The sequence below is a fragment of the Panthera pardus genome, unplaced genomic scaffold (assembly GCF_024362965.1).
Source record: "Panthera pardus isolate Hobbes unplaced genomic scaffold, ASM2436296v1 HiC_scaffold_17, whole genome shotgun sequence".
Classification (NCBI taxonomy): Eukaryota; Metazoa; Chordata; class Mammalia; order Carnivora; family Felidae; genus Panthera; species Panthera pardus.
The window spans coordinates 41,347,506-41,569,934 of record NW_026526732.1 but is presented as its reverse complement, the minus strand read 5'-3'; the positions used below and the strand labels follow the sequence as shown (position 1 = coordinate 41,569,934).

The following is a 222,429-nucleotide window of genomic DNA, read 5'->3' as shown; positions in this document are numbered from 1 at the left end:
GTAGCATTGATTTTGTTGAATGTTACGAGCTGTTCAGGAGACATTTGGAGCGCTTGATAATTAAGTGATGATGGCCAACTCCAGTGAATGTACAAAAAGTTCTAGTTCTTTTTATAGTGATTGGTCCCTGAAGATATTCTGGGAGAACAGTTTGGCCACAGAAATAACCTAAAATAGAAATAGGCATTGTCATTAATAATAAGACTCTTAAAAAATTTACAAAAATTAGATGTGTGAAGGTCAGGTAACACTTAAGAATCTGGAAGAACTGTGACCATTAACTGATAGGTAGCAAAAAGGAAGAAATGGAATTGGCTAAAAGTTTAGTTTGGACATGTTGAACTTGAAGTCTCAGAAATGTTACCTCTCAGCACTTGAAAATGAAGCTTCAAAACCAAGAGTTAATGAGATGCAAAATTCAAAGTAACTTACATTGCTGTTATAGTTGAAGATGTCAGCCAATAAACAAGAAATCAGTTCCAGAGATAAAGCATGTAGTTGGGATCAAAGAATTGCAATGCAGGCTACACAGATTTAAATAGAATCCCAAAGAGTGTTGAGATTTCAGGAGGTTGACCTAGGATTTTCATGGGAAAAAAAAAAAAAAAAAAAGGAAGATTGGGTAAATTGTTTTAAAAAGAAGAGTTCATTGGTGCTAGTAAGTAAGGCTAGATTTGCACCTCATTGGTTGGTCAGGTGAAGTGGTCACTAGACCAAAGTTCACTTTTATTAGTCTTTTCAAAAGGGACATTCTCTGGATCTTCTGCTTGCTGACTTCTTGAATGTTGACAGTTTGGCCCAGTTCAAGGTTTCAGGAAACAGGCTGTGAAAGACAATTCCTCTGAAATGGCTGCTCTGGCTCCATTTTAAAATGGTTCCACTTAAGTCATTTTAAGAAAGAGAGAGGATTGAGGTAGATATCCAAAGAGAAATGTTGCAGATTTATAAGAGTCCTTAATATGGATTCAAAAAATTTAACCCTGGAAAAATTATCAACTGGGGAAAAGCTATTTAGTTTTTAAATTCTCACTTTGATTGTTAATGTCATTTACATACCCCTCCTTCCAAGTTCTGCATTTTAAATTCTGCTTTCAGTGTAAGTTGTGAAAATATCTTTTATAAGGTCCTTGACTTCTCAGAATCTTAGAATCCTTGTTAGTAATATATCAACCTTAAAGAGTTGAGAAGATTAAATAATAACACATGGTCTTATAAATGATAGCACCATGTAAGCCTACTGTAGATAATCAATACAAGCTAGTTTACCCCCAAAATAAATTATCTTAAGGAATAATAACACATGGTCTTATAAATGATAGCACCATGTAAGCCTATTGTAGATAATCAATACAAGCTAGTTTGCCCCCCAAACTAGATTGTCTTAAGGATGAATAAAATTTGTGCATAGCTTACATTGTACAATGCAAGGAGTGAAAAAGGTCTGTGAAAAATATTTTATGATTTTAATCCTAAAATAATTAAATTCTAAATGTAAACATGTTTAAATATTTCAACCTATGTTCTGTAAGAATAAACCAGGAATAGATTAGAACAAAATAGCCTATAGGGGTCAGTATAAACTTAGAATTAGAAGAGACTCTATTCTGATTAAAGAAATGCTTTTGTCATTGAAGACAGATTTTGACTTTTTTTTAAATTAAAAACCAAGGAATAATAAAGGTATAAAGCCTCTCCTAAATTGTTACCTTAATATTAAAATAGCCTGTGAACAATTTTCTTTCTACACAGATTTTTTCCCCCAAAAGTAAGCCAGTAATTCCCATGACAACCAGATATGTCTACACCAGTGGAGTAGATGAATACAAAGGTATAATATTTATTTCAGGCAGAACATACACAAATTTAGAGAAAAAAAGCAAATATTCATCATGCAAATAATGAAGTGGGTAGAGAGATCAAATATTTCTAGTGTTTAGTATACCATTTTACAATTATGTAGAGTGACTACTTGAAGAGATGCTAATGGCATTTCTAAAACATTTTGCATCTCGGGGCAATTAGCTAAAATATGTTAAGGATTTATTGACCTCTCATAAGAGTTGATAAAATATAATATCATACGTTGAAGAACTATTAAAATCAAGCATTCATTCACCAAAATATGTTATTATGCTGTAGAAAGGAGAAACCATTTCTATTTAGGCATTTATCAGATTTTTGAATTCTTATTAAATATGTTAAGGCAATGTCTAACACTTTCCAACAGAAATATATGCCACATTTATAATTTAAAATTTTCTAGTAGCCACATTAAAAAGAAAAAGAGGCAGATAAAATTAATTTTAACAATACTTTAACAAACATTTAATTTAACCCAATATCATTCCAACATAACATTAATGTAAAAATTAATGAGATGCTTTACATTATTTTTCATGTTAAATTTTCTAAATCTGGTTTATATTATACATTTACAGCACATCTCAATTCAGACTAGCCACATTACAAGAGCTTGAGAGCCCCCAAATTGGACAATGCATATCTAAATGTTGAAGGAGAAGGGGCACCTGTGTGGCTCAGTCGGTTAAGCATCCAACTTCGGCTCAGGTCATGGTCTCATGGTCCATGAATTTGAGCCCCACATTGGGCTCTGTGCTGTTAGCTCAGAGCCTGGAGCCTGCTTCAGATTCTGGGTCTCCCGCTCTCTCTACCCCTCCCCTGCCTGTGCTCTGTCTCTCTCTCTCAATCTCTCAAAAATAAATAAACATTAAAAAAATTAAAGTAGTTTTTAAAATAAATAAATAAATAAATAAATAAATGAATGAATGAATGAATGAATAAATGTTAAGGGAGAAAACTGAAGCAATTATCCAGATGACCCAGTACAAGCAAAACTAACACACACACTTTTCTTTGTGTAAATTATTTAGATATTTCATGATAAAGTGGTTTTAAGCCTGTGCATTTACTTCAGGCATTAAATTGGTTTCATCTAATTTATTTTGTATAAAAATTAAATCTGAGAGAATTGTAAGAAAGATAAATGTTAAGGTCTTATAATTATATAGGCTATCATATTATTTTTTAAAATTTAATTTATTTTTTAAGTAGACTCCACAGCATGGAGCCCAACATGGAACTTGAACTCATGGCCCTGAGATAGAGACCCAAGCTGAGATCAAGAGTCAGATATTTAACTGACTGAGCCACCCATACTGCTATTTTATATTTTTAAACTTAGCCAGATATGATTTTCAAGTATTCCAAATAGCCCATAATTCCATTTTAGCCAATTTATCCTGATGTTTTAATTCACTTGAGCTTCTATGGCTTTAGCTTTCTCCCCTCTAGAATTAGTTGTAACAACAGGGTGCTCCCTGGAGGCTTTTGACATTTTAAGCAGCCTGAACTCTAGTGACCCCAGACAGGCTTGTGGACTCTCACCCAGTTGTCTACACCTCATTTTACTTCCTGTTGTCGGCCAATGAAAGACAAAACTGCAAGCTGCACAATAAAATGTGTTTCATTTATTTGGTATCTTAGGGATTGCAACTGGGAGACAGAGTTCAGCAAAATTGAAAGTGTAATCTGGAGAGACAAAGGAGGTTAGAGTTTTTAAAGAGGAAAGAGGGAATTTACATAAATTGCTTTGAATGAAATGTAATTGTTTCTAGTATTGCTACAGTTATACTACCATTAGTTACAGTTACTACTATATATGATTGCTTCCTAGGGTTAATGTTAGGCCGAAAGTCTTTTTATGTTCATTCTAACATGCAGCAGATTTCTTGACTTTTAGTTGAGTTCAGCAACAATTCAGAGTATTTGAGACAGGAGACATGCATAAGCCCCATTTCCTCAGTGTCCTCCTGGTTCCATTTTAAACAACCCTCTTAGCAATGCTTACTCCATTTTATTCTCTCTGTTATCACTGTATTCTCCATTACCTCATATAATACTCCTGCAAATTCTAACGTAAAGTGAATCTTTTTATTCTTTCTGCGGAGTGATTAAGAACTTTGGGTAATTTTCCTCCTCAGTTCTCACTCTGCTGAAGATTTGCTTTAATTTAATTTAATTTAATTTAATTTAATTTATTTAATTTAATTCTAAAAAAAATTAGAACAAAAGTGTGGACATACTTCCATACTTTTCCTATCAAGTTTTACTCAACCCAGTAATACCTGGTAGGATCTTAATTTTTTCATAAAACATCCTAATATTTCCTAGTATTAAAGTATTTGCATCTGGAACCCATTCTACATTATGTGCAAAAATCCTAGGTTTAGCTGCTTGGTAGCATCCAGCTATGTCATTTATTACATTATTTTCCCCACCTTTTAATCAGAGTCTTGATATAGCTTGTCCTGGCTTCCACTAATTCGACCATATTGCTAATAAATCTGTCCTATTTCAGAAACAATCTTATCTTCCTTAAAGATTTAGTGTCAGAGGAAGCTACCTGCATGAACTATCGTCCATTGACATCTCCATTGACAACGGAATTTCTTGCCTCAGTTGGCCCAATTTACTTATATTGTATAGCAGAGTCCATTCTTTCTGGGAATCATCCAGTTTTTTAAATCCTCTCAAGGGCTGTAGGGTTGAGAATAGAGCTCTCTCCACTTAGTTTCTATGCGATGGAAAAAGACCTTTCTAGCACCATTAATATAAATGCCATGCACATTTCCCCTTCCCAGCAATACTCATCTAGCAGTTTAGATGCTATAGAAGGGCACTCTTTAGTTAAATTTCGTGGTATGCTTTGATTCAGGCATGGTTAGACAGCACCACACTTCAGCAATCCCAAATGTTAGTCTTTAGTAAGACTAACATGTATGTGGGAATTATGCTTTAAAAAGTAGCTCTCACATACAAATAGAGTCCAAAAGATGGACTTTTCCCATTAGATCTCTATACAGAAATAACCTTTGATTAAATAGAAGTACAGAGAAGTATTTAGAAACATGCTAGAATCTGGAGTAAGGATGCCTGTGCTTAACTGCTACGTCCGCCTCAAATTAGCTGTGTAATCTTAAGTAAGTTTCGTTTTTTTGTGCTTCTGATTCCTCAACTTTAAGATGGGAAAGTAACAGTACCTTCTTCCTAATTTTGCAATGAGGATTAAATGAAAACAGGTGAATACACAGAATAGTGTTAGGCCCACGGTTAAATGCTCGGTAAATATTAGCTACTACTTCTAGATAACAGGGATTTTTCTTCTCTTTTGTCTTTGTTTTCTTTAATACCTCTCCATAGTTTCTTGGGACACCTAGTGGTTCAGTCAGTTAAGGATCCCATTCTTGGTTTTGGCTCAGGTTTCATGAGTTCAAGCCCAATCTCAGGCTCTGTACTGTCAGCACAGAACCCACTTGGGATTCTCTCTCTATCTCTCTCTCTCTCTGTCCCTCCCCCACTTGTGCTTTCTCTGTCTCTCTCAAAATAAATCAATAAACTTAAAAAAACACCTCCCTATAGTTTCTTAATCTTTGAAACCCAGTGTCTAGCTCTCAAATGTTTCCATCTAATTTTCTCCTCAATAAAACAGAATAGTGTAAAGGCTTCCAGCCCCAGTAACTAAATAACTATAAGAAAAAAACAGACCCTTTTAATAATTCCTGTTAACTGTTAACCATAGAAATAAAACTTCCAGTTATTTTGTCAGCCAAAGATGGGTTTATGCAGGAATAGCAGAGAATTACAATCCAGGACAAGCAAGATACAGCAAAACCATAGGCAAGTATGGAAAACAAAGGAGAGAAATGCTCTTTTATAGAGGAAAGGCGGGAGTTGGGAGGCACTGTTATAAACTAAAAGTCTATTAGAGTGAACTGGGAGTTTGAGCATAATGGCTTCTCATGGGCTGGGCTGGGCTGCTGCCAGAGGTAGAAGAATGTTCCTTCTTCTGTCTGGCACAGTCACGTAGTATGGACTTGTAAGGTCCTTCTCTTCCTGTTGGGTGTGTTATTGAGAACTGGTGCTGGGTGTAAGAGCTCCCCCTGCTGGCCTCCCAACTTCATTCTAAATGAGATGGGGCTTTTTAAATTATTAATTTTCACATAATTTATTAAAGTACAACTCCTATGCATTGTTTTCTTAAGAGAATATTTGTTTCTTTTTCAAATCTTACCAAATACCCATCTCAAGAGGAGGTAAGAATGGAGGTATTTAGAACGTATCCTGGAGGCAGAGCAGTTCTAGGATTGGTTGATATAAGCTTTTAAGCATGGTAATTTTGAGAGAAAGGAAGGGAAATTCTCTGCACCCTCCTCATGCCCCATCAAACATCTCTTTTCCATATGGAGGAAAGCATTTCCCAGAAGCCCTCCCCACCTGCCATTAGACTCTTCTTCAGCCTCAAGATCAGAATTGTGTTATATGTCTTTGCTTAAAACAATTTTTGGGAAAGGGAATGGAGATACCATGATAAATTTACTCATCAGTGTTTTCACATGGAATCCTGAAGAGCATAGCCTTGGATCAAACATGAGCAAAATTAAAGTTCTGTTACCATGTTACCTCAAGTCTAAAAGCTGCTTTCAGAGAGAACCCAAGTAGATAGAATCATGAATGAAAGAGGAGAGATCACAACCAACACCACAGAACTACAAACAATTATCAGAGAGTACTATGAGAAATTATATTCCAACAAACTGGACAACCTGGAGGAAATGGACAAATTTAGACACCCATATACTACCAAAGCTCAAATGGGAAGAAACAGATAATTTGGATACAGCCATAATCAGTGAAGAAATTGAATCAGTTATCAAAAATCTCCCAACAAATAAGAGTCCTGGGCCAAACTGCTTACCAGGAGAATTCTACCAGACATTTAAAGCAGAGTTAATACCTATCCTTCAAAAAATAGAAACAGAAGGAAAGCTTCCAGACTCATTCTGTAAAGCCAGTATTATCCTGATTTCCCAAACCACTTAGAGACCCCACTAAAAAGAATTATAGGCCAATACCCTGATGAACATGGATGTGAAATTCTCAACAAGTTACTAGCAAATCAAATTCAACAATAAATTAAAAGAATCATTCACCATGATCAAGTGAGATTCATTCTTGGGCTGCAGGGCTGGTTCAATATTTGCAAATCAATCAATGTGATATATCACATTAATAGAAGAAAGGATAAGAACCACATGATCCTGTCAATAGATGCAGAAAAAGCATTTGACAAAATACAGCATCATTTCTTAATAAAAACCCTCCAGAAAGTTGAGATAGAAGGAACATACCTTAACATCATAAAAACCATATATGAAAAGCCACAGCTAATATCATCCTAAATGGGAAAAACTGAGAGCTTTCCCCTTGAGATCAGGAACACGACAGGGATGTCCACTCTCACCACTGTTGTTTAACATAGTGTTGGAAGCCCTAGCCTTAGGAATCAGACAACATAATGAAATAAAAGGCATCCAAATTGACAAAGAAGTCAACCTTTCGCTTTTTACAGATGACATGATACTCTACATAAAAAACCCAAAGACTCCACCAAAAAGCTGCTAGAACTGATACATGAATTCAGCAAAGTTGGAGGATACAAAATTAATGTACAGAAATTGGTTGTATTTCTATACACCAATAAAGAAGCAACAGAAAGAGAAATCAAGAAATTGATCCCATTTACAATTGCACCAAGAACCATAAAATCCTAAGAATAAACCTAACCAAAGATATAAAAGGTAAGTATGCTGAAAACTATAGAAGCTTATGAAGGAAATTGAATAAGACACAAAGAAATAGAAAAACACCCCATACTCAATTAATTTTATTAGTTTTTTTTTTCTTCCTCTAAAATAACAAAAAAAGAACAGGAAGAAATGACAGCCAGGTCCTTGACTGGTCAATGACAGGTCAAATGACAGATAGATATAAGCAAGGTGTCTGAACTAAAATTTAAAACCATGAATACTAGCTGGGGTTGAAAAAAGCATAGATTCCTTTCTGCAGAGATAAAAGAAGTTAAATCTAGTCAGAACAAAATTAAAAATGCTATAACCAAGATGCAGTCTCAAATGGATGCCACAATGGCAAGCCTGGACAAAGCAGAGCAGCGAATCATCTATATAGAAGGCAAAATTATGAAGAATAATGAAGCAGAAAAAAAGAAGGAAACAAAGGCAAAAGATACAAGACTTAGAGAACTTAGTGACTTATTAAGGAGGAATAACATCTGAATAAGAGGAGTCCCAGAAGATGAAGACAGAGAAACATGGGCAGAAGGTTTAGATGAGCTAATTATAGCAGAAAACTTTCCTAATCTGAGGAAGGGCATAGACATCAAAATCCAAGAAGCACAGCCTACTCCCATTAGATTCAACAAAAACTGACCATCCCCATGGTGTATCATAGTCAAATTAACAAAATACACAGACAAGGAAAGAATTATGAAATAAGCAAGGGAAAAAAAGTCCTTAACCAATAAGGGAACACAGATCAGGGTCGCAGCAGACCTATCCACAGAAACTTAGCAGGCCAGAAAGGATTAGCAGCATACATTCAACTTACTGAATAAGACAAATATGCAGCCAAGAATTCTTTATCTGGCAAAACTGTCATTCAAAATAGAAGGAAAGATAAACAGTTTCCCAGAGAAACAAAAACTAAAGGAGTTCATGATCACTAAGCTATCCATGAGTGGAGAAAAGATGATACAAACCAAAAAAGAACAAAAGCAAAAAAGACTAGAAAGGACCAGAGAACATTACCAGAAACACCAACTCTACAGGCAACACAATGGCACTAAAAACATACCTTTCAATACTCTAAATGTCAACGGACTAAACACTCCAACCAAAAGACATAGGGTATTAGAATGGATAAGAAAATGAGACCATATATTTGCTGCTTACAAGAGGCTCATTTTAGACCTAAAGACACCTCAGATGAAAGTAAGGGGAGGTAGAACAATCTATCATGCTAATGGTCATCAAAAGAAAGCTGCAGTAGCCATACTTATATCACACAAAACAGATTTTAAAATAAAAACTGTAACAAGAGATGAAGAAGGGCATTATATCATAATTAAGGGATCTATCTACCAAGAAGATCTAACAATTGCAATACTTATGCACCCAACGTGAACAACCAAATATATAAATCAATTAACCACAAACATAAAGTAAGTCATTCATAACAATACCATAATAGTAGGGGACTTCAACACCCTAGTTACAGCAATGGACAGATAATCTAAGCAGAGAATCAACAAGGAAACAATGGTTTTAATAAAACACTGGACTGGATGGAGTTAACAGATATATTCAGAACATTTCATCCTAAAGCAGCATAATGAACATTCTTCTCGAGTGCACATGGAACATTCTCCAGGATATATCACACACTGGGACACAAATCAGCCCTCAACAAGTACAAAAAGATCGAGATCATGCCGTGCATATATTCAGACCACAACACTATGAAACTTGAAATGAAGCACAAGAAAAACTTTGGAAAGACAACAAATACTTGGAGACTAAAGAACATCCTACTAAAGAATGAATAGGTTAACCAAGAAGTTAGAGGAAATTAAAAAGTCATGGAAGCCAATGAAAATGACAACAACACAGTCCAAAACCATCTTTTTAAAGACACTTTTCCAAAGAGGACATCCAGATGGCTAACAGACATATGAAAAGATGCTCAACATCACTCATCATCAGGGAAACACGAATAGAAACCACAATGAGATACCACCTCACACTGGTCAGAGTGGCTAAAATTAACAACTCAGACAACAACAGATGTTGGTGAGGATGCAGAGAAAGAGGAACAGTTTTGCACTGCTGGTGGGAATGCAAACTGGTGCAGCCACTCTGGAAAACAGCATGAGGTTCCTCAAATATTAAAAATAGAACTACCCTACAACCCAGCAATTGTACCACTAGGTATTCATCCAAAGGATACAGGAGTGCTGTTTCAAATGGGCTCATGCACCCCAATGTTTATAGCAGCATTATTGACAGTAGCCAAAATATGGAAGGACCCCAAATGTCCATCAACTGATGATTGGATAAAGATGATGTGGTATGTACATACAATGGAATGTTACTCAGGGATCAAAAGCATGAAATCTTGCCATTTGCAACAATATGGATGGGACTAGAGTGTATTATGCTAAGCAAAATAAGGCAGTCAGAAAAAGATACAAAATAGATGGACATAAAGGAAGGGAAGCAAAAATAATATAAAAACGGGGAGAGAGACAAACCATAAGAGACTCTTAAATACAGAGAACAAACTGAGGGTTGCTGGAGGGGTGTTGGGTGGGAGGGTGGGCTAAATGGGCAAGGGGCATTAAGGAGGACACTTTTGGGGATGAGCACTGGGTGTTTTTCTTCTGCTGCCACAGCTTCCTATCTTCATATATGAACTTATTTTCATATAGATAACCTACCTCTGCTTTTCATACCCAAACTAGATCCAAAGAAACATTGTAACCATTGTCTAATATTGGTTTTCACCATTGCAAATAAGGAACTTAGTTTTTCACATCAAAGTGTGCCCTCTCCCAATGTGAAGTGGATTTTTCTGGTTCTTTTGGCAATCTACAGCCAAGGCATCCTCTCTTTGCTTCTTCTTGAATGTACTCCCCAACTCTTCTCTATTAATTTTTGTCAGTCTTTTCTCCAGTTTCACCTAGGATTTAGCTGTTCCCTGATTTTGCTTTGAAAATGGGATTGTATCTTGTTTTTCTTTCTCCTCATTCTATTTGGATGACTTCCAGGAATACAATAAGCAAAATGCCAACTTCTACTTCCATCTTGGAACTGGAAGTCCATTGTTGTGACTTGCATTTTATTTTATGCTTAAGTCACTCCACACTGCTTGGAGTTTACCCAACATGCCATGAACTTTATCTTTTTGTCTTTTCTCCTACATGTATTTCCACCTGAAATATTCCCAGCACCATTTCTCGTAAATGCTTTTATCTAGCCAATTTATCAGCTAAAACTTAGGTGCAGCTCCTGCAAGAAATCTTCCTGACAGCTTCTTCTTTCCTTGGTTAATCCCTAACATTAGATATGATAATTTATCTACTCTTTATGAGGCCTGAGTAGTTTTGCATGTCTACATTTACCTTACTACTACCTGCATTATTTATTGTTATTCTGTTGCACTTTTATCTCCCAACCACACTAGGCTTCTTGGGAACAGTGACTGCATCTTTGGCAATTTTGTATCCTCAGGCTAGAAAAAACTGTTAGGTCTGTGATAAACAATCAATAAAGCTAATTTAATGAATAAATACACACATTATTTAGAAAGAACACTCAAATTATGTGATCAGTAACATAACATTCCTGAGGATAAAAGAATGCATTCATTTAGAATTTAGTTTTTAGAACATTTATAAATAATTATACGTATTGATATAACTATAAAATTTAGCAATTCAGCTCAGGAAACAGTTTTGTGTAAATAAGATTACAATAAGTGAATCCATTCATTTCTCAGAGATTTCCATAGAAAGTTTATTTTCTATTCAAGGGAAAATGTAATTTTTGTTGCTTCTAGTAACCCACACTAGCCCTGTGATCTGTCAGCAAGTAATGCTATTTCTGTGTTTTGCATCCTCATCAGTAATAATTATTGCAATTGCATCTTAGTTGACAATTCTCGGTCTGCCGTGTAAGAGAAACATTTTATTATTCTTTCTGCAATAAATAACAGGAAAAATTAGCCTTATCGTAATATAAAAATAAGTGTTACTTTCATGTAATCTAGTATCAGATATCTTAATATCAGGTTTAAGGGTATAATATTTCACTTTAACTTCTTGGAAATATATCTCTGACATTTAGGATAAACGTATCATATGTCTTTTTCAGTTTTGCATGAACAAAACCTCCCTGAACTTGGTTGTTTAGTTATTCTAAAAACCTTTTGGAAACAAAGACAGACACATGAAAAATCACATCACATAATATTTCTGTTTTTGTTTGTTTTGAAGAGAAGGTAGTACTAAATAGACTATATACTATAAAAAGTAAATATAAGGAGCACATTTTATTGTTCAACCAAATGGAAGATACATTAAAACAAATTAAATAAATGCTTATTGTTGGGAATAATCACAATTATGTTGCATGATAATTATTTATAAAAGATAATTTCTAATATATCCACAGGCACTTTATTTGTGTATGGACAAATAGAAGGTAACTCTGTGGGTATTAAAAATTTTTTTTTTTTTTTAACGTTTATTTATTTTTGAGACAGAGAGAGACAGAGCATGAACAGGGGAGGGTCAGCGAGAGGGAGACACAGAATCTGAAACAGGCTCCAGGCTCTGAGCTGTCAGCACAGAGCCCGACGCGGGGCTCGAACCCATGGACCGTGAGATCATGACCTGAGCCGAAGTCGGACGCCCAACCGACCGAGCCACCCAGGCGCCCCCTGTGGGTATTTTATATTACGTTTGATTAAGTATATTTAGTGCCTAAACAGGATTATCACTATATATGCTAGAGAATATGTTTTCTATCTTTAATTCCTAGAAAAAGATAGAGTTTTCAACAGAGAAATCAGTTAAGGTTTCTACTGTGACATAAAACTGATACCTTTATTAAACTGCTCCAACAGTTTCTTGTTATTTTTAAACAATGCCAGCTCTACTATCCTTCAAGTAACCATAGTTAAATAAACTCCTTAGCCTGAAGTTGTTTAAATATCTTTTGTATATGGTGTGGGTTCGTGTTCTGGTACAATTCTGAGAGGGAGAGGAAGACAGTGGCAGATATCTCACTAAATTCCCATAAATGAAACAAATGGGAAATGTTAGAAATGGGATGCAATCATCAAGAATAAACAAAGGTCACCACATTTATCATGAATTCAAGTAATCATTCAACACTATAATAGTGTAAACTTAGAAAATTCTCACAGAGGTTTAAAACAAAATTTAAGGGAACTATGAGCACTTTGATAAAACTCTTCAATAGTAAGATGGCTAATAGTTTGGTATCCTTCATGTATATGTATTATCTTGCTTAGCCACGAGGAAATCTAGTGATGATTAAGAGTTCAGTATCTTTGGCAAATTGCTTAAACCATTTAGCCTTAGTTCTCTCATCTGTGAAACTGGGATAATTATAGTATCTACTTTTTTCCAATTTTATTGAGAAATAATTGACATACATCACTGCACAAGTTTAAAGCCTACAGCATGATGGTTTGATTTACATATATTGTGAAATCATTACCATAATAGGTTCAGCTAACACCCATCTTCCCATGTAGGTACAATATAAAGGAAAGAAAGAAGAAAAAGGAAAAAAAAATACTCCTTGTGATGACAGCTCTTAAAATTTACTCTCTTAACAACCTTCCTTTCTATCATACAGAGTGTCAGCTACCAGTCATCATGTTGTACATCACATCCCTTATACTTATTTATCTTATAGCTTAAAGTTTGCACGTTTTGACCAACTTGTTCCAATTTCTCCTCCCCCAACCCTTTGCCTCTGGTAACTGCAAGTCTGATCTCATAGAAACTCATATGAGTTTGGTGTGGTGCTTTTGTTGTTGTTGTTGTTGTTGTTTTTAGATTCTGCATGTAAGTAAGATCATACAGTATTTGTCTTTCTCTGTCTGACTTACGTCTCATAGCATAATGCCTTCCAGGTCTATCCATGTTTTGCAAATAGTAGGATTTTTCTCATTTTTTCATGGCTACAGACCAAGAAATCTGAGGAATATGGATTCAATAGTAGTGTTATTCTTGGTTTCCTTATCAAATATTAGTTGATCATATATGCTTGAGTTTTACTTATTTATTTATTTTTTAAAGTTTATTTGTTTATTTTGAGAGAGAGAGTGGGGAGGGGCAGAGAGAGAGGGAGAGAAATAATCCCAAGCAGGGTCTGCCCTGTCAGCACAGAGCCCTATGTGGGGCTTGAACCCATGAACTGTGAGATTTAAGACCTGAGCCAAAACCAAGAGTCTGATGTTCAACTGACTGAGTCACCCAGGCACCCCTATGCTTGAGTTTTCTTTATGGATTCTTGGTTGTGTTCCATTGATCTATTTGTCTATTTTTATGCCATTACTATACTGCTTTAATTTCTTTTTTTTTTTTTTTTAGTGTTTATTTTTGAGACAGAGACAGAGCATGAGTGGGGGAGGGGCAGAGAGAGAGGGAGACACAGAATCTGAAGCAGGCTTGAACTCACAAACTGCGAGATCACGAGTTTAGCGAAGTTGGACGCTAAACCCACTGAGCGACCCGGTTGCCCCAAATTTCTATAGCTTTATAGTATAGCTTGAAATCAGGAAGTGTGATGCCTTCTGCTTTGTCATTCTTTCTCGGGATTTCTTTGGCTATTCAGGATCTTTTGTGGTTCCATATAAATTTTAGAAGTGTTTTTTTCTAATTCTGTAAAAAAAAAATGCCATCAGAATCTTGATAGCTATTACATTGAGTCTATAGATGGCTTTTGGTAGGATTGACATTTTAACAATATTAATGCTTTCAATCCATGAACACAGGATAGTTTTCCACTTATTTGTGTTTTCTTCATTTTCTTTCATTATGTCTTATGGTTTTCAGAGTAGAGATCTTTCACCCCCTTGGTTAAATTTATTCCCAAGTATTTTATTGTTTTTGATGTTATTGTAATAGGATTGGTTTCTTTACTTCTTTTTCAGAAAATTTGTTGTTAGTATTTAGAAATTCTACTGAATTTTGTATGTTAATTTCATATCTTGCAACATCACTGAATTCACTGATAAGATCTAACAGGTTTTTGGTGTGTCTTCGGGATTTTCCATATATCAAATCATGTCATCTGCAAATAGAGGCAATTTTACTTCTTCCTTTCCAATTCTGATACATTCTATTTCTTTTTCATGCCTGATTACTGTAAGTAGGACTTCTAGTACTGTGTTGAATATGAGTGGTAACTATGTTGAATATGAGTGGTAAGAATGGGCACCCTTGTCTTATTCCTAATCTAGAGGAAAAGTTTTCAACCTTTCACCATTGACTATGATTTTTGGTATGGGTTTGTCATATATGGCCATCATTATGTTGACATATGTTCCCTTTATGCCTAAATTGTTAAGTTTTTTTTTTTTTATCATGAATGGACATTGAATTTTGTCAAATGCTTTTTTGAATCTATTGTGACACTTATATGATTCTTTTCTTTCATTCTGTCAGTGTGAGGTATCACAATGATTGGTTTGCATATGGTGAACCATCCTGTGTCCCAGGGATGAATCCCACCTGATCATAGTGAATGATCCTGTTAATGTGCGGGCGCATTTGGTTTGTTAGCACTTTTTTTTTTTTAGAATTTTGAATCTATATTCCTCAGATTTCTTGGTCTGTAGTTTTCTAGTTGTATCTTTTTCTGGTTTTGGAATAAATATAATCCTGGCCTCCTAAAATGAGTTGGGAGTGTTCCCTTCTCTTCAGTTTTTTGGGATTTTGAGGATTGGTGCTAATTTCTTATTAAATGGTAAAATTCACCAGTGAAGCCATCTGGTCCTGAACTTTTCTTCTTTAGATTTTTGATTACTAATCCAATCTCTTTACTAGTAATTGGTTTATTCAGATTTTCTATTTCTTCCTGATTCGGTCTTGATAAGTAAATAGCAAGTATTTCTGAGAAATTTTCCATTCTTTTTGATTGTCTAGTTTGTTGGTATATAGTTGTTAATAGTAGCCTCTTAGGATCCTTTATATTTTTGTGTTATTTGTTGTAATATTTCATTTCTCATTTGTAAGTGTATTGATTTGGGTCCTCTTTTTTTTTTTTTTTCTTGGTTAGTCTAGTTAAGGGTTTGTCAATTTTGTTTTTCTTTTCAAAGAACTAACTCTTAGTTTGGCTAATCTTTTCTATTTCTTTTCGGTTCTCTAATTTACTTCTATTCTAATCTTTATTATTTCATTTATTCTGCTAATTTTGGGCTTAGGTTGTTCTTTCTCAAGTTTCTTAAATATAGAGTTAGGTGACTTATTTGGGATACTTTTTGCTTCTTACTGTAGGCATCTTTTTCTATCAACTTCCCTCTTAGCACTACTTTCACTGCATCCCATAAGTTCTGAAATGTTGGTTTTTCATTTTCATTTGCCTCAAGAAACTTTTTTTATCACCATTTTAATTTCTTCTTTGATCCATTGGTTGTTCAGGGGAGTGTTGTTTAATTTCCATATATTCATTAATTTTCCAGTTTTTCTTCTTGCTGTTAATTTCTAGTTTCATGCCATTGTAGTCAGATATGATACTTAATATGATTTCAGTCTTCTTGGATTTGCTAAGACTGGTTCTGTAACTTAATATATGGTCTATCCTAGAAAATATTCCATGTGCTCTTGAAAAAAATATGTATTCTGTTGTTGGGTAGAATGTTTGTATATGTCTGTTAGGTCCATTTGGTCTACAGTGTTCCAATCTTCAGTTTCCTTATTAATTCTGTCTGGATGATCTATCCATAGATGAGAGCAGGGCATTTAAATCCTCAATTATTATTATATTACCATTTATTTCTCCTTTGAATGGTCTGTTAGTTTTGTTTTATATATTTAGGTGCTCCAATATTGGGTACCCACATTTTTATAATTGTTATATCTTCTCAGTGGGTTGACTCCTTTATCATTATATAATGACATTCTTTGTTTCTTTTTACCATATTTAGTTTAAACTCTATTTTGTCTGATGTAAGTATAGCTAACCCTGTTTTGTTGTTGTTACCACTTGCTTGGAATGAGTTTTTCTATCCCTTAACATTGAGTGTGTGTGTGTGTGTTTGTGTGTGTGTGTTTAATTGTTTTTTAATGTTTATTTTTGACAGAGAGAGAGAGACAGAGAGACAGAGAGAATGAGTGGGGAAGGGGCAGAGAGAGACAGAGACACAGAATCCAAAGCAGGCTCCAGGCTCCAAGCTGTCATCTCAGAGCCTGACATGGGGCTGGAACTCATGAACTGTGACGTCATGACCTGAGCCAAAATTGGATGCTTAAATGACTGAGCCATGCAGGTGCCTCCAGTCTGTGTGTTTTTAAAGCTAAAATAAGTCTCTTATACATAGCATATTGCCAGATCTTGGGTTTTTTTTTGTTTAGTTTTGCTTTGTTTCATTTTTGTTGTTGTTGTTTTTGAATTTCCAACTTCATTTAAACTTCATTTAACTTATTTTTTAAATTTACATCCAAGTTAGTTAGCATATAGTGCAACAATGATTTCAGAAGTACGTTCCTTAATGCCCCTTACCCATTTAGCTCATCCCCCTCCCACGACCTCTCCAGTAACCCTCTGTTTGCTCTCCATATTTAAGAGTCTCTTATGTTTTTGTACCCCTCCCTGTTTTTATATTATTTTTGCTTCCCTTCCCTTGTATTCATCTGTTTTGTATCTTAAAGTCCTCATGAGTGAAGTCACATGATATTTGTCTTTCTCTGGCTGACTAATTTTGCTTAGCATAATACCCTCTAGTTCCATCCACGTAGCTGCAAATGGCAAGATTTCATTCTTTTTCATTGCTGAATAATACTCCATTGTATATATATACCATATCTTCTTTTTCCATTCATCTGTTGATGGACATTTGGGCTCTTTCCATATTTTGGCTATTGTCAATAGCACTGCTATAAACATTGGGGTGCATGTGCCCCTTCGAAACAGCATACCTGTATCCCTTGGATCAATACCTAGTAGTGCAGTTGCTGGGTCATAGGGTAGTTCTATTTTTAATTTTTTGAGGAACCTCCATATTGTTTTCCAGAGTGGCTGCACTAGTTTGCATTCCCACTAGCAGTGCAAAAGAGATCCTCTTTCTCCACATCCTTGCCAACATCCATTGTTGCTGGAGTTGTTAATGTTAGCCATTCTGACAGGTGTGAGGTAGTATCTCATTATGGTTTTGATTTGTATTTCCCTGATGATGAGTGAGTTGAGCATTTTTTCATGTGTCAGTTGGCTATCTGGATGTCTTCTTTGGAGAAGTGTCTAGTCATGTCTTTTGCCCATTTCTTCACTGTATTGTTTGTTTTTTTGGGTGTTGAGTTTGATCAGTTCTTTATAGATTTTGGATTATACCCCTTTATCTGATATGTTGTTTGCAAATATCTTCTCCAATTCCATTGGTTGCCTTTTAGTTTTGCTGATTGTTTCCTTCGCTGTGCAGAAGCTTTTTATTTTGATGAGGTCCCAATAGTTCATTCTTGCTTTTGTTTCTCTTGCCTCTGGAGACATGTTGAGTAAGAAGTTGCTGTGGCCAAGGTCAAAGAGGTTTTTGCCTGGTTTCTCTTCAAGGATTTTGATGGCTTCCTGTCTTACACTGAGGTCTTTGATCCACTTTGAGTTTATTTTTGTGTATGGTGTAAGAAAGTGGTTCAGGTTCATTTTTCTGCATGTCACCGTCCAGTTTTTCCAGCACCACTTGCTAAAGAGACTGTCTTTATTCCATTGGATATTCTTTCCTGCTTTGTCAAAGATTAGTTGGCCACATGTTTGTGGGTCAATTTGTGGGTTCTCTATTCTGTTCCATTGATCTGAGTGTCTGTTCTTGTGCCAGTACCATACTGTCTTGATGATTACAGCTTTGTAATACAGCTTGAAGTCCATGTTGTTGTTTTTAAATCCACTCAGCCTCCTATGTCTTTTGATTGGAGAATTTAACCCATTTACATTAAAGTACTTATTGATAGATAAAGACAATAGTAATTGTTATTTTGTTAATTTTTAAAGATTGTTTTCCAGTTGTTTTTGTAGATTTATTGTTTTTTATTTCCTATCCTATTGTCTTTTTTCATGTTTAGATGTCTTTGGTATCAGTGTGCTATAAGTTCTTTATCATGTTCTTTGCTGTAATTGGTATAGGTTTTTTCCCTCCTGGTTACCAGGAGGCTTACATAAAACATATTAAATTTGTGGCACTATATGTTAACCTGATAACAACTTAACTTCAAAACCATCCCCAAACTTTACACTTTTGCTTCTTCTCTTCCTCACATTTTAGGCTATTTCTGTTACAATTTACATATTTTTTATACTGTGTAAATAATAACAAGATTGTTGTAGTTATGGTTATTTTTACTCTATTTGTTTATTTTTTTATTTATATTTGAAAGAGTGTGTGCATGTGCACGCATGAAAGCAAGGAGAAGAGAGGAGGAGGAGGAGGAGAGAGAGAGAGAGAGAGAGAGAGAGTGCCCCATGCAGGTTCCATGCTCAGCACTGAGCCTGACACAGGGCCTGATCCCCCCAACCCTGGGATCATGACCTGAGCTGAAATCAAGAGCTGGGCACTCAACCGACTGACCCAGGGGCCCCTACTGTGTATTTTTAAACTAGAGTTGTAAGTATATTTTGTGCCACAACTACCAAATTACAGAATTTAATTTTGACTATATATTTAAGATTACCAGTGAGTTTAAGGTTATTTTTTTTTTAATATTTTTATGATGTTAATTAGCATCTTTTTACTTCCACTTAAAGAACTGCCTTTAGCATTTCTTATAAGGCAGGTCTAGTGGTAATGAACTCCCTCAGCTTTTGTTTGTGCTGGAAAGTTTATATCCCTCTTTAATTTCTGAAAGAAAGCTTTGCCAGGTGTAGTATTCTTGCTTGGGTTTATTTCTTTCAATATTTTGAATATGTCATCCTATTCTCTACTAGCCTGAAATGTTTCTGTTGAGAAATATCCACATATAGTATAATGGGATTTCCCTTATATGAAAATTCTCTCTTGTTGTTTTTAAAATTCTTTCTTTGTCTTTGACTTTTGACAATTTAATTATAATGTGTCTCAATGTGACTGTATTTGGGTTCTACTAATTTGGAGTCCTTTGGGCCTCATGGATCTGGATGTTTATTTCTGTTCCCATGTTTGGGAGTTTTTAGTCATTATTGTTTTAAATATACTTTCTGTGTCTTTCTTTTTCCCTTCTGGAATTCTCATTATGTGAATTGTTTCTTTTCATTATGTCCTACATGTCTCATAGATCTTCTTCACACATTTTCTTAATTTTTAGGTTTTTTTGTTTGTTTCTCTGATGGGGTAATTTCTATTGTTCTATCTTCAGGTCACTGACTCTTTCTTCTGCATGGTCGAGTCTGCTTTTGAAACTTTCTACTGAATTTTTCAGTTCAATTATTGTATTTCTCAAGTCTAAGATTTCTGCTTTTTGGTTTTAATTTTTTTCTGATGGCTTCTGTTGCTTTGTTGAACTTCTTGTTTTCTTCGTGCATTGTTTTCCTAATTTCAGTTAGTTGTGTGTTATGTAGTGCACTAAAACTTCATTAACAGGATTATTTGGAATTTTTTGTCTGACAGTTCATAGATCTCTATTTCTTTAAGATCAGTTATTAGAACTCAGTTTCCTTTAGTGGTTTACCTGTTTTTTTTGTTTTGTTTTGTTTTTCTTTTTTGTTTGGTTTTGTTTTGTTTTTTTTGTTTGTTTGCTTTTGGTGCTCCTTGATTCTTTACATTGCTATCTGTGCATTTCTAGATTTTATAGGTTTGTTTTGGCAGAGACAGATCTTCACAAGTTAGCTCAGTTTGGGTTTCTGGGAGTGTTGCCTGGTAATGTTCCTGGGAGGTAAGACCTGCTATTATGGTCTATTTAGGGGTGAGGTAACTATTTGAGCTCTGAGGTCAGGGATGTGACCAGTGTGCCACTGGCTGAGAACAGTTGGATAGGCTGGCTTGGTTCTCAAGTGAGGCTGCAGAATGGCCTCTACAGTTGTCTGGATTCTCTGGTCAGGCTTTCTAGATGGTTGGGACTGAGTTTTATATTCAGTAGTAGACAGCCCTTGCAGAGGGCAAGCAAGTAGCTGCCCTTGCAGAGCAGCAGGATCGGTCCCAGGGCCTGTACAGCTCTTTGCTTGGGGACTCAAATCAAGAAAGATTGCTCACTGTAGTTCTCTGGTCAGATGAGGCCACTGGTTTTGCTCTGTGGATGGGGAAAGTCACAGGTTATGCTCTCTGTTCAAGTGTTACTGTCAGCAGAGCTGTTGAATAAGATACACGGCTTCCCGAGTGTTCTGATTGGGTTCCTTGGTCAGGTAGGTTAAAGGGTGTATTCAGTAATGAATGGGACTATGAATTATTTTCCCTGCTTAGGTGCAGTTGAGAAAGAGCTTTAAAGCTGGTAAAGTTCTTTAGTGTCTTAACTCATGCTGACCCATGCCCCAAGTTCCCTGGCCAAACAGGCCCACTGTCTTTGCTCTGAAAACTATTGGCTCTATGTTTCTCTCGGCTCAAGCACTGGTGGGCCACACAGCTCCTAGGTGTTCTCACCAGCCCTTCTGGTCAGATGTGGCCAGAAGCCACAGTGGATGGGGCTATGCTCCAGCTCCCTTATCTGGGCAGGAAGGAGAGGGGCCACTTCAGGAAAATGTCAATTTTCCGAACAGGCTGTCTTTTTGGGAAAGGCTGGGAGCTGACCTCAGTCTTGGATATGAATTAACTGTCCTATCTGTGTGTAGCACAAAGACCTCTGTGCTCAGTATTGTGTTTGTTTTGGGGGCAATCAGCTCTACCCACCCATCTCTCTGCTCACTCTTCCATACATCTTTCAGGTGTTCCCCCAGCCCTTCTGGTGAGATATGGCCAAGAGACTCTCTCCATACCTCTCCAGAGCAGAGGGTGTGTCACTCAAGTTTTTGCCTGTGTATGGGCAAACCAAACTCTAGTGCCAGCAAAACTTATTTGAGGATCCAAATCAGGCACATACACACCTCACTGAGTCCCCTGATCAGAGTGTACCCCTGACTTGGTTCTGAAGAACTCCTGGTTGGGATTAGTACTTGGGCACTACAGTATGAACTCAGGCTGCCAAGATCCTTGCACTGGTTGTTACAGGCCTATCTATCCTTCTCTGTCACAATCAGAGTCCCAGGGATTGAGCCCTGCAGATTCCCCTGCAATCCTCCTGGGGCGAGATCAGAGTAGAGGCTCCCACAAAGCAATCCACAACACTTGGGGAAAGCTGGTTGTCTCCTAGGTTCTCTTTTCCCACTGGAAGAACTGGAGGCTCACAAGAGATGTCTTCATGTGGTGCTGCACTGACCTGGGGTAGAGGTAATGTGGCCAACATGTAGCTACTTCTCTTACCCTTGTAATGCAGTCTGTCTTGGTCTCTGTGGTGCAAGAGTGCTTGAGCCTTACCTCCGTGTTCTAGGATTCCCTTAGTAGGGTCTTGTTTTTGAATATTAGTTGTTCTTGTGAGGAGAATGACCTATGGCACCACCTTAGTGATGTCACTCCAGTATCTACTTTATAGGGCTCTCAGGATGATTAAATGACATAATACATTTAAAATGTATAGTTGCACACAGTAAATGCTCAAAAGGTACTTTGTTATTTTTCTATTGCTGCTGTAGCAAATTAGCACAAACCCAGTGGCCTAAAGCAACACAAGTTTATTAGCTTACAATTTTGTGGGTCAGAAGTCCAAAATAGGTCTTTTGGGGCTAAAATCAAGGTGTTGGCAGGACTGTATTCTTTCTGGAAGTTCTGGAGAGAATCTATTTCTTTGCCTTTTCTAACTTTATAAGCTACTCACATTCTTTGGCTTATACAGCTGCTTATCACTTTGGCCTCTGCTTGTGTTGTCATTTCTCTTTCAGACTCTTCTGCCTCCCTCTTTATCTTATAAGGAGCCTTGTGATTACATTGAGCCCACTTGGATAATCCAGGCTTATTTCTCCATCTCCATGTCTTTATCTTTAATTATACCTTCAAAGTCCCTTTTGCCTTATGAGGTCACATATTCAGATTCTAGAAATTAGGATGTGTTGTTCTTCAGAGTGGCCATTATTCAGCTTAGCACAGTGCTCTGATTTTGGCAATAACTGTAGAGTTTGCAATTTTGTTTAAGGAATTTTTATTTTCTTTAATCTTTTTATAATTTTTGTCTGTGGAAAAAAACAATATTTTAAGAAAATTTTGCAACATTATTCAAAAATAAATTATATTTTTGAAAAGTATTTACATGAAAATTTTAATGAATAACATAGTTTATTTCCTTAAGCTTACCTCTGAAGAAGCATACTGCTACCACATTTATTTATTTATTTACTTACTCAATTACTTATTTTAAAAAGTTGTTTTTTAATGTTTAATTCACTTTTTTGAAAGACAGAGAGAGAGAGAGAGAGAGAGAGACAGAGAGCAAGTGGGGGAGGGGCAGAGAGAGAGGGGACACAGATTCTGACCCAGGCTCCAGGCTCTGAGCTGTCAGCACAGAGCCAGATGCAGGGCCTGAACTGGTAAACCGTGAGATCATGACCTGAGTTGAAGTCAGACACTTAGCCAACTGAGCCACCCAGGCGCCCCTTAATTATTTATTTTTAATTCTTTTTAAGTTTACTTATTTATTTTGAGAGAGACAGAGTGCTTGCAAGTGCATGTAGGGAAGGGGCAGAGAAGGAGAGAGAGAGTCCCAAGCAGGCTCCATGCTGTCAGGGCAGAGTAGGACACCAGGCTCAATCTCATGAACTATGAGATGATGACCTGAGCCAAAATCAAGAGTTCGACACTTAAGCGACTGAGCCACCAAGGTGCCCCACTGCTACCACATTTAAATAATGTATGGTCTTCATCATGCCTCAAACACTACACTCAAAATTCAGCTGCATGAAACCTAAGTAATTTATTGTATATGCAAAATGAAAATATGCCTTTTACATAGTAGGTATTTTAAGATAATTATGATTTTAATTAATAAATTGTAGAGGTGCTGTGAAACTAATTTGACGTTTCCCTTTGGTTCTCTTTCCATGAATCATTCCTACTTGAATGCCCCACTACAGTGCAAATTCCATAAGGCCATAGATTATTTTATATGCTTTGATGGTACGGGGTATCCCTTTGCACATAGTATACAGTAAATATTCTTAAATGAATGATTTTTTTTTTTAATTTTTTTTTTTCAACGTTTTTTTATTTATTTTTGGGACAGAGAGAGACAGAGCATGAACGGGGGAGGGGCAGAGAGAGAGGGAGACACAGAATCCGAAGCAGGCTCCAGGCTCCGAGCCATCAGCCCAGAGCCCGACGCGGGGCTCGAACTCACAGACCGCGAGATCGTGACCTGGCTGAAGTCGGACGCTTAACCGACTGCGCCACCCAGGCGCCCCTTAAATGAATGATTTTTAAGAGCGAATTTCATAGCAGGAGAAATAAGTGAAGGAGTTACATAAGGTCCCTTTTTACCGTTTTTGATCCTGAAAGTTTTTCTTTAGGAGACTCAAAATTTCTGAATAGTTTTCAAAATTACATTCTTGGAAATAATTTAAGATATTAAAATCTGGAAATCATATTTATTTTCCCCACACTAATTACTATTTTCTACAAAAAAACACAAATAATCATATTGACAGTGGTCAAGGAATAGCAATTACTAAATTTTATAACATTAACAAATCTAGAGAAAAGCAATCTATGATACTATCTATTGAGAAATCTCTTAGGATTTCCTTCCTACTTCATATCCCCTACCCACAAGTTCCAGTAAATAGAACGGTTTTAATGCAAAACAAGATTAAGTTGAACTCTAGCTCAGAAAGCAAAACTTTGTTTTTGATTTTGATCTTCCTCTGTGATAGAAATAAATGTGGTACATTATGATAAAATATCTTAACTAAACTTCCCACGTCTAATGAATGGGACCTGAAAACATTTGATCTCTTTTATAGATGAGTAGGTAGAATAAGTCACTGGAAACAAAACTTGAATCTATGACTTACATTAGAATTTAATTTAGAAAGCCAGAAATACAAGTTGTTACAAACTGTAGCATTTAGAAAGCCAGAAATACGACATGCTATGAATTCTAGCTAAGACATACCTTGCAACCTTGAAGAATTTAAAAACTTTTCCTCTTAGTTTTTAGAAATATCAAGCTAATTTAAAGGTTCGCAGCATTCAATTCATCCTCTATTCCAGATGGTATCAGACCTGATGTAGAAAATTGGAATTAAAGAGATGTGGAGAAGGAAGCAAGTCTTGCAGAAAGTATGATTGCTTTTAACAACAAAATCCATGAGATGCTTTCAGTCACTGAGGAAAGAAGCAGGAAAATAAATTGAACTGAAAGGATGAAGCTTGATTGTGAATATTATGTAAGTGAATAAAAAATAAAATACCTCACCTGTAACGTGATTGCAAATAATTCCCTCATTACAGGCACATCTCTTTGTCATTTGTTATTCCTAAAACTGCCAGAGGATTTTTAATTTGGCATTTACTTACAAGTAAAAATAAGATTTTTCCAGTGCAATTACTCCCTTTTCCAAAAATGCCTACAGCCAACGTTAGCTGCAAATGGATTGATTTTTGATTCTTTAAGAGCTCTTCAGTGCTTCTTCAATAATACCCTCTTGTGGAGGCCCTAGTAGTGGAACAACGTCATAAATCCTAGTGACTTTCACAGCTTGACCTTCCTTTTGTATTTAAAGCCAGAATGTAGGTTTCATAAAAAGCAGGCATTGAAAGGCTTGAGAGATTTGTGTAAGCGTTATTTATGCGAACCAATAAATATGGTTGCTTTTATATAAATAAAACCAAAGTTTTGTCTGAGAAAGTAGAGCAGCTGACTCTTCTAAAAATAGGTTATTGATTCTGTATATATTTGTTTAAATTAGTATTTCAGTTCCAAATAAGCATTTGATTCTATATAGATGTTTAAATTTTATCTTGAAACTACACACTAAAGCACTTGGGACTCAGGTCAGAATGTTTAAGATTAAGAATCCTGACTTATTTTATAAAGTTATTGATTATATCCTGGGGTAGAGGAGAAATATGTGAAGTACAAAATAGCTTTACAGTTTAAAAGAGATTGTGTATATTGTCTCTGCAGTAGTAAGGTTTAGTCCTGCCCAAGGCAAGGTAATGGAGTACTCTAGAATAGATGCACTTTAAAAATCTTACAGTTTTGACATAAATCATGGTTTTAAATTACTACCAGATTCGTTTTCTTCTTAATACTCTATCTAGGCAGTATTTGAATTATTAGAGGCATTTTTTTTTGTCCAGGGATGACAGATTTTTTTGTAATACATATTTACTTTAAAAAACATGAGTATCAATTTAAGAGATCTGACACTTTTGCATGAATTCCATTTCAAAAGTAAAAGTCAACAAGAATATTTTAGTTGACTACTTACCCATTTTCCAAGTTAGTCCGTTGATTTCATATTCAATTTGAAGGCACAGAAATTTATTCCAGGATAGGAAAAGTAATCACCTAGTTGCTACATGACTCTTAACATCATCATCATAACCATTGTTAATAATAATAAATACTAATCCAATACTTGTACTGTATGCAAGCTGTTATTATAAGTATTTACATGTATTAATTTATTTCGTCCTTATCACAACTCCATAAGGAAAATATTATTTAGTATTCTATTTTACAGATGAGAAATCTGAATCCTGGAGAAATCATGTGACTTGCCTATGTTATGCCCAGAATTCGTGATCCCCAAATACTGCCAGGGAGCCGAGTCCGATATAAAAGCAAAAAAGCCTTTATTCGAGCTAGCTCCAGCTCAATCCCCTACCTGTACCGACACAGTGGTGAGATGCCAGGGAGAGAGAGCGAGTTTCAAAAGCACAAAGGTTTTATTGGGGTCTAGGGGCAGTTGGTGAGGTAATGGCTGTGGCCTCAGCCGATTGGCTGGGGAAGTGTCGTGGCCTTGGCCGATTGGCTGGGGAAGGGTTGGAGTCCTGTTACTCAAGGGGAGGAGGCGTGGTCGGCTGGCGTAGGTCCGCCCCTTCAGCCTACAGGTACCCAGCTAGTAAGTGGCAGAACCTCAGGTTCGTAACTACTTACCTGTTCATAAATTATTGGAATTCATAATTGTAAATGACCTCTACTCACAGATATACATTAACACTAAGAACAGTAGGAGCTTAGATGACTGAGGATATGTCTGAGACAATGTTGTGAATGCTCACTGGTTGTGATTTAGATGTGTCAGTAATTGGAGGAATTAAAAATGATTAAGAGATTGTCTCCATATTCAAGGAGTTTCCAGTCATGTATGATTTAAAGATAAAAAGATCTACTGCATATTGCTAGGCCAAGGTAAATTCTAAATATGTAGGATTTAAACAAATGATTGACACGGGCAGTACCATCAGTCACAACTTCTCTTTAACAGCCCCTGCCCTCTGCCACCCAGAACCACCACACTCCCCCTTTCAGTAATAGTTTTTATTCCTTTTGAGACATTGAACTCTTTCCTATCTAGGACCTTAACTTATGCTTGTTCTTCTCTCTGAAACACCTCAACCTCCTAGTAGTCTTACTACCATCATCAGCCTAGTGCCCTATGCTGAGAACGGGCTCTGTAAACAATTATTGAATGAATTAATGCATTTCCTTGTGCCTTCGCATGTTTCCACAAGACATTTCTGCAGCAAACAGATTCATACACTTTTAAATAATTATCTGAGGTAAACAAAAAATGCCTTTATCAAATACCTAAAAGCTAGCGTGAAGAAATAAATACAAACAGAAACTAAATCCAATAAAATAATTTCACATGTTTAGTTCCTGTATTTGTTAAAAGTTGTAGGATTGTGCCTTAGAAATCAGAGGCCAATTTGACATCTTAACTGAGAATTATTCCCAGCAACTCTTAGAATATGGACAGCTGCAAAGAATAAATATGATTTAATTTTTGGAAAATATATTCTGTGAGGAATTGTTATGGCAAGATTTTATTCAGCCCTGTTAAGAAAGGAGAATTCTGAAGTAAAGGTAAGCCAAAGTAAAGAGATCTTTTTCAAATAGGTGTTTTCCCTATTAGAGATTCACAGCACACATTGCTTTTTAAAAAGCTTTGAGAAATCCTGTGATAAACCTATTAAGCTAGGGTTTCTCAAATTTATATGACCTCAGGACTTTCTGTCTCCTGAAACAAAACAAAACAATTACCATATATCATATCTCATAGATTATGCTTGGGGAAACACTGTTAAAATACACTCTTTTTCAGAACGTGGTAACTAGGTGGTTTATATTTCCACTGAGAATAAAATGAGACAAAATGGGAAAACTGGCTTAATCTATTACATGGGATATAAATAAGAGTTCTAAGAAAGAATCAATACACTTAATTTATTTCCCAAAGGACAATTAAAATCTTACTTTATAAGTGGAATAGTCATCCTAAAGTATTTATTTGGGGGGGTTTGGGTTAAAAATATTAGAACTAATTAATTTGTCTAAGTAGCATCATTCTCCAGGTATCAGCAATAAAAATATTCCATTCTCTGGAATAAATAAGATTCAGGATAAAATCAGTAGTATGTAGTTAGAATACAGAAGGTAGGATCCAAGGGAAGCATATATAGCAAACTTGAAAGAAATTAAATAACAAAGGAGTGGTTGGTTAACACATTTCCAAGTCAAAGCTAGAAGAGAGCAGAGATGGCTAGTTAACAGCAGAAAAAACAAAGGCAATGTTATAAAACAGAAGATGAAGTTTAGGTTTCTGACCAGAGGGGTTGTGAAAGAAATTCTCAACAGATTGAAGAGTGCTTGAGGATTGAATACTTAACTGCCTCTGCTGATGTCTTCCATACCATGAATTAACAATGAGTGTGCTTTAGTAGTATGATTTAATTCAGTATAACATTTGGAGATTGCCCTACATCTTGCCTTTACTCTTCTCTTTTTCGTTGGTCACCAAAATTAAGCCAATTTTGTCCTCCAAATCCCCCCAAAATTTATTTCCCCAGAAGCAATCTCTGGTGTCACTTTATGGGTTTTCTTCTAGAGATAATATATTCATAAACACACATAAAAATGTAACTGATAGATTGAACATATAAACTTAGAACTAAAGCACTTTATTTTTGTCTACCGCTATTGCTTTTAACTCGTGATGCTACTTCTTCCTGTGGAAATGAAGGAAATCTGGAATCTGGTTTCATCATTTGGGGCCAAATTTCACATAATGAAAAGTCCTTCAGTCATCTTAGTGCCCCTAAACTCAGTCTCAATTAAATAATTACTATATTCACTCCATATACCATTTTTACAAATTATGTGATTAATTGTTGGTTCTATTTCATTATTTTAGCTTTTTCTTTGAAGGTTCCAAACATAGTTGCTTGATCTCACCCTCTTCATCTTCTATATCTATAATTATGTCTTTACCAATTTTAACTTTATTTCTCTTTCACTGGTTGGTTTTTTAGTTTTGTTTTCCATGCTTCAGCAGTATCTAAATTTCATTGAAATTCTTTCAATTTCATTTTTCAAATTCACTTTTTGCAAGCTTATATATATATTTTTTACTTCTTGTTTTTCCTCTCATATTTTATTCCCTTGTATTACCATTTCTTCCTAGAATTCTTGTATTTCTGCTCTGTGGTCTAGTTAGAGAGACTTGTTTTAAAAAGTTTTTAATTCTTGGCAGAATGTTTGATCACAGTTTTAATGTGCGCCATGACATTTTTCTTGTATGTTTTGCTTTTTAAAAGCACAACATTTGTAAACTTCTTAGTTGAAATAATTCAAATTTTACAGAAAACTTAGAATAGTATAGATGAGGCAGGGAAACTGGAGGGACCCCATGGAAAAAAATGCTTTTTTCTGCTCCTTTTCCTGCTTCTATTCTTGCTAGCAACTGCACCCCTACTGTACACATACACGCCTTAATGAGTGTCCTCCTTGTAAAGGTCAGAGTTAATGATTTCTTTCGAGTCATCCAGCACAATAGATAACATCTAAGCAGTGACCAAAAGGGGTTGTCATGTTCATTTTCCAAGACTACTGACTCCAGACACTTTGAGGCCAAGATCCCTGGCTTCAGGACATAAGTGACTTGTGAAGGACGTCCGGGCACTCATCTTTGTTTTGACCAGTTCCTGGATGCCTGAGAGGACAGGTACACCAGACCACCATCCTCAAAACAAAAACAAAAACAAAAACAAAAACAAAACAAAAACAAAAACCTCAGACCCCAAGCAAAGATGAAACTCTCTCTCTCCTTTCCTTTCTGAGTCTCCCAGATGCTCTGTCTGTATCTGCACTCCATGTCTTCAATAAACTCTGCTCTCACTTCCACTCAGCTTGCATTTAATTTCTATCCTGAGCAAAGCCAAGGACCCTCTTAGCTGGTCCTGTGGGACCCTCTCTGGGACCTTGGACTGAGCCTGCCTGCATCATAAAGAATTCTACATATATATACATATTTTGCATCTAGGTCTTCCAAATGTTAACATTTACTGCATTTGCTAATCTCTCTATCTATCTATCTATCTATCTATCTATCTATCCATCTATTATCTACCTATCTACATACCTACCTACCTATATCTACCTATTTACCTACCTACCTATGTACCTACCTATCTATCTACCTAATTACTAAAATTAGATAAATGGATTAAAAAATATAATCCATGGCCCAGGATCCAATGAAGGATTACATGTTGCATTTAGTTGTCATGTCTGTTTATTATCCTGAAATCTGGAACCTCAGATTTCCTCATCTTTCCTTTTTTTTCATGACCCTCTTATTTTTTGAAGAATGCAGCCCAGTTAATCTGTATAATGCCTTTCATGTCTGGATTTCTCTGATGTTTCCTTATGATTATATTAAGCTTATGCATTTAAGTCAGCAATATTACAAAAGTGAAGCTGTGTTTTCCTCATTGTGCCATATCAGTAAGCATACGTCATCAATTTGCCCCCACTATCAAAGTGATAGTGACTTTTATCACTTGTTTAAGTGGTATTTGCCAAGTTTCTCCATTGTGAAGTTTCTAGTTCTCTCTTTGTAATTAGTAAGTATTTTGAAGGGAGATATTTTGAGATTATGTAATTATCCTATTCCTCAATAATTCTTTACCCATTCACTTCAGCATCCACTGAAGGTTATTACCTTAATATGTTCTTACTCTGCTGAATGCCAAATTGTGATTTTCTAATTTCACCATTCTTTCTACATTTTATTTGACTTCTGTTGGAAGTAATAGCTCCCCGCTCTTATTTATTTATTTATTTATTTATTTATTTATTTATTTATATGTATACAAACACATACACTCATACAATCCTGCTTATTTAATGGGTTGATAAACCATTGCTATAATTGTTTATTTTGATGTTCAATTTGCTATATATATAATAATCCCCCTTTATCCATGCTTTAGCTTTCTGCTGTTTCAGTTACCTGTGGTCAACTACTGTCTAAGCAGATGATCCTCCTTTTGATGTATGCCAGAAGATTAATAGTAACCTAAGGCTTCATCTTATCACATAGACATTTTATCTTCTCACACCATCACAAGAAGTGTGACTACATCACAATAAGATATTTTGAGAGAGAGAGAGAGCCCACATTTACTTAACTTATATTACAGTATATTGTTATAATTACTCTATTTGTATTATTATTGTTGTTAATCTCTCACTGTGCCTAACTTATAAATTGAACTTTATCATAGGTATGCATGTATAGGAAAAAAACATAGTATATATAAGTTCTATACTATCTACAGCTTCAGCATCCATTGAGGACGTTAGAATAGATAAGGGGGGGCAATTCTATTTGGCAAATGAGATCTCCCTTTCCCAAAGCTGAATCCTATGACATCCCCCATCATTTTTTTTCAGCTCTTCCTTCCTTTCTGACACAAGATTTCTAGGTTTGTGTTGTTCTTTTATTTCCCCCAAGGAGTTCTCATTCTATATAGTGGAAAATGCTATATAGAAACCAAAATCTGAGCACTAGGTCTATTTGATGCTTCTGGGATGCAATGGCTTTTAGGCTTTCTCATCAGGCAGAGGAAATATACATCTGTCTGTCTATCTATCTATCTATCTATCCATCCATCCATCTAATCATCCATATATGCTTACATGCAAACATTTATATCTATTTCTAGATCTACATCTATACATTAAATACTATGCATTCAAAGTGATAACTCCAATTACAATTCAATACTACAGGGTTGATTTTGGCATTTGGCTTTTCCATATTTGGAACTCCTTTTCCTAATAGTGAAGATTAGTGTTCCCATTATTTTCAATTTATTTACTTATTTGCTTATTCCAGAATGTAATCAAACTGTTGACCCAGTTGGTTTGCTTTCTCTGCTCTGCCCACTTCCAACAGCCTCAACAGTCTCCTTGACCTTATAGGTTTCATTGTCCTTGGTTGCTTGAAGGCAAAGGAAGTGAAAGGAATCAATAAATATTTTTTTAAAGAGTGGAAGGGGGAAGAGACTTTTAAAAAATGGTGTTTAAAAAAAATCAATTCTGTCCTTTTAAAATATTACTCATCATTGAATGAGTTAGGTTTTCTTGGACTCGTCATTTGTAAGAGGTTCCTTTTGGGAGAAGAAGACAAAGTAGGGTTTTAGGGTAGCTAGTTTTCATAAAACAAAGGCTTTCTCTTTTTCTGTTACAGAGTCATGCTGTTTCCTGCAAATATGACATTTCTGTATAATTCTTTTTATAGCCCTACCTCTTCTAAGGAAGAAAGATGTGTCAACTGCATGTAGGCCTTGCACCAAGTATCATAAACTTGGAATATTACTTTTGACCTCAAGATGTACCCTAATTTTCAGGACGTATATTTTTGTTGATGCTTTTTGAGATCTATTTTCACTGATTCCCTGCTCTTGAGATTTCTCCCTACAGATACTTGTTTCCACTGCCTCCTTTTTGTTTCCAATGAATGTCCTCTTCTTTTGTCAGTGTTTGATATAAAGTGGAGTCTGGGAGTTATACATGTTTCCAAGTTCCCCCAAAATGGTTTGTGAACTGATAAAGGCTTCTTGTAGCTTTTGAATAATTCCCCTGAGAAGGGGGAAATTCTCTTTTATGCAGACCTGTGTATAGTTGTGACATGTTGGGTTCCCCAGGAAGAAGACTCTGAGGTGAAGTTTAGTATGAGGATATTTATTAAGCAGTGCCCTTGGGATCAATACCTGCAACAGAGGTGGGGAGGAAGTAGGAATGGGCAGGGGAAGAAGTTATGCTGTGAAGAGGGCCTACCTGAGACCCTAGCTGACTTCATGGGGAAGCTCTGGAGTCACAATGACCCTTTAGAGTTGAGTGGGGCCTTTATGCTGTGGCATCAATCAGTTGTTTATGTAGGCCATGAGAAGGGCTATGGTGGCTTGGGGCAAGAGTCTACTTTCCCAGGTTGGTGCAACAAATCTTTCTCAAAAATGGGTCATGGAACTACATCACAGAGTCCTGGTAGATTCCTTTGGGCTGTAGTCTTCATCTGATTCCAAAGCTCTCCATGACTCAGAAATGTAGACAATCACTGAATTATTGGTCAAATTCATTATGTTCATGACTTGACTGTTTTAACCTGGAACACTAAAGTTAATCTAGAAAGCTTTCAGTCAAAGTTAATTTCTTTCTTTTTAAGTTTATTTATTATTTTCAGAGGGAAAGAGACAGAGAGAGAGAGAGAGACAGAGAGAGAGAGCGCGCGCACAAGTGGGGAAGGGGCAGAGAGAGAGGGAGAGAGAGAATTCCAAGCAGGCTCTGCACTGTCAGTGTGAAGCCCAATGCGGGACTCAAACCTACAGACCATGAGATCATGCCCTCAGCTGAAGTTGGATGCTTAACCTACTGAGTCACCCAGGTGCCCTAAATTTCTGAAACTACTTGCTAAAATAAATATTGTGCTTTTATAGTTGGCAAATTACCTTAGTTATATGTGAAGATGGTGAGTAATAAAAAACATTTGTAATTTTATTATACTACTAAAAGCAAAGACTCATTAACTGTGTGTGGGTTTACACAGGTATTTCTGAAATTTGGAGGGTTTTTTATTCTGAGGCTTTAAGTCACTTGCAACCACTGCCTGAGAGAGTATTTCATAGAACCAAGAGGGGGCAGCAGAGGGCCACCAGAGCAATAAACTAAAGGTGTAGGAACTTATCAGTGAGAAGGATACTGATTCTTGCTTGTTCTTGGAGATCCAAAAAGATAAATAGATTGATCTACTTATGCTAAACACAGAAAATGGTGCTTGGGTCGGGTTTAAGAAAAATCATTTATAAGCATACTGGGAGAATTACCAGTTGTTCACGTTAGTGTTCATGGGATAAAAACTCTAAAAGAGGAAAAGCAAATAGACTCGAGGTTATAGTGAAACCGTGTACTTGCCAGAAAGTGTGTGCTTTTTTTGGATTTCTAACCTAGGGCCACCTCTGGACTCTAAATCAACATTACCATTGAGCACCCAGGAAATAATTTGAGACCAAAGGTAGCCTCGGTAACTTTTCCAGAAATGTATTCATATTTCTTTTCCACTAATTCCTGAACTAGAATAAGGGGTTATAGAGACATCCTTTCAAATAATTTGTTCCCCTAAAGAACAAGTTTTTGCTTTTATAGATAAAACTGCCTTTTTATTTCAGTTTCTAGCTTTACTTTTATTATTTTCATTGCTCTAACATCTTATGTTTTATTTTGTTAAGGTGCTTGTTCTTTTCATTTTTCTCTATTAATATTTATTTATTTATTTATTTATTTATTTATTTATTTATTTTTGAGAGGGGAGAGGAGGAAAAGGGAGAGGGAGAGAGACTCTTAAGCAGGCTCCACAACCAGCGTGAAGTCCCACACAGGGCTTGATCCCACAACTCTGGGAACATGACCTGAGCCGTAATCAGGAATCAGACGCTTAACTGACTGAGCTACCTAGGCACTTCTGTATTAATAATAATTTATGTATAAAAAGTTATGAGTGGGGTGCATTGGTGGCTAAGTCAGTTAAGCATCCAACTCTATTTCAGCTCAGAACATGATCTCATGGTTTGTGAGTGTGAGCCCCACGTTGGGCTCCAACAGTGTGGAGCCTGCTTGGAATTCTCTCTCACTCCCCTGCTTGTTCTCTCTCTCTCTCTCTCAAAATAAAATTTAAAAAAAGTTATGAGTTTGCCTACATACAGCTTTGCCATATCTTATACATTTTAATAGAAAGAGTTCTTATTTTTAAACATTTAAAAATTTTTTACTGGTAGCTTTGGTTCTCTATTAACCCAACAACTTTTTTAGGACATGTTTTCCATTTTCTACAAGGGTGAGCCTTTTTTTGTTTTAAGTTATTGTCATTAAATCATCTTTTTATTACATTGCAATCAGAGAATATGGCTTTTATTATTTCTACTCTGGCATAATTGAAGTTTTGGGACCTAGAAGTTGATTAGTTTTGTTTCAAGCATTCTTGAAAAGGATGTATTTCCTATTTATCTAAACTCAACCTCATTAATTAGGTTCTCCAAAATTTTCTGAATTAAAAAAATAAATCCTTTTGAGCTGCCAAAGCATGAGAATTATTAAAATCTTATATGTAAAATTATGGGTTATTTTTCTCAATTTCTTCACGTTTCTAATAGATTTTATATACTTTTATAAACTTACATATACTTTGATGCTGTGCTTTTTAATACATAAATGTTCATTTTCTATAACTTTGATGTTGGTAGTACCTCATAAATAGAACCATTAGCCTAAGATCAAGAACTCCAAGGAGTTTTCTAAAATGTTTTTCTCCTTCTTTAGTAACAAAATTCACAAGCTTGTCCTTTTTCTGAGATTCTGGTTTATGTTTTCTTTCTCTTGTCCTTCAGAATCTTTTCATAGGCCTTAAATTTCCTTAATTATCTTTCCATAAGAGATGGTCTAGCCAGTCTAATATTTGCTGACTTGGCTTTGACCTTCCTCTCTGTATCCTTTACTCTAAGTTTATAGAATTCTCTTCTTGGATCCATACCCAGGTTGCAGGTTGTTCCCACTAATCCTGTTCTTGCAGTCATTTATCTACTGTGGCTCTGCTGGAAAGAAATAAGATCTTTCCTATCTCTACTGTTTGCTTTATTGCGTGCTTTTAGTCTTTAACTGTTTTCCTAAGCTGTCCTTTAGAATCATGAAGCATATGCTCATGTTAATAGACAATGAAAAAAAATCTATTAGTAATTCAAAATCAGTTACTAAATCCAACTCCACTCAGGCCTTGAATTTTCTTGTTTGAAAATTTGGCTTATTAACTCATGCTGAATCCAAACACCAAATCAGTTTTATGATGTGTTTGTTGAGACAGTGCCCAGACTGGCCCATGATAGAGAAAGGTCTTGCCTTAATAACATACCCAATGAGATTAGGAATAATGGAAGAAAATTCCTTAACTGGCTTTGAATTTCTAGGCAGCAGAGACTATGTCATGTTAGTTTTTAATATTCACTATCCAGGACATACTAGGTGCCATAAAAACAAATGAAATCACCATTTTCAATGACATGGATGGAGCTAGAGAACATAACGCTAAGCAAAATAAGTCAGTTAGAGAAAGACAAATACCGTATGATTTCACTCATATGTGGAATTTCAGAAACAAATGAACAAAGACAAAAGAGAGAGAGAGACAGAGAGAGAAAGAGAGAGATACCAAGAAACTGACTTTCAACTATAGAGAATAAACTGATGGTTACCAGAATGGGTGAAATAGGTGACTGGGATTAATGAGTACACTTATCATAACGAGAACTGAGTAATGTATAGAATTACTGAATCACTATATTATGCACCTAAAATTAATATAACACTGTATGTTGACTACACTGGAATTAAAATTAAAAACTTAATAAAAATAATAGTAATAATAACAATAATAATTTGACCTTTGAAGTATCTTGAAATAAATGTATCCAATTTAAAAATTGGGGGATTACACATAAAATCTATTTTCAGTTTTTCTTGAAAAGCTGGACAGTCTGGACAACCTAAACTAATATTTCCACCTGGAACAGTGTGCTGGCTGTGCATTTGGACAAAATTATCTCTTGCACCAACGACTGCCTTTGGTATTCTTAACATACTGAGTCTAAACTTTGGTTGTCGCTTATCACTCATGGACTGTTATTTTTCTTATAACAGAGAAATGTGTCTTGATGTCTATGTTCCCACAGAAAAATTGGAAAATGAAAGACCGAGAGAGCGTTGTGTTTTAAGAAAAATTGGGAGAATGCAAATGTCCGAACAGTAAGTCTACCCTCTTATCTCTGAAAATTTCATTTACCTCCAGAAGTTTGCAGCTACCATTCTTAATCTTAATGACTCTAAACTATATATCTCCCATTAAGAATTTTCCCCTCAACTTCTGACCCATAGATTCCGTTACTTGCTCAGCATGTGTGCTTGAATGTCTCACAAATATTTCAAGCATAGTATGGCTTATGTGAACACATCATCTTATTCCCCAAATTCACTCTTACATATGTGATCTCTGTTGTGGCAGATTATATTATTGTTTCCAATTATTCATTCTTCCCTCCCTCTAAGAGGATAATATACCTCTGTCAGCTTCCATGTTCTTACAGTGTTTTCCTTGGAAAAAAACATACTTTCTCACACCACTGAGATGAGGCTTAGCCATAGACGTTCTGCCAATGAAATATGAGCAAAAGTGACAGCATACCTGTAAGAGCAGAAGCATTTGCACTGTGTGGTTGGTTGCATCAGCTCTTCACTCTATACACTGAGAAAAACAAATCGCAGATGTGGTATTCTCCTTACACCTGGTCCTGAAGTGAAAGTAAAAACCAATTAAACTGCTGGATAAAATAATTTTAAAAATTAAATGTGTAAGTAGGAAAAGTGATGGAATCCACAAAGACCAGAAACAGTAAGACATTATGAGTCCCTCTCTATGTCAGTGTTAAAGTCACCAGATGTACTGAGGGCATGTGTTGATCCCTGGCAGTTTAGTTTTACTGTAGTGGGTAGATTATTACAGTCAGGAACACTTGGGCTTACATGCAAGTTGAGAGATTGGAGTGAAACACAGAGGCAAATCCAGGTATTCCCAAGGAAACATGTTTAGGGGGATGAACTATCTTATCCAGAACATGGAGGTAATAAGGATGCTTGCTTTTCTTGGTCTTAGCCCTGGGTAAAAGGAAAAAAAAATATTTGAGAATTCTCAACAAGCCTTCTATCTACTTTGGGACCAGAGCCCATATTCCCCATATGCTTGGGAAAAACCCAGGCTACTAATTTATGTGAAAATGGTCCTGGATTAGAAGCAAACACAAATCTTGGTATTTTAGCAAACTCAAATCCTCTATGGTGGTATACTCTTTAAACTCAGGCCTCAAACAAGTCCCACTGATAATGTTCCAAAGAACTTTAAGCAGTTCCTAAAAATATTTAAAACACACTTGGAAAAACAAGCTACCTTTAGCAAATTGCAGCAGAACAATTAAACGAAGAGTCAGGTTCACAAAGCTGCCCTGCATATGAATGTTTAAAGCTACAATATAAAATAAGTGTTTAATATATTTAAGGGACTTAAAGACAGTTTCAGGGGCAGCTGGGTGTCTCAGTCAGTTAAGCATCTGACTTCAGCTCAGGTCATGATCTCGCGGTTCACCAGTTCAGGCCCCCGCATCCAGCTCTGTGCTAACAGCTCAGAGCCTGGGGCCTGTTCGGATTCTGTGTCTCCCTCTCTCTCTGACCCTCCCCCCCTCAAGCTCTGTCTCTGTCTCTCTCTCTCAAAAATAAATAAACATTAAAAAATAATAAAAAAATAAACATAACCTCATGTATAAAATGGAGATGACAGCAGCTCGTCTCTAATGGGGCTGTTTACTAGACACTAAGCAACAGGGATTTAAAAAAGAATAAAATATCAACTTTGCCCTCTAAAATAAAATAAAATATCAACTTTTTCTGGGAGGGACCAAAGAGTAAATATTTTTGCTTTTCAGGATAACATGGTCTCTGTCACAACTACTCAACTCTGCTGTTGTACAAAATGAATGAGCATGGTTGTGTTCCAATAAAACTTTATTTATGGAAATGGAAATTTGAATTTTATATAATCTGCACGTCATGAAATATTCTTCTTTTGAGTTTTTTCCTTACCATTTAAAAATGTGAAAACCATTCTTATCTTGTTGGCCATACAAAAATGGGCAGTGGGCTGGATTTTATCTGTGGGACTAAGTTACCAACCCTGCTTTAAGAGTTCACAATCTAGGGGCACCTGGGTGATAAGTCAGTTGAGTGTCCGACTTTTCATTTCTGCTCAGGTCATGATCTCACCGTTTGTGAGATCAAGTTCTCTGTCGGGCTCTGCCTCAGGCTCTGTGCTGAGGGCTAAGTCTGGAGTGTGGAGCCTGCTTGGAATTCTCTCTCTTCTCCCTCTCCCTCTGCCCCTCCCCTGCTCGTGCTTGGTCTCTCTCTCTCTCTCTCTCTCTCTCTCTCTCTCAAAATAGATGAATCAACATTTGGGGGAAAAAAAGAGTTCACAATCTAAAAGAAACTAAACAGATACCTGATTTTAATGCAGTACGTTAAGTCTTTTAGAGTAGCATATGCAGTACCTCTAGGGCCCATCAGTGAGAGGGACTAAACGCTCAAGTACGTCAGGGGAGATTTCATGGGAGAAAAAGAGGGAGGAAGGCCTTGCTTTGATTAGACGTTGTCAGGACATCTCTGGGGAGGAGCCATTTGAAACTGAGAACTAAAGGTTGAGACAGAGCAGGAGTGGGAGAACTGGGGGTGGTACCTTCCAAGCAGAAGGACCAATCTCAGATGGAAGCAGAAGATATTACAATAGCATTCCTTTTAAGGTCTACCATAGCCCAGATATGACATACTCTCTCCACTCTTGGGTTGAACTATTTGCATTTTCCACATTTATCATGCAGTTCCCTACCTTTCAAACATTCTCCCTGCAGTGCCATTCATTACCAAAGCATTCATTTCCATAGCATTACCAGCTATGTCATATTCATCCATGGTGACTGAGGCCAGGGATCAATTCCAAAACACCTTTTTAAAACGTCAGGCAGGTTAAAGTGCCTTTTCAGTCTACTTTCCTGTACTTGTCATATTACATTGAAATTATTGATGTATGGGTCAGTTTCTTCAAGCTCCTAAAAGAAAAGAGCGATGTCTTTTTGTTAATCATCACGTCCCTGACACTTAGAATAGTCATGCCCACTAAATGTTTGGTGCTTTATAAGTTTTTATAAGTTCCCCTCTCTCTCCCCCTGCCCTGCTTACACCCTCTCTCTCAAAAATAAACATTAAAAAATCATTAATGCATCTCCTTAGAAGAGGTCTTCTGAATAGCAACAGTCTCCATTCACCAACAGTCCTATTCTGCAGACGGTTTGAAATTCAGATCATTAGTATATATCTAAGTGCACATGTGGTTTTCCCATTTGGTCTATCCTCCTGTGTTGATGCTAGATCCCTCATCTAGTAGAAGTGATTGTTTCTTCTCAGACTCTCCTGAGATATACTACCTCTAGAGATACACTCTCCTAGATACACTACCTCCTTTGTTGCTTTGCCAGTATGATCTGGCCTCTTTCTTCAAACGGATCCAAGTTCATGAGGAAAGTCTCTGTCAAAATATTTCTGCTGAAATATTGGATATGCTTATTTCCACAGGAGGAAGCAAACAGTACCCACCACTCCCATGACTACTATCTGCTGTCATGCATTTATCTTTAGGAATTTCTTCATTCAATATCAGCAATGGTGTTGCATAGTTTTACAAGTGGATAATAACATAAGCTCTCCCATCAGAGTTCTTTCCCATGAATTCCATATTTAGTTTCAAAACATCTTTCAACAGTTAATTCTTTGTTAGAAAGTTGATATGCTGTAATCACAAATTTCTTCTCCCTTGTTTGAAATAAAATTTATCTCTGTCCTTAGGCACAGGACTCAATTTTTCTTGTTGTCATTTTTACCTTGTTCAAGGAAGCATTGGAGGCATACACATTACTGTAAAGCGTAGGAAAAATTATTTTTTTATTGTGGTAAAAAATATATAACATAAAATTTACCATCTTAATAATTTTTCAGTGTGCAGTTCAGTAGTGGTAAGCACATTTATGTTGTAGATCAGCTAGATCTCCAGGACTTTTTCATCCTGTAAATTTGAAATTTTATATCCACTAAAAAACAACTCCCCTTTTCCTTTTCCTTCTAGCTGCTGGTAATGACCATCTTACTGTTTGTATAAACTTGTATGATGTAGATACCTCAGATAAATGGAATCATACAGGATTTGTCTTTTGTGACTGGCTTATTTCACTTAGCATAATATCTTTAAGGTTCATCATGTTATACCAAATGACACAATTTCCTTCCTTTTTTAGGCTGAATAACATTTTATTATATGTATATACTACTTTTTTTTTTTACCCATTTATCTATTGATGGACATTTGGATTGCTTCCACCTCTAAGCTATTATAAGTAGTGCTGCTTTGAACATGAGTGTGCAAATATGTCTTTGAGACCCTATTTTTAGTTATTTTGGAAGTGGGATTGCTGGATCATATGGTAGTTTTATTTTTAATTTTTTGAGGATATATCTAAGTGCACATGTCTCAATACTGGTTTCCATAATGGTTGCACCATTTTTACCACCTGCCAACATGTACAAGGATCCCAATTTCTCTGCATCCTTATCAACACTTGTTATTTTCTGTTTTTTTTTTTTTTTTTTTTTTTGGTCTTAATAGTAGCCAGATTAATGGATGTGAGGTATTCCTCATTGTGGTTTTGATTTGAATTTCCCTAACAATTAGTGTTGTTGAACATCTTTTCATGTGTTTATTGGTCATTTGTATATCTTCTTTGGAGAACTGTTTAAGTCGTATGCCCATTTTTAATCAAGATGTTTGTTTTTTATTGTTGTTGAGTTTGGGGAGTTCTTTATATGTTCTGGATATAAACTCCTTATTAGATAAATAACTTGCAGATATTTTTCTCCCATTGCATGGGTTACCTTTTTATTCTCTTGATAGTGTTCTTTGCACAGAAATTTTTAAAATGTGATGTAGTCCATTTGTCTGTTTTTGCTTTTGTTGCCTATGCTTTTGGTACCAAATAAATCATTACCAAAACCAGTGTCATGAAGTTTTTCTCTTATTTCTTCTTTTTATGGTCCTAGCTCTCACTTTTAGGTCTTTTTTTTTTTTTAAGGTTTTATTTTTAGATAATCTCTACACCCAGCACGGGGCTTGAACTCACAACCCTGAGATCAAAAGTACCATATGCTACTGACTGAGACAGCCAGGCACCCCTTACTTTTATGTCTTTGATAAATTTTGACTTAATTTTTGCACATGGACTAAAGTAAAGGTGAAATTTCATTTTTTGGCATGTGGATAACCAGTTTTCTCAGAACCATTTGTTGAAAGGACTATCCTTTACCCATTGAATAATCTTGACATCCGTGTCAAAGATAATCTGACCATCTATTTCCTAGTTCTGTGATCTATTTCATTGGCCTATCTGTATGTCTTTACACCAATACCTCACTGTTTTGATTATTGTAGCTTTGTAGTAAGTTTTGAAATAAGGAAGTATGCATCTTATGTTGTTGTTCTTTTTCAAAATTGTTTTGGCTCCTCAGGGTTCCTTGAGATTCCATTTGAATTTTTTTTTAAATTTTTTTAAATGTTTATTTATTTTTGAGACAGAGAGAGACAGAGCATGAACGGGGAGGGCCAGGGAGAGAGGGAGACACAGAATCCAAAGCAGGCTCCAGGCTCTGAGGTGTCAGCACAGAGCCCAACGCAGGGCTTGAACTCACGGACTGTGATATCATGACCTGAGCTGAAGTCGGACGCTTAACTGACTGAGCCACCCAGGCGCCCCTCCATTTGAATTTTGGAACAAATCTTTCTATTGTTTCAAAAGTGCCATTGGGATTTTGATAGTGGTTGCAGTGAATCTACCACTTTTTCCTCGTTCCCTTTCATATTAGAAAATGGATATAATAATACTTACTGTTCTAAAGAAAGATTAGTTACAGGGAGATTACTTGATTCTGGCAAAATTGAACTTTAGAGAGAAAATTTTGGTCAGATCTATTATTCAGCACATTTGCCTCAATCAATCCAAATTCCAGTCTCTGTTTTCATAACCAGAGAAATCATCATATTATGTATGGGTCCTTCTTCCCAACTTGTGGTCTAGAAAAGGCCTCTTGGGAGATAGCAAGAATGCTGGAAAGCTAACCTCAATTGTTTCCCTTAAAGGGATTACAGTCTTGTACTGCCTGTTGGCCAATGTCTGAAGACTACTGTTTCATATATTTTATTCCAGTTTTTATTTATTTATTGTAGGAGAGCAAGTCCAGTATTGATTTCTCTATTATACATAGAAGTGGAAATTCTCATTTAATTTTTGAATGTCCACCATCAATACTGATTTCTGATCTAAATAGTGTGAATAAAATAACTACAGGAACAAAAATAGTTTGCTCTATTCTTTCACATCACAATGCATTTTAATTTCTAGAGCATAAGAGACTTTGTGTACTGTTTTATTTGTGGAATTTTCATGCTCGTGTTTTAAAATCCTTGGGAGAACAACAGCTATATTTTAAGGTGAGGAGGTTTTTTTTTTTTTTTTAATTTGATTACTCAAGTAACAAGAACAATTTACAGCCATAAAACTAACTCAGGAAAACATTATCTGATAAAGATAATGTCTGAAAAAAAAAAGATAATGTCTGACTCCTGCTTCCTTTCTCATATGTCTACCACCTCTTTCTCTTCCTGTTTTTCAGTTGATAGACCTTGAAATCTTATCTCAGTCATATCGTGTGACCCTCAAACCTTCTAACACTCACCTCTTACCTTCTCTGTATTTATGTGAAGAGTGCTTCTCAATTCTTGTCTCTCTCACCTTCTCCATCCTCCCTTTATTCCTGTCATATCTTGTGTTTTGCAATCTTCTGCCCATTCATCTCACTCTTTCAACTCCCAATATCTATGAATTTCACCTATGATCTAATTTAATTCTTTTCTGTTGAAAACATCAATAATATTCACTGATAATAGAACCATTATATATGAATTTCATCTGTGATCTGATTTCTTCTTTTCAAAGAATCTAATTCTTTTCTGCTAATTATAACAGCAATAATAGTATTCACTGATAATCTAATCTATGCCCAGGTTTTTTTACATACCTCTCTATACAGATCACTGCTGATCAGCATAGCAACTGTGCTTGATATTATTATAGCCATTTTTAAATTAAGGAAAAGATTCAGAAAGGATAACTAGCAACTGGAAATATTGATATTATTTCTGTATGTGTGGGATTAATAGGAAGGCCAAAAAAGAGGTCCAGTGCACATTCATTTATATTTTCTCCAGGTTACTGATATCCTGTCCCTTCAGCACACATGTTACTTTGTCCAGAACTTCCATAGTTGCTATAATGCACTCAAAATAGCCAACTTTTCTTTTAGTGAAAATAGCTTCATTTTTTACTTCAGGGGTAATTTACAGAATACCCTAAACAAGTTATTCTCTCCCCTTTAAATTTGAAAGGATCAGTCAGACCTCTGTTAGTTTCTTCCTTTGTTTCTTTCTTTTTTCTCAATACATGGCTTTGAATTTTTGTTTTGTTTTAAACTTGTTAAAGAGATCTGTTTTTAATAAATCTATGTCTGCAAAACCAGTTTAGTATTTGTAATATAAAATTTTAATTGATCAATTAATTTTTACTTTCAGGGACTTTATAATCTAGGTGAGAGTTTCACTCATCAGACACTAACTCTCTAAGCAGTTTTGATTATAAGTACCCAGTTGAAATTTTGAGTTTTTAAATACTCTTTGCAAATCATTGGCTACTTCTATGTTCTTTCTCTAAAAATATTCATTTATGGTTTCCTTTTATATAATCACTATTCATTCAAACAATATTTGCTTTTTTTCTGTACTGGTTCTTTATTAGTAAAGTATGACATGTTGGGCCGATCATATAGTTAATTATTAAAATGACAACTATCAGATTTTGACTTCATGGTCTTACACTGCTCATTCTTGTTCATTTATTCAGTAATGGCCAGCCACAGTTTATGTGTTTTAGAAGTCCACAAACCTTGCAAAGTGATGCTTTCCTCCTTGCTTTAGACTCTTTTGTTAGTCCTGTTTTTAACTGCTAACTATGATTCTTTTCAAGATAATTGGACTATCTGGTCATAAGAGAGGCAAACTGGTGAGAGGTTAAGCACATAGGCTTGGAAATTAAAGTACATGTAGATTTTATCTTTTGCTCTACCCCTCATTAGAGGTGTCACGTTGAGAAAATCTCTTAGTCTTGGCTCTAAAGACAATATCAATACCTTTTTATTAACCTTAAAAACACTCAAGCCAAATATTCAGGTCTGAAAATAACATATTACATAAAATCCACAAACATTTGAAATGTGAAAATAATCTATCAAAAACTCAGTATCTAATTTTTTCCCCTTGAACAAGAAGGTGGTCCAGGGCTCTCCCGTGGAAGGGGCTTTTGAGATCCGGGCCTGGTTGTAAGAATGGAGTATGTCAGAAAAGGGAGGGTCCATAGCAGAACTTGGTGGAGCTTCCCACTCTGCCCTAAATAAAAAATTTTTTGAATGGACCAGCGGCTTTCAAAGGACCAAACAAAGAGGTGAATATAAGTACAGAGCAGAGACTGGCATCTGGGACTACAGAGTAGTCATTGAAATCAGTGTGTAGATAAGAGATAGAGCCTAGACAGATTGCCCTTGGTGTCTATGAATAGAGGCAAGTGGTCTTGTTACTGTGTGGTAAAGCCTCAGGAACACAAGTCTTTTCTTAAAAGCTTATTTCTCTTTAATGGAAGCATTCTAATTAACAGTATAAGTATGGAGTGGGTTAGTGTCTGCTAGAAACAAGGTCCTCAGCTGCTGGAAGCTACAAAAGGTTTCCTCTTCTTGAGAAGGTCGTTTTTTTGAGTGGTCAAGGTAGAAAAGTAGGGGGACAAAACTTCCAATCAGGTCTGATCACCCCAGTATATCATGCTTCTGAGCTGTGGCTAACACAAAGATCCCTTAGTTGGATACAATACATCCTAAAACCTACACCTTGAGATGTAATTTTATCACCAGATCACCGGCCACACTTCTATCTTCAAAGTGATTCATAGCCTTTCAGAAACATTGGGGGTTTAGAGACTCAGCTTAGTTTGCAAAAACCTTTATGCCTCACAACAAAACAATGTTGAATAATTTTATGTTTTAATATCCTCTAGATGAAATATTATGTAGCTATTTAACTGTTCTATGATTTTAAAATAACATGGAGACTGTTCATGTTCACTGTCTAACTTTATATAAAAATTAAGTGGAGATCAGGCTTATAACTAAAAATGGCGACAAACAGGAGAAAGGCAAGGGGGTGGGGAATATTTTAAAACATTATCTCTGTACATCTAGATGAAGAAACTCTGGTTTATTTGCTTTCTTTTCTTTTTTTGCTTTACTGTGTTCCTCAAATACTCTTTAATAGTGTTTTTTTAAAAGCACTAATAAAATAATGTATTGAGTGCTAACTATGTACCACATCAGAACTAGGTACCTCAGGGATTAAAAGTTAAATAAGAGAAAGTGGTTTTCTTAACGAGCTATATTGTAGCAGGGGGATAAGACACACATAACACAATACAAGGTAGAAAGTAGCAAATGTTACATTAGGGCTCAGAATAAACGCTACGCAGAGGAAGGAAAGGAAGGGATTATGACTACGGCCTTGTGTCATTTTTTATTTACTTTAGATCAGTGAATAATGAAGCTAAATCCATAAAATAAATCTCTGTGTAGCTTTAGAACAGTTTATTTACCATTCATATTTCAGAGAATAGGAACCTGATTGATGGTACTTTACTGAATCTGTTTCCTCATGGATTTGGAAATGTGTTGTAAAGGAAGAACAAGAGTAATTTAATTTCAACAGACCTGTTTTGACATAACTCTAATTAATTGGAAAGACACCTGGGAATTACAGTAGCTTAAAGACAACTCTCAACTCATTTTTCTGGTCAAAAAAGAAATGCATGGTATGCTTTAAATAAGAAAATAACCTTTTACGAGACTTTTATGAGGAGGATTTTAAAAGCTTCTATAATTTGCTTAATGATATATAGACTTTCAACAGCTGAACTGTTAAGTTCCAGAGCGTTTCTGAAATATAAAAAAAAAGAAATCTCTTAGCAAATATGAAATTTCATCCTACTCTTTTTTGAATGGTCATCTGACATCAAGATAGAAAGCATACATGGAGAATAATAGGAGGAAAAGACATCAAATATTATTTCATTTCAATTTAGAATAGAGTATTGTGATAGTTATATGGGTCATCTGTAGATACTATTCAAAGGGTTCCAATAATAGGATGGAAGAATGAAAACAAAATAGAATTAAGCATTTTATTTATTATTCAGTTTCTATCTTTTATTTTCGGTTATAAAGAGAGACAAATATGGCAAGTGCACAATGGCTAAATTGGCAGAAAAGTGGAGTTAAGTAGCTGAGTTTAAATTATATTATTTAGAATATATTAAAGTACAATTAACAATATTAGCATTTTGGTAATTACAAAAGGAGAGAACACTTAAGCATAATTTGATTGTACTTTGAATTCATTCACATGGAAATTTTAAGAAATTTACTTAAAGCAAAGGAAAAAAATACTTTCTTGGGTAACTATATATATGTGTGTATGGTTAAATAGTTAACACTGAATTTAAAAAAATGTTTTGGGGGCGCCTGGGTGGCGCAGTCGGTTAAGCGTCCGACTTCAGCCAGGTCACGATCTCGCGGTCCGTGAGTTCGAGCCCCGCGTCAGGCTCTGGGCTGATGGCTCGGAGCCTGGAGCCTGTTTCCGATTCTGTGTCTCCCTCTCTCTCTGCCCCTCCCCCGTTCATGCTCTGTCTCTCTCTGTCCCAAAAATAAATAAAAAACGTTGAAAAAAAAAATTTAAAAATGTTTTGCATGACAAAGACGTCCATGTTCTAGCACACAGGTCCATTTCAATAGTATTGTGATGTTTTGATAACCTACAACAGTGACTTTCCCACTTTCTTGACTACAACCCACAGAAAGAAATACATGGTAAAATCACAGTACTTAAAGTAAGCCTAGAAGATAATCTAGTTCATTCCCTTCCTTTAAGTCTGAATCATGTGTCAGCTATCAGCACAGATGTGAATCTCTTCTATTCTTAAAGCTACTATGATTCAACTCATCTGTTAAAATGATGCTAATAATATTTGCCTTGTTAGAATTAGAACTAAGTCAAAAGGTGTAGGTAAAAGACCTAGTATAAGTATCTATACATATGAGGCAGTAAAAAAGAAAAAAGTAGCAGTTATTATTATTAAGTTTATTTATTTTAAGAAAGAGAGTGTGTGCAAATAGGGGAGGGGCAGAAAGCAAGAGAGAATCCTGAGCAGGCTCCATGCTTAGCACTGAGCCTGACCTGGGGCTCAATCCCATGACCCTGGGATCATGACCTGAGCCAATCAAGAGTCAGATGCTCAACCCACTGAGCTGCCCAGGCTCTCCAGCAGCTATTATTATTATTACTAATGAAATGATACAGTAACATGTTTTAAACTAAAAATATTTATTTTCAACATTTTTTTTCATATTTTTTTAGATGACTGAATCACCCATTCTACAATTCATACCCTACATTTAGCATGGATGGCAACGTCCTCTAATTTCTTCATTTCATGTTTTTCTCTCACTGCCCTTCTAGCGCATCTAAACTTGTGAGCTCCTTAAGGTTGGGAGTTCTGTCTTATTCCAATGTTATCCCCAGTGTAGAATATTGACCTGGGCACACAGTAAATTCTTAGCATGTATTTGTTCAGTAAGTGTGAATATGAAAATATTTTTAACTAATATTCTTTTTTCCTTTTTAGGCTAATTTTATTTTTGAAAAAGTAATGTTATAACAGTGTATAAGTCAAATATATGTAACAAAATGTAATAATTTTCTGTCAAATTCTTCTCCAATTCCTTTCCTCAGAGGCAATGATTTTTTACTCCTTTAGAGATTTCTTCTTCATACATATCTATATTTCTAAATAATATGAATATACTTTAATATTTTGATTGTTCAATTTTAGATGTTTTAAATTTTTTTTAATGTTTATTTCTGAGAGAGAGAGAGAGTGCGAGCGGCACAGAGAGAGGGAGACACAGAATTTGAAGCAGGTTCCAGGCTCTGAGCTGTCAGCACAGAGCCAGATGTGGGGCTTGAGCTCACGAACTGGGAGATCATGACCTGAGCCTAAGTCCCATGCTTAACCTTTGCCACTCACATGCCCCTCAATTTTAGATGTTATCTATTGACAACATGGTCAATTGACAAGATGGTCATTAAGGATTTAACTCCCTGAAACTTCTGTAGGGGTCAAGGGCAGGCCAAACCAAAATATACCACTTTGGACTCTGGACTATTTTCAGCTGAAGGCAATTGAGACCCTGAGGGCTCAAGAGAGACATTTGCTGCTCCCCTAACTATATAGAAGACTCTAAATTGGGAGTCTTTCCCAGAATACGGGTTATTATCAGAGATAAGTTTTATCTGAGTGACCCATCTGTATGGTAGGACAAAACCTAATTATCAAACACCTGCTCTTCTTCTCATGGTCCTGCGATGCCTTCCTTCCCTTTGAAGTCTCAGGCCACTACCCCATTCTCCTTAGTTCAGGATGACACATATACCTCATTTTGCCTGACTGTCTTCGGAATTTCATGTCTATGTGGGTTTCCATGCATACAGAGCTAAATTTGATTTTCTCCCATCCATCTGTCATACGTCAATTTGATTCTTAGTCCAGCTAGAAGGACGTTGAAGGGCAGAAAAAAATTAATCCTCCCCTATAATTTTGTCTCCTCTGCTTTCCTTCCCCACCTCCCACAATAAAGTTACATTAAAAGCTTTGTTTAGATTTAATTAATCACTGTCATTACATCAATATTTATAGTTGAGCATTTTAGGAATTTATTAAAGTTACATTTTCTTTTATGCTTTTATTTTCCTTGAGAATAATAGCCTTGATTTTTCATTAGATTCATTTCATTTGAACATTTTGCTAACTATTCACAATAGCATTTTAGTACCATTTTCCCTAAGATCATTCTTAGGTAGTCCATCAGTTGCAGGTATTTTTTTTTTAAGGAGTCATCCATCTGAAGAACTCCATTCTTTTTTTATTGAACTCAGTGCTTTTTAGGGATACTGCAAAGCATTTGTCCAGAAACTTCTCTTCCTTGCAATGCTGAGAATTTCCTTCATTTTCTTCTGATTTGAGTGTCCTGTTTTCTTGATCTCTTTTTTTCATCTTTTTTACTCCATTGTTTTATTGGAGCACATCTTCTAATTATTTCCTGAGAAAGGCTGCATGGCATGGGAAATATGATTTTTAAGAATTTGCATATGTGAAAATATATTTTACTATAACACAAATAGGCTTGGCATCAATTTCTATACTGAAATAATTATTTTTTCTTAATTTTGAAAGTGCTACTCTACTCTCTTTTAGAGAACAGTATTATTCCTCACTTTTGCATGGCATACTTACTGGTCTTTTTATCTCTCTTAAAACTTGTCTCGTTATCCTGAAATTTCACTTATGGGCCTTAGTCGAATTTATTTTTCTTCCTTCCTTCCTTCCTTCCTTCCTTCCTTCCTTCCTTCCTTCCTTTCTCTCTCTCTCTCTCTCTCTTTCTCTCTCTCTCTCTCTCTTTCTTTCTTTTCTTTCTCCTGTCAGTGGGCACTTTCATATGGACACTCATGTCTTTAGTGTTGAGAAATTTTTAAGAAATGTTTATTTTTGAGAGTGAGAGAGTGCAAGTGGAGGAGGGATAGCATGAAAGGGGGGCGGAGGATTCCAAGTCTGCTCTGCGCTGACAGCGGAGAGCCTGATGTGGGGCCTGAACTCACAAACCTTGACATCATGACCTGAGCCAAAGTATGATGCTCAACAGACTGAGAAAAAAATTTCTTAGGCACCCTGAGAAAAAAATTTTTTAATTATTTTATTGGTGATTCTCTGACTACTGTTTTACCTGGTTTCTCTTTTTGAAAAATCCATGACTCAAATATTTTGTCTCCTAAACCATCTTCTTATTTTCTCTTCTTTCCTGTCATTTCCCATCTCTTTGTCTTTGTACTCTAATTTCTGGATCACTTCCTTGACATTATATTTCATCACTACCATTGGGTTTTTCATCTCTGCCATCACATACTTTTTATTATGTTCTCTTTTTTGTTTCCCAAATGTTCCTATTTATTGCAAGAGATCTTGCAATTATTCTCTGACTTCTTTGAGAATATTTGAACTTTCTTCTTCTTTTAAGGTCTTTGTTCCAATTATTATTTTTGTGTCTATCCTTCATGACAGATGCTTCCTCAGATGACCTATTAATCTTATCTTCTCATTTGAAGGGTGGGGAACTAAAAATTGTTAACATTGAGCCAGCCTCTGGAAGCCAGGAAGGCAAAACACAGTGGTCTCCACATTCAGCATTCGGCATTCAATATGTCTGTATTCACTTATTCACCTAATTTTCACACTGTGCCTGGTTTGTCCCAGCCCAAAGACCTTGTGTTTGTCTTCAAAGAACAGAACTCTTTCTGCTAGGTTGAAGGAGGATAGACACCCTGCTGCAGAGGGTGACGTAAGGGATCTGGAGATCTGACTACTGTTATGCCCAGAATTCGTGATCCCCAAAGACCACTAGGGAGCCGAGTCTGATGCAAAAGCAAAAGAACCTTTATTTGAGCTAGCTGGAGCTCAATCCCCTACCTGCACCGATGCAGATGTGAGATACCGGAGAGAGAGCGAGTTTCAAAAGCACAAAGGTTTTATAGGGGTCTAGGGGCAGTTGGTGAGGTAATGGCTGTGGCCTCAGCCGATTGGCTGGGGAAGGGTCGTGGCCTTGGCTGACTGGCTGGGGAAGGGTTGGATTCCTGTTACACAGGTCGCCGGGGTGTTTTGATCGGGAAGTTTGAACGGGTGAGCGGGAGGTTACTCAAGGGGAGGAGGCATGGTCTGAGGTTTCTGTGATTTTCCCGGAAAGGGGTCATGTCGGGGACATAGTCACTCAAGGTGGAGGACACAGAACAAGATGGAGTCGGCCGGCGTAGGTCTGCTCTTTCAACTACTTAAGCAGTGTTCCACCAATCTTCCATTTTTAGCCTCTGCCTTCCCTGTCAGACTAGAGGTGGCACCAGTTGCTAAGCCTTTTGTGCATTCTCCATACAAATCATGTTGGTTCTGTGCCGTCTCTCACTCTAAATTCACCCTTTTCACCCTCTCTGTGAAAATGGAGATGGGCCAATTACATATTTTCTTTGCAGACAGCATAACGTCAAGCTTTGTCACTAGAGGGTGCTGGAGAGACATTCTAGGAGGAAGGGGCTTTCCTTCCTAGTTCCGGAGTGTTCCTTTTGTCTGGCTCCTGCAGCATGGGTGGCTTTCGCAGCACCAGACTTTTCCATTCCAGGCAGCCTCTCCAGTGCCCAGCTTTGCCGTTCATGTTGGGCAGGAGAACCCAACAGCTGGCAGCTTCTTCAGCATTTCCACCCTCAGGCAGTTTTATGATGGAGGCTTCCAGTGAGTCATCTCCCTATGAACAGGTTTCACTGGCACCCTAGAGGGTGTATTTCCAGCAAGTCCCACCAGTGCAGCATCACAGGATCCTCTCTGTATTCAGCGAGCAACTTCCGTGCCCTCTCCAACAAGGTCTGGATTGTAGCCTTTGGGAGCAGAGGTAGGCTTGTCCTTGGGCTCTATCTCACCCTAAGAGGTACTGGCTGCTTCTTATATCTGCTATTCCTATATTTTCTACAGTCCTTTTTACTTCTTACTAGCTAATTTCTGGGTATCCCAACCTGCTGTTATAGTTAGTAATTCTTTATATTAAACCATCTCTGTTCAAATTACTCTGATTCAGTCCTGAATGCTAAGGTCACTGTGAACCTGCACTTCAAGCCCATAAGAGCCTGTCTATCACCTACAGGGTAATAGCATGGTATGCGTGCTCTTTTTTATCTGCCCTTGACCATCTATGCATATCCTCTGGCTATCCTGACTGCCCTGTGCTCTGCTACCCATCTCTAAACAACCCCTCTCCCCCGCCAGGAATACTAAATTACTAGAATTTTCACAATTCACAAAGCAGATTAATATTCCTGCGCCTTAAGGGTGTGCAGTCCCCTTACTTTAAAAATACCTTAACTCAGCAACATAGTCATCTTGAAAGATTGTTCAATGCCATCTGAAGAGCCTTCCCTGATCTTTTCTCCCTCTTGAGATTTGTTGTTTTTACCTCTTGTTCCCTTAGGGCACAAGCTGTTCACAGGTGTGTGCCCTGAGTTTACAGTGAACTCTTTATCTTTCTTTCTGTTACCAGACCTAGCATATTACCATTTTGTCACATCGTAAAAACTCAATAAGCTTAGAGGAATGAATCAGTGTGTTGAATTGTAAGGTATCTAATTTACAATTTCTTCCCTAGAGAATGAATATAAAGCAAAATCAAGGTGAAATTTCAGGAGAGGGAAAAATAGTAAGTGATAGGACGATTCTTCCCTGATGTGTAGCCCTATTTCCACTGCTAATGCCACAATTACAGCTGTACTAACCTGCTATTTCAAAGCAGCTGTCAGACCAGTTTGAGCACGGTGCTCTTCACAACTCACAAGATTAGCTCAAAGTGATACAGGTGCTCCTAATTTAGTTGGAGCAAAGTAACACTTCTAATTTAGGTAAAACAAATCATTGGTATGTTTCAGTATTTTGACGGACATTTGCATTTCTAGATCAACAGAGATGACTGACAATCTGTGGTTCTCCAAAAAAGTGCAGAAGTTAGCATTTCAAGGATTCCTTACATTTACCAATTTAAAACTCTATACCACTATGTTGGGATCTCCCTGGGCTGGAATTTGAACTAGACACAAGGACTACTACACTAAATTGGTATGACTACAAATTGTTTGTTTCTTTCTCAAAAATTAACCTCAATATGACAGAAAAAATTATTAATTCCAACTGTGAAGTAAAGATTTCTGAATTTTCCAGGTACTGTTTCAGTGATCTTCTTTGAAATGCAGATATTTAAATATTTATTAATTAGGTTTATATTTTGTGCAGGCATGTGCAGGTTGGTAAAGATATAATGTTAAATAAGTTATAGAATGCACAAATCATGGGTACTCACTAAATGTACTGATATGTTTGTTAGGCATTGAAATACTCATAATGCTTGCTTTTGACTAACATTTGTACTCACTTACAAACTTTTGTTTTCAAGAAATCTGTAAGATGGGCAAGAATTATCTTCTTTTTACAGTGGAAAGGTAGCTGAGCAGTAGTCACACAGTATGTTATAGAATAAAGACTTTAATAAAGGGCTCTGTCCACCATTCTGGTTGAGATAAGTACATAATGCAGATTGAACTATAAAAAGATCAACTTTTTAATTAACTGTTTAATTCTCTTTCTTACATAGAGACTCATGCAAAGGTGGACCACCAAAAATATCTACAAATTAGACGGTAAGTACTAGACTTCTAAATGACCTCTACACAAATCATTTCAAAGGAACATTCTGTTAATGATTTTAGGTAATTGCTTACATAGCTGTTTTGGAAAAATAAATTTCCTCTTAAAGATTTAAAATAAAATCAACAGCAAATTGTAGGTGAAGAGATGGGGCTCTATAGTGTAGGATCTGGGCAAACCAGAAAGTAATACACCCATCTGTTTCATTTGTTGAGCAAATGTTTATATGCTCCTTCTTTGTTCTATTCGTGGATATAGGCCTATAGAGATAGAAAAACAGCAATCTTTTGTGGTGAGCACACTAACAATTATGATCCAAATGCTGTGGGGAACCGGGGGATGAGACTGATCCACTTGTTTCAGGGAATCAGGGAAATAAGGGAAATCAAAGAAGAAATTATATTTGAGTTAAATCTGGAGGTTGAATTGAACAATCCAGGAGAAGAGGAGGAGAGAGGCCATTTCCAGGAGAGGGACCAGTACATGCAAAGACTGGTAGTTGTGTAAACATACAATGTATTTTAGAAGATGTGAGGAATTCAGCATGGCTCAAGAGTAGCTGAGGCTGGAAGGATAGATGCAGTCATATTTGAAGGAGCCTTTGGTTATGAGGTTTTTGCTTTTTATATTATAGGCAGCAAGGAGGCATTGGAAACTGATAGATTATGGCAGGGATAATTGATAAAACTCAGCATTAGGTTGGGCGTGAAAGAGATACCAAATGCTTAAAACCAGGAAAAAATATAAAGAAGAAGATAAAGGACCTGCAGAACACCTCCTGAATGTGGCGTTCCCTTTTTGATGGTAGGAGAGGAGTAATTTCATACCCTAATTTTGTGGTTTCCTACCCTGCAGGCCCTCTTTTCCTCTCAAATTGCCATTAGGATTTTAGCCTTTGGTTCCATTTCTTCTTATCTTAGCGTTCTGCTTTCTTTCAGAACATTACTTATGGCTGGTTTGAAGATCCTGTTCACTATCACTTAGCTCTCCCTTATTTGTAATGATACTTTTCAGAAGGCTAATCTTATCACAACATACAAGAGAAAAACTCACCACCTTGGAAAGTAAGACCGTGTATAATATAGAAATACCACACAAAAGTTCAGAGACTTGCCCCCGTTGTGAAATATCTAGAGATCTAGTGGTCTGGAGCATGTTGATGTATCTCTTTGGAGATGAAGGGCAAGTTATTGCACCTGCCTCCTCTAACACTAAGAAAGAGACAAACCCCTGTAGGCTTCTTTGGATTTTTGGAGGCAATATATGTTATTCCAACTTATTTACCAAATATCTCCAAAGGCTGCCAGTTTTTTTTTTTTTAATGTTTATTTATACTTGAGAGAGAGAGAGAGACTGAAAGTAAACAGGGGAGGGGCAGAGAGAGAGGGAGACACAGAACTCGAAGTGGGTTCCAGGCTTAGCGCTATCAGCACAGAGCCTCACGTGGGGCTCAAACTCACAAACTGTGAGATCATGACCTGAGCCGAAGTTGGACACTCAACCAACTGAACCACCCAGGTGCCCCTGCCAGTTTTGAATAGAACCAGAAAAAGAGAGGTCTCTGTATTGGATCTAGCCTGCCATACAAGCTGCTCCATAACTTGGGACGTATAACCGAACAGTTCTTATGGCTCTTGAAGGGTCAGAGATATGTAGAAATACTATTTGGAACCTTTGGCAGTCCCTACAAGTTCGTCATAGCACAGAGCTTTAACAATTTTGGAGCAAAGCTTTGCATTCTCTGTAAAAAAAAAAATCTCCTCCTTTTTGAAAAGCAGCTTCTGGCTTATTACTGGGCAAGTCATAAGTAAATGAAAGCTTGATCCTGGACCACTAAGTTACCAAATCATCTGAGCTGCCTATCATGAACCAGGTATTTGGCAACACTCTAAAATATTGGGCATGTATAGCAGCACTTCATCATCAAATGAAAGTTGTATACACATGATCAGGATCAAGCAGGTCTTGAAGGCAAAAGTTAGTGCAGAGCAAACATCACAGGTGCCCATGGCCCCTATTTTTTCTATGTTGTTTCCTCCATCTCAACCTTACCTATGACCTGATAGGGAGCTCCCTAAGACCAACCTACTAAGGAAGAACAAAATTTGCAGTTTGGTTTACATGTGGTTCTGCACAATACGCTAGCATGACTCTAAAGAAGAAAGCTGCAGGGCTACAGCTCCACTCAGTGATAGCCCTAAAGGGCAGTGGTGAGGAAAATCCCTCCAATGGACAGAACTCAGAGCAGTGCATATGGTTGTTCATTTCTTCCTAGAAGAAGAGATGGCTGAAGACATGCATCTACCCTGATCCATATGCAATTCTTAACATTTGAAAGAACTGTCAGAGACTTGGAAGGAGCATAATCAGAAAATTGGTTAGAAGATAGTCTAGGGAAGAGATATGTAGATAGACGTCTCTGTGTCTACACATAAGAAAATATTTGTGATCTATATCAATGGTCAACAAAGAGTGACACCAGTCTAATAATCACGTAAAAAGTTGCTATTCTGTGGATGTTGGTGAGGATCTATCCCCAGCTACTGCTGTCCTCTCCAAATAAACATAGAAGGTGGCCACAGAAACAAGAATGGAGGTTTTGGATGGACTCAGCAACACAAGGCTAATTTGGCCATAGCTGCTGTCAAATGCCTAACCTGCCAACAAACAAAATCTGATACACTGGTATGGCACCATTTGTCTGGTAGTCTTGCCAGGCACCTGCTGGCAGGATGATCATATTGAACTACTTCCATCATGCTGTTTTATTTTCATTGGAATAGATACTTCTCTGGATATGGATTTGCCTTTCCTATCTGTAATGCTTCTGCCAAAACCATCACCCTTGGACTTATGGAATGCCTTATTTGACATCATAGAATTCCACACGGCATTACCCCTGAGTAATGGACTTATTTGACAACAAACGAAGTGTGGCAATGGGCTTGTGTTCATAGAATTCACTGAACTAAGCATGCTATCTATCACCCTGGAGCAGCTGGCCTGATTGAACTGTTGAGTAACTGTATGAAAATTCAGCTGTGGTGCCAGCTGGATAGCAACTTTGTGGACTGAAGTCATGTCTTCCAGGACTAGGTATATTATTTGAATCTGAGTCCAAAATACAGTAGTATTTTTCCCATGCTAAGATTCAAGGGAAAGAAATAGGAATGTCTATCTATGAACATTTTTCTTCTTATTTCTGTACCTTTTGACTTTTCTGGTTTGGAGATCTTAGTTCACAAGGGAGGATACTTCCCCTAGGGGATGTAGCAATGGTTTCACTAAACTGACTGTTGAGACTAATTGGCCACTGTGGGTTCCTCGGGCCACCTAACCAATTGGCAAAAGGGGGGATTACTATACTATCGGAGTGATTGATTCTGACTATTAAGATAAAATTGGGTTACTTCATTTTGGGATTCTTTGAGGTGTCTCATAGTATTTTTATGTCCTATGATAAAATTTAATGAAAAATTATAACTAATCAGTAGAGGCAGAACAGGTAAATGTACATACAGGCTATTTCAAAATTAAAGTTTTGATAATCTGACTCAAAAGAAACTACCAGCAGCTGAGATGCTTACTGAGAGAAAAGAGATTATGGAATGGCTAGTGAAGAAGGTCATAATATCAGCTATTATTATATGATCAGTTAGTGAAATAAGGAGTATTATAGTTATGAGTATTTCTTCCTTATTTTGCCATGAATTTAGTTTTATCTATACTAACTGATCATTTTCCTTTCTTATTTTCTTTTACTAAAGAAGATAGTGGTTAAACTGATGTCTCAGTGTTTAGTTGCAGGACATCAAGAAGGGAGTGTGGAGAAGAAATCACTCTAAGGTGGTATCTTACATATACTTCTTTGGGGAGAGGAATAGTGTATTTTCAGTAAGCAAGAGATAGTTGCACGATGTTAGGCAGAAGCATGGTTTTTCTTTTACTTTATATGGAATATGGTTAAAAGAGGTATGCACTGATGACAGGTTGACTAGGAGAGAAAAGATTGTGCTGTGTCAACTTGATTAAGCTAAGAACCACATTTCCCAGAATTCTCTTTGCTGTAAGATTACAAATTAAAGTTGACCAAAAGAGAACTTGCATCAGATTTGGAAGGCACAAGTGTGAAACAGCAACCTTTATTTTCTGGAGATTTCTGAGGTCAGTTAAAGTGACAGGAGCTTTTCTTCCCAACTCTTGGTCCTCATGATTAAGATCAGTTCCAGGCTTTATCACCAGATGCATGGCTGTACTTTGACAGACACATTTCATAGACCTCTCCCCCTCCCCCGCCCCCGCCATAGTCCCACTTTGGTGGCTAGATATGCTGGTCTTCTCAGAATTCCCTGAAATTATGGACAGTTTTACTTGCACAGGTGCTTCAGGAGAACTCACTAGAGACTCCTTCTTAGGTTCTCCTACTGTCGATTCCCTAGCTCTTCCCACAACTGTGTGAGGTTTACTTCCTACAATATATTCCTTATCCTGCAGCACTCATAGTGACTCTGCTTCTATGGCTGAACCACACATGACATCCAATCTCTGAATTTCTTCAAATCTTCATAATCTTAAGACAACTGACTAAGTGAGTTTTAAGGAATTAGGAAGTTTTCCTGTGCAAGTTTTCTTTCTTCAGAAATTTAACAAATATTAAATATCAGAAAGATTTAGAAATTAACAATTTGATTATTGAAGAGAATGGTAAGACTATACACAACCTAGGTGATTTCATACTTTCAGAAATACATCTTGAACTTACTGAAGGAGAAAATGGAATTTAATGGCTCAAATAACTGAGAAATGCAGGTTGTATATATGGGCTTTGGGCATGGCTAAATTTAGGTGCTCACAAAATGTTATCAAAAGTCTCCCTCTCTCTCTGCACCTGCACATAGTGGATTTTACTTGGGTGGTTTCACCCTCAAAGCTCTCTAATTGGTGCCAAAGATGAGCATTGGTAGTTCCAGGCTTATATTCGACCAACTTGCCAACACCAGTGGAAAAAGAGTACTCTTTTCCCAATACTTTTTAGCAAAAATCTTCAGCCTAATTTGGCTGACCTGACTTGGGTCATGTGCCATCTCTTAAGCAGTAATTGTTTATTCTGACTGTGAATGATAAGGTCAGAGCATACTCCTAGATCTGGGGCAGCCCATCCAAATATCATGCATTGAAAATAGAAGGGTCGATAAGAAAAAGAGGGATTCTGTTGCCAAGGATGCTTGATGGGTAAAATCAGTACATCTCCACGATAGCAGTCTTCCCATAAACATGTACACTTTCTTTTAATTCATAGACTTCAACATTTATTTTTATACATACATTGCTCCCATGTAACAAAAAACAACTATTTTATGCACAACAAATACTGCAGTCACCTCCCGTCTAAAGAGTCAAATGAGTGTTGTAAAGTTATCTTATTACTCTAGATCAAGATCTTTGCTTTGTAACTGTTAGTCTCAGACATAGCTTCTTATTATCCAGCAGTATATGACTAATGATATATTTGTTTAACCACCTACAGCAAATGTAATAGACGATGGTGGAGTAAATAAAGGATGAATTCAAAAAAATTCTCATTTGAAAATGAGAAGAGGGAAAAAGTAAATAAACAGTTGTTTTACTCATTAAGGATTGCAAATTCTTACTGCCCAGGACAGTGGGTCCTTTGGTCAGGAATCTGCATTACAGTGGATTTTACTTGACAGTTATTTTCTTCTGGGCACATTTGAGATCTGTTTTTGATGGCTGCCATATGTTAACAACACACTTCCTATTGGTGAAGTTTTGGTGGTGGAGGGAATGCTTATGGGTTAAGTACTTACAAGCATTTGCTTGCCAGGTTTGGGTTATTTCTAAAAGGGAAACATTAAAACCTTGGTAGGCATCCAGTTAATTTGCATTTGGTTAATGCTGTAGACTAGTAACTGGAAATTGAGATCATGTTGAGTCATAATTTCAAGAGAAATCTGAGTCTGTAGTTTCTGTTTCTTAGCAGTAGGCTGCAATGCTCTACTTACCTTCCAACTCTTAGCTTAAAGGTTTATAACGGTAAAGAACAACTGGTTAGGATTGGAAGTCATAACTAATTCTCTTCATATCTCTAGGTGGTATGACTGGGAAAACACTTTCCACCATCTTTTAATTAAGATAATTAGACTGGTGTTTCTGTCATTTTCACCTGAAAACTTCCTACCTAACACCTTCTTCAGGCAGGGAGTAGCAGTTGAGGTTCTTGGATGGGCCTGGAAAATCATTTTGTAGCTTCTCGTAGATCCTCTTCTTATCTACAATGTTGTTGTCAGACTCCTTGACTTTCCATGCAGTAACTTTTTCTTGGGGTGAAACATTTGACTTTTTCAGTTTTTCATGCACAGAGCTATTTGAATCTCAGCTGTCCTGGGTTGTTATATGAGCCATAGAACAAGATTGTGTTTTCTCCTCCTTCTCCTCCTTCTTCACTTTTAAACAGTCAAGATTAAAGTATTGAGAACTGGCTATAATATTCCAGGATCCTGACATGTTTTTACCAAATTCCCTCAAGTTCTAACCTCAGTACACACATAACCTGAGTCCAAAGATATGACAGGTAGCAGTTTAATTATCTGCTTTGCTACTTCATAGCACAGATGGATTGCATTCTAGCTAGAGAACATTCATTACCCTGCAGTCTACCTTGGCTTGGCCAACACAACATTTTTAAGATTTGTCAGTGACAACAACTAACTTCCACATTAGCCAGGATATTTTTAGTGATGATGACAGCAACCTCAATCTAATTATCTTAATTCAAAAGAAAAACAAGTATTTATTAGTTCACAAACCTGAAAAGGCCAAGGGTAGACCTTGGGTTGAGGCATGGCCAGATTCAAATCAAATAGTGGAGTGCTTTAACAATGTCATAAGAAATTGGTTTCTTTCCATTTCTAGCTCTATTTTCCTCCACTCTTAGGCAGACTCTCTTATGATCTGAGAAAAATGAGCATGGGAAACTCCAGGCTTCTCAATTTTCTGGCAGTATAGTACCCTTGGTGGAAGAAGCCATCAAAAGTCCTGGGCTATATTTGATTGTCCTAACTTGGGTCACACAACCAGTTCTTTATCAGTGACTAGAGTCACTGGCTCTCACTAATCAGGCTTAGGTCTACTATGCACTCTTGATGATGAGAAGATGAGGAGATTCTTGAAAATAAAAGACATGGAAATAACAGACATGTACCACTGTCATAAAGAGAACTAGGCCAGGAGTCAAGAAATATAGTCTAATCACAGTTCCATCACTTTCCAGCCATCTGGCCATTTCTGGGATTTAATTTCCTCATCTGTAAAATAAATACATTAATACTAAACTCAACTATTTCATGAGATTTTTGTTTTGGAAAGATGAGATTGTATATAGAACCTCAGAAGATATATATAGAAAGCAGATATTAAAATTTTTGGATAATATTTAAAAGCAATGTTTATGTTGCTTTAAAAACATGTTATTTTCAGCATTAAAAAGATATAACTACATAAGCCCAACCCTTAGGACAATAATGTTACTATCATTTTTAAATATTCCATCTCATCTTTCTTCTTTCTTTTTCTTGCTTTCTTCCTCCCTCAAAAACATTTTCTCATATAGCTATATAATCTACAATTTTCAGCTTTAATGGCAACATTTCATCCATCAGACATAAATAACTTTCCTAACAAGTCTTATATTGTTGGACATTTAAATTATTTCTTTTTTTAATGCTTATTTATTTTTGAGAGAGTGAGAGAGACAGAGCACAAGCGGGGAAGGGGCAGAAAGAGAGGGAAACACAGAATCTGAAGCAGGCTCAAGGCTCTGAGCTGTCAGCACAAACTCACATATGGCACCTGAGTGGAAGTTGGACGCTTAATCCACTGAGCCACCCAGGTGCCCCTTAAATTATTTCTTATTTCTCAACATTATAAATAATACTGTGATGAATATAATTATTTTTATGGAGTTGCACTTAGTACCAACATTTCTAAGGCTCTTGATATATAGTTAGCTGTCTTTTTAAAATAGTTGTAGCAAATTACATCATTCTTAGCAAGGAATAGAGGTATAATTTCACTGTGCCCTTCCTGGTTATAGTGGATGCTACTGTTGTCTTCCTTACATTCCTTGTATTGTACCATTTTGGTGTATTCAGATGATTTTCAATGGGTGACCTCTGTATTTCTTTGTCTGGACTTTTTCTGGGATACAAAAGGCATTTCTTTCCAAGTGTGTGCTTCAGGTCAGAAATGCTGGGGAACTGAACAGCATGGAAGGTTTTTTGTGTCTCGTGTCCATGAAATACAGCCAGATCAACACTAAACCATGCTGCACACCTAGAAAACTGATTTTAGGGTTAACACAACAATCTGCACAACCTGAACCACAGAACTCAGCAGGTACACGATGCGGAGAGGTGAAATGAGGGAGAGAGAAGCCACAGAGGGCAGGGAGTGAGCTGTTTTTGCTTGTGGAGAGAGGACAGAGGGAGGGGGAGAGTACGGGAAAAGCACCCCCCCCACCAAAAGCAGCTAGAGAGAAAGTGGAAAAGTGGAAACAGGAGTAGGGACTGAACTAAAAAGGGAGAAAGGAGAAAGGAGAGGGTTTAAATTCCATTAAAACTCTATAAACAGGGGGAATGCAGAGTCTGAAACTCCACAACTTGATACCTGGCAGTGTCTGGTGAGAAGGGTGAATCCCTAGGAGCACAGTGGAGTCTGGGATTCTTCGGGCCACAGGGGAAGAGGCTGTTCCCCTGTTGGGAGGACATCCGGTAGAGTCTGTGTGGCCCCAAACAGGAACGATCCCAGTGGGCCTGGGAGAACAACATTCTCTGGTGCTGGCACAAGGTCGTTGTGGGTGAAGCCTGGTGCCAAATGTGTGTTGTGATTTTCCATAATCCTTGAAATGCTGCTGCTACACAATTGCATGAACTTTTTCTGGGGTGGGCCGGCACCTGGCCGCAATCTCTGGGCATCAGCAGCAGCATGGTCCTGAGAGCATTCCTGGCTGCAGCTGGCACCCAGCCATTGCCTGGTGAGACCCTCCTTCAGAGGGCAGAAAGGGTCAAAGCCACAGTCCCTCAGAGATAAGGGGTCGGGAGACACAGCCACATCTGAGATAGAACTCAGGAGGGAGGTGCTGCCTGGGGCTTGGTCATGGACAGTGTATAAGCGGGGAGTGGACGGAAGCCGAAGACAGGACAGGTGCTGATTGGGGAGAACAGAGTTCTGATACTAGAGACTGGGTAGCTGGGTGACGCCATTTTCACCCCTCCCACACATGCGCATACACACCTACAATCCACACCAATAAGGTAGGCAGCACCATCTAGTGGAGAATGGAGCAATTACATTAGGCCCTGCCCAACTGAGCCAACCGCTCAACACAAATATCTCCGCCTACTTAGTTAACAGACTATAAAGTGCTTCATAGTTTGACTTCTAGGAGAAAACAAAGTAATTTCAAATGTATTTCAGGCTGTTCACTGGTCCATCTATTCAATTTTCTTTTTTTTCTCTTTTTTGTTTATTTTTCTTTTTCTTGAATGCAGGAAAACATATACTTTTATTTTCAATTTTTATTAAAAATATTTTCATGCCTTTTTTCTACTATATTTTTTACTTTTGTGTAATTTTTCCAAATTCTATTAAACTTCCATCACTTCATTTTATTTTCTTACAGTGTATTCATTTTTCAAATTTTCAAATGATTTCCTTTTTTTTTCCTTTCCCTTTCTTTCTCTAATCTATCAAGCCCCTTTCAACACCCAGACCAAAACACACCTAGGATCTAGCATCATTTATTTGTTTTGTGTGTGTGTGTGTTGTTTTAATTTTTTAATTTAAATTTTTTAAATTCATTAATTCCTTTTCTCCCTTCAATATGACAAAATGAAGGAATTCACCCAAAAGAGAAGAAATGACAGCCAGGGACTTAACCAACACAGATAAAAGCAAGTTGTCTGAACCAGAATTTAGAATCACAATAGTAAGAATACTAGCTGGGGTTGAAAACAGATTAGAATCTCTTTCTGCAGAGATAAAAGAGTAAAAGAAGTAAAAGAAATCTCTTTCTGCAGGATGAAATAAAATGCTATAACTGACCTGCAATCTCAAATGGATGCCATGGCGGCAAGGATGGATGAGGCAGAACAGAGAATCAGTGATATAGAGGACAAACTTAAGGAGAACAATGAAGCAGAAAAAAGAGGGAGACTAAGGCAAAAAGCATGATTTAAGAATCAGTGACTCATCAAAAAGGAACATTAGAATCATAGGGGTTCCAGAAGATGAAGAGAGAGAAAAAGGGGTAGAAACGTTATGTGAGCAAATCATAGCAGAAAACTTTCCTAACCTGGGGAAAGACACAGACATCAAAATCCAGGAAGCCCAGAGGACTCCCATTAGATTCAACAAAAACCGACCATCAACAAGGCATATCATAGTCAAATTCACAAAATACTCAGGCAAGGAAACAATCATGAAAACAGCAAGGGAATAAAGTCCTTAACCTACAAGGGAAGACAGACCAGGTTTGCAGCAAGACCTATCTACAGAAACTTGGCAGGCCAGAAAGGAGTGGCAGGATATATTCAATGTGCTGGATCAGAAAAATATGCAGCCAAGAATTCTTTATCCAGCAAGACTATCATTCAAAATAAGAGAGATTAAAAGTTTCCCAGACAAACAAAAATTAAAGGAGTTCATGAGCACTAAACCAGCCCTACAAGAAATTTTAAGGGGGACTCTCTGAGGGGAGAAAAGATGAAAAAATAACAAAATAAAAAAAATAAATAAATACCAAAAACAGCAAAGACTAGAAAGGACCAGAGAACACCAGAGAAAGGATCAGAAACTCCAACTCTATAAGCAACATAATGGCAATAAATTCATACCTTTCAGTACTCACCCTGAACATCATCGGACTAAATGATTCAATCAAAAGGCATAGGATAACAGAATGGAGAAGAAAACAATATCCATCCATATGCTATTTACAAGAGACCCACTTTAGACCCACTAAAGACACCTTCAGATTGAAAGTAAGGGGATGGAGAACCATCTATCATGCTAATGGTCAATAAAAGAAAGCCGGAGTAGCCATACGTATATCAGACAATATAGACTTTAAAATAAAGACTGTAACAAGACATGAAGAAGGACATTATATCATAATTAAGGGGTCTATCCACCAAGAAGACCTAACAATTATAAACATTTATGCTCCAAATGTGAGAGCACCCAAATATATAAATCAATTAATCACAAATATAAAGAAACTCATTGATAATAATACCATAATAGTAGGGGACTTCAACACTCCACTTACAGCAACGGACAGATCATCTAATCAAAAAGTCAACAAGGAAACAATGGCTTTGAATGACACACTGGACCAGATGGACTTAACAGATATATTCAGAACATTTCATCCTAAAGCAGTGGAATATACATTAGTCTCCAGTGTACATGGAACATTCTCCAGAATAGAAAACATACTGGGACACAAATCAGCCCTCAACAAGTACAAAAAGATCAAGATCATACTGTGCATATTTTTAGACCACAACATTATGAAACTCAAAATCAACCACAAGAAAAAATTTGGAAAGGTAACAAGTACTGGGAGACTAAAGAACATCCTACTAAAGAATGAATGGGCTAACCAAGAAGATAAAGAGGAAATTAAAAAGTACATGGAAGTCAATGCAAATGAAAACACAACAGCACCAAACCTCTGGGATGCAGCAAAGGCGGTCATAAGAGGAAAGTATATAGCAATCCAGACCTTCCTAAAGAAGGAAGAAAGGTCTTAGATATACAACCTAACCTTACACCTTAAAGGTCTGGAAAAAGAATAGCAAATAAAATGCCAAAGCAGCAGAAGACAGAAAATAATAAAGATTAATGCTATAGAAACCAAAAACCCAGTAGAACAGATCAATGAAACCAGAAGCTGGTTCTTTGAAAGAATTAACAAAATTGATACACCACTACCCAGTTTGATAAAAAGAAAAAGAAAAGGATCCAAATAATGGAATCAAGAATGAAAGAGGAGAAATCACAACCAACACAGCAGAAATACAAACAACAATAAGAAAATACTATGAGCAATTATACGCCAATAAAATGGGCAATCTGGAAGAAATTGAAAAATTTCTAGAAACATATACACTGCCAAAATGGAAACATGAAGCAATAGAAAATTTGAGCAAGACCTATAACCAGTAAGGAAATCGAATTAGTAATCAAAAACTGCCAAAAAACAAGAGTCCAGGGCAAGAATGTTTTCCAGGGGAATTCTAGCAAACATTTAAGGAAGAGTTAACACCTATTCTCTTGAAGCTGTTCCCAAAAATAGAAATGGAAGGAAAACTTCCAAACTCTTTCTATGAAGCCAGCATTACCTTGATTCCAAAACCAGAGACCCCACTAAAAAGGAGAACTATAGACCAATTTCCCTGATGAACATGGATGCAAAAACCCTCAACAAGATATTAGTCAACTGGATGCAACAATACATTAAAAAAATTATTCACCACGACCAAGTGGGATTTACACCTGGGATGCAGGGCTGGTTCAATGTCCACGAAACAATTAATGTGATTCATCACACCAATAAAAGAAAGGACAAGAACCATATGATCCTCTCAATAGGTGCAGAGAAAGCATTTGACAAAATACAGCATCCTTTCCTCATAAAACCCCTCAAGAAAGTAGGGATAGAAGGATCATACCTCAAGATCATAAAAGCCATATATTAAAGACCCAACACTAATATCGTCCTCAATGGGGAAAAACTTAGAGCTTTCCCTCTAAAGTCAGGAACAAGACAAGGATGTCCACTCTCACCACTGTTATTCAACATAGTATTGGAAGTCTTAGCCTCAGCCATCAGACAACATAAAGAAATAAAAGGCATGCAAATTGGCCAGGAGGAGGTCAAATTTTCACTCTTTGCAGATGACATGATACTCTCTATGGAAAACCCAAAAGATTCCACCAAAAAACTTCTAGAACTGATTCATGAATTTGGCAAAGTTGCAGGATGTAAAATCAATGCACCAACAGTGAGGCAACAGAAAGAGAAATCAAGAAATTGATTCCATTTACAATTGCACCAAAATCCATAAAATACTTAGGAATAAATCTAACGAAAGAGGTGAAAAATCTATACACTGAAAACTATAGAAAGCTTATGAAAGAAGTTAAAGAAGACACAAAAAAATGGAAAAATATTCCATGCTCCTGGATAGGATGAACAAATATTGTTAAAATGTCAATACTACCCAGAGCAATCTACATATTCAATGCAATCCCCATCAAAATAACACCAGCATTATTCACAGACCTAGAACAAACCATCTTAAAATCTGTATGGAACCAGAAAAGACCCCGAATAGTCAAAGCAATCTTGAAAAAGAAAACCAAACCAGGAGGCATCACAATCCCAGACTTTAAGCTATACTACAAAGCTGTAATCATCAAGACAATATGGTACTGGCACAAGAGCAGACACTCAGATCAATGGAACAGAATAGAGAACCCAGAAATGGACCTACAAACATATGGCCAACTAATCTTTGACAAAGCAGGAAAGGATATCCAATGGGATAACAGTTTCTTCAGCAAGTGGTGCTGGGAAATCTGGACAACGACATGCAGAAGAATGAACCTGGACCACTTTCTTACACATACACAAAAATCAACTCAAAATGGTTGAAAGACCTCAATGTAAGACAGGAAGCCATCAAAATCCTCAAGGAGAAAGCAGGCAAAAACCTCTTTGACCTTGGCCACAGCAACTTCTTACTCAACATGTCACCCAAGGCAAGGGAAACAAAAGCAAGAATGAACTACTGGGACCTCATCAAAATAAAAAGCTTCTGCACAGCGAAGGAAATGATCAGCAAAACTAAAATGCAACCGACGGAATGGGAGAAGATATTTGCAAACAACATATCAGATAAAGGGTTAGTATCCAAAATCTATGAAGAACTGATCAAACTCAACACCCAAAAAACAAATAATCTTATGAAGTAATGGGCAAAATACATGACTAGATACTTCTCCAAAGAAGACATCCAGATGGCCAGCTGACACATGAAAAAATGCTCAGCATCATTCATCATCAGAGAAATACAAATCAAAACCACAATGAGATACTACCTCACACCTGTCAGAATGGTTAACATTAACAACCCAGGCAACAACAGATGTTGGTGAGGATGTGGAGAAAGAGGATCTCTTGCACTGCTGGTGGGAATGCAAACTGGGTGCAGCAACTCTGTAAAACAATATGGAGGTTCCTCAAAAAATTGAAAATAGAAATACCCTATGACCCAGCAACTGCACTACTAGGTATTTATCCAAGGATACAGGTGTGCTGTTTCAAACGGGCACATGCCCCCCAATGTTTATGGCAGCACTATCAACAATAGCCAAAGTATGGAAATAGTCCAAATGTCCATCGATGGATGAATGGATAAAGAAGATGTGGTACACACACACACACACACACACACACACACACACAGACACACTCACACACACACACACACACACAGTGGAGTATTATTCAGCAATCAAAAAGAATGAAATCTTGCCATTTGCAACTATGTGGATGGAACTGGAGGGTATTATGTTAAGTGAAATTAACAGTCAGAGAAAGACAAATATCATGTAACTTCACTCATAGGACTTTAAGACAGAGAACAGACGAACACAAGGAAAGGGAAGCAAAAATAATATAAAAACAGGGAGGGGGACAAAACATAAGAGACTCTTAAATATGGAGAACAAACAGAGGGTTACTAGAGGGTTTGTGGGAGGGGAGATGGGCTAAATGGGTAAGGGGCATTCAGAAATGTACTTCTGAAATCATTGTTGCACTATATGCCAACAACTTGGATGTAAATTAAAAAAAATTACAAAAAAAAAAAAAAGAAAGAAATGCTGGGGAATTAACATACCCCAGGGACAGACCTCAAATAATGACTGATGGGAGTTGATGAATATGTATCATTTGAGGCATGTGTTTTATACCATCATCTGCAAGATTATGCTCGAGTCATCTACCCACTGCTACCCACTGGTTGTAGCTGGCTTCATATGCATTCTTTTATTTCCACATTTTTATTGAGATATAATTGACAATAATATTGTACAAGTTTAAGGTGTACAACATGATGATTTGATATAGGAATATATTGCAAAATGATTACCACAAAAGATTAGTTAACACATCTATCACATCATATAGCTACCTTTTATTGTGTGTATGGGGAGAACTTTTAAGATCTACTATCTTAGCAATTTTCAAGTATATAATACAGTATTAACTATTGTCAACATGCTGTACATTAGATTCCCAGAACTTATTATCTTCTAATTGGAAATTTGTACTTTTTGACCACCTTTGCCCATTTTCCCCACCCTCTCACCCCTGGCAAACCAATCTATTCTCTGTTTCTATGAGTTTAGTTTTTTTTTTTTTAGATCCCACATATAAATGAGATCATAGATTATTTGTCTTTCTCTGTTTTACTTCAATTAGTATAATGTCCTTTAGGTTCGTCCATGTTGTCACAAATGGCAGGATTTCCATATTTCCTTCTTTTTTTTATGGCTGAATAGTATTTATTATACATATACCACATTTTTTATCCATTCGTCATTTGACACATAGGCTGTTTCCACACTATGGCTATTGAATGAATGTTGTAATGAACATGGGAGTGCAGACATCTCTTTGAGACAGTGATTTCATTTCCTTCAGATATATACCCAGAAGGGAATGCTGGATCATTTTAATTTTTTGAGGAATCTCTATACTGTTTTCCATAGTGGCAGCACCAATTTATAGAACACACTCTTGATCCACTGTCTTCTCTTCCCTGTCTTGTTTCCCCCCTCTGCCAAAGTCCTTTGTATCCTACAGATAAACTAGTTATACTTGAAACCTCATCTCAGAGTCTATTTTTGGAAGGACACAAGATAAAACACCAGGATTAGTTATCCTCACTTAATTTTTAAATTGGCTAACTTAATAGGAAATGAGTTACTGATTATTTGTATAAACATAGGTAAATCCCAAAATATATTATTAAATGAAAGAAGCAAATTTAGAGAATTCATAGGTAGGGTAGTATTTGTGAAAAAAATAGCATATACAAAACAATTTTATGTATGCAAAGCAATGCCATATATGCAAAAATTGTATAAATGCAAAATGGTATAAAATTTATAACAAAATATATGACGAAAGATTCTTGGGAATGATAAAGCCAAAATTAGAGTTGCGAAACCTCTAGAGAGAAGGAAGGGGAATGTTATTTGGGAAGGTTACACAGGCTTGGTATATTTTATTTTTTAAGCTGTATTATAGCTCTGTGTATTTATATCATTCCATATGTTTTTTATATGTCTGAAATAAGTTGTTATGATTACCTACCTATATAAAGTAAAACAAAATGCTTGTAAAGAAAATTCATATAATACTTTAAAAGAAATGTTCATTTAATACTTGAAGAAACCTGGGTGTTATATTGTAAGTGATGAATCATTAAATTTTATGACTGAAACTAATATTATACTATATGTTAATAAATGGAATTTAATTAAAAACTTGAAACTAAAAAAATAAATAAAGTTAACTGTAAAAAAACCACAAAGAAACCTTTACAAAGTACAAAAGACAAATAAATTTAAGTCTAATAGAATTGACTTTTAAAAATATAAATGTTAAGATACTGTAATGGAGGATATATGTCATCATGCATTTGTCCAAACCCTTAGAAAGTACACCATCAAGAGAGCCCTAATATCAACTATAGTATTTGAGTAATAATGATGTCAATGTAGGTGCATCATTTGTAACAAGTGTACCATTCTTCTGGGGCATGTTGATAAGAGGGAGGCTATGCATGTGTGGGAGCAGAAGGAATATGGGACATTTGTATTTTCTGCTCAATTTTTCTGTGAATCTGAAACTGCTCTAAAAAATTCGTCTACTAAAATGGACCAAAAAGTGAAATTTTATGTCAAAAAAATTGAAACAAGATTGTCTAAACTAGGAAACCACCACAAATATTATATTCATAGTATGTAGAAGTTACACAAATCAATATGAAAAACACAAAGGCCCTAATGGAAAAAGAAAATGAACACAGAATTGCCTGGGTGGCTCAGTGGGTTGAATGTCTGACTCTTGGTATCAGCTTAGGTCATGACCTTGAGGTTTGTGGGATCAAGCTGTGAGTGAGTCTGGCTCTGTGCTGATGGCAGGGAGTCTACTTGGGATTCTCTTTCTCCTCCTCTTTCTGCTCCTCCCATGGTTATGCTCTCTCTCTCTCTCAAAATAAATAAATACACTTAAAAAAAAACAATCATAGGAACAGGAAATTCTCCAACAGGAGTAAAAATGGCTATAAGACATAAGAAACTAGTTAACCAATTTGTAGTTAACTTCACTAGTAATCAAAGAAAAGAATAATAGGAGAAGAAAAATAGGAGTTAAAATATTCATCTCTAAAAATGGCAAAGGCTTAAATCTTGATGACTCTTAGTGCCAATTAGGAGGTAGACACACTCTCAAATGTGCTCAAAACATTTTATAAAGTTGGTCCCTTTGCCTCAATAATTTGTCTTCTTGGATTTAGTTGTAAAGGTTCAATCAAGGCTGTAGTTTTCCTAGTCAGAGAGAAGCTGGAGCATCAGACAAGTTTGGGCTCACATATCTCCTCTACTTCCTAATGATTGTGTGACTTAGGGTAAGTTATTTCTTTCTTCTCACTGAACCTATTTCCTCAACTGTAAATGTGGATAACTATATCTGTCTTACAGAAAATCATGAAGATTAAATTAAATAATGTAATTAACAACTTGGTATAGGGTTGAACATTTAGAGTTATTTACCTGATAGCTATTTTATTATAGTGATATTTTTTGCAGAAATATATATAATCTTAAAATTTTGCACATTACCTAAAGGTCTAATATACAGAAGGGCAGGCAAAAATATGGTTTTCAGAGAACAGATGTGGCCATTAAAGATATTTCTAGAAATGTTTAATGAGAAAGAATATACTCATGTTAAATGAAAGAAAAAAATAGACCATGGGACTCCTGGATCAGTTGAGCATCCGACTTCACTCAGGTCACGATCTCATGGTTCATGGGTTTGAGCTCTGCATCGGGCTCTATGCTGACAGCTCAGAGCCTGGATCCTGCTTCAGATTCTGTGTCTCCCTCTCTCTCTGCCTCTCCCCTGCTCGGGGCTCTGTCTCTGTCTCTGTCTCTTTCTCTGTCTCTCTCTCAGAAATAAATATTAAAAGAGAAAAAAAAATAGACCTGCATACAAAGCTGTACATAAATTATGATCTCATGTATCAAAACATATGCAGGAAATACACCCAAATTAACAGTAGTATTTCTAGACTACAGAATTATGAATGACTTTTTTTCTTCTTTATGCTTTTTGGTATTTCCAAGTCTTCTACCATGAACAGCATTACTTTCAGAAGCATAAAAAGTCACAAAGATAATATGATGGAAAAGAATGTAATTTAATTTTATGCAAATATAAGTACCTTATAAGAAGTATTACTGACAACTTTCTTGAAAAAGATATATTTAACATATTGCATACTGATTTTTTTAATCATATGATATATTGTCTCATGCCCTTTAAAATTAACTTTAACTTGCTTGGCTTTATGTGTGATTAAACAAATTGAAAACTACCAGAAAGAGAGAGAATCAAGGAAATAAATATGACATTTTAAGCATAATTTTTCTAAAGCACTTTGGCCTGAATGGCCATTAGGTCTAACAGTAGCACTTGCACATCCATTTGTTCACATATTTATTCATTAAACATTAGGCCACATATTATGTGTCAGGTACTGTGCCAGGAATGAGGCATTTAGGAATTAATATGGGATGGTCCCTGTCTTCAAGGATCTCACACTTCGATAGACAATGACTACACTATAACATTATATATGGTTTACATTAAAAAGTGCTGTGGGTACATAAAAGCAGGAGCTACTTGTGGTTTGATCAAAGGCATTTGTCAGACAGTATCATAAGTATATTTTAATATTAGGAATTCCAGTAAAATTAGATTAAAACCTGACCTATATTACTTTAAGTAAAGAAATCTATGGAGGGATAATTTTTCCTGAGATGAGGGAGACAGGGTTAGAGAAATTTTAAAGTAAAAGGAATAAAGTTACAAGATCCTAACTATGGACCTTGAATTTGGCCTTATTTTGTCTCTACGTTGTCCTAGGAGTTTATAGTTTCACTGTTTTTCAAACAGATTTGTTGAACAAAGGTGATAAAGATTTTCAGGTTTGTGAAGTCATCAGATCTTTCCAGAAAAACAAATATCAATGAAAAAAGAAATACAGAAAACAGCACTGAGGAAAAATAGAATTATTTCTTATTTTAAATGCGGAAGACAAAAATTTATTTAAAATGCATTAACTGGAGGTGGCCTGGGTGGCTCAGTCAGTTAAGCATCTGATTCTTGATTTTGGCTCAGGTCATGATCTCATGGTTTGTGAATTCGAGCCCTGTGTTGGGGCTCTGTGTTGGTACAGACCCTGCTTAGGATTCTCTCTTCTTCCCTCTCTGCCTCACCTCCCCCCAGGAAATAAATTTTAAAAATTTATGAAAAAAAATAGAATGAACTAGTTGGAGAGAAATGGAAAAGAGCATATTTAGGGGGGAAAAGATAATCTCTTTATTAAATTTAGCATAAAGGTGTAAAACTTTGTGAGCAGGAATTATTTTATGATGGTGTTAAAACAGAGGAGAAATGTGCTTGGTGAGAAATTAACAAATACTACTTGAGTTAGATGAAAATGTGAATAGTATTTATAAGAGCCAGGAAGATCAATTCTGCTTCAAACGTGAGTGAAAGGAGACATGGGAGGTATGGACAAAAATAAAATCAGGGTTCAAGCAAGACATTTTGAGAGACTTGGCAAATGAGTTAGCATCATGTATGATACTTCATGCTAGCAGGATTGCTAATTCACGTGGGTAAAAAAGGGTAATATAATTTCTTGACCTCTCCCCCTTGACACCTTTCTAAAATCTTGAATTCTACTTGTTCAAAATGGAACTCATCAATTTCTCATGCAAAATCATCTGGACTTATCTGTTACTATTAATTACAACACTGATTTTGTAGTCACCAAGATATCAAACTGTTATTTTGTCTTTTCCATTTCCTACATTCAGTTATATGCCTGGTTGTCCAGGTTCCCTCTGTAAAATCAATCCTTACTTCCTTTCGTTTCCAAGGTCACTACCCTAATCTTGGTCTCTGTTGGTTCCTGCCTGGGCTCTGAGAGCCTGCCTCTCTTTCCCACAATGTACATGGTTGATGATGTAATCTTTTGATGGTTAGATCTGATCATATTTCTCCACCTGCTCAAACCCCTTCCAAGATTTGTTACTTCAGAATAGTCAGGAGTTTAAGGCTACCATAGCTTACCTACAACCTACTTTCTCAGGTTTATTTCAAATTATTTTCTCATTGACTTCTTATATTCTAATCACATTGGACTTTTCATTGATGCACAACCATGCTTTTCCACCTCCATATCTTTGCATTTGTATTTTCTTTGCATGAAATATCCTCCTTTTCCCCTTCTAGCCTATATTCCCTAACGTATTCTTCAAGAGCCAGCTTTATTTATTTTATTACTATTATTTAAAAAATTTTTTTAAAGTTGTTTTGGGAGAGAGAGAGACAGACAGAGCACAAACGGGTGAGGGGCAGAGAGAGAGAGGGAGACACAGAATCCAAAGCAGGCTCCAGGCTCTGAGCTGTCAGCACAGAGCCTGACGCGGGGCTCAAACTCATGGACTGTGAGATCATGACCTGAGCCAAAGTGATGCTTAACCGACTGAGCCACCCAAGCACCCCAATCACTTGGAACTGTTTTCTCATTTAAAGTCTCTTCCTATTATTTTTTAATGCCACTTCCTTTACTCTATCTTCTCTTACAAGAATATATTAATTATTTTTATTCCCCATAAAAGACTAGATTATAGTCTTTTACAGAGCAGAGATTTGTGTATTCATTTTTATGGCTCTTTACACCAGATTAGGCACTCAGTAAATATTTCTTGAAATGAATATTAGTCAATAATTGGTAACAAAACAAAGTGCTATTTACAAAAATATAATGTACTTAATCATCTATTCATGAAAATTTTAAAATTTAAGACATATCATCTCTTAATTAAAAATATTATACCACAAAATAAGAGTTATCTTCTGGGCCCCATGTATCAAGATCAGGTTGCAAATGATGAATATTATTGCTGATAGTAAAGTGGCATCCTCTCTACAATTCAGCTGGAGGAAAGCTGAATTGTTCTTACACAAGTACCCACATAAAACAAATGATACATGTTAAACACAACCAGATGTTTCTCATTTAGAATGATTCAAGTGCAAAGAAAAGAGATCGTGTATAGACTGATAATGCAATCAACCTTATCCTGAAATTATTAAAAATCGGTTTTAACGTGCTTTTTATTCAGTAGAATTAACATATTTCTTCTTTAAATTTTTACAGTACAAAAATATTTTTCAGTGAATTTGTACTAAAATTATTTGTCAACTATTTTATATTTGACCAGTGTTGCTAGTCCAATATATTAAAGGTTTCAAAAATTGTTTTCCCTTTTTGAAAATAGAGGATTTTATGTGAATGGATTTAAATTCAAACACTAAAATCATTTGCTTGAACCTTCTTCCATAGACTGAAATGTTTCAAGTGGTATCTAAGCACGGAAAAGCATGCTCATAGTATCTTTAATTATGAGTTATAGAAAACAAAACTTCAGAAATTGGAATTTGGTTGATTTTGAGGGGAAATTGGGATCTCTGGAAAATGCCTTTGGCATGTGATGATGCTATCTGTTTTCATCTCTTTGATTAAATGAAGGTAGTTATTGAGCCTATTGCCATTAGTATGTTATTTATGAAGTGAATTAGAAATATTTTTTTCCTATTTGCATTTTTCCTCATTCTCTTTTTCTTTCTTAAAAATTAATTTTCTTCGTTAGCCTCTTAATGAAGTGAATTGTTTGCTAGGGCAGGGTTTGCCCAGCTTCATACTGTTAGTTTGCCTCCCTGAATGCCAGGGTTTTCATGCTGTTGTTGCATCATTGACACTGGAATTCTCCTCTACTGTATCTCCATGTACCATCTAAGCAGCAGAAAATATAATTAGGTCTGGTATCTTCTCAGTTCCTGGCACACCAACATTTTCTTTCTTTTTTTTTCCAATTGAATCTGTCCTAGTGAGCCTCCAAAGTAAAAAATTAAAGGATAGATGGAATAGGAAGGTTTATTTGTTTTCACTGAATTGTGCTCAGTATCTTGTTTGACAGTACCTGTGGTAAATCTGCTGTTTTACTCCTTTTAGAAAACATGTGAATTGTAGCTGGTGGAGAAACAATCTTTATCATCAATTCTTGTCTCAGCTACCACCAGGGTGGGTGCCGCTGATCTGTATTACAGACTCTTGCCTGCCAAATGTCCAGGGTCTTCCATTCATCACAGGCTTGAGATATGCTGACGGTCAAGGACCGCTGGAGACCACACAGCCAGGATATCACTTCACTCCTCAAATAGACCTAGTAGTTTTGTGAAAATATAAGTTTAACTACTATATCACGTTGATTTAGAAGAACTGAGCCATTGTAATCCCATCACAAATTTTCTATACAAAAGATAGAATAGACTTTTTAGGTCTGAAGCCGTTTTTTTGGTACAGAAATTTAAGATCTCCTGGGAAACGCAGATTTCTGTTTAGAGAATTTGCTCCCCCAACCACTCATGTCAGAGTTGCTTTTATTATAACATTGTTTTAAATGTTTATTTATTTTTGAGAGGGAGTGCAGAGAGTGGGAGTGCGAGCGGGGAAGGGGCAGAGAGAGAGAGGGAGACAGAGGATCCAAAGCGGGCACCATGCTGACAGCAGAAAGCCTGGATGCAGGAATCGAACCCACAAATTGCGAGATCATGACCTTAGTGGAAGGCAGACGCTCAGCCAACTGAGCCACCCAGGGATTATAATGGTTCACTTCTTCTAAATCAATGTGATATAACATTTCTTTAGTAGTGGAAGATTTTCCATTCCATCGTGACTTATGATTGCTAGTTATTATCAAAATTATCAGGCAATGACCATGAAAAACTGAACAGAGAAGGAGTCATGCAAATTGCTTGGTCGGAGAACTTCTCAAAGACTTAAATAGATTTGGAATGGAAGATGCAAGACTAGGTTAAATATAAAAACTTGCCAAACAAATGTTGAAAACAATGACCAAATCTTTAAAATTTCAAGGATTGAGATTAAAGGCTTAAAAGAATTTATTTTCTCTGTTACACAAACTTGATCCTCCTTTTAATGTGTGTGTTCTTACAATTCTGTGATTTATCCACATGTACTTGCATTTATCATACTTTTTTTCTGTTTTTCTTCCTTCTTATATCTTAATCTCTTTTGTGGGCAGGGAACACTGCAAATCTTTAATTGTGCCAGATGTCTGACTGCTGAGTAAATATTGGTTGATTGAGCCATGACGATATGTTTTCATGATTGCATCTTTCTATACATAACAGTTATTAAGTTTTTTCCAGCTTTCTGTCTTTATGGGCAAGAATAGTCTGAATATAGGGTGGGCAGTGGGTATAAATGTAAATTATGGAATCATTCTGTATTTTTAAATCTTTATGCTCTTCTTTTACATAAATACATATGAACCATACATATATATGAACATAAATGTATGTGCATATAAACATACATTTACATATATAAATATATACATATGAACCAGGAATCATCCATTGGTGGTAGTATATATAGAGAGACTGTGTGTGTGTGTGTGTGTGTGTTTTCCCTTTGAGTGTAGAGGTGGTCTTTACACTATGAACCACACGATGTATGTTTCATGGTTAACACATAGTAGATGCTCAAAAAATGTTTGTGCCTCTTGATGATAGATGAGAGGACTCTAGTTATTTTCTGTCACCTGCATGGAACTAATACTATAGTAGTTAACATTCTATAAAAAAAGTTAAAGTCCTAGAGTCTTCCAGGTCATCCTTGAGACTTAATGTGTCTCCCCAGAATCCAGTAAATTTTCTTCACCAAGCAGAACTCATCAGTCATGCCTCTGGGCTCCTTTTTATTTTCTTCCATGTGCCATGAAAAAAGAAGAAGAGAATAAGACAATGTAAGAGAAGAATAAGGAGATGTGGTCACTGTTCAACAACTCACTCTGTTGTTGGCTTTGGCTTTCATTCAGATGCGAATGAATGGGAAAGATTCCAAAGGCCAAAAGGCAGTTTTATAACATAATATATGAATTAAACAAACAAATTCTGAATATAAAGTCTGGGATTTTTTTCCCCTCAAATGTCACTCTTACTAATGATTGTAAATATGTCTTTCAAAGAAGTTGAAGTTAGGGATGATGTTACTTGCTGAAGGGGCTAGACAGAGAAATATTACGACCAGCAGTGTTTTCTAATCTATGCACCTGGGATGATAGCTGCCTTCTTTGTGGTGATGGATGATATTTGTAGAAGGTGCAATAGCTTTGTACAGTCTGTGATAAAAGCAATGAAGGCCACATTTACATATCATCATCTATAAATATCTTTAAGTAGAACTGGGATATAGTCTCCACAAGGTCAGAGATTTTTGTCTGTTTTTATATATGCTAAGACTTAAAATGGTACTTAACACATAGTAGTCATGAAAGAAATAGTTACTGAATAAAATATTGGAAATATGGACACATTATTCTTGTGTTTTATCATCTTTGGTTATGCAAGTTGTGTTTTGTTTTCCTGACTTCATAATTATCTGCTGAGTAATCTATGTAGTCTGAAGAGATATAAAATATAGAATGGTCTTGACAATCATGACAGAAAAACACTTCCATCATAAACATTTTTTTTCCTTTTGGCTATTTTTCTCAAATAGGTTGATTATATGGATGGCTGTTTGATTCCATTGCATGATACACTGTAGAAATCAAATAAACTAAGCTTTGGTGAAGATTATTTTGAATAAATGAATAGAGCATTTAATAATTTTGAGAATATATTTCAGAAATATATGTGATATTACTAGCCTTAAAACAGACATATTAATAGTATCTTCTATATTATGCAGACAACAAATAGTGAGACAGGAGTGCTAAAGCACTTCTATGGAAGGACTTATATGTTCTTAATAATATTAAATTCTTCCAGTAATTGAGAATTTTTATTCTAATAATGACATTGGTAATAAACCAGTATGACATATATTAAAGATTAGACTCATAATTCATCTTGTAGAATACAATTATTCACAAATCATTCCCTGAAATACCTCTTTAACATTTTTCTTTGCTTACTAGGTTATTCCATTCAATCTTTGATGCTATTACTTTAGGATGCTACCTGAGCACTACACTTCTTCCCACCATTTATTTAATTAGAAAAAATACACACACACAGTCACACACACATTTGCATTTTGCAGTTATTATCCTAATGTGTCTTTTTAGTTTCATTCTAGGCATAAACACCAAATCTAACAAACATTAATCATCATGCTGATGATATTAATAACACTAACAATAATCCACTCTGGATTAGTTTATTTTCACAAACTCAAATTTAAATTATTTTTTTCAACTTAAGAGGTAAACAGTTCCTCAAGATCCTCTGAGACCAGTGAGAATAGAGCAGAAAGGCCAACTGTTAGGATTATTAGACCTTCATTTGGACCTGAGGCCAATGTTTAACTTGAATGGAGAGCTGGAGAGTTAGTATTTACTGTCTTTGCAGTATGGGAGAGTCTAATTCTGGTAGCCACAGAGGAATGAAAGTAAGGTCTTACCTATTATTCTTCTGGCCTGATACCCCCGGCCCCACTCTTTTGAAATGTATGGATGTATTGTATCTGACACTAGGGAGAGTGTCAGCTAAGTTTAAACTTTTCTTAGCTTTCCCATAGCCAATGGAATGTCTTTTGTTAGAAGATTCTTGGGAAGGTTGAGAAATGAGAAAAGATATGGCAGTCCTGCTGGAATAGATCTAAGAAGCACTGCTATCACCAGTCCTGCCTTTATCAGACATTCCATTGGCTGATATATGGCCATTAAATATGTTCTACTTTTACTTGTTGATGTGAGACGAGCTTTTGGGTGACGAGTGTACAACACTCACTTGAATGTGCAATGCTGGGTCCAGTACAGGTGCCTGGGTGGCTCAGTCAGTTAAGTGTCTGACTCTTGATTTCCACTCAGGTCATGATCTCACAGTTTGTGGGATTGAGCCCCATGTAAGGCTGTGTGCTGGCAGCATGGAGCCTGCTTGGGATTCTCTCTTTTCCTCTCTCTCTGCCCCTCCCCGACTCTCTCTCTCTCAAAATAAATAAATAAATAAACTTTAAAATACAATAAAATTTACATCTACAAACCAGAGGTTAAATATGTCCTCACAAAAGTGAAATATCATTTGGAAATTATACTAAGTCCTAGATTAACTCACCATGAATAGAATTTTAACCAGGTGTTTTATTGTTGCGTAAATAAATTCAGTAAGTAAATCACATAGCAACAAGTTAGAGGCCTGTGATACACTGATTAACAACCTAGAGGATATTTTTTTCCTACATCCACATTTAGAGGAAAGATGAAACGATATTAGGTAAAAATATCTCCTATCTCAGATATTATTAACTTTTCCATCATGAGATTTAAGTATAGTTTCAAAAAATGAACAGAACCAAGGAAATGTTAAGTTATATTTACCATATTATTTATTCATGGTCAGAAATGTAGCCTTAGTGTATTACAAAAGGATTTTAAAATGGAAGATTGAGACTAAGTATGAGCTGTCTGATGAACTTACTGTTGTTCCAAAATAGTAAATTCACTAAATACCTTAATTGCAAAGTACTATGATCAGTGGAAGAATATTTATCCAATACAGTGAGGTAAGATACACAAAGAGCAGCAGATGGTCTACTGAATAATTGAATGCCTTTCAACTTTACCTGGCTTTCGTTGAACTCACCTATCTGGCTTATCTTTATCTGCTACTTTTCTACACAAACAACTAGAAACCTAATAGCTGACTCAGTTGTTGGGTTAAAGCTGAAAGTGTCCACATAGTGTTTAATTTCCTCCTTCTCTCACTGCTAAAGAAAGTCTATGCAAATAAAATTAAATTATGTAAATACACACTGCAAGTTAATGGAAGGACACAGCTAAAACCTAGTTGCTTAACTTCTGGTCCAGTGTTCTTTCTATGCTATTATCCTGCTTCCCTCAAGCAATTTGCTACAAAGTATTAAAACTGGGCAAAATTCTATTTTCTCAAATTATCCAGAATAGTGATTCCTAATGTTTTTGGAGCTATTACTTCCTTATTATGCTAATCATGCTGAGTCCTTGCAAAATAGAGTAACCTGTTTCTCTTCCTGTTTGTTTTCCTTTTCTTTTTTTAAAGATGACACACTTTGAAATTTGGTTTTGAGATTTGAGAACTTTGAAATATTTCCAATGGAAAGTAAACTCCTTTTGGTAGGAAGCACATCGTCATGTTTATGTTCCTAGCAATTAATAGAATGTCTGGTGCATAACAAATGTTCTCTGAACTGAATTAAGCTTAACAAAATTGATATAATTGACAAAGGGTTAGTGAAATCATGCTTTGAAATCACTTACTCAGAGAGTGTTTCAATTTCCCACTTTGTGTGGGTAGATGTTGTCTACGTTGAAAATAAGCTGATCTATTTAACCGAGGATGGCAATGACAAACAGGAATTTACTTATGGTCCTTGCCTGGTTAGGTTTTTCATTACTTATGTTGCAATTGTTAGTTGCTGTCATGATACTGTTACATGTTTTCCTCATTTTAATATAGCTGTACTTTATAATAATTTACTTTTGGTTGTCTTCTCAGCAGACTGATAATTCAATGTCATTATTTACTTTACACTGTCTATTGTGATTCACCCTTTTGTGTCCTCACATAGTCCTTTTGCCTTTGACTATAACTTCAAAGAAAGCTTAAACAAATGAAGAGATGTATAGGCTCACTGTTAAAGGAGAGGAATCTTAAAAACCTGAATACAAAATGGTTATGTATTTCTTTTTGGTCTTTCATAAGTATTAAATTTGAAAGTCTCTTCTTGAGGAAGTCCTTTCGCCATACTTAACCCCTTCTTGGCCCTTGGCTCTCCTTTTTAATTCAGTGTGTGTGCATGCTATGTGCAGTGTATGATATAATAGATGAGAGGGCTTGTATTCAGTAGAACAATCCAGCAGATGGGCCTTGAGACGAATCTGGGCAGCTACAAACTTAGAGAATACAAGAAACAGCCCCCAGAACTCCAAGTCCTAGTATTGGCCATAGCTCTTCCAGACAAGGACCTCTTTGGGGCCACAGGAGACATGTGAACACTTGTTAGAACAAATCTTCTTATGCCTCCACCTGAGTGGGGGGGTCAGAGAGGGCAATAATTTTACTCCAGATTTTACTGTTTGCAGATAAAAGTATATACCGAACAGCTGCTTTATTCAGACAAATAAAACGAAATAAATGATAAATGTTTCTCTTTTGTACTTTTTCTTTCTTTCTTTCTTTCTTTTTTGGAAGCACACATTTTGTGGCCTAGATAAATGTGTTTAAGCGATATCTATCTGTTTATACATTGCTTTGTTTCCTGGTATTCTTTCCTTTTCTGTCCTTGTGGAAACATTGTAGATTCTTATATATGCTTTGTTTATGCTTGTTGGATGGATGAATCAAGGAAGAACAGAAATATGCCACATAGATCTGGAACATTTCTGAGAAATAAATCATCTAGTCCTGTTCCCTGGTACTAGGAGTAAGAATATGGAAGTCTGGAGAGGCTGCACAACTTTTGCTGAGCGGCAGGAGTGCTTAGTGTCCATTTCCCTTGATTCCCACTACATTATGTTTTCCACTGCAAAAATACAACTTCTGCTAAATTGTGAGGCTTTTTATAACTCTTGACTCCAGGACTGAGGAGATTCTCATTTAGTGCCTGAGACTTTGTGATCCTAATATAACTTCATACCATAGAAATATCTACTAGAGTAAGATGTAGCCAGAAATCCTATTTCTCTCCTACAATAACGCATATAAGGAATCATAAAAATGAGTGTTAGCTAATTCCAGCAATGTTTATAATAATAAAATCCTGGAAAGAACCTAAATGTTTCTTTCTGTATGGGGAGTGGCTAAATGAATCTTGATATTTTTATTCTAGGAAATAAAACTGTTACTTTGCAAAAGTTAAAAAGAATGTCATACCTATTTTGATAATAGCAACAGAATTCTAAGACATCGTACGATAACAAATAAAAGTTATAGAATATCTACAGTATGTAAAACACACAGACATGTAAACAACAATATAAAAGTAGTTCTGGATCCATGTGATATTTATGTAAAAGTATTAAGAAAAGATGGGAAATATATTAAATTTGTGATAGATATAGTTACCTACAGGGCAGGTAGGACTAAAAGTGAAGGTGGCTTTTGAAAGTGGCTTGATTTCATCTCCATGTTTAAATTTGTAAAAAATAGAATGTATTTATGAATTATTTATGTAATGTAAAAAAAAAAGTTTTTAAAAGCACAAGATCCAATAAAAACTAAACCTCTATTTTGACATCACCTTACACTTGGGGCTGGGAGAAAATATGCAGATGTGCAAGAGGGGTTGTCATTCTGGGCCAGCTAATGTTCTATAAAAGAGATAAATAAGTTATTGATATGTAATTATTATATAAAATGAAGAAAATTATAAAGAGTAGGGATCAGTAGTGAAAAAAGATAGTTAAGTTAATGATGTTTTTGTCAACAGAGTTAATTTAATTAATAGTAGGAAACCAAATTTTTCAAGTCCAGATAAGTGATAAACTCAAATATTCACTACATCATATGCTGTGAAGAAAGATCAGGATTTTCAGGGTTTGACTATTCTGAAATATTTTATCTTTTGTTGCTTGTGTACTTCACGATTATGTATGTTTTGACATTAATGGAAATCAGAAGAAATGAGTAAAAAATCAGGACCAGGAAAAAATGGGGGCATTTAAACATATACTTAGGGGAAAACAGTGAAATAAACAAAAATGCTAAACTATTGGTAGAGAAGAATGGTATCTCGCTAAAATATTTATCTTTCTGAGGTCTGAGCCTGCTGCTAGGAATATGATGTCATCTTAAAGCATTATTTAGGAAGAAGAGCTTCATGAATAGCTTTTTTACATCAAAAATGATTCATAACAAAACTTTGTGAGGCTTATTTAAGGGAAGTTATGCAGTAAGGAAGTTAAGATCACCAGCTTAATGCTTAGACATATCCAAGTTTTGAAACCTGATTCTACCACTTACAGGTTGTTAGATCTTGTGTAAGTTATTAAACCTATCTGTGCCTCAGTTTACTCGTTTGTTAAAGGCAAGGATACTGCATATCTTGCACGTTGTTTTAAGGAGGTAATAAATGATGTAATGAAAGAAAAGCACTTGGTAGTACTTGGTAACCTGAAAAAGAGTTACTTTTTTCTCCCTGTAGGGGAAGTTTATAAATGTAGGTCGACAGTAAAATGATAGTTTTTTTTAGTCAGAAAAAGTGTAGATTATTTACCTCTTTAGTTAACTTGATGAATATAGACACATATCGTACAGCTATGACCATTTAATCCCAGTGGCAAGCTTTTCAAGGTTTTCGGTAAAAGTGGAAAAACCAGCCAGTTTTCTTGGATTAGTGTGGCCAAAGGGGATGGGAGGGTCAGAGTCAGAAGATGGCGGGGGAGAGACTGAAGATGAAAGTGACAGTGGGGAGATGAAGCTGCCCAGTGTTCTGCCCACAGGGCTCCTCTTGCACACAGATGATAACTGACTTCAATTGACAAGGACTGGGGGAGTAGATGTAAGTAGATAAAAGCATGGAGAGTATTTACCAATGCTCAACTACTCTTGTGTGGTTCCTTTAGAATTGTCCCTTTTCTTCATGTGCATATCTATCACAAGCTTTACTTAAAAAAACAAAACAAAACAAAACAAACAACACACACACACACACACACACACACACACACCCCAAAAAACAAAAAAACAAACCTAAAACATGTGGGTCTCAGACATATAAGCAGATTATGGTTTATCTAAGTTATCCTTAAATATAGAGATAATGAAAGTGGTGGGAAAGTCCACATATTCCAGTTTTTCCTCATTAAATAATTCTACAGTTAGGAAGGTCTTTCATCTAATTTCTATTTCCCAACACACACATACCACCCCACCCCCACCTCCACCCTGCCACATACACACACATTATCACCACCCTAACACCTACACACACATCGCCAGGTTAGAAAAACTTCTTATGACTGCGTGCTTTTCTTCTGAATAACTGAGTAACTACTGGAAATTACTGCTTTGCTTTGCTCCTTTCTCTCTCTCCTCTTCCTCCTCCTCCTCCTTCCTTCTCCTCCTCTTCCTCCTCCTCTTCTCCTTCTCCTTCTTTTTCAGTGATATACTGATTTCTACTGCTTCTTTTACTAGAAATGAAAAATATCAGGATGTCTTGGTGGCTCAGTCGGTTGGGTGTTTGACTTTGGCTTGGGTCACGATCTCGTGGTTTGTGGGTTTGGGCCCTGTGTAGGGCTTTGTGCTGACAGCACAGAGCCTGCTTGGAATTCTCTCTCTCTCCCGCTCTCTCTGTCCCTCCCCTGCTTGTGCTCTGTCTCTAAGTAAATAAATAAATTTGAAAAAAAAGTAAGAAAAATATCCATTTACCATTCTTTGCAATATAACTTCTCATAGATCTCAACTTACTCAAATTCAATTTTCAAGATAGTAGTTGAAGCCCTAGTCAAGAACTCAGTATTCAGTTTCTGGTTTTAATACAAACATTGTCACAGACTAAGCCAATACAAATGTACATGAAAACTACTGGTTCTCAAAGTGTTTTCATCTAAGGAAGGATTGGATATTTGTATTGAGCAAAATGCACTTTATTTCCATAATTCCAGTTGTTTCATGGATACCTAACCAGATGGTTTTGACCAGGTGAATATTACTTTATCAAACATTAGGAAGTCAAAATTTTTCTCATTTTTAAAAATCAAACTGTATCTTTGTTCTTACCCGTTTCCTTTATTAAGGACTTAGCCAATGGGATTTAGATTTTTTGTGTGTATAGACTTTTTCAATAATTAAAATGACACTAAACCAAATATAAGCATCTTTCATTTACTATAGACATATAACTCTTCAGACAAAAGCCTGATTCAAAGAGTTGATCATCTTTATAGAAGGTTTTAAAAAGCAAAATGAACTATGTGGCTATTAATATCTTCAACTGGGATTCTATACATGGGATTGCAAATGGTAACAGGCTATATATTCTGTTTTGCTTCCCTTTTTTGACTTAATTTCCAGGAAGTGAAGAGCCAAATTTAATGTTTAATTTCAGTAAACACAGGCCTGGTGGTTGATATATTTATTTCATTCCCTTTATACACTTAAAAAATAAATCTATTTTTATTATTATATTTATTTATTTATTTTGAGAGTGAGGAGGGGCAGAGAGAGAGGGAGAGAGAGAATCCCAAGCAGGCTTTGTGCTGTCAGTGCAGCTCACAACTTGGGGCTCAGTCTCACAAACCATGAGATCAGACCCAAGCCAAAATCAAGAGTCGGTTGCTTAACCAACTAACCCAACCCCTGAGATCCTATATTTCTTAAAAAAAATTTTTTTTACATTTATTTTTGATAGACAGAGAGATACAGAGCACAAGTGGGGGAGGGGCAGAGACACAGTGTGTGGGGGGGAAGGAGATACAGAATCCGAAGCAGGCTCCAGGTTCCGAGCTGTCAGCACAGAGCCAGAAGCAGAGCTCGAACTCACAAATTGTGAGATCATGACCTGAGCCGAAGCCAGACACTTAACTGACTGAACCACCCAGGTTCCCTGAGACTCTATATTTCTAACAAGCTCCCTGCTGATATGAATTCTACAGGTCTGGGGATTTTGCATAACAATGATGTACATAACTCTGGTATTTAGAGTCAGGTAAGGTTAATATTTTTTTTTTTTTAATTTTTTTTTTTTCAACGTTTATTTATTTTTGGGACAGAGAGAGACAGAGCATGAACGGGGGAGGGGCAGAGAGAGAGGGAGACACAGAATCGGAAACAGGCTCCAGGCTCTGAGCCATCAGCCCAGAGCCTGACGCGGGGCTCGAACTCACGGACCGCGAGATCGTGACCTGGCTGAAGTCGGATGCCCAACCAACTGCGCCACCCAAGCGCCCCAATATTTTTTACTTAAAATCTAAGAATGTTTAGATTTTAAATTTAAGAATATTTGGAAGTTGCTTTCTGTCATGAACTTTCACAAATAAAAAGCATTGATGGTAAAGGTGTATGCTGCAAACTAATATTTTCAGCCATAAATTGTCCCCTTACCAAGAGGTTTTGTTCACTGGAATGAAATTAAATCTTCTAATAATATATTAGACCAAATGTGTCTACAGATCTGTGCACATAGGTTTTGGGATAAATGCAGAATTCTTTCATGTTTCTGTGCTACTTAACTTTCTTATTTTGGATGCCTGATATGGCTTGATAGGAGCCAGGAGGAATGATGGGAAAAGAGTTGGATGCAGCAAGTTTATATGCTTTTACTTTTGAAATACAGCAAAATTTGTATAGGCTGCTTTTATATAACCATCATAGAAATGTTTTGTGGAAAAATGGGGACATTTATTAATAAAGACCCATTAAGTCATTCAGTTAATGTGAAAGCTGAGAATATTACCACTGTTGGACCAAGAAATAATTTTTATTTTCCCCCCTCCTTGAGATACATCACCAATGTTGCTATTCATGGTGACTTCATCAGATGATTTCCAGGAGCATGACTTGGAATCAGCTCCCTTATTAATAATGAAAAATTTATAAACAGATAACATTCACAATTGATAAAGTACTTCAGAGGCAATATAGATAGAATTTCAATATAATCCTAGTTAAGGCTGTCCTTCTTTCCATATAATGTAGAAAAACTTTTCTTAATTTTAAAGAGGAGTGTCAACATCCATTACCATTTTATGGGAAAACATAGGCATAAAAGTTAAGGCCAGAGAAGTTGTCATTAACAGAGCTGAGAATAGAACTGTCATCTTAGATTTGAGTCTTTCACTAAATTCTCCCAATGAATTTGTCTCTGAGCAACATGTAAGTGAACAGAATTTCTCCTTTCTTTTTAAGATTTACTTCATCCAATCTAAAACATTTATAAAAAGTCCATTTTGTGCAGTGAACTCTTACTAAGTGTTTTTGTAGAAAGGATTTACATGAAAAAACAAAGCAAACACTAAACCTAAAAAGCAAAAACAAATTACTAAATGGACTTCTGCTTCTAGTAAAGATGAGGTAATGGGGGCTAGATTCACCCTCCTGCCTGAAACAACTATAAAAGCAGGCAAAATATATGGGGCAATGTTTTCAGATACTAAACATAAGGCAGCACAGGATAGTGATCCCTGAAAAAGATGAAACAAATGCAGTAAGCACTATGATTGCCTCAGCTCAGTGTCTGAAGAGAATTTCCCAGTATTAGTTCAGGGAGGAGGAACCCAGGCTAAGTCTGGTCATCTCTCAGAGTTGAAGAGATGAAACTGGTCATGTGGGGAGCCAGAACATCTTTAGAGATTGCAGGGCAGAGTCTCTGCACAGAGAGAACGTCACAGAGAAAGAATGCTTGAAATCTCCAGAAGATACCCTCAGGTCTTCAGTTGGATACAAATCAGTTTACGCAGGTAAGGAAACAAGAACCACCTGAAGGAACACAAAGACCAATCACCAAAGCTCTGAGTTGAGAGTAGTTCATGTTCCTGCACCTAGAATTTCAGTCATGATTCAAGACACATTAGTTTGAGTACTCAAAAAATTCTTACCTCACAGTGGAGCAAAATAAGCCCTAGGCTAATGAAATCTCTTTAATCCTATCTCATAAAACTTAATTGGAAGTCTCAAAAGGATAAACTCTTCCCAAGTAACTTAATTATGGTCAAGAACAAAGTTCAAAAATTCTAATAGGAATGCAAAATTATCCATCACCCACCCAACAAGGCAAAATCACGATGTCTGGCAACTAATAAGACATTACCACACGTGTAAAGAAGAAGGGAAATGTGACCTGAAGTGAAGAGAAAAAACCATCAATAGAAACAATCCAAAATTGACACAGACAATTGAATTAGTATGTAATGACATTATAAAAATTATTGTAGCTATATCCCATGTAGAGGAAAGATGGAGCACACTAAGTAGAGGCATGGAAGATAGGTAAAGTCAACGTCTAGATCAAAGTTCTAGAGATGCAAAATACAGCATCCGAGATGAAATGGACACTTGTATAGGATTCACAGTAGATTAAACACTACAGAGTAAAACAGCAAAAATAACTACTCAGAATAAAACACAGAGAGGAAAAAGACCAAAAACAAATGAACAGAGCATCTGTGATCTGTAGGAAAACTTTAAGTAGCTTAAGCATATGTGTTAATTGGAATCATCAAGGGAGTGGGAGCAGAAAAATTATTTGAAGAAATGATTGAAATGTTTCCAACCCAAGAAATACAATGGACCTCAAGTGCATGAAACATGAAGAAACCTCCACCACAGACATGGCAAAATTACTTAAAATCACTGGCAAAGAGAAAATCCTAAGAACAGAATTAAAAACACATTTTGTACACAGGACAAAGTAGGGCAACTTTAAAAAAGTATTGGGAAAAAAACCCTGTCAACCTAGTAATCTATATCAAAATTTTCCTTATTACTTAAGAAAAGGAATCTTCGTTAAATAGTTTGGAAAAGGTTAGGAAAATATGGGCCTTGTCTGGTAAATCCTCAAGGTGATAGATTGCAGTCAGTCCTTGTTCCTTCCAAGGAACAAATTTTGTTCTTATTTTTTCTTTTTTTAAAAAATATTTATTTATTTATTTATTTTTGAGAGAGAGAGAGAGAGAGAGAGAGAGAGAGAGAGAGAGAGAGAGAGAGAGACAGCAAGCATGCATGTGTGCACAAGCAGGGGAGGGACAGAGAGGGAGACAGAGAATCCGAAGCAGGCTTTAGGCTCCACTGAACTGTCAGTGCAGAGCCCCATACAGGGCTTGAACCCAAAAATGAAACCATGAGATCATGACCTGAGCTGAAGTAAGACACTTAGCTGACTGTGCCACACAGGCACCCCTCTTTTTTAGAAAATTAATACAAGGTTGGGGAAAAGATTTATTGTATGCATATCTATTAATTGGTAATGTTAGGGTCTCATTTGTAAAGGAAGATGTCTCCTCATAGGTATTAGAGTGGTGCTTAGACTCTAATCTTTGGAAATAAATTATTCATTCTCAGATATTATACTATTTCTCTAAAGTTCTCTTCTGCAATGTCAATTGCTCTGCTCTAGTTCACTGCTGACTTCAAAGAGTGTTGCACAAAAACCTACTGAGAGGGTCAATGTGTTTATAAACCCACTCATGGCTCACAGGAGAACTTAAATAGCTGGAAAGGAGAAGATGAAAAAGATGCAGAAAGGTGACAGGCTTTACTTACGTTAAAATTTTGTCTAGGGCTGCAACTGAAAAGGAGAATCATGGATAAGATGCATCTAATCCAAGAAACCCAGACAAATGTTAATGCTAAAGAGTATATTTCAATTGTTCAGATATTTTGAATGAAAGCATATGGTTTTTTGTTGTTATTTTCTCCTTTAGGGTTTCTGGAACCAATTTCAATGTGGGGAGGGTGTCTCCCACCACAACACCAAGCAATTCTAGGACACCAGTAGGGTGTCCAAGATTTCAACACGATTCTGACACTATCTACCTAAAGATAGCATCACATTCCACAGGTTAAGGGGTCAGTCTTACAAGATTATTCTCCACCCCTTACTTCAGATAGTTGCAAACCCCAGGCTGTTACCTATACTTCTGGATTGGAGGTTCCAATGACCTCCTCCATAGGTTCTTTTAATTTTCCAGAGTGACTCACAGAACTCAGGGAAACACGTTTAACAGTTTATTACAGATAGGATAAAGGATATGAATCAACAACCAGATGCAGAGATATTATAGGATGAGGTATGGGGAAAGTATGAGGAGCTTCCCTGACCTCTCCAGGCACCTCTGTGTGTTCACCAACCTGGAAGTTTTCCCAACCCTGTCCTTTTGGGTTTTTATGGAGGTTTCAGTGCACAGTCATGACTGACTAAGTCATTGGCATTGGCTGATTCAAACTCCAAGTCCTATCCTTCCCTGGAAGTCTGGGAAACTGAAACTTACAACCCTCAAATGACATGGTCGGTGCCAAAATAAGACTGTCTTGATGATTACAGCTTTGTAGTAGAGGCTATAGTCTGGGATTGTGATGCCTCCTGCTTTGGTTTTCTTCTTCAATATTGCTCTGGCTATTCGGGGTCTTTTGTGGTTCCATACAAATTTCAGGATTGTTTGTTCTAGCTTTGAGAAGAATGCTGGTGCAATTTTGATTGGAATTGCATTGAATGTGTAGATTGCTTTGGGTAGTATTGACATTTTAACAATATTTATTCTTCCAATCCATGAGCATGGAACATTTTTCCATTTCTTTATGTCTTCTTCAATTTCCTTCATAAGCTTTCTATAGTTTTCAGCATACAGATCTTTTACATCTTTGGTTAGATTTATTCCTAGGTATTTTATGGAGTATCCAATAGAAAAAAGACAGTCTCTTTAGCAAATGGTGCTGGGAGAACTGGATAGCAGCATGCAAAAGAATGAAACTAGACCACTTTCTTACACCATACACAAAAATAAACTCAAAATGGATGAAAGACCTGAATGTGAGGCAGGAAGCCATCAAAATCCTCGAGGAGAAAGCAGGCAACAACCTCTTTGACCTCAGCCACAGCAATTTCTTACCTGACATATTTCCAAAGGCAAGGGAATTAAAAGCAAAAATGAACTATTGGGACATCAAGATAAAAAGCTTTTGCATTGCGAAGGAAACAGTCAACAAAACCAAAAGGCAACCAAGGGAATGGGAAAAGACATTTGCAAATGACACGTGGGATAAAGGGCTAGTATCCAAAATCTATAAAAAACTCACCAAACTCCATACCCGAGAAGCAAATAACCCAATGAAGAAATGGGCAGAAAACATGAATAGACACTTTTCCAGAGAAGACATCCAGATGGCCAACAGACACATGAAAAAATGCTCAATGTCACTCATCATCAGGGAAATAGAAATCAAAGCCACACTGAGGTACCACCTCACACCAGTCAGAGTGGCTAAAATGAACAACTCAGGAAACTATAGATGCTGGTGAAATGGGAACTTTCTTGCACTGTTGGTGGGAATGCAAACTGGTGCAGCCTGTCTGGAAAATAGTGTGGAGGTTCCTCAAAAAATAGAACTACCCTATGACCCAGCAAGTGCTAGGAATTTACCCAAGGGATACAGGAGTGCTGATGCATAGGGGCACATGTACCCCAATGTTTATAGCAGCACTTTCAACAATAGCCAAATTATGGAAAGAGCCTACGTGTCCATCAACTGATGAATTGATAAAGAAGATGTGGTTTATATATACAATGGAATACCACTTAGCAATGAGAAACAATGAAATCATGCCGTTTGCAGCAACGTGGATGGAACTGGAGGGTGTTATGCTAAGTGAAATAAGTCAGTCAGAGAAAGACAGATACCATATGTTTTCACTCATAGGTGGATCTTGAGAAACTTAACAGTAGACCATAGGGGTAGGGAAGGAGAAAAAAAAGTTACAAACAGAGAGGGAGGAAGGCAAACCGTAAGAGACTCTTAAATACAGAGAACAAACTGAGGGTTGATGGCGGGTGGGGGAGAGTGGAAAATGGGTGATGGGCATTGAGGAGGACACTTGTTGGGATGAGCACTGGGTGCTGTATGGAAGCCAATTTGACGATAAATTATTTATATTAAAAATAAATAAACAAACAAACAAACTGGAAATGAAAATTTAAAAAAATGACATGGTTGGTTCTCCTGGCTATCAGCTCACTGTCCTTAGGTTACCTGAGAGCCTCCCAAAAGTCACCTCATTAACATAACAAAAGATAAGATACCTTTATCACCCTAATCACAGGAAAGGTTTTATCACTTATCACTCCAAAGGTTTTAGGAGCTGTGAACCAGAAACCATGGAGGACTATGAGAAATATATTTTGGTTGCCATTCATCTGAATGACCAAAATATATTATTTCTTATAAATCATAATATCATATTTGCCTTAGATTTATGGGATAATGTTAATTTTTATAGCTTTTCTAACTCCTGTACAGTATAAGGAAAACTTTTAAAAAGGTGGGGGGGAGGTTGCAATTGAGTTAAGTGTAAATTCTCAATTTCCAAGGAGATTTTTTTGAGACGGCATTCAAGTCCATGCCCCAGGAACATCTCAGAAGCTTCCCTTTTTAGATGACTCTACCCATCCTAACTTCCATGAGCGATACTTGAGTTACGTTAGAATTTGCCTCAAATCAAAAAAGACCCAACTCATTTTATAAGATAACTTAGGATTCAATATAGTTATCTACAGTTAATGAGTAATTCAGGACCATAATACATAATATTTACTGTGAATAATATCATAAGTATCACGCAAATGTTATTGGACATCTGATAAAAATGTACGTTTCTAATATAATAGAAAATCCCAGAGGCACCTGGCTCAGCCAATCAGTAGGGCATGTGACTCTTGATCTCATGATGGTGAGTTCAAGCCCTATGGTGGGTGGAGAACTTACTTAAAAACAGGGACAGAGAGAAAATTCTAGAGACACTGAGATCCCCTGGGTTAGAAGTTATTAATTTTTTAATTATGATGATCATCTAATCTTAAAGATCTCATCTCTGATTTTATGAATCTGTACACAAAAGCAATACATATAAACATATATTAAAATGTTTTAACTATTTCTTAAATATGCTGTTAAAAATAAAACTAATTTGAACAAATAAATTATCACATACTGGTGAAAGGTCATCCTATTGAAGAAGAATAGCTGGTGTTTTCATGTGTGTGTGTGTGTGTGTGTGTGCATGTGTGTGTGTGTGTGTGTGTGTATGTGTGTGTGTATAAAATTATGGTTGAATAGAAAAGTGTTGATTGATTTACTTATATATTTATATAAAAATATTTATTGAATGCCTACTCTGGGCCAAGAATGTTTCAGTCCTGTACCAGTGAATGGCTCCATGGTTAGGAATTTTATTTTTATTGCTTCTAAAACATTGTCTATTTACTGGAAGAAGTTGGAAAATACTATTACGGAATATAAGAACTTTGTGCTTACAGTTTAATTAGACTTAATACAGATGAAAGTATTTTAAGGGCATGCCAAAAGCTTAAGAAAATACTAGTTTTCTTTTAATTTTACATCGCTATACTCCCCAAACACATGACATATGTTTGAACAAATTGATCAGAGATGGAAAAAATTCACCACTAGGTCTTCATAAGTAGATTATTTGTGAACAGGAGTTTGGGGAAATTAAATAACATTGTTTAGGAGTAGAAAGTAGTGAAAATAAGCATATCACCTACACCAATTATGAATGTTGGACTGCAGAAGCCAGTCACAGGGACTGGCAAGTTGACTAGCTTATGTGGAAAAGGATTTGGTTGGGAAATGATAAGAATTGAAGTGAGATGGAGATGGGTGGGTAAGGTGTTCTCACTGGGCTGAAGAGTTTGGATTGAATAAGAAAGCCAGTTCAGTTTATAGAGTTTTAGAGCAGGACAATCTTTTGATCTTATAGCTTCTCTTTCTCTTCGGAGAAAACTGACTTTAGCGAGAATATTCACAATTAATGGCCTTACTACTTGGGATGAGAGCACAAGGTTTCCTGTTTTCAGTGGTGTGTGTGTGTGTGTGTGTGTTTATGTTTGTTTGTTTTTTTTCATATACTCTGCTACTCTGTGAAATGATGCCCCATTGACTAGAAGCAGGAGAAACATATGAATGTAATGATAATTTGGAATACTTTGTTAGAGTATTTCCACTTTAAATTCTAAAAGGAAAGCATCCTCTTCCTCTTTACTCTGCCTCTCACTCTATAGCCTCAGATGAATGGATTCACCAACCTTGATGATGTGGGTCTGTGATGATATCTTTTCTTCCACACCACAGAAGCAGAGTCAACACTGGCCAACTCAGGCTTTACTCCCTTCTGCCAAAGGCCACTATGTCATCCAAACTTGGTCTCAAGGCAACTTCCTTCAAGGTCACTCAAAGATGGCTGCTCCTCTGATCTGCAGATCTTGGCCCAGTTATGTTGCTGCCCCCACTGGCACAACATGGGACCTTCTCACTGTCATCATCCAGAAAAAATAGGTGGAACATTTGAAGGAATTTATGGCTTCTGTTCTATTATAAGCAGAAGAGTGTGACTGTATTTAAGGGGAGCTCCATTGGACTTTGGTAGCTACTCAACCATTTCTCAGAGTGCCTGTTGTTTGGAGGAAGAGGATGTTTAGCCCCTTGCTTCCAGTTTTTTAAATTTTTTACTTTTTTTATTAAAACAATTTTTTTAATGTTTATTTATTTTTGAAAGAGAGAGAGGGTGGAAATGGAACAGAGAGAGGGAGACACAGAATCTGAAGCAGACTCCAGGCTGTGAGCTGTCAGCACAGAGCCCGATATGGGGCTTGAACTCACAAACTGCAAGATGATGACCTGAGCCAAAGCCAGATGCTTAACTGACTAAGCCACCCAGGCGCCCCTTTCTTCCTTCTTTAGGAGTTTTTAAGATTGTTCTTTATAAGTCATGATTTGGAAAGCTAGCTCAGCATCTGGTACAGATTCACAAGGTCATTCCTCCAATCTTTCTAAATCTCGTATTTTCAGGGAGAGATGCAGTCATCCTGTAGACTCTCTTTTAGTACCAGGGAACCACATATGTCCTCCAGAATGGAAGATGGCTGAAGAGGAGGAGTGGAAGATTCCATTTGCTCAATTCTCTATAACCAGATGGGACACTGTCCCAGGTACAGGACTCCTCTCCTCAGTGCATTTTGTCCCCAAGGACAGATAGTAACTCCTAGGGATGTAAAGTCTCTCTGGGCAATTTTAATCTTTTGGTTTCATATGTGTTAAATTTCATGGTTGGAAAGCTTTAGAAACATTGATAAGCTTCACATTATTATAGATATCCCGGTTTTCTAAACAGACCTGAAAAGCTATCAGCTGCCAGTGTCATCCAGACTGGCTATTCGTATGGCCTCAGCCAACCTCACTGTAGTAGACTGAATGCTAGTCTCCAAAAAGACATGTCTAAGTCCTAACCCCAGTACTTGTGAATGTAACCTTATTTGGAAAAAGGGTCTTTGAAAATGTAACTAAGATCAGGAGCTCCAGATGAGATTATTCTGGATTAACCGGGTAAAGTATTTTATAAGAGAAAAGTGAAGACCACAGAGAAGAAAAACAGAGAATATTCTTGAAGGTGGTGGTAGAGATTGAAGTTATGCAGCTACAAGCCAAGGAGCACCAATGATCACCTCTAGCCACTAACAGCTAAGGAGGCAAAAAGGGGTCTCCCCTAGAGCCTTCAGAGGGAGCACTGCCCTGCCAACACCTTGATTTCAAACTTTGGCTTCCACAACTGTGAGAAAATAAAATTCTGCTGGTTCAAGTCACCAAGTTTGCAGAGATATGTTATAACAGCCCTAGGAAACTAGCCTCTGGAAACATGGAGCAGTCTGATGGGGACTGCTGTGTGCCTCTCCTGCCCGCATCTCAGCTGGCCTGGCCCTGAAGAGAGCCTAAGTGGATGTCACTTGAAACCCTACAACTACACAGCTTCCTCCTCCATTCTTGGCTTCCCCTCACAATACCACCTCCTGATTCAGTCTCTCCCATACTTTAATTCTCAGAGGGATTGTACTGCTTCTTCCTTCTCTGTACTCCAATTTCTTCACTTCCCCCAAACAGGACTGGCTGCATAATTTGGGGGAACCATTGCAAAATTAAAATGTGGGGTCACTTTAAAACTAGGAATTTCAAGACAAGAACAGAAGAGTTGTAAGGGAACCATGGAGCTGTCTTCTCTTTTTCCTTCTCCTTCTCCTTCTCCTTCTCCTTCTCCTTCTTCTTCTTCTTCTTTTTAATGTTTATTTATTTATTTTGAAATAGAGATCCCCCAGGGAAGGGGAAGAGAAGGAGGGCAAGAGAAAGAATCCCAAGCAGAGATTCTGGCAGTGAAGAGCCTGACTTGGGACTCGAACCCACAAACTGTGAGATCACTACTTGAGCCGAAACCAAGAGTCAGATGCTTAACTGACTGAGCCACCCAGGTGCCCCAGGGCCTTTTTAGAATAGAGCCCTGTGCTACTCACAGGCTGGATACTTGCGAGGCCAGCTCTGCCTCCTAAATGTATCCACTCTGACCTTGCAGAGTCTTCGTTCAATACTGATAAATTCCACTACCTTGGTAACTTCTTCACACTATGCTTTATCCATTTTCTTGCTTTATGTGAAAATCAACTTTCTTCTGAGAATAGTTTCCCATAGATCTTCTTTCCTCAGGATAAAATGCTTATTGTTTAACTTCCTAGAGCCATGGAAGGCAGCATTGATATCCTTGTAGCTCCCCAGTATTGATTTTGAACAGTGGACCACCTCTTATATCAGCCCTTGATCTGTTTAGCCCCTTGCTTCCTGTATAGTTACCTTCTGCCCCAAATCTGCACAGTCATCCACTTGGCTTCAGATCATTCCACCACATTCATGGAAATCTTTGGTATCTGACTCACTCTCATGGCTTCTCCTAATTGTTGGTGGCTTCAGTGTCCATGTGAAAGGCCTTTCCAGTACCTTAGTCTCCAACTTCTTCATCTTCATTCTATGTCAGCCAACCTCACCCACTTTTCTTCCATAAACCATGTCATCACTACTATTAGAACTTTCAAGAAGCCTATCCCACCTTGACTATAGCTTATTTTTCTCTCTCCCTCATTTGATTTACATCTGTAGCTCCTTAACTTCTTTTTCTCTCCTTTTTTTTTTTTATGTCTCCACCTATTCTCCTATGTAGTATTACACTAATCTCATGGCTCTGTCCTTCAACTGCTCTCTTAGTAATGGCAGCCAAGTTTTCTCCTAGTTTTTCCATCAGACCACTTGGTAAAGCCCCACAGTTGATTAAACTTTCTGCATTAAAAAAAATTTTTTTTTTAACATTTATTTATTTTTGAGACAGAGAGAGACAGAGCATGAACGGGGGAGGGTCAGAGAGAGGGAGACACAGAATCTGAAACAGGCTCCAGGCTCTGAGCTTTCAGCACAGAGCCCGAAGCGGGGCTCGAACCCACGGACCGTGAGATCATGACCTGAGCCAAAGTCGGCCGCTTAACCGACTGAGCCACCCAGGCGCCCCTAAACTTTCTGCATTTAGAATCATACATTTTACAAAAATTCACACAACCGTGTGCAACTACTACCACCACGAGTTCCTGGACTCAAAAGTACTTCTTTGGATTTATGGTCAGGTTCTCTCTACCATTCTTAGCAACAGTTACTGCAAACCTTTAGGCTGTTTACCTGATGGCATCATCTCCCTTACTTTCCTATAGAAGTGAGAGACTATCAAAAATCTTCAATCTATTCTAAGTAGACAAAAGCATTCTACAGTGGTTTCTTAAGTAATTATTTTGTCTTAATTGTAGGAAGTGAAATTACATTTTTTCATTAAAAAACTGCTTTTAAGCACTTGTTTTGTGCTACTCTAGCTACTGAAGATAGAGTGTTCATGGACATACATTCAAGTGATTCTGATTATTTCAAATATGTAATTTAAAAGTATATCAGTAAAGACTAATGATATTATCAAATTTAACCCAAAATACAAGGCTAACAAAACAAATTTTGTGAGTACAAGGAATATAGTTGCAGAATCATAAAAATCCGATCATCATAGTATAACTCAAATATTTAAACATTTTAGTATCATTCTCTATTATAGGCTATCTCAAATGAATAGGACTCAGAATAATTTGCCTTAATAATAATGTTTATAATATATTTGGCATACAAATATTTTTGATAATGTCAATAAGGTTTGAAGTTACACTAAAAATATCAATGTCAATTCCTTTAATTAATATTTGAACAACCACACAAGTAACTATGTTCTTAGAAGATAAAACATACAGGATCGACATTTAGAAAAATCATAAGCTTTATTAACAGATCTTAAGTTTAGAAAAGTTGATCAACCTTAAAGGCAGAAAAACCTAAGTTCAAAAACTGATTTGCAGTCTTAGCTATTTCACTTTATTCAAACCTTATCTAACCTCGCTGGACCTCGGTTTGTTAAATGAAAATAGTGATGATTATTACTACATTGTGGGGGTAAGAATATTAAGTAACTTAAAGGGCCTGATTGTAGCACCATTAGTTGGTATTTTAAATCAAATATTTGACTGATTATAATTTCGTATCTCACATAGCCTTTGCCTAAAAAGGGAATTTAGAAGTAGTCGTTAGTGAAGCAGGTATCATAGGCCTTGGTTAGGAAGCCAGAGCAGAATGCCAATGCGAATATTGGTATTAAGATTTTAAGCACTAAAAACGACTTTCAGGAAAACAGAGGCGATCTCAGGACTTTAATGAGGACAAACTAGAGAATCGTATCTTAATTTTTTCAGCGCTATTGTCATCCATTTAATATGGCTTTCTTTTTTTTAAAAAATTTTTTAATGTTTTATTTTATTTTTGAGACAGAGAGAGACAGAGCATGAGCAGGGGAGGGTTAGAGAGAGAGGGAGACACAGAATCCGAAGCAGGCTCCAGGTAATATGGCTTTCAAAGGACACAATGAAACCCTAATAAGGACCTAATTTTCCTTGTGAGAACCTGAAAACGAAACTGGATATGGCATTGTTATCTATTTTTCTTTGCCTAAAAGTTGTTGGCATTGCATGTTCCTTCCCAATCTGTTAAAATAATCTAATAAACACGAAGACCCAGATTCTGGGTGCAGATAAGAAAACTATGCACATTCCTACCTTCTCCAAACAGTCACGAGTAGATCAAAACGCAACCTTAGGACTCTTGGAGAATACATCCCCCGGGCGCACACGATGGGTCGAACCGACAAGTTGCAGCGTCTGGGAACTGGGAGAGTGGCGAAATTCCTGTACTCACATCAAGCGAATTCTTAACACAACCTGAGCAGTCACCCAGGAGGACAGAGTTGGCAGGGGGGGAGAACAGAGGTTCTGTGATGATCACTGACGAGTTTTATTAACACGCTTGCAGGAGAGTCCTGCGCGGGGCGCCAACCGGGAAGAGCCACTGACGCTCTTCCCCGCGAGCCTCACGGCGCCCAGCACTCCACTGCACGCGGATACCGAGGAGGGTGTGTGCGTGGCGGGGGGAGGGGGAGGGGGGGGAGCGCTCTGCGACGGGGGCGGGTCCAGCCTGTCGCTCCCTCCGCCCCCCGAGTCACTGCCACCTTCTGGCTGCGCCCCAGCCCAGCAGCTCAGAGGCGTCCGCATCGTAGTGGACGGATAAGGCGGCAGGGAGCTGGAGCCCGCGTCGCAGCTCTCGGCCACAGGGAGGCTGGGCGAACCCGTGCGCGAGGACACCTGGCCCAGGCTCAGCGCGGAGCTCTGAGCGCGGCTGGTACGTACCAGGTGGAGGGATAGCGGGCGTGAGCGTGGCTGGTGCGAAGGAGGGAGGGAAAGGACTTGGGGAGTCGGGGGAGACTGAGTGAGGGAAGATGTGGTAAGTGCAACTTTCCCATTTTCCGCTCAGTCTGCACAGGCACGGGGGAATTCAAAGCAGGTGCCCGGTGTGCTAGAGCGGCCACATCATTAGTATGCAAACTGAGGTACTGTCTGGGTGCAAGGGGGAGCTTAGGTCAACAGGCATAACCTGGGAGGTTTGGTTACGTGCTTTTTGCCGAGTCTGCCCCGAAGGTGGACATTAGTGACCTCCTGTCCTGAGTTGTTGAGCCCTTAGCCTCTCTCGCCGGCAGTGCCACGTCGTTTTCCTTGGGCTGCGCGTTCCCAGCCCCAGGCAGCTGCTGGCGGCCACCGGAAAAGCAGAGAGACGCGAGTTCTAACCCGCTCTGCCAGCGTCAGGCTCTGTGGCTTTAGCCAACTCACCTCATCTCACCTCACTAGTCTCCGTTCATTCTTTGACAAAATACGGGACTGATTAGACCGGATGATCCTGAGGTTCCCCCGAGCCTAGGACTCCTGCCCGGGAGGGACCCGAGTGTAATATGTTCGCAGGGGCTTAGGAGATGGAGGGCGTGGGTCCTGCTTGCTGCTGCTGTAATCCCTTGGGGAAGCACCTGAAAGTGTCTTCTGGGGGAGATGGCCCGTCTGCCTCTGCTGGTTCCCTGCAGAGTAAGGCTGAGACTGACCCTCCAGTCCCATCTTCGTACAATTCATCCCAGGGAGCGCAACTGAACTCGGTACCTTTGGAAAACGTTTAGCATGAGCGGGGTAAAAGGGAAACACACTTAACCCTCCAGCCCCCACCTCACCCCACACTACCCCCTCCAAAAAAACCCCTCAGTTATTACTAGTCGGAGTCTGTGCAGGACAGAAAGTAGAAATCTGAGCCCGGAGACCACTTAAATATCCACTTAGAAAAAAATCAAAAAGTAAAAACACAACGGTTTGTATACTGAAAAAGAATTGGGTAAGAATTACTGTAAGCATTACATCTTTCTTTATGTACATGTAGATTCAAAATCTGTCTCTCCACTTTGTCTCTTCACAAGATGCCTTTCTTCATATCGGCGTTTCTACACATTAAAAAAAATCCTTCTGAGATTTAATATTCAGAAAGCTCAGAATTTGGGTTGTTAAAATGAGATCTGATGGCCATAAAGCTCACGGAAAGTCCTGTAATGGGGTAGATTGTGGATCGAGGTTGGTTAGGCCAACATTTTGAAAACCCTTTTTGTTTCCCACTGATATGATCCATACTAGAATGCCCCTCTGTAGATACTACTCAAAAGCGTTCATTTTCTAAAAAGACGCTTCAGAAGATAAAATGATTCCATTTTGAAGCAAAGTATGATTTTTTTGGGGGGGGGGGAGTCTTAAGTAATTGACTTTAGTCTTTGCCACATCTTTCTACAACAAAATATCCAAGGCTAATGGAATACTTATGCAGGAAATTTAAAAATGTGTCAAATACCATTTGTGTTAGACAATTTTTCTCTTTAATCAATTTTAAACTAGAAACTTAGATTTTTAGAAATTTACCCCTTTCAGTGATTTTTAAGGAAAATTTACCAAGTTGTAAAAACATTATCATAACTCAGTTTTTATAACACTTTCATCACCCCCAAAAGATTCCTCATGCCCATTTATGGTTAATCTCTGTTCTCACTCCCAACCACTAATCTCTTTACAGTTTCTATAGATTTGTCTTTTCTGGACATTTCTTATAAGTGGAATCATCCAATATGTGGCCTTTTGTTTATGGCTTCTTTTACGTAGCATAATGTTTTTGAGATTCATCTATGTTGTAGCATGTATCAGTATTTCATTTCTTTTTTTCCATTGTATGGATATACCACATTCTGTCTCTCTTCATTAGTGAATGGACATTTGTGTTGTTTTCACTTTGAGGCTATTATGAATCATGATGCTAAGGACATTTTCATGCAAGTCTTAGTGGGTACATATGTTTTCATTTCTCATAGGTAGATATTCATCAGTGGAATTGCTGAGTTGTATGATAAACTATGTCTAGCTTTTAAAGAGCATTATAGAGTGATTTTTAGGTAGAAGTTTTATATTTACAAAAAGTCAAAAATTCTGGAGACATAAATGTTTCTTACTGGATCATATATGATTTGATACATATATGTAGAGAGAAGGTTGGGAGAGGAAACACTTTTCTTTCTTTCGAATTTAGAGCTCAGATAATTTTGAAAAAAAGTAGTATTTCTCAGAAATAAAATATTTTTAAAGACAGTTTTTTTTTTGCAACAGTTTTAGATTCAAAGTAAAATTGAAAGGAAAGTACAGAGATTTCCCATATAACCGGTGCCTTCACACATGTATAGCCTCCCCCATTATCAAAATCGTCCACAGGACTGGTGCATTTATTACAATGGATAAACCTACACTGACATATTGTAATCATTCAAAGTCCATAGTTAACCTAGGATTCACTCTTGTACATTCTATGCACATTGTTTGGGCAAATGTGTAATGACAGGCATCCATTATTGTAATATCATACAGAGTATTTTCATTGCCCTAAAAATCCTCTGTTTTCTGCCTATTCATACCTCTCCCCAGTTTCTTTTTTTAATGCTTAATGAGAGTAAATCAGGCTTAATAAAGACTAAATTTCCTTCTATGTCCATTGAAAATGAGAGAGAAAGCAATTTGAAAATTGTGTTTTAAAATGTTGATGAGACTCAGACCTTAATGGGCGGATAGTAAATTCAGTGGTTTTCCATTCCTTCAATACAAGATTTTAATTGAGTTAAAAAATAATTTTTCTGAATATAAAAACCCTAAAATCCTATGATAAAATAAGCTTCCTTAACCATGATGCCACATAATTCTTTTAAATAATAATTAAACATACTCTATTCTTAGATGTGGAGATCTAAGGCCTATGATTGCATATTTATTATGTGTATAAAAATCACATATTGAGAATAAATCTAGAGCTCCTGTATTCGTATTTTAAAACTTCTGCCATTAGTACAGTGCTTTTCTGAATCTTGTTGGTCTCAGAAATTTTTATGTTAATATGCTGTATGTACTTTTTATATCATGATCAGTTGGTGACATTACATAAAAAGAACTCCAGGTTAAGAATCTGAACATACCAAAAGTGGTTATTTTGTTGTTGTTGCTGTTGTTTTATTGGATATACAACTGATTTTGAGAACTCAAATAGTCTACCCTTCACTCAAGTGAGATATTCTCTTTATTCCAGTTCTCAATGGCAAGACCAGTTTTATGCCCGGGTACCGTGCAGGCTGTGGGCTTTATAAATCAGAGTGGATTTGTGTCCTCCAGACACTTCTACTTCTAAAATATGATGGTGTCCAAGAGTTGGGTATTTAGTTGCAAAAGAAGTTCAGAGTTGTCTAAGAATAAAATAATTTGGATTCATTATACTGTATTCCTGAACAGGAAGAGGTAATCTCACCTGGAATCCTGGATCAGTTAGAATGAGATTTCTCAGACTGGAAAGACGGTCAAAGAAAATGGAGGCACTTTGAGATTACATAGTCTGGGGCCAAGATGGCTTGAACTTGTTTGCAGCATTTATAGGCAAAATTAATGGAGCTAAATTTTTTCTTCTATTTCTTAAATTCTCCCTTCCCATAGTCTCTACTTCCTTAAGCTCTAAAATCTACTATGTTGATGAAAAAGAATCCTCACTTGGGAATATGGAAATCACCATGGTTAACTCTAAGACTTTCACTTTTGAGGTGGAATAAAGGAGGAAACTGATAGTTTCAGTGTGATCACACTCAGTACCAGTGTGATAGTTTCAGGAATAAAACTATGGAAGACAGGGAAGAGTTAAGCTGTCTTCCCAAGCATGCGTCTACTTAAATTACTATAAAATTTTTTATTTCTTATCTTTATGGGCTGGGCTAATATGTCTCAGAAGAAAACAATATTTTTAAAAATCAGTGTATGCGTGTGTGCACGTGTGCATGCACATGCATGCACATAACTAAGGATGGCTTATAACTCATGTAATTACATTAGTTTATTATGCTTGTTTATTTAAAAAATGAGAATAAGTACTTCTCTTGTGGAGTCTCTGGAGCCAAGGTATACTATTAAATTTCAAAACACTGAAATAAGCCCCTCTTGTCTGTCTTTCCCAAAGAGGCCTTGAAATCTAATAAAAAGCTAGATTGTAGATATGATAGATTTTACACATGCTAAAGGTTTATAAAGACTCCACCAAGCCAACAGAAGATGTTATAGAGTCCAGAGCTTCCACAGAAACCACTCTTTCTTTTAGTTCCTACATCCCTAAAGAAGGAGAGCTATCATGATTGTGTGCATTGCAGTAAAGAAGCAGTAACAAAAAATAAAAAGCAGCTCTACATCTTTCTAATATGCCATGAAATTGTATGTATGTATTTATATATACTCTTGTAACTCTGACAAGTTTGGATTTGAGGGAGGTTGGACACCTAGTGTAGTAGCCCCAGAAGGAGATGTTAAAGAGTAAATTGGGGATTAGGGATGACGAATTAGAGATGAACAAGAGTATTTGAAGTCTAGAAATATTAGAAGCTGAAGATGATCAGGTTTGACAAGTGGGATATGAAGTTAGAAAGAGGTGGGAGTAGAGAGTGCTTCTCAGAGTCTTGGCTTGAGGTTTGAGGCAATATAAGAATGAGGGCATATTTGGCAGATTTACTGGGTTGGATAATGTCTCCTCAAAATTCATGTACTTCTTGGATTTTCAGAATGTGACCTTATTTAGAAAGTGGGTCATTGCAGTTGTAATTGGTTAATATGGACTAGGGTGGTCCCCTAACCCAATACAATTACTATCCTTATAAGAAAAAAAAAAGACACAGAGACAGACACGGAGGAAGACAAACATAGAGGCAGAGACTGGAGTTATGCAGATGCAAGGAATTCCAAGATTTGCCAGCAGCCACCAGAAGCTAGGAGAGATCTATGGAACAGATTCTCTTTCTGAATCCCCAAGAAAGAACCAACCCTACTGACACCTTGACTTTGGATTGCTGACCTCCCAAACTGTGTGGGAGTAAATTCATATTGTTTTAAGGCACTTGGTTTGTGGCAATTTGTTGTGGCAGCCCTAGGAAACTAATATAGTGGGTATGGGGGAAGATGATGAGTAAAAGAGGAATCAGAGTTGAAGATATCCAAGAGGCTGTCTTTTAACAAGCTCAGGAGGCATACAGGAAGTTAACTATAATGATGAGACTTCTATGGCAAGCACGTAGAATGAGAAGGGAAGTGGGATAAAATGGAAGCCTAGGAAGTGAATTCTCCTGAGAGCCCAAAAAAGGGAAGCTGGAAAGGGCATTGTCATAGCAACAAGGGTATGTAGCGCGTCAAAATGTGTGGTGTGACCAATAGGTCATAGTCATGAGATGACCTTGTAGGAAAAGGGCTGAAAGGATTTTTTATTTGACAAGTAGCCTACCAGTCAGAGTAATAGTTTTATGATTGGGAGGTGGAAGCCAGATTTTATTGGGTGAAAAATGGAAAGTAAGAGAATGGGATCAGCCAGTGTTGAGTGCCCATCCTATGACTGTAACCAAAAAATGGGAGAAAAAGGTGGGTGGGTAGTGGGAGTCAGGACATAGGGTCAAATTAATTTTTAGTTACTGTTTCAAAGAGAGGTCTTGATTCTCTCTTTCGATGCCATGAAGAAGTGATTAGTGTGGGAGAGGCGGAAGGCACAGAAAAGATAGTTTATGGAGCTGATTTCCAAAGGAGGAAATGGGATGAGGGCAAATGTAGAGAACTTCAATGTATAATGTATTTTTCAAAATGTAACAGAGGCTTAAAATTTTTCGAAGGGACCATGTTAATTTTTTCTTCACGTGGAAATGAGCATACATGTTAAGCGAGTGGAAACTTAACTATTTACTGAACAACATACCAGGCCCAGACTAGGTGCTTTCACATATTACATTTATTCTCCAATCTGTGGAGTTGGTCCTATGGCTCTATTTTCTAAATAAGTAGGTGAAGAGAATATCTTTTCAAAGTCATTTAATAGAAAGTAGCAGATTTGAGATCAAATGCCGGGTTTGACTGGGGCTTAAATTCACAGCTTACCATTCTAACTCGAAATACTCAGCTCACTCACTCATATTGGACATTCTTTTTTTTTTTTAAACATTTATTTATTCATTAATATATTTATTCATTTTTCATCCTCTTAAATTAGCCACCTGTTAGCTTTTTAATGTTGTTGTTGTTTTGTTTTGTCTTATTTATTTTTTTGTGTTGTTGTTGTTTTGATCTAAGCTCTATACCCAATGTGGGACTTGAACTCCTGACCCTGAGTTCAAGAGTCACATGCTCCACCGACTGAGCCAGCCAGGTGCCCCTCGAATTGGACATTCTGAACAGTCGCTGCTGAGCATGACACATGCCCTGTGCTCAGTATTAGTTGTAAAAATGGTTACAAAAAAAGCAATGTGTTCACTTGGGCAATGCATCCACTGTATCCTGAAATAGTCCAAGTCATATACCCACTGAACTAGGTTTGGTTTAAACCAGGTCATTTCGGGTTTTCCATTAATTTGTACCACTTGGATTTGACAGTGCAGAAATGGGACCAGTCTACAACATGGGGGGTATAATTTTTATTTGTTTGCCTCAAGGAGGAGTGGGAGCAGGTTGTCAGGGGATGTGAGATATGTTTTCCTCACAGGGTAGATCTGGGTCAGTTCCCTGAAATGTCTGTGGAGTTTTGCCAAAAAGTATTAAGCTTCAAGTAAAACCCAGCATTAAGTTGTTCCAACTCTTGAGGAGTCCATGTTTTGGGTTCTAGTTTGAATGCTTTGAAAGGACATATAAACCTTTCCAGTTTAACTGCAAAATGGGGAGAATGGGAAGAAACAAAGCACTTTTTTACTCATAGATGTTTATTTTTACCAACCCTTTAAATAAAGTATCTTAATTTATCCTAATTTGTTGAAAACTTTTTATATTATTTATCAATAATTATTACTGGTCTTAATAGTCAAAGGGTTTACTTCTTTACTTTGTTGTTTTATCTCAATATGATCCACTTGAAATATGGATTTTGTTAATGAAATCAGGATTTTGTATAATAACGATTTAGGCTTTATCTGAAAATATCTCAAATTGTCTTACAAAAATATTGTTAAAGGTTTACTTTGTCAACTTCTTTCAGATATTTTTATCATAAAGCCATCACACAAGAACATTTAAAGATTTTTTAATATTAGTTTTAATATTCAATACTGAGTATCTTCCAATCTTTGTATGTTTGTAAGGTTATATTTTTATATTGATGTAATGATGTTATACAGTTTGTATACTATTGCAAATTTTTAAAAAACCAGCATTTTTCCTTCATATGTAAAGTAACCCGTAAAATGGTTTTTGGTTAGATAAACTTTCAGATCTCAAGGGTATGAAACAGATAATTTTCCATTTTACCAAAAGAGTACATTCTAATTTTGCTGCACCCTGTGGTAATCATTGATTTGAGAAATGAGAAAGCAAAAGAAAAACATACCCAATCCATTAAAATACATTGCTTTAAATATTAGCAACATTCAAATGTAGAATTCAGTTTTTTCAAGAACCATATGTGCTTGCTATTGTAAATTCTTCACCAAGAATCACAGATTCTTACTCAATCTTATCTTTTTTGTCAACTCTGCCTTGTTACACTGTAATGAGTTATTCTATATTTTATTTCCAGAGCCCGTAATATTTGCCACTTAAAATACCACTAAGTTTTAACTTTAAAATTTTTGAAGTGTTTGTGAGATAATTTACATTGCAGTGAAAAATCAAGAAGTTTCAGAATTATATTAAGAAGAAAATAGGTTCTACCTATATTTCCACCATTAATTATAAAATCCTTTGCATATATGGAACTTTAAAAAAACAAAATTGAGGGTTGCCTGGGTGGCTCAGTTGGTTAATTATCTGACTCTTGATTTCGGCTCAGGTCACGATCCCAGGGTTGTGGGATCGAGCCCTGAAAGCCCTGAGTCAGGCTCTGTGCTGAGCGCAGAGCCTGCTTAAGATTCTCTGTCTCTGTCTCTGTCTCTCTGTCTCTCTTTCTCTTTCTCTCTCTCTCCTTTTCCCCTGTTTGTGCTCTCTCTCTCTCTCTCCCTGTCAAATAAAATAAAAAAAAAATTAAAAAAGAATTTTAGGGACTGGGTAGAAAGATACATTGGAGCTGCAGTGAAGAATTTTAATTTTTTTTAATGTTTATTTATTTTTGAGAGGGACAGAGACAGAGACAGATACAGCATGAGCAGAAGAGGGGCAGAGAGAGAGGGAGACACAGAATCTGAAGCAGGCTCCAGGCTCTGAGCTGTCAGCACAGAGCCCGACTTGGGGCTCGACCCCACAGGCCGAGAGAGCATGACCTGAGCAGAAGTTGTATGCTTAACTGACTGAGGCACCCAGGCGTCCCTGTGGTGAAGAATTTTATATGCTAGCATGAAAACTTTGGACTTAAATTTGTAGCTAATTTGCATTCTTGAAAGTTTTTGAGTAGGGAGTCATATAATCAGTGTGGTACTCTATGAGTCAAAAATTATTTTGACAGGTTGTTTAGATGAGGATAAATATAAGAGTGGCATGCATTTTTAAAAGAAACCAGACAGTGAAAAAATGGTTATTTGTAGAATTGGTTTAAAAATTTTTGGTTTATGGCAATTCAATATGAATTGGTATTGTGAAGTGCTTGTCAAACAAAAGTAGTGTATTTTTAAGTTGTATCAATAGCAGTGTCTTATCCAGAATGGAGGAAATGGTGGTCCTACTCTGTTATGCTGTGGTCAAATTGTTCTCCCTCTTTTCCACCAAAAAATTCCCAGAAATCTAGGGTATAACTTAAGTGCTCCATAGAAAAGTGCAAAGTTTCAATGAAATTTTATATTCATCTTACAAGTAAGTATAAATTTTGCATTCTACTTCTTTTTAACAATTTTTTAAAAAGTTTATTTATTTATTTTGAGAGAGCACATGCATGAGTGGTGGTGGGCAGAGAGAAGGAGACAGGATACAAAGCCCACTCTGCACTGTCTGTGCAGAGCCCCATGCGGGGCTTGAACTCACAATGGTGAGGTGATGACTGGAGCTGAAGTCCAACACTTAACCAACTGAGCCACCCAGGTGCCCCTGCATTCTAATTTATAACGTGTTTCTTTTTTTTTTTTAGTTTTTTTTAATGTTTATTTCTGAGACAGAGAGAGACAGAGCATGAGTGGGGGAGGGGCAGAGAAAGAGAGGGAGACACAGAATCCGAAGCAGGCTCCAGGCTCTGAGCTGTCAGCACAGAGCCTGACGCGGGGCTTGAACTCACAAACCGTGAGATCATGACCTGAGCCAAAGCCAGTCGCTCAACCGACTGAGCCACCCAGGCGCCCCTCTTTTGTTTTAATTAATATAAATATTCTTTAATATATATACTATCAAGTAAGACTGCTTTGATATTCAAAATTTATCACGTGGTTGTGAGTACCTTCTGGCACACAGTCAAATACTTCCAAGGATACAGGTTTCCTACCTGAGGAAGCACACAGCCTTAGCTGTATATAGGACCCACAAGCTCTTAATAGACTAAGAATTCTCTGAGTTTAACAGATAGGCGCACAATTCAGATTTCCATTGATTAGAATTTGTATTGCATGGATTAACCTAGATAGTCATATTACTGCTAATATCAAAGTATTTGGTAATATGTTTACATAAACATATATGTGCACTTATTATAAAAAATCATAGAAGTATTTTTATATTAAAAAATGGAGGCCTGTATTTGTAGCTCCTGAGGTGGTGAGGCAAGGTTGAACAGCTTTGAGATATTACACTTTGTTGCAACATTTGTGGGCTTTTGTGTTTTGTTTGGTCATGTTCCTATTTCTTAAATTAGTGTTTTGAGGGAGACAGATGTTGAATAAATAAAATTTTGCAAATTATTATTTAGGAAACTTTAAAATTAAAATGTTTTCTTGCTTTATTGGTGTTTAGTTATTTAGTTTCTTTTATACTCTCTTCTCTATTTTACTTGCACCAAGATTTCTTCAAAAACTTTTTTTTAATGTTTATTTATTTATTTTTGACAGAGAGAGAGTGAGAGAGCGAGTGAGCGAGAGAGAGCTCACAAGCAGGGAAGGGGCAGAGAGAGAGAGAAACACAGAATCTGAAACAAGTTCCAAGCTCTGACCTGTTAGCACAGAGCCCAACATGGGGCTCGAACCCACAAACTGTGAGATCATGACCTGAGCCAAGGTTGGACGCTTAACCAACTGAGCCACCTAGGTGCCCCCAAAAGCTCTTCTAAGAGTTGCTAAACTGAAAGGGAAAGTATCTTCCCTATTACCAGCTCCAGACTAGCTTTTAGTGATTTGGTTACCAGACCATGCAGCTCCCTTGAGTTTGATGTTATTATAATTATAACAAAAGGGGCGCAGGCAATGTGTTTATTTTAGCCATAATACTGGATGGGTTGTATCACGGCAGAGCTATCTACTTATTTGCTCAGAATGATTCATCATAGTTTACAGAGAAGAGCAGCCCCAAATTCAGGAGATTAGTTTTCATTTTATTTTTTAGTAAATTGCTTTGCTACCCATCCCTGTTTAATTAAGAGGTTAAAAATGCCTTATCCGCATGTATTTTACAATTTTGTCTAGGCGCATTATTTTGTAATCATTATTAAATATAGTATAAACACCTCCTTAATGCTAAGGAATATGCCAGGCACCGAGGAAACCAGGTTGAACAGAATAAGGTTCTAGCCCTTGAACAACATGGGGTTAATGTTGAGTAGGTAAATAACTGTAAAACTATGTGACTAATGCCATCACAGTAGTATGAATCAGTTGTAGAGATGCTCAGAGGTAGTTATATGTAATTCTAAAAGCAGGGACAGTTTCTCAGAGGAGGTGATGTTATTGCTAAATCTTGACAGATAACCAATAGTTTTCCAGGCAAAGGGGAATGTGTCCTAGGAAGAGGAAAGAGACCTAAAGTGTATAGTGTGTTTAGGGAACTATAATTAAATCACATAGTGGACCCAGCAGGTGTGGCTGGAAGTTTGATGGGAAGCAGATTCAGAAGTGCCTTCCATGCCATGCTAAATAGCTTGGACTTGACTGATGGTTTTAAAGTAGTGGAGTAGCAGAATCTTATTTGTACTATGGTATACTGGCTGCAAGCCCATGTTTCCCAAGGCACCTGCCTCTTCCTGCACAACAGAGAGGTAAGGGACAGTGAGGAAGATAGGGGCAAGGCTGTACTCATGTTCTGATGTGTGAGCAAGTTTTTAGATTGGTTGATTGAGTCGTTGCCTTTGTCCTAAGAGGTAGGTCGGATATAAATGGAAAAATATGACTAATTTAGATTTGTTGAATATAGAACTGATACATTGAAACTGAGTATGTAAATGTAGGTTTAACTATTGACAAGAATTGAAGGTCTTTCCTTGACATTGCTATACTTAAATAGAGTTATGTGTTAAAACATTGCAGGAATAGGCTTATAAAGTTCTTATGTTTTCCCCATTTTTTTGGTCTGTTAACAGGCACTATCTAAATAGCAAAGTTCTTTGAAATTATGAAAGCTTTGAAAGTCACATTTTAAATCTGATTGAAAAAAGAATGACCTCCTTTATGTGTGTGTGCTTTTTAAAATAGACTTTTTTGGCCACAGATTCTGGCTCTGATGCATTAGTTTTCTGTCTGCTTCTCTAAAGATCCAAGGATAGAGTTTAAATTAAGGATACATTCAAGAGTACCCTTCAGGGTAGGACCTAGCTCTGCACTGATTTCTATTTAGTGACAGTTGGAGAGCATTCTGAGAAATGTGTATAGATTATGTGATTAGTCACTTAGGGCCCCTGGCCTCCTGTTAACCTGGCCCTCTTGAGAAGCAGTGCACTGGGAGCAGCTGGGGTTGGTTGGGGGGGACTCAGTGCTGTTGCCTAGCAGTCCCAGAGGAGCAGTCATTAGGGGTTGTTGCCGAGCAACCAAGGGGCCATGGTGGTGCATCATCCCCCATGAGGTGTTACGGTAGTGGGCCTGCCCCCGTGGATGAAGCAGTACAGTTTGGCAGGGGGCCAAGCCTCCCTCAGAGGCACAAGGGTTGTTAGCAGTAAGTATTTGACCTTAGGATCAAAGATGATAACTTATGTTCTATGACCATGCAAGCAATTTATGGAATTATTGATGTAAATTTAATTAAACATGAACTGGGAGCAAGTCAGGTAGCTGTCGCAGCTAAAATTCTCATTCAACTACGTTCATTCCAGTTTCTTTCTCCTTCAGGCTTAGTTTGCAAGGTAAGGTTTCTGGGTAATGGAAAGTAATTTTTTCTTTATGCCTCATGGAATATGTAACTTTCCCTATTAATTTTATTTAGCCAAAGCAAGTATGTACATTTGAGAAAAATCAGCAAGTTAATTCTGGTTTGGTCAAATCAGAAGATAATTTCACCAGGCCCACATCTTATTTTATTTTTAATATTTGACACAGTCCGTAAATGGCTCTTCAGGAGAGTCGATAAAATGTCAAGACTAATCAGCTTTTGTAAGAAGGCTGAATTTTGCTTTTAGTATTGAAAGTTGCCTGTGTTGAGCAATGGCTTCTCCTGAAGATCCAGGCGCATGTTTTAAAGGCCAAAATTGAGCTCTTTCAATATCTTGGAATAACACATAGTTGCATCAGAGGCTAAAGTGTGAAGCAGAGGAACGTGCAGCTGTCAGATTTGAGAAATAATTAACACTGACCAGCAAGAGAGAAGTGATAGGAACCTGATTTCCTTTCCTCCCACTTTGTTTTCATCTAGTATTTCTGGCCTTGGGCTTTAACTGTTTGCCTGCTGCTGTGAGTACAAAGGGAAAGCTTCTCTGTTGCATTAGGGTCTATATTCCTTGAGGGAACTATATTCTTTACAAAAAACAAAAAACAAAAAAAACTTAAAAGCTTAAAAATTCCTCTCAAAAATTTCACACAGATTTTTGTTTTACACCCATGCGTGCACACTCGCTAATATGTCTAAGCCACTCAGTTAGAGGACTACTTGGATATATATATCAATAGTAATAGAAAATTTAAATGTTTTTCTAAGATGCCTTATTTATAGCTGCTTACCACTTAAGAGTGATCATGATCATTTTGCTGTTTTTATCATATGCATCATTGGTAGGAGCATTCTACTTATTTTTGTTATATAAGAATATTAATAAATCTAGAGGCACCTGAGTGGCTCAGTCTGTTAAGCGTCTGACTTCAGCTCAGGTCATGATCTCACAGTCCATGGGTTTGAGCCCTGCGTCAGGCTCTGTGCTGACAGCTCAGAGCCTGGAGCCTGCTTCAGATTCTGTGTCTCCCTCTCTCTGCCCCTCTCCTGCTTATACTGTCTCCCTCTGTCTCTGTTTCTCTCTCTCTCAACAATAAGTAAACATAAAAAATTTTTTTTAATTAAAAAAAAAGAATATTAATAAATCTAAAACATTAAGCACAGTATGTACTGGGAATTTTTCTATATGACTTCAATTAAGTACATGTATCATTTAACCCTCGCAACAACTGTATGTGATAGGTGCTATTATTAAGGATATTTTACATTTGGGGAAATCTAGGCCTGCCCAGAAAGGTTAAGTAACAAGATCAAATGTACACAGTACAGATTTATAATCAGAAAGTATGTCTTTAGAATCTGTGCTCTCAGTCATTACAGAATTCTTTAAGTACCATATTATTTCATGAGGACAACTCAGTCAGTATTCACAACAGACTTGTTTTGGGTTTTAATGATATAATGCAAGAGAGTGCAAACTAAGTTTGCCTATTTTATTTTATTCTTTGGGCCTATACTCTATAGCAGGGGGCTTTTTAAATTATGCTTCTTTCCATCCACCCAAATTCTGTGAACATGAAAAATAAATTCAGCAGCAGTTAGCATTAAAGTTGTTTCTCTTTGGTATGAGATATGCAGGAATGGGAAGTGGTTAAAAGAAAAATGAGAGGAAATGAATAAGTGAATTATTTTTGAATCAATCCTCCAAAAAATTGGTATTTCCTAGAGCTTTGAAGCAAAACAATAACTATTGTTTAGTCATAAAAGAAAAATAATATAGGGAAAAAGTTATATATAGAAGCTAGGTCAGTAGTCCCAAGAATATAGTGAGGCATCATGATGCATAGTGGATTAATCACAGGCTTTAGAGTCAGATCTGAATTTGAATTCTGTCTCTGTGACGTATTAGGTATGTGACCTTAGGGAGGTATCTCACCATCTCTAAGCTTTGAAAAAAGTCTGCTATGTAGTAGATTAATTGTGATGATTAAATGGAAGAAAATGCTAAGTGTCTAGCAAGGCTCATGACATAGAACACGTGTTTATTAAATGTTAAAACCTCTTTGTCTCATTTCTGTCCCAGCAGCAGCAGCAACACCAACAGCAAAGTAAAAAGAGAATTATCCAGAGGACCTGACAGGTCAAGGGAATTTCACAGTGGAATTATGGGAGCAAAGTTTGTCAATATTTTTAGGACAAAGTTGGTCAAGTTTGCCAAATTCCTATAATAAAGGCAGTTGTACCATGCTGGCATTACATTTTTAATTAGAAAACTTGTTTTTACTTTGCCTATTACACATGTTTATGATATTGACTTGAATCTAAGAAGACAGCTGGCTGTTTAACTATTTGTATTAACTGCATGGGAAACATGAATATATCTGATTCTTTGTCATTTTCATCAGTTCCTCTTAATTCATTTTTCAGCTACTAAGATTTCATTCAAAAATTGTTTAATTAATAATTTCAGATAAAGTAGAAATGTGACATTTAGGTTGAATTTTGATTTTGGTCATTTATATGTATTTCTTATCAACTACTCTAGCTGTAACCTTCTGTCTCCTGAAACGGTCTGTGTTTCCTCCGTGGTGTCTACCTTGTGGTAGACAACACTGTTTTCTGACTGACTGACTGAATGAATGAATGAAACAGGTTATTTACAATTTTATGTATGTGCGATAGCTACCAAAACTTTTGAAAATATAGTAGTCAAGGATTTGGCTAGTTGGTTTAAAAACTGTTATAGAAATCAAGCATATATAGTAGGAAAAATAGGAGAGAATAGGTTGAGTTAACGAGAGAGAAACAAGAACAAATAGAAGAATTTGAATAGAATAATGCTAATTTTACTGTGAAGACTTTTATACATGAATACATGAGTTTTCCATATTTCCACCAAAGTATATATTCATGGTATAAATTCATTTTTTAAAGAAACGCATAGAGCAAAAGTGAACATAAAACATTTGCAAATCTTGGTTTTAAAGTTATGATACATCTTTTGCTCCTGCAAGTAAAGATGTATGAACTTTCTATTCAGTAATCACTACCTGAGTACTTACAGTATGTCGTGCTAAGTCCCATGGATGAATGAATAAAACATTGCCGTTCAAGATGTTCACAGGCTGCTAAGGAAGATTGTTACACACAGAGCCGTAAGGCATAGCTTCCATGATTAGTGCATCGGAGAGTTATGAACAAAGTGATTTAGTGGCAGGGATTATGATTAGTCTTAAACTGGAGCAATTCCAAAGAGCTTTACAAGGGAAGCAGCATTTGAGTTGGGATCCTTTAAGGATGGCCTAGAGACTGCTAATTGAGAGCAAAGGATGATGTACATTGTAGGCAGAAGAGCCGGGTGGTTTCTATGTGGGCTGTTGGTGCAATTCTTTTGGCATTTGTTTCTAGCCCAATATGGCCAACAGGTTCAAACCAGTACATCTTATCACATCTTGTGCAAAGTCTCATGTATGGAAGGTACTCATTAAGTATTGATTTTGAGCATCTATATGAATAAAGAAACAAACTTCCAGATCCTTCTTACTATGTGACAATAATTTCAAATACAATTATACTTCATTGAGAGTTATTTTATTTACTTGGTTGTATCTATGCAACTCAAAGGAGAATTTAGACTTTGTGAACTCTGATTAACATTCATTTCACCCAATTTTAAGAAAATATAGCTGTGGTCTTTATTCCTATCACTCTGCCCTTCTCTTGCTTTACTTAATTTCTACACTTTCTTTAGTTTGTTTAGATGCATGAGTTCAAATATATCTCCCCATCCTTTTTTTAAGTCTAAAATATACACTTCCTTGAACTGAGGCTACAATGCTGTTTATATATGAAATGATATTTGGGTTGATATTTTGTATTTTCTCTTTAGAAGCAAAACAAAGTCATCCTGTCATACACATTCCACATTCTCCAGTTAAAACCTACAACAGAATGATAGAGAATAGGCATATATTTCGTATCTGAAAGTGTCCAGTAATGTATGGAGTAATTATCTGAGTTTTTAGGAGACTGCACTAACATTTGTGCCATAAATGACAGTTGTATTATTTCAGTTATGGTAGTTTTAGCCAATTAAAATTTGTCACGGTTTTGAGCCCCTTTTCCTTTTCTTTCCTCTTTAGATTCAGCATGTCTTAGAAATCCAAATATGTTAGAGTATGATTCCTTTGGTATTTTCCCCCACTTTGGAAGCCCAAACAAAACCCTTTAGAGCATCATAGTCCCAGAAGGAAGCTGCAAGACTTAAAAGTGTGATCACAGCTACCTTTTCTAGGATCCCAATCTGAATCTAGAGTTAACACACAAGAAGCACATTTTTTATTGTTGCAGTTCTTCGGGGAGGGTAATAATAGTATTGCATATTTGGTATTTTATTGTATGTGATCACCCTTGATTCCCAGAACAGCCTATAGAGATAAGCAAGATAAATATTTCCATCCCCATTTGATAAACAAAGCTCTGCCATTTACCTAACAAGAAAGAAGATGACTCCTCAAAGTCAACAAGTGATAAATGGATGAACTGGATGAACTGGAACTAGAACTAAGATCACTGTTTCTGCCCTTTATTACAATGCCCTTGGACTTTCTTGTGCTGGATTACTTGTAAGCTATGAGGAAATATGAGAAGCAAAGGAAAAAGAAGAGTAATGAAATTATTTGAAAACTACCTTAAAAGATGGCTAGCATAATGCTGTTGCCATTTGGGGGACAAGATACTTCATTTGAGAATAATGGTTAAACATTTCCGCTATGTATAATTCTTGGGTTTTATACAAATTAAAAGTTCAGTTAGTGTTCCAACATGAATGGTGTGTGGAATATGGACTGGAAAAGGCTTGCGTCGAACTAGGGAGCCTACTGAGTGATGTTGTAACATCTGAAAGAACTGATGGGGTGGAGGAAGATGTGGGCATATGGTAATGGAATTGGAAGAGTGAGCTGAGGAACATTCTGAGCCTGAAATAGACAGAGTTTGGTGGTTTATGGGGAAGAGGGGTGAGAAGAAAACAGCAGACAGCTCTGGACTCTTTCCTGCTCTGAATAACCCTCGTAAAGTTAGACAGCACATATAAACATAGGAATATTGACAATACTGGCCCCACACTTTGTAGAAAAAGGAACAGGTAATCTCCCTAACATGAAACATGGTGCTCTCATCTAGGACAACTAAACATTTACCACATGCTCAAATATGTAGACGGCCCCAGTGAAAGGGGACCTGGGTTCAGCCACCTCTGTCAGGAATATATGTAGAAGTGAAAATAATCAATTTGTTTTCTGTACAATTAGTTTTAAAACAGGGGCTTTTGATATGTAAATACTAAAAAGAGTGTGAATAGGAAAACCTAGCAAGTGGATCAGATGCCTATTCACAGCAAATTTTCAAGCTACTTCTTGATATGGAGGCATTAGGTGTAGACTAAATTTTACTGGGTTCATTTTATCTTCCATAATTCCAAATATTATGGGGGAAACAATGTCTTTGCTTCTTGGCGTTGGAATTCAAATATGGACTGCTGCAGGGATTTGGTGCTTTTAAAATCACACATTTGAGAAAGGTTGTCACTCATCTAGTGAATCTATTTTCATTGGAAATTTGGAGAGCTGAAGAAAAGTATATATCTTGCTATATAGGTGATTTCACTATTCAGTAAGAATGTGTGTGACTGCTCATGTTACACAGTCTTAGAAGCAAAACTGAAGAAAGATTGCTCAGAACACAACTGATGAGTTTGAACAGTGAACAAAATAATAATAAGAAACACACTCCTCATTTATAAGGGAGTATTGAGCTGCTTACTCAAGGAAATTTATCCTGTTCCTGCTATAAATCAGAAGAGTATTAAAAAAAATCAGGATGAGGAATGGAAAAATAACAATGAATGTTGTTTGAAAATTGTGCAGCATTTTGTTGTTAAGTTAGACAATGTTATTGCCCAAGGAACCATGTGTTCTTTTCCAAAATAGACAAGGAATGAGAGATGTTAATCTTAATAAATCTTTTTCCCCCTTTGTTTCCTTCAGGGATCACGGGTATACTGAAAGGCACTTGATCAAGAGAAATCTGGGGGAAGCTGGAAACCATCAAGTTATTGAGGCCACACGGGGCAGAAAAGATAGAAGTAGGTACACTTTTGATCCATTGATCCTGCTATTGAGGATGTCCCTAAAAATATCTTTGTTGCTATAAAGCCAGAGGACAGCAAAGAAAAGGTGCAGTGGTAGTCTTTATTTTAGAAAAAAAAGTCAATACAGTTTAATCGAAGCTTGGTAGAATCTATTGTTAATGTCAGATTAATAGCAAATAACGCATGCTGAGAATTCAAGATTGACATTTTCATCTTGTGTTTGCCGGAGACCAGTGATTAGTACAGAGGCTGAGCCTGGCTTGATATTTACATTCTTAGTTGTGCTTGTTTAAGTTGTTCTTAACAGAGGAAGTCAGCTTACCAAAATAATGTTTAAAATTTATAGTCTTTAAAACAGAAGAGAAACTCACTAGGTCTGTCAGGTCAATTCTAATCTCCTCAGAGACCATAGTAAATACAAGCAAATATTTCTTTTTTTTTAAGTTTATTTATTTATTTTGAGAGAGAGAGTGTGCAGAAGGGGTAGAGAGAGAAAGAGAGAGACAGAATCCCAAGCAGGCTCCGCACCGTGAGTGCAGAGCCTGACACAGGGCTCGAACTCACTAACTGTGAGATCATGACCTGAGCTGAGCAAAGAGCCAGATGCTTAACTGACTGAGCCACCCAGGTGCCCCCAAGTAAATATTTCTTGATGATACTGATTGGTGGACAAAATGTGAAATACTCTTTTTTGAGAAACAGATTTCTTTGTGCTGGTGATATGTATCTATATATCCGTATATACTATGTATTTCATATTTACAAATAACATATATATGATAATGATTATATATGTATATACATATATATGTACATGATACCCATTTGTGTAGGTGAATATGAATATATACAGATCTCTGTATATACTCATATGTATATATAGAATATATATCACATATATTTATATCTGTATATGCTTTTATTCACCTATTCTGTCCTTTAAAAATGAGGCTACATTCATGTTGCAATCTTAATATTTCACGAAAATTCTATTACATCGGTAGGACTTATATTTGAGGCCACTTCACTGTTTTAGTGCTGTGTTCTTCCAGCCAAAGAGAGAGGCCTGCTCCCACCCTTGCACTTCAGATGGCAGGTCAGAAAACATGGAGTAAGCGTCAGTCTGTGTGAAGGTTCTAATATTCTCCTCCCACTCTCAGATTCCCATGAGAACAAAAAGCTCCAAGGGAACAGGAAAGAGTGGAAGACATTAAATTTGGTTTAGGCTCATTGCCTGGTTTTCTCAAAACCAGTACAACTTTTTTTAGTGACCCACAGTAGTTTCATGGAGACAGTGGCAATACGTTCATTTTCATGTGTTATTGGAGCATTTTTACTTTCATGTCAACTTTTAAATTTATGACTGCAGAGAGTAACACATCTTAATTGAAATATACCTTTTATTATGAAACAATTTCATACCAATAGTTTTATCAAAAGCACTTATCTTTCCCTGTAAATAAACAAAATCTCCATACTAAGAAAAAATAGCAAGTAAAATTGTAAACATTAATTTTGTATTTAAGGAAAATTAAGACTAACAAAATAATTTATTGAGTCTTTATTGTGGGTGGAGTATATAGTGATTTATAAAGATAATCTTCTGTAATCCTCACAAAAACTCCATGTGAGGAAGGTAAGGAAAGAATGGTTTTTCTCTGTGATAATAATGCACCTTGCCAAGTGCACACATTTAGCCAGTGGGTGGTGAAGTTAGGATTTGAGCCTAATTTTGTCTGATGCTTAAGCCTATGTTCTTGACCAGCTTGGATAGCAAGATTTGGCAGGGGCTAAAATATTCTGTTTAGATAAGTAAAGTATCTTGTTTTCATCAGGTATTTATAATCAGTGGTTGAAAATACACATTTTTCCCGAACACTTTATCTCATATTCTATGAACTCTACAAAAGAGATGAACACTTTTCTGATTCATTTAATAAAAAAAGCATAACACTAAATCCCCCCGCCCCCCCAAACACTAGTAAAAGTAAGACAAAAAAGAATCACAGAAATTCATTGAAATACTGGACATAGGAATGTAGGTAGGAATCAACAAAATAGAATAATACAATAAATGATGTTTATTCTAGGAATGTACAAGTGGTTCAATATTGGGAAATTTATTAAAATAATTTTATAGTAATAAAGAATAAAACTCCTACTTTTTATTTCTTAATAGAATTCCAGATAACATTTGTTGAAATGCAACTCTATTTCTCTTAAGAAAAAACACATATATACAACAGAGTAACTTAGGAATAGAGAGATATTATTAAATTGTGAAAAAGCAATTTCAAGAAAACAAAAATGTTAGAGGCTTACTGGGTGCTCAATTTCATCATTTATAATTAACATCATTCTATAAATTCTAGCCAATACAACAAATTTTTTAAAAGACTAACATTTTTAAAACTTTAATTATATATGCTAGAAACTGTTCTAAATACTTTACAAATATTAACTCATTTAATTTTCATCACAATCCTAGGATACGAACTATTATCATCCTCATTTTATAAATCAAGAAGCTGAGGCCCAGAGAAACTAAGTAACTTGGCCAAGGTCACACAGCTAATAAGTGATTAGAACTCAAGTGGTTTAACTCATGTGTCTTTAATGTCAAATTATATGGTATGCTGACTCTCAAAGGTTTTAATTATTAGAAAAGAGGTGACATCTTTTTCACTTAAAAATGATTATATTTTTTATGAAAAATCCCAGAAAATTAACTGAAGAACTATTAGAATAAGAAGCTGTTAAGTTGCCATACAAAAGATAAATGTGAATAAATCCATTGACTTTTCAATAACCGCTAAAACGTGATGAGGAAATCTCATTTATAATAGCAATATAATATTGTATATCTATGAGTAAACTGTGTAAGAAATTAAGGCTTAAATGTGTAAGGCTTAAATGAAGACAATAATATTTTATTGAGAAACACAAAATAAGATTAGCAGTAATGGAGATTTATACTGTATTCCTGGATGAGAATAGCAAATGTTGTAATGGTGTTGGCTTCCCCAAAATAATTTATAAAGTCAATGCAATTCCACTTAAAAACACAGAGATTTTGGGGTGCCTGAATGGCTCAGTCCATTGAGTGTCCTACTTCTGCTCTGGTCATGAGCTCACAGTTCCTGACTTCAAGCCCCACACACTGACAACGTGCAGCCTGCTGCAGATTCTCTGTCTCCCTCTCTCTCTGTCCCTCCCCTGCTCACACACTGTCTCAAAAATAAATAAGTAAATAAAATAAAATGAAAACAAAATAAAAACAGATTTTTAGGAATATGTTGGCAAAATGATTATTAAAATTCATGTGAAAGAAGGGGCAGCCTGGGAAAGCACATTTTTGAGGAAGAATAATAAAGAAGGAATTTTATTTCCAAGTATTAAAAAATATTATAAAGTTACCATTACTAAGATGGTATAGTAAGTTTTACTAACACAGAGACTTAGAGGAACTAAGTCAGCTTGAAAATTCCCCAAAGAAATTTAAGCACATAAAGGTAATGTATAATGAAGACAGCATTTCATATTAGGGGAGAAAATACTGACTATTACATGAACACAATTCCAATAATTGGTTAATGTTAGGAAATCCTGTAAATTTGGATCTTCTATTCACACAAGATACAAATATCTATCAAATTAAAGAACAAAGAACAGTGAGACATAACTAGAAGAAAATGGATTGGTGAATACTTTTATAATCTTGTCTAATATGACATCAAGGGCAGAAACCATAATTGAAGCTTTATAGAATTGAAAATGAACATATTAAAACTTCTGTACATATAAGGAGAAAAAAGATTCTAGCAGCATGCCTAATAATGTAAAATTTGAAAATTATTTTTTCTTGATTTTTTGGGAATTAATAAATCAGCAAGTTCTGACTAACATTACAAATACACCACTCTCAGGGCGCCTGGGTGACTCGGTCGGTTAAGCGTCCGACTTCGGCTCAGGTCATGATCTCACGGCCCGTGAGTTCGAGCCCCGCGTCGGGCTCTGTGCTGACCGCTCAGAGCCTGCAGCCTGTTTCAGATTCTGTGTCTCCCTCTCTCTGCCCCTCCCCTGTTCATGCTCTGTCTCTCTCTGCCTCAAAAATAAATAAACGTTGAAAAAAAAAATAAAAAAAAAAACCAAAAAAACAAATACACCACTCTCTGAGGGCTTAATAAAGCAGAGCCCATTCTGGCATAGTAGTCATTTGGTATTGCACCTGCTGTAGGCACAAAGCATTACAGACATTTTGTAGAGTGAATATATAGTATGTCTTAGCTAAAAATAAAGATTGGACTCTAGAAATGACCAAATAGTGACATAGAAATTAGGATTATTCCACCTAAAAAAGTCAACGAAATTTGAGTTAAACTATCCAAGAAAGTAAGGAATTTCAGGTAGACAGTTTTATAATTCTTACATATTCCAAAGCATTTCATTTCAATAGAAGTTATTGACAATATGATTGAGTAATGTTTGAATTTGTATAATGAGTTAAAATGTTATCTCTAATAAAAATGAAATCATTCCAGTTTCCTGTCTTGGATTATGTCATAGTGGATAATTGCAGAAGAATGCCATGATGATCAAATTCGGAGAGAAGTATTTCCTGTTTTATTGTAGAACATAGTACAAGAAAGGTTGTTTTCTTCATCTCCCTATAGAGTAGCTTTGCTCCTTCAATGCTGGAGCCCTAGAACAAGTGGGAAAGCAGAATTCATTGTCATCAATAGACAAAGAAATAAAGGAAAAAAGTTTGATTTTATTTTAAATATCCCAGGTAATATCAGCTTGCACTATGACAATTCACACTAACACTAACAAAACAGTAATATTCTATCTTGGACCCTATTAGAAAAATTGCTAAACTCTGAGCCCCAAATATCTCATGAGAAAGAGTAACCAGCAGACCCATGAACTTCCTAATCTTTTTTTGTTCTCATTCAGTCCTTCTCAGTGTCTTTGGTCAATGTGTTGATTCTTGGCCACTGCTATTCCTCCTGAGGTCACTGCCCCTGCTGCATGCCTTTCCATGGTGGTCCCTCACCTGACGTGGACCCCCCCACCTCTGCCTCTTCTCCATCTGTGGTGGCCTTTTGACTCCAGGGTCAAATTGCCCAATGTTCTGCATTCATCCACCTTTCCCCTTCTTTCTAACTTGACCATTGCTCTTGGATCAGGTTTGTTTTTTTAACTCTTTTTATCTACCAACTCTAAAGAGTTTTCTCCTTCTCTTATGCATGGGCCAGAACTATTAATAGGTGGCTTTTTGCCTTAGAGGTCTTGGTGCTGGGGATTGGCTAACAGCCATTATCAGTGTCCTTCCTATAAAAAAATTTAGGTACTTATGCAGTTATATCCTTGGCAGATTTCTCCTGCTGGCTCATGATGCATGCCTAGAAATGTCTGAATCTTAAAAAAAAAAAGAAATAAAAATAAAAAAAAAAAAGATTAATCCAGCTTAGTCCCTAGCTCTAATACCCCTGCTAAAAAAATATTGATTAAAACATACATTTTTTTTGTTCATAGATGTACACTTAGTATGTATATATTATTGACCATCCTCAGAAAAAGGCCTGGAGATAGCCAAAAGGAATGTATAGAATGTTTTCTTTCTTTTTTTTAAGAGTTTATTTATTTATTTTGAGAGAGACAGAAAGAGAGCACAGGTGGGAGAGGGGCAGAGAGAGAGGGTGACAGAGGATCTGAAGCAGGCTCTGTGCTGACAGCAGAGAGCACTGTGTGGGGCTTGAACTCACAAATTGCGAGATCATGACCTGAGCTGAAGTCAGACGCTTTAACCTCCTGAACCACTCAGGTACCCCTAGAATATTCTCTTCCCATAATAAAAGCAAAAGAGAGGCTTAGCCATTTTGTGTTAAATAAGAGTAACAAAACTGAACAAGTACAACCCTAAAGATAAAGAAATCAATCTTGTTGATTTCATGCTAGCCGGACTGTCATCTTTGCAGATTGTTAGAAAACTGTTTGTGAAGCAGTCAGTTCTGGAGAGAAAAATGGGCAACAAAACAAATAAACAACAAACAAAAGAGCAGAACAAACAGACACCCCTGTAAAGTAGAGGAAAGCACTAATTGCTAGTGATCAAAATACTAGTCTTTTATTGTTTGTAGAGTTTGCAAAACTCATTTTCTCATTATTTATTGAGCACTTACCCCATTTAGCCTGTGCCAGGCACTGTTGTGAGCACTGAGGATACAGAGCTGAAGACACTTTGCAATTCTCCAGGGTTTGTGAACTGCCAGAATCTGAGGAGACCCTAAAGAGAGCCATATAAGGAGCGGCTGACATTTAGTAGTTTGGGGAGGTCCTGTGGATGACATGCTAACTTTCTTCAATTACGTGAGGAATATCATCTGTTCTATATGATTAAGAAGGAATAGGTTGAGTGGATGGGAATCAGAGGAAGACCTGTTTTTATTTAATCAAAGAAATAGCTACCTGAAATGGTAATAAGCTATTTCTGGTAATTGAGATGGTTTCAGAAGATTGGTACCGTTAGGAAAGAATGTGGCACAAGGAATTCATTTATGGGATGGTAAGAGCCTGGGGACGGAGGGTTGGTAGTTAACTTCTTTTTTTTTTTTAATGTTTATTTATTTTTGAGACAGAGAGAGACAGAGCATGAACAGGGGAGGGTCAGAGAGAGGGAGACACAGAATCTGAAACAGGCTCCAGGCTCTGAGCTGTCAGCACAGAGCCCGACGTGGGGCTTGAACTCACTGACCGTGAGATCATGACCTGAGCCGAAGTTGGCCGCTTAACCTACTGAGCCACCCAGGCGCCCCGGTAGTTAACTTCTCTCTGAGGATAAGAGTTCTAGGATCTGTTACTGAGATCGTTGATACAGTAGGGGCTCCCCTGAAGACAATACAGTGAGAGACTCTATGGCTGCTTTGAAATCAGGCCCACCAGCTTTGCACTTAACTCCTAGACCTTGGCCAAATTTCCCATCTCCAAGCCCTAATTCCAACATCACAGAAATGGGGATAGTAATAGCATACGTCTCCTAGGACTGCACTGAGAATTGAATAAAATGAGTATAAGTCAACAAATTAAAAAATGTTTAGCCTATAATAGGACAGTTGGTAACTGGTAGTGTTATAATGGGGACCTAGAGTCTTATCCTGGGAACACTTGGACTGCCTTAAACCATCCAGCAAGTAAAAATGATTCCCACTGTTGTAGAAAGTCCCTCTTGCCCTATCCTGGGATTTATAAAAACAAAATCTTTCTGAAATGTGCAGTGAGAAATAATAAGCACATACAACATTACAAAACGCATTGGGTCAGTTGTTCCATTTTGTTAGCATTTGCTTAGTATTTATCTCTTCTTAGAAGCTAGAAAGATTCCTTTTTTAGCTCAGTCTCTAGCTCTTTGAATTATTCTAAGGGACCTATATTGTCAACCTATGCCAGTTAAATCAAAAAGGATCTTGGACAATGTGCTATGTCCTGTTCAAAGAGAGCCTGCTTATGCATGTTGGATGACTTTGAAAGTCGCTGGGGCTTTGTTTGTCACTAAGTACCTGTGTTGCAATCAGTTCCTATGTTTCAGTGATGTAGTTGGTATCAACCATTGAATAGTTCGATTCAACCATAGGAAGGCCGGAGGAACTTCAGGTGGTTGCACTAGAGCCAGGTTATGCCAACAGGAACCAATAAAGCAATTAGTGATTGCCTGTAACACCAGCTCAGCAGACTGGTTGACTGCAGGTTATGCTTACCAGCTGCAATTAACAAGCCATTTCTATATGTTTACTTTTCCAGGCCTGGCTTTGATTAGCTCTGCCTTCTTTTGTTTCAGTAGTGCATGTTCTGTAATTTCTATATTGAGACATTTAAACAAGGCAGAGAACAAAATCAACAAAGAATAAAATCAACTCCTATCTCTCAGAATTATCATTTTATTTTATATTTGCTTCATCTTTCTTTTTAAAGAAATAAAAAGCTACAATTCATTAAACCTCCTTTCAGAAGCATCTATGAATTAGTGTCTATTGTTCCAATCCATTTTATACTTTTACTCATATATTTATGCAACCACTTCAATATTTAGTCCTGGTTTGTGTTTTTAAAATTTACAAAACTAACTTCACACTGCTTTTCACAACACTGTTTTTGACATCTTTGTAGTTACATATAATTCTATCTCTGTCCTCCCTGGTGAAATTTTTATTTTCCTTGATAAGACATCTGCTATTCATATCTAGTGGCCTCCCTTACTCCTAAATCAGGCTCATGGATGACAGGATGTTATTGCTGGACGAGTTAGGAGAAAGCATCATACTAACTTACGTCTTACTATGTTGTCAACACTGAGACCTTTTGAAAATGACAAAAACTAAGCTGGATGGGAAGTCAGGAAAATGTAAATAAACTAGGACTTTCCCAGGCAAATCACAATGAAGAATTAACTTGCAAATGAAAAACAAAACAAAAAAATAAAAACAACAAAAAACAATGCTGTGAGAGGTGAAATGACTTTCTGGGTTACACAACTGGTTAATGGAAGGCCTTGAAATACCCAGCCCATATGTGAAACAATTGTGTGGGGTAAAATAGACAAAGCTTGCCAATCCATTGTTCTTTTCATCAGGTTGTTTGTTATGTTTAAAAAAGATAGAAGATAACGGATTTAGGGCCACCTCATCAGGAAAATGCCTGATATCCTGCCTTTAGAATAGCTGATTACACTATGGCTTTAATCCATCATGTTTTTCTATGATGGCCCAAGTAACCCTAATTATTGCTTCTTTCCACTGGATTAGCACTCTGTTCCTTTTGTCCCAATAGGTAGCGGAATGTGGCCAGGTAAATAAGGTTTCACTGGTGATCAGAGGTCATTTATTTTCCAGTTACTTGTCAGCTTTGCTTTGCCCTATAGTTTTCTCGTTAACAGCTGGCGAGTTAATGAACATGACATGTCTGTTTCTGCAAGGTTTGGGTGTGCCAAGATTGTGGAGGAGACAGAACTAACTCCCCAATTAGCCAAGGGTTTTCATTTCCAACTAAGGTCTGCAGTTTCCTTTAAGCAGGCTTAATCTCAGGTGTTCTTCATAGTAAACTGGTACCAAATTAGATCATTTATAGTACATGGAGTTAGGACAAGTAATTCATTATTTCATTTTAAACTTCTAAACTAATATAGCTCCTTGGGTTAAAGGCTTGAAAATAGTTTTTAAATTTTACTTGTTTTAAATTTGTTTTCGTTTTTCCAAGATATTTTATACAATTATAAGATAAATAAAACCTATTAACTACCTGCTGGAAATAAATTTAAGTACTAATGTACTCTATATAAGTTAAATGCCATTCTGAAAGTGAAGATTTATCATGTTTTAAGTATCAAGTTTCACCTAAGTAGATTCTTCATAAGATTATGGTAATTTTATTGTTTTACAAATAAGTTCAGCCTGAAAAATTCTCATTTACAGATGTTTGAGAACATATCCTATTTTTTATTAATTTAACATCAGTCTATTATACTGTCTTGTAAATAGCATAGAAACTATAACTATAGTCATAAAAAATAAAAAATCCATTGGTAGGGAAGTGCTTATGGTTGTTTTAAAACACAACCCTAAAAGGTCATGGGTATAACTTTTGAAAAGGTGAAATCATTGTCCAAAAGCCGCACAGGAGATGGTAATTATTATTTGTCTCAGATGACATATCTTCCCATTGTTGAAAGACTTCATGAATATTTTAGCCGCTGATTGTTATTAAAGTCTTCAGGGTATAACAGTTCCTTATGTGTGGGCATGGCTGCTGCAGGGTGGCTAAAAGGACAATATCCCTCAGTCATACCCACATTGCCTACCTATGAAGGCTCCTCTTTGGTTTAGTCTGGTTTGTGGTTATATGCTATTTGTATATTATGTGGAACATGGCTCAACTGTGTGAGCTGACTGCCAAGGGGCCCCCTAACATGAGCCACTTGATTTATAATTATTCTATATGTTAGTTTGAAGAGTCTGTTCTTAGTACTTAAACACATATCATAGCTTAATCACATCACATCAATTGTAATTTCAGTAGTACTTTAGAATATTCTTTGGCTGTTTTGTTTGTGGCAATGTACTAGCCCACCATATATGATTTCATGTCTCTCGGACACTAGGTAAACATTGAAACAACATAAAAGATTTGATGGACAGATCACTAAACACCGGAAGTGAAAGCTCTGTTCGATACTTTGCCATGATCTAGCTGTGTAAGTCTTAGTAAGCCATTCAGAGAGAGAACACGTGCAGTGGATCAAATCCTTGGCTGCCAAATTTCAGTCCTGCTTGTGCCATTTATTAGCTGTTTGTTCTGGGACAAGTTACTTAACCTCTCTGTGTTTCAGGGTTCTCATCTATAAAATAGTACCTATCCTAGAGAGTTATTAAGAAGATTAAATTAACTGGTATTTATAAATTTCTTAATGCCTGTATGACTGTTTAGTACAATTTTCATGTAGTCAGACTTCACTGGGTTTGATTTCTATAAGAGTATCTCCAATTTGAAGATTGTTTTATTCTAAGTTTTTGTTTCTTGCCTTTGTTTTCAACACACCTTTAACTCATTCAACTTATACTATTGACAACATTGTTTCTACAGAGAGTTTAGTGGCTATGTGGTCTAATGTTGATCATTTTTTTTGGTCATTTTTAAATTTTTAAAGATTTTATTTTTAGGTAATCTTTACACCTAATGTGGGGCTTGAACCCACAACCCCGAGATCAAGAGTGACACACTCCACCCACTGAGCCAGCCAGGTGCCCCTGTCATTTGTTTTATTTATTTATTTAAAAAAAATTTTTTTTAACGTTTATTTATTTTTGAGACAGAGAGAGACAGAGCATGAACGGGGGAGGGGCAGAGAGAGAGGGAGACACAGAATTGGAAGCAGGCTCCAGGCTCTGGGCCATCAGCCCAGAGCCTGACGCGGGGCTCGAACTCACAGACAGCAAGATCGTGACCTGAGCCGAAGTTGGACGCTCAACCGACTGAGCCACCCAGGCGCCCCCCTGTCATTTGTTTAAAATTAAAGCATAAACTGAAGAATTGCTTTAAAATCTAGGCAAAATATCTATCCATCTCATAATTGTATAGACTGTGACAACCTCTATAACTTATTTTTTGTATTGTGTAGACATTTTGTTTACCTTCTAAGGGTTAATGTCACTTATTTCATTTTTCATTTTCTGTCTTTATAAATGTGTTATTAGATAGCAAGCTGTTTGGAAAGCTGAATTTGATGGTTGCTTTTCACCTCTGTAGTATTAGTGAAAATACTGTCAGGTTTCTTTAGTATAGATTGGTACATGGCTTCTATCTTTTTAAGCTTATCACACACACAGCTCTTTGTTTAAAAAACGTGCAATCTCTTTTAATTAAGCTTGAAACCTGTTAAATTGAAATATTTTGTAGGGCACAGAGCAGCCTAACATCAGAATAAGAGCTTGTTGGTAGAGGGATGGATCAGTTTGTTTTTTAAAGACAGGACAGACATGCCTATCAGAGTGAAAGAAGCTAATTGGAATTTGTTTCAGTTGATGGGAGAAAGTCCAGTCGAGCTAGTGGGCTTCTTATCTAGGGAGGATGATGACAGCTACAGGAGGCTGCCCAGACAGGCAGGGGGTCGGAGTCCGGGAAGACCAGCAAGGTGCAGCAGATGGTGTCCCAGCAGGTGGGCATGCCATGGTGACACAGAGTCTGGAAGCAGGCGATATGCAGGCAGATAAACAGAGAGGTCTGATCACAGATAGTGGGGCCCCAGGGTTAGGGCTGGGACTGGGGCCTGAAATTCAGGCCCTGGGAAAACTGGATTGACTAGTGCACAGGCCCATTTTGGAGGCAGTGGAGTACCATCCAGGGCATTAAAGCAAAGACTCTGTTATGGGGGATGAGGGGTGGAGAGGGGAGGCCTCAGAGAAAAGAGAACTTGTGACATCCTCACTTTGAGAGTTGTGTGGCCTGGAGGGAAGCTGGCGTAGGGAGTCAGGCAGGTCTTTATAGATGCTGACTTTGATAGTGCTTAGTATAGACTCATGTGACTGTCTTTTGACAGTCTGAAAAACGTAAGCATGTTAATTACTAAACCGTCCTTTATTTCTAATGGGTTAGAAGGCAACTTTGACGTAATGAACCTTGCAATTTTTTTCTTTAAGGCTTGCAGTAACCTTCAGATCATATTGAATTCCACACAGTTGAACCCACTCACATGGGCCTAAGTTAAGTAAAACATACAGTATAGAGGTGTTACTATTCCTCCCTTTCCTTGGATTTATCCTAAGGAAGTGGTCATGTACCAGAGAAGAGAGTATAAAGTGAGAGGATTAGCAAGTAGGTGGTTGTTTTTGGCTGCACTTACTTGAAATGGAAAAGATAGTGCAGAAGTTGCTGAAATTAATTTCCTTAAAATGACATGAAGTGTGAACTGGCCCTTTCCCTGGTAATCATCATTTAGGGGAATATCTGGCCAACTTATGTTACTTGAGAATGCTCTACGTCAAACCAGGACCTCTACCTCCAAGGACTAGAGAGAAAATTGAAAATTGAGTCTTTTGTCTGTGGCTTAACTTTTAACAGCTTTCTGTTAAAGTTTCCTATTCCTTACATTTTGAAGTAAATCTTAGGCTGATGTTCACTATTTTTGATTAACATGGCTATCACGAATTTCCAAAGCTTCAATGATTGTTTCTCCAAGTACTGTTTTCAATAGAAGAAAATCCATGGTTCTTTCTAATAGATTTTCTTTATAATGGTGAATATTGTCTAGAGAAACTGTGCATTTATTTATCAAACGAGATTGCAAGTTGGTTGCTAGGGGTAATCGTGAGTGGTGCCACACCCATTTCCACCCTTGGTTCTTGGACTCATGAATCCTATCTGTGGGAGACAGAGTATTATAAATTTGATGTTGATTTAGAGCATATATAGCCTCTTGGAGGATATTGCCAGAGCCCAGCCTGGTACTGCCACCTCACTAGCCTTGTGACCGAGTCTTCAAAGGCCATTCCACTGTTGTGTCATGCCATCTGCTTCAGGGTGATGGAGAATATGGTATTACCAGTGAGTGAGCATTGCTGGTCTTCATTTGCTATGAACTCCTTGACCAGAAGCATTGTTGCATGGAATATCATGACAACAGATAAAGCATTTTATAAATCTATGGATGGCAATTTGGGCAGAAATATTGCCCATAGGGAAAGAAGCTCTATGTCCAAAATATCTCTTGTGGTAAGAAGAAAGCACTTCCCCTTCCACGATGGAAGCAGATAGCTAGCAGAGTGTCTGGGGAATGGTGCCATATTGGGAATTCAGTGTGTATCTGCTGCTGGCCGATTGAGCACTCAGCAGTGGCTATAGCCAAGTCAGCCTAGTGAGTGCAATCTCATGTTGCTGAGCCCATATATAATCTTCACCTCTGCTACCATGGCCACTGTTCATGAATCCATTGGGCAATGACAGCAGTGGCTAGGGAAAGAGGCACAATATCCACAAAAAGTGTCATTCTATCCATTTGATTATTAAAATCTTCCTCTGCTGGGGCAGCTTTTGGTTAACATACACATGGAACACAAATATCTTCACATTTGTTGCCCATTCAGAATGGTCTACCGACATAATCTCTTCCCCTAATTTCCTTATCATCAATTTTCTAATAATTTTTTTTTCTAAATTGCTGACTATTCAGTCAAATCATTTGCCACAGCCTATGTACCAGGACAGTTTTATACCTCTGGCCATTTCTCTCTCTAAGCAATATAGACACCTAGCATCACTTTCAACGTTCTGCCTCCTGGGAGGATTTCCCTTCACCATTGCACTTCCAAGATCTATGAGAAAGGGAGTGTACCACTTTCAAGTGGTACCTGTATATCAGACAGAAGCACCTGTAAACCAGGCCCAAGGTTTCTCTTCTACAATCAACTAGCTTTAGGAAACTCTTTTTGGGGCAGTAGGTGTGGATGGGTAGAGATTAGGTAATGTAGCAGGAGTAAGGGCCATTGGCATTTGGGTGACTTCACCCTGTAATTTATTTATACCTCCAGGGCCTGCTTGAACCTAATCTCATATATATCCCTTCCAGTTGATACTGGAGTGTTGCTATGCATGCCCAGCTTTATGACTTGCTGGGTCAGACAGCACCCAATTCATGATAAGAAGCTCAGGTCTCATGATAATTTGGTGGGCCATGGTTAGTTGTTCATTTTTTTCTAAGACCCATAGTAAGCCAGAAGTTGTTTCTCAAAAGGAGAGTAGGTATCTGCAGAGGAAGGTAAAGCTTTCTTCCAAAAGCCTCAAGGTTTGCATTGCATTCACCAACAGGGCCTGCCAAATCTCCAAACAACATCTCTGCCTGCCACTGGTGCTTGTAGGCTGGGAGAAAGATCAACAATATGAATTTTTGTCAGTACAGCAGGTTCTCAAAGGTAGTGGCCTCTCCTTCATTCAGAGGGTTCTGGGTATGTAAAGTAGGTTAAGATGAGGAATTGATTGAGAGGTTGTGACTCTATTTTAATGATTCAAGAGAGACTTCTGCTCACTAGTCCTAGAATTCTTAGGTTTGTACAGATCAGGTAAGTGTTAAATTGCCCATCTATTTTCTAGAGACACCATGATCAAATACCCAATGCCATCAGTTTCTGTTTGCAAGTCAGGCTGTTCTAATTATTGTTTTGGTTCTGCTGTCCATTATGGTAACCACATCTGCTTTGTCTTTGGTGATTAAGTGCTGCCTCTTGGCCCTGGCATCCAATTTTCCTCATTGTATTTAGGGATGCCAGTTTAATGGCAGCAATTCCCACTGTAATTTCTGGCCTACAAAGAGTGACCACAGATTTATTCAAGGAACCTGGGGATTCCCTCACAAATCTATTTCTCACATCATAATGAAAGTTGTGTCCTTTGCACCCTCCTGGGGTAAGTAAGCATGTATACATAATAAGCCACTTTAACATTTATTCATTTCTTCTATACCAAGGCAGTCAGTTCTGGCTTTTTGATTTCATTTAATGTTGGTCCATGTTTTAACCAAACACGCAAATTGTTAGACCTTTTTCTAACCCTTGAACTAAAACATTGAATCCAGAATATCTGCTTAGTGATCTCATAGCAATAAATTCATTCTTTAGACAAGGGGTGGGGATCTGCCTCAAGGTGATCTGGGGACCCCCACCATTGAGTTTCCTGGGCGGTTGAGTTATAAAATCTTTGGCCTGGGCACATTTGGCTTCCAACAAAATGGTGAACTTTTTTCCCCACCAGGCAAGGCAGTTTTTCCCAATAATTGAGGTCTTGAGCCAAACCCCAGTAGTAGGGACTGGGGCATTCTGTTCCATTAAAAGGTTTGTGGGGACCTAATTCTTTAGCCTTCCATGGCCATTGATCTCCTCATGTTGGTTCCCCGCCATGCATAGCAAGAAGAGATCTTTAGAGTCTGGGCTATAGTCTCCGTCAGGGCTAGAAACAAGTTCCTTGAAGTGACTGAAATGACAGGGGGCTACTTCTTATTTCTTTGTAGAAGGAGTGGAAGACTTGATGGAATGTGGTTGGATGGGCAGTAGTGACTTTTCTTGACATACAGCACAGTCCCTGGGCCTCTGCCTCGCCCATGGATCCAGATGCCAATTCGGGTGCCCCATTACCATTTAGAATCTCCTGGGTTAATGATGGTAAAATTAACAGGGTTACAGGCCTTTTATTGACAACCTTACTTAGCAGCCCCCTTCTGAAGGAGTATTGCTGTGCTTTCTTTTTTCCAAGTAGTAGCCCATGAAACATAGCTCCAGCTGGGGCATAAAAACTCAGATGTATAGACACATAAAATGTTTTCCTCACACATGTATTTGTCATTGAGTCGGTATTCCTGCTCCTAATCTAAGCTGCTGCATGGTATATCAAGAGTCCTTGGGCCCTCTATGATAAGTGGCTGCTTTTTTCCTATGAGAGATGCCTCTGGGCCAATACCTATAACTGCACATTCATCAAACAGCATTGACACCAGTCATTTTGGGTTAGTAATTTGTGTCTGGCTGACCAAGCTCCCCCCACCACCCTTGGTAGGATCAGACTTCTAACCCGTCTTACTGGGGGAGTGCTGTGGGTCAAAGCAAGTGTATTGACTCTCCTGTTGGCAAATAGAATAGGTGGTCTTATTGTGTCTGCAGGTCCCCAGGACTTTTCCTTGGCATGAGAAGTAGGTATAGTATAGTAAGGCCCAAGTGACTCCCTGGCCTGACCTGGTTATGTGAATACATGGGTCACCTGATAAGGAATCTAGGTCTACAGAAAAATTTTTTTATGTTTATTTATTTCTTGAGGGAGAGAGAGAGAGAGTGAGAGAGAGAGAATGCAGGCATGTGAGCAACAAAGGGGCAGAGAGAGAGGGAGACAGAAAATCCCAAGTAGCCTCCACGCTGTCAGCACAGAGCCCCAAGTGAGGCTCCATCTCATGAATCATGAGATAATGATCTGAGCCAAAATCAAGAGTGAGAGGCTTAACCAACTGAGCCATCCAGGTGCTCCGAGTTAAATTTTCCAAACTGTGGTTTCTTCATAAAGAAAAATGGAGATAATTCAGAATATTATGTTGGAATAAGATCATGTGTATGAAAAGTGCATGGTACAGAGTAGGTGCTTCACAAGATATATTTTTCTTGTTGCCACCTCTCTACTTTCTGAACATAAAAATGTGTACACAAATAACATTTAAGGTGGAGGTAAGAGTTGTCATTCTAGACATTTCCTCCAGTCTTTCCACTGTGCCTCCATAGTTCATATTCTAAAGGCAAACTCGTAATAATTACCATTTACCTCTAGAATATCATTTGTATTAATAGATGTTTATTGAAATTCTACTATGCTCAGTGTTGTTAACCAAGGCTAAGGTTGTATATTTTAAGGTATAAAAATACCAACTGGCATTATTGTGTGATTGTAGATTTTAAGAATGTAACCTACATTTTCGTATTCTATCCTCAAACTCTAAAAACAAACGTAAGCCTTATTCCTAATCACTAGTTGTTAAATTTTTTTGTATTGATTTACTCATAACCTGATGGAATATATTACGTTACTTTTTAAAAAAAATTTGCACTCTTTCACAGTTTTAGTATTGGGAAGAGAAATTTTGACATCTAAATATTTTAGATTCATTTTCCTCATGTACAAAAAAATATAGCTCCTGTTAGTTTACTTTTTTGTTTATACTGCTAATATGGTCAGAATTTAAATAACTGTTAGTCTCCATGTTTCCTTTCCTGCATTCCACTCGGGAATTTTACATTCTTATATATAGGTACCATGTATTTGATAAAGATATGATGATGGCCTACCAGGACCTAAGGACATGCAACAAAAGTGGAAATGGTAGCTGCCTTCATGGTGGAGGTAATGCAGAGAAGACAGACAGACAAACATGCAAATAATACAACTACTAATTGTGATGAAAATTATGGGAAAAATGTAAATCACTAGAGAGAATAGACAATAATTATATTGCTAAAAAAAGCATCTTAATTTTTAAAAAGTTAGCCTGTATAAAAACGTTCTTAGGAACACAGTCATTTTGGGCTTGATTCTGTCTATAAAACACTCAAAAAGAAACAATTATTTATGTTCTGTCCAGCTATAGAGCTTTGAAACTTAGAAACCTAAGAAGGTGCTTATTTTAGTATTTTTTTTCTACCCCTGATGGTAATTTGTCTTTCATGGTATCGTGAGGTTTGTTTGCCCGGATATGTAATATTCTTAGATTTTTTTTCTTGCTAACTAGGAATCTTCAGATTTAACACCTGCAAATGTTTATACCTAAAAACAACAGTTGGTTATTGAGCTATTGTGTGTGCCAGTAGAATCTGAGCAGGGTAATGTTTATCTCCATTAAATAACAGATCTGGTAAATCTGTTATTTAAAACACTATCTTGTTGTAGCCATTATATTATCAAATTTTGTAATGATTTTTTAAAATTTAATGTTTATTTTTGAGAGAAAGAGACAGAGTGTGAGTGGGGGATGGGCAGAGAGGGAGACACAGAATCTGAAGCAGGCTCTAGGCTCTGAGCTGACAGCACAGAGCCCAATGCGGGGCTCAAACCCACAAACCACGAGATCATGACCTGAGCTGAAGACAGACACTCAACTGACTGAGCCACCCAGGTGCTCCTATATCATCAAATTTTAAATGCTCTTTTAAAGAATGAAAATAATAGCATAAACCTCATTTTTATTTTAGGTACACTGAACACTAAGACCTTAAACATATTCCTAAATAATTGGAAAGAAGCAATTTATAGGGAATTAGATGAAATTTGTTTACTTAGATTTTTAAATGTAGTGCTTGAATTTGAGAAAAATACATTTTGCGTAGCTATTGTGGTAAGGAATCACTCCTATAACATCAAGAAAAGCTTTTTAGCCACACTGACTTATCAGTGTTGAGATTTGTCCCCATGTGTACATATCACCTGGCTGGTTCTCATTCTTCTGATCCTGGCCTCATAACACAGCAGGACCTCAGAGCCAGAGCTTTAAACATACAGCCAGCCAAGAGGAGACCAGCTGGGAGGAGGTAAAGGGGAAAGGAGGTGGAGGGAGGAGCCCCGACTCCCCGGAATAGAAGAGAAGAGAAATGAGGGCATCCCTAAATGTAGATGTGATACTGAGGGTGCAGAGGCAGAACTGGCATGTAGGTAAAAGTACATCATTTTATTAGTGAAGACAAGGTCACCGGTGATCCCCATATTTGCTCCATGGTGCAGTTGGTATGTTTGCCATGGGCAGCTCTACCAAATTTGCCTTAGAGTGCTGTCTCTGATCTCCCCACCTAATTTAGATTGTCCTTGACTTCTCATTTTCCCCTTCATAGCCCCACTCAAAACTGTGAATTAGTAGGATATTGCCTTTCTTATTTACTACTTTACTCACCTCTAGGTTTTAGTTGTCCAATACATTGTTAAATGAATGAATGACAAAGCTTTCAAGTGGTTGCTCTCAGCTTCTCCCTTTATCCACTAGAACTCGAGTCTAAATTGCTCTTGGTGATTTCTTCATTTGAAGTTCTCATGAACATCACCAAGATGTTTGGAAATGTTAGTGTTTTTTGTTTTGTTTTGTTTTTTCTTCAGAGTGATTTCAGTTGGCTATTCATCCTAACTTAGTATCACCATTTACATTAATATTGTTACTCACTTTTAATGACACCAATGACTGATGTTAAGATGATACTTTGGAGCTAATTAAGCTTTGTTTTGAGGGTAATTTGTAGACTTGGTAATGAGGAGAACTTATAAGTGAATGATTACAGAAGTATTTGGATTGTCTCTTGTTTTGGGCGTATCTGCATGTTGCTTTTTTTCTTCCTCACAGTTAAGCAGGAGTTTCTTGGGATCTTACATTGATGTTTTCAGCAAACTGCATTGATATTTATTGAGCTTTCTTCAGCTGTGTGTGTCTAAGCTTTAAAGATTAGGGAGTAATTCAGCTTAAACACTGACTTTCAGCTACATCTCAACATACTCAAACCACCAATAAAAGTTCTCTCGATTCAGTCTCATGGAGGCAGGAATCTGCAGCTCTTGCTAGAGCAATTAAGGGATGTAACTAAAGATAAGGGATTTATCAAACATTAGATATGTGGTGATGTATATGATAACCCTAAAGAAATACTCACAAATTCTAATTCTCTGCTGTTGTCCTGAATCTCTAGATTAAATTCTTTACATCATGTTGATTAGGATATTCATTAAATTTACTAGTCTTTCATGCAAATTTCAAAGAAAAAACTGCCTGGAACCTTAGTTCCAGAATTAAGAATAATTAGAAATGTTATGTAATTTTAATCTTCTGGAGGGCCCCCTAAAATATTTTTGGAAGAGGTTAGTTTTATGCTAGTTCTGAAGTAATTAGTAGGAAATATTGGATATAACTTATATTTACAGAAGTGATTTGGGTGAAGTCATTTATATTATACTTTGACAACACCTGCATATATGGGCTCTGGGTAAGTTACTATATAATTATGATAATTGAATAGTCCTTAGTAAATGATGAGTCAGATTTGATTTACAAATTCAGAAAAGTAATTATGTATATATATTTATTTATATAATTTATATAATTATAATATAATCAATATAATTATAATATGTAATTATTGTTACATATAAGTTATATGCATATATATAAATTTTGGGGTACATATATTACTCACAGTATAGGAAATGTATTAGCTTAGGTTGCTGAGTCTTTTAAGATTACGACTTACATATTATCCCTTGAGGTGCAACAAATCCAGTTGCCTGACTTTGAGCTTTTCACTAATTGCCTTCATTCATGTATGCACTCATTTGCTCTTTTTTTCAAATTTGCAGTTATTGCTCTCATGATGGGGTAATGTGCACATTACTATAGAAGTTTAACAAGGTTAGAATTCAAACTTGATTTTTCCTTAGTTGTAGGGACCTTCTGTGTGGAACTCTTTCTCAATTATGGCCAGAGGAGAGCCTCATGTTGTTGGCAACAGCAGATCTGCCTCCAGACCATTGCTGGCTGCTATATCTTTTTACCTTAAATCTGAACCAGGGGTCACTGATGGTTCTGAAGGAAACATGGGTCTCTTCAATAGGGAAGTTCTCAGCATTCATTCTTTTCCTTTCCCTGTATACAATAAAGATTGTATTGTTAGCTCAGAAAATGTGTGAAATTAATGAGATATTTTTAAAATAGATTTGGTCAGCTTTGAATGTGATAAAACATGAAAAATGCAGTATCACAAGCATAAGGCACTAATATTACTAAAGACAAGTGGAAGAGTTTATATTCCATGGAAGGTGGAGTGAAAATTAGGTTACCACCAATGGATTTCTTGTCCAGGAAATACTCTGGGTCCACTATGGAAGAATTCTAATAATATGTTGTGCCCCTTATGTCTTTATTGCTTTGATGCATCATTGAAATCTGTGAAGCTCATAGAGAAGAGTCTGCTTTTTGGGACCAGGTTCAGGCATGGGGCAATTCTAGTTTGCCAAAGTTCTGGGAAAGTTTTTATCCCCAGAAGATGAGAAGTACTAATAATTTGGTAAGTGTGTTTGGATTAGACAGAAAATCTGAGGTTGAATCTTGACCCTGGCACTAACTAGCTTGTGGCTTGGGCAACCTCTCCTAGCCTCAGTTTTCTAATCAATGAAATAAGGATAATCAAATCATATTTATCTTTAAAATGTTAGGCACACTATGATAATAATTCATATTATTTATATAGCATATTTTAGTTGCCAGGTAGAAGTTACTTTTATTATATGTTTATGCCTTAACCAGAGTCCAACCAAAAACAGGACTTGGAACAGAGTATGGAAGGACTGTGACTATACTTTATTTCTTTGGCTTATGACTCAAAAAAGACCATAATAAAAATAAACCTAATAATTGAGGGAAAACCAGGGTAACAGACTCTATGTGCTTATCTATAAATTGAGGATTTTAGTATCTGATCTATAAGAATGTTGTTAATGTTGTCAGACTTGCTCAATGGGCAGCCTTGGAGATTTACTTAGCCTTCTAAACTTAGCCTCATGTAGGGGCGCCTGGGTGACTCAATCCGTTAAGCATATGACTTCAGCTCAGGTCATGATCTCACAGTTCATGAGTTCAAGCCCCACATCAGGCTGTGTGCTGACAGCTCAGAGCCCAGAACCTGCTTCAAATTATGTGTCTTCTTCTCTCTCTGCCCCTTCCCCACTCATTCTCTCTCTCTCCCTCTCTGTCTCTGTCTCTGTCTCTGTCTCTCTCTCTCAAAAATAAACATTAGCAATCCCTATCAAAATAACACCAACATTCTTCACAGAGCTAGAACAAACAATCCTAAAATTTGTATGGAACCAGAAGAGATCCCAAATAGACAAAGCAGTCTTGAAAAAGAAAACCAAAGCTGGAGGCATCACAATTCCGGACTTCAAGATGTATTACAAAGCTGTAATTATCAAGACAGTATGGTACTGGCACAAAAACAGACACTCAGATCAATGGAACAGAATAGAGAACCCAGAAATGGACCCACAAACGTATGGCCAACTATTCTTGGACAAAGCAGGAAAGAATATCCAATGGACAAAAGACAGTCTCTTCAGCAAATGGTGCTGGGAAAACTAGGCAGTGACATACAGGAAAATGAACCTGGACCACTTTCTTACACCATACACAAAAGTAAACTCAAAATGGATGAAAGACCTAAACATAAGACAGGAAGCCATCAAAATCCTAGAGGATAAAGCAGGCAAAACCTCTTTGACCTCAGAGTCAGCCAGAACAACTTCTTACTCAACACATCTCCGGAGGCAAGGGAAACAAAAGCAAGAATGAGTTATTGGTACCTCATCAAAATGAAGAGCTTCTGCACAGTGTAGGAAACAATCATCAAAACTAAAAGGCAGCCGACAGAATGGGAGAAGATATTTGCAAATGACATATCAGATAAAAGGTTAGTATCCAAAATCTATAAAGAACTTATCAAACTCAATACCCAAAAAACAAATAATTCAGAGAAGAACTGTGCAAAAGACATGAATAGACACTTCTCCAAAGAAGACAGCCCTAGATGGCTAGCAGACACATGAAAAAATGCTCAAGACCACTCATCATCAGGGAAATACAAATCAAAACCACAGTGAGATACCACCTCACACCTGTCAGAATGGCTAACATTAACAACTCAGGCAACAACAGATGTTGGCAAGGATGCAGAGAAAGAGGATCTCTTTTGCACTGCTGGTGGGAATGCAAACTGGTACAGCCACTCTGGAAAACAGGATTGAGTTTCCTCAAAAAATTAAAAATAGAACTACCCTACGACCCAGCAATTGTTCTACTAGGTATTTATCCAAGGGATACAGGTATGCTGTTTCTAAGGGACACATGCACCCCCATGTTTATAGCAGTACTATCAACAATAGCCAAAGTATAGAAAGAGCCCAAATGTGCATCAATGGATGAATGGATAAAGAAGGTGTGGTATGTATATGCAATGGAGTATTACTCAATGATCAAGAAGAATGAAATCTTGCCATTTGCAACTACATGGATGGAACTAGAGGGTATTAGGCTAAGGGAAATTGGTCAGTCAGAGAAAGACAAATATCATATGACTTCACTCATATGAGGACCTTAAGATACAAAACAGATGAAAATAAGAGAAGGGAAGCAAAACTAATATAGGAACAGGGGAGGGGACAAAACATAAAAGACTTAAATATAGAGAACAAATAGAGGGTTGCTAGAGGGGTTGTGGGAGGGGGGATGGGCTATATGGGTAAGGGGCATCTTGAATCTACTCTTGAAATCATTGTTGCAAAACTAACTTGGATGTAAATTTAAAAATTAATTAATTAATTAAAATAAATTTTAAAAACTTGAAAAAAGAACATTAAAAAAACAATAAAAAAATAAACTTGGCCTCATGTATAAAATGGAGATGACAGTAGTTCATCCCCAGTGGGGCTGTTTGAAGATGAAAGCAACAAAATAGAGTTTCACATCATTCCTCGTACATTCAAAGCACTGGGTAATGTTAGATGTTTATATTAACAATGATACTTATTCATTTATTTAGTATTCATTTGACAGTTATTGTTTTGAGAGAGAGAGTGTGTATGAGCAAGGGAGAAGGTCAGAGGGAGAGAGAGAGAGAGAGAGAGAGAGAGAGAGAGAGAATTTCAGCAGGCTCTATGCTCAGCACAGAGCCTGATGCTGGGCTCCATCCCACAGCCCTGGTATCATGACCTGAGCTAAAGTCAAGAGTCGGATGCTCAACCAAGCGAGCTACCCAGGTGCCCCTTGACAAATTTTTTTTCACTTTATTTTCTTTTTTCTTTTTAGAGAGGGAGCGAGCCAGGGTAGAGGGAGCAAGAGATGGAGAGAGAGAGAGAGAGAGAGAGAGAGAGGCAGAGAGAGAGAGGCAGAGAGAAAGAATCTTAAGTGTGCTCCACGCTCAGCACAGAGCCCAGTGTAGGGCTCCATCCCACAACTGTGAGATCATGACCTGAGCCAAAATCAAGAGTCAGGCACTCAACCGATTGAGCCACCCAGGTGCCCTGATAAATTTTTATTAAGCCCCTACTTACCATCTGTCAGGCAGTCTTCTAAACACTGGGAATATAGTGTTGAATATGATAGAATCATAGATTAATGTTATTAACATTTTATAATAATATTAAACAGGAAGCTGTATTTAATTTTTTAATCAAAGCAATTTTTTTTTCATGAGAAACAAAAACTAGAATTCATCAAATAGAAGTCATATGGACTATTTAAATGAGTAACATGTTTTTGTTTGCATATTATTTATGTGGAAATAGAGTACTTCTAAATACTTCGTTTTCTTGACAAGTTTGAAGACCTCTACTTCTCATTAGAATTTTATTTACTCTATAAATGTACTTAGCAAAATTAATGAGACTTTATATATACACATAAAACATACTTGAATGTAGTTTTAAATTTCAAGACAGAGTTATTACATATCTTTAAAATTTTTGGCATCAAGAATATTCAGCCCTTACCATGCTGTTTCCCTCAGAGATGATGCAAAATTTAATTATGTTTTTAAAAGACATTGTGAATCATTTGAATCTATTGATAAATCAAAGTGTAAAATCATTCTGCAAAACCATTTGGCTGTTATATGATTTATCTATTGGTACTTGATTTATTTGTTTTTTCCACTCAGGCACTGAGCAAGCTTTAACTTAGTAGAGGAAGATATTCTGTTGTTCTTAAGGCCCAGGCAAGAATTTCCCTGTTTGAAAGAAGCCATATTCTTAACTAGCATCTAAAATTTTAATTTAGTAAACTATCTCAGATTTAAAAAAATTTTTTTTAAAGTTTATTTTCGACAGAGAGAGAGAGAGAGAGACAGAGACAGAGCATGAGTGGGGGAGGGGCAGAGAGAGGGAGACACAGAATCTGAAGCAGGCTTCAGGCTCTGAGCTGTCAGCACAGAGCCCAATGCAGGGCTCTAACTCATGGACCGCGAGATCATGACCTGAACCGAAGTCGGACGCTCAACCAACTGAGCCACCCAGGTGCCCCTATCTCAGATTTTTTTTGGGTAAAGTTGTCTATGCATGGACTGGCATTGGTTAAATGAATTAGCAAGAGGAGAATTTGTAAATGAAAATGCGAAGAATTTGAAAATCTATTAGCTGAGTGATTTCTGCTCATGCTATCTTTAGAGGACACAAATAAGGAAAAAAATGTAAAATACAAGAAGCTTTTATATGAAAAGACACAGAGAATGGCTGTGTGATAGAAAGCACTGCACAAAAGAAATAGAAAAAAGAAAAACACTTATCCTGTGCAGCATGATATTAAAATATTCTGAAAGAACATGAAAATTAATTATGTACTTCAGTCTGCCTTTACAAATGAGTTAGAAATGTCAAATTCTGCTTGAATGAAAAATCTAAACACTGAATCATTCGCAGGTGTTTTCTGAACACAGCAGAATCCAGAGGATTCTGATGTGCTTAAGAAAAGCCCCACAAAACATGGTGGGTTACTTGTATGCACATTCATTCTTGTTGACAACATGGTCAAGAGCAAAGAAGCCCATGTTGTGTTATGTATTCAAAGACAATATGATGTGGTTAAAAGAACACTGGGGAGGGTCTCAGAAGGTCTGAGTTCTAATTCTGCCTCTGCTCTTCATTTTGGCAACCCATTCAGGAACGATGGCATATAGGGCCTCTTCTGAAATCAGAGAATGGAGATTAAAGATTTAAATATATTCTTCTCTAAGGCTCCTTCCAACTCTAGCATTCTTTTTTTTTTTTTTAATTTTTTTTTTAACGTTTTATTTATTTTTGAGACAGAGAGAGACACAGCATGAACGGGGGAGGGGCAGAGAGAGAGGGAGACACAGAATCGGAAGCAAGCTCCAGGCTCTGAGCCATCAGCCCAGAGCCCGACGCGGGGCTCGAACTCGCGGACTGCGAGATCGTGACCTGAGCTGAAGTCGCACGCTTAACCGACTGAGCCACCCAGGCGCCCCCCAACTCTAGCATTCTGTAGCTCTGTGATCAGTTGTTCTCTTAGAAGCCTAACCATAGATGTAGTCACATCCTCCTCACATAGACTTCATGACCAAGAGAGCTTACTGCATGTTTAGGATGGTAATCACTGGAAAGCATGAAAGGCATGAATATTTTAGAATTAAATAAGTTTATGGTTACTTGCACCAAAAAATTCCTGGTCTATCAAACATAAATTCTTGGTCAAAATAAAATAAGACAACCCCCTTCCCATGCTATTTTATAGTCTGAAGGATGATTGTGTCTGTTATTAAAAGACCAAAGAAAGCATGCTTTCTTATGGAAATGTGTGGCTTCTTCAGGAAAACAGATTTGGAACTGAGTTGTGAATAGAGGAGAATATCTCAGTGATTTGCATATTCCTGCAATCACTATTACCACTTATCTAAAACACTCACCCCTTTAATAAACCTTTCTATATAGAAACATTTTTATTTGTAGTTTGAATATTCATATTAGATGTTTCTTACTATTTTAGAAAAATAATCAAAAGGTAGAGAAAATATGCGAGATATGTTAAATGTAACAAGCTGGCATCCTAACTCTATGTTCCCTTTTTCAAAAAAAGAAGTTCAAGTTGAGATCTGCAATCAATGTGTTGCTCAAAATTCTTTAAGAATAAATGGCTGTATGGATAATCTTGAGTGGCATATTGCAAATAAATTCTCTTTCATATTAGTATTTACGCTGAACGTTAACATCCTTTATGGATGTTTTACAGTAAATTTATTTAACTTAAAAAAAATCTTTGTTGACATATAATTAACATACCATAAAAGTGACCCATGTAGAGAATCTAGTTCAATGGTTTCTAGCATATTCATACATCTCTCTGCCATCAACTTTATATCATTTTCATCACCACAAAGAGAAATCCTAAAGCCATTTGTTGTGACTCCCCGGTTCTCCCCAAACCACCCCCCCCCACACCAGCCACAAGAAACCACAAATCTACTTTGTTTCTATAAATTAGCATATTTTGGACATTTTATGTACATGGAAACATATATGTGTTTTGTTTAATTTAGCATAATGTTTTCAAATTTCATCTACATTGTAGCATGTATCAGTACTTCATTACTTTTTATTGCCGAATAAATTAAATCATAAGGCAGGCCACATTTTGTTTGTGTGTTCTTCAGTTGATAGATATTTGGGTTTCTTTTTGGTTATTATGAATGACATTGTTGTGAAGCAATGTTAAAATGTTGTGCCTGTATAAGTCTTCCCATGAATATATCCTTTTATTTTTCTTGGGTATATATACCTAGGAGTAGAACGGCTGGGTCATATAGTAACTATGTCTAACAGTTTGAGGAATTGGCAAACTATTTCCAGTGAGGCTGCACTACTTTACATTCTAACCAGCACTAAATGAGGCTTTCAATGTCTCCATATCCTTGCCAATACTTGTCCAAAGCCATCCTGGTACAAAGCGGTATTTCATTGTGGTTTTAATTTGCATTTTCCAATTGGATAATGATGTTGCACATCTTTTCATGTGCTAATTATTGACTATTTGCATACCTTCTTTGGAGAAATGTCTATTAATATCTGTTGCCCATTTTCTAAATTGGGTTATTTATCTTTTATTATTTAATTGTAATAGTTCTTATATACTCTAGATACAAGTTTCTAATCAGGTATATGATTGGCAAAGAGTTTCTTCGCATCTGTGAATATCCTTTTCACTTTTTGAAGGTGTCCTTTAATACACAAAAGTTTTTGATTTTAGTGAAGTTCAGTTTATCTATTTTTTTCTTTTGTTACCTGTGCTTTTGGTGTTATATCTAAGAAACTATTGCCTACCCCAAGGTCATAAAGATTTATTCTTATTCATCTTCTAGGAGTTTTATAGTTTTAGCTCTTACATTTAGCTCTGTGATACATTTTGAATTAATTCTTGTGTATGGTATGAGATGGGTCCAACTTCATTCTTTTGCATCTGGATATCCAGTTGTCCTGGCACCCTTTGTTGAAAAGACAATTCTTTCCCCAATTCAGTTACCTTGACACTGTTGTTGAAAATCAAATGACCATAAATATATGGGTTTTATTTTCTAGACTCTCAATTATACATGTATGTCCTTATGTGAGTGTCACACTGTCTTGATTACTATGGCTTTGTGTTAAGTTTTGAAATCGAGATGTGTGAGTCCTCCAAAATTGTTCTTTTTCAAGATTGTTTTGGCTGTTTTACATGTCTTACTTTCCCGCTAAATTTTAGATCAGTGTGTCAATTTATGCAGAAAAGGAAGCTGGGATTTTGATGTTGCTTGTATTTGAATCTGTAGATCAGTTTGGGGAGTATTGTCGTCTTAGCCATCTGAAGTCTTCAGATCCAAAATCTATTTATTTATAAATTCTGTATTCCTTTCTTGAATGGACACAATTCAAGGTGGAGAAAAATCTCTAGTGACATTCTTAGCACTGTTATCGGGGAAACTTTGTTTAGTATTAGAATATTTCTCTGTATCTTTTTTTTTTTTTCAACTTTGCTGATGAGACAACACTGGGAGGGGCAGCATGTGGTAGAATTGCTACATATCTCAGACCAGATTGGTGAACTGAAATCAACAATATTAAAGTTGTCAGTCTTTAAAGTAAATAACTAATTTGGGTTCAAAAACAACTGTTCAACATGTTGAAGAAGTTTTAAAAAATATCAAATTACCTATAGTTGATAGTTTGAGAAGAAAAGAATGAGGGCATGATAACTGGCTTTTTACATATCTGATGTTCTACTTCAGAAGAAACAAAATGAAGCAAAAGAATAGGATGACATTATAAGGGGATAAACAGCACAATGAGCATGTTTGTACATTATAGAAGACCATTTTGATATATTTACTAGTTTGAAGTATTATATAAAAAAGATTATCCTAATAATATTTGATATTCAGAATATATAATGACCATCAAAAACTGCAAGAGGCTCAATGATTTAAAAGATAGTGTTATGTCCAGTATCTTCCATTTACCAAACAGGAGAAAGGGATTAGAATATTTTAGAAAAATTCTTGTCAACAAGGTTTGCAAAAGACTTACTTTTTCTGTCCAAATGCATGTCATCCACCGGGAGGTGAGGCACTATGGGTACAAATTTAGAGTTGAACTATTGTGCAGTTGACTTTATTTCATTCTGGTTTAAAAACAGAAAGCAGAGGTGTGGAGGCACATCTCTTCCATGAGTGAAGTGGCAACTTAAGTTAACATGGAGATTAGTAGTAATAATAATTGCTAATAATTACCAAATGCTTTCTTTATAAAGGTGGTGGGATTATTAGTCTCATTTACTCATGAGTGAGTTGAAGTTCAGAGAGGATATGTAACTTGTCCAAAGACACAGACCTCACTAGTGGTGGAGCTAGCATAACTCAAGGGTGTCTGAATCTAACTGCTATGTTTTTCTACCTTCCAAAAAAAAAAAAAAAAAAAAAAAGCTTAAGCAAGAATTATGAAGGTTTAGTTTAATGCCTTAATCCCTCAAGCCTATTCCTGTTTTACTTATCCTGACCGTGCCATTTCTTCTGCACCTTCTTTGCTTTGAAAAACTTCATGGAAATAGGTACTCTAGTGATTCTAATACATCTGTTCATTCTTTTGAGTGTGTTGGAACATTTTAGAAGTAAATGTGGTGACAGCTTGACATTTGTTAATCCTGACAGGAAGCACTAGAAACGCAAGGTGTTACGGGATATTTGGTTCATCACAAGCTATTTTTACATATTTTCACATCTAAGACCCATTAGTCTGATCTTGATTTTGTCTATCCTCAGAATTATCTACACACTTAAGGATGCTTTAATTTGAGAACGGTCTCTAATCTGAGTAAACATGGCCTGTAAGAAAAGTCTATTTAGGCACTATGGTTCTCTCGGTCAACACTGTGTATACCCACACTCTCTAAGAGCAGCTGATGCTCTTTCGCCATCTCCAGATGGATGCACCAAAAGGGCTGCCATTACAAAGTACCACAAACTGAATGGCTTAAAAAGAACAGAAATTTATTCTTCCACAATCTGGAAGCCAGAAATCTGAAGCAACTGTCGACAAGACTATTCTCCCTTCAAAACCTCTTGGGGAGGATCCTTCCTGGTCTCTTCCAGCTTCTGGTAGCACCACGTATTCCTTGGCCTGTAGATGCATTACTACAACTTCTGCTTCCATCTCTCCCTGACATTTTCCCTGTATCTTTGTGTCTTCACGTTGTCTTCCCTCTTTTTATAAGGATACACAGTCATATTGGGTTAAAGTCCTACCCTAATTCAGTATAACCTCATCTTAACTTGGTTATATCTACAGAGATTCTATTTCCAAATAAGATCCATTCACAGGTACTGGGGTTAGGACTTCAACATGTCTTTTTAGGGGACACGATCCAACCTATGACTCCAAATCTGGGATTTGTGACACTGCTTAAGTGTGACCGACTGAGGCCAATTCCTCAGAGGAGCACAGAAGTGGGTAGACTCACTCTACTAAAAATAAGTTAGTCTCTTAGCAGTTAGAGTGATTGCTCTTTCAGCACCTCCTTCACAAAATGGCTGTATTTTCATGATTATGTGGATTTTCTCATATTTGAAGTGTCCCCCAGATGATGTTATTTCAACTAGTGCAGCATGATATGACAACAGTAGTACTGCAGTGCAATGCAAATATCAACAATCACGAAATCAATCGACTGAGCAGATGATGTGACTCAACTCGCTGTGACAATCAGCGCATGATTGATGTGAGGAGCACAGCTTTCCGCAGCAGCTGCTTCGCTGAGAATCGGTTTTAGTGAATCACCACTGCAGCTGCCATTTTTCTCCGAGCCAGATAAATCCTGACATGAATAAAGTGCTGTTATCGGAGATGTTAATTCAGTTAGTAATAAATGTCACTGGCCTAAGTCTGAGACATGTAGTCACTCTCAAATTCAAGGAAGGAGATAATTTTGACATTGTATCTATTTTTGTTGAGTTTTGCCTCTTTTTTTGGTCTGTCCATAATCTTTTATTGATTAATGAAATATCTTTATTTTTATTTTTATTTTTGAGAGTGAGAGTGGGGAAGAGGCATAAAGAGAGGGGGACAGAGGATCTGAAGCGGCCTCTGCACTGACAGCAGTGAGCCCGATGTGGGGCTCAGACTCACAAACCACGAGATCACCACCTGAACCAAAGTCAAGATGCTCACCAGACTGAGCCACCCAGGAGCCCCTGAATTTAATGTCTTAATGTGAAGCATATCTAAATAAGTTAAAGTGAAGGCTTCTAAATAAGTTAATTCATCTTCTTTTCCTCAAAAATTAAAAATAGAACTACTGTATGACCCAGCAATTACACTACTAGGCATTTATCCAAAGGATATAGGAGTGCTGATTTGAAGGGGCACTTGTACACCAGTGTTTATAGCAGTGCTATCAACCATAGCCAAAGTATGGAAAAAACCCAAATATCCATTGTCTGATGAATGGATAAAGAAGATGTGGGTGTGTGTGTGTGTGTGTGTGTGTGTGTGTGTGTGTGTGTGTGTATAGTGATCAAAAAGAATGAAACCTTGCCATTTGCAACAATGTGGATGGAAGTAGAGTGTATTATGCTCAGCAAAATGAATCGGCCAGAGAAAGACATCATATGATTTCATTCATATGTAGAATTTAGGAAACAAAACAGATCAACATAAGGGAAAGGGAAGCAGAAGTAACATAAAAACAGAGAGGGAGTCAAATCCTAGGAGTCTCTTTAATACAGAGAACAAACTGAGGGTTGTTGGTGGGGTGTTGGGTGCAGGCATGGGCTAAATGGGTGATGGGCATTAAGGAGGATGCTTGTTGGGATGAGCACTGGGTGTTATATGTAAGTGATGAATCACTAAATTCTATTCCTGAAATAATTATTACACTATATGTTAACAAACTTGGATTTAAATTTTAAAAAATAATAAAATTAAAATAAGGTAAAAAAATCAACAAAAAAAATAAGTTAATTCATCTCGAAAGCAAGTATATTTAATTTAGTGTGTCCAGTAAACAGTGCTCTGGGGAAAAACAAATCTTTAGAAAAAGTGTCTTAAGGTTTTCCTTTATTCTAAAATTGTACTTCAATGGCATCAACAGTTCTTAAATTTAGACACGAGCGTGGGACTACGGTGTGAGTGGTAGACATGAAGTGCAGTCCATACGGCCTAATGCAGTAACCTGCTGCAAATCCCTCTCCAGTTCTATACAGATCATAAATTAGAAAAGTGAAGGGTTTTTTTTGGTTGACCCATATACCTGGATTTAAAAAACCTTCAAAAGAACAGCAAACAACTGACAAAAAGAAACAAGACTAGGCTGCCTCTCTTAGCAAAGATAAGTAGGAAAACCAGAAATGAACATTTTAGCCTAAGTCTCTTTACCAGTGAACTGAGTATGAAGTCTTTACCTGGTCCGTTTACTTTTTAGAGATTGTTCTTACATTTGGTGCTCAAGAGGTACTCTTAAAAGACCCTTTATGAATGGATTTATCTCAAAATACTATTCCAGGGTGGGCTTTTTTCTTAATATTAATCTAGAATCTGAAACTAACATCCTATATCTTATTTAGATAGAAATATCTAAATCTGCAGCATGTTAAATAGTTAGCAAAGACATATGACTTTTGAATAAAGTTCCTCTAGTATATTTCTCTTTTATGTATGCTTTTCCTAGACTATAGGAGAAAGAGCAATAACTGAGAATATCAGGACAAAGTAGATTCAAGAAGGCCACTGTTAGCCCAACCACTAAGAGAATCAAAATCACACAGGAATTCATACAGAGTTAGTTTTAAAAGGAAATGGAGGTCAGGAAGAGGAAAAAGAGTTGGATATAAAGTCAGTTTTATTAATGAAAAAAAAATAAAGTGCATTTGAAATTTCCTTGGACATTTTCTGGTCCTATGTTGGTAATTGGTTATTTAGAGCAATTTGATTTAGATGAAGCTGAGTTTATATTCCGTCCTGTCCCCTCACCCCAATGAAGAAATGGCCTATGATCTTGTGTTAGTCATTTACTCTTCAGTAAGTACAAAGTACAGTTTCTCCTTTGGTACAAGGAATGTCCGAATAACGACTATGGTTTATTTAGCACTTATTATGTGTTAGGCATTATACTAAGTACTTTTCAGACATTGTCTCACTTAATGTGCATAACATATTGCTCTGGGAGGCAGAAGTTTTCTTTCCACATTATAAATAAAGATAACTGGGCTGAAGTTATCCAAGTTACAGCTATTAAGTTCTAGAGACAGTCTGGCTCCAAACCTCATGTGCATGGCATTATACTGTCTTTAGTATTAGAATCTCTCCCAGCTTTATCCTTCTCTGACCAGACCTTTAGGAGTGTCTGACTTCATTTGCCCAGTGTTCCCGCCTGTGACACTGCCCCTCAAAGAGGCTCAAGAAGGCTTACATTGAAAAGCCCTTAAAGCTCCCACAGGCTATCTGTGTACATATAGAAACTAAAGTCCGAAGTGTTTACTGTTTTGTAAGAGGTCATTATTTATGTCCATTTTATAAGAGCATCTTGACTTACCCCAAAGGACACTAAATAATAATAATAATAATAATAATAATAATAATAATAAATTTGTATATAATAATAGTATATATTATTATTATTATGCTTAATATAATATATATTATTTAAAATTGAAGATCTATTTACAGTTTTTGGTACTCCTCTCCTACTTAGCACCTCTGTTAATCTAAGAGCCTGTCAAATCACCTTCTGGTAGATATAGAAGATGATAACACATTTACGGCTGTCCCGAATGGCCTTCAGGGATATTGCTGTGCTTCTAAAAAAACAGAGCTGACTGCTTTAAACAGGCTACTGACCTCATCAAGGTGAGGATGGGGCATCCCGTATTAGAGTCCAACGCTGATAGAATATCCTGTAAAAACCACTTGTGTTAGTTTGTTGTTTTAATCTTTAAACGTTTATTTATTTCTGAGAGACAGAGAGCGTGAGCAAAGGAGGGGCAGAGAGAGAGGGAGACACAGAATCCGAAGCCGGCTCCAGGCCCTGAGCTGTCAGCACAGAGCCCAACATGGGACTCGAACTCACGGACCAAGAGATCATGACCTGAGCTGAAGTCAGATGCTTAACCAACTGAGCTGCCCAGACTCCCCTAAAAACACTTTGAAAAGAAATGTGGCATATCCGAAATAACCTCTAAAGTAGAGTTGGTCAACTCTCCTTGCCCACATATTTACTTTGTGCTGCTCCTGTGGGTTGATGTAATCAAGTTATGCTGCTGTTCTTGGCACAGTATGACTTGGTGTCCGGCACACCTGGGTTCCAATCTTAACACTGTTTAGTGCTGGCTCTATTATAACCTCAGGCTCTTTTTGGATCCAATAGCATTAATATGTACTTTTGAGGGCTTTTGTGAAGATTCAGTTAGAGAATGTTTAAGACATCTGGAAAATCATGAACACTCAGGAATTGTTAGCTCCCTTCCCTCCCGAGTTGGTATATTCACTTTCATATATAAAATGGTTTTCACTGAATATAAGAGTATTGGCGTTAGTGCTTAAAATTTTAAGTCTGTTTTATCATTAACTGTGATGCTTAACAGCGTTCGTGTTAGCCCCAGATATACCTATTAAAATGGTGTAAGTCATATGGAACACATCTGAGACTTATGAGATGATTTCCTGGTGTTTGAGGATTGTGATACAAGCAAGAAAGTAATCTAGGCTAAGAAGTTTAATATTATTGGAAAACTTTAAAACATAAGTTCCTTTATTGGAGCTTTGCAAGCAACATTAAGAAACAGTGAGTAGTTTATAATAAACGTGCATCTGGTGTCTCAGTGATGTGGTTTTTCTATGACACATGGTAAGAAGGTAGACAAAGGGGCTTTCCTAAATGATCAGAGTGGTTTTCACTTTATATACGTTCAATGCCAGGAATTTTAGAACCACACAAGCCACACCTGAGGAGAGAGCCAGACCAGGTGGGAGTGAAATGTGGCAATTTTGCATGCTTTATGCTAAGTACCATGAAATACAATCCTTCCTTCTTCCCCCATCCTAATACACATATATTCTTACCTTGTATCAACTGAAAATTAGAAAAAAAGTGGGTTTTTCCCTCCCAAGCTGATTTGATGGTGTACAGTAACTTTTGTTCAGGTATTTTACAACCATTTATAAAGGAGAGGTCATTTTAGGGTGGGCCTTTCTACCCTGATTTACTTAGAGGAATGAATAGAATTCTGATCATTATATTAAAAGATGGGTGTGTGTGGAATCCCACAATTTGAGCCAGTATTAAGAACTTAAAAAAGATTGATTGTGAAACTCAAGTATAATGCTAGAAACAATAAGGACAAAAACTAACCCCCAAACAGTTGAAAGACCATGGATAATGCAATCACTATGTGAAGAGGAAAAGATTAGTAACAGACTTCTCTTCCAAGGAAAGGAGGGAGAATATCAATTCCTCATACAAAGTGAATTGTTATGATTGGTTTCAAAGAAAATATAATGCTAAAGAATCCTGGAATTTTGATGTCTCTTGGGTAACTATAATGTACATTCTGTAGTCAAAACATGGAGAGAAAATAATCTCTCAGAGTATGGTTGTTTTCTTCATTCTGAAGTGGATGGTGGAATGAAAAACAGAAATTTTTGCTTTGACTGCTCCCTAAAAAGTGTCCTCCTGGGTGGATGGCAGAGGCCGGGTGGGGAGGAAGAACTATTGAAGAGCATTGCACATAACGTGGTCTCAATATTCTGGAATGCTGGTGACCTTCCAGTAATTGGAACACATCTGGCGAGTAAATATAGATTCTCAAACTCTTGTATGTCATAGTTGACTTGCATGTTGGCAACCTTGTATTACCTTCAAAGTATAAATTTAGATCCACTGTGAAGTAATTGTAGATCCAAAGTGAAATTTAGATCCACTGCATCTTTGAATGTAACTTAATAAAAGTTGGGGAGGAGGCTTTTGTTTCATTTTGTCATTTCAACTTACAGACATCAGCTTGGTACAAAGGATGAAGACAGTAGCAAAAACACTTCTGCTTCCATTCCCCTTTACCTCTCTCCCCTCATTCCTTCCTTTACTGTGAGAAAAATGAAGAGACAGATGATTTAAGGACCTGTTGCTTATTCTTTTCTGTCTTGGGATTCTGGACGTTTAAATGGAAACTAACGCATGATTGAGACCTGGCTTATTTAGAACCCTGCTTAATGCTTTTTTATCTCAAGAAATGTTTGCTTTAATTTTTTATGAGAACTTTAAACAGATTTAAGAAGTTTAGATTATATCAAATCCCTTTTAAATTTGTTTGTCTTCTGGTATTAAGGTTAATTCTATTATTCCATGATTTCAATCATTAACCTCTTATGAAGATAAGAACAGATTTTTTTTTTTTTTTTTTTGCTTTTGCCTTTGCTGATTATTGCTTCTTCCTCCTGCCTTCTGGGAGAACACCCTGTTGTTCAGTTTTTGACACACTGATCTCTCTGAGTCTGAGATTCTGTCAATTTGCATCTTTTCAACTATATATTCTATACAAAATTGCTGAGATTTCCATTTCCAATTTTCTCCCCTTGCCTGAGTTTCAGGCGCATTGTTCCAGTGACTTACCCTGCATATCCCTTTGGCTCTATTGCCACCATTTGAACTTCATCAGCTCTCGCCCTCATCTGTTATTTTGTTAGTGGTTCTGTTATCCCAGCTTCTCAAACATAAAAGCTTAGAATGAAGCTTTCCTTCATTCACTATAGCTATCACCACATTCCATGGATTTTTTTCATTTTGAAATGTTTTTTTAAAATTTTTTATTGTTTTAAATGTTTATTTTTGAGAGAGAAAGGTGGGGTGGGGGGAGGGGGGAGGAGACAGTGCATGAGCAGGGGAGGGGCAGAGAGAGAGGGAGGCACAGAACCCGAAGCAGGCTTCAGACTCCGAGCTGTCAGCACAGAACTCATGCAGGGCTCCAACTTATCAACTGAGAGATCATGACCTGAGCTGAAGTCAGCTTCTTTAACTAACTGAGCCACCCAGGATCCCCTTGAAATGTTTTTTTAGAATCATCTATATTATTTAAGAGATCAGTCTGCCAATTATCACAAAGTACAAAAATAACAGTGGATTAAACACAATGTGAATTTAGTCCCGTGTTATGGACAGCTCAGGTAGATGGTACAGAGGTGGAATAGTGGCATGGCCATGTTAGGGATGCAGCCTCCTTCCATTTTGTTGCTTTGTCATCATCCCCAGAGTCTTGATTGTCCTTGTCTGTTTGGTGAATGATGGCTCAGCACCACAGGTACAAACCAATGTTCGAAAGGCAGAGGCCACAATTCCTTCTCTCTTAGGATATAACCTAGAAATGAAATACATTACTTCTGCTTATAGCCCACGTTTAAATGACAAAATACAGTTGCATGGTCATATTTAGCAGCATGGGAGGTTTGGATATATGGTTCTTAGCTATGTGCCCAGCTAAGCTTCCAGTTTGTACAGAAGATGAGGAGAAGAGCTTGGGAGCCAACCAGCAGCATCTGCCACACCTTCCACCTTCCTTACTCCAATTTTAATGTTTTTACCCTTTGGGTGGGTCTTTATTGCCCATTGCCAAGATTATTTCTAGAGACTTTTAGCTGGATTTACTGTTGGCTCCCTATAAAATCATCAATTATTTCTTTTAAAGAGGTACTTTTTTTTCCCCCTCTTGTTAAATCTGTGCTCAGTAGCCCACAGCACAAAGTCTCTGTTTCAAAGCTCTTTATAATCTGGTCCCAGCTTTGCGCAGTGGCAGTATCGTAGCCAATGACGTTTATCCGAGGTGCAATTATTGCTATAATCTGGCCCTAGTCTACCTGTTTATAATATTTTTTCAACTTTCATTCATTCATTGATTCATATATTTATCCAGTAAATATGTGTTGAGTGCCTACTCTGTGTCAGACATGTAGTCATTTATTTTCCTAAACCAGTTCACATGGGTTCTGTGAATAGAAAACATCCTCATGAATGTACATACTTTTTTTTTTTTTTTAAATTTTTTTTTCAACGTTTATTTTATTTTTTTTTGGGACAGAGAGAGACAGAGCATGAACGGGGGAGGGACAGAGAGAGAGGGAGACACAGAATCGGAAACAGGCTCCAGGCTCTGAGCCATCAGCCCAGAGCCTGACGCGGGGCTCGAACCCACGGACCGTGAGATCGTGACCTGGCTGAAGTCGGACGCTTAACCGACTGCGCCACCCAGGCGCCCCTGTACATACTTTCTAATGTCACAATGATTCATTTCTTTGAAGCTTGTTTTCACCATCGTAATGCTTGAGAGGTTACGTACATTTTGAGAACAGCTTTTTCAAACTAGGTCTTGCAGTTGAGGTGGTTAATTTGCTTTTAGGAATCAGCTGATGTTCACTTGACACATTTCACTTGCAGCTTTTTGTGCATTTTAGAGTGATGATTTGTTTTTAAAAACAAAACAAAAATAGAAGAATGCTTATTGAAGCAGCTGTAACTAGATTTAGTAGCTCATTGAAATTGTGAAATAGCTCAAATGCAAGCATGATCTGAGCATTACCTCACGTATTATAGTTGTCTAGTTGCCTATTTGTTCCCAAACAACATCCTCAGTCCTGCAGACTAAGGTGCGAAGGTGTGTATTGTAGAACACACCTTGTTTGGACTTTTTCTTCCAGACTACATTTTCTTCTTTTTCTATAGCCCTAAGTAATATAGAGACATTTACTTAATACAACTAATATGACATTATTTTTATATTTTATTCTTTCAGAATAGTTACTAGACCACGTCCAGGTCTAGGGTGAGGTATGTGAGGCTGAGTCGCACAAATACAGGGTCAAATCTTTATCTAAATTCTTGATGTTTTTTTCATCATAGAGTTTTTGAACTAATTTTGATTTTTTTAAAATCGCACTAAAATATTACATTCTGTCTTGAAGTGACTGCTCTTGTTCCATGTCCTGCCTGGTAGCCTCATCTCTGAAGTGGGAGTGTGGTCATGTAATTTTCAAACTACATCTTTGGAGGGAGAGGAGAGGAGGGGGAGGAGAGAGTGGGTAGAACCTGAAGGTGCTTTCACCTGAGGAGTGTTGCTTGTATCTGTCTTACACATTGTCCATCTGCTAAAGAATTCGTTTGGGAAAAAAATATATTAAAAAATAATTGGAAAATCACTGGACTAGATAGATGATTCACAATTCTGGTTGTGCGTGTAATTCTAATAGGATGGATTTTTGCTGACCTACCCACACCTTAATCTGCTCCTCTCATAAGGCATGCAACAAACACCCTTGGGTGAGACCACTTCCTTCTTGCCTTGGGTATCTCTTAGCTGTCATATATATCACCGTGTTTTCTCTAGATTTAATTGTAGTTCCAAGAGAGATAGTAGAAAGAATTAGATCTTGTAGAGGTCTAATTAGACCTTGCAGAATCTAACAGATTCTGCATCTTATATTGAAGTTCAGCAAGGACATAGTAGAATACCCAGTTATATTATTTTGATTTTATTTTAAGTTTCTGTTAATGTATTTAACACATATGATAATTATGATATAACATATAACTTCAATTAATCTATTAGTATAATGATAGTTATAATTTATAAAAATAAATATTCATAAATAGGAGATGTGTGCTTAAAGGATTTTTTTTGTTGTTGTTAGGGGCATGCCACTATTCTTGAAACAGAAATTACTGCTTTTTTGTTAGTAAAAATTTTGATAGTTGATAACTTAGGATAAGTAGACTCTCTCAGCCTCTTAATCTTTAGCATATCCCTCGTACATCTGAATTTTGATGTGTGTGAATAATCAAAAATATGTACGGAATATTATTTTCAAAGTCCATTCCATAAGTATATTTGTATGTAACATAGCCTCAAAGAGGTGGAGAGGAAAATATAAGTATGTCACTGTATTCTTTCTCTTTTTGTTTCTTGGTTCTATTACAAAGGGTAGAAATAGTAGAATTTCATAAAATGAAAATGCTAATATGGAAAAGGTATAAAATAGGGTTTTTTTAAAACATGCATTTTAAAGATACAAAGAACAATGTTTAGTTTTATCAAACTGACTTTAAATTGGGTTCCTGTTTGCAGTTTCTACTAGATCTTTGTCAAGAGGTATAGGAAGATGCTTGAAAAAATTAGGACCACAAAAGTATGTTTTCTTAATCTTGTTTTTTAGGGGTAATATTTACATTGTATTATATAAATGTTGAAGCTTATAAAATTGAATTTTATTGCTACTTCCTCCATGATCATGTTTTCATGTATTTTTCTCTTCCTCTTCTCAGTTCTTTATATTTGGCTTGAACAGTTGGGCTCAATTGAAGGGAAACAGTCTCAGATGCAGAGTGAGAGGAACAGTGAAAACCATATGGGAAGCTGGGTATAGGAACAAGGTTAAAAGATGCCTGTTTCGGATTTTCAAATTCTTTCACAGTGATAAAAGTATGCATTCAGGAAGCTCTGAGTCTGAAAAGTACCTCATGCACCTTGACATTCAACATATTTATTTCATTCCTCCTACCATGTGCAAAATGTTGTGCAAGAGGAATGAGTCACAGTCCATGTCCTCAAAAGGCTTTAAAAAACATTCTGAGGTGGAGATGGGAAGGCACTAATCCGAAATATATAAGTTTAGTAAGAAATACACCAGAGTGTTTTGTAGCAAAGGGGAGGGAACATAGAAGTCTGGAAAAGGGGCGCCTAAGTTGACCCTGAATGGTTGAATATATGCTAGCCACGGGATGGGGAGGGGATTGAGGGCAAAAAACCTCGGTCATGGTGACAATATAAACAAGGCACAGGGGTGCCATTGGCTGGGTATGACTTCAGAGCTTTAGGATTCATGCAGGTTGGACCTGGGTGAAAATGAGGGAGAGTTATATTGGGGCCAACTTGATCCTGTAGATGATGGAAAGGCTATGAAGGATTAATTCTAGAATGACCATGAGCACATTTACTTTGACATAATTCTATCTGACATCTGTAAAGAACAGAGTTTCAGGAAGCAAGAATGCGAAGAGTCATTTAGGATGTTGTTGCTGTAGTCGAGGAAGAATGAATGGTAGGCTGGCTGAGGGCAGTGGGAGTATGGTAGAGGGAATTTGCAAAGTGCCCTTCTGCTATCAGTGGCCAGTGTGAATACTGATGGTTCATGTCCCAATTATTTTTGACCCATCTTGTGTCAGGTGCTCAACCTTGAGATACAGGCCCCTTTCTGTGAACAAGAATGTACATTGTTTATCTTTGTTTCTAGGAGCAAGATGGTTGAATTCTTTCCACTGGTCTCCATTAGGTAGTGGGAATATTGGTCCAATGCCTCAGGGCACTTAAGAAATGTAAAAAATATTTCTACAGTCATACTGGAAAAGTGTCCTATGTTTTACAATTTCCCAAAGGTGTGGTCATGCCAAGTATTTGCTTGCAGTCATGTTTCTATGCCTACAAGCATTTGTTGTAATGGCCTGTCATTTTTAGATGATGACTTTCTCAACTTGACATTAATCCCTAATAGCACTGATGCAGTAATTGTAGCTGGCAATCCCAGGTACTAACACCTGTTATTTGAAATGAAGCCATTTTGACTTTTAACAGAAAAATTTATTGTAGAATTAGAGGTTCTGCTTTTCACAAGAAGTCAGGCAAGTCATGGCGTTTACCAGTTGTAACTCTATTTTAAAAAAATAAAGCACAGACAAAATCTTTAAATTTATTAGTCTAACTGAATTTATACTTTTTCTGGTTCTTAATAGCTTTTTTTTTTTTATTAATTTACAGGAAAGAAAGTTTATCAGTTTCTTCCTAAACCTCTTAGAAATAACAGCATATCTTAATCTGAGACTTGTAAGTATCCTTTTCTTCTTTATTTAGAAAATTAGATATTGATTTTGTGGAAGAAATGGCTCCTTCAGGAAAACACTTGACAGGATATAGCTATGCAATCTGAGTTGGCATGCAAAATTTGAATGAAAGTAAAGCACGCAAATAATCACCTCTTAAAAATGAAACAAAGAAACCAAATCTCAATCAGAATATCTTCATCAAGTCTATCTACAGCAAGTGAATGTTTGATTTATTTTTTGGCAATTTCTCTTTTTTTATGTCATTTTTGTTACTTTTTCCCCTTTGTGAAAATACCTGTGTATCCACATATTTTAGAAAGTCTGTAACATCAATGGGAAGGAAGAGGAAAAGTGTAGGGTGTGAACACAGGAAAGAGAATTTGTATTCTGTTAAAATTTACATGGCTTTGGATGACTTCATATTTTCTATTTACATTTTCAGTGAATTTTTTTGTAAAATCAAAGCTAGGTATCAAAATTACTAAGGTTCATTCAGTTTCTGAAATGCCAGATTCAAGACTGGCCAACTCAGGAACAGGGAATCTGGGAGACCCTTTCTGTTTCAGTTTACCAAGAGGTAAAGACAAACACATCTTTTCACAAGCAAATATTTTCTTAGATAAATTGATAAGACTCAATGGAAAAAAAAAAAAAAAAAGCTTTGTCCTAAAAATGTATCTGTAGTAACAGCATTTAATATTTTATTCCTTGAAAGATATTTGAAGTCTCATGTAATCCTATTCTAGCATTAAGGCAAGTAGTTGGCACACTGAGTCAAGGAGTACAGAGTCTAGGGCCCCTGGAGTAAAGACAGATTAATGAAGCAGTCAGGTAACTAAGGTTTAGAGCTAGGTGAGTTCTTTACTAGGTGGGTAAGACCTTAGCATACTTCTGGACTTCTCACCTGTAAATATTTGTGTTTGAAGGTTGTTGACTAGAAATGATGACTACCTTAGATCATTTTATGATTCTAGGACATCTCTAAAACGTTGTTGCTTAGTAGTTAATAGTCATTTTATCTTGTGTAATCTATGATTATTATAATGGCATTAACATTCGTGTAGTAGCTAATAAAACCAACCAATAGGAACTGAGACATATTTCTAACTTGCTTCACCATATAAGATCTCAGCAAATTGTTTAATTAAAATGTGTACTGAGATCTTAATTACACATTCTGTTGCAATATAAGTTGTTTCCTAGTTCCAGGACATTAATTTTCTGTTCCAATGCACCCATATTATGAATCTTATGTGTTGGAGCAAGCTACCTGAATTCTCTAGTGCTTCAATTTGTAAGTAATATGAAGTTAAAATGCTTATGTTATAGGCTTGTTATGGGGATTAGATGAAATGATGATGAAACAATGCAATATAAATAGTAATAATAATAATAATACTGAGATAAACATATACTGCAATCATAATTTCCTATCTTTACTATATTCTTTCATAGACTTTGAGGTTTTACCCACATAATGATTTCATTTGTCAGTGTGTAAAAAAGCTCTTTGTAAAATCACTGAAAGAATAGTGAGAATGGAGATTGTTGGCTACATTCCCAGATATTTTTAACAAGCATCCTAGATAATTCACATGAAAATGATCTACAGGCTACCCTTTGAGAAACACTAATTTTCCTTTAAAAATGAGCCACAAACTAGCTAATTATCAAATCACATGTGAGGTTTATAAAAGGTAAAAAAAAAGTATATAAAAATATAAACATATTGGGCTCCATCTTGGAGATCCTGATTTGGTAGATCTGGAGCAAGGCTTTGTAACTTGTGTTTTAAACAAGTTGCCATACTGATTTGGGTATTTGCAAACCACTGCTTTACAGCCCCACCACATCTGTAACTTTTTATTGATAAAGCTTATGGCTGTGCCTCCCATATGTGGATGAGGGGATATCATAATGGGTTAATGCTTCAACTGGTCTAGTTCAAGTTTCAGGAGGGAAGAGATGAGCTTGGATGTCTGCATTTGCATAAATTAATCAGATTGACAGTCTTCTCTACCTTGGTTATGTAGCTACTTTAAATAAATCCAGGAGCCAATCCCATAAACTGCACAATCCCTAAATGAAAAAGGGCTGTTGGAGACCATCTAGTTTAAATATTTGATTTCACAGAGGTGAAAAATGAGGCTCAGAAGTCTGCCTAAGGCCACAGGGCAAGATTAGAACCAACACTTGGATTTCTGCCCCTAGCTCAGTTCCATTTCCATTACAATTAGTTGACTTTGAGTCTGCCATTTCAAACCTGTGAAACCAGCTACTCTAGTGTTGGCTTTAGGCTTCCCAGCAGGTATAGAAAGTGCCATATGAGTCAGCTTTCCTACTTTTCAGCTCTCTGAAAGTGACAGCTTCTTCCTTTCCATCTCTAGTTCTCTATCTTGAATACAAAGAGGCAGGAAGGCCACTGCGGGACTGAAGGTACTCCCCAGGAGAGGCAGCCTGTTCAGCAGTGGCCCCATCTTCCCAGCTGCCTTCCTGATTCTTTATCTTAGCCAGAGCCATCTGCTTTTTCTTACACTCTCTATCTCTAGATGGCAGAGCCATCACTGTTTTTGCCTGTCTTCTTACTCTTGCATCACCTTTTTCTTGGCATAACTTATCTCATATTAGTTGCCCTTGTTTGGACACTGTTTAGCTTTGGAGTACCATTAAGTTCAACAAATATTAAGTACTACTGTGTTCCAAGAACAGCCTTGGGTACCAGAGATGTAAAATGAATCTAGAATTGTCCTACTTTCAGAAGAGCTTACAATATCATGGGGAAGGAGATGACTGTAAAAAATCTGCAGGAGTGCTTGAGAGTGTTATGGGAACCACGGTTACCACTTCAGGAAAGTCAAAGAAATCTTGGAAAAGGAAGTGACATTGGTCTGTTTTGAGTGAAAAAATCATAACCCACAGTACAAATGTGCAACATTTTGCAAGCACATGAAGAGAATGTTTCTAAGGCTTAATGAAGAGAGCTAATGCAATCAGAAATTAATAAAGGTAGGTGTCAGCATGATGGAAAGAAAGGCATACTACAATCTGTAGCAGGAAACCTGGGTTTTCTTTTCACACTACCAATCACAACTTATGTGACCTTCGCCAATTCAGTGAGCCCCATTGACTTCGCCAAGCGCCACTTGACTGCTCACTCAATTCATTCAAATAATGAAATTTAAGTTTAGGCTGTCCTATACTCTTGGGATACTTTCAGGTAGAGGAAAAGTGCCTCCCAAAGGTCCATCTGAGGCAAGGCTTCAGTTTTGAGTAGGTATTGATCCAGTGAAGAGAAGCTTTCGAAGAAGGGTGCTCCAGCCAGGAGGAACTGCATTCATCCATCAGCCTGAGTCTTGAGGTGAAGGGAGTGTATTTCTGAGTTCTACGAGTCCTGAGTGAGGAGCAGTTTCCTTCAGCTGCTGGACCACAGGGACAGGAGCAGCGAGAGGTGAGGCTGGGATGTAAACAGAGTGTAGATCATTGCAGGGTGTTGTTAGTCATGCTAAGAAACCAGGTGACTTTGTCCTGGCTTAAGGAGAGTAGTTGAAGAGCTAAGATAGTAAGGTTTGTGTGGCTGGCATGAAGAGTGGAAAAGGAAACAAAACTGAGGCAGGATGATTTGTGAAGGGGATAATCCAATCTGGTGATGTTGATGACCTTAACTAGGTTAGTGAAAGAGAGTGAGCAAAGCAGTTAGTCCATAAATTGAGGAACTATTTAGAGAATGGAGTTTATATGACTTGATGGTCATGAGGTGAGGGAAAGGATGCCTGCTGGGCTCTGATTTGTGCAACTGGGTGGATTTTAGTGCTGCTCACTGAGAAAGAAACCCAGGAGGAGGAACAGGTTTCAAAGGAATTCAAGGATCTCTAACATGAGGGGATGAAATCATCTGTCCTGGGGCTCTTCATACTAACTGGCCTTCCACATGCTGAGAATATCATATGCGTTGTCACACTTAGTCTTCTCAGCTGTGGGAGGTAGTATTATGTACTCAAAAGATGTGAAAGCTGAGGCTCAGAGAGCTTAATGCTTTGTATAAGGACCCTTAGCTAATAAGTAGTGGAGCCAAAAGTTCAGACCAGAGTTAAACCAGGTGTATTTCATTCTAAAGCAGGCATACCTTCTATTGTATCACTCTGCTTTCCCTTTGAGTCTGACACATGTAATTCTGTGAAAATAGGTCACTTGTAGAACACAAATAACTTTAGACTTTATAGATTGTTAAATTGAAGGCATAAACTCTACCTTCTGACTGATCATTATCTCTCACCTGGGATACTGCAATTGTCTCCAAACTCATCTCTTGGATCCACTCTTCTTTTCCAGTCTGTTCTGTTTGCTGCCACCAAAGTGATCTTTTTAAAGTTCAATTTTGATCATCATGCTATTGCTTCAAAAACTTTCATGACTTTCCATTGCTGTTAGGATAGACCAAATTCTTAACATGCCCCAATGATATAGCCCCTGTTAACCGACCCACTTAATCTTGTGCCCATTTCCCACCTTCTTCTCTGTGTTTAGGCCACACTGGCCATCCCTCAGTGTCTGAAATGTGCTATGCTTTTCTCTTATGCATGAAATACTCTTCTTCCACCTCTATACCAAACAGCTAGCTCCTTTTTCTCATAGCTCATATTGTCAATGAATCAGGTTCTGGTACACTCACAAAACAAACTAGTTTTTCATCTAAGATCACATTTTGTATTTATGCATGGATTTGTGTTGATTATTCTTTTTATCACCCATTATTAGATTCCAAGAAAGTAGTTCTAGAACTGATTTGTCAGGCATATAATTGGAACTCAGCAGATATTTTCCAAGCAAATTAATAAATTTATAAAGGAGTGAATGTGATTCTGGGTTAATTAATTTATATTTGATTATTTATTTGGTATATTATCATTTAAAATTGAAAAGAAAAAACATTTTCTTTATTCCTGTAAAATAAACCAAGTTTCAGTTATATACAATATTGGTTTTAAATATCTCGATGATATAGTATTTCCCCTGGTATTATATTATAATTGTTTTTCTCCTTCTGAAGTCAAATTTTCTTTTGCACAATAAATGAAACTAATTCCAACAGCATAGTGGTAATTACTGAATTGACATTTTTTTGGATTAAACCAATTAAACCAAAGCAATTAAAACTTGGAAATGGCAACTATAAAAGAACAATATGTCATCATTTCGTGTACCAATGAAGAATGGAAATGTGTTATAATTAGTTTGTAAATGTCACATCTTATTGCACTTGCTAATTAAATGAGATTTTCCATCCCAGACTTGCTGAAAATAATTTCGAATTTTCAGGAGTGATATTTTATTTTTTTCACTCGAGAATGGTTCTTTGCCATTTGACTATCATAGTCTAACAACTGAGGTTTAGATAAGGCCAAGTGAAGAAAGCCATTACTGTGTGAGCCCATAGCTCTCAAGTGGCAGGGTGTTTTCAGTCCTCAAAACAGGCTACCAGGACCCTGGACTGAACAAATGATTGGGCTGTGGAATGGAATCTAGCATGAGAGATTTTTGCAATCTATTCTACAGATACATTGGTGAGACCCCCTGGAATTATCTATGAACATTGACCATCGTGATTGTCTAGCTTTCAGTCTCACAAAGCCAACTGAAAGGATTGGATTACATGAGTGCTCAACGAAATTCTTTAGTTTGAATAACCTGTAATTCTAAATGCACAAAGGGAGGAAGTAAAGTAGGTGGAAGAAGTCTTACATATTAGAGATTAAAGTTCTTGTTGTTACAAGAGACAGGTTCTTGGCCACTAGAGCAAGGATTTATGATGCAGTCCAGTGCTTATCAACATGGGGATCCTGGTCTGCTAGGATTCTACAGAATTATTAGAGGGGTCTATGAGCCGTATGTATGTATCTGTGTTCAAATAAATACTGTCACATACCATATACATTACCATTTTCCAAATGTATATAGAGTATTCTTACAAAAATGAGAATTAATTGCTTTGCAATATGTATTTCATAGTATCTTTTCATCTGTTCTATATTTTCTCAATCAACAGATATCTAAAAAATGTAGATTCTTCAACTTTGAAGCATCATCTTACATTAAACCTCAATAAACTAGTTGTATCTCCTATACTACATGATATACAAACTTTTATTTTTCCCCACAACTAGATTTTTGAGAATCTTCAGATTCCTAAGTGCTGCGTGTCAGTTTTTCTTGTTGGATGCTCTGGTTTCTCTGCTCACCACTTCCTTCTGTTTCCTAAAACTTTTTGATGCTGCTGCAGCTCTCTCTAGTCAAAATCACACTAGGATTGTCCTCAGGGTCCTCTGTCTGTTGCCCAAAGCAGAGATATTGCTAAGATGGTTGTGGTACATGGTAAACTTTACCAAAGACTGGAGGATGATATGAGAGAATTATAGTGCAGAAATGGGTCATCTAGCATTAGATATTCAACATCATTTCTACTAGAGTCCATTAATTGTGCCTATTTGTGGGTGTCCCTACTGGTTGGCTCTCTCCTTACTGTCCAGCCTTGTTTGAGGTGTCTACCCTCCTTCCATAGGCAAGATTGCTTCAGTCCTGTCCTGCCTGGACTCTAGGCTAGAATCCCTCTCCCTACACATAAGGAAATCAGCACATGTTATGATTTTATATCCTGGAAGTTATTATGCAATTCAGACCTCAATAAATATAATTTTAAAATTACAACAGTAACTAACTTATTGTTGAATTTCATCAGTTCAAGGTAGGATTATTATTTAACAAGCCTTCTCTACCCTAACAATGTGCTCCAGGGCTTTTCAATCAAAGGGGAGAATGATTTTTTTCAGAGCCTTGGAAGAATATAGATTGACTTCTAAAGCACAGCACAGGTCAAGATATGGACATGCCTTTCCCTAATAGACTTTACAATCAGAAACCTCACCCTAAGCACATGAAGGCCTGACCTTCATAGAATGGGATAGCAAAAGGTTTACATTCTTCTCCCACACACACCTGAAGTCTCAGCCTTTTCATATTGCAAATTATATTCACCATGTCCAATGATGATCTGATGTTAAAAAAATTGTTTTATCCTTGAAACAATTAGAATCCATCATTATTGTGGGATAAATATTGGCCTAGAAGTCTAGTGACATGCTGTTTAGACTTGATTCTGAAATTAATGAGGTCTTCTTCATACCAACAATCTGCTCTCCTTTTCCTCATCTTTGTTCTTTTTTAATTTTTTAATTTTTTAATTTTTGAGTAATCTCTACACGAACTTGGGGCTCAAACTCACAACCCCGAGATCAAGGGTCACATGCTTTTCCTACTGAGCCAGCCAGGTGCCCCCTTTTCCTCATCTTTGAAATCAGGATTGTTTTTTTGTTAGTTTGTTTAATTTTTGTTTATTTATTTGCTGATGACTAAAGTTCCTTCCACCTCCAAAATTCTTAGGTCTCTCCAAGTTACTTATGGATTGTCAATTGTTTTTTTTCTCTTGACTGTCTTTAGTAGCATTGATTAATTTGACTTTGCATCAATTCTATGAAATTGTACGATAGGAAAAAAATGAGTCAGAGGTGCTGTGGTGAAGGTCAGATAGACATTTGAGTGTCTTGTGAAAAATGTTACATCTCAATTTTAAAAATTAGCCTATTGAAATATTTCTATATATCCTTAAATGCAGAAAGCGCACTTATTAATTTTCACCCAGCTTCTGAACCTCACAGGTCATTAAAAATGTGTTATGAAAAATTAGTCACTTGTCCACAGTTATAGATGGTGATACAATTAGGAGCTGAATCATATATTTCCATCACTACCTTCAATTTTAAAAATGAGGGTTACCATTAAAATAAATTAAAGGGAGAGATTGTGTCAGAGTGCAGATAATATTTTAGAAATGCAGTTTTAAAAAGACCAAAAATTCTACTTATAGTTATAATTATTGTTATGTATATGAGAATGTCTCAATGTATGTTCCCTATATAAATCTTGAGGCAAGTTACAGAAAGGATTAAAAGAAAAGGAGATTCTTAGACTCGAAAGAACTTACCTCATGCATTAACGTAGCAGTAAAATGGCCACTCAACTTGACCTTAATTGAATAAATGACTATGGAAAAGAAATACTCAATGAAAATACTTTGTTATGACTGGGCTAGTTTAATTGAAAAATACATCAAAGAAACGTGGTATTTCAGACCACAGAAAGCCTTCTGAACTAGAATTTACTGGGAAACAAGTTTTGAATTTTAATCTTGGCAATTAATAACATTTTAAAATACAAAGACTATTTAAGTTAACATAAATTAGGCAGCTCTGCTTTCCCTCCAGGGTTCATAGAGGATTTGCTGGTAGGTATAAAAAGATCTGATGAACATTTGTATTGTCTTTATTATTTCCAAACCTGTAATAGAGGCTTCTGAAAATGCTAGAATGTTCCTCTCTCCACACAATGTGATGTATGATTATTGTCACTGTCCTGCAGTCCCCAACATGCAAGGCTTCAACGTTTACAGGAACCTCAGTACTCCAGGGAGGAGTATGTAGCTTGGAACTTAAGAGTCATCTCTTCTGAGGCTGAAAGACCCAGGAGCAGTCTCCGGGTGACACAAGAGTGACATGAACAAGGACATTCTTCATTCAAATGAAACAAAAGCTATCATATACATACTGATTAGTTTTTCTCTAAGCTTACACTTTTTAGTGCAAGTAAAATATATTTTTAGTAAAGTTTATCTAGCTCAAAAAATTCCAAGTTTTGAGTTTATTGCAACAAATGTATCTAGTCCATACGTCTTAAAAGTGAAACAAATTGGCTTATAAATGCTTATAAGTGAATTAGAATATGCTTTAATCACTACTTTCCTCTTTAGTTCCTGGCTATTTTTTGCTGAGTGATTGGGAAGTTTAGATGGGTTTAAGCAGATTTGTGTATAGATAGGAGCAGTGAAAGAGGTGACAGCTAAAAGCTACGTAATTGCCAGAAAGAAAACTCTAAAAATCTGGTTTCTCTTGCCTACACTGAAAATGGAAAATAAAGGGGTTTAATCATTGAGGAAGCATTATAGAACAGGGTCGAGGGAAACTGAGGCTCAAAGCGCTTGAGGAATCTTCCCAATGTTATGTAATTGGTTGGTGCTGAAAACACAGGTGTGACTCCACCCCCACTGCCCCAGCCTAAAAAATAGGTAGAAGATAAAATGCTGATAATTCCAGAAAGTCTTTCCCACATCTTTGCCAAATAACACTCTTTTTCTATTAACTAATTTGCAGAAGTGCCACCATTAATGATTTGCTTCTTTGGTCTAAGACTTTGGAGTTTTTCTTCTAGAGAGCCATACATACAGCATACTTCTGTGAATGCATTAAGCAAATATTTTCCAAGAGCTAATCTGAATAGGATGAAGAGGAAGAGGACACTGGGTCTATGGCAGGATCAGGGGCTGGGGAGAACAAGAGAAAATTGATGAAGGACAACTGTGAAGGGTGCAGAGCCATTGGTCTGGGAGAACCTGCAATTACCTAGAGTCTGTAATGACTATTGTAATGAGATTGTGCTCTAAATGTGTTCTAATGGGATCCTGAAATACCTCCTGTACTTCACTGCCTTCATATATTCGTTCTCAGTACTTGCCCTGTTATAAACAGCTGTTTTATGTTGATCACGTTTCAAAAGATTGGTTCTGATTTTTTTATTCAGAAGATGAGCATCTAAATATTAGTTGAATTAAGTGAGATCTTCTTCAATCTTGTCTTTTTTCTTAGTCCATTGTTTTTTACGATCTTTAAAAGATCTTGGTCAATATCATCCAGAATGTTCTGGCCCCTCAGGCTAACTTTCCAGGGTAAAGAATCTTTGGTGAACAATTGTGTCTTCTATTTTCAATGCACCCATGTTTCTATACAGTGAAGATCTTTAGAACTGTCTGTAATTATACTAATTTTCAGATGATTACAAATGAGTCGGCTTTTTAGTATTTTCTGCAGTTATTTTAATTATGATGGATTTGGGGGAATTTCTCTTTTAATCTTTATTTTTAAGAGAGACAGAGAGAGAGAGAGAGAGAGAGAGAGAGAGAGAGAGAGAGAATGAGTGGGGGAGGGGCAGAGAGTGAGAGGGAGACTTCAGAATCCAAAGTAGGCTCCACACAGTGTCCGATGCAGGGCACGAACCCATGAGCTGTGAGATTATGACCTGAGCTGAAGTCAGATGCTTAACGGACTGAGCCACCCAGGTGCCCTGAATTTTTCTATATGAAATTCTTTAGCATCCTTAATCAAATGTCAAAGGATAACAATGAGAAATCTGATGTGAAATGGATCAGAGTAGCAGGGTGACTTGAAATGTCTTTCTTAGTTCAGAAATATTTCCAGATCTAGGGTATAAATATGCAAATACTTAAAATTCCAACACAGTGCTTTTAGGTTCGTAAGCCTCCCTGCTGCTCAGACAGGATGTACAAATCATGTGGATTGGTAGATCAGATCAATGTAGAGTTCATTTAGAAAGCACTCGTTGAACAACTACTACCTATTATCTACTCCTGGAACCTGTTTGTTCCTGCCTCCAGGAAGTATGGTCCTTTAGGGGTAAAACAAGTCACCCATGCAGAACATTTATTGAAAAACATATTAAACTTACTTAGTGGTGGACTTCAGGGTTGGCTGTTAGAATGAATAGTGAAAAAGTCCAGGGGTTGGCTGATGTAGCCAAGGCCATCATCATGGCCTCTTCCCAGAACAGCTCTGGGAAAAGTTAATTTTGTGATTTATTTAATTTTTAATCTACTACAAGCACATTTTTAATAAGCTCTGAAATTGGATGAATAGCTCTCTAAGGCTGTGCACATGCATTGGTATCCTTTGTTAAAACAACCATTGTTTTGGATAATACATGCTGTTAGACCTTAAGGCCCAATAATTTATGGATTTATGTTTGTAGTTTTTTTAGTGTATTATTAGAGAATCTGACCTCAAACCTTTACTCCACTTCAGTCATTCCCAAATTTGTGTGACAACATGAATCCCCTTGGGTGCTTGCAATACCTATGGTATCAGACACACTGAATCAGAGGCTCTAGTCTATTTTGTTAACAGACTACCCAGGTAAGCCTCATGAGCAGGCAAGTTTGGGAAAGACTGCTCTAGTTCATCTGGCATAAGATTAATTTTAGATAAATAGGCTTTTTACCCACCCTTGCTCCCTCTCTTCCTCAGTTTCTCTCCTCCTACCCTATTAATATGTTAAAAAAAATCTTAGGAAGAGCTGATATGCTTTAAATTTACTTTTACTTTTAGTCTCCAGGCTGGCATTGGTGAGATACGGTTTTCCCAGAGACCTCATTTTTTGGTCTCCTTTCTTTCCACAATTTAATCAAGTGTTAAGGTGAAAAATCTAGTTCTTCTCTGTGGCTCATAAGACAGAAGAGGAATTAATTTACACTGTCTGGTGTCAGGATGCATTATGATTATGTTGGCAAAGCTATAAAAAGAAAATATCCAAAGCTTATAAAAAAATTGCAGAGAGGTCACTGTTAGAGCAGATGGATGAAGCAGAGTGCCTGATCATTTAGCCGCTACTGAGCTAAAGGATCTTTGAGCCAAGGTGTACATAGCTAGAGCAGCTTGGAGAAGGTCACCAAGTTATAATTATAGCTTCAACGGGAGAGTTCAGAATTTTACAGTAAAATGCATATTTATTTGTCTTACTATATAAAAATGACTGAAAGGCCCAGTAAACACGTTTGCAGTCAATTCTCAATTACCCCCAGGAAATCTAATAGTGGGTTTCTTTTGTTGCATTCTTTGGGGCCTCCTCTCCTTTGAAATCAGAAAATGTCTTTCCACAAAATGCAAACTAAAACTACAAATATAGAGTACAACAAAAATAAACAAATAGTCTAAAATTACACCCCCCCAAAAGAAGTCTTATGGTCTTTAAATAAAAGTTTATATTGACCTCTTACTATTTTCAGTGACTTCTGATAATTGTTGTAATGTAAGATAAGGTGGAAGGTAAAAGTAACACACCTGAAAATAAAAGTAATTATAGAGATTATACCAGCAGTAGAAATTTGCTTTCATTTTACTGTGAAAATTTTAAGACATCTGAATGTATATGTTCACAGATTACATAATTACACTGTGTGTGTGTGTGTGTATATACATATATATATATATATATATATATATATATATATATATATGTAATATGATAGTTACTTAGAAGGATAAAGAGAAAAATTAATTTTTATTCAAATTTGCAAATATTATTGCAATCACATGATCTTTATTTTTTTAATGTTTATTTATTTATTTGAGAAAGAGTGAGTGAGTGAGCACGGGAGGTGCAGAGAGAGGGAGAGAAAGAGAATCCCAAGTGGGCTCCATGCTGTCAGCACAGAGTGGGGCTTGAACCCACAAACCGTGAGATCATGACCTGAGCCGAAACCAAGAGTCGGATTCTTAACTGACTGAGCCACCCAGGTGCCCCTGTGATTTTTATTTTTAAGATTCAACATTGAATTAAAGTTTTCATATTAGATGAATTACTTGAAAAACGTTTTGAGTTTGGTTCAACACTATGGAGAATATGAGGTTCAAAGAAAGAAAATATTCTTGATAAAGTGATTCATGCATATGGCAGATGAATAGAGAATTTTAGGTGGCTTCTGGTCCCTAACTTTATAATTCTGGGCATTTCTATGCTGTTTAATCTCTTATAAACTTACAGGAGTCTATGACTCTAGAAGGGAGGCAACACAATGAAATGATTAAAAGCCTGTGTTTTGGAATCACATGTAACAATTTAAAGCAAGTTCCTAATATTTGAAAGACTCCATTTCAGCTGTCTCATGTGAATTATGGGTGTAATTCCCACCCCACCTCACCTGACCCTGTATGTGTAACATTTGTGGTAAGGACTAAATAAAATAATGTATATAGAGCAATGTAGTACCTAGGTAAGTAAAGACTCAATTAAGAGTAGCTGTTTTACTTTTTTATTATTTTTTTAATGTTTATTTGTTTTTCACACACAAACACACACATACAGAGTGTGAGCAGGGGAGGGGCAGAGAGAAAGGGAGACAGAATCCAAAGCAGGTGCCAGTCTCTGAGCTGTCAGCACAAAGTCTGACACAGACTTGAACTCATGAACCATAAGATCATGACCTGAGCCAAAGGTGGACACTCAACTGACTGAGCCACCCAGGTGCCCCACTTGAAGGAATTTAATGGAGGTAGGAGAGACTTGCACTATGTGTGGGACAATAACTTACCCCTTTTTGTGAGTCCTTTGTGACTCTTGTGTCTTTAATGAGTATGTCAAACAAATAATGTCATATCTGTGCTCCTGGAGAAAGGTTACTATAGTTAAGATTTTGCCTGTAAAGACTGTGTACAATGGTAAGGCTGTTGAGGTATCCTGTGGCTATTCCTTGCAAAGGTGTATTGTGTCCCTTTAGTGGTAAAGACAAACTGTGGCTGAGAGGCTGTTGAAATAGGCATTGAACAGAACATATTAGCCAAATTTATAGTGGTAAAATATTTACCAGTTGCTGATTGGATGGAATCGGCAATTTCACTTATTAGGTTGTTGGGTGTAGAGGCCTTAATGGAATGGAACCATGGCATTATGGTCACAGCGATCCACTATAGGCCACCATTCATTTAATACAGATTTAAGAACAGGCCAAATAAGGCTGTTAAATGGAATAGCAGTGGGATCAGGGAAAGGTTCACTCATTACCTGTTATATAACAAGCTTTTAATCCTTGAAGACCTTGTTTTAGATTACATTGAATCATGTTAACTATTTTAATGGGGTTGGTGGGGTAGGGAATGGAGGGGTGGGTCATGGGTTCTTATTTTGTTAAGCCCATATGTAAGTGTTAAAAACTTAATTTTAATTTTCACTTATTTTTTATTGGGTCAGAGTGTCCATGCCCACTATGATATTTTAGGGCAATGAGTGTTATAACCATAGGAATTTAAGCTAGACAAAAATTCTTATAGTTAAGGTAAGGCATACTTATTTGTCTTCTACTTTATATTCAGTAACTCCCTTAACTAAATCCCTGATTATGGAGGATACCATGTTTAACTTTAGTGGGATTCCAAGCTATAACTGTAATTTTAGCCATAATATTGGTCAAAACTATGAAAGTTTGCCAATTGGTGAATTTCTGTAGATACTAAAGTTAAATCAGAACCCAGGTTGTAATTCACACAAGCCAGTCAATGTCCTTTTATCTTTTGCTATATAAATTTTTCTAGTAAATTTTGGATTTCCAATTAGGCCATATTATGGATCTTTGTTTTAAATTGTTTTTTATTGGTTTTCTTTCCCTATATTCAGGGTTCTTTCTTTCTTTTCATTTTTTGTTTATCTGGTTATTGTTGTTGGTCACTGGATATACCTGGCATGTGTGTGTGGGCAGGCATTCTCCACTCTTACCATATTTATAAGTTTTTTTCCTCCAGAGAACCTTAAATCAGTATCATCAGAGTTGGGGGCCTCCCTCATAGCAATGGTTGGTTTATATGGTTTTAAGACCATGGGCTTAAGTTAAGTTTGGATTAACCCCTTCATGGTGCCACAAGGATGCCTTGGGTGTTTTGCTGAGGATTAGTATCTTTGTTGCAACAGAGACTTGGAGAGCAGAGTGGTGTAGGGAAAACGTCCTGGGCCTACCCCCAGACTTGATCAAAGCCCTCCTCTGCTATAGCCCAACCTCTTCTCTCATGTGGACTTCCTTTCTCTCTCTCTCTCTCTCTCTCTCTCTCTCTCTCTCTCTCTCTCTCTCTCCCTCTCTGTTCAGATTCCCTGAGAATATTTTAGGTTTTTAGCCACATAAAGTTGCAGCTTTCAGTTTCTGTCTGCACAATCACCTGTAAGGAAGACCTTCCAGGTGTTTCTGGAGAAAGGTTCAGGAGCTTGGTAGCCTTCCTTGTAGGTGGTTGCCTCTTCGTTCAGGGAATGCCAGTCTTCCTGGGATCAAAGTCCACATCCAGTAAAGTCATTTTGTCTATGGCTTGGATGGAGACCATATGGCCAATGATGACAAGATTAGCCCTTTGGTGTGCTGGTAGGCAGCAATACTGAGCAAAGCCTAGGTACATTGGCTATGAGTTTTGCTAGGTACATTGGCTATGAGCAGTTGAGCACCAATGTTCCTTCCTTCCCTACCTTTTTTTTTTTTCACCAGCCCGTGGGCCACAGGCCATGATGGATGTGCACCTCGATACTCCTGAGGGTCAGGAGAACGCAAGCAACAATGGCAAGGGAAGCAGCGGCACAGGAAACCAGCAAGGTCACTACCCTTGCATGAACAACTACAAGTAGGATGCCATGCTAAATTCCCTGAAGGGTGGTGATCTCCTTTCTTTCCACAAACCTCACAAAAGACTATCTCTGGGCCTGTCCCAGAGGTGCATAATTATAATGTCTATATAGCTTCCCCAAGGAGCCAGGGGTAGTCACCAGGCCAGATGTGGTAACATAGGCTGATCCTTGGTGAGCAGAGATCACCTGCCAAACAGACTAAACCTGACACCACCAGGTTATGCCAGTGTATAGTCAAATAACAACACTTTTTATACTGGAGGCAAGAGAATTTTAGGTGGAGAGTGAGGGCAATGGGATGACAAAGACAATAGAATACCACACAGGACATAGCCCAAGCCTACCAGCAATTAGCTGTTCCATCTCAGGTAGACTTACCAAATCACAGAATCCATTAAGTTAGCCAAGAGTAATTAATTAAGGCTGACCAGGAGTCCTCAGTTATGGTGGAGCATATCGTGCAGTTTGTGACACCAATGGTTTTTATTTAAAGCCTCTTATTCACCCCTTTGGTAAGAGAGAGATTCCTGCCCTGGGGATATGGGGTTGGTTAAACACACAGTATTTGGCACTGAGCAGATGAGATCAACAACAAACTATTACTCGCATATATTTATAGCCCAAGGAGAAGGATATTGTAGGCCCTGCAGGGCCTCATAGGGATTATACTCAGGAACAGAGTGAACAACCAAGAGCTATAGGAGGCAGACTTGTAGTAACAAGAGTGTGTGGTGCCTTCTGGTTCTCATAAGAAGAATGATTGGTTTGTTTGAATAATTCCACATGCTGGCAAAACTGCTATCTAGGGAGAAGTAGGGACTGTGCCTGGTCCCTTTGATAAGGAGGAGTGTTTGGCTAGGGTACCTTATCCATGAAAGCAGAGTGAAGAGAGAAACTTATGCTTAGTCCATTTGAACTCTCCTGATTTTACCAGATGTTAGGGCAACATTTAATATTGAGCCTTAATTTTAGGCCTTACACCACATGGAGAAATGAATTGTGTGTATGACTGTGACTCAGTTGGAAATTTACCCCAGAGAGAATAAATTCTAACGTGGAAGTGAATGATTATACTTGGAATCACAAGACTATTTTCTTCCGTGAAGGAAACATGGGGATCTGTGAGCTAAAATAAGTTCTATTAAAGAATAATGTATTTACATTATTGCAAATCTTTTTTTTGACTGAGTGAAATGCATATCTTGCTGATATATGGATAAGAAATTATTGAGGGGCACCTGGATGGCTCAGTGGGTAGAGCTTCCAACTTTTGATTTTGGGATTGTGAGTTTGAGCCTCAGGTTAGGTGTAAAGAGTACGTTAAAAAAATAAAATAAAATAAAATAAAATAAAATAAAATAAAATAAAATAAAATAAAATAAAATTCCTTTGTCTCCACCACTATACCATGAAACAAGACAGTGAACATTATTTTTTTTTAAAAAAGAAAGAAATTATTAAAACTTAACTAGAACTTCCTTTTATGGAAAAATGGAAGACTTAATGTCCTTTAGAAAGCCCTAGTAAACAATACTCTAAAATGTAGGATATACTTTCAAAACTTTTTTTAAATGAATGTTCATGTTGGCAAATAAAAATATTTCATAAGCCCAGAACAATGAGAAATCACAAATCTAGAAGCATGTGAGTGGTGTACTTACTTCCCTGAGTTCCCCAGTAATTCACATCTTTTGTTTGAAAAAGCCATGTTCTGGGGACAAGGAAAGAAACTTACGGACCACACGAGTTGGAAAATCAAATTGGGTCCCCAGCATAAGGCTTAGGCTGCCGAAGAGTGTGACATGCTCAGTCCAAGGGTAATGTGGCAAAACCCTAACCTTCAAAGGAAGACAGCAAGGACATTCGCCAGTCTTGTCCTGATTTGGGTTGGGTGGAAAAGGAGGGGGGTGGAATTCTCCTGATCATTTATTACCAAAAGTGGAACCTCACACAGGTTTGCAACTTTGTGGTCTGAAAAATTCCATGCTGAGAATTTAAAGCTAAATAATTTGATAGTGCTCCCAGACCCCACTAGAGGCAAATTCAGAGCCTATATAAAGGTTCAGGTAATTTCAAGGAAAAGGTTTTAAAAAACAAGGGTTCACACTAAAAATAATAAAACATGCAAGGAAATAGAGTGTCTTTCTTATGTGTCTAATTGGAATTCCCAAGGAACTAATAAAGGATAAAAAGTAATATTCAAAGAAACAATACCTGAAAATTTCCCCAAATTGATGAAAGTTTCAGATTCAGGAATCATAACAAATCTTAAGAAGGAAAAACAAAAAGGTACCTAGTCATCTTGTGATGACATTTCAGAACACCAAAGAGATAAATCCTCAAAATAAGCCAGAAAAAAACAGACTCCACAAACCACAACAAATGACAATTATACCAACAGTATATTAGTCAGTGTTCTCTAGAAAAACAGAACCAATAGGATATATATTTATTTATTATAAAGAATTGGTTCATGCTACTGTGGAGAATGAGAAATTCCAAGATCTGTAGTCAGTAAGCTGGAGACCCAGGTGAGACAATGGTAGGTTCCATTCCAAGTCTGAGGGTCTGAGAAGCAGGAGAGCTGATGGTGTAAGTTTCGGTCTCAGTCTGAGTCTGAGTCTGAAGGCAGGGGAGAGACTAATGCCCCAGCTGTGCGACAGTCAGGCAGAGAGAGCAAATTCTTCCTTACTCAGTCTTTCATTATACTCAGGCATCCAGTGGACAGGACAATGACCATTCACATTGGGGAAGGCAATCTTCTTTATTCAGTCTATTGACCCAAATATTAATTCCAGAAACACCCTCACAGACACCCTGAATATTGTTTAAACAAATACCTGGGATCCTGTGGCTCAGCCAAGACAACACATAAAATTATCATATTCCACAAACTTCTTAACAGCAAAAAAAGAATAAGGAGGAGAGTATTGTAAAGTGATTGTAGAGGTAACTTCAACCTAGAATAGCGTATCTTGCAAGAATGAGGGTAAAATAGATATTTTCAAATATACAAAAACCACTGGTTCCCCCAAAGGAATTTCTAAAATCTGTACTTTAGGGAAAAGGGGGACTTATCTCCGTTGCAAAGTGCAAAAAAGAGTGTTGTGGGAATATGATGGTATTATGGATATGAAGAAGAATGCAGTTCTTAAATACTTGCTGAAATATTTGATGTGAAGTGTTATGTCATCAGAAACGTGCTTTCAAATGGTTGAACAAAAACTGTATGTTTAGACAGAGAGAGAGAGAATAAATATAGCAAACTGTTAACAATTTTTGACATCAGTGGAGGTTATACACTGTTCTTTTAACTTATCTGAATGACAATATTTAAATACAAAATTCAAAGGAAGATACTGTAAATTAAAGCCATTTATTTAATAATCCTAGAATTTTGTCACAAATTATTATAAGCCCCATCTGTTTTCTCCATGATCAACAATCTTCCCATCTAGTTTTCTGGTGTTTCCTCTCTGTGAATCCTCCAAGATCACCAGCAGTGGTTCAGTGACCACATTACCAGTTATGCCCTCTTCACAAATCAAGGGCCCATATGTATATGTGTCTATTCTGTTATTCTGTCTATCCTTGAAGAATACCACACTATCTTAATAACTATACTTTGTAATGTAGTGTAAACCCTTAAACTTTATAATGAGTTTTCATTGTAAGTCCTTCTACCTTTTCCCTTTCTTTTTAAGTAAGAAGCTATGCTTGGTCTGGTACATTTACATATAAATTTTTTAATGAACTTATCACTCTTATTATGGTGGATTTGTTTATATAAGTTCCATTTTTTTGTAAGTTCCATTTTTAATAGCCTTCTAAAAATCTTCCTTCACATCAGCCTCTATTTGCAGACTATGCCTCTTATGCACACTTTTATTATGTTACTTAGAAATGTTCATGGTTTTCTGGTGCTCAGAGGAAGGAACACAATATCCTTTTTTAAATTATTGTTTTAAAAATATATTTTTTGAGACAGAGAAAGTACAAGTGGGGGAGAAGGACAGAGGGAGAGGGAGAGAGAATCCCAAGCATGCTCAACACCCAGTACAGAACCTAGAACCCAATGTAGGGCTCAATCCCACAACTGTGAGATCATTCCTGAGCCCAAATCAAGAGTCAGGTGCTTACCCCACTGAGCCACCCAGGCACCCAACACCATCTCCTTTTTTCTTTTTTTCCTTTTTTTTAAATGTTTATTTTTGACAGAGAGAAAGAGAGACAGAGAGAGAGAGAGAGACAGAGAGAGAGAGCTGGGGAAAAGCAGAGAGAGAGGGAGAGAGATGGATCTGAAGTGTGCTCTGCGCTGAGAGTGGAGAGCCCAATGTAGGGCTCCAGCTCATAAACTGTGAGATCATGACCTGAGCTGAAGTTGGATGCTTAACCAACTGAGCCACCCAGATACCCCAACACCATCTCCTTTTATTTTTATTTTTATTTTTGTTTTTATTTTTTTGGCTGAGGCAGTGTCTTTTTTTTTGTAATCTAACTTTATTTTTTATTTTTTTTAAATTTACATCCAAATTAGTTAGTATATAGTGAAACAATGATTTCAGTGGATTCCTTAATGCCCCTTACCCATTTAGCCCATCCCCCCTCCCACAACCCCTCCAGCAACCCTCAGTTTGTTCTCCATATTTATGAGTCTCTTTTGTTTTGTCCCCCTCCCTGTTTTTATATTATTTTTGTTTCCCTTCCCTTATCTTATGTTCATCTGTTTTGCCTCTTAAAGTCCTCATACGAGTGAAGTCATATGATTTTTTTCTTTCTCTGACTGACTAACTTCACTAGCATAATACCCTCCAGTTCCATCCACGCAGATGCAAATGGCAAGATTTCATTCTTTTTGATTGCCGAGTAATACTCCATTGTGGTGTGTGTGTGTGTGTGTATATATATATATATATATATATATATATATATATATATATACCACATTTTCTTTATCCATTCATCCATCGATGGACATTTGGGCTCTTTCCATACTTTGACTATTGTTGATAGTGCTGCTATAAACATGGGGGTGCATGTGTCCCTTCGAAACAGCACACCTATATCACTTGAATAAATGCCAAGTAGTGTAATTGCTGGGTCGTAGGGTAGTTCTATTTTTAGTTTTTTGAGAAACCTCCATACTGTTTTCCAGAGTGGCTGCACCAGCTTGCATTCCCACCAACAATGCAAACATCCTTGCCAACATCTGTTGTTGCCAGAGTTGTTACTGTTAGCCATTCTGATAGGTGTAAGGTGGTATCTCATTGTGGTTTTGATTTGTATTTCCCTGATGATGAGTGATGTTGAGCATTTTTTCATGTGTCGGTTGGCCATCTGGATGTCTTCTTTGGAGAAGTGTCTAGTCATGTCTTTTGCCCATTTCTTCACTTGATTATTTGTTTTTTGGGTGTTGAGTTTGATCAGTTCTTTGTAGATTTTGGATACTAACCCTTTATCTGATATGTCATTTGCAAATATCTTCTTCCATTCTATCAGTTGCCTTTTAGTTTTGCTGATTGTTTCCTTCTTTGTGCAGAAGATTTTTATTTTGATGAGGTCCCAGTAGTTCATTTTTGCTTTTGTTTCCCTTGCCTCCGGAGATGTATTCAGCAAGAAATTGCTGCGGGCAAGATCAAAGAGTTTTTGCCTGCTTTCTCCTCAAGGATTTTGATAGCTTCCTGTCTTACATTGAGGTCTTTGATCCACTTTGAGTTTATTTTTGTGTATGGTGTAAGAAAGTGGTCCAGGTTCATTCTTCTGCATGTCGCTGTCCAGTTTTCCCAGCACCACTTGCTGAAGAGATTGTCTTTATTCCATTGGATATTCTTTCCTACTTTGTCAAAGATTAGTTGCCCATACATTTGTGGGTCCATTTCTGGGTTCTCTATTCTGTTCCATTGATCTGAGTGTCTGTTCTTGTGCCAGTACCATACGGTCTTGATGGTTACAGCTTTGTAACACATCTTGAAATCCGGGATTGTAATGCCTCCTGCTTTGGTTTTCTTTTTCAAGATTCCTTTGGCTATTCTGGGTCTTTTCTGGTTCCATACAAATTATTTGTTCTAGCTTTGTGAAGAATGCTGGTGTTACTTTGATAGGGATCTCTTTGAATATGTAGATTGCTTTGGGTAGTATCAACATTTTAACAATATTTGTTCTTCCTATCCAGAAGCATAGAATCTTTTTCCATTTCTTTGTGTCTTCAGTTTCTTTCATAAGCTTCTATAGTTTTCAGCGTATAGATTTTTCACCTCTTTGGTTAGATTTATTCCTAGGTATTTGATGGTTTTTGGTGCAACTGTAAATGGGATCGATTCCTTGATTTCTCTTTCTGTCCCTTCATTGTTGGTGTATAGGAATGCAACCAATTTCTGTGTGTTGATTTTATATCCTGCAACTTTGATGAATTCATGAATCAGTTCTAGCAGTTTTTTGGTGGAATCTTTTGGGTTTTCCATATAGAGTATCATGTCATCTGCGAAGAGTGAAAGTTTGACCTTCTCCTGGCCGATTTGGATGCCTTTTATTTTTTTGTGTTGTCTGATTGCAGAGGCTAAGACCTCCAATACTATGTTGAATAACAGTGGTGAACATACCTGTCTTGTTCCTGACCTTAGGGGGAAAGCTGTCAGTTTTTCCCCATTGAGGACGATATTAGCGTTGAGTCACTAGTATATGGCTTTTATGATCTCGAGGTATGATCCTTCTATCCCTACTTTCTTGAGGGTTTTTTATCAAGAAAGGATGCTGTATCTTGTCAAATGCTTTCTCTGCATCTATTGAGAGGATCATATGGTTCTTGTCCCTTCTTTTATTGATGTGATGAATCACATTGATTGTTTTGTGGATATTGAACCAGCCCTGCATCCCAGGTATAAATCCCACTTGGTCGTGGTGAATACTTTTTTAATGTATTGTTGGAGCCAGTTGGCTAATATCTTGTTGAGGATTTTTGCATCCATGTTCATCAGGGAAATTGGTCTATAGTTCTCCTTTTTAGTGGGGTCTCTGTCTGGTTTTGGAATCAAGGTAATGCTGGCTTCATAGAAAGAGTTTGGAAGTTTGCCTTCCATTTTTATTTTTTGGAACAGTTTCAAGAGAATAGGTGTTAACTCTTCCTTAAATGTTTGGTAGAATTCCCCTGGAAAGCCATCTGGCCCTGGACTCTTGTTTTTTGGCAGATTTTTGATTACTAATTCGATTTCCTTACTGGTTATGGGTCTGTTCAAATATTCTATTTCTTCCTGTTTCAGTTTTGGTAGTGTATATGTCTCTAGGAATTTGTCCATTTCTTCCAGATTGCCCATTTTATTGGCATATAATTGCTCATAATATTCTCTTGTTATTGTTTTTATTTCTGCTGTGTTCATTGTGATTTCTCCTCTTTCATTCTTGATTTTATTTACTTGGGTCCTTTCCTTTTTCTTCTTGATCAAACTGGCTAGTGGTTTATCAAGTTTGTTGATTCTTTCAAGGAACCAGCTTCTGGTTTCATTGATCTGTTCTACTGTTTTTTTGGTTTCTACAGCATTAATTTCTGCTCTAATCTTTATTATTTCCTGTCTTCTGATGTTTTTGGGTTTTATTTGCTGTTCTTTTTCCAGCTCCTTAAGGTGTAAGGTTAGGTTGTGTCTCTGAGATCTTTCTTCCTTCTTTAGGAAGGCCTGGATTGCTATATACTTTTCTCTTATGACCACCTTTGCTGCGTCCCAGAGGTTTTGGGTTGTGGTGCTATCATTTTCATTGACTTCCATATACTTTTTAATTTCTTCTTTAACTGCTTGGTTAGCCCATTCATTCTTTAGTAGGATGTTCTTCAGTCTCAAGTATTTGTTACCTTTCCAGATTTTTTTTGTGGTTGATTTCGAGTTTCATAGCATTGTGGTCTGAAAATATGCACGGTATGATCTCGATCTTTTTGAACTTACTTAGGGCTGTTTTGTGTCCGAGTATATGGTCTATTCTGGAGAACGTTCCATGTGCACTGGAGAAGAATGTATATTGTGCTGCTTTAGGATGAAATGTTCTGAATATATCTGTTAAGTCCATCTGGTCCAATGTGTCATTCAAAGCCAATGTTTCCTTGTTGATTTTTTGATTAGATGATCTGTCCATTGTTGTGAGTGGGGTGTTGAAGTCTCCTACTATTATGGTATTATTATTAGTGAGTTTCTCTATGTTTGTGATTAATTGATTTATATATTTGGGTGCTCTCACATTTGGTACATAAATGTTTACAATTGTTACCATCTCCTTTTAATCTGCCCTTTAATGGCATTCATTCTCTTTGCAATTTTGGTTCTAGTGATGACTATGCTCTAACTTATTTTTCCAACTCTATATGGCTTAACATTCCATGAAAGCCAGATGTTTCCTTTTCCTTTAATTGGATGTTGCCTTTGACACTCACTTCATGATTTAGCTTAAGATATTTCCCTGGCTTGGTAAGCCTTTTCATGTCTTTTTTATCTGTATGAATCCCTCCCCAATATTAGGGCCCAATGTGTTCTACAGCTTCTGTGAAGTTTTTCTTAATTACCCCCAAGTTAAATAACCATTTCCCATATATATATATATATATATATATATATATATATATATATATATTTTTTTTTTTTTTTTTTTTTTTTTTTTAGGTTTATAATGAGAGAGACAGAGACAGTGTGATTGGGCGTGGGGCAAAGAGAGAGGGAGAGGGAGAGAATCCCAAGCAGTTTCCACGCTGTCAGCAAAGGGCTCGACGCAGGGGGTTGATCCCACAAACCATGAGATCATGAACCTGAACTGAAACCAAGAGTTGGATGCTTAACCAACTGAGCCACCCCAGGCGCTCCTCCCTTTTATATTTCTATAACATTTTGCATTTATACTACGTATTTGAATATATCATATATTGGCTTCTGTTTTTACATTCTCTTTAATGTGCATGTATTTCATCTGTACAATTAGGTTATACAATCTTTCAGAGTAAAGACCAAATATTATGTTTTTTTGTGTGCATCCCCACTCTGTTAATCACAGTGTTTCATCTTATTTGACACCATTTCTCTGGAATCTCACACTGAATGAAGGATATAGTAGATGCTTAGAAACAATTGGTTTAATGAAGACCGAGTCTCTGTTCAACAAATATTTGGTGAGGTGTAACCGAAGGAGCAACTTTTGAGGTGTCAGGTGAAATGGGTTCTGTCTCGCCTCTGCCACTTGCTAGCTCCGTTGCTTTAGCCAGACCATTTCATTTTATGGCCCTCTGTGTTCTCACCTTTAAAATGAAGATAGTAATGACTATCCCATCATACAGAATCACATGCACTGAATCTCACTCAAGTGATTTAAAACTGTGTGTTCACAACATGTTTATGCCTTTTTGCACATAATGAAAATCTTCATTATGTGCAATTATTTTTGAATTTTGAATTGCATTTTGGATTGCATTATGTGCAATTAGTTTTGAATTGTTTATTATGTCTGTTGAATATATTCCAGATATTATTTTATGAAGATTCATTTTTTCTACTGAGTTTATATAATATTAAAGAGTAACAGAATTAATATTAGTTTATAATAATTATATAATATATAATTATTATATTAAAAATTTATATGAATATAATATATATTATAAAAATTTATATATATAAAATTTATATATATAGTTTATATAATATATAAATTTATAAGTGTATAAATATAAATATATAAATATAATAATATATTTAATGTAATATTAAATAGTAACAGAATTTATTATTTTTACAAAAGAGTTTTATAAAAGTTAAATGCATCCATATAAATAATTTTACTTCTATTAACTTAATTGTAGACAAACATCAGTATACATAATTTGATGAACAAAAATATTTCAACGGTATGACTTTTCTTTCTGAAGTTATTTCTATTTGATTGGGAATTTTTATTTTTTTGCCTGTATGACCCAAAAAATCCTCAAAACAACTTAAAAATTTTTTGCTACTGTGATTTTGATTGAATTCTGTGCTTGATGAAACACTAAAATGATTTCTTCTGCAAAGAAAAATAAAGTACTGACGAGAACTTAGAAAACAAACCAGAGCTTGAAAAGGCTGAATTATTTCTCCTTTTTTCTCAGCTAGGAAAAAAAAAAGAAAATTAAATCTATTCAAAAAGGAACTAAGAGACATCCCCCCAAATTTTTTATACATTGATGCAATAGAAAAAACAGACATCCCTGGAACTTTTAAAGTTATGTGAGTTTAAAAAAGCATCTTGCTTATAAATCAACTTCATCCAATTTAGTTAAGAAAAGGTTTGTGGGGGCATCTGGGTGCCTCAGTTGGTTAAGCATCTGACTTGGGCTCAGGTCATGATCTTGTGGTTTGTGAGTCTAAGCCCTGCATCGGGCTCTGTGCTGACAGCTCAGAGCCTGGAGCCTGTTTCGGATTCTGTCTGTCTCTCTCTCTCTCTCTCTCTCTCTCTCTCTCTCTCTCTCTGCACCTCCCCCACTCATGCTCTGTCTCTCTTTCTCTGTCTCTCTCTCAAAAATAAATAAGCATTAAAAAATAAAAAAAATTTAAAAATTTAAAAAAAGGAAAGGTTTGTGAATGATTTCAGTCCTTAGTTATGTTCTTTACTTTTGGGATTGTGTTTGGGCTTTTGGCTTTGCCTATTTTACATGGTTGGTATAAGCCCTGAAATGTTAGCTTTCTAGGAAATTTTTTCTTTCCAACTTTCATTAAAAATTTAGAATTATGTTGGCCTGAAAACAATTATATATTAAAAGATAAGATAAAATGATTTTTAAAAGATATAATAAAATGATATCAAATAAATACAATTCAGCTTTAAAATATAGGTATATAAGATATTTATGTGCATCTGTCTATGTGAGCACGGAGAAAATACTGGAAGGATATGCACCAGAATTATAATAGTGCTGTCATTGGATAATGGGATAAAAGGCAATTTGTTTTTTCTTCTTCCAGAAGAATTGTCACGTTTTTCTGACAGTGAGCATGTGTTACTTTCATATGCAAAAAGAAAAAAATTCATTTTGAAAAAGAGAAGTGGAAAGATAATTGTTTCATTCAGTAAACAAACTCTATTAGAGTACCTACTGAGTGAGTGCCAGGCATGACTTAGTGCTATGGATACATCAGTGAAACAGCCTACAAAAACTTATGCCTTTGTAGAGCTTATATTCTAGTAGAGGGAGATAGACAGTAAATAGTAGTGCAATCCTACTGTTAGAATATGTGTCAAAGCTACTCAGTGCTAAGGTACAGTAGAACAGGTTAAGGAAGGAAGGTCCAGAGCTACAGGAAGAAGACATTGTTTTAAGTGGGGTGGTGAGCCTTACTGAGAAAGCAGAGTTCTCTCAGGTGTTTTGTGACCCTTCTAATTCCTCACCATATTATGTCATTATGTTAATACTCAGATTAAGAATTGTTTTTCAGGTATCAAGAAGAAAGTGACAATTTCAATCCCATTTTAACTTTAATGAAACACTTAAACGTGTTTTGTTGCTGAAACTTTTTCCCTTAGGGAGAAACCATGATGAAGGGTGTAAGGAAGATTCAGTCTTCTGTCACAGGTGGCTACCTAAGAGAGGTAGCCAACTTTGAGATGTTTGTGTGGGGGGATTTGGAAGCCAGACTGTAAACTTTTTATGCTCTTTTTTCCCCTAAACACCAAGTTTCTGGAAATATCTTTGGGTTAATTTTTTCTTGTCTTTATAACTCACAATGTCAGAGGCTGTCTCTAGAGCCAAATCAAAAGCAGACTTTAACAGGATAATCAGTGTTTATTATGATAATCTATTATAGTGCCCATAAATTAATGTGACTGATTTCTAAACAAATTTCATTTGTGTAGTTGTTAACCAAGCACATTTATATCAATTAATTTGTTGGGTTCCAAAGTAGTAAAATAGGTAATTTTAATTCTACTTTTGATAAATGTGGAAACTTAATTAATAGAGAAGTTAAATGCCTTGTGGGAAGTCGCAAGTTTATTAGATGGCAATGCAGGATTCAACTACATGCTCACATTTAGGTGAGCAAACTTTCCATTGCTCTGTTGGGACTGCTGAACAAATATGAGGACTAATTTAAGAGCAGTCATCCTAAGGGCTTGCTAAGGTAGTTCAGTAATTCTAACATTGCTCAAAGCTCTGCTTTCAAATCTTCACTTGAAACAGAATTCTTCCAAATATATGGTAATCTAAATTACTTAAGGAGGCTTAGAAAAAAATCTGAAATTGGGGTGCCTGGATAGCTCAGTTGGTTAAGCGTCAGACTTCGGCTCAGGTAATGATCTCATTGTGAGTTCGAGCCCCGGATCAGGCCCTGTACTGACAGTTCAGAGCCTGGAGCCTGCTTCGGATTCTGTGTCTCCCTCGCTCTCTGCCTCTCCCCTGCTCACACTCTTATCTTTCTCTCATTCAAACATAAATAAACATTAAAAAAACAACAACCTGAAGTCATGGTAGTATCAAGAAATAGGTGATCAATTGGGATAGCTTTTAATTAAAAACAGTTCACTATAAAATATAATGTTATATTTTAAGCATAGTATTATTCTGCCACTATATTAAATATGAGTATAAAGTGGATTACACTGATGGAGTCATAAAAATATTTTCAGAGGTGGAATACATATGTAGCTTCCTACAGTAATGGCTTTGATGGATATGGTACACATTTACATATATAAATTTTTGTATGTTGGTAAAAATAGTTCTTTTGTATCACTGCATTTTTCCTTTTGAAGACAAGCGTATATAAGTTATAAAAGTTTTCTGAAATAAAAGTATGCAGTTTAAAGTGTCCATTCTTAAGCTATTGCTTTAGATTACTTCTACATTGGAAGAATAATTATGGAACTATTTTTGTCATAGATGTATCACTCTCAATAATAATCATAGGCAAAGAAAATAAATCCAGAGGATAAAGGGTTTTATTTTCCACCTTATTGAGAATGAAAATGGTAAAAGAGAATTAGTTGAACACTTTAAAAATACAGGATCTTGTCTATTTAAAGTGTTAGAGGGGCGTCGGTTAAGCATCTGACTCTTGATTTTGGCTCAGGTCATGATCTTACGGTTTGTGGGATTGAGCCCTGCATCTGGCTCTGCACGGACAGTGTGGAACCTGCTTGGGATTCTCTCTCTCCCTCTCTTTCTGCCTCTCCCTCATTCACACTCGTTCCCTGTCAAAATAAAAAGAACATTTTAAAGTGTTAGAGGATTGCATATTTGCACAAGGGAAAGCTGATTAATTGTGTGTAACTGACTTTAGGTTGGGCAGTCGGTTCACAGTTTAAGGTTTATGAATCCTCTGAGAGAGCCAATGTCTGAAAACTATAACTATTTAGATGCCGTGGGTGAGGGTGATTCCATAGAGTTTTTACATTAACTCCTGCTCTGCATATGACAATTGATGTTACCCACACCTGCAAGGCATTGTATTTACCACTAGTCTACGTCCTGCCCACAAAGCTACTTTATTTTTAATGTAATATAATTCATTTTAATATTTGATTAAATGAATTCTCAGGCTTTATTAAGAATATTAGTAGTTAAAAGCACCTTCACTGGCTGTGTTTGCCTGTCCATAATTTATAGGTATCAGCTATGAATTAAATATTTATTGAATTTTATAGGCAACTGTGTGCCAGTCCACATACTAGGCAGAAGGATACAAAGATATTTCTACTGTGACCATGTTGGTCAGATTAACTTCCCTTTTTCTCCTTCCTACTGATGTCATCAAAAGTCACTTGACAGTTTAAAACCACTGTCTCATTAAAAAAGGAACTGACTTCTTAGGACTTGCGTTTAAAACCCCCCTGCACAGACAGCTTGTGTTCACTCTGAGATGGGACTGGTGCAAGCAAACCATATAATCCTCAAAATTATTTCATTTTCTTGGTAGTGCAAATTCAGCTTGAAGAATCTTTGTGCCTTTATTGAAATCTAGGAAGACTTTGTGTCCAAAAATAATTGGAAAAAGGCAAAGATGAGAAGTGGATGATCTGAGAGCAGTCTCTCATTAGAATTTTCTAGCCCTTTTTCTGGGACCCCATCTTCTTACCCCATCTTCTCTTTTGGAACTAACCACTACCTCCTCTGTGCATTTGGGGGAGCTGCCTGGCACTGAGCCTCTCCAGGTCTCCAGCTGAAGCAGGGGAAGTCCTTACTTACTGTGGCAAATCCCAGTTACTAGCACAGTGCTTTGAACAGAGTCAGTGTTAAATAAGTACTTTTGAATAGAATCCAAATACTTTCTTTTTTTTTTTATTTTTTTTTTTTAAATTTTTTTTTTTCAACGTTTTTTATTTATTTTTGGGACAGAGAGAGACACAGCATGAGCGGGGGAGGGGCAGAGAGAGAGGGAGACACAGAATCGGAAACAGGCTCCAGGCTCCGAGCCATCAGCCCAGAGCCTGACGCGGGGCTGGAACTCACGGACTCACGGACCGCAAGATCGTGACCTGGCTGAAGTCGGACGCTTAACCGACTGCGCCATCCAGGCGCCCCCCAAATACTTTCTTAAGTAGGCTCTGCCACCTTAATGAAGTAAGAACACACTGGTATTTGAGTCCCTCAGTTGGAAAGGAAAATGTGAAAAGTAAATGAGAATGGAGAAATACAGGCAGGGTTTCAGGTAAAGTGAGGGAAAAAATGAAAATGGTTCCTTGTAATTCAAGCTAAGTGCTCTCAATTCTAATCTCTCAGGAAGATAGAAATAAAAAGGTGAGAAGCAAAAGGTCAAAACTATGTAAGATGTAAGATAGGAGGGATGCTCTGCTACAGGTTATAACCATTTAGAATTACATTCACCTAAAGGAGAACTGAAAATATCATTGCGTGTCCTGGATACCACCTATCAGGCATAACATACACACACGCATGCACGCACGCAAGCACCCACCCACGCACGCGCCCATGCGCATGCAACCCAAGATAATGTACTAATAATTAGGGATGTCTGTTTCAAAGAAACAGAAACAGTACTGTCTGAACTTAGAAGAGACTTTGACACAAACTGGCTGTGTTAATGTTAATGTTGTTAATGTTAATGATGTTAACGCATCACTTCAGTGTCTGGGTCCACATCACTTAAGTTTACAGGTCCTTTGGGGAAGCTGCCAGGGTAGGAGTAGGCCTATGGCAAACTAACTCCATAGAGTCTTTAATGGAGGGTGCGTTTGGGGTAAGTTTTTTCTAGAGTAGAATGACCAGTTAAATGTGACCCTTGCACTGAAGGGTGTTGCGTGGTTATTGCAGTTATTTTTTTTATCTTTATCCACATCAGTCCATATTATTGTCCTAAATGACCCTATCTTAGTTTAACAATGTCATTGTGCCAGAAAGGTATTCAGATTTGTTCATTACTTTACCTAGGAGATTATAGAAAAATCAATATGGCTTTATATTTAGAATTTTATAGGTCTAAGTTGTCAAAAATTATGCATGGTAAAAATAGCTTTCATGCATCTACCAATATATGTTGAAGGGTCTGTTTATATCATTATCAGGCAAGAATCTAAGTATGAGAAACAATATGTGTCAATAGACAAGAGGTAGAATTTCCTCTGGCTTAGACTTGAGGCACAGAAACTCCAAATGTAGAGAAATTAAAAAAACAAAAAAGAAAGATCTCTAAGTTAAAAACATAATTTTTATACAGGTATACATTTCATGTAAGCTCTATTTACCCTAAAATTGTCTTGATACTTAGGTAAATAGATGTGGTAGGATTCTCATTTTTCGAGGTGGATACTTTTGCTTTATTTCCAAAGAGTAGGATTTGAGGTCAAGAAAGGTACTGAAAAGATCAGAATATGTTTGACCTCACCATTCTGGGGGTTCCTCTTTGTAGTGTGGGGGCCTAGCACAGGGCCAGACACTTAATAATTTAGTGGAAGCGGTTTTTGTTGGTCCACATTGAGATGCAATTGTTACAGTTCTCTCACCTCATTTGGAAGAAGTGTTTATGTTCCAAAATAAAATCTTGCAAAATAATAGCTGTAGGCAGAGAACTGAAGAAACCTAGCATAAGGTATTAAGATACTGAAAGCTGGAGAGAGCCAGATGAGGAATTTGCTAATCAACTGAGAACAGTGTATGTCTCTCTTTATTTCATCCTCTCTTTTGACCAGGAAAAACAGTGACTTTCCAAAGTACATGTTCTTCCTTGTTACTTTAAGTGTTTTTTGAGATACCCTGACTCATACTCCCAGAGAACTCATTTCTCCCAGAGAACTCATTTAGTGTGTGAGAAGCTTATTTCAAGTCTTACATGCAGAATGAGTAGTAGTTTCACTGTGGGAGATGAAGTGAGTGATGATATGGATCCAGAGATTAGAAAAAAGGTAATGACCTTGCAGTCTTGGCTTCAAGTAAGGAAGCTTAAGGAAAAGAATGAGTGTGAGCTAAGAGGGTAGATCATCTCAGTTGGGAGAGAAAGAAGTTGCAAAAACTTTTGTTTATAGAATCTTTTCTTTAAATGTTTGTTTATTTATTTATTTTTGAGAGAGAGCGGGAGAGAGAGCACAAGTGAGGGAGGGACAGAAAGAGAGGGGGACAGAGGATCAGAAGCAGGCTCCGTACTGACAGCAGCAAGCCCGATGCAGGGTTCGAACTCATGAACTGTGAGATCATGACCTGAGCTGAAGTCAGATGCTCAACCGACTGAACTACCCAGGTGCTCCTGTTTATAGAAACTTAAAAAAAAAAGTGTTTTTACATTTATTTATTTTGAGAGAAAGGGACAGAGAGAAAGCAGAGGAGGGGAGAGAAGGAGAGAGAGAAGCCCAAGCAGGCTCTGCACTCTCAGAGCAGAGCCCAACACGGAGCTCACACCCACGAACTGTGAGATCATGACTTAAGCCAAAACCAAGAGTCAGACACTTAACTGACTGAGCCACCCAGGTGTTCCAAACTTTTGTTTATTATTACGCTTGTAACATACATTCTGTTCTTAGCAGGCTCTTCTAAGCCCATTGGGAGCTGGCTAGTGATTTTGTATATACATCAAAATTTTGTATATGCTTCATTTAACTTGGACATCTTTGTTCTCTTCAGTTGTGCTGGTGTTGAATTTTCAATATTGTGGAGACTGCAGAGATGTTGGCATGTGTGTGTATCTATGACTGTTTAATGGTCTTTTGGTCAGGCATCCTGAAAATTGTGTATTTTCAACAGAGATGCATGCTGGGGGCATTCAAGGACTTCTGGGAAATCTTCAAATGTCCAAATGGGTTCAGCTCTGTAAGCACTCACAGCTGACAAAGCAGCACTCTTCCAGATTCCTCTACTAATTCTGTAGAAGAAAAAGAGGAAGAGTTGTTGCCTTAGTTAGAAAACATACACATAATTAGCTTTTCAAGCCTGGACATTTTTTAAAAATTATTTTTAATGTTTATTTTTGAGAGAGAGACAAAGCACGAGTGGGGGAGGAGCAAAGAGAGAGAGACACAACACACACAGAATGCAAAGCATAAACCCAGAAATTTAAAAGAACTTGGAAGTTAATCTCCCGTGTTTATTAGCAGTGTTTCCTCATCTTTCTATAGGTTATATATTTTTTAAACATCACAAAGCATTTGAAGAGACCAGTTGTCTCTACTTTATATACAATGTTGACAAAGAAAGAATTAACTGAAAATTAAAACAGACATTTATGTGGGCAGTTAGAATTGCAGTTTGGGAGCCACAGATTGAGATAGAAACCCAAATTGTGTTCCAAGGAAGACAAAGAGTGGGGCAAGGTTATTTAAAGGTGGAAGGTTAGGAATGTAGTTTTCATTTAGATCCTCTGCAAAACAGGAATTGAAATTAGGTTAACTGGGATTGGTTGTGTATGCAAATGCATGGTTGAAGCTTGTTAAACCCAACTGGCTCCTTTAGAAGTGAAGACCACGGAAGATCCAATTGTGAGGGGGGTGAGGGGGGGAAGTTCAGTCTAGGCTGAGGGCTTGCGGATAGCTTCAAAGTTCAAAAAGTTCATAGTTCCTCTGCTGAGGACGTGCATAAATTCCTCCTCCCTTATGGCTTACTGGCTGTATTTAAAAAAAAATTTTTTTTTAAATTTATTTGAGAGAGAGGGAGAGAGAGAAAGATGATGCAAGTGGAGGAGGGGCAGAGGGAGAAGGAAGGAGAGAGAGGATCCCAAGCAGGCTCCACACGGAGCCTGACTTGGGGCTCAAACTCACTAATCATGAGATCATGAACTGAGCCAAAATCAAGAGTTGGATGGTCAAGTGACTGAGCCACCCAGCACCCCATCCTGGCCCTACTTTAAAAGAAACTTTCTTAGCCAAGCTTGCTTACTTGCTCCATTTTGAAATCTTCTTTTACTATATATATAATCATCCCTCTAAAAGAAAAATCAGGCATATGTAATCAGTGTTGCAGAGGACAATAACAACAGACAGGTAAGATGGCTGTTTGGTACAGGAAGAGGCTTACACTTCAAGATACACTATTTTTGGTTAAATTATCAAAATATCACTTTTAGCACCTTTCTGTGCTAGAATATCTGTATATTTATAATTTTTCCAGGTGAATGTGTTTCATTTATTTTAAATCACAACAATAATCTATGCTCATTGTACAAGTTTATGTATGTAAGGAAGTACCAAAAAATGATTAATATTCTCCTTGTTCTCTCTTACACTCCCCACTAGCATTTTTTATTCTTTTTATGAAATTGAGATCATATTATATTCATTACTTTTCCCACACACACTGTAAATATTACTTTTGAATTTTGCTTTATTTTACAGTGTCATGGATGCATCTCCATAGGTGGATCTAACTGGATTTAGCACATTCTTTCTAATCACTGTATAATGTTCCATAATATTATATACATAGTTTATTCAGCCATTCTTCCCTTAGGGACTTTCAGGTTATTTCCAATGCTGCAGGCAATGTCTTTGCTAGAGAATTAAAAGAGCCCAGTTGAGAATCACACTGTGGATCCAAATGTTCCTTCCAGCCAGCAGTCTCTAAGTCACTGACACCTTCTGTCAGGAAGATGAGATGACTCTTCACTGTAGAAAGCTACGTCTCCCTGCAGTCCTGTGGGTCCAGGCTGGGTGAACTGTCTGTTTTGTGCTGGAGCATGACATCCTGGTCACTCAGCATCAGCGTCGGTGGCCGGCTCTGAAAGGAAGATGGTAGTAGGAAGAGGGAGAGCTGGGAAATGACCAAGTAAAGCTCTGGGGTAAAGCAGCCTATTGTCTGGTTTTCCTACACATCCAGTTCTGGTTTTTGCCTTAAAATGGTAGTTAATGAGTAAAATCTTGACAGACTTTTAGATAGTTTTTTGATCTTGTTTTCTAACACTAACCGACAAAAAAGGACTAATTCAGAAAGCCTGTGTCTGAAATAATAATATAAAGGCAAAAGCAAAATAGCAGCCAAAAGCAAGGAAACCTTGAAATAAACCCAGAGCCTAGAATTTCTTCATGTTGATGGAAGTTCACCTTTTAGAAATTCTTTTTCAATATACAAATTCTAATTCAATAGGTCTTTAACATAGACTGTCTTACTAAAGAAGTTCACTCACTTCATTTAACATAAAATATATCGTATTTAAGTATTTTAAAGAGCATATCTTAATATTTTTATATGTGTTGTTATCTTTAACTTTAAGATTTTGGACTATCAGGCCAGTAATGATCAAGGTGTTCAGAGCTGCTCCTCCAAACTTAGCATAGCTAACTTGTTTGTGTGACACAGGACGATGCTCCACAGAAATACACCCTTGATTGTGGCCATGGCTTTCGATGTGCTGTTAATTGGCTGAAGACAGAGTGGAAGCTGGCAAACAGGGTCTTTTTCCAAACTTGGTGTGAGACACTTCTCACAAGCTCTAGAGAAGAGATCTATAATTGACATTCATGTAACATGGAGGGGTGGGGGGTGGGGGTCTCACAAGATAACCATTCAAAGCCAGAAAGGAACACCTAAGAAAAGATGAGGAATCTGTCCCTCTCCCTCCCTCCCTCCCTCCCTCTCTCTCTCTCTCTCTCTCACACACACATATGTAAGTATGTGTGTATGTATATATATGTGTATTTATATATATGATATTTTCCCTATTTAAAAAGTAATCAAGGGCAGAATCAAAAGTAGCTATTGTATGACTGGCTGCATGTCACAGAGATTTGGAAAGATAATTTTGTGGCGATCCATGTCATCTTGCCTTCAGAGTGAACTGAAACTGGATTTGCATCCTTGGGTGCTACATGAGCAGCTTTGTGACTTTAAATAAATCACATCCACAGTTTTCACAGCCACGTAGTGAGTGAGGGTTATTCCTTACTATGTCAAAGGATTATTGGGAGACTTAAAATGAGACAAGAGATATGAAAATGTTTATGCTGCATTGCATACATTCTGGTTTCCCTCTTAGGAAATTCAAGAGGTCTCCAGTAGGAAGATGTTTCTTTGTAGGATTAAAAGGATACATAGAAGGGCAGTGGAGTGAATAAAACTTTGTGAGATGTGAACAATGGTGCCAATAACCAGACATAATTTTAGAATTATCAAGAGTTTCTATATCCTTTATCTCATTAGTTCTTAACAAAAATCCTGTGTATCAGTTAGGCTAATTTTTTTTATATCAATTATGTAGGGGAGGAACCATGACTCCAAAATGAAATGAATTAGCCAATATCACCTGCAAGCCTATAATGGAGTGAAGTTCTTTTTGACTAATAGTTCAGTGCTTTTTATATTAATCTATGTTGTCTGTCAATGCCAGACAGTTGGCAAGTACTAAACAGAAGTCTAATTGATTCAAAGGATGATTATCTCCATCCCTTGGTTGATACTCAGCATATTCTGTGGTATGCATGTATACCAATGCATCAAAGAGGAGAAAGAGGGTGCAAAGTCCCTTTGAGAGTGCAAGTCCCCTAAAAAGAGGAAAGTATGTTATTCCTTTGTGTTCTCAGTGCCCAACTGAGAGCCTAGTACTTAATAGGTTCTCAATAAATGCTTGCTGCTGCTTCTGTTGCTTTTGAGATACTATTCAGTGTTGACTTCTTAGGAAAGATTCATTAGAAAACATCATATGAAAGAGGGTTAGTTTTAGAATAAACAGAATCTGCTACCTCCTTCCCTCCCTGTACAGTAAATGATTTCCTAAGAATTCTTTCATGGGTACAATTATTAGAAAGATAAAGGATGCTTAGGAAAGCACGAGTAATTACCATTTCCACTTAAATGCAAGAGAGGTAATACAGATTCTACTCTCCTAAACATGAATATGAGGCTGTTGAAAATTAGGTCTTTGACTAGAACAGGCAGAAATACACAGCTGTCACTAGGGGAAAAATGCCTTTGAGATAAAGTGGAACTTCTCATATCTAAAGAGTAGGAGCATAGTGTGTTTTGTTTGATCCATACAAATTATAGTAATTTAGTTTCAGCCTGAACAAGCACCACAAACAAAAACTGGCAGACAGGGTCTCTATAGGAGTGGCCAAGCAAGTCAGTTTTCATTTCCTTCCAAGCCCTAGTTTGGCTGATCCATCCACAGAAAAACAGAACAAAAGCCAGAGATTACTGCACCCTAAAGCATCCAAGTGGCTTATTCGGCTCAGGGTTTATTTATAGCAACCTGGCTCACACTGAGAACTTCCTTCTCTATTCAGCGAATGTGCTAATGTGCAAATGGAAGCTTCAGGACCATAACAGTAGACATAGATGCAGGGTGTGATCAATGAGTAGATTCTCAAGCCTGTTGTGATTTTGATCTAGCCATGCCTTTCAACCACCACTGTGAACATTTACCTCAAAATAGGCTCATCCTCTTCTTCATGTGCACATTCTATTTGTAGATGTTGCTATGAGGACAGATTCATCGAAAATGACTGATGTGGAGCCTGTGGTCAACAATTTTGCATCTTCAGCAAGGACAGGCCGCCGGAATGCGGTGCCAGACATCCAGGGCTCAGCGGGGACAGGTGGAATCTCGGAGTTGCCCCTCAGACTGGAGGCCCTCTCCATGGAGGAAGGTAACACACAAATTCCCTTCAAAACAGTAGCACTCTCTTCTTAGTCCTTTCCTCTGGAACAGTCTCTCTTTTAACTAGTCATAAGTGCTCTTTTTTTCTGTGCCTTTTTTCATAAGTGGCTACTAAAATCTCTCAGTGTTTGTTTAAGGCTAAGTACATTTTTTACACTTTCTGAAAGTGGACAGTTTTACCTTTTTGTCTCTTGATGTGTATGTGGAAGCTGAACATTTATTTATTCATTGAACATGTATAGCCATGCACAGTGCTAGTAATTGGGAATCAGAGGTGAACAAATATAATCCCCTCAACAAACTTACAACATTTATCTGGAAACACTCAGAAATGAAATAGTTTTCCTTCTGTCATCCATTGGCAAACCACTTTGGAAGGTTCTATTTCACTGTAGTACTCTCAAGTCCTTCTGTTTCTCACATCTAAGAAGAAGTTTATTATCAGTTAAAGATGAAATCTTTAAGGTGAGTATTTGTATAAAAGGTGATTGTTCTTCAGTGGAAAAAGTTGAATTAAGGAAAAAAGGGAGCTGTCAAACTAATGAAGGGAAATCTCGGGTCTTTCACCCCATTGCTTACATACAGCTCATACAGCTTCCAGAGCTTAGTCTTCTGGAAATAAATATAATGATACTCTCAGTAAAGTTTTAAAGGAGTCTTTTTATTTAAAAATATTTGTAGAGGTTAAAGAAAAAAGTGTTACCAAAATACCTGTGCTTTGTGCCCCATGTTAGACGTCAAGGTAGACTTTAGTATGTGTACAGAAATTTACGCTTGCTGGCAATGAGGCAAGAGAAAGCTAGAAGTTTGTGCATATCTACACTATTCATGCAAGTCCCAGAAGAGGGCTCTTGGTCCTTTGCTTCAGTAGATTATTTGCTACCTGGTAAAGTTACAAATGTTCCTGGTTTGATCCCTATGAAATAAGTAAATCTTGGTTTGGCCAGGGACACCTCACCTTTTCCCAGAGGTCATTGCATTTCTCTTATGAGATACTACAAGTAATAGTAAAAAAAGTATATATATACACACACACACACACACAAACTATTATAAGATGGGAAATTGGAAAGAAAGAAAATAAATAAAAATGTGTGTAATCATCTCAGCCTTTTAAGTTTGAAAATGGAATATGGTTATTAGAACATATGTTGCTATTGAAGGGCCATCCTCAACTAGAGAGGGAGAGAAGCTAAGTTGCTTATTAGTATAATGGGCCTAATTAGAGTTTACGTACCCTAACTGCATACACACAAAACCTTAATGCTTACTGATGTTACCTGGTTAACTCTTTGTAGGAGAGTGAGTAGTTTTCACCATTTTACTTCCGTCGCTAGAGAGACCATTATCAGAAACAATATAGTTACTATTTTTATACTGTTAAAGAGCAAAAATTTCAGCTAAGTAAATTTGAAGATCTAATGACTTTATTAAGTGATTCATCAATCAGACAGCATCCTATCCAGCAAGTAGAGGAGAGCTCTGAGGAGTTGTACACAATGGAAGGTTTTTATAAGAAGGAAGGTGAGGCAAGGAAGTTATTAGCAAAAGAAAATAAGGATTGTTCTAAGTAAGGTCACATTCCCTTAGAGGGAAGGGAAAGGGGGTTATTAGGTGGATTATTAGGTGGTTAAATGGTTTCCCTCAGATCTATCCTCTTTGATTTTTGTTGTTGTTGTTGTTGATAAATATTTTTAGGTGGGAAAAATTCTAGGCTCACAAATGTCTTGCATCCTGCATGAAACTAACCTGTCTGAAATTTGCCCAGTTCACACTTTGTCTTAATCTATCTCTTATAAATTAATAACTGTGATAGGGAGGACAATGATGCCTGATAACATATGAGCAAGTAGTGACAGAGGGCGGCAGCTGTAAATGTCACAAAGGGCCTTTTCTTACTCCCTCTATCACTGTTCATTTGATCCATTGTTCAATTTAGTGCCCACTGAGTGCTAAGCACCATTCTAAAAACTAGCAGCATATTGGTGAATAAGACAGACATAAAGTCTTGCTGTCCTGGATGATACCTACAATGGGAGAGTTAGGTTATAAACAAATAAATATATGTCAACAGTATCCGTTCTATCAGAGAATTAAATAGGATGTTGTGGTAGAGTTACTGTGGTTTTAGATTGAGAAATTAGGACAGCCCTCACTGAAATCTGAATGACAATGATGTGTTTTGAATCACAACTGAAGGAAGAAGCAGGCACCAAAGATCAGAGGTAAGAGCTGTCTTTGCAGAAGGAGCAGCCAATAAAAAGCCCTTAGAATGGACATGCCTCCAAATCCTCTTTGTTCCTCTGATCCTCACCATACCACCCCTCTGTTTCAAGATTACAAGTAGCCTTGTGTCTGATGAAATCAGCAGTCCATTCTTAGTTTCCATCCTACATGATCTCTTGGAAGCTTTGTCATGATGCACCGTCCCTTTCTTCCCCTTAAGACTTTTCTTCTCTTGGCTTCTTGGACATTCCGTTCTCCTGGTTTTCTTCCTGCTTCACTGGCTGTTCCTCTCCTGCTGTTGTTTCTTTCTCTCTCTGATCTCTTAATGAATTACATGGTACCAGAACTCAGTGGTTTCTTGTTTGCTTGTTTGCTTTTGGTTTTGTTTTTTACATTTTCTCTATCAACATTCCCTCCTCTTGAGATACTATCCGATTTCACTGGGACAATATCATTTTCCTGATAGCTCATGGATTTGTTTTCTCCAGTTAGAAGCTCCACTGACTTCACACTCATAAATCCATCTGCCTATTTGACCCCTGCTTTGGCTATCTAAGAGGGATCTCAAACTTAATGGATAATAAAGCGGAGTCCAGATATTCTCCCTGATACCTGTTCTTCCTGCCTCTTCCCCATCTTGGTGAATGGCAGTTTCACACTTCCAGTTGCCAGAGTCAAAATCTTGGAATCATCCTTGTCTCCCCTCTTTCTCTCAACTGTGTATCTAATCTATCAGCAATAATTGTCAGTTCTACTTTCAGATTTGTTCAGCTAGCTGCCATTTTTCACCCAAAAGATCTGGTCTCTTGGTATCCCTCTGACCCCATATTCTGTTCTTTTTTCTCTGTATTATCCTGCCTGCAGTTCCTTCCTGCACATTGATAGCTTTGACTCTAACTTTCCCTCTGCTTAGAATGCTCTCTTCCTGCCATTGGCATAGCTCACCCCTTACCTTTTCAGGTCTTTATTTGCATGGCCCTTCTCCCCAGCTAACCCTAGCTAAAATCACAACCTCCATGCCCCAAGACTTCTTGAAAACTCCTATTTTCCTCCATAGCACTTCTCCTCCATAACAGTTAGGACTATTCTCCTCCATAGCACTTAGGACTCCTCACATACCATACATTTTACTTATTTTGTTTATTCCCCATGTCCCTCACTAGAAGTCTCCTGAGAGATGGAATATTTTTTTTCACTGCTTGGTATATTATACATGTTTAATAATATATTTCCTGAATAAAAATTGAAGAACTGAATAGAATCCATCATATTGAACTTCAAAGATGCCAGTGATGATTTTGGCAAGAGTATTAGGGAGGCAGAAGAGACTTAATAGCTTTCATTTAAAATGGAGACCTCAAGAGATGACACGTTTTAAAGGATAAAAGACAAGATAGTATGTGGAAAATTTTCAGTTAAAAGAAGGCCTTTGTTAGTTCAAAGTTGGTGGTGATGTGAGGAAATGAAGAGTCAGGAGAAAGGGAAAGTCAGGTGAAATGGAGGCAGGAGATGATTGTTAGAGTCAGCTTGCTGATGAGGCAGAAATGGAGAGGGTCCCAGATCTTGAAGGAATAGACTTGGATAGTCTGAGCAGCACCAAGGCCAGCTCCAGGATTGTGCGGTGAGGTGTGGTTGGTTGCACAGGGCCCTGGGTTCAGAAGAGATTTGCACTTGCTGTTGCTGTCTTGAAGTTTTCCATATGTTTTGAAGACGGGGTGCTACATTCCCACTTAGCACTGGGCTCCAATAAATTATGTAACCAGTCCTGAGGAACACATTTTCCATTGTAATAAGAGGAAGGGTAGAAGGAATAAGTACAGACTACGGGGTTTTAGAAATTTGGTGGTTGAGGGAGCTTTTACCTGAAGATTTTGATTTTTTTTTCTTTTCTGCAAAGTAGTGAGATCATCTCCTAAGAGCAAAGGAGGTAGAAACTGTGAGGAAGCTGGAGAGAGTGTGATGAACTATAGGGAGATCATTAAGGGGGTTGGACTATGGAGCCACTTGACCCGGTCCAAATTGTGTTTCTGTCACTTACTAGCTCTGTGACTGAACAAGTTACTTAACCTGTTTGTATTTCAATAGACTAGTCTATAAATGGAGATTGTGATAATACCTAGGAGACTGCCTCGCATGTAATAATTCTGGAGAATAGGAGGGAAAGGTAACTAGGAGAATGTTGATTCCCAAACCTATCCATATTTCTTTTCTTTGTATAGTTTCCATACCTAGATTGAGGGCAAAGCCTCTCCTAATCAAGGAGAGAATTATTAGGGTGCATAAAGGAAGTACTAATGGTTTCATTCCACTATAGTATAAAACATATTTCACTATATTCTATAAATGAACGGAATTATTTATTTATTTTTTAGATGTAAAAAAGAAAGATGAAGAAACAACACAATGCCAATTGGAAAAGACCCCAAAAGAAGAAAAATGAAGGCTCATAAACTATCAAAAGTGCTGAATTTCTGTAAACTGAAAGACTTAGTGGCCCTGCTTTCCTGAGATGTTTGATCTGGTAGTAACTATGGTAACATTGCAGCCCTAAGCAACACGTGTGTATTAGATAATTTTGTTGTGATGCTACTCACTTGGAATGCAACCACAATATCCAATGTAGGCTATTAAACGGCATATTACTTCCAAATTGCACCCAAGGAAAAGGTTAAGAATGTATGGTCACTTATATACATATCATTATCTATAAACCCAACAAAATCCACTGTTCTCTTTTGGATTTACTTAGCCAGATGTATTTTTAATTCTGTTTTTATGGTAATGGGCAAACCATTTTCTTAGTAAATATAAAACAAACACCATTTAAAACTATGGAATTTGTAGGGCAGTATTTTTTTTGGATGAGAAGGAATAATAGTCAAAAACACATAGAGAACATTTGTTTTTAAAGCAAAAATGCACTATTTTTCCCCAAACCCTAAAATGATTTGGAAAAATTGCAAAACTTTGACAAGTTAAATATCTTTAGGATATTTTTGTTTGATGTATTTTGCTTCTAGTCTATGCATACTGTGATTTTTCTTATAGACTCTTAAAATACAAAATTTGTGACAAATTGTTTATATGGAACATGCCTATTAAAATGAATTTCACTATCTTCCTTAACTTTGGTGTATATGTGTGCATATGTTTTTCTTTAATAAGACTTATTCAAAACACTTTACTAGTTGCTTTATACTGTCTTTTCCTTTCTTAGGGCTTATGTGTATTGTGACTTGTTTCTGAAATGATTTCCTCAGGAATGCAGACCATCATTTTTATATCTTCCCTAAAGTAACTAACATGACACAAATATTTAGTGAATGTTGTAGGTAGAAATAGCAAAATACTTGCTTTTAATATATATTTAAGTATATATTTTAAAAGGAACAAAAGCAAAACCAAAGTTGTAGTAAATTTTATTAGACATTTTAGAAAAATAGTAAAATTCTGAATTTTTAGAAAATGGACTAATGAATTTATTTTAATTTTCAGATATATATGCATGCAGTTATATTTTATTTGATTGTTGACTTAGGCCATGTCTGTATACAGTAATCAAATAAACTCTTCACTGCTCAAGAAACTTGTTCTTGATACAAGTCTTCTTAATTTTATCTTCTAAAGTATACCAACTGAAAAATGGTAACACACTTTAGAGGAGGAAGTTAATAAACTTTGCAACATAAATCACCTCCTACATATTATTTCATTGGCGAAGGCTAACTTCATATCTTATATATACCAAAGGGGTAGATTGCAAAGAACCTGATTGTTTTAAATTCTCAAATATAATTTTTTTAGGTAAAAGAATCAAAAGTAATATCTTAGGTGTAGCACTAATTTATTTTTTTTTAACTTTTTAAAAAATTATTTTTTAATGTTTATTTTTGGGAGAGACAGCACGAGCAGTGGAGGGGCAGAGAGGGAGGGGGACACAGAATCCTAAGCAGCTCCATGCTCTGAACTGTCAGCACAGAGCCCAGCACGGGGCTTGAACTCACAAGCTGTGAGATGATGACCTGAACCAAAGTCAGACGCTTCACTGACTGAGCCACCCAGACACCCCTAGCACTAATTTAATTTTCAATTAAATGTATTACACTAAAATTGTATTTCAGGAAGTTATTGAATGACATGATATTGTATAAACAGTATAAAGAGTATTAGAGGAGAACAGTGATTTTTAACTTGCAGGGTAATGACAATTTTACCTCCTGAGGATATTTGTCAATGTCTGGAGACATTTGTGACTGCCACAACTAGGCTGGGGGCCAGGGAGAGAAAGCACTGCTGGCTTCTAGTGGACAGAGGCTAAGGATGCTGCTAAGCTGCCAAATATCCTGCAGTCCTGGGAGCGGACCCTCACGGTGGGTGGACCCTCACAGCAAAGGATTATCTGGCTATGCATGTCAGTAGTGTAGAGCTTGAGGAACCCTGGAGCAGAGTTAAACTGTTAAGCACAAGCATTTTTTTTTAATTAATCACTAGTACTTTATTGTCTACAAATTTTCAGAACATTCCTACTGTCCAAATGTTTAGTATTTGTATAATAATTTCCTTTTCCGGTCTGTGTGAGTGAGCTATATGCATTGTATTATGTATAAAAACACGATGGCAAACATCAAACTGAGTCTTCATTGCTCCCCTGTTCTTTTAAATTTATGAAGGCTCACTTTCTGAAATAATTATTGTTTTGGTCCCTCATTCTATTTTTTTAAAGTTTTTATTTAAATTCCATTAGTTGGGGTGCCTGTGTGGCTCAGTCGGTTGGCTAAGCGTCCAACTTCTGCTCAGGTCATGATCTTGCGGTTTGTGGGTTCAAGCCCCACATCAGGCTCTGTGCTAACAGCTCAGAGCATGGAGCCTGTTTCAGATTCTGTATCTCCTGCTCTTTCTGCCCCTCCCACACTCACGCTATGTTTCTCTTTCTCTCTCTCTGTCTCTCTCTCTCTCAATTAAACTTAAATAAATAAATTCCAGTTAACATACAGTGTAATATTAGTTTCAGGTATATAATATAGTGATTCAACTCTGCCATACAATACCTAATGCTTATCACAGCAAGTGCCTTCCTTAATCCCTACCACTTTTTTCACCCATTCTCCATCCACCTCCTTTCTGGTAACCATCAGTTTGTTCCCATAGTCAAGTGTTTCTTGGTTTGCCTCTGTCTCTCTTTTTTTCCTGTTGCTTATTTGTTTTGTTTCTTAAATCCCACGTATGAGTGAAATTGTATGGTATTTATCTTTACCTGACTTATTTTGCTTCACATAATATTCTCCAGCTCCATCCATGTCATTGCAAATGGTAAGGTCTCAATCATTTTTGTGACTGAGTAATATTCCATTGTGTGTGTGTGTGTGTGTGTGTGTGTGTGTGTGTGTGTGTATACCACATCTTCTTTATCCATCAGTCAATGGACACTTAGGCTGTTTCCATAATTTGGCTATTATAGATAATGTTGTTATAAACATCAGGGTGCATGTATCCTGAATTAGTGTTTTTATATTTAAGTAAATACCCAGGAGTGTGATTACTGGGTCATAGGGTAGTTCCATTTTTAACTTTTTGAGGAGACTCCACACTGTTTTCCACAGTGGCTGCACCAGTTTGCATTTCCACCAACAGTGTAAGAGGGTTCCCCTGTCTCTACATCCTTGCCAACACCTGTTGTTTCTTGTGTTGTTGATTTTAGCCATTCTGACAGGTATGAGGTGATATCTCAATGTAGTTTTGATTTGTATTTCCCTGGGACGATCAGTGATGTTGAGCATCTTTTCATGTCTGTTGGCCATGTGTATGTCTTCTTTGGAAAAATGTCTATTCATGTCTTCTTCCCATTTTTAAATTGGTTGGTGAGTTTTGTAAGCATGTGGATTTTGGATATGTATGACCTGAGTTTGAGTAGCTCTCCTACTCACTAGCTACATGATCTTGGGAAATTTACATCATTTCCAAGTCTCAGCTTTATCCTCTGTACAGTGATATTAAGAATAGTACATACTTTATAGGGTTAGTGGAAGTAATAAATGAGCTATATGTAAAACACTTGGTGAATGCCTGGTAAAGAATACTTATTCAATAAATATTGACTATCATCATCATCATTTTTATTCCAGATGTTTTTGCCATTATTTTCTGGTGGTGGAGGTTGTGGGCAGCTGAGTTTGTTAATTTGGCTATCTCTGCCTTTCTGTGTGCTTTCACAAACATCCCTAGTTCTTGGTGCTGGGAGAAGACATTATAATGGAAATTGACAATTCATAGTAATTACCACATTAGTGCCAATTCAGTCACAATAATAAGCTGCTGACAGGTGATGAACATTACCCTTTAACAATGAGTCACCTCACTAGTGTTTTATGACAGTTACTGCAACAAAACAGAATTTCGAGTACTTAAATGAGTAATGTGTTCCATGAAAATGTAAAAGAAAAAAAATTAACAACTCTTGGGTCACAGTATTATATGGTATTTATCTCTCATTTAGGATTAGGAGACCAGAAACGAAGCCATGTCCCTTTCACTACTGCTGGTAATGACATACATTCCAAATGTATATCTTAAACCACTTATTCATCACAAGGCACACAGAAATGTTCCATTATATACGTATTTATAAGTATTATATGTTACAGGAGGTATCAGTCTTGTTGAATATTTACTAATGAAAGGATTTTTTTCTAAGATAAAATCCAGACAAAGGGGAATGAGAGGTCAATTGTAGTTTAAAGACAAAATTGAAATAGCCTACCGACTTTTCGAAAAAAAAATCAGGTTCTTTTGGAGGAATCTTTGCTTATTGTCAATGACAGTGTCAACAAAACTATCTAGTTGGGCTCATTAAAGAAAGTCTCGAGGCCCATTTTTGCCATTGTCTATATATAAGCTACTTGGCTTAGTCAGTAGCTAAATAGTAATTATTATTGTCAGATAAACCAGGACAAAAGGGAATAATAAAGCTATTAAGCAGTTATTTGGAAACTTGACTATTCGAAGCAAGAGAAAGCAGAACAAAAAACAATTTTGCTCCTTGTGCCAAGAGATATTTTTGTAATTTGGGCTGGAAAGGTTGGAACCATCTTAGAATGTGAATTACCACAGAGCAAGGCATCCTACTTCCAAGAGGAAATGGTGCGTTTGCTTCAATTTCGCTAGCTTAGGTGGCTTTGGCCAGTTTGGGAGGTGATGGTTGTAGAGAGAGAAAGGGGGAGAGGGAGAGACAGGAAGAGTTACAAAGCACACTAGCCTGTTGTCTTATCTGTAAAAACTGACACCTCAAATTCAAATTACAGTTCTACTGTTTGCTATCAGGACTTTTGAAGCACTCTCTGTGCTTCAATATATAAAATAATGATTTATGAGAATTAAATGAGTGAATACTAGTAAATTGCTAAGGAAAGTGCCTGGAACATAGAGAAGCTATTATTATTTTTTATTTTTATCATCATCATTACTATTAATTGCTTGAGCATAAAGAGTGGCAGACTTTAAGGTGAATGTCTGTTCTTTTCTATGTCATTTGCTAAAGTACATTTTCCTCCTATTCCTTTGCTCGCTTTTCTTCCTGTGAGCAGCACCTCTTTAGCTAAAACTAGGACTGGTTAACCAGAGTGGATTCCATTTTTTCCAGAGTTATTGATGTTAATTCTTACTGAACATGGAAAATCTGAAGCTGTTTAAAAGTGGAAACATTGGCTCAAGCAAAAGGCTGGAAAGGTATTGTTGCTCCTTGTTAAAATTCTAGGGAAGATTTCTTATTGAGCACATACTAATAGGAATAATGATAATAATATGTATACATAATAATAATAATAGTAATAATAATTATATAGTCATACTTTGAGTGACTGGTGATTACTAAGTACCATAGTAGATCCCTCTGAAGTTTCATAATAATAATCATACAAAATAGTTGCTAATGTTTCTCATTTTGCAGATGAAGAAAATGGATTCAGGGAGTACCTTTGGGAATTCACACAAGTAAGAAAGTGTGAAAGTGTGAAAGGCAAGAGTGACCCAGGATGAGGCTCTCAGAGTCAGGATGTGCACTGCCTCTCTTGCACCAAAAGACCCTCTGCTCAAAACAGAATTCCACTCAGGATTCCTAAAAAATTTTTAAAAAGTTGTATATAGAGAGAATAGCACATAAGCCCTCATGAGGCATTTATACCTTAGCAGAAGGAATTTTATTTATTTGTTTGGCATTTATTTATTCACTCCCTCCTTTATTCATTTATATTTTACCTTATCACAAAAAAGATTTTATATGACAAGTGCAATTGCCATTTAATTTGCCATTCGCTTGCAGGACTCTAAGGAATGGAAAATAGTGAGGCGCCTGTGGCTCTTTGGGGAGGGAAGTAGTGCCCTGGAAATGACGCAAAGGGGGGACAGGCTGAACTGAAGAGAGAGGCACCACACCCAAACTTGACGCATTTCACATTTGTCCTGGGGCTGCCTATAACTGGAAAGGGCATACTGATATTCTGTGGGAATCACAAATATGATCTGTCATGAACTAACTGTGAATATCTTAAAGGTAGGGCCTCACAGGCAAGTGAAATGATCTTCTTTGTTCCATGTAGATATGTTTCAGAGGCTGAATAATATCTGGCAGCCCTGATGGCAGAGGAGTCCCTGAAGCCCTGAACAGGCATCACTACAGAGGCCTCGGCAAACAATTATTCTCAGAGTAAGATGAGAAAAAAAAAGCCTTGCCCCACCTTTGAGCGTATGGAATTTACTTTTAGAGCTCTTGGAAGGATTTCGTGATTTAGAGACATTAGACATTCGAATATTCCAGTTTTATAATTACATTTGCACCTAAATTGGATTTCTATTCGTGTAAAAAAAATTCACTTTTAAAATATTTCTTCATTTGATATTATAAAGACTGTTGAGAACAATAGAAAAAATAAGGGGGATATCAGTCAATAGATGTGAATTTGGTTTCAGAATTTTGACCTAAATTCAACCTAAATTGTATTCCTTTGGGTAAATTTTCTTTTTACATGCAACAATTGCTCAAAATCGACACTAGGTGGTGCTGGCACCACGTTTCTTACTGATTTCACCTCTGTCACATTTAATGTTTTCCTAAGGTTTCCAACTTGTTTTGTTTTGATTTGTTTGTTTTAGCAATTATGCTATGTGTGTGTTCAGGATTATTGCAAAAACAAATAAAACAACAGCATAAAACAAAAGTAACTATTTCAAACAATTTTTCTGAGACAGTTTAGAAAGGAAATTATGGGTTTAAGAAAATGTGCTAATCTCTGATTATTGAATTTGTAGGATATCCTATGTTCTTAGATACCAAAAGAGGGTGCTCTAATACATCTTAAAAATACACTTCTTAGAAATACAAAGGCTACAACTTTTTCTTCCATGCAAAACAAAGAGTTCTTTTTTCTGTATAACAGGGGCAACTTTCTTTTTTTTTTTAATTTAAGATGGTTATGCACAAATGTCTTATTCATTAAAATCAAGTTAAAAACAGTTCTGAATTCTCTACAGTCTTAGATTAGAATTGGCCTTTGATGTTTTTAAAGTTAAAAGTGCTATTTTCAATTGTGACTTTGAGACTTTGAAAAGCCCCTGGCAGCTTGAGCGCAAGGAAATGGTATATGAATGTGTGGCTTTATTCTCGATTTAATTAAAAATATCTTCTATCACTTCAGAGTTTCCCCTCCACTTAGGAGGAAGATGAGTCTCATGAAAATATAATGTGGGTTAACTAAGTAATTATTCCTGGTCTCCTGAAGGCAGAAAGGGAAATAGGGAAAACTTTTCCCATAAATTCCCTTGCATGTTGTGTGGGAAACGTGCATGCACAAAGGGGGTGTTGGCCAGATAGTCGTGGCAAAGTCCCTGCTGGAGGTGAGAGGCCCTGAGTACAGCTTCTTGATATCTCTGGAGTGCTGTCACTGGACCCAAGTTCCAGATTCAGTGATAGGCCACATGTGGGTGAGCAGGGAAGGGAAGGGAGAGACAATGCTTAATATGCATTAATAGTTAACACTCAATATACGTTAAAGACTTTTACCAGGGCTTTATGTGTGTTGGTTTACTTAATTCTCTTAACAGCACAACATATGAAAAAAACAGGCCAGACAAATCCTTGCCCAAGGCCATACTAGTAAATGGCAAAGCCAAGTTTCAAACCAAAGCAGGTTGAATCCAGAATCTGTGCTTTTAACCACTAACTTGTATCACCTTTCCAAAGGAGAGCAAACACAGTGTGTACTATATGCCGAGTGCTGTTCTAAGTGCCTTACCCACGCACACTCTCTTAATTCTCATAATGCTGATGTAGGCGTTACTGTCCCCATTTCACAGCTGAAGAAACTGAGGCACAGGCCAGTAAAAAGTTTAAGATAATGATTGAAGTTGAGGGTGTGCTTAAAGGCAAGATTTTAAAACAAAGTCTGTTTAAAGAATACTCAGCAGCCTCAGAATTGAGCCCTGAACTCCTTTCTCATTTTTCCTTTGCTTTGGGGTTTTCTTACTTCCATAGATGCCGCTGCCTGCAGCCTGTCCCCGAGCCACATTGCCTCTCTTTGGTGGTTTTGGTCTAGGTATGAGGATTAGTTTCTTCTTTTGATGCTTCCTATCATGGCTGGGGTTTTTGAAACCCATGCCCTTAAATAGAACAAGAGACACTAACTTCCTCCGCCGAGCACTACATGCTGAGATGGTGCTGCTTTTGCACCAAGGTTCTGGGGCAACTTCACAGAAACCTACCTTCTTCCTAGCTCCAGCCTGCCCTCCGTAGTTACCATCTTCCTACCAGTCTTCCCCTTTCCCCCCACAGCCAAGATGGCTTTGGGTCCCCTCCCCAAATGTTTGTCCCCCCCATTGGTAATTGACAAAATGAACGGTCCCACTCTGCCAGTGAGAATGCCTGCTTTCTTACAGCAATGGATGTTTAGGTGGTTGGTCAGGAGATAATGTGAGCCTGTGTTGGGGTGGGGGGGAAGGGAGTCTGTTTCATCAGAGGCTATAGACCCCAAGGAGATAGCTTAGTAGTTACTTCACTTAATTAGCAGAAAATGAGGCCCAGTGGTTTGGATGATTCTGTCACCAAGAGTGACAGAAAATCCAAAAAAGAAAGAAAGAGAGGTTCTTTTTCATTCACAGGTTCTTTTCAAATACAAGCAGTCTTTATTTCTTGGAACTTTGGTTTTCTTACATGTAGAATGAAATTATTTAGAAGGCCTCTAAATCTTACCTAACTCTGTTAGTTTCTTATTTTCAGGCACATTTTAAGAGCTGCTTTGAGAAAATAAAATTGGCTATCAGCAATAGTGGAATGTACAGTTTTAACTTGAAAACAAATTGATATTTTGTTTTGTTTGTTTTTAATTTTATTTCTGGCTCTTTCAGTTTTCTAGGTAAGAGGAGGCAGACTGGACATTGTGTGTCCAGTCTTCACAACTGCATCTTCAACGAATGAGTGATAATATACATTTGCAGTGTTAAATGAAAAAATGATCAGAGATTCCATAACAAGTAATACTATATAAAACTTTGACTTACTCAATTTAATTAAATTGAGTGCCTTTCTAAAGCTGTTGTCCCTCCCCCGTCACTGTTTCTTCAAGATATGGAAATTGGCAACTCTCCACTGATACATGTCTGACTTACCTATGTCCTGAAACACCGTCTCACACTTAGTAAGGAACCACCTTATCTGAGTGGCCAGTGACCATAAGGACATTACTCTCCCTTTCTTAAGACTTTATCCCTTGACATAATCTATTACCCCTCACCTCGTCTGGTCCTTATTCTTAGATGGCTCTGGAATTTGAGGTCTTTGGCAATAATGGTCAGAAAAGACAGGAGGGGAGACCACAGTGGCTGCCTTTCTAGATGCTCTTTTCAGAGTATCTACTGCTGGCCCAGCTGCAAATAATAGACAATACAATTGGTGGGATGTAAAGAGCATTTCAAATGTGAACGAAGGCTGAGAGGAGGCAGAAATGCACATGGCACATTTGGAGAGAAGTGGGCTGGTGTGGTTGACACTGAGGTGCAGAGAGTAGTGAGACACTTGGGAAATAAGATTGGAAATGAGATTCAGATTCTAGAGACTTGGCAAAGGCAGGCTGAGGCACCTGGATCCGTAGGCAATAGCAACACCGAAAAGAGGTGGTTTTGCTTGTTGTTTTGAGCAGTGAAGCGGTACGATGAAAGCTAGCAAACACCTTTATTTTAAATTACATAAATGAAAATATTATGCTCTCTTCTTAGTCACATGAGAAATGGGTGGCAGCAAATCAAAACTAGCTGAATCTGTCAAAAAGAGCTCCACATCAGAGACCCACATCCAGATGCTGTAAGAAACCTCAGTCCATACGAATGACCACTCAGCATTCCCATATTCCCCCTCCCAGAACATATGATCTATTTCTTACCAATCTAACTCATCCTAGCTAGCAATCTGCTAACAAAAGCAATCTTTCCTCAAATCAAAGTTTCTTCACCCTTTGTTTGCTTTTGGTGTTGCTTAAGAAATAGCACTTCAAATGCCCTCAGCCTTAAAAGAAAGCAGGCGGATGTGGAAAGTAGTCTGAACCACTGTTGTCTCTGCACTGACACTTCCCGCATTTTAATAAGCTGGCACTCTACCACGCTCTGGTAGCATAAGTGGGCAGAATTTCCATTTTTACGAAAGATCTACAGTTGATTTTCTAAAAAGGAACAAAATAGTAACCAGATGGTAGTTGATAGGCCAACCTTAAAGGCAAGTGTTTGTTTTGATCTCTTTTCCAAGGGAAAGAAAGTTTGGATAATTAGTAGAAGAATAAGAAAAAAAAGAAAGAGGAGAATAAGTGCCTAAGATAATGTATAAAGAGAAATGTGAGGAGGAATGGATAGTGGAAAACAAGGGGAAAAATAGTCACTTCTAGAAAAAGAGAAAACGAAAGGAAAAAGTTTAACTGCAGATTTTTCACCAAATGGTTGCCTAGACAACTTAATGAGGAGTAGTTCCGTCTCTACTGAATAGTTGCTGAAACACACCCTGAATTTAGAGTCTTTTGGCTCCATGACTATCAACTGGAAAACCATCATGTTTCAGGCATATTAGTTATGAGTGCCATATTTTCTATAGTATGCTTTTCTCCTAACAATAGAAGTGGTTGGTTGCAATCAATTTGGTGTGTAATAGAAGAATAGGAAGATTGAAACACAAGCATGATGAGAGTTTTGGAGTCAGATTAGCCTAGGATGGCATATTAATATGTGTAACATCAAGTAACAAACTGAGGAAAAAGTAAATTAGGAAGCAGCTCAAAGCCCATTTGGCAATGTAAGATCATCTTTACATATTGCCAAGGTTGCTGTTGAGAAGCATTTTTCCATGTAAAGAGTTTGGTACACTTGAGGCTATTTAGTGTAGAGACAAAAAATGTCACTTTTTACAAGAGAGTTCTTTTTGTTTTTAATCTTCCATTAACATCTGGCTCCTATGGATTCTGTTATCACTGTTTTCTGTTCAATTAAATAATTATAAAAAATAAAAACTGTTTTTAAATGCTTTACTGCTCCTATTTGAATTTGTCTTTTCTACAGTTTACTGTATTTTCCAGAAAATGTTAATATTACATTGTTATAAATAAACCCATCTCTACAAAACCGTCCGTCTTGTATTTTGGGGGCTGAATTCTTGGTGTGTGAGTGTGTGTGTGTGTGTGTGTGTGTTTGTGTGTGTATGTATGTTTGGAGTTGTGTGGGAGAGGATGTGGGGAAATAGGAGTGGTAAGAGGGATTATTTTCCATAATGACTCACACCATCTCTTTTTCCTAAGCAAAAACAGGGGTAAAGAGTGTGAGAATTTTTTTGCTGTTGTTTGGAAACATACTTTGCGTTTGTCACCCTATTTTTCCTTCATATGAACACAGGTTTCTATAAAGCAAACTTGCCAAATCATATGCTGTCGTGTGGGATAGAGTGAATCCTAGATCATAAACATTTATGCTTATAGACAACGAATTGGAGGAGAGCATGAAATTAAAAAAAAATTATCTTTGGCACTGGCAAATGTTTGAATTTCCTCCTTGGGAATCACTTTGTCAATCATTTACTTCTCACTTTCATCTGGCAGAGAAAAAAGTAAACTCTATTTTCACGGCAGGACTAGTAGCAAGACCAATGTAATATTCAACCCTTGGCCACCTCTTTGGATGAAGGTCGAGACTTTTTTCCAAAATAGGAATGAAGTAGAGAAAGCCAAGAAAAACACGGTGGATTTGTGCTAAGTTATATTTATTTTCCTGTATCTAGGTAACACAAAAAAAAGTCAAGCAGACATACCACAACTCTGCATATTTTGTGTCATTCCGCATAGTTTATATATGTATGCATACTTATTTTAGACCTTTTTATGTTTTAGTTGAGCCAGATAGCCACACATCTTAATTCTGAGTAAATCTTAAAAAAAGAGTAAAAAGTGATCTAATTCAAAAATAATTATTAAATAATTAGTAAACTTAAATAAATAATTTTGAAAGTTCCAATCTAATTTGGTATATAATGTTCATATAGTATATTTCTTACCTGCTGCCTTCCAGGTTATACTAAGAGATTAGCAATTATCTGAGTGTGTAACCTTGATTCTCCTGAAATATTACATGAAGGAATTGATGCAGATACTCTTTTACAAGTTCTAGTCTGAAAAAATTTATAGATTTCACTATTTAAGAAAGAATTCATTATATAAAATGAAAGATAAAAATTGAGCAAAATATTTCCAATTATTTAGACAATATAAAAAAACTCAAAACAATAAGAAAAGCATTAGTATTCAAATTAAAAAATAAATAAGGGATGATAGTAGAAAATAGTTCACAAAAGAGGAAAAACAAATATTTGAAGAAATAATAAGAATGTGAAAAATAGATATTTTATTTTCTTTGTTGAATTAGCCAAAATAAAGCAATATGCTATGGTGGTTAAGAGCCTGGGTCTGAGGCAGACAGACCTGAGAGAATTCTGTTATCCCTCTGAGATTGCAAACCCTGAACAAGTCTCCATTTTCCTATAGTAAATTAAGAATAACGATAGCACCTACTTCCTAGAGTGATTAGCAATGTTTTAAATGAGATTAATGTGCTCAGCACAGTTCCTAGGGCATGTTAAGAGTTTAATCTTAATAAGTTATTGTGTCTCTCATGTTAGTGGAAATGTACAGACTTTTTAATAAGCAATTAGATGATGTATTGATGAAATATTAAGTAGTCCGTAACATGCTTTAAATAGTTTTTAATAACACTGTAAAGTGGATCTAGCAATCTTAGTCTGGGAACCACGATGAATTAAACGTTCCTAGATGATCCTTTTAGCAAAAACTGTTCACTTTGATTCAGTACCTCATTTGATGAGAAGGAAATGCACACACATGCACACAGATGTATATACGCATATATAGGTCTACAAAACAAAAAACAACAAAAATCTGAAAAAATTCATTAATGCTATTTAGAGTATTTTTCATCATCATTGTATAATCATTCTGAATCTTATTTTGAAAATTTGAACATAAAATTCTATCTATGGAAGTGAAGAAATTTATTTCAGGTATATTTGCTAGAGATATATATATATTTTTTTAATTTTTCAATGTTTGTTTATTTTTGGAGCTCCTGGGTGGCTCAGTTGGTTAAGCATCTGACTTTGGCTCAGGTCATGATCTCAGGTTTCATGGGTTTGAGCCCCACATCGGGCTGACAGCTGAGAGCCTAGAGCCTGCTCCCGATTCTGTGTCTCCCTCTCTCTCTCTGCCTCTCCCCTGCTTGTACTCTGTCTCTCAAAATAAATAAACATTAAAAAAATGTTTAAAAAATGTTTGTTTATTTTTGAGAGAGAGAGAGAGAGACAGAGTATGAGCAGGGAAGGGGCAGAGAGAGAGGGAGACACAGAAACTGAAGCAGGCTTCAGGCTCTGAACCATCAGCACAGCCCGATGCAAGACTTAAACTCATGAACTGTGAGATTGTGACCTGAGCTGATGTTGGATGCTTAACTGATTGAGCCACCCAGGCACCCAAGTATATTAATTTTTTAAATCTTTGTTTATTTTGAGAGAGAGCGAGAGAGAGCGAGTGTGCATGAATGGGCACGTGCTAGTGGGGAGGGGCAAAGGGAGAGGGAGAGAGAATCCCAAGCAGACTGTGCTGTCAGTGCAAAGCCTGATTCGGGGCTCAATCTCACAACTGCGAGATCATGTCCTGAGTGGAAATCAAGAGTCTGATGCTTAACCAACTGTTCCACCCAGGTGCCCTGACATACTAACTTTTTAAAAAAATTTTTGGAAATGCCCACAAGTTTCTAAAATTCTTAGCCATATAATTTAAAAAAGCCCAAATATGTGCAAGTTTATGCTTAAATTAAAAACCTTTATTTGCAAAAATACTGACATGTTTTACTACTAAACTGAACTAATTAACTACATTGTATATTTTAATAAACGTTCTTTTTTTATTTCATTTTTTATTTTTTAAAATTTGCATCCAAATTAGTTAGCATATAGTGCAACAATGATTTCAGGAGTAGAATCCTTAGTGCCCCTTACCCATTTAGCCCATCCCCCCTCCCACAACCCTCCAGTTTGTTCTCCATATTTATGAGTCTCTTTTGTTTTGTCCCTGTCCCTGTTTTTATATTATTTTTGTTTCCCTTCCCTTATGTTGATCTGTTTTGTCTCTTAAAGTCCTCATATAAGTGAAGTCATATGATTTTTGTCTTTCTCTCACTGACTAATTTCACTTAGCATAATACCCTCTAGTTCCATCCATGTAGTTGCAAATGGCAAGATTTCATTTTTTTTTATTTTTTTATTTTTATTTATTTATTTACTTATTTATTTCAATATATGAAATTTATTGTCAAATTGGTTTCCATACAACACCCAGTGCTCATCCCAAAAGGTGCCCTCCTCAATACCCATCACCCACCCTCCCCTCCCTCCCACCCCCCATCAACCCTCAGTTTGTTCTCAGTTTTTAAGAGTCTCTTATGCTTTGGCTCTCTCCCACTCTAACCTCTTTTTTTTTTTTCCTTCCCCTCCCCCATGGGTTTCTGTTAAGTTTCTCAGGATCCACATAAGAGTGAAAACATATGGTATCTGTCTTTCTCTGTATGGCTTATTTCACTTAGCATCACACTCTCCAGTTCCATCCACGTTGCTACAAAGGGCCGTATTTCATTCTTTCTCATTGCCATGTAGTACTCCATTGTGTATATAAATCACAATTTCTTTATCCATTCATCAGTTGATGGACATTTCGGCTCTTTCCACAATTTGGCTATTGTTGAGAGTGCTGCTATAAACATTGGGGTACAAGTGCCCCTATGTATCAGTACTCCTGTATCCCTTGGGTAAATTCCTAGCAGTGCTATTGCTGGGTCATAGGGTAGGTCTATTTTTAATTTTCTGAGGAACCTCCACACTGTTTTCCAGAGTGGCTGCACCAGTTTGCATTCCCACCAACAGTGCAAGAGGGTTCCCGTTTCTCCACATCCTCTCTAGCATCTATAGTCTCCTGATTTGTTCATTTTGGCCACTCTGACTGGCGTGAGGTGGTATCTGAGTGTGGTTTTGATTTGTATTTCCCTGATGAGGAGCGATGTTGAAGGATTTCATTCGTTTTGATCACTGAATAATAATCCATTGCATATACATACCACGCTTTCTTTATCCATTCATCCATTGATGGACATTTGGGCTCTTTCTATACTTTGGCTATTGTTGATAGTGCTGCTATAAACATAGGGGTGCATGTGTCCCTTAGAAACAGCACACCTGTATCCCTTGGATAAATACCTAGTAGTGCAATTGCTGGGTCGTAGGGTAGTTCTATTTTTAGTTTTTTGAGGAACCTCCATACTGTTTTCCAGAGGGCTGTACCAGCTTGCATTCCCACCAATGATGCAAAAGAAATCCTCTTTCTCTGCATCCTTGCCAACATCTGTTGTTGCCTGAGTTGTTCATGTTAGCCATTTTGACAGGTGTGATGTGGTATCTCATTGTGATTTTGATTTGTATTTGCCTGATGATGAGTGATATTGAGCATTTATTCATGTGTCGGTTGGCTATCTGGATGTCTTCTTTGGAGAAGTGTCTAGTCATGTCTTTTGCCCATTCTTCACTGGATTATTTGTTTTCTGGATGTTGAGTTTGATCAGTTCTTTATAGATTTTGGATACTAACCCTTTATCGATATGTTATTTGCAAATATCTTCTCCCATTCTGTCGGTTGCCTTTTAGTTTTGCTGATTGTTTCCTTTGCTGTGCAGAAGCTTTTTATTTTGATGAGGTCCAGTAGTTCATTTTTGCTTTTGTTTCCCTTGCCTCTGGAGATGTGTTGAGTAAGAAGTTGCTGCTGATCCAAGATCAAAGAGGTTTTTGCCTGCTTTCTCCTCTAGGAATTTGATGGCTTCCTGTCTTACATTGAGGTGTTTGATCCACTTTGAGTTTATTTTTGTGTATGGTGTAAGAAAGTTGTCCAGGTTCATTCTTCTGAAAGTTGCTGTCCAGTTTTCCCAGCACCACTTGCTGAAGAGATGGTCTTTATTCCATCGGATATTCTTTCCTGCTTTGTCAAAGATTAGTTGCCCATATGTTTGTGTGTCCATTTCCAGGTTCTCTATTCTGTTCCATTGATCTGAGTGTCTGTTCTTGTGCCAGTACCATACGGTCTTGATGGTTACAAATTTTAGGATTATTTGTTCTAGCTCTGTGAAGAATGCTGGTGTTATTTTGATAGGAATTGCATTGAATATGTAGATTGCTTTGGGTAGTATCAACATTTTAACAATATTTGTTCTTCCTATTCAGAAGCATGGAATCTTCTTCCATTTTTTTGTGTCTTCTTCACTTTCTTTCATAAGCTTTCTATAGTTTTCAGCGTATAGATTTTTCACCTCTTTGGTTAGATTTATTCCTAGGTATTTTATGGGTTTTTTTGTGCAACTGTAAATGGGATCAATTCCTTGATTTCTCTTTCTGTCACCTCATTGTTGGTGTATAGGAATGCAACCGATTTCTGTGTGTTGATTTTATATCCTGCAACTTTGCTGAATTCATGGGTCAATTCTAGCAGCTTTTTGGTGGAATCTTTTGGGTTTTCCATAGAGAGTATCATGTCATCTGCGAAGAGTGAAAGTTTGGCCTCCTCCTGGCCGATTTGGATGCCTTTTATTTTTTTGTTGTCTGATTGCAGAGACTAAGACTTCCAATACTATGTTGAATAACAGTGGTGAGAGTGGACATCCCTGTCTTGTTCCTGACCTTAGGGGGAAAGCTCTCAGTTTTTCCCCATGGAGGATGATATTAGTTTTGGGTCTTTCATATATGGCTTTTATGATCTCGAGGTATGATCCTTCTATCCCTACTTTCTTGACGGTTTTTATCAAGAAAGGATGCTGTATCTTGTCAAATGCTTTCTCTGCATCTATTGAGAGGATCATATGGTTCTTGTCCCTTCTTTTATTGATATGATGAATCACATTGATTGTTTTGCAGATTTTGAACCAGCCCTGCATCCCAGGTATAAATCCCACTTGGTCGTGGTGAATACTTTTTTAATGTATTGTTGGAGCCAGTTGGCTAATATCTTGTTGAGGATTTTTGCATCCATGTTCATCAGGGAAATTGGTCTATAGTTCTCCTTTTTAGTGGGGTCTCTGTCTGGTTTTGGAATCAAGGTAATGCTGGCTTCATAGAAAGAGTTTGGAAGTTTGCCTTCCATTTCTATTTTTTGGAACAGCTTCAAGAAAGTAGGTGGTAACTCTTCCTTAAATGTTTGGTAGAATTCCCCTGGAAAGCCATCTGGCCCTGGACTCTTGTTTTTTGGCACATTTTTGATTACTAATTTGATTTCCTTATTGGTTATGGGTCTGTTAAAATTTTCTATTTCTTCCTGTTTCAGTTTTGGTAGTGTATATGTCTCTAGGAATTTGTCCATTTCTTCCAGATTGCCCATTTTATTGGCATATAATTGCTCATAATATTCTCTTGCTATTGTTTTTATTTCTGCTGTGTTGGTTGTGATCTCTCCTCTTTCATTCTTGATTTTATTTATTTGGGTCCTTTCTTTTTTCTTCTTGATCAAACTGGCTAGTGGTTTATCAATTTTGTTGATTCTTTCAAGGAAACAGCTTCTGGTTTCATTGATCTGTACTACTTTTTTTTGGTTTCGATAGCATTGATTTCTGCTCTAATCTTTGTTATTTCTTGTATTCTGTTGGTTTTGGGTTTTATTTGCTGCTCTTTTTCCAGCTTCTTAAGGTGTAAGGTTAGGTTGTGTCTCTGAGATCTTTCTTCCTTCTTTAGGAAGGCCTGGATTACTATATACTTTCCTCTTATGACCGCCTATACTGTGTCCCAGAGGTATTGGGTTGTGGTGTTATCATTTTCATTGTCTTCCATGTACGTTTTAATTTCCTCTTTAACTTCTTGGTTAGCCCATTCATTCTTTAGTAGGATGTTCTTTAGTCTCAAGTATTTGTTACCTTTCCAAATTTTTTCTTGTGGTTGATTTTGAGTTTCATAGCCTTGTGGTCTGAAAATATGCACGGTATGATCTCAATTTTTTGTACTTACTTAGGTCTGATTTGTGTCCCAGTATATGGTCTATTCTGGAGAATGTTCCATGTTACTGAAGAAGAATGTATATTCCTCTTCTTTAGGATGAAATTTTCTGAATATATCTGTTAGGTCCATCTGGTCCAATGTGTCATTCAAAGCCATTATTTCTTTGTTGATTTTTTGATTAGATGATCTGTCCATTGTTGTGAGTGGGGTGTTGAAGTCTCCTACTATTATGGTATTACTATTGATGAGTTTATGTTTGTGATGAATTGATTTATATATTTGTGTGCTCTCACATTTGGCACATAAATGTTTACAATTGTTAGGTCTCCTTGGTGGATAAACCCCTTGATTATGATATAACGCCCTTCTGCATCTCTTGATACAGTCTTTATTTTAAAGTCTAGATTGTCTGATATAAGTATGGCTACTCCAGCTTTCTTGTGTTGACCATTAGCATGATAGATGGTTTTCCATCCCCTTATTTTCAATCTGAAGGTGTCTTTAGGTCTAAAGTGGGTCTCTTGTAAGCAGCATATAG

General features: G+C 37.0%; 1 protein-coding gene and 1 long non-coding RNA gene across 8 annotated transcripts; one reads left to right on the top strand and one right to left on the bottom strand.

Moving 5' to 3' along the window:
* Nucleotides 1-11,431: 11,431 nt before the first annotated feature.
* Nucleotides 11,432-116,752, bottom strand: LOC109248487 (uncharacterized). Of its 3 annotated transcripts, none has more exons than XR_008422903.1 (3): nt 116,640-116,752; nt 24,779-24,990; nt 11,432-11,633 (listed from the first exon to the last, which is right to left on the bottom strand). It is a non-coding gene; the product is annotated as an uncharacterized LOC109248487 (long non-coding RNA). The 3 variants fall into 3 exon arrangements; XR_002072077.2 differs by lacking the exon at nt 116,640-116,752 and adding an exon at nt 100,558-100,917; XR_002072078.2 differs by lacking the exon at nt 116,640-116,752 and adding an exon at nt 37,407-37,504.
* PKIB (cAMP-dependent protein kinase inhibitor beta) lies at nt 101,066-204,415 on the top strand. Of its 5 annotated transcripts, XM_019418231.2 has the most exons (6): nt 101,066-101,176; nt 119,625-119,722; nt 161,641-161,706; nt 176,899-177,003; nt 198,876-199,052; nt 203,662-204,415. In XM_019418231.2, exons 4-6 carry the CDS (start codon nt 176,916-176,918, stop codon nt 203,727-203,729), a joined length of 333 nt encoding a protein of 110 aa, XP_019273776.1. In that variant the 5' UTR covers nt 101,066-101,176; nt 119,625-119,722; nt 161,641-161,706; nt 176,899-176,915; the 3' UTR covers nt 203,730-204,415. The 5 variants fall into 5 exon arrangements, with proteins under 5 accessions (XP_019273776.1, XP_019273779.1, XP_019273781.1 ...); XM_019418234.2 differs by lacking the exon at nt 119,625-119,722 and having other exon boundaries at nt 101,067-101,176; XM_019418236.2 differs by lacking the exons at nt 119,625-119,722; nt 176,899-177,003 and having other exon boundaries at nt 101,067-101,176.
* The last annotated feature ends 18,014 nt before the right edge of the window (nt 204,416-222,429 follow it).

Excerpts from the sequence above, each read along its gene's own strand:
- PKIB (XM_019418231.2), top strand. The coding sequence starts at position 176,916 with ATGATGGATGTGCACCTCGATACTCCTGAGGGTCAGGAGAACGCAAGC. Across the intron at positions 177,004-198,875 it reads CGGCACAGGAAACCAGCAAG|ATGTTGCTATGAGGACAGAT; the intron begins GTCACTACCCTT and ends TTCTATTTGTAG. Across the intron at positions 199,053-203,661 it reads GGCCCTCTCCATGGAGGAAG|ATGTAAAAAAGAAAGATGAA; the intron begins GTAACACACAAA and ends TTTATTTTTTAG.